The sequence below is a fragment of the Myotis myotis genome, unplaced genomic scaffold (genome assembly GCF_014108235.1).
Source record: "Myotis myotis isolate mMyoMyo1 unplaced genomic scaffold, mMyoMyo1.p scaffold_m19_p_1, whole genome shotgun sequence".
Lineage (NCBI taxonomy): Eukaryota > Metazoa > Chordata > Mammalia > Chiroptera > Vespertilionidae > Myotis > Myotis myotis.
This window is the reverse complement of record NW_023416313.1, coordinates 15,854,486-16,142,843: the sequence shown is the minus strand read 5'-3', so window position 1 is coordinate 16,142,843 and position 288,358 is coordinate 15,854,486. Positions and strand designations below refer to the sequence as shown.

Below are 288,358 nucleotides of genomic sequence, written 5' to 3'. Positions count from 1 at the left end.
TGAAGGGCATGGTCATGGAAGAGAATAGATACCTAAAAAAAATGAAGTTCACTTAGAAAATATAAGGAGGAACATTTGTTTCCCAGTCCTCATGTTTTCTTCCATGTTGTTGGAACTGCAATTAATAGAAAGCTCCCGGGTCCTCTCTACCCCCGAATCCATTCAACTCAGGTTGATAGGAAGGGGAAAGGCATGCTGTATGTTAATGATAATTTGGGAGAATAAACTAGCCTGCAGATCCCAATATTCCTTCCCTCAACCCCTTGTGATTTGAGAAGCATACAATTTCCTCAATGCCCTCCTTCCTACTCATACCTAACAAGGGCAGGACCCCATGCATAAAAGTCTATAGTTTGGGGAAAAGGGGCTACACTCAATTCAGGAGACAATTAACTCCTCATGGGTGAGGCAGAAACAATGGGAAATAGACAAGGTATAAAATATGAGGCATCTAAGTCCTCATGGACTTAAAAGCTTCTGATGTACAAGGGCACCCTGTTTTGGGCCCTGGGATGTGTGAAGACAGGGTGGTATAATCTTGTTGGTTCCTAAATGTTTACTTTGATCCACACAACTCTATTTTTATCTTTTTTTTTTTTTTTTTACAGATGTGCAATAGGTTTTAACCCCTGAGGCCAGACCAGGAGGCATTGAGCATCTTAGCAGTACAGATCATTACTACTCAGAACAACTTCTTCCACAAAGCAGGATCCACATGGAAGGTCTAAAGCAAAGGCATCTGAGTCTCATCAAAGGACTGGGAGCCAAGGACCTCAGCAAAGTCAGAGGCCATAGAGCCCCAGCCAGGAGGGAGGCCTCACCCAGCACAGGCCACACAGGGTTTAGGAAAAGAGGGCCCTGCCCTTCTCCCCTCATCAAATGCCTGTACCTACACCAGGCATAGAGACTGCCTTAGGATACAGGTTACTTGCGCTTGACATTGAACCTTGTCTCAGGTGGTTGTTTTTTTAACATTATCTTAGGTCAGGTTCCCCAGATTCAAAAAAAGGAGGACACAAGCAAAGGCACAATCTCAGGCCAAGTCCCAGCCTCAGTCTGAATCCTCGGGGCTGTTCTGGAGCATAAATTATACCACAGAATTTGTCCTGACTCAAGGACGGATGCTGGGCAAATCACAGTCCCCAGCATGAGTATCAAAGTCAGTGCTCTTCTACAAGTCCTGTGAGAGGAGGCGTGTCTGACTGAGATCTGGTCTTGACTCTGTGTAACTTCTGAGGCCCAGGTGGAAGCTCTGCTTCCCCCATTCATTGAAGTTCTCCAGCTAAAACTGAGCAGAATACAAAGTTGACACTATGAATTTTGGACTTGATGCAGATGTACTAGCAGATCTTCCACAGCCCTGTGGTAACGTTGACAATGGAAGCCACACACTAAAGATGGGTTGGAGCAGAGAGAAAAAGTCAGGGTCCCTGGCAATGTCATGAGGCTGCTCTATCTGGTAGGAACTCCCCAACGATGGATTTTATTTTACAGGAGAAAATTAAGCCCCAACTTATTCAAGCCCCTAGAGTTGTCTCTCTGTTCCTAGAAGGTCAACAAAATTCCTACCTAATACAATTGATGAGCTGCTTTAAGGAGTTTTTAAGTCCAAACTTAAAACGGTTAGAAATCAAAGTCCTAGTTTGCATTTGGGTTTTGGATTTCTGGAGATTCTGGGATCATTGCATTTTTAATTCCCCAAATTTTGTTCAATATGTTGCATATATTAATTTTTTCATTTATGCATTTATTCGTTCCTTCAGCCAATATTTACTGAGCAACAACAGCCTGCCAAATACTGTGCTGGGCTCCAAGGGTGTTACACAAACAAGACAGTCCCTTCCTGTAAAAAGTGCAGATTTGTGGAGAGGCAAAGCAGGGAGACAGATAATACAGCACAAAGTGTCACACACTATGATAAATGTCTGAACAAAGGGGCTGTGGCATCCCAGAGGAGATGAGTTATTTTTCTGGTAGCTGGAGGGAAATGTGCAAACAGCAGCGTACCAGGCAAAAAGCCCCAACGGGAAAGGCTCTGTACGTCCTCGCTCAGCCCCAAGAGTTCTCTGAATCGTCAGCTGGGTGTTGCAGCTGTCCCTTCTGTTGGAAAGGAACTCTAGGAGCAATCACATCTGTGTACCCGAAAATGAATAACCGGAAGGCTGGAGGTGGAATGGGATGTGACAAAGCCACCAGCCATATGCACGATGCTTTCTCCCAACCTCAGCTCCAAGTCCATGAAAGGAACTGCAGACAGAGTTGCCCCTGAGAAACCTTGGTGGTCTCCTGCTTCTTTGTCTTACTGTGATGCGTCACTGTGGTTTGGTCTTTTTATGTTTTCCCCATGAAGATGGGCTCAAGAATCTGAATGTACAACACAATCCCAAGCGATGCTGACCAGCTGGCCTGTGGACCACACATTGAGTAGCACTGGCATCTCGCACCCCTGCTGGCATTTTATTGGCTGCACTTAACTGTGAGAGTGTCTGGTGAATACCCTGTAAACATATGGGAAGAAAGTAGAGGAAATGGGAGAGTCTGGCCCATATGCTTTTTTTTTTTTTATCCTCACCTTAGGAGATGTTTGCATTGCTTTTTAGAGAGAGGGGAAGGAGCAGAGGGAGAGAGAGAGAGAGAGAGAGAGAGAGAGAGAGAGAGAGAGAGAGAGAAACATGGAGAAACATCAATCAGCAGCCTCCCCCATGAAACTCGACAGGGGATTGAACCCACAACCTAGGTATGTTCCCTGACAAAGAATCAAACCCGCAGCCTTTTTGTGTACAGTGATGCTCCAACCAACTGGGCCACCCTGCCAAGGCTGTCCCACATGCTTTTAAAAAAATATTTACTAATGTCTCATCCAACCAAGGAACCAGGAAATTAAAAGAGAAATTTATAAATTGAAATTGCAAATCCTTCTCTCAGTCACTCCTCTACACAAGTAAGCTTTTTCACTTAAGGAATCACAGTCAGTTAAGAGAAAAATCAATGGCTATACTTAGAAACTCTGCCACTATATCCTAACAATTGAAGCTGAGGATGAGAAAGGGGAATAAAAGCCCAAGAAGCACATACACAATATTAGCCAAGGAGAACACATCTGTGTACCAGGATCTAGGCAAACCTACTCTTGCAAATGGCAATGCTAATGGGTCCTTAACTCTGGATAAAATAGTAGCAGTGTTGTAAGTACACTCACTCATCTCCAGGAGACCATGCTTAATGGATATAACTCCCTGACCTTTAAGATTTTACTCACATTTTTCACAATGCCCCTGAGAGTCCTTATTCTGTCCCCATTTAGCCATTGGTCATGGGGTAACAATGCCCATGATATGAATAATTGCTTATAACAGCCATTGCCCTCCAGGGTTTCTGTCTTCCCTAGAAAGTGTGTGTCCCCAGGATCGGAGGGACTTAAGAGAGGTTGTTTAGTCTTTTCTGGCCTTCGGGCTAGAGTGCATTTAAAAGCTGTCCCAAAGAAATAAAAATTTGGATTTCATTCAGTAACCCTTTCTAATTTTCATTCACTCTCCCTAGAAGGGAATTCTGCCTTCATTGAACCTAAGTATAGCTCTTTGAAGTTAATTCACTTGCCTCTCATTTTGTCCTCAGGGAAACAAAAGATATTTGGCCACCAGTATTTCAAGTTTAAAAGCCTTTTGAAAGACATGGAGAGCCAACACACAAATTAACATTATTGAGCACCATATGTGTGACTGACCCTCTACTTAGTACTTGGAAGTATGAAAGGGGACAAGTTGATTGGCTGGAAAGTAGAAAAACACTTTTTAATAACAGAATACCAATATTTTCAAGTAATATTTCTTAAAAAGAAATGTATTCCATTATTCCTCTTCAATATGTACTATTCTTTCTGAATAGTAAAGACACTGTGTATAACAGTAAAGTCCCTCCTATTTGAAATCAATCAAAGCTGGACCATAGGGGTCTGGGAGACATTCTCACAGCTGTGAACTGATTGTGAGGGCTTGACTGGGCAATGGGGAAGTCACCCTCAGCACTCTTGCAACCCAGCGCCTTTCACAACAATTGACTGAGCAACATCTCGGGTTAAGAATGTAGCTGTGCACTAGAGCAGACACAAATCAGGGCAAAATGAGGCTGTTGCCTCCTGGAAACTAAAGGAGAGGCCGTCTATTTCCGGCATGGTAATTACATGTCCCCTGCACATCCAATCTCATTGACTGATGGTGGCTGTGCTGAGTGTGCTGTTGAGCACTGTGAAGTTTGGTCTAAGGTCGGTGAGGAAGCACCAGAACTGATTAGCGATGTCTTCCAGGACAGGGACGAGGGACATGGCAGCATGTTTTCCAGGTTTTCTCTCTCCCCATCTAGGCTTTTAAACTGGGACTCTACCCAGAAAGAGGAAGATTGCTTTCCCCGCCTACCATTTTCCATAAGGCCCTTATATTCCTCCTGTGACCCCGAGGAAGGAAGCGAGCATTTCTATGGCGTTTCTTTGTTCTCCCAAAAAGAACATTTGAATCGCACAGAATCTGACCTTATCCCATATGTGTTTGGTGCGATAATGCTTCAAAGCAAAAGCAGGTACGAGGCCAAATTACAGACACAAACACTCTCAATATCCAAGGCAGGATTATTTTTCCCTTCAAGTGTTCTCCCTTTCACTCTCCTCCCACGGAAGAGGCCTCCGTGGCTCTGCTTTTCAGATTGTGACCTGAGAATGAACAAACACATCATTCCTGAGACAGCCTGACATGTTCATGTGGAGCTGTTTTAAAACCCGAGAGAGAAAAAAGAAATAATTACAGAAATGCAAATGATGTAAAAATAGTTGGGTCTTCAAAGCACAGGTCTGTGATCTTAATCATACCAGTAAATCACAACTAAAAAAATGAGCTTCTAAATCCTCTATCCTCAAAAAACTGTCTCCCGGTTCTGTGTGGGCTGGCAAAACCCAACAAGGGTCTTTGCTGGCTCCCTTCCCACATCTCAGAGAGTGACCTTCAGCCACCTCTTGTCATCCTGATGCCTGGAATCCATTCTAAGGACAAATTCCAACTCTATTTTCCTAGTCCCCTACTCCCATCTAGGGTTCTCCACAATTCCAGATCTCAGCCACACATCCATTTCCCCAAAAAATATTCAGGGCAGCTCACTGAGCTCTAACAAAGGTGGTTGCTCCTAACTTTACCTGCTTTCAGTGCATTTTGTAAAGACTGTGTTGAGTCATCCCCTATCTCCCCAACTATACACATGACACATGAAGGAATTCTTACAAAAATCCACCCACCGGAGTTTTAATGTATTCTAACTCACTCACCACAGCCTGGCAACCGGGGCTCTGGCCCTGATGAGAGGACTCGTGGGCTGGTCCAGCCTCAGTGGGAAAGCGTAGAAAGATCAATTAGCAATGTCTGCCACTGGAGTGGGAAATCCACTGGCACTATTCACAGCCATGTTTAGCAGCCCCAACTTTAATTGCATAATAACTGTATCACCAATCCAGAGTCAGCAAATAATAAAAGGTCCTCTCTCCCGGTTGGCTGGTCCAAGAAGCATTTATTTAGTCTCTAGGGGAAGCAGCTACACCAACCATGGAGAAGTCTAATGCTAGGTCGGGAGACTAATGATGAATCCACCTTCCTAGTTAGCTTTAGGCCTTTTCCAACACTCCTATTCTACCTTCAGCCACAAAGTAGATCTTCTTTAATAAGACTCCCGTTTGTTCACATGATGCTTGTATTCATTCTCATGGATCTGTTGGAAATGCTGTCATGGCAGTTTCTCTGACATAATCAGGTCAGAACCGCCGCTCCCAGGCAGCTTCCTGGGTCACTGAGTCCTCCAGCTTCTGAGTAAAAGTGCATTGGATTGCAAAAGCAAATAGAGTCCCACGCAAGTGAGTCTTCTCCTGACTGTACAAGTTATGTGTCCAAGATCCAAACTGAACACAATTTTGTTAATTCAAAAAAAAAAAAGATAAGCATTCTTACAATGATTAGAAAATAAAAGCCAAGGATCCTATATCTATTGTAGACTTCTGCTTCTAACTGTGACTCCTACATAGCATAAAATCAGAGAAAAAAGTTGTCTTGCTATGACTTTAGTTCAGAAGCAACTATATAAAAAACACTGTCATAAATAAGGAAAAAATTAGCTGTAGAGAGAAAAAGGCACGAAGTTATCTTATATATTGTTAAAACCCTCAGGGAGCAAAATGAAGTATGAAAAAAATAAAGAAAGAATATATTATCCAGTACTTCTAGCATATAAGCAATACCTTGTTAATGCCTTATTAAGATTCCCCTAAGAATCTCAAGGTTTTCCAGATTTAAAAAAAAAAAAATCCCATTAAATCTACATAATAGAAGATGGGCTAGGAACAAAGTGATGGAGGAAGCAGCTATAAGGTCAAGAAACTTGCCTCATTATTGAGGCAAATTCTTGACATTATTAGTACTTGGTGAGGAATTATCAACAAATTCAGAAGAAAAATAAGACTGGAGTTATGACCTGAAGGCTAATAAAAAGGGATCAGAGACGAGATAAGCAAAGTCAACTTGAGGAAATCTCATGCTAACTTCTTAATTTAGAGTCCATGTTAACAAGCCACTTTTTGATTGTTCTTCTATGTCCCATGTGGTCTGCTGTGGGTTTAGTTGTGTCCTCCCAAAAGATATGTCCAAGTCCTAACACCCACTACCTGTGAATGTGACCTTATTTGGAAATAGGATCTTTGTAGATGTAATTAAGTCAAAGAGCCCAACATGAAATCATCTGGAGTTTAAGGGTCAATGACTAGTGGCATTAGATTTACAAGAGAAAGGAGAGAGAAATTTGAGGCGCCAAGATGCAGAAAATAAGACCATATAAGGTGGGGGGCAGATACTGCAGTTATGCTGCTATAAGCCAAGGAATGCCAGCAGCCACTAGAAGCTGAAAGAGACAAAGAAGAATCTCCCCTAGAGCCTTCCTGCCAACACTTTGATTTGGGACTTCTGGCTTTCAGAATGGTAAGGGGGCAAAAATGTCTATTGTTTTAAGCCAGTGATGGCGAACCTATGACACTCATTTTTTTGGTTGATTTTTCTTTGTTAAATGGCATTTAAATATATAAAATAAATATCAAAAATATAAATCTTTGTTTTACTATGGTTGCAAATATCAAAAAATTTCTATATGTGACACGGCACCAGAGGTAAGTTAGGGTTTTTCAAAATGCTGACACGCCGAGCTCAAAAGGTTCACCATCACTGTTTTAAGCCATTAGTTTTATGGTAATGTTGCAGTAACCATAGGAAACAAATACATGGTCTTCTTTAAGAAAAGAATTCACTGACCTAAGGATTAAGATGTCTAGCCCTTACACAGTTATATTTAGCACAAGAGGCCCAGTGCACGAATACGTGCACTGGTGGGGTCCCTCAGCCTGGCCTGCAGGGATCAGGCCGAATCCGTGCACTGGGCCTCTGACATCCCCCGAGGGGTCCCAGATTGGGAGAGGTTGCAGGCCAGTATGCATATAAGATCTTTGATTAAGCTCTTACTGCCCTCCTCCCTCCTCCCTTCCCTCTGAGATTCATCGGTCTATTCCATGTTTCCAGGCCTGTGTGTTGAGCATCTGCCCCCTGGTAGTCAGTGTGCATCATAGCTACCAGTCAAACAGTTGAACGGTTGAGCAATCGAAGGGTTGCTTAGGCTTTTATATAGAGAGATTGTACATTCTAAAATTAGCATTCTATTTCTGCACAGAAATCTCATGCACTTGGTATATTAGGCAGGATTCTGCTCCAGTGATAAAGAACCTCAAAATCTGTGTATTGACATATTGCAAGCCCATAAAGGTTGGTGGGGGATAGTGCTCTACATATTCACTCAAAGACTGAAAATCCACCATTGGGTAGCTGCACCACGTGGAACACAAGCCTCCTGAGTTGCAGCAGCAAGAGAGTACATAGACATTTCCCACCAATTCCTCTATGTTTTAGCCCAGAAGAGAAAAAATGCAACATCTTTTCAAAGGCCACCACCCAAAATAGTCACATGGCCTTGCTTTCCTGCAAGGGTGAGGGAAAATACAGGAGAGTACATGAAATCTTTTGTGAACAGTACTTTTGCTGCCACACATTTTTAATGGGAACCCACATGGGTAGGAAAAGACTCGTCTCTTCAGAAGATTCAGAAAGAGAAACTAAATTCATAGCTTGGACAATGGCAAATTTCTCCTGTGCTTTTTAGGGGTACACTAGGTGGCTTTGGCCACATCATCCTACAATGTCAGTACTATGTGCAAAGAAAATATTTTAAAACTATTTTTAATTTCCACAGTACAAAAATACTGAAGAATCACACCCCCCCCCACCACCACCCCCCCCGCCCCCCCCCCCCCCCCCCCCCGCCCACCGCCTACCTGCAAGATGCCTCCCAAGTCTAGCATTCTGTGGCTTTAATTACAGACATAATACAGCCCTGGCACCATGGTGCACATAGGAAAGCCACCCACACTCTCCTGCCAGGTACCATACATTTTTGATCCCCTGGGATTATCAAGAAAGAAGGTCTCCTGGCCCACAGAAATTCTTGTCAATTGCAGGACCAAAACCAAGGAAATTTTGATGCCAAACCTTTCCTACAGATTCTTCTTAAAATATCTACAGACCGCCCTAACCAGTTTGGCTCAGTGGACAGAGCATTGGCCTGCGAACTGAAGGGTCCCAAGTTCGATTCCGGCCCAGGGCATGTACCTTGGTTGCGGGCACATCCCCAGTGGGGGGTGTACAGGAGGCAGCTGATCGATGTTTCTCTCTCATCGATGTTTCTAACTCTCTACCCTTCTCCCTCCTCTCTGTAAAAATTCAATAAAATATATTTAAAAAAATAAAATAAAATATCTACAGACCACTGTGGCTTAGTAAGAGGAGTCGAATAAACATAAAAGAATCTTTGATGCTCTGAATCAAGTAGCCCCCAAAGGTCCTCACCCTTACCAAGACACTCTGCTCAGAAGGGGTACTCCTCCCAAAGCAAGAAGGAAAGACTTTGTCTTGAGGTCTCACACCATGGAACCTTCCAGATCTGTTCTCTCCTTCCAGGAATCATCTGAAATCACACCTCTCCTACTTCTTCTAGGGCCCAGGAGCCTGCCTGCGATCCAAGTTTACTTCCCACCATTTTCAAACAACAACAAAACCTGGATCCCAATAATTACCACTGAGTATGATTCAGGGGGGAAAAAAGTAAATACTCTCCAAATGGCGATCGCTGCAATTTCCCGCTGAGGTAAACAAGCTTCGCAAACACCAACGTTTGCAGAAATTTCTTCCTGTGCTGGTGAAAACTGTTTTTAAATTGATGCAGGTGGTTCCAGTGAGACTCAGTACAGCATCCGGGTATTCCCTTGGGGCATGCCTCCTTCCTGCTACTTAACTGTTATTTTTGTCTACAAATTAATAGGCGCCGTTAACCTGGAGCTGGGATTTAACTGGTGAGTGGGGAATGGGGACCTCAGAGAAGGCTGCACCAGGGAGGGAAGCTAGGTCTCTCCCAGAAGGGTCCAGAATGACGCCTTCAGCTGAGAAACAAACGTCTTGCTCTGAAAGGGAACTGACCTAAAGGAAGAACGAAGGAGATCTCATTTAACTTACAGCAAACCAGCCAGAAGTGGGGGGACACATTAGGAGATAGATCATGTCCTGTTACCAGCCTCACACTGTGCTGTCACCCATTGTAGCAGGGACCTCTGCTGACTACCCTCATGCAATAGCATTATTGGACACCACCAGGATCGAGGTGCACATACGGTTGCACAAAGCAGAGGAAACCAGATACTGGTTTCCAAAAAGACTCGATAAACAGGTGTCACTGACCTAGATAACTGATTAAAGGGAGCCATGAATACAGCTCATCCTTATGGTTAATTTAGACTTGAAAATGAGGTTGTTAATACTAAAGGTTCTGAACAGTCCCACATTAACAAGCACTCTTAGTCAATATTGACTTAATAGAAATAACCATGTTGTTTTGCCTTCTCTGCAGATTCTGAGGAGGGTTAGATAAATCCCAATGATAGTCCAAATTTAAATGATTTATCTATCAATAAATAATTACCAGCTACCTATTGTGATAGACTACCCAACATCCCTCACTTTTACACAGAAACAACAACCCAGTTTTGTTCAGTGACATCCTCTCACTCTCACTTGATGATGTTTAGATGATATTAACCCCACATCTAGCCTGGCTAATGAAAACATTGCATCCTCCAGCTACCGTGATGAGTCAGGGGATGGATAAGCAAACCAATGCCATTTTCTGGGAAGAGAGAGGGAGAGAGAGAGAGAGAGAGAGAGAGAGAGAGAGAGAGAGAGAGAGAAACAGAGAGAGAGAAACAGAGAGAGAGAAACAGAGAGAGATGAGCTCTTGTCATCTCAATTCCTGGCCTGGATTAGCTCAGGTTGCCGCCCAGGCGCAGTAGCCTGAGCTTATAACCATAAAAACAAACTCTGGGAAGTAGCTCTGAAGGACGGAGACAAAACAGGACCCGAACATCATTTGTGACATCCTTTGAGACTGAATCCAGGCACCCCTAAAGGTGACAACCCCTAAAGTTTTCAGTTACTTAAGCCAATAAATTCCCTTTTATGTTTGTTTGTTTGTTTAAAAAATGTTTGGCTAGGATGCGTGGAACAGAATGTCAGATCTCAGTGAGGAGAGTTGGAGGTGGGGCAGGGGAAGGGTGGGGATCAGAAGAGATTAACCAATGGACAAAGACAATAGGGTGGGGAAGGCTGGGGTGGGGCAAAGTGGGGGGAAATGGAGGACATCTGTAATACTGTCAAAAATAAATTTAAAAAAATAACCTATAAAAAAATGTTGGCTAGGGATTTTCTATTACTCCACACTGAAATAATAAGACTTACACAATTATGTCTCTAACACTGTGAAAGTAACTTAAAACTACAGAACACATAGGCTATTCCCATGAGAAACGTACGTGCTAGGTAAAATAAAACATATCATGGTACTCAGGAGCAGACATTGGTATGAATTAAACAACCTGACACCTGAGAAGTTTTCATAAAAATTAAGGAAATGGAGCCTGACAAGTTATCATAGTGATAGAGGAAAAGGAACTGGGGTTACCTAAGGTCCCATTTTTCATTCCGCCGACCATGTACAGAAAAGGCCTATTCCAATGATGATTTGAGAATCTTGTTAGAGAAGATTTAGAGACCTCGGAACCTCCACCCACCAGCGTCATTTCTTGCTTTATTGTTCATAATGCACGGAGCTTTAGATTCTGAATTCTGAGCTCTTCGGGGTAAAGACCTGACATGAAATCTCAGCTACACAAAGCACAGAGAATGCCAGGGATGCTCTATAAATTATGCACAGCAGCAGGGATGACAGGAAAGGAGTTAGAAAGAAATTGTGCTCCTCGGAGTTTTATGAACATAATATTTCACATTGAAGCTAGAAAATCTGGGAAACAATTTGTACTACATAAGAGTGGAAAAATTGGGGAGTGAAGGTCTGTGTTTCTAATATGTTGTGATTAACCTAAGAATGGAAATAGAAATTTTATGATCTGGATCATTCTCTTTCAGTGGAATAATGCCCTTGTACTTATTTTTTGTAAGCTATATAGAAATTAATCATCAGATTAAAAACCCAAATCTGTTCATGAAACCATTTATTCTATGTTCTATGCACTTAGAAAATTGACATATCTATAATAATAACAGTGCAATATGCTAATTAGACTGGACAGCCGAACGACCTTCCAGACGTCCTTCCAGACAACTTTCCAGACAAAGCTGGGGCTGCGAGGGCTGAGGCAAGTACACCGTGGCTGTGAAGGCCAAGCCTCTTGCACAAATTTTATGCATCAGACCTCTAGTAAACTAATAAGTCTATTTCAGAAAAAAATATAATTTTACAAAGTAATGTAAATCTTCGAAGTCTGACAGGCAGAAAATGGCACAAGCAAAAACAGAGGATCATGAAAAACATTGACAAAAGATAATTAAACAATTATATACATTATTGACTTCGCCATCCTCTTAAAGCTTTCTCCATTTTTTCCCTCTAATTTCCACATACACATACAAAAGAAAGAGATTAAAATGGCCCGTGATAGAGATACTCAAAGGGCAGTCATTTGTATCCTGTAAAATGTCCAAGTCACCACTTACTCTTTGTGGTAGTTAGAAGGCAAAAGGAAACATTGTGATTTTTTTTAAATAACAGCTTTGTTGAATTATAATCCACATGTGATTAAAGTTCACCCTTTTTAAGTGTGCAACTCAGTGGTTTGTAGCATATTCACAGCTACTGAAACTGATTTGAGAAAATCCGTGAAGAGATTAGTAATTGTCCAGTTCACTTAGACTGTCTAATTTGTTGGCATGAAAATATCCATACTATTCCTTTAGAAGCTTTTCTTTTTTCTGTAAATCAGTAGTGATGTCTTCTCTATTGTTCCTGGTTTTAATTTAATTTGAGTCTTTTTTTCCACTTGGTCAGTTTAGCTTAAGGTTTATCAATTTGGCTAGTCTTTTCAAAGAACAACTTTTTGTTCAATAGATTTTTCTCTATTACTAGAGGCGCCTAGTGCACAGATTTGCACACCTGCTGGGTCCTTCAGCCTGGACTGTGCCCTCTCACAAACCAGGGACCCCTTGGGGGATGTAGCGGTGTGCGAAGCGGCAGGTGGCCAGTAAGGAGCTGAGCCGGTCTCGGTGCTCCTAACTGCTCGCCACTCACTCCTAACTGCTTGCTCCTTACAGCTCACTCTTTACTGCTCACTGCTCACTCCTTAGCTCCTTAGCGCTGCTGCGGAGGGAGGAGAGGCTCCCGCCACTGCCACTGCGCTTGTCAGCCGTGAGTCCAGCTTCTGGCTGAGCAGCGCTTCCCATGTAGGAGCACACTGACCACCATGGGGCAGCTCCTGCATTGAGCTTATGCCCCTGGTGGTCAGTGTGTGTCATAGCAACCGGTTGTTCCAGTCGTTCCATCGTAAAGGCTGCTTAGGCTTATATCTTATATATATATATATATATATATATATATATATATATATATATATATATATACACTAGAGGCTCGGTGCACGAAATTCATGCACGGTGGGGGGTCCCCTCAGCCTGGCCTGCACCCTGCACCCTCTCGCAGTCTGGGACCCCCTCTCTTCTTACCACCCGCCTACTCGCTGCTCCTTAGCGCTGCCACAGAGGCGGTAGAGGCTTCTACCACCACCGCTGCGCTCGCCAGCTGTGAGCCCAGCTTCTGGCTGAGCAGCGCTCCCGCTATAGGAGTGCACTGACCACCAGGGGGCAGCTCATGCATTGAGTGTCTGCCACCTGGTGGTCAGTGCACATCATAGCGACCAGTCATTCTGGTCGTTCTGCCGTAACAGTCACTTAGTCTTTTATTATATAGATTCTTCCATTCTTTATTTCTGCCTTAGTCCTTATTATTCCCTTCTTGCTGTTTGCTTTGGGTTTGTTTGCTCTTCATTTTCTAGCTTCTGGAGGTGGAAGATTAGGATATTGATTCAAAATATTTCTTCATTTTTTAATAAATATATATTTTTATTGATTTTTTACAGAGAAGAAGGGAGAGGGGATAGAGAGTTAGAAACATCAATGAGAGAGAAACATCAATCAGCTGCCTCTTGCACACCTCCTACTGGGGATGTGCCCACAACCAAGGTACATGCCCTCGGCCAGAATCGAAGCCGGGACCTTTCAGTCCACAGGCTGATGTTCTATCCACTGAGCCAAACGGTTAGGGCTGTTTCTTCTTTTTTAATATACATGGTTAAAACTATAAAGTTTCTTCTAAGTTCTGGTTTAGCTACAACCCATAGTTTAGATATGTGTTTTATAATTTTAATTCATCTCAAAGTATTCTCTAATTTCCCGAGTGATTTCTTCTTTGGCCCATTGGCTATTAAGGAGTCTGTTGTTTAATTCCCACATATTTGTAAACCTCCCAATTTCCTTCTGTTATGAATTTCTAATTTTGCTCCATTGTTGTTATAGAACATATTTTATATGATTTCAGCCTTTTACATTTATAGTGGGCCCTTGACTTACGAGTGTCCCGACTAACGAGTTTTTCGAGATACAAGCCATCTCTCGGCCGATTTTTTGCTTTGAGTTGTGAGCTAAAATTCGGGTTATGAGCCAGCTTCAGATACCCCACCGCTAGTTGGCGCAGCGAATATCACAGTGAATGCCACAACATCAGCCCAGCATCACTTGTCTCACTCGTTCACTTTAATGATGTGACATATGAGTAATTTGATCCTGTATGGTTGTTCTATTCATTATTGACAGAACATGCCACATGCTCAGCGGTTATTAAAGCTTCCAAATATTATTGTTTACTAGAAGCCCAGCACACAAAATTCGTGCCCAGGTAGGGTTTCTAGGCCTGGCCGGTGATCAGGGCCAATCTGTGGGGCAATTGGCAGGGGATGAGGTGGGGGTCCCCACTGGCACCCACCTTGGCTGGCGGCCTGGTGCCACCTGCTCGCTGGCCCCGCCCCTCACCGCTGTCACTGGTCGGAGCCCGCAGGCTGGGGGCAGCTCCTGTGTTGAGCGTCTGTCCCTGGGTGGTCAGTGCTCATCATAACAACTGGTCGCTACACCAGTTGTTCTGCTGTTCAGTTGATTTGCATATTAGGGTTTTATTATATAGGATTGTCTATTTCTTCCTTCAATTATGTCATTGTTAGCTTCATGTATTTTTGGTTTTTGTTGTTAGGTAAATATATGTTTATAATTGTTATGTCTTCTGGATGAATTTACCCTTTTATCATTATAAAATGTCCTTCTTTGTTTCTAGTAATAATTTTTGTCTTAAAGTCAATTTTGTCTGATAATATAGCTACTCAAATGCTCTATTAAGTACTGTTTAAATGACATAGATTTTCTGTCCTTCTGTTTTCAATCTATTTGTGTCTTTGAACCTAAAGTATATCTCCTATAGACAGCATATACTTGGATCATAGATTTTTATCCATTCTGCAAGTATCTGCCTCTCAATTGGAGAGTTTAATTTATTTACATTTAATGCAACTACTGATCAGGTATGATTTATTGACACCATTTTGCTGTTTCTTTTTTATATATCTTATGTTTTTTATGTTCCTCTATTGTCTTATTTTATGTTAAATAGATATTTATTTGTATACTATTTTAATTCACTTGTTTCTCTTACTATATGTTGTGAGTTATTTCCTTAGAGGTTGCCATAAGGATTACAATTAACATTTTAATTTAAAACAACCTAGTTGCATTAATACCAATTTAATTTCAATAGTATACAAAAACTTTGCTCCAATATAGTTCCATTCCTTCTGTTCTCCTTTGTACTATTATTGTCATACAAATTACATCTTTATACATTATAAGCTCACTGGCAGTTTTAAATCAGATAGGAGAATAAATTAGTTACAAACAAAAATAAATTTAAACTGTCTTTTATATTTACCTAAAGAGTTACCTTTACCAGAGCTCTTTTTATTTTTTCATGCTAATTCAGCTCAAAGGACTTCCTTTAGGATTTCTTGTAGAGCTGGTCTTCTGGTGATGAATTGTCTCAGTTTTTATTTTTCTGGCTATGTCTGAATATCTCCTTCATTTGTAAAGGATAGTTTAGCTGGATGTAGAATTTTTGGTTAACTTGTCAACCAATGTTTTGACCTCCCTGGTGAGAATTCAGTTAATTTTAGAACTCCTTGTACATGATGAGTCTCCTCTCTTGCTGCTTCCAAGATTCTTTGTCTTTGTCTTTAGGCAGTTTGACTGCAATGTGTTGGGCATGCATCTCTTTGATTTATCCTATTGGAGTTCATTAAACTTCTTGGATGTTCATGTTAATGTTTCTGTCAAATTTGGGGAGTTTGGGGGCATTATTTCTTCAAATACTCTTTCAGCTCCTTTCTCATTCTTCTCCTCTCCTCAGAGGACTTCAATTATGCATTTGTTGACACATTTGATGATGTCCCACAGATTTTGGAAGCCCTGTTCACTTTTCCTTTTTGTTCTTTCTTAGACTAAGATAATTTCCACTTATCTGTCTTCCAAGTTCTCTCATTCTATTTTCATCCAGTTTAAATCTAGCCCTTCTAATATATTTGTTTTTCATTTCAGTTATTCTACTTCTCAACTTTAGATTCTATTTGGTTTTCTTTTATCTTTCTAACACATTAGTGATATTCTCCATCTGGTGAGATATTATTGTCATCTTCTCCTTTAGTTCTTTAGATACGATTTCTTTAGTTCCTTAAACATACATATAATAGTTGACTTAAAGTTTTTTCTAGTAAGTTTAACACCTGGCAACAGTTTCTATTTACTGCTTACTTCCCATGTATGGACCATACATCCCTGGTTCCTTCTGTATCTTACAATTTTGTAGAAAATTTGAAATTTAAATAATATAATGTGTCAATTCTGATAATCAGAATCCCCTCTTTATGATTTGTTTGTTATTGCTGTTGTTCCTCCTGCTGCTGCTGCTTCTGTTTGTTGATTTAGTGACTTTCCTGGACTAATTCTGTAAAATCTCTATTTTATTTTATTTTTTTTTGTCCTGTGTACTTACTAAAGTCTCTGCTTGGTTGCTTACTGGTCAGCTAATTATTAGACAGAGGTTTTCCTAACCTCTTAGAATGAATGTCTCCAAGTCTTTGCTGAAGGGCTCGCCATGTATGTTAGGACACATGTTCAACGCTGCTGCAGGCAGCTCACAATTCTGCCTCAGCCTTTGTGTACTGCTGTGAAGGGCCTCAAGTTCTGCCACAAATGAAAGCAGCTAAGCGTTTCCTCAGTACTTTCCTGAGCCCGGCTTCTAGATTTCCTAGATTTCCAGGAATATGTCAAAGGTTTCCAAAGCCCCACTTTAGACATCTGTTCCTCTGTGTTTTCTTTGTAAATTTTGTGCTCAGCCTCCTGTTAGCTTTAATACCACCTCAGGCAGTGTGATGTTAAATAACTGCTGATTGTTTCCAACAAATGCCTTGTAGGTACGGCATTTTGCAGAGTGAATTCTAGACTAAGAATGGATCATGTCAGCAAGATTCCAGGTAGGCCAAATACTGACGATGAGGCTTTTAGGGAACTCCAATCCCAGTCTGCCTCCTCCAGTGGCTGCTAAACTGATGGTTTTCATAGCTATCATGGCTGCAAGACTGTGTGTTTTCAAGGCCATCACAAAAGTGAGTTAAAGATATGATTAAGCACGTTAAAACACAAGGCTCCCTTTTTATCACGATTCAGCTGCTTCTCTTGAGCAAACATGCCTTAGATTTTTGCAAGGTTTTAGTTAATTTCCAGAGTTGTATCTTATAAAATGGAATAATTCGAACACAGAGGTGATACCATTGTAATTAACTTGTTATTAATAATAGGAAAGGAGCAAAGGGAAGGCCAATAGTTTGTGCCCTCCTCCTGCTTTTACTAGTAAGAGCCCAAAGAGGTGAATTCAATGCAGCCTATAAAGCCTGCTGAGCCTGGCCAGTGTGCTCAGTGGTTGAGCATCAACCCATGAACCAGATCACAGTTTGATTCCCAGTCAGGGCACATGCCTGGGTTGCGGGCTCAATCCCCAGTAGGGGACCTGCAGGAGGCAGCCGATCGGTGAATCTCATCATTGATGTTTCCATCTCTCTCTCCCTCTCTCTGAAATCAATAAAAACATATTAAAAAGAATAATAAAGGTTGGTGAGTTCCTCTGCCATGGCATTCTGTTAATGACAGGTGAAGTCTGCAGCCTCAGGCAAAGGGCTGGCTTTCCTTTCAACATCAGCGCTCTTTATTCTTTCCTACAGAAGCAATTCCATCACACCAGAATTCACAACTGGAAAAAACGCATTCCCGACTTTCCTTCCATATAATCCAAAGACATATAGCCCATAGATCCATCACAGAGGAAGCCGGGGCGCCAGGTGAAGTGGCGCCAGGCAGAAGGAGCACAGCATGGGGCAGGTGCTACCCAGAAGAGAAGTATAACTTGGGGAAAAGGGGAAGAAAGCAGGGCGCACAGCAGAGGCGGGCACCTACCCTCACTCACCCTCCTTTCCAGGAGCAGAAGGTCTGGAGAAGGCACCCATAAAACCAACTATGCATGGGGCCAGCTGGTACTTAAAATATCGAGGGATCACTTTGTAAGTATCACTTTGTACACCATGCTGTACACCTGAAACTAATACAGAATAATATTGAATGTCAGCTGTGACTGAAAAAAAAGAATTTTTAAAAAACCACAGCAGCTCATCATCTTATCTCTTTAACCAACTGCAGTTGACCCTTGAACAACACACGTTTCAACTGCAGGTCCACCCGTGTGCAGATATTTTTCAGTAAATACTGTAAATATATTTTTTCTTCCTTATGATTTTCTTAATAATACTCTCTTCCCTCTAGCTTACTTGACTGTAAGAAAATAGTATATAATGCATATATAACACAAAAATATGTGTTAGTCAACTGTTTATGTTATCGATAAGACTTCTGGTCAACAGTAGGGTATTAGTAATCAAGTTTGAGGGGAGTCAGAAGTTACACATGAATTTTTGACTGTGCAGGTCAACATCCCTAACCCCCATATTATTCAAGAGTCAATTGTCCTTCTGCTCTGTGACTCCCTGCAATCAACAGAGCCACCAAGTCATTGTCACCATGTTAGGAACTTGAATGTCATCCTTGAACCCACCCCAAGTCCTCTCCCATCCAATCAGTCACTATGTAAGGAAGCTAAAGATGCATGAGGCAGGGCTTTAAAGACAACCATAACTGGGCAACCAGGACTGTCCTACCCATGACGTAGCCAGAACCAGACAACGCCAGGCTCCTGGGATGCAGCTTCCATCCAGAGTTTGCTCCTGTCTCCAGTTGCCTCCTCTGTTTTCCAGATCTTGCTCTAGGCTCCCATCTTCCCATCTGATGTTATGTTTGCTCTACATGACCTTTGACTTCTCAGCCAGAGGTCCATGCCTCCTTCATGCATTTCTGGCACTGACCACTGGTTTCAATCCCGTTATGTCTCATGCTGAGGGAGGCACACCACCTTCGCCTCTGCAGTAATACTGAATCCTTTATTATTTTGTCACATGCATGTAACAACTAGGTACAGGGCTCCTACTGTGTGTCACACACTGTTCTGAGCATCAGGAACACAGGTGCATAAGGCAGAGAAGATTCTTACTCTCAGGCAGCTCATGTGCTATAAACAGAAGAGATGTCAATAGAAGAGAGGTGATTGATGGGGTATCAGGACAACTTAAGACAGGTGGTCAAGGAAGACCTCCCAAAGGAGGTGATACTTGAGAGATGTGAAAGCTCCAGCCATGAAGCAACGTGGGGGAAGCAAGTAAGAGTGCCAAGAGAGGGGAGACCGGCCCATGCAAAGGCCCTGGGGCTGAAGCAAAGGGAATGAAAGAATTGGTAGGGAATGAGATCAGAGAAGCTCTCAGGCACCAGATGTTCTGGGGCCTCCCTGGCTATGGGAAAGATGGGGGGGGGGTTAATAAGTGACATGGGAAGGTACATGAAAGCTTAAAGCAAGTGAGTCATTTGTTCTGATTTGTATATATTTTAAGATCACTATGGCTGCTATACAGAGAGCACTAGTAGAAGCAAAGGCCTAATAGGAAGCGGCCACAGGGTCCAGATGAGGGGAGATGGTGGCTTAGGTTAGGGTGTTGCCATGGAGACAGCGGTCCTTCCTATAGTTCATCCACACTGCCTTCACCCACCCTTCTGGAGACCCTCCCCACTTCTTGCCCAGACTATCACAGCAGTCTTTAAAACCTTTTTCACTCCCATGTCAAATCAATTCTGCAAACCACCACCTGGTAACATCCTGAATCACAGCTGTGAAGGCACTGCTAGGCATCTATTCAACCCCAGGCTCCCTCCTATCCCCACATCCCCCTGACCCAGTTTGGGTTAATGAGATACGCATGGCAGTAAACACATGTGGCTCACCAAGCAGCTATTGCTTTTCTGATACAGGCAGTAACAGGCTCAGCTGGCACATGTGCTTCGCCTGGTGCTGCCTGTGGTACGAACACCATGCCTGGCGGTGGAACCACACGCTAAGGCAGGTGGAGCATGAAGCTAGAAGGGCCCTAGTTCTGATGGCATCTTTGAGCCCCTGGAGCATCCCTAGAAAACAAACCTCCGCTTGGTGAAGCCACTGTACTTATATTTCTATTAAAAGTAACTGAACGCATATCCCCACTAAAGCAAGACGCTCAGAAAATTTATTCACATGCAACAATAGAAGACTGTGGTTCCAAGTGCACTGGCCCTTTAACAAAGGGAGAATGGGTTGTGGGAGACAGGTACGCCTGGCCTGTGAGAGTTGTCAATGACACAAAGTCTTGATTTCTGTTGTGTAATTGCAAGGACTCCGCAATCCCCATATGGGCAGAGGTGCTCATGGAAGGAGGAGACTGGGCCAAAGCCCAATGACTCTGGATTCAGAAGGGTTCTCTCTGGATGCCTGGACTCCCGCCCTTCAGCTCAGTGCATCATGGGAGCATCTAGAGATACTCTGAGCATGAGCTCCAGAGCAGCCTTCTAAGGACGAACCACTTCCAGCAGCTGTATGTGTCAAAGACCAAGGAGGCTCTGGAACCCAGAGACAAAAAGCACCCTCCAGTGTCCAGGGTCCTCCGAGGTGGACCGTGAGCAGCGATGGAGGCCGCCACCCGGCTGAAACAACATCACAGCTCCTGGGTGTTGGCACAGGCCAGGCAGGCAGCATCCCAGAGGACCGACGGGTAGAAAAGAGGAGGTTTCCCAGCAGGGAGAGGGCAGGGTGTATGAATCAGTGGGCATGATGTGCAAATACAGATCCCAAGTCAGTGGGTCTGGGGCGAGGCCTAGGAGTCTTCATTTCTAACAAGCTATGAAGCTCTGAAGCTCTGAGGCTGCTGGCACATGACCACACTTTGACTAACATGGAGGCAGAGCCCAGGGGTAGGAAGTGGGGCCATGGGGTTAAGGAGGAAGCTACTAGAAGGTGCGTGTGTCTGTGTGTGTGCATGTGTGTGGTAGGCACATATGTGTGCTCCAATTTTGGCAGTAGGAATCAGTGTGTGGCTTGGTAGAAATCATGAGTGAGGAAGAGAGACACTTGGGTCTCAGCGGACACTCTAATAGTGCCAGGTTGCCTAGGCTGGCACTTAAGACATTTCTGAGGACAAGAGAAAATCCCACCCTATCATTGCACCCTTAGGAGGCCTGCCAGCCACATCACTGCAGTGCCTGACTGAGGACAGCACCCTATTACAACCTCAGTCTGGGGGCCACAGTCCATAGACTAGACTTGAGAGACTGCCAGTCAGCTGAAATCAGGACTGACTGTACCTAGTAAGATCCTGGAGTTCTTGGTGGGGAGGCCCCAGGAAGGTTAACACATCCCTGCACAGTCAGCTGCTGCCCACGCCCTTTTATCCTATATAATCCTATATAATAAAAGCATAATATGCAAATTGACCAGACAACAGAACTACCAGTCGCTATGACATGCACTGACCACCAGGGGGCAGACGCTCAATGCAGGAGCTGCCCCCCTGGTGGTCAATGCGCTCACGGCTGCGTGCTCATGGCTGGCGAGTGCAGCAGCTGTGGTAGGAGCCTCTCCTGCCTCTGTGGCAGTGCTAAGTATGTCTGACCCATGGGGAGCGGGCCTAAGCCATCAGTCGGACATCCCCTGAGGGCTCCCAGACTGCTAAAGGGCGCAGGCTGGGCTGAGGGACCCCCCCCTCCAGTGCACAAATGTCGTGCACCAGGCCTCTAGTTTAAATATAAAGAGATTTGACCGACCTCAGTCTGAATTCCAAGCCAGTAAATCAGACAGATTGCTACCTTTATGATCAGTGAAAACAGTAAAGCTATTTTCACTGGAAACAAAATAAAAGTGTAGAAAGGGCCCGGCCTTCTGAAAATTATTCCAGATTGACCACAAAACCACACAAGCCCACACTCCTCCAAAATGTAACCCAGATGTAACCCACACCAGCAGCTTGCTACTCGATGTCAAAGAAGGTTTTTGTTATTTGCTCTTGGACAGGAGAAAAAAAAAAGAGTAAGAGAGGGGGACTGATCTAAAGGAAATATAAACGCTGGAGTGGGGTGGGCCTCTGCTGGCCAAGCTTGTCAGGGGCTGCAAGACCAAACACCTGGTCTGTCCCATCCGCTCTCCATGCTCACGGAACCTGCATGGAGACAGTATTAGTATTGGAATAAATAAAGCACAAAAGAAGTGCTTCTGAAAGGGCCAAGTGTGCTAGACGGAGCTCATAAAGGAGGAAAGAGCCCAACACAGGGAGCTCTTGGGATTCAGAATCACATCTGAGCGAAGCCTGGGTTTCCCCTCTCAATCTCCCCCATGTGTGTCCCATGTGCTGCTGACTGTGGACTCGGCTCTGGAATCCTTGGCGTAGGTCTTGGCAGGTTTCTCGGGAGGCCTGTGTAAAAGCTTCCTTACAAGGAAAAGGAAATCCCTTCCATCCTCACCTCATTATTGCCCCGTGCATCCTGTCCGCAGAGAGTTCATACACACCTGGGTATATCAGTCTCTGTTCCGTGGGGGGTAAAATTAAACTTTGATGCAACAGAAGTGAGAAAAGGCTGTGGGAATGCTGGAGGTTTTCAAAGCAACATATGGAAAACAGAAACTAGAAGTTTTCAAATATTACACTCTGTTGTGAACATAGAACTGCTGTGAAGTGAATTGAGGACGTTTGGGGCGACAGGAGGTTAAAGAAAGAGGGACTTGCAACATTTTATATCAATTTGCTCTGGAGTTGCCCTCCGGTAAGCAACCATAGCCTTGCTGGCTGCTGCTTGGGGTTCTGAGGTGTCAATTTCAGCTCCCATTAAATGCACTTCTTGGTCTATTGCAGCCTGGAAAAAAAAAACTTGAGGCGGGACAGAGGGCCTTCCAGGTGAGTGATGGATAAGAACCAAAGGACAGGTTTGTTTTCCTATTTCCCAAACATATAGAAAGGTTTTGTGTTTAGCCCGTCTGTCAATAAAAGACCCAGGAACTCACCTGAAGGATATGCCACAGAATCAAGCTATAAAGAAAAAATTAAAAGTGAAGAAGTGATAGATGAAACTAGAAAGAATAACAGAGAGAAGGCATGGGCACAAGGCCAGATCAAGAAGCTCTGTGGGCTGGAGGATGGCAGGCCGAAAGGAAGGGAGCAGACGGCCCGAGAGAGAGCTGTCGGAGGGGCCATGCCCTGAGTCCAGCACCCTGCAGACGCCTTTCTCCCAATTCCTTTGGGAGAACCTGGTGGCAGCCGTGGATATAACAGAACTGTGCTTTACTGAGGGGGCAGGGCCAGCGGGGGTGGATTTGGAATTCAAGGGCCTGTGTCTCTCCCAGGTGGTGGTGAAACTCCTCACAGTGTCTGTTCTAGAAATATCTACCGAGTGGCTGCACTGTGCTGAGCTCTGTGACGGGCATGAGGGTGCAGTTATGAACAGGACAGATGCAGACCTTGTGCTAGTGGAGCTGAAGATCTACAAGAATGATTCAGAGTGTGTTTTTTACACACATACACACACACACACACACACACACACACACAATTGCAAAAAGGTTATAAAATGGGAAGGACAGCACTAGGAAAAAGCTTAGCAAGGAAACCTGATCTGACCTACAGTTTAAGGAAGGATTCCCTGAAAAAGTGAAGAAGAGGAAGGAGAAAGAGGAGGTGAATAAAAGACAGTGAATTGAGCACTGACTATGTGCATAGCACTATTGTAAGCATTTAGCATGTATTAACTCAATTAGTTCTTACAACTCTCTGAAACATGTGCTGCTATTATTCCCATTTAATAGATAGGAAAACTGAGTCACAGCGTTGTTAAGCTGCTTGCCCCAGGACATTTTCCCTGTATATCATGGATGTTTCTAGTCACTGTCTTTGAAAGATCTCAACTTGCTTTAAAAAATTATGTAGAAGATCAAAACAAATGTCATTTTGAGTTTTTAATCTCTGCGAGCTCTAAGTCATTCTATGCAACACGGAGAGGCAGGCAAGGGCAGTGGGGGCTGCTGGGGCAGGCCCTGCACGCTGTGCGGTCTAGTTGGGGGCTCTCCCTGTTCTGCAGTCACTGTTGGTACATGAGTGTGCTCTGGGGCCAGCCTGCCTAGGTTCAGGTCCTAACCCGGACACTTTCCAGCTGAGAGGTGACTGACCTCTCTGAGCGCCCTGTCATCATCTGTAAAGTGGAGATAAGAACAGCACCTATTGCCCTAACCTGTTTGGCTCAGTGGATAGAGCGTCAACCTGTGGACTGAAGGGTCCCAGGTTCGATTCCAGTCAAGGGCATGTACCTTGGTTGCGGGCACATCCCCAGTAGGGGTCATGCAGGAGGCAGCTGATCAATGTTTCTCTCTCATCGATGTTTCTAACTCTCTATCCCTCTCCCTTCCTCTCTGTAAAAAATCAATAAAATATATATTTTTTTAAAAATGAACAGCACCTACATCACTGGGCAAGAGTGAGGATTAAATGAGTTCCTGTGTTCAGTCACAGGGGACAATCTCTCATTGCTTTGCAGGGCCAATTTTAGTTGCTTGGGAGTTTCCCTGTTAGGTCAATGCCCCCCAGATGTTCTCCGGGGAGCAAAAATCCAACGTGATGTACCGGGCCCTCACGGGAGAACTAGAGGAAGCAGAAGAAGCCCTAGAGCGGACTGGGAACCAGGTGACCCTCCCTCCGCCCCTCCCCTCATTCATTCTTTTACCCACACACCCGTGAAGACCCTGCCTGTGCAGCCTTCCCAGGTGAGTGTGAGGTGGATAACTGCAGTGAACAGGGAGTCCCACATTCTTCAGCCCCACGGGCACCACATTTCATCCCGTCCATCAATCACCAAGAGCAATAGAGGCAGAATAGTCAGGCCTAGAGGGCGGAGTGTAGATCTGGGCACCTGGCTGGACTGGTGAGGGAGGAGTGATTCACCAAAGTCCTACTATACACACAAAAGCATCGTGTTTCCACTGCGCACACAGATTTACAAAAGAGAGTCTTGCTTTCCAGAACCTCCCTTGAGCCTCTTTGGAGTCTCACCTCCTCTTTCTTCCCGTGTCCCAGCCACAGCGTCTCACTGCCCTTGGCTTGTCAGAGGGGAACAGCGTGGTGGCTACAATCTGTAGCATCATCCTTCACACGTTAGTGCTGCCTGGGGATGTGGTGCGGGGTAAGCCAGAGGCATGAAAAAGGGGGGCGTTCTGAACGCCTCACTGAGTTCAAAAGCAGCAGGAGATGGTAGGACAAGAGATGTGAATGTCATGCTCTCCATCACCTGGGCCGGGAGTTTTAAAGACACAGAATTCCTAAAATGCTGACCTTGGAAAGGACAGGGATCAAGCTCAGAATCTCCTAAAGGCTTTGGGCTTCTCTGTGTTTCTGCCCACAGATGTGGGTATCGGCTTCTTCTGGGCAGTGAAAGCCTGTGGACATGGGTGCCTGTATTTTAAAGATCCATTGAAGTTTGTTGTGTATTTGCTTCTGTGGCATCTACTTCAGTACTTTGCCCCAGACTTCATCTCACAGGCATAATCAAGTATCCTCCTATATAATAAAACCCTAATATGCAAATAGACCAACCAGCGGAATGACCGGTCACTATGATGCACACTGACCACCAGAGGGCAGACACTCAATGCAGAAGCTGCCCCCTGGTGGTCTGTGCATTCCCACAAGGGAAGCGCCACTCAGTCAGAAGCCGAGCTCACAGCTGGCCAGCACAGCGGCAGTGGTGGGAGCCTCTCCCACCTCTGCAGAAGCATTAAGGAGGAGTGAGGGGTCCCAGACTGTGAGAGGGAGTCCAGACTGTGAGGGGGATGTCCAACTGCTGGCTTAGGCTCAATCCAGGCCTAAGCTAGCAACCAGACATCCCCCGAGGGGTCCCAGACTGTGAGAGGGCAAAGGCCAGGCTGAGGAACTCTCCCTCCCCCCCCCGCCCAGTGCACAAATTTCATGCACTGGGCCTCTAATTACCTAATAAAATCTTTCAATGTAGCCAGTGCTTAAAGTCCCTTTCCCCTTTCTTAATGTAATGGAAACTCAGGGGGTTGAGGGAAGAAAAGAAATATGTCACAGTCAATCTTCCTCTTGTCTCAGGAGGCAAAGGTCCCTCTGGGGTGAACATCATCTCACTGAGGAAGGGTTGGTGCTGAAAATGTTCCTGCTTTCAGGTCCTGCACTCAAGCAGACCTGGCCCGGGGTCCCCAAGACCCAGGGGCTGTCATTTGCTGCTGGCTTTCCCATCATCCTGAAGACCTTTCTGCATTGTGGATCCCAATATTGGAGAATTTCTGTTTGCTGCAATTTGCATCATTAGATTTCAAGATCAATGCAGGGTTCTGGGAGGGATTTTGCAGGGCCAATTCGATGCCCCTAATAAATTAAGCAGCAGTACTTCTTAATCTCAAAGGTTTTTTTTTAGAAGAGTCACCCACAGACTTTAGAAATAGCCCTCAAGATAGGATGTGGGAAGGCTGTCTGCAGGAACAAGCCAAGTGCTGGGCTCATTGATGGCCTTGCTAGCAGCTGCCTGCATACAGGTAAGGAGCAAAGAAGGTGAGAGGAGGGAGAGAGGGAGAGAGGGAGAGGGAGAGAGGGAGAGAGAGGAGAGAGAGAGAGAGAGAGAGAGAGAGAGAGAGAGAGAGAGAGAGAGAGAGAGAGAGAGAATGGGAATGGGTGGGACAAGGGAGGAGAAGGGAGAAGGGAATAAGATTTACATTATTGGTCCATGGTCACTTGTCTAGAAAGTAGAAGACACAGGACCTAGAATCAACCTGGTTCTATTTGACTCCAAAACCCAAATTCCTTCCATTATAATGGCTTGGAGAGGTATCACAGGTGGCTCTGAACATAAAGAGGGCACTCTGGTGATGAGAGTTCTGGGTGGGTTGATCTGTTTAGCCCTACTGATTTTTCACAAAAGCATTTTTAATAGGTTTAGTATATGCCAGATGATCAGCTGGGAGTTTAATAAAACACAATTCTCACCCTTGAGGAAACCCCAATCTAGTAGAGCGGTAAATATGCAAGCAAGTAACTACACCAAAAAAAATGTAGTAAGGGAGAGAACATAAGCATAAAATGCCATACGATCAGAAATGGGGGAATAACAATTGCTCTAGAGAATATGACAAAGATACATATGCATGGGGATATTTGACCTGGGTTTTGAGGTTGATTAGGAGTTCAGACAGCAGACAATGGCAAGAAAAGGTATTACAGGCAAAGAAACAATTCCAAAAGACAAATAAGGGAACAATATGTGGATGTGAAGAGGTGGCAGGCAATGGAAGTATACACAGCCCCAAATTAGAATACTGCCCAAGAAAGCAAAAAATTCTCCACCGCTTGAAAGGTCTGAGCAGAGTGCAGACAACCCTCTGTGGACCAGAGAATGGTCTTGATGAATTAATGCTGCCTCAACTCCCTGGTGGTCCCTAAGGTGCTCCCCACTCATGACCAGTTCACGCTGGAGTTGGAGCATGGTGCACCAGTAGAGACCACGGCCTCAACATCATACAGGCCGGCCTGGAACCCTGACTCTTCACTGACTGTATGCTGGGGGCAAATTCCCAAAGCTCTCTGAGCCTCAAACTCTACACCTATGGATTCTAACCCCTGCCTCACCTGCTAGAATTAAACAAATTACTGGCATAGAGCACTCAGCACAGTATCGGAGTGGAAGATGAGTCCACAATATACATAACCATGAACAATGACACCATTACTACGGAGGCGAGTCGCTGACCTGCTCTGGTCACCCGGACAAGGTGCCCTGAGGGCGGGAGGTGACAGCCACTGGCAGAAGCCACGTAAGTCTGCGTTGAGGACCAGGGTTGGGACACGGGAGAGGAGAGTGAGATCATGCAAGTGCAGGGTCAAATCCTGCCTTTATCGAAAATGTTGGCATTTTGTTCAACATAGATTTTGGGGGGAGGTGGGTCTTAATTTGGATATTTTTAAAATATTGCATTAATATATTATGTATCGTGATTTCTGAGCTCTTTAGTGCTTTCTTAAATTTGGTGCCTCGAGCAAATAAATGCCTCACCCTCCTCACCCTGTCTTCTCCCTAAGCTGCTCCCTGCTGTTTCCCAAGCTGATCAGTCGTGAAGGATCCTAACCTTTGCTTAAAGGTCTTTCTTCCCAGGACCTTTCTGCCTGTGCAGAGGGCCCATGAGACCCCAAGACTCTAAACAAAACAGCTCCTGGCTTGGCGACACCTGACTTCACTTGGTTTGTCTTTCTCTTTTTTTGCCTGCCGTATTAGAAATTTTATGAAGTAACAAAATTTAAAAGGAAAACTGTAGAATTGGATGGCTGAGAGCACTCCACTAGAAAATCAGCCTGAATTGTTCCATTACCCTGAGGAACCAGAGGAATGAATTGGAAAGAATACATAAAACTCACATCACCTCCAAATGAGTAGACTTCATGCAATTTTTGCCAAGAGTCGGTGCTCAAAGGGCCTGTTTTCCAGGTGTAAAGTGCAGCAGGCTTCGGCTCAGTGGCAGCCAGGCATGTTTGCAAAGTGTAGAAGCCTTAATCAGCCTCAGCAACTTCCCTCAGCCCCTATCCCACTGACTTCTCTCCCTCCGCCTCAGCCCTAAATGATGCTGTTAAGTAATTCAGTTTGAAGAGCTCTTATGGAGATCAATTTTACTAATGCACACACCACATAATAGAGCTGGGGTGCTATTGGAAGATAAATCTTTTTTCTTTAAATCAGAGAACAAGAATACAAGAATGAGAATTACTGATCAAGTTGGAGCCATGACTTAGGCATGACTTCCCTATGGATCAACATGTCCTGACTTTGCACTTTGCAGAAAAGTTACAACTATTTTGTTATGTGCAAGCCGTGCAGAGCAATCAGAGCTCCTGCCCAGCTCGAACCCAGACACTTGTTGGGATTTCAATGCAGACACAAGAGTCCTTGAATTTCTGATGACAATGGTCACTCCAAATTGGCAGTAAGGGCCTATGCTGTGTGTGTGTGTGTGTGTGTGTAGTCTTTCAACTTATTTCTTATCCTGCACAAGTGTTCTTGATGTCTTTACAGATTAACCCTTTCTTTTATATATATATATATATATATATATATATATATATATATATATATATTATTGATATTTTACAGAGAGGAAGGGAGAAGGATAGAGAGTTAGAAACATCAATGAGAGAGAAACATCGATCAGCTGCCTCCTGCATACTTCCTACCGCAACCAAGGTACATGCCCCTGACCGGAATCGAACCTGCGACCTTTCAGTCCGCAGGCCGACGCTTTATCCACTGAGCCAAACCAGTCAGGGCCTAACCCTTTCTTTTACAACTTTTTATATCCCAAATACGGACATTATATTGTCAAGTCTGTAACTTAGCAACTATCCAGCAAGATGGAAATCTTGTTCAAAGACAAAGATTTGTACAAAACATGAAGTGTTAGTAGAAGCCAGGAATCAGCTAGTGATAAACCACATAGAAACAAAGCATTTTAAAAGGTAAGGGGTAGTATATTCTAGAACAGTGGTTCTCAACCTTCTGGCCCTTTAAATACAGTTCATGTTGTGACCCAACCATAAAATTATTTTTGTTGCTACTTCATAACTGTAATGTTGCTACTGTTATGAATCATGTAAATATCTGATATGCAGGATGGTCTTTGGCGACCCTGTGAAAGGGTCGTTCGACCGCCAAAAGGGTCACGACCCACAGGTTGAGAACTGCTGTTCTAGAAGCTCATCAGTAACTCACTTTGGATAAAGTACCTATGAGGTTCATGCATGTCAAATCCAACAGTTTCTGATTAGATGGAACAATAAAGAAGATGCTGTGTATCCCAAGATTGGTATTCCACATGGAAGCTCTTCTCTTAAAAGCTATGACTTCCTGGCAACAGAGCTCCCGTTCACAGGCCTCTGTGATTCAGATCTTTCCAACACAATTTTGCTTATATATTAGGGACCCATTCATCTTGAGCCCATGAAAAAGTAGGACATCAGAGAAGCATTAGATCACCCAGGCTGCTTCATACCACTTAGAAGATTAGTCATCTAAAGGGCACACAAAACCTGCTTTATAATGTCTTTTGCTTTCCAGCATCTGACTTGAAATAGGCTTCCAGGAAGAAAAGATAAGGAGATGGGAGGGAGGAAATGATCGCTGATGGGGGTCTGTATGTGTGAGACGCGGCGCCAGGCCCTTCACACAGCTCCTCATTTAATCCAGGTCATAATGATTCGAAATCATCACTCCTCTTGCCCTTTTCCCTTATTTTCAGAAAAGCCCATTCACTTCAAAGCACCTTCTGTGTCCAATTGTAATTGCTCTTTTATTAGTTTGGATGCAAGTGACAGAATCATCATTCAAACCTGTTTTGGCAAAATCAGAGATTTATTAGCTCAACTCCAAAGAAAAACTCAGAAACCAGACCATGGGAAGGAGAGGGGCAGAAGAGGGGCCGTGTGGGCCAGTTTTAGGACAGCCGGAGCCTGGGGACTGAAGGTCCCCAGGATTACCTTCCTAACACCCCTCTTTTTCTCTCTGGGTGCTGGTTCATTCTTCCTCAGTGCAGCCTGACTTTCTCCATATTTGAGGGGAACCAGGGCTTTCCCCACCTGGTGAAAGCCCACGAAGAGAAGGTTCTCCAGAGAAGGGCAGGTGGTACCCAGGGGACTTAACAAGTCGCTTCTGCACAGAGGGAGAGGACCAGGTGTTGAAGACATGAAGAACACAGTCAGCAAAAAGGCAGAAGTGGGAAAAGTGGAGGATCCTTGGAGGCAGGGAGGAAACCACTGTAGGAGGAAGAGGAGAACCAAAGTCCTGGGAAGGACTCAGACTGTGGACATTTGAGCTCCAGGCTATAGAGTCGGAAGCTTTATTCAAGGTCATAGGGATTTTTGAAAGCTTTGAGGCATGTTTCTCTGAAAGCAGAGTTTGGGGACAACTAATCTGGTAACACAAAGGATGTGTGGAAAGAAAGAGATGGTGAAGGCATTTGGGGCGAGGTGAGTAGGACCTCACCTCTCTGCTACATGACCAGGATAGTAAAGACAAAGCCAAGAAGGGGTGAGGTGATGGAGGAAGAGGGGCAGGCTGGGGCTGGACTGTGAGCAGAGGAGAATCAAGCTTTATCTGAAGTATGAAATGTATTTCATACAGTGAAATTGTATTTATGTAGTACTTGAGTGACTGGAAAGTAATGAAATTATCTGAAAGGAAGGAAAGAAGACAGAGCAAGTGAGAAAGAAAGAAGGAAAATGAAAGAAAGAGAAAACATTGATATAAAAAGGGAAAGGAAGAAGAGAGGGAAGAAAAAAGATAATTCAGTATGTTCAGGTGAGTATTTATTTAAGAGACATTACTGGGTGCCTCCTATGTGCCAAATGGTCTTAGAGGCACTAAGATTAAAAAATAGGTAAAATAGAAAAAAAGTTTCTTCCCTCATGGAATTTATATTTAATGGAGGAAACAGACAAACAAATAAACAAAGTTAAGAAATAAAAAATTGTATTCCAAATACTGATGAGTAGTCACAATAAAAAACTTGCATGATAAGGGGATAGAGACTGTCCCAGTTATCTTTTGCTGTATAACAACCAACTACCAAACAGGGGCTTTAAATACTAACTATCATTTGGTTTTGCTCATGATTCTCCAGCTTGACGGGGCCCAGTGGGGACAGACCATCTCTGGCCACCTCTGCTCCACTCAGCGTCGCTGGGCAGCTCAGAGCAGGGGGGCTGGACTCATCTGGAGCCTGTTCTCTCAATCTCTGGAGGAGATGCTGGCAGCAGGTGGGACCTTAGCTGGGTAGGTTCCCTGGAACAACTTCACGGGGCCTCTCCATGTGGCATGGACTTCCTCACGATGTGGTAGGAAAGTTCCAAGAGCAAGCATGGAGAGGGAGATGAGAGGGGAGGTGAGAGGAGAAGAGGAGAGGGAAGGACAGGAGAGAAGAAGAAGGGGGAGGGAAGGGGATGGGAGTGAAGGCGAATGAAGGGAAGGGGAGAAGGGGAGAAGGGAGAGGGGAGGGAGGAGCATGTGCTTCAGGGTGACACTATATTGCCTTTTCTAATCCAGCCTCAGAGTTCAAGCACCATCACTCCCATTGCATTCCATTCACATAAGTGAGTACTAAAGCCAGCCATAGTCAAGAGGAATTAGTCTCTGCCTTTCTATGGGAGGAACATCAAGGGATGTGTGGATATTGCAGAGAATAATGTACTAGTAAGAGGACAGTCTTTATATACCTAGTAAAAGGCACCCCAAAATCAGTCAGGGTTCTGCAGAGAGGCAAACGTAGAGGAGATTACACACACACACACACACACACACACACACATAGGCATATATATACATGAATGTTTGCATATAACGAGATCTGTATGTCAAGGATTGGCACATGCCATTGTGGGAGGGGGCAAGTCTGCAATCCATAGGGCAGCCAGAAGCTGGAAACTCGGACAAGAGTTGAAGGATCAGAAACCACCGTGAAAAGATGGCACGGGCGATGGGGGAGGGAGCACTCCTGAAGGAAAGGGCTGCCAAGGAGTCTGGAGGAGGGGACGAAGGGGGGCAATGAAGAACGGCCCTGCTCTCCCGGCGCTGACTGAGCACTGTCTGCCCCGTGGGACACAGAAAAGAAGCTCCACATTCTGGAATTCTGGGCTCCTGTTGTAGGAAAGCCAGGTCGGTGATGGAAAGTGGTCAATCTTCACGAATCGAAGCAGGACATTCAGGACTGGAGTCACCACCCTTCTAGAAAGCATGGCTCGGACCGCTGAAGCCAGAGGAGAGAGAGAAAGCAGAGTAACTCCTTGTGACTCTCTATTCATGGCCACGGAGAGGGGTCCAAGGAGCGGAAGAAAGGCAGACACAGCTGGAAGAGAACACGTCTCTGTTCTCCTGCAAAGGCGGTGCATGGGATGAGTCCAAGGCCGCCCGAGAGGCAGCCGGCCGGCGGCGTGGGGCATGCATTACTTATAAGACTCCACTGAAATGTAAATGGGGGTGAGCCTACGGGTTCCCTTGGTCTTAAATGGAATCATAAAGTATTCATCGGGTCCAGCCAGGGCCTTTCAGATCTGGAGCTCCGTGAGAAATATGTGGCCTGCTAAGGTTACATTAATAAAAAATAAATAAATCCGTGTCCAGGAAACCCGAGCTGGCGCACTATGAAACTGCCCATTCTGTAGGTATTAATGTTTAATGTGTTTGTAAAAAGCAGGCGGCTTTGCCGAGCGCAGCAACAAAAACGTCCCGCAGCCCTCGGTGCTTAACATCTCCGCCATCTCCGCGCACGGCCTAAGTGCTCTGGCGGGAACCTGGCCAGCAGGTGGGGAAGAGGGTCTGGGCAGCCCCAGTCGGGCCACAGTAAAAAGATGCTTTGCGGAGAGGAGAGGAGCCCTGCTCCTGTGCTGTGGGTGCAAGTTACAGCCACCCTCCCCCCGCCGCCCCGACCCCCCTCTGCCTTCACACCCATTGGCTCTCCATGCTCAGGAGAGATGCTAAGAGCAGCTGATGTTTTCAGAACTGAGTACATAATGACTGGAATCCTGTTTAAAGGTCACTCGAAAGATAACCGCATCGCAAGACACAAAGTTCGTTTTATGGAAAAAAATCTGATAAACACTCAACTCTGAGAAGCGAAAGTTGGGTGTGTGTGTTTTTTAGTTTGGTTGTTTTTGTGTAGTTTGCTTCAGACCACTTATATGACTCCCGCTGTTCTCTAGATGTTTCTAGAAGGCAGGCACAGATCAATCTGAACCATCACTACCCGAGGCCCCAGGGCAGCAGGCTGCACGCCGGGTGGGCTGCCCTAGGTAGCTGTTATGTTTGGCTTTGGGGCCCAAGTCAGTGCAGAGAAACCTGTTTCTCCCAAGCTGACCTGCAGTCAGGAAGCACCTGCCAATTCCCACACCTGCCCATCACACCTGAGCGCCTTACCCTGTGCTCCTTGGTTACTACCCATCCTGCTGCACTGCTTGCAAGTAAACACAGAGATGAGGAAAGGCGTGTGCAGAGAACAGAGCTCAACGCTCAGAAAAGGGGAATAAACCTTCATCAGGCAGCCCAACTGCCCAGAAAACTGTAGCAAGAACCACCCCCCTCCCCCATAGGAGTGGGGACCATGGAAAGAGACAGACTCTCTTGTCCTCTTTCTGTCTCTCCATTTCTTTCTGTCTCTCTGTCTCTCTCTCTCTCTCCACATTCTGGAATTCAGCAGGCGCCTTTCCACTTCTGCCCAGACTTCAGCAGCCACGGTCAGCGTCCCTGAAATCAGGAACGAAGCTCTGAGAGAACTTAGAGGCCTCAGCAGCGTGAGGAATGCTGGAGACAGCTGCACTCTGCTTGTTGTACTAAGAAGTGGGGCTGGCTATGCCCCTCCCATGAAAGCTTTGCATCTCTCACCCGAGTTGTGGGCAGAACTGTGCCCCACCCTCCACCCCCAACATGTGTTGTAGTCCTAACCCAGGCTGCTTGTTAGTGTGGCCTTATTTGGAAATAGAGTTTTTGCAAATGCAATCAAGTTAGGATATGGTCACCCTGGATTGGGACGGGCCTTAATTCAATGATCAGTGTCTTTACAAGGAGAGGAAGAGCTGGACACATGGACACACAGGAAGAGTGCCAGGTGAACACAGAGCGAGCAGCGTGGCTGTTACTGCTGCCAGCAGCCAAAGCACACCAAGGACTGTGGGAGCACCAGAAGCTGGGAGAGGCAAGGAGCACTCTCGCCTGGAGCCTTCAGAGAAAAGATGGCCCTGCCCAGACCTTGATTTCAGACTTCTAGCCTCCAGAACTGGGAGAAGGTACATTTCTGTCATTTTTGCAGTCTCCCTAGGACACAAATACCAAAAGACACAGATCCCATGGCTTGTGTCTGTCTCCAAGGAGCCCCATGGTGAGGGCGAAAGTGTCCATGAGTGGCCCTAAAGAAGCTCCCAGAGAGGAACGCACTGAAGTTGCCAACAAAATCCTCCCTGGTAAGGGTGGGTCAGGGCACAGCTGTCCTACAATGTCTGGGCAATGTCAACTCTAGCAAAGGCACCTCCAAGAGTCCCACAGAGCGGACAAGGGGCTGAAACAAGGAGGGGACTAGAACTGCTGAGTGCCTGGGCACTGTGACCTTCTCCCAAGGGGAGGACGGCTGGCTGTGCCCCAATGTCCCCCTCCAGCTTACCACAGTCTTTGGGGGGTTTTAATGCCTTACCTAAGAAGATGGAGCACATGAGCACTCCCCATTGCTGGCCTGATTGTTCAACACTGATCCCAGTGCCTAGAGCAGGGTCAATTAGAGAGTAGGCATTCCGTAGATGTTTGTCAATGAACTGAAGGAATGCATGATGCGATACAACCCCAGGGAAGAAAGGAACCCGCCTGGATCCCAGAGAGATAAACAGGGGAATCGAGGGCCATCTCAAGGAGACTTCTGGAGTTGGTCCTCTGGAAATGGGGGGCTGCGTGGACACCTTAGGGGTAACTCTGAAATGCCAGGAGGACTTGGTCGCCTGGGCTTGGCTAACCCTCCAGCTCGTTCTCATTCCCGCCTCCTTTCACACTTTGTGTCCCGACATTCCAGGCATTTCCAGAAGAGGATTTATGGAATCAGGCTGGACTTTGGCTCTTCAGGGATTTTTTCCTGGAATGAGCCTGGTTTTGAGTCAACAGTTGAAGGCCTTCAGAAGAGAAAGTGGACAAGTTGATGTAGGGAAGAAGCTGGAAAAGTGTGAATTCCTAAGCACTTCACTCCCAGGTCTTATGGTTTGGCTTCTGGGGTCTGTTTTGCCCCAGCAGCTTCACTCTGGCTGCAGAGAGTGAAACATTTAGGAAATGGGGATATCATCCAATGGCCCTGGGTGAATACATCCGCCCCTCTCAAACAGCACAAGAAAACCTGATGCAGGACCTCTAGCTGGGACTTGGGAGTGCAGGAAGCTGCCTCACCTATTTCACAGGGGACCTAACTCCTGTCTTAGTGACTCTCCTAGAGGTTAGGGACGCTGCTGTTTATGCCTGAGACGAGCTCTTCTTTCCCATTACACAGGAGCAAGATATTTCCCTGCACAGAGGCATCAGGGATAGGGTGCAGCAGAGGATGATGCTCAGAGCAATAACTTCAGTCATTCTAGAGAGTCTACAGCTTCATGGAGCTGAGTCTGCCATTGTCTCTCTGCAACGCACCCAGCTCCTTTCCCTGTCTCGTGAGCAGGCAGGTGGATGGATGTATGGATGGATGGATGGGTGGATGGATGGATGGGTGGGTGGGTGGATGGATGGATGGATGGATGGATGGATGGATGGATGGATGGATGGGTGGATGAGGTTTACTGTGGCAGGACAAATAACACCTGTCCATAACAACAAACATAACAGGGCATAAATGGGCTAGGTTTTGCAGCCAGACAGGCCAGCTTGGTATCTTTTAGGGTAGCTCAGACCCATGTCCTCTGTCTTTCTCCCAGGAACTACCTTTGCTATAACTATTCCTGCCAAGTTCAGGAGAAAGGCAGAGTGAACAATCCAACCACAGGGAGACAGAGTGGGAGATTCTTACAGCATGTCAGATTAGAAAGAGATCTTAAACACATCCTAGTCCGATGCCATTTTACAAGTGAAGATACTGAGGTCTAAAGAGGGGCAGTGACTTGCCCAAGGTCACACCGCTGGGTAAAAACAGGCTAGGTCTAGAACTCAGGCTCTGATGCACCTGCGAAGCATCTCTTCTCCTCCATCAAAAATCCTCCGTTAATCCTGTAGTCTGGACTTGCTAGTGACCACATTAACACTCTCCATTAATGCCGAGAAAGGACGTTTCTTAAACACAAATTCAAGGAAAAGCTTCAAACACCCAGTTGCACTAAAGCGAGGCAGTAAGGAAAGTGACCACCTTAAACCAGATGAAGCTGCTATTATTATTATTATCATTATTATTCTAATATCAAGTCAAAATTGCCCATAAGCCCAAGAATACCACTTTCATCCTGCATCCAGGTTCGAGAAAACAGCCTACAGAAATTGAATCACAGTTTCAGCTAAATACATATTTAATTCCTTATGTATTTTTTATATTTTGTTTTGTGCAGGACTGTTTACCAAGTTAATGATCTACTGTCAACCATGTTTCTGGGTTGTTGTTTTATTCAGTCTTGAAGTGCCCCCTAGTGAAATGTTCTTATATTTAAGAAGCTGAGAAATGAGCTGGAGATAAGATTTTCAGAGAGCTGGAGAGAATTTTAGAAAGAAATAGGAGCAATATTGGGGATAGTGGGATTGTTTCAAGAGGATCTGAACATGATTCTTTAACAATCTATTTCTGAGCCCTTTCCCGTGTGCGCACTCACGCGGAGGGCCCTGCGAACTGGGCCCTGGGGCGGAGGGTTTTACCCACAGAGCACACACCAGAGGAATCCCATGAGCCCGCCTTGGCCAGGCAGCTGGAGCAGCCGGCGCAGACAGAAGCTGCGGCCACAGACAAGCCAGGGATTCAGCCAGTCACTCAAGCAGGCGCCGGACAGCTTTTGCCAGCACTAGGTTTGTGCAGGAGCAATTTCAGGGAGCATCTTACCAGGAGAGGCAATCTGACAGTCATTCTTTGGTTAGTCCAAGTCATGCAAATGTGTATTGAAAACAGCATTCGATGGGCAAGCTGTGTGTGTGTGTGTGGGGGGGGGGGGGGTGCAGAGGTATATGGACTAAAAAAATAACGTTTATTAACTAAATTGTGTTTAAATCCACAGCAGCTGATAAAAGAAAAAAAACCCATAGGTACTAATCATCAGAGAGGCCAGTAAACATCAGCTTCCCCCAACTGACAGCTTGCCCCCTGACCCCTCATCAGAATCACCTGTAAAACTTTTTTTTTTTAATGTGCCCGTGTTTTCTACCCTGAAGCAGGCATCAGTCTACTTTCAAAAGCCCCAGAGCAACCTGATATGCAGCCAGAGTCAAAAACACTGACCAATGACGACCTTAGCTCCCACTCCAGATCTCACCAGGGCACCTTCTGGGTGGGGATGTGAAATAGGTGAGGGAGCTTCCCCCACCCCCATGTCCCAGCTAGAGGTCCCTGCCCAGCAACCTTTGGGGGTCACATTTTCTTGGGCTATTGGGAGAGGTGGGTATAGTCACCCAGGGCCTTTGGGTGATTGCAACCAGTCCCAGGGCATGGTCACTGACTGTGCAGCCAGAGTCAGTCCATGGTCTGACGCCTGTCCATGCCCAGGGACTGCTTGGCATCATCCAATGGCCCTGGGTGAATACATCCGCCCCTCCCAATAGCCCAAGAAAACCTGATGCCAAAGGTTGATGGGCAGGACCTTTAGCTGGGACAAAGGGGTGAGGGAAGCTCCCTCACCTGTTTCAGAAGGTGCCTAGTGCCTGTCTTAGTGACTGCTAGAGGTTAGGGACACTGCTGTTTATGCCTGAGACTAGTTCTTCTTTCCCTTTACACTGGAGCAAGTGACACTGTTCTCACAGCTGGCACTCATGTCCTCCCCTCTCAGCCCACGGGGGCTCCAGCCAGAACTGGACGATGCTGGAGGAGGTGCTGGGTGCTCCCAGGTGGGCACATAGTGAGAAAGTACTCCATCCATATGACACTGTAATAATGGACACAGGATATTACACATTTGGCAAAACCTATAGAACTGTACAACACAGCAAACCCTAAAGTGGACTTTAAGAGCAATGTACCAATACTGATTCATCAATAAGAAATAGGCCAACTAATGATGGTAGAGAAAAATGGAGGGGGGGGGGGGGCAGAGTCTCTAAGAACTATCTGTACTTCCTGCCCAAGTTTTCTATAATTATTTTCCTAACACTGTCCTAAGAAATAAAATCTATGAATTGAAAAAAAATTAAAAAGACACTCACCCTAGTTGATATAAACTCACCCCATGAACTTCCCTTGAAATGGAAAGCATGGCCTTCCCCATCAGAGAAAGAATCAGTGAAAATGTCAGACAAATACAACCAACCCTGCGTGGAAGATTCAAGCCCCTCGGGTCACACGTTGAGGTTCAGACCCCTGCAGCCCTCCCTCCCTCGCCCCCCACCCCCCACCCCCAGGTCTCAGGGATCCCAGCACAGTGGCCCCACAGGCGGCTGCCAGCCCAGGGCCCAGCCCCAGGCAGCACAGCCCCAGGCAGAAGCGCCCTGGCTCCTCTCTGGCCATCTAGAGCCCAGCCCCTCCTCCATCATAATGAGGGCGCTGTCCTCCCTGACAGCTCAGATTCGAGTGTAAATGAACCAGCCCATGGAGATTACATCCCGGCTGCCCCGGGGCTGGGAATTATGTCCCCACAAAGGTGAATCCTTTCTCCTGGGCCGCTTCCCGCCAGCGACATTCCTCAGCGGCCTGCTGAGGAATCTGTGCCGGCCCACAGCCGGAAATCTGCAAGCCCCACTGGGCCGGCCACCCGAAAATCGATCGGGGATGATGGAGCAGCGTCTGCCCTCCCGGACTCAGCCCATTTGTCTGCTGAGGGCTAGCGGGGGCAGGGGGTGGGTCACGTGGAAAAGAATGGCCAATTTGAAGACAGAGGTTGCTTTTTCATTATTGAGAAACATTTAGGAAAAGGGGATATTTATCACCCTTGGCTTACTGCATTCCTCGCTGGTTGCTAAAAATAAGGAGCCCAATGTCCCCATTATCCTGAAGGCAGTTAGGCTGGTGTTAGCAAGGAGACCGGAGGACCAAGTGGCTCGCTAGCCGGTCACAGGAGCCCCGCCAGGTGGACGTGCATACAGCGCCCCCAACAGGCGCCTTAACAGAAACAAAACAACCACAGATCAGGATAATGAAGGAGGAAGATACAACACGGTAAGTCCTCACTTAGCATCACCCATAGGTTCTGCCACTTGAGCGGAAGGACTGTAAGGAAACCAATTTTAAACAGAGTAGTTGATATAAACAGGAGTTACGTTTATGCCACATCTTATCAATGTTACAAGGAAACGACATTGAACGAAACAACATTATTCAAGGATCTGCTGGAGGCTTTAAGAAAATGAGAGCATCCCTAGTGCGAAACGTTCCTTCTGTGCAGGACACCAAAAGGAGTATTTCCAGGAGGCTGGACTCTCTTTTAATTGTGGACTATCCCCTCACCCACCCCACTCCCTCTGCCCCTGAGCCGGTCTCCCAACTGTTTCTGCTCAACAGGTCCAGTGAGGCATTTACTAGCACTTCCAGTGAGGCATTTACTAGCACTTCCAGGGAGGCATTTACTACCACTTCCAGGGAGGCATTTACTACCACTTCCAGTGAAGCATTTACTACCACTTCCAGGGAGGCATTTACTACCACTTCCAGTGAGGCATTTACTAGCACTTTCAGGGAGGCATTTACTACCACTTCCAGTGAGGCATTTACTACCACTTCCAGGGAGGCATTTACTACCACTTCCAGGGAGGCATTTACTACCACTTCCAGGGAGGCATTTACTACCACTTCCAGTGAGGCATTTACTACCACTTCCAGTGAGGCATTTACTACCACTTCCAGTGAGGCATTCACTACCACTTCCAGTGAGGCATTTACTACCACTTCCAGTGAGGCATTTACTAGCACTTCCAGTGAGGCATTTACTAGCACTTCCAGTGAGGCATTTACTACCACTTCCAGTGAGGCATTTACTAGCACTTCCAGGGAGGCATTTACTACCACTTCCAGTGAGGCATTCACTACCACTTCCTCTCCCCGCTCATGTCCAGGAGGAGCACAGCACCTAGCGCAAGGCCGGCCTGTAGGAGATACTCAGAAAAGATGTGTTGACTGAGCAAAGAAAGATGGGCATCATGAGCTCGTTCACAGACCGGGAGGAAGCAGGTCACTCCGTGTTGGTTCAAAACCTCAGCTCAGGAGCTCCCCGGGTGACATCCGAACTGGCCCACATGCATGGAAGGTAAGGAGACACTGAAGAAAGAGGCGGAACACTCCAGAGTGGTCGGTGGCAGGGCTAGGAAGCAAGGGCACTTACACATGAGGTTTGTCCTGGGCGACCACAAAGCGAGTGGCCCTCCATCCCTGCCTGCCTGAGTCTTAAAAGTTCCTACAGAGGCCTCACTGGGTCAGTCACATATTCACCCCATGTGGTCTCCAGGACACGTTGCTCTCTCAAGTCTGTGTTTTTGAAAGTGGCTCCCATGTGGGATGGTGGGCGGGGCATGGGCAGGGGAGGAGGTGAGGAGCCACCGATTGCCCGGGTCCAGTGCCCCGGGCATCCAGAGATGACATCTTCTCCACGACCTCTTCCAACAGATCATAAGTGGCCCAGCTGAGGTAACAACCCAGGAAAGCGACAGCAGGAGACAGATACAACCAAGAAACTAATCTGGCTCTGATGCCCAGGACCCTGCCACACACGGCTCTGCTGTGGGTGGCTGGTGGCTTTCACTGTGCAAATACACAGCTCTCAGCTAATGTACGCAATCAGCCCAGACTAGCAGGCAACCTCTAGCCATCTGCTTAAGAGGCCTTCAATTCCGTCCCGATCTCTTGGATGGATATATTAAAGGGAAGTCTGTCAATTTGCAAGAAACCCCCAAACTGAGAAAAAGTGCTGGTGATACTTGTACATCGTAAATATATAAATGTCACTGAATTGGACACTTGAAAACAGTTTTAAAAATGTCTATGACCAGCCCAGCCGGCGTGGCTCAGGGGCTGAGCACCGACCTTTGAACCAGGGGGTCATGGTTCAATTCCTGATCAGGGCACACGCCCAGGTTGTGGGCTTGATCTCCAGTGTGGGGCATGCAGGAGGCAGCCGATCAATGATTCTCTCTCATCACTGTCTCTCATCACTGATGTTTCTCTCTCTCCCTCTCCCTTCCTCTATGAAATCAATCCTATATAATAAAAGCCTAATATGCAAATTGACTGAACAGCAGGATGACCGGTTGGCAGGAGGCAGGGCCAGTGAGTGGGCAGCACCAGGCCAGCCAAGGTGGGTGCCAGCAAGCAGAAGGAGGGGATGATGATAAGGGGTGTTGACCAGTGGTGATAGGGTGATGGGGAGTGGGGCCAGCCACTCACTGGCTGGTGTCATCCCCCAATTGGCCCACAGGTTGCCTCCTACAGAGGGAGGCGGGGAGGGGGCCTAAGCCATCAGTTGGACATCTCCTGAGAGCTCCTGGACTGTGAGAGAGTGCATGCTGGACTAAGGGACCCCCTGAGTGCATGAATTTTCATGCACCGGGCCCCTAGTAAAAAAATATTGACCATACCACATTGAACACAACCAAGCTTGAATAAAATAGTACATTTTCTGTTATGCACACTAATATTTTACCATATTTTTAAAGCATGACATGCATTAACTCCTGATAGCCTTTGATTCCCTTCCAAGTCCCTCCTTGCCCTATAATTCTTCCCCAGACCCCACCATAGCCAGAGAAGAGGTATTTCTGAAGGAGTAGCAGTTCGCTTCTTACCAGAGTGGCTCATACACTATTCTAAGAAGTCACCAAGACCCTGGAAGAGTGGGTTCAATGGGCTGGACAAATGGGCATGAAAGGAGCCCACAACTTCCTTTAAAATTTATTTACAATCTGCTTCTTAATATGCCATGAACATTTTCTCCTATTCCTTCAATATAATCTTCAATATCTGCATAATATTCCATTTCTGGATGTGCCTTAAGGTTCTGGCTGCTTCAACTTTATAAATTCACTGCAGTGAACATCATCAGATGCACATAGCTATGCCCTCTCCTGGACATTTTCTGGGCTTTTGCTTTTTCTTCTTTTTCTTTTTTAAAATATATTTTTATTGATTTCAGAGAGGAAGGGAGAGGGAAAGAGAGATAGAAACATCAACAATGAAAATCATTGATTGGATGCCTCCTGCACACCCCTCTACTGGGGATAGAGCCCAAAACCTGGGCATGTGCCCTTGATCGGAATCGAACCTGGAACCCTTCAGTCCGCAGGCCGAGGCTCTATCCACTGAGCCAAACCAGCTAGGGGTAGGCTTTTTCTATTATCCATAGAGAGCACCTCTTCCTGTGGCTGCCACTGTGTCTCCCAGCCCTGGGCTCACTCTACCCAGCAGAAGATCCTGGGAGATCTCCACAGAATTCCCCTCGACCCGACAAGACCTTCTATGACACATATGTTCGTTCCTTTAGCCAGTGTCTATTGAAATTCATTTGTGATCTCAACCATTTGTTCAGAAAGCATTAGCAGACATTGTTTTCAGAATTGGTCATTGAACCAGGACATGGGCAAGGAAAATAAACCCAAAACTTATTCTAAGAAAAAAAGGAAAAACACCTTCGTGAGGGCTCCCTCAGCACCAGGGACAGCTCCTTCCTGTGTAATCAGCTCATCTGCACATTGTCCTGAGCGCCAATCCTTGTTAAAGCCCCTTCTCTTTTAACAGGAGGGTGGCCAAGGGACCTGCGTTTTATGCCCGGAGGTGGCTGCAGAAGGTTTGTGTTCCCTTTTGCTTACTGTGAATCTCCACATTCAAGGCGACGCTGCTTTCGCTGAGTCAGCCGTTCCTTTAAGTGACCTGATTCTGTAATTCCATTATTAATATTATGAAAATGGCTGTGCTCCACACTATTTTGTGCTATCCATGGAAAACCACAGTTCCAAAATCCATTAGCAGAGGCCGGCTCCTGCCGGATTATTTGCATCAATACAAACCGAGTTCATCATCGCCCCATTTGAATAATCGGTCACGTGCCCTCCCTCCCTCTCCACTGGGGGCTCACCGCACCTCGCCTGCCCGGAGCAGCGGAATTCCTTTTGGGTCCCATCCTCCTAAGCACTGCAGATCTTCCTGATCAGTATCACGGCAACATCTTGCCATTTACTTTGCAATTTTCCCTCTCCTTCCCCAACAGTGATGGAAGCCGATGGAAGCCGGTGCCCAGCCTCCTAATGGGCAGGCCAGGGGTGGTGAATGACATGTGTTAAAAGCCCTCAGGAGAGAGAGAAACATTCATTAGGAAAAAGAATTCGCCTGGAAAGAATAAACCTCAGAATAGCAAAGGGGCCTCTTATGTTTCACAATGCTACATTGTCTTTGGTATCTTGGCCTGGAGGCAATATTGTACTGATTTGCAATTTGCAAAACCAAATTTGAGGCAGATGGTCATCAGGGGTGGAGGACTGAGCAAATCGGACGCTAATAAGGGGGCTTTTGATGAGACGCGTTCCAACCTATGTGCCTTCCCTCGCTTAAACAGCCTGGGATTGTCGGGGATTTCCCAGGACAGTTAAGTGGAGGATGATCCGAAAATTAGGGAGTTGGAGGCTGGGGAGGAAAAGCAGGAAACCCAGGAAATCTCTTTTTAAAATGCAAACTACATCACTTTACTCCAAGTTAAAACACAAGGTGACTTGCAGCAATGTGATCAGAATCTGTGAGAACTGGCTCACCTGTCCGAATTTCAAATGACGGACTGGGAAACCGAAGCATGCAGAAATGAGACTTTTAATAACACTCTCAAGAGCGGTGTCCATTGTACAGAACACAGGTGGGGCAGGGAACACAGCCTATTTGTTTGGTCCCTCCTCCGGTTCCTCATTGGCTGAGTACTATTGGGTACCTGTTTCCTAATACACTGCCTAGGTCTTGCTGTCTCCCATTTAAGATATTGGGCTGAGGCCTTTCTAGCTGTCTCCACCTCCCCTGTCTTGCTGAGGCAAATGCCTGGGGCAGGGGGTGAGGGGGTCACCATGTTGGCCCACATGCACAGTTCTTTGTTCCTACATCCTCTTCCCTCTTGTCCCCACATTCTGCTTGCCCTGGGAAAATTCAGGAAATTCCATCAGAAGCCGACCATGCTGGAGATGGATCACAGAAGTCCATTTGTTACAGAACCCACCTGTCTCTCCAGCCCATTGCTCCACCCTCTGCCCTCCACACACACCCTCTGGGTCCCAGCCTCTACTTCCGTCCCAGGAGGGTGCCTCCTCCTTTAGTTCTCAGTCTTTCTTCCTTTATAATGCCCTGCCCCTCCCCAGTACGCTCCCGTCAGGCGTCAGACAATTGTTACTTCCTCTGACAAACCTTCCCTGGCCCCTCAAAGAAGAGGAATTGTATCTTTTTCTTGATCAACCTACGACTATAAGCCTCCTTTGTAGAACTTGCCACACTGCTAATAACTGTTGTCCATCTGCAAAGGGGTTGAATGGTGACCCCCCAAAAATATGTCCACGTCCTAACATCTGGGACCTGTGAATGTGACCCTATTTGGAAGGAGGATTTTTGCAGGTGTGAGTTCATCCTGGATTACCCAGGTGGGCTGTCAGCCCAATGGTAAGTGTCCTTACAAAGGCACACAGAGGAGAGACGCACAGGGGGAACAGGCAAAGGCCACGTAAAGTCAGAGGCAGCGAGCTGAGTGATGCAGCCACAAGCCAAGGGATGCCTGGAGCCACCAGAAGCTGGAAGAGGTAGGAAGGATCCTCCCTGAGAACCTCTGGAGGGATCAAGGTCTGCTGGCACATTGTTTTTGGACTTAAGGCCTCCAGAACGGTGAGAGAATATATTGCTATTTTTTTAAGCCAGCCTACTCTGTGGCCATTTGTTACGACGGCCACAGAAACAGACCATGAGCTCCAGGAGGTCAGGCTCTGGGTCTGTGTTGTGCACCAGTGTCTCCAGAGAGTGTCCTGCAGAGGCCAGCACGTGGTAGAGCTGAATATATGCTCATTAAATAAATGTATGGATAAGTGAATGAACAAATGAACAGTCAGTGATGAAGAGCACACTAGTATAGGAACAAATGTTTTTCTTCAGTAGGGGCCTCCAGTCTACACCTTTTCAAGTACCCGATTGGAAAGGACTCTTCTGTTTGAAAGTGGCAGAAAGAAACCAAAGCTACATGGCAGAAGGACAGAAAGGTGGCCAGACCTCAGAAGGTCCAGGAAGATAAACTAGGAAGTCATCGGTATCATTGCTCTCTCATCTCAGCCCGACACACTGCTGTTTTCTCTGCTTCTGCCTGGAGAAATCCACCCCGCCCACCTCTCCTTTGGGGTGGCCCAGCTACGCATTAAGAGTAACTCTTTTTGTCCACCCCAATCTTAAATTCTCAGGGAAGAATCTCTGATTGGCCAAACTTGGGTCAAATGCCCACCTTTCTCAGGCGCATGGGAGCAAACATGGCTGTAAGGAGTCACCCAATTTTGCAGTTCTTAAAGCAGAAGGGCAGAGCAGATAACCCAGGAGGTACCCATAGAGCTCCGCTGAGCCTGTCATTCCTCAAGTTTCTAAGTGTCTAGTTGTTTCTCCAGCCACCACTTCCTCACAGGCTGCCACCCTGTGAACAGACAACCAGTCAGTGCAGGAGAGTAAATGTTGGTAGCTGGCCTGTGCTCAGCCCTAATGCACCCAGACCTGTGTATGTTCCTCTTGGAAAGTACCAAGAGTGAAGTCAGTCTCCACAGTACGCGCTAGGGAACCAGACTCTTGCGGATATGATGATACCATAGGGGAAAGCCACATTAAAAAATAAAACCCATAATAAGAAAAGAACTACTTAGAGGCACTTATCATAATGAAGCTACATTAAATTACAACAAATAAGTGTCCTCTTGAAAGAACTTCCGCAGATAAAAAGCTTCAACTGGCAGAGGAGGACGAGGCATGTCAGAACTGGAAAGCAAAGACACAGTAATCCAATTAAAGGGCCTCATCTGACTGATGGTGAACCAGGCTCGAGGGGAGAGGGGTTGCCCCATCTCACCATTAACCAGTGAGAAAGCCCCAGTGAGACCTGAGTCTCCCAAGTCCCTGGGTAGAACAAGTATCACCCCCTCTCTCCTACATCAGTAAGTAATACCAACAGAGCAGGGTAATTTTAAAAGGCGAGGGGAAAAGGGAAAGGAAAACAGACTCATCCAAACAAAGTGGAATATCTTAGTGAAAGAATAACACCATGAAACCCTTAGAAACCAGACTGGGACATAAGAAGGGCTCAGTGAGTAGCATGTAAGGAACTGCTCGTTGCTGGTACTTGGTAAGGCTCATCAAGTACAAACAGCAAAGTCTCTCTGGAAAGGACAACAGCCATTTACAGAAATAGTCCATCAGGTTACTTTCTCATTGCTTTCTTCTCAAAACAACTGTGTTCTGTGTATAAAGCTGAAGATTAGCCATTCCTTGATAGAGAGAGGAGAGAGACTTTTTTATTGATTTAAGAGAGGAATGGAGAGGGCAAGAGGGAGAGAGAGAGGGAGGAAAACATCAACTTATTCCATTTATTTATGCATTCTTAGGTTGATTCTTATATGTGCCTGACCAGGATTGAACCCACAACCTTGGCATATCAGAATGATGCTCACAAGAACTGAGCCACCCTATATTCTGTGGAAGAAAGGGGCCACAGGCTGACCTGACAAGCTCAGGGGAGGCCTGCATGGCAGTTTTGCAAACTTGGAGACCTAAAGTAACCACAAAGGATGGTCTGAAATTAAACTTTAACTAAAAGCAGTTATGGTGGGCAGTTACGTCCTAGGCCAGTATCTTCACTGACAAGGTCCACCTTTACCGTAACTGAGCCTATCTGTCTTTTTGCATCTATGATAACATGTCCTTGGGATGTCTGGGTAACTTGTGACTTCCCTTTTTATGGAGCCCCTGGGGCACAGCCAGGTGTGCTGGGCCCAGGGAAGATACCACAGATTCCTTCATTTATCATGTCCCATCATTTTACTTTTTATCCAATCCCAGGGGTTTCCCCGCTTTGCTTTATCCCTCCTCCTTAATCTATCACCAATGAATTTCATGTAACTCACCTATGTCCCTCCTTTGATTGTAATGTATAAATACGAATGTAATCCCGCCATTCTCCAGAGCACTATCTCAATTCGTTGAGGTTCTGTTTCCCGGCATATGTCGACTGTTTGGCTCAAATAAACTCACAAAAATTCTTTACAGGTTTCAATGGTTTTTATGTTAACAATTCTGAGACCTCTATTCTTCATCCCCACCCAGTTCTGGAATCCATAGCGATTTAGGAAAACTACTTGTGGGAGGTTCATGAGCTCTCTGCCCAGATCTCCAGTCTACCACGTTGGGCCCAAGTCTCCTGCCAGGACCCGAATCTTGAATTTGGTGACTGTGATACTATAATTTATAATAAGAAATATGTGCTTAGTTTGGTCACTATTCCTGGCACAGAGCTCTCACAACCCCTGGCATTTTCTAAGATGAGATCCATGAAGTTGTGTTGTTATGCAGCTGAGGTAACCTTTGGAAACCACCTGTTTGCAAAGGAACCAACCTGGTGATTCAAGGGTAATGACGCTGCCATGAAATGCAGAAGGATGAGGTTTGGAGTCTGGAATTTCCTTTTTAATGTTTTCAGACTGCCATTGACTACAAGTAACAAATTGCTAAAAGCAAAACCATGGACGGGGGGACGGCTGGGACAGCTGCAGGTGACAATCTCACCGACTGCTAGTGGCCAAGGTCCTGGTTTTGTTTGTTTGTTGGTTTGGTTTTTAAAAAAATATTTTTTAATGTTTTTGTTGATTTTAGAAAGAGAGAGGAAGGGAGAGGGAGAGAAACATTGATGTTAGAGGGAAACATCCATCAGCACTGGGGATTGAGTCCACGGGCCAGGCATGTGCCCTGACTGGGAATCTAACCGTGACCTACTGGTTCACAGGTTGACACTCAACCACTGAGTTCGGGCCACGGTCCTGTTTCTACAAGGGAAAAATATCACTCCTTTCAATCCACAGTAAGAAGACAGAAGATGCTGCTAAGGGCCATAAAAACCCATGCCGGGTTCCAGCAGCCACACTCCTGCACCACCATGCCGACTTCTCCCTAGATCTGCCCATTTGTCCCAGCTCTCCAGTCTGATGGTATCTCTTCCAAGGACTCTGCTGCCCGCACTGCCAGGTCTTGGTTAGAATCACCAGCCCTACTGGCGGCTCTTGTGCCTCAGAGGCTGAGGCTTGGGCTCTTTCAGGCCTTGGAGGCTCCTGGACTTCTTAGTCAAACAGGTCCCCTCCCTCCTAGACCTCAAAGGGAGAGGCAACATTTGTCGAACTGCTAAGCAATAATTACACCCTATTCCCAGGAAACTGTGAACCTCAGCCTTCCTGGTTCTGTGATCCCTAAATAAGTCTTCTAAATAATATATATATATATATATATATATATATATATATATATATATATATATATGTTCAAAATGGAAATAATAGTAGTCCTAACCTTATAGTTGTTATAAATTAAAATGAGATAATGATAACACATGTAAAACACTGAGCATACACACATTAGATAAATAATATATATTATATAAAATGTCGCTACCATTGTCACTCACTTATATTTGCATAAATAAGGTTTTTAAATGACCCTCTGCAGAATGAAGTTCTGCTTCAACCTATCTCAGTCTACTCCTGTTGCTGCTGGAATCTTCTCTCAGCTAAAGCATGCCCTCCTCCCTCCTCTACATACATGTCACTCACGGCCCCAGCACTCGGGCTACAAGGGGGTTCATGCCAAGCCTTCGATGCATTGCTGTCCCTGGGCTATCCGCAGACGGGTGCTCCTTGTCTTTTCTCTGGCTCCCTCCACACACACACCAGCTACTTAAGAAAGAGAAAGAAAGGCTTTCAAAAGGCAGAAAAAATATTTAATGTAGCCCCTGTTCTATTCTCATGATCCCCGATAGAGAGAAGCACAGAAAGCAAATGTCTACGCCATTAGAATTCCAGAATGCCTTGCCCGTGTCTCCGCACTCCCCAGCACACAGGGCTCTCTGTCTAGTGACAGAGGTTGCCCACACTTGAGTAGTTCAAGTCCTGGGAGAGCAACCGCTTTGTAAGGGCCCAGCGTCACCTGTGCATTCATTTATCTCCCAGAGGATCAGTCTTCAGCGATTGTCACTTAGTCCTGATTAGGATGGGGAAATGAAAGGAAGCCAGGATTTAAATAGGCCGATGAGCTTCAGTGCGATTCTATTGAACGCACAAAAACATTAGCAAATGTGAATGTGACTAACGGCATGTTGCATGGAGAGCGTTAAGGAAAGGGTTCCCTTTGCCGTGCTCATTTATGGGGAGTCCGTTCAAAACTCCCTTTCCCACACTCTCCTCCTCAATCACCCACTTCAGGACTTCGTTTTCCCTCCTAGACAGAGACACAGGCAGCTGTTACTCATGCTACTCATCTTTTGTTGGGTCCCTGTGATGTACCTGGATCTCTGACCAATGGAAACACAGAGGTGCAGAGTCCCACTGTAAGGCAAGCAGGGTGGCACGTGCTGCTGGGCATGGGGAAAGCTGTAATGCAGAGAGAGGGGCAATGTTGGGCCGCCGACAAGGAGGAGTGCTGTACCTTGAGATCTCAGGGAACGCATTACAGAGAAGATATTCCAGAAGAGCTTTCAGGGCTGAGTTCACCAGGGGCCCTGCCCATGGAGGAAAGAGTGGAGATTTGAAGCAGGGAAAGAGCTGAGTGTTTGCATGCAATGGCAAGCCCAACAGTAATGTTAAAAGGAAAATAAATGGTTTGTTGCGTTTTGTGTCAGCAAGATTTTTCCACAAGTAACAGAAACCCAGACCACCAGTAGCTTGAACCATTAAGACAATGATGGTATATTTAACTCACACTCTGCAGGTTCTAGATGTTTCCAGGGTTCATTCCGTGGCTCAATTATGTCATCAGATACTCCGGCTCTGAACACCCTTCTCTCTACGTTCTCAGACACTGGCCTTCGTCCTGGTGCTTGTCACCTTGTGGTAATGGCTGTCGCAGTGGCAGACATCACTTCAGCATCTAGTGTCCCAACAGGGGAGAGGCAGGAGTCAAGGGAATTCTTTTATCAGAAAATAAAAGCTTTGCAGAACATGCTCCCCAGCTAACTTCCTTTTCGGTCTGAAAGTAGGTCATATGTCCAAGCCCATTTATAAGGGTGGGAGGGAGTGTCTGGCAGAGGGGACCAGCATGGCCACAGCGGGGTTAGATCCATCCTGATTCCTGCGTAGGAAGGACACATGGTTGGGTCAGTAACTAAGAGTGCTGCACATTTTTATTATTAATTTTTGAGATATGCAAAACAGCGTGAAGAATTACAGCTCTCACCTGGCTTAAAAAATAATTCATTGCCAACAGAGTTAAATCCCCCATGTAGGACCCTCCAAGATTCCTCCCCCTCCGTTCTTTCTACCCAGGAGAAACTTCTGTCCTGATTCTAAATTTTTTTTTTGCTTATTTGTATTTCGTTTTTCATACATAATAGAGAGAGAAAGAGAATTGGGGCATATATTGAACTTTCACATAGATATCATACTGCAAATATTCATTTGCAAATAGCTTTCGTTTGATCAATATTATGTTTGTGGAATTAATTCATATTGATTCATGCAGTTCTAGTTTATTTCTTTTCATTTTTTATGTGGAATTCTATTATAGATATAACACAATTTATTTCCCTTCTGGATGAACGTTGTGAAGTTTCCAGTATTTTGCTATTATAAACAATACTTTTAGCGTGGCCAGTGTGGCTCAGTGGTTGAGTGTGGACCTATGAACCAGAAGGTCATGATTCAATTTCCGGTGGGGGCACATGCCAGGTTGCAAGCTCGATTCCCAGTAGGGGGCATGTAGGAGGCAGCTGATCATTGATTCTCTCTCATCATTTATGTTGCTATCTCTCTCTTCCTCTTCCTTCCTCTCTGAAATCAACAAAAATATTTTTAAAAAGAATACTTCTATAATTATTTTTCATGTCTTCTGACATGTGTGTATGCATATATATAGGTATATACATATATATATTTACATTTGCAGATATCTGTATATATGCATATATAATGTGTGTGTTTATCTACGGTACACATCTAGAAGTATACTTTTGTGTGTTTTTAGGTATTTTCTTAAGTCTTTATTATTGGAAGTATTATATATGTCCCCTCCCCCCCCCATTGACCCCTTCTAGCCCGCCCCACCACCCGAAGTATACTTTTGAGTAACAGTATATGCATACCTTCAACTTCACTGGATGTTGCCAAATTTGTCTCAAAGTGGTTGTGCCAATTTTCATTTCCAACAACAAAGAGCAAGAGGTCCCATTACTCTACATCCTAACCCCAACTTGGTACTGCCAGATGCTTTCGTTTTTGTTAATCTAATGGTGTGAATCAGCATCTACTTTTAGTTTTAATTTGCATTTTCCTTATTAATAATAAGTTTAAGCATCTTTCTTTCCCTGTGTTTATTGGCAATTGATGTTTCCATTCCAGTAAATTGTATTTTAACCATTTTGCCCATTTTGTCTAACCTCTCTTTCATTAAATTAAAGAGGTTCTTTATATATTCTGGATATTAATACTTTATTTCTTCCTAACTGTGAATTATCTTTTCATGTGCTCAAAGTTGTCTTTTGATGAACAAAAGTTCTTTCATTTTCACACAAATAGAATTTTTTTATTGTTACTATGGTTTGTGAGTTTGAAACATTTATGAAATCCTTTTCTCCATCAAGATGTTCTATTTTTGGTGTTGTTTAAATATATTTTTATTTATTTCAGAGAGGAAGGGAGAGGGAGAGAGAGAGATAGAAACATCAATGGTGAGAGAGAATCATTGACCGGCTGCCTCCTGCATACCCCACATTGGGGATAGAGCCTGCAATCCGGGAATGTGCCCTGACTCAGAACTGAACCGTGGCCTCCCGGTTCAGAGGTCGATGCTCAACCACACCAGTTGGACAAGGTGGTCTATTTTCTTGTAAAGGTTTTTAATCTTTCATGTTTCAGTATTTCTACAATTGGGGTTTTAACCCACATGATGCTAACGATGGCAGTGTAGTTTTATCCATATTAATAACCAAGTGGCAGTAAAATAAAATAACATTAATTGAATAGTCCATTTCCCATTGCGCTGCAGTGCCAGCCAGTTATGCATGGAGTGGGTCTGGCTCTCTGTCCTTTGCCAGGGACCCCCTGTCTGTGCCAATGACACTGCCCTGTCCTGAGAGCTGACAGGGAGAGTCCCCCACCTTGTTCTTCCCCTTCAGACTTGTTAGCAAAGCATGGAATGTGGAGGGACCCCCCCCCCCCCCGCCCCTTCCCATCCGCTCTTTCCGGCTAGTCTACACAGCACTGACTGCTTGCTCCACAGGTTGACCCACGAACGCGTCTCTCACCCTTTAATCTGCACATCCAGCAAAGGGTGGGAAGTGTTGTACTTCTTCAAGCTGAACGATTCATTTGAAGCCCATCTGAAAGCAGGCAGGCCATTAGCAGAACTGCATTCAGAAGAGAATCTCCGCGTGGTGATCAAACCTCACCTGGGGAGGGAGGAGGAGTCTGCCTAACTGCCTCCAACAAAGTCTGAGCTGCACCAAAGCCCAGGAAAGCCCCAGTCACAGGCTTCAGAGAATCGCAGACCTCGGATGAATAGCAAGCAGGGATGGGGGGTGGAGAGGAGTTTTGACTTGGCCCCTGCTGCTCCTCCTCTCTTTAGGGCTTTCCCAAGTCCACCTTCCTTCTCCCCCTGCCCACCCACTTCCTTCTTTTACCTGATAGGGCAAGAGGGAACTTTCCATTCTGCCTCTTCCAGGCCTCCCCTGGCTTCCTGAACTCTCAGAATCTAATTTAATGCTCAGATTTGCTCAGTCCAGGCTCCTACCACGAATGTGTATTCAATTCTCCTACAGAATCCCTGATTTCCGTCTATGCATTTCTAACTGCTGTTTTACATGCGTTTATAGGTATCTTCAAAAGTGTTTTAGGGGGAGGTAAGATCTCGATATAGGTCCTATTGACCGATAAGGAGCTGCACCTCCCAGAGATGAAACCACGTGTTCAAGAATCTGTGGTGTCTGGGGCTAGGACATCAGACTCCTGAAGCCACACCAATGCCCTCTCTAAGTCCCCCTCCTCTCCCAGGGCCAGAACTAAAACTCCAGAGGCCAATATGGCTGGTGGCAACTTACCATGCTCCTGCTTGCTAAGCCTGTCCAGGAAACAAGAGAGAAAGCAGAACTTGGCTTCAAGGACTTTGATACCCAGGCTGTGTGTGTGTGTGTGTGTGTGTGTGCGTGTGCGTGTGTGTGCGCGCATGTGTGCGTGTGCGTGCATGAGCATGCTGTGTCTACCCACTTTAATAATTAAGTGTGCATCTGAAACTCTGCAGGAATGGTGACCCCCTCATGTCAATTCCTTTTTAATCCCCAAACCCTCAGGGCTCTATCTCAGGCACCAGGTTTTAAAGCTGCTCAGGAAAGGAGGAAAAACCTTGACACCAACATAAAAGCTCTATTGGCCCAGCAGGAACCGTCATTTGCTATCAGCACGAAGGCCTTGCCTGACAAGCGGGTTCAGAGGCTCTGTCCTGAATGCGGAAGAAAGAATGACAACAAATTCCGAGTGTGTCAGCACAGGTGAGGCTGGGCCCAGGCTGGGCTCCCTGGAAGAGACGGGACTGCAGGAAGGCCCTGCCCAGGCAGGCCTGATTGGGACGGTCAGTCCACGGGGCACTGCTCACAGGTGCACATCCCTCCGCCCCAGCAGCTCTCACACTTCGTGGCAATCAGAATCACCTGCACGCTCCTGCAAGCAGATGGTGGCCCCACCCCAGAGTGTCTGGCCCACGGGGTCTTGGGAAGGGGGCAGGGGGGAGGCTGGGGATTTGAATTCCTACTCTGTTCCCAGGAAAGTGATGCTGCCAGAACACGGGCCACATGTGAGATCCATGGCTCCACTCAGTTCAGTTAAAGGTGGTGAGACTCTCAGAGACCATAGAAGCGCCAGGCAGTGTGGGGACAGAGAAATGAATAACGTATCCTCTATCTCTCCAGGGCCTAAGAGCCAAGCACCTTCCCTGCCTCCTGCCAAGGTGTTTTCCAAAAAGCCCAGAACTTCTACGACATGGGGGGTTTCAGAGTAACCCATGAGTGCTCCCACTTCTACTCTCCATGACCCAGCACAAATTATCCTGAAGTACACTGGCTCTTTCACATCAAGCATTCCGAATAAAGAGCCCTGGAATAACAAGGGACAAGATAAAGAAGAAAAAAGCAGTGAGACCAAGGCCAGATGAATCTTATCAAGCTGGGGTGGAAGGCATGAGATGCTGAGAGGTGTCGGGAGGTGATGTGGTAGATTTCAAAATGACCACAATCCTTTGTAGGGCCTCCCCCAAAAGATGTGCCACCTATCTTTCCACCCCTTGAATCTGAGCTGGCCTGTGACTGCTTTGATCAATAGAATGTGCCAGAAGGGACACTATGCAAGTTCCCATCCACAGGTCTGACAGCTTCCCTTTCTGCTGTACTTGTAACCCTGCTGTTACCAGGAGAACAAGGCCAGCTGGAAGCTAGAAGAAGATGAAGCACATGAGGAAGCCTCAGTCTGTAGCTACTTTAATCCTTCATAAGCCAGCAAGCCCCAGCCACAGACCACACACATGCCCAAGCAAGATGGGCCAGACCAGAAGAACTGTCCTGCTGAGCCCAATTCAAACCACCTGCAGAAGCAAGTGCTAACTGGATGACTGTTATTTTAAACCACTATGTTGGGGGGTGGGGCGGTTACATAGCAAAAGTTACCTGAGGCCAACAGAAGGGAGGCCAAGAAATGTCAGGGGGGCCCTGACAAACAATTCCATCATTGGAGCATTTGGCCGTAGGCCAGATCCAAGTATTGTGCTTCTGCTGTATGATAAGGCCACCTTCTAGCTTCCCCAAACCCCCAAAATTCAAAGCTTTACACTGAGTAGTAATGAGGAAGGACCTTCTAACACCTCAGCCTTGCTCACTGTCCATTGCTCTGAACTGCCATTTCCTCACTTATCTCTGTTCTCATCCAAGAAGGCAAAGCACATCAGTGCCCTGCACACACACACACATCTGAGGAGTGTCCTACAACAACCTTGATAATTGAACTCTGAAGAACTCTCTGTGCTGGGGCATTCACACTGAGCTAACTCTTAGCGAAAGGGAAGCTGAGAAGCAGGTGGCAAGCTGATGGATAACAGCAAGCAAGGCACCAGGGTCTGGAAACCAGTCCTGCCTGTTCTCCTTGGGAATCTTGGGACAGGCGCTTAACCTCCCTAGACTCCAGGTCTTCAGTGGTTGGATTCAATTGCTGCCCAGTTTCTAGGGACCTGGAGAACAGGGCATGAAGTGCAGCTAAGAGATCTGGGCCACAGTTCTGGACGAGCTGGCTTTGAGGGTGTGTCACCTGTGCAGCTGCAAGGCCCAGGGCTCAGAAGAGCCCCCTGCTTGTTGTAATGCTCAACTGTCCTCATCTTGAAATTCTTAGTCATTTTATCTTTGAACTTGGGTTTTGTAAGTGGAGTCCTGTGGGCCAATGGAGCACGCACATGAGCAGAGGAGATCGACACGGCTCCTGGCGGCCATGGTCTCCAATGGTGTTCAGGATCAACAGTGTTCAGGTTCCCCACGAGCACAGAACGTCAGTAGAACCACAGTGTGGAGACTTTCACAAGAATCAGGTCTGTGGCTGAATAACAGGGACAGGGACAGGGACAGCCCTGAGAGACTGTGCTCTCTGTTCAAACCAGAACTTCATTAAAATGCAGAACGAGTTCTGAAAAGCATGAGCAACCAGGGTTGTGACATGAATGTGCAGACTCTCTCCCCAAAATTCATGTGTTGCCATCTGTTAGGATGACTGTTATTTTAAACCACCGAATGGGACCTTTTGGAAGTAGGGTCTGTGCAGATACAGTTAGTTAACTGAGATCCCCCTGGAGTCGGTGGACCCCACTCCAGTCTGACTGGTATCTGATAAGAAGGGGAAGGTCAGACACCGACAGGCACGCAGGAAGATGGGAGTGAAGCTGTCAAAAGCCACGAAGCCACCAGAAGCGGGAGAGAGTCTTGGAAGCTCGCTCCTTCCCTAGCGCCTCAGAGGGCAATCGCCCCATCGGCACCCATCTCAGACTCCAGCCTCCAGAGCGTGAGCCCACGCGTGTCTGCTATTTGCGCCACTCACTTTGCGGCCCTTTGTTACAGCAGCCCCAGCAAAGTAAGTCAGAACCTGACCCCACCCCGTCTTCTTCGTATGGTTTCCCTGTGTTCGTCACCACTAGGCCCTAGGGCAGTGATGGCGAACCTTTTGAGCTCGGCGTGTCAGCATTTTGAAAAACCCTAACTTAACTCTGGTGCCGTTTCACATATAGAAATTTTTTGATATTTGCAACCATAGTAAAACAAAGACTTATATTTTTGACATTTATTTTATATATTTAAATGCCATTTAACAAAGAAAAATCAACCAAAAAAATGAGTGTCATAGGTTCGCCATCACTGCCCTAGAGGAAAGACTGGCAACGGCGAACCCCTCTCCCTTTCCCTCCTTTCTGACTCATCAGCAGGCCAAAGGCAGAGCTGGCTCAATGAGCAGGTGTCAGGAGGTGAAACTGAGGAACAGCTGAGTTCAAATAGAGACAGACTCTCAGACAGCAGGCAGGAGGTGGCCTGTGGAAGGACTGAATGAAAAGGGAAAAAAGAGAGGACTCCTGGACATGGACAACAGTGAGGTGATTGTGGGGGTGGAGGGGGGTAGGTGGAGGTGGTAGAGAGCATGGAGGGAGTAAAACCTGATGGAAAAGATGAAATAAAAATTTTAAAAATGATGTATTCTCATTTGAGATGAGCTTGAACGAGAAAAAAGCAGCTGAGTTCATTTTGTGCAGCATTTCTACTGTTCTGCTCAGAGCAAAATACATATGCATAAGCTACGGAGCAGGAATTATGTAATTTCCTTGATTCTATGAGTTAAATCCTTATATTTGCATTTAAAAGAGGCATCACACAATATAAAGATGAACGTGCTTCTAATTAAAATGTAACTTTAACTCACTTAGAACAGCATTAAGAACCAATATAAAACACCACGACAAGTTGAAAAAGAGACCATGGAAGAAAGAAAAAAGCTTTTTACTTCACCACCTTCAATGGCGCTTCATTTCCCGGTTTGTTTGTGTTTTACAAAAGGACCTGCATTCTCATTCTGCACTGGGCCCTGCACGCCATACAACTGGCCCCGTTTTAAAGCCACCAACAACTGCAGGACCTGATGTTCCTACTCAGGTGCTGTGACCTTTAGCTTTTCCCCAACTCCAAATCTAGGTAGTGCTGATGTTATTTCTTATAACTATTGACGTTATTTCCTGTAACTATTCATATACCTATAGAAAACACAAATTTTACATCATCACAGTGTTCAGGTGTGTGAAATGTTGCCTTTTCATTTCTCCATAACAAATACAAACTTAGTTCTCAGGACTTTTTTTTTACTACTGATGGAAGGAGGGAAAAGCCAATTTAAGGAAACCCAATGACTTTGGGGTCTGAACTCAGTAATTCAGGATACTCTCCCTGCAAACTCCACACACACACACACTGCTCATCTTTAAACCCAGAGAGGGATTAAAATCGGGGAAGAAATTCCAACTTACCTTCACGGGAGTTCATCCACGCGGACTTGTGAAGGTGTGAAATCCCCGTTAGTCTCTGGCCTTCGGTCCTCCTCCCTCTGCAGGTGTGGCTGAGATGCTGGAGGCCTGCTCTGCCCTCCAGCCCACACAGCTTCTTCGCATCAGTTCATGCTCACAGGGAAGCCCTCCCAGGTCCAGAAGCCTGCCTCAGCCTCTTCTCACTTCTCTGGGGCCTGCTGGGGCCTCAGGTACCTGACTCAGTCCTCTTAGCCTAGGTCAGGGGTCAGCAAACTTGGCCAAGGGACCAAATCTGGCCCGCTGCTGTTTTTATAGATGAACTTTTTGGAGTGCGGTCAGGCCCACGCACTTACATTTTGTCCATGGCTGCTTGCACTCTTCAATGATGTAGGCGTGATAGAGAATGTACGGCCCACAAGCAAAAATACTTATCATTTGACTCTTTATAGAAAAAGTTTGCCAACTTCTGGCCTCAACACACTGGCTGTTTCTTCCACTGACTGTTCTATCAGTGCAATAGATGTTCTTTTCTTCTTGGGCAGGTTTGCTGCCTGCTCAGAGAGCAAGGCTTCAGTCCTCTCTGCTTTGCACCATCCCCCAAAATTAACTGGAGTTTCCAGCTACCCACTAGGAAGGCGGGCCTTTGCCCATGTCCCAAGACAGAGATTCATCCTTGTCTTAACCCTGGTGACATTCTCTCTGCTTGTCCTCCACCACCAGGAAGCCTTCCGGTCATGTCCCCTCTTTGGACAAGGAAACTGATTATATACCATCAGACTCAGGCATGTGTATTAGTTAGCTGTTGCCGTATAAAAAATTATCCCAAATTTCACAGCTCAGCCAAATAAACATTTACAATCTCATGGTGTCTATGGGTAAGGACTAGTTGGTCATGACTAGTTAGGTGTCTCTGCCTTACAGCCTCTCCCAAGATTGCAATCAACCTGTCACTGGCTGAGCTGCTGTCATCTCAAGGCTCATGGAGGGGAGGAGCCACTTCCAAGCCCACCCACATGGCCTCTCCACAGGGCTGCTTCAGGGCCTGGCAGTGGCTTCCCCAGAGTGAGCCATCCAAGAGAGGGTGAGAGGCAGCTCCCAAGACGAAAGCCACCGCCTCCTTACACACTGTCCGTGAGTGACATCTCATCACTTCTGCCACTTTCTATTCTGTCTGACCTAATGAGCCACACTCCATTTATGGCTCTTACAACCACCATATCACTCTAAGGCCTATGACAAACTCCAGCCTCAAAATACCTTCTGTCAAAAATAAAACCAAAAAGCAAAGCTCTTGCAGTAGAAAGCCCGGCTCCCAGACCACTGTGTCTACTGCTGTCTCTGCAATCGCATTCAGACATTTGTCGGAAAACCATTTGGAAATGCCTCCGTGCTGCCCCCCTTGATCTCACTCCTCCCCTGAAGGCAATGAGTGCTTGGTGACCGAAACAAAACAAGAACCAGAGAGAAAAATCTTCCAATTTCATCCTGCCATATTTACTTCACAAGGCATCTTGGATGTCTGGAATCTACCTGTTGAAGCAAAGGAATCAGGCAGATAAGATGAACCAGATGGATGGGGATTGCCAGAGCATGTGCCATAAATAGTCCACCGTTGTAAGCACGGGACTGTCTGAGTAAGTATTTAGAGGTCAGCAAGCAAGTCTTCCAGGATCGGATCATTGGAAGACACTGGCGAGAGAAAATCAAAGTCATTGCTCAACTGGAATCCATCCCTCACACATATGCATTCTCCTCTCTCTGGTGCCTCCAGGCTCCATCCTCAATCTCACAACAGCAAGTTTCACACTGTTCACTTGGAGATCTCAGCCTTGAGCAAGATCAAAGTTAAGTGTTCTCCCAGCATCATGAAGATTGAAAACATTTCTTCACCTCTCCCCTTCTAAGAATAAGTAACAGTAAAAACAACAGCTACTCTCTCCTGCATACATATTATCACTTACATGATCTCATTTAATTCTCATCCTCACATCAGCCCTGCCAGAGAATTTTTTTTTTCAGATGGATGACCAGCTCAGAGAAATAAATGCATTTTCCCCAGATCACACAGTCATAACATAGACAGTATACACCTGTATCTATCTGAGTCCTGAGTCCATTCTCTCTGCAGTGTGAAAGATTTGGGGGAAATATAATTTCCACATTAAAAAATATATAAGTATATCATGCATAGAAAAAAATCAATGTGTATTGTTAAAATCAAGTAAATGCAAGCTTTTGATCTGGGATTGGATACACATAGAAATCTTTGGAGAGATAGGTTTCCTCTTGGTTGCCCTTGAACTTTCCTTCATAAAAAAAAGTTCAAGATGGTTGGAGTGTGGTTTCATGCACCAAAAGGTTGCAAGTTCGATTCCCACTCAAGGCACATTCCTAGCTTGCGGGTTCTACCCTCGGTCCAGGAGCATATGGGAAGCAACCCATCGATGTTTCTCTCTTTCTCTCTTTCTCTCTCTCTCTCTCTCTCTCTCTCTCTCTCTCTCTCTCTCTCTCTCTCTCTGTAAAAATAATAAAACACTGTATCCTCAGGTGAGGATTAAAAAAATATATTTTTAAAGTTCAAGAAGCATAACTAACCCCCTATGTCCCCACAAGTAAGCAAACAAGAACAGCAAGACACCAGATAAAGTTTTTTTGATTTTTTGTTTGTAATACAGTCTTGATTCCTGCGGGGCCCTTTCAGCACGGCAACTTCTCCCGAACAAGTGAAAATGATTGGGGTGTTTCATCCCTGCCCCGCCCTCCCTGCCTCTGAGTTTCTGATACAATCCTACTGAGACCCTTACAGGGAAATGAGACGTTTTGATGTGTTTGTTGATTTCAAAGGCAAGTCCCTGGGAAATACCGCAGCAATTGTGTTCCGATTCACCTGAGTAAAATGTTTGCTTATGAGAAAGCCGTCTTTGCAACAGGAGCAAGCCGAGCAGAGGATGCAGAGATCGGGGAGGCGGGGCCCACGGAGGAGCCCAGAAAGTTATGAAGTCCCTGCGACGTACGAATGTGTCAGGCTGGACACGAAGGCAAGGGAGGAAAGTGGGACAGTTGGAGGAGCACCACTCAATCATTTAGACGCCAGTCCCCGAGAGCTGGGTCATCACCTTGAACGAATAGATACCGGCCATTTAGAGAGCGACGACGTGTCACCAATGCCGCCCGAGTGGCCTCATCTGGGCCTCACAAAGACTTTCTGGGGTAGGAACTGTTATTCCACGTTACACGTGAGTAAAATGAGGCAAAAGGTCCAGGAACGTCCTGAGGTCACTGAGCTAAAAGGGGGAGGTGTGGGGGATGGGAGATATCTGTAATACTGTTAACAATAAAACAATACATTTTATAAAAGAAAAAATAGTACAGCAGCACCACCTGGTGGGTGAGCACAGCCAGGGGCTGGGTGGGTGGCTGCCCAGAGAGGGCATAGGAGCTCTGGGCCCCCCAGACTTTGTTCTGACCTGTACCCTTTACAATAAACCAGTAAATGTTTAAAAAGAAGCAGCAGAGTGAGGCTCCCTCCTGGAGCCTGGTTCTGCGGGGCCGTCGGGCGCAGCACAGGCTGTACCCTAGAAATCGCCTTATTGTAAGTCATCACATTCTCTTCCTCTGTAATTGGAAGCTCCACGCCTCTGGGGAAGCAGAGGTCAGCGAAGCAGCTGCTCGAGTTCATCACCCGGAAGAGCCAGGGCAGTGGAGCAGCCCCTGCCGCCCCCAAGGGGTGATGGCTCAGGGTTTGCCAGAAGCTGCTGCCAGCCTCGTGCCGGCATCTGCCCACGCTTCTGCCCACAATCACCTGAAGGACAATGGCTTGGCCTTCTCTTCCACTTCCGGCATTTCCCCTGAGTGCCTCTGACTGTCTGAATAAAAGCCAGAACCACACGAGGACCAGAACGGTGGGGCGTGCAAGTCTCCATTCTTCCCTCGGGACAGCGGAGCGGGGACAAGGCGGCGGCAGTGGCACTGAGCTGACCACAGCGGATCCCGCCAAACGCTGCACGGTCTGCGCCTCCCTAATTCCTAATGCCGTTTACAAACCCGGGGCCATGGAAAGGAATTTTGTGGTGGATGCCATCATTCTATTATTAGTCTACTGCTGCATAACAAACCACCCAACACTTTATGATGTAAAACCACTGTTGTATTTGATTCACGATTCCCTGGGCAACAATTTGGGCTGCGTGGAGCCAGTCCCTCGCGTGTGCATGGTCAGCTTCCTTCCAAGAAGTCAGAGGCCCTCCTGGGCATGGGGGTGGCTGGCTGTTGGCTGGAACAGTTGGGGACACAGGGGCACATTGCTCTGCCCTCCAGCACATTAGCCCAGGCTCATGTCTGTGGGGGCCGCTGGGCTCCAAGAGTCTGAATAGAAGTTGCAAAACCTTTGGGTGCCTGGGCTCCCAACTGGTGCGCCCTTTCAACCACATTCTATTGGCCTGGCCAACGCAAGTCACCAGGCCCACCCAGGGTTAAAGGGCGGGGAAGTCAACCTAACTACTGCTGAGAGGCGCAAAGGGAATCATGTTCCAATGGGGGACACACACACGGAGCAGGACGTGCACATGTGTAAACATCTGCAAGACCTCAGCTAATTTGGGGGAGGAGAGGGGTAAGTGAAGTTCGACCTGTTCTTAAAAGCCCCTTTGCAGGACTTTGACACGTGAAAGTGAGTTAGTTGTTCATGTCCAAGAGGAAGGCACTTGGGTGATGTCCCCAAAAAGCCCTATGGCCGTGGTTCTCAACCTCGGCTGCACATTAGAATCACCTGGGAATCTTGTTAAAATCCTGATTTCTGGGCCTCATCCTCCGGAAATTCTGTTTCTTTGTTACTAATGACGAGGACCAGAAATCAAGATTTCAACAAGATTCCCAGGTGATTCTAATGTGCAGCCAAGGTTGAGAACCACTGCCCTATGGGTTTTGTGCATCACGTGGGTCTGGTGCTCAGAGAAAGGTGCTTGGAAAACAGCACTCCCCCACCCCCACCCCATCCTCCCCAGGAGCTCCCAGCCAGAATCCCGGGAGAGATCTGTTCTCATTATTCCAGGAATGAAGCGCCAGCACCATGGAAGGGGCAGACAGCACTGTGGGAGAGAAGCCAGTTTTACAGCAGGGCTGGCAGGGGAAATAAAGCTCCATGCGGGCCCCCACCCCTGCTTCCAGCCCGGAGCGCAGCGGACTCGAGGCTCCCTGAGGTCATTATTGCCTGCACGCTGGTGGCCGAGTAATAACTCCGCGCGTATGGAATGCGCTCCCTCTGAGGAGCGCCAAGGAATTTACAATCACTTATTAATTAATCCTCAGCCCCCACCTGAGAGGAGGGTGGGTTATTACGCATCTTTGACAGATGTGTGAAGTGGGCCGAGGGAGACAAAGTGACATTAAGCGTCTGCCCAAGGTCACTGCGTCGTCTAACTCGCTGGCCACGTGCCCAGCTCTGCCCACCTCTCGCTCCCAGCTGCGCGGATGCTCCTCGGCACTGGGGTCCAGCCCGTTCAGGAACATCTGCGTTTTTCAGATCAAATGGGAGGCTTTTGTTGTTCCAATTCCTGGGGCAGGGGGTGGGGTTCCTGTCCTGGTTTGGGTTGGGTGTTGACGTGCGCAGTGTTCAGTCCACCGCTTGGGTGTCCCTGAAGAGCTGCTCTCACTGCGTTACTTTGCATGTTGCTCAGACACATCAGCTACTCGGGGGGTGTGGTTCCCGAGGTGAACAGGGAGCCATGGCAGCTCAGGGTGTGAGACAGGTACCCCAAGATCATGGGGGACGCCTGTGTCTCCTATTTTCTTTTCCTTCCTTCTTCCCTTCCTCCCTCCCTCCCTCCCTCCCTCCCTCCCTCCCTCCCTCCCTCCCTCCCTTCTTTCCTTCCTTCCTTCCTTCCTTCCTTCCTTCCTTCCTTCCTTCCGTCCGTCCGTCCTTCCTTTCTTTTTCTTTCTTTTAATATACTAGAGGCCCAGTGCATGAAAATTCATGCATTTGGGAAGGTCTCTCAGCCCAGCCTGCATGTTCTCACAATCCGGGACCCCTCGGGTAGAGTCCACTCCCATCATAGCATGGCTCTGGTTCCCTGGAGCCTGTGGGCAGGGGGAGGGACCCAGAGGCCAGTCCGATGGCAGCATGGCTCCATTCCCACAGCTCCCTCCTACCGCCGTGCCATGGGCCACCCAGGACTGATTCCCACCATGGGCCACCAGGACCCAGGACTGACTCCTGCCGCACCGGCTGAAACCCTAGGCTGGTGTTTGGTTGTCCATCCAGACATTTAGGTCGTGACAGACCCTGGCTCTTTATATATTAGGATTTTTACTAGAGGCCCAGTGCACAGAAATCTTGCACTGGGTGGAGGTGGTGAGGCCCTCAGCCCTGCCTTTGCCCTCTCGCAGTCCGGGACCCCTTGGAGGATGTCCACCTGTCACCTTAGGCCCGATTCCCCAGGGATCAGGCCTAAGTCAGCAGTCAGACACCCATCTCACAGTCCAGGGCTCTCGCAGTCTGGGACCCCTTGCTCCTTACCACCCACCTGCAGCGGTGGTGGGAGCATCTCCTAAGCACCACCACAGCTGTGCTCACCAGCTGTGAGCCAGGCGTCTGGCTGAGCGGCACTCCCTCTGTGGGAGCACTGAGCACCAGGGGGCAGCTCCTGCATTGAGCGTCTGCCCCCTGTTGGTCAGTGTGCATCATGGCAACCTGTCATTCCGCTGGTTATTCCGCTGTTTGGTCAATTTGCATATTAGGGTTTTATTATATAGGGTTGATTTCAGAGAGTAAGGGAGAGAGAGAGATAGAAACATCAATGATAAGAGAGAATTATTTATCAGTTGTGTCCTGCACATCCCACACTGGGGATCAAGCCCACTACCCGGGCATATGCCCTGACCAGGAAACAAACAGGTTCATAGGTCGAGGATCAACCACTGAGCCACACCGTTTGGGCCAGGGTCTTGTATTTTTACTGTAATATTCGATCAGGAGATAAACACAGACTTGCTGGTCTAAACAGACCGCACTTACACCAACGCTCAGTAGACTGGGCGTTGTAACAGAATGTGTTTTTGGTTAGCAGCTGAACACATTCGCAGAAAACACTGCTCTCTCCAGAGGAGCCTTCGAGATTGCTTTCAGGCATCCTTTGCAATTTCTTTTCAAAAGGTCCCCTTATCTACGAATGTGTTTTCCACTCATACAAACTAAGCCAACCAGCGTGGGGAGGAAGAACCGTCACCTCGAAAGGAGAGCTACGCGCTCCACTGAAAACCCAGCTGAGAGGGAAAGAGCCCAACTAGGCAGAGAGCCTGGCCCGTGCTCTGAGAGCAGCTGCTGGCAAAGGAGAACAGACACTTTGGGCACAAAACCCTCGGAACCCCTACTTACAAAGCATGGTGACTTCCAGGGTCCATTAATGGAAGGAGGATTTGCAATGTTTGCAATTTTGAGAAATACTGTTTGTGTGTGATACAAAGTTATGCCAACTGGTGGAACTCTTTCCTTCCTTCCTTCCTTCCTTCCTTCCTTCCTTCCTTCCTCCTCCCTCCCTCCCTCCCTTCCCTCCCTTCCTTCTCCCTCCCTCCCTTCCTTTCTCCCTCCCTCCCTTCCTGTCTCCCTCCCTTCCTGTCTCCTCCCTCCCTCCTTCTTTCCTTCCTTCCTTCCTTCCTTCCTTCCTTCCTTCCTTCCCTCCCTCCCTTCCTTCCTTCCTTCCCTCCCTTCCTCCTTTCCTGCCTCCTCCCTCCCTCCTTCCCTCCTTCCCTCCCTCCCTGCCTTCTTCCTTCCCTCCCTCCCTCCCTCCCTCCCTCCCTCCCTCCCTCCCTCCTTCCTTCCTCCTTCCTTCCTTCCTTCCTTCCTTCCTTCCTTCCCTCTTTCATCAAATGTTTACTGAGCACTTATTTTGTCGAAGTCCCTGTTCCTGCCTCCGGAGGGATGCACCCCAAGCTGGCAGCCTGCAATAGAAATGCGATGAATTAATATTCTTGACTCTCTCTCCCCACTCCTCTGCCTTCAGGCTGGTGAGACATTGTGGCTCTGCCTGGGTGTGTTGTTGGTCCCATCCTGGCAGATTAGGGTGCAAGCAGAAGTCCACCCTAGGACACAATCTAGGAAGGCTCCATAGAAGCAGATACCCCAGGTCTCAAAGGAGGGAGGCCATGATGGAGGAGCTGCAGTTGGAAGGAACAGAGTGTCACCCAGGAGTCCAGATCATGGTATGTGGCAGGGGTAGCTCAGCTGCCTGGTGGCAGGCAGAGTGGGCATGGTGGGGAGGCAGTGTGTCCTGGTGTGCGGGGATTGGCCCCAGCTTGCCGCTATTGGCTCATATCAGGAGGTTCCTGTCGTACCACACTAGCATCCCTCACCCTCATGCTTCCTCTCACTGGGAGCTACCTCACTTCCTTTCTGTTCCTGGGTCCTGAGACCCACCTTGCATGTCTGCGTATGACAGGGACGATATGTCCTCACATATGTTCTTACTAAATGCTCATGACTGGGTGAAACTTATTATGTTCAACCCGACCTTTTCCCTCCCATTGGCCCTCACCCACAAAATCCTCTTGATTAGATTCCAAAGCCACATCTGGTTGGTTCAAACCTCACCTCCACCTCTGCATAACCCCAGGTGAAAGATTTAACTCCCAAACCCCATGGCTTGCATGCCACAAGTTTCACAGGGTCGTTGTGACAAAGCAATGAGATGCCCTGTGTGTGGCCCTCAGTCAATGTTAATTCGCTTTCCAACTTCTCTCTTTGTTCCTGTGGCAAGTCGCTCACGCGTATTTGACTCGGGTGACAGACTGCTCTGTAGAAAAATTAGTGACAAATAGCCCTTTAATTGATGATGAGTAATTCAAAGGAATCGGAAGTAGAATCTGTATTGAGGGTAAGGTAACAAAGATAGAGATCAGAGGCATAGCCTTGGGGGAGGAGGAAGGATCATAATTGATTTGCATATGCACATTTACCAGGGAGTCGGAAAACAGTCATTTGTTATCAAACCCTATAATTTCAAATATTTACAAAGCATGTATCAACTCCACACAACCATATTTTGGAAGGTAATCTCCCAGAGATTTGCCACACAAAAATGCACTCTATAGTTAAAGAAACAACAACAACAACAAGCACCAAGTTGTTATCAAAAGGGGGTGTAAATATGATACAAAATGAGCCAGGTGAGAATAAACTGAGGCTGGAGGCTTTGCTTGCTTTGGGTAGGTCCTTGAGTGACTGCCAGCATCAGTTTCTATGTAAAGTAGTGAAATACGGGCCACACACAGTGCCAAGTCTGGCGGCCATCTGAGAGGTAGCAACTAGTAGATAATGCGTTAGCACAGACAGCTTGGAGACATCTCTATTTTTTTCTGACCTATTTAGGAAGGATTCAAAAAAAGGTCCAACAAGAAGCAAAGAGAAATTCTAACTTTACCCAAACAGTCTATTGCCTCATCTCTGTTCACCAGCAGGCACCTGAGCCACAGGAGCTCCTGGGGGAGGAGTACCCGGCCCTGGGTGACCCATCCCCTCCCTGGGCCCAGTGGGAGCCCCGGAACCCAGCCCTCACCTGTCTCCTGCCTGGAGCCTGCTCAGCACAACGTTGCTATCGCTCTGCGCTCTAAAGAAAGACAAGTGTCTTCGCCTGCATTTTATTTTGAGCCAAACATACCTTGGGCCAATCCAAAGGCGATGACGATTCTCTGGCCCTTCCTCCCTACTATGTGTATGACTCCCATAAGTCATACACATAGTAGGGCTTAGTTAACAGCAGTAATGACTCTTGGGACAGAGGGCGTGTTAGCATTCCAAGCCAGCCCCAGTCTAGCAGTTTTCCTCACAAAGCAAGAACCAGGAAAACCCGAGAGAGACGACCAGCCCAATGCTCACCACTCAGGGAAGGTGACTCCTCTGCAGTTACTAAAAGAGGCAGAAAAAGCAAGATGCAGTCCACAGAGCCACAGTCACAGGTGATCACAGGGCCACAGGGGCGGCAGACATTGATCCCGTTAAGTCATGCACATAGTAGGTAGAATGGGCATAATCATGTTGGTAAGATGATCGGGACACACACACACACACAAAATACCTTTGAAGAGGTATTTTCTTCAAAGAGGCATATACAAAGGAAAAACTCTGATTTTCCTCAGCAAAGTCGGACCTCTCCATGTTCTGCATTAAAGTCCTCGTGTGACACCCGTGAGCAAACCCAGCGTCAGGTGGGCAGGCCCGCGTGTTTCCCATAGCGACACACGGTTGTGGCTGTGGCGCATGGAGTGGAAGCTCTCTGCAGAAGGCAGGAGTGCAGCTGAGCTTGAAGCAAAAGCAGTGTCCAAGGCCCCAGAGCACCCCAAACACCCCTGGCCTTCGATCACCAATTACAACGTAGTAGGACAAGCATCACCGTTTTCATTCAAATCAACTGCACGACTGGGAGACGGTTGCAAATTTTATTCAGTAACGAGAGTGGCTTTATTTTTGAGGCCATGGCAGGAATACACATGGGCCAGATTTCTGGCCCATAAAAAGCGCAGCACTGGAGTCTGGCAGAAGGTGAAGCTGAGAAGAGCAAGTCTTCTGAGGATTTATGTGCAAATGAACTTCAAGTGCAAATCGGGAAAACCGGGCCCTTTAACACAGCTCTCCTCTCGAAATATTTGTCCAAACCTTTGAACTGAGCCCAACGATTCAGGGTTGCAACGGTGCGGTGTTCTCAAAAACTTATCAAATATTAAAAACCCCATTTTGCAGCAAAACTAAACTTTTACATGCTGAAAAGGCAGCGTCCTACTGAAGCAAATTTCCCTTTTGTTTTTCACCGAGAGAAACGCAAGCATGTTTTCACCTGGACATTCTGTGATAGAAGATGTTTTTGTCCTTTTGTTGCGGAATCAGTAAGTAGCTGGCAACCCGGGCATTTTTACCACATTAATCCTGAACTCTCGCTACAGGATGCCAGTCTCTGAGCAGAGTCACAGACCTCAGTCCTGAGGACTGGGTGGATGCAGGAAAAGATGGAATTGGTCTCCAGAGACCTCCAGTCCTGCTCTGGAGGAATTAAATGGGCAACACAGCGACGGTCTCTGGGGCCTGAAGTGGTCCGTGGATGCTCTCTGCAGAAGGCAGTGTTTAGCTGAGCTTGAAGCCAAAGGAGCGTGTAGATAGTGAGCTACTCCCTATTTCCATGACTTTACACACACTATTCCCTCTACCTGGAACACCCTCTCCATTTCATCTTCTCAAAAATCACCTCTTGCCCCAACGACGTAACTCAGTGTTTGAGCATTGACCTATGAACCAGGAAGTCAGGGTATGGTTCCAGGTCAAGGCGCATGCCCAGGTTGCTGGCTCCATCCCCAGTGTGGGGTGTGCAGAAGCAGCCGATCAATGATTATCTCTCATCATTGATGTTGCTCTCTCTCTCTCTGAAATCAATAAAAATATATATATTTTTTAAAATCAACCCTCGGCCATGGTCAAGTGGCAAAGTTGGATAGAGCGCTGTGTAGCTTAGTTGGTTAGAGCATCATTCTGATATGCCATCCCTGGCCACAGCAACCAATGTATAATAAATAAATAAATAGAACAACAATAAATAAATAGAACAACAAACCTCTCTCTCTCTCTCTCTCTCTCTCTCTCTCTCTCTCTCTCTCCCCTTTCTCTCTCAAATAATTTTTTTTTAATCACCCCTTCTTCCTTTACGAATCTCTAAGTCTAAAGTCAGGACAACCCACCAGACCCGCCTCCCAGGCCCGCTCTCCCTTCCTGTTTCCTCAAGTCACTCAGCCTTTGCAGATTCTGTCAATTACACGGGGAGCCCTTGACAGGGGAGCTGGGCTCAACACTTGACTTCCAGACCCGAGGCGAGCAGAGATTGTCCCGCGGTGGTGATGTAGAGCTCCGCTTCCTGTAACAAGATCCCATTAGCCACGGGCTCCACTGCTGAAAACACATGCTCTGTACAAAAGGTGACTTGTCTGGAAATTTTTCTTGAAACTAGAAAGGTTGTCAGAATTTTAAGTGCTCCAGAGCAGGTGGCTATTTCAGTGCTCTGATTCAGATTCCATCGTCCCAGGGGGGAGAGCCGATGAAAACCTGGACAGAAAGATAGGCAGCTTCTCACTCATCTGGGGGATCTTTCCCATTATTTCTGACCGGGTGGATCGAGGACCAGGAGGCATTCGGAAGGAGGGGAGATTCTGTTGTAGAGACAGAGGTGTGTCCGGGAAGGCTTGGCGAAAGACAGACGCTCTTAACTTAGGTCCCGAAGGATAAGGACGCGGAAAGGAGGCGGGTAGGCTAAGTCAGGTCTGACTCCTGGTCCAGCAGGGCTGGGAGCTGAACGTGAGGAGAACAGGCTGCTTCTCCGATCTCACAGGGCGGGATCCAGCTCATGCTAACAGGAGAGATGCCCGCCCTAGCGCCACAGAGACTGCTGACCTTTCTCCTGGACATCTGACAGGGGGGCTGCCAAGCTTGACCCAAAGCCAGGCTCCAGGCAGGACGCAGAAAGCAGGGGAGTGCCAGCAGCAGAACAATGTAAAAGCCATCACTTGCAGCAAAGATTTAAGGCATCCAATTCGGGGTGTGGGGAGACTGCCCCATCGAGGTAAAGCTGTCTCTCTCATAATAGCAAGGCCAGGCCATAGAGGACTTTGCCTGCTGCGTCCAGTTGTCTGGCTAAGCCTGGGAAGACGGATGGGTCCCAACCCAGGTGCCATTTCCAATGAAATCACGGCAACGGGAGGGCTCTGTGAGAAGGTCAGGAACTCCTCACAGTGGCCTCAGGGCTCAACAGGCAGCACCCTGCCCACCTGTCTGCATGCACCTGCCCTGTGCTCACAGGGAGGCGAGTGTCCCCAAGGCTCGCTCTGTCCCCGGTCACCCAGTGCTGATGCAATGGCACCCACAGCATTCCATCCCCAAGGAAGCGTGTGCAGGGACCAGAGGACCAGTTTATCAGGGAAATTGTAACACTTGAACACTGGATGAGAGAGAACTCCATGGAGGTCTTCCAACCTTAACATTTTAGGTGATGACAAGAAAGCTTAAGTCCCATGTAGGTTAGTCCGGACTTTAACTGGCCAAGCTTGTGCTAAAGGAAACTGCGGGGTCCCTGTTTCACACTCAGCTGTCAAGTGGACTAACCAGAACTAAAAAGACGCCACTTTTGAGACCCAAAGCACCAAAACCAAAGAATTAAATCAGTGGAATGTTAGTGGGCTGTGCTTGAAGATGAAATGGAATACTTAATATTCATCCGGCGCATACCAAAGCAAATTATACAAAACAACTCAAAATGAAATATTTAATTAGCTGCTCTGAAATGGGTTTGTTCTCAAACCATTAATCTAATTAACACACACAACTTCCCTTTTCCAGCACTGGCCTTGTTTATGTATGAGGCCGACACACAGCACACATTTGTCTACGTCTGTATATGTATAGCTCTAAGAACCTCCCCCTTGTAGTACAGACTATTTTCTGCTCTCTTGCCTCCCATAATTGTGGGTAACATTCATTATCCACAAAATAAAATAAAGAAATTGCTCCAAATGAGAGACATTAGATGCTTCAGAATGCACAGAGAAGGCCTATTTTTCCAATGTGCACTGCAGATGTGGCAGCTGTACGCATGTGCTCACACGCACTCTAAATGAACAGCCCACATAATCGTGACAATTACTAGTATACGTTGCAATATGTTCTGTTTCTACTAATCAATTCAGGAAGCTCAGAAAAAGGGGCGGGGAAGGATTGTTTTGTTCTTTTGTATATTGCATCTTATGGACACCATCTATTTACTGATAAATTTTACATTATTGAAAAAAAAACTGTAATAAATTTAGAAACCAAGTGACTCCTACTGGAAAATTATATAACTAACATTTTGAAGGTGGTTGGGATGGGGACTGAGATATCAGTACAATGCTGCCATCTAGAGGACATAATGAGAAACTACAGCCTCTATTTTTATTTTTCTGATTGCTTTGTTCCCCAGACTTAAAATAAGCAAAATAAATGAGTTTGCTGGTATAACTGATATTGACAGGAAAAGAAAACTGGGCTTTATAAATAATGAGATCCCTATTGTTCTAACACGGCTTAAATCAGAACTGTCAAATTTTTTTTTTCACTTCCACGAACCCTGGGGTTCCTGGGAGGTTGAAGAAGGGGCAGGGGTGCCAACCAGGAAGAGAAGTCACAAACTCAGATGCCCACCAGGACCCTCTGGAGCCTGAATGAGTGAGCAAGCTCAGGCTCAGTAATACCTAGAGTTTCTTTTTGTTGTTTGTATCATGGAAGCTGAAAATGTGTGTCTGTAATGTGAAATCTCAAAATATTTTAATTTGTCAATTAAAAAAAATTAACTGTTCAGTCTGAATGAAACATGTCTAAGGGCCGACTTTGGCTCAAAGGGCACTCAGTTTGTGACACTTGAAATGGAAAATATATACATGTTGCTGGTAACAACTGACCAAACAAGGAAGGGAGAGAAAAGTTCCAGAGTTTGTTAGCACCTGGGAAATTTATAAAGTGGAATCTGTGCCAGACCCAGAAAGGCCAGTGCAGTCAAACAGAAAGACAAGGATCCAACATTCGCTTTGGCTGTCCAACTCCGTCATTCATCGACTTCTGCTGCATAGGACTTACATGCAAATACAACCAGTCATTTCTCCCACCACGTCACACACGTAAACGTGTTCATAATGCTGAATTATTGGTATGTGAGGCCAATCCTTTCTCCTAACTCTGGTTACATCTAGGAATACACCCCAAGAACGGTGAACCAGGTAATGAAGACACGATAGGAAAGAAAGAAAGGAAAAAAGGTTAAAAGCAGAGATAACACAGGTCAAAAAAGAGACCAGGGCATTTGTTCTGATATTGTTTTCAAATAATTGCAATGAAAGGTTAAAAATCACAACTATGGAGAGCTAAGATAGCGGCAGAGGAGGAGGAAGGTACATTCACCTCCTCCTAGGACCAAACTGGAATTACAGCTAAATTCTAGAACAATCACCTTGAATAGCCAACTGAAGATTAGCTGAGGGATTTACAGAAGAAGCCACATGGAGACTGGTGGGGAGGGTGGAGATGCGAAAAGCATGGCTGATTTTATATGTAATTTAGCAAGCTCGGTTCAGCATCCTTTCAATGACTTTATCTATCTGATCTTTTAAATTTCCTTTGAGTCAGGTTCACCATTCTGCTGAGTCCTTCATTAATGAGTTTAATAAATCTCTGACACAGGCTCGCTTAAATTACACACACACACACACACACACACACACATACACACATACACTGTCCCCCAAAAATGTATACACACTTTAACAGTTGATAGTTTAATTGATGTTTCTTTCTTTTCAGATTTAACCCATTGGAATTAATAATTATTCAAAGTGTGTATATATTTTTGAGGACACCATACCTATATGGTGATTTTATATGTATACTAGAGGCCCAGTGCACAAAATTTGTGCACTGGCATGGTCCCTAGTGGCTGGGGGGTGGTCATCCAGGGCCTCCCTCCCTTCCCCCAGCCAGCCTCACCCCCTCATCGAACTCCCAGAAGAACTCCCAGTCAAGGGGACAATTTGCATACTATGCTTTTATTATATAGGATAACATCATTGACTACCTTCCTAGATTCAAACGAAAGCCATGGGAAAGGGATTATTAAAGATACAGTGAAGAGAAGAAGCCTGACAGGGCCCCAGCACTGTGGCAGGTGCTTCATATACATCATCTCATTAAATAAAGGGTGTCCCAAAATTCACGCAAGAAGTAATTTTGATAGAAGACACGGGTCTATAATTAAAAATTGTAATTTTTTTTATTGATTCATAAAGTATACAGTATAGGGTTATGTATGGAATAGCCTATCAGATAAATGGCCTCCACGGCTTTGCTGGCACATACACACACTTTTGTTATTGCCTGAGCAGCTGCATTTTCGAAGAATGGTCCGATGATGCCTCCAGCCCAAAATCTGCACCAAACAGTGACACATTGTGGATGCATTTGTTTCTCAACAATCACTCATGGATTTTCTGAACCCCAAATGTGACAATTTTGTCGATTAACCAAGCCATCAAGATGAAAATGAGCCTCATCAAAATTCAGCCACATTTATGCAAAACGGTCATGGGAAATTTCAACAAAAGAGTGTGTATGTGCCAGCAAAGCTGTGGAGGCCATTTACCTGATATGCTATTCCATACATAACCCTATACTGTATACTTTATGAATCAATAAAAAATTTACAATTTTTAATTATAAACCTGTGTTTTCTATCAAAATTACTTTTTGCGTGAATTTTGGGACACCCTTTATGATGATAACGAGGCGGTATTAACATCCCAACTTAGATGAGCAAACAGGCTCTGAGAGGATAAATGGTTTGCCCTGGATCACAGGTAGGAAATGTCAGGGCCAGGGCTCATCCTCAGAGCCAGCAAGACTCCAAAGTTCATTTTCATTGTAGTCCCCCAAAGAATAAGACAATAAGGAAACAGGATTCAGAAGAGGGAGACAGGTGGGAAAAGGCATGGAACAATTTCTCAAGATGTGCGTTCTGGCCCCTTGTTTTTCCCAAGGGGGAGGAAGCACCCAGTACCCCTAGCGTCACCCTTTTACGGGAAGCACACTATATGTACGTATCCATGTCCACAAGAATAAATTAAGATAAAAATATTGAGATTCCATAAAACAAACGTACAATGGAAATAAACAAGAACCCAGGGTGCTGTGCCTGTGGTTCTGACCGCTCAGCCCCGGATGCTCCTGCCCAGGTATTTGCATGGCTCTGCCCCTCACTCCTTCATGTCAGTACTGAGATGCCATCGGTTTCACACTGGTCTTCCCTGAGCATCCAACTGGAAATTGCAGCCCACCACCTCAGCCACCACTGGGCACTTCCTGCTCCCTTCAACTAACATAGTACACACTTCATCTGTTCATTGTATCCCCTACAAGAATGGAAACAGCATAAGGGTGAGGCCTTTGTTTTGAAAACTGCGGTATTCCCAGCATCAAGAATGGTTCCTGGCACATGGAAGCAACTCAACTAGTTTAAAATTTATCTCAGGGTCAAGCAAGTGCACCCCCTACACACACACACACACACACACCCCTCCCCTAGAGAACAGAGTTCCCAGGTAAAGCTAGACATGAGCATTGCCTATGGCAGATGTTTCTAATTCTTTACTCAGAACCCACCCCCTTCTTTCCTATCAGTAGAGTCGTGTTTGAGGGCAGCAGCATTCCCCAAAATAAACAAACAAGTAAATGCTGAAGCATTCATTTCCCAGCCTCTCTAGCTGAGGATGGCTGCGTGGTGTCGTTCTGGCTGATGAGCTGGAAAAGGAGGCTGCAGTGGTGCCCACTGGCACACACCGTTTTGCTTCTGCCCCTCTTCCTGCATGCGAGTGTGATGCCAGAAGTAGCACAGTTATCTCAGGCCATCTGGCAACTCAGGATGGACAGTGGAGAGTGCAGGAGCCTGGTCTCTATGGCCCTCGGAGCCCTGGACTGCCTTCCCGGGACATCCAGTCACATGAGGAAAAATTAACTCATTTTTCTGAGCCACTAATTAGTTGTGCTCTCTGTGACTTGGCAGCTAAATGCAAACCCCCGAGGTCAAAACTGTGCCTCCCACTCTCCTCCAAATCCAGGCCTTACAGTCCACTTGTGGGAAAGGTGGGTGTGCTTGGCACCCACCAGCCAATTGAATGGGAGATGGTGGTTTGTTTAACAACCCATTCATCAAGACAGGACAAGTAACAGAGAACAAGAGTGAAAGGCCCTCTGCTTTCCCTGTGCGAGCCTACAAAACATTGGTTTCTCTCAGATTTCTCTAATCAGGAAAAATAAATCCCAGAGGAAGTAGGAAGAGGAGATGAAATATTTCCCAAATGGAGAGAAGAGAGAAGTCCCATGGTTTACAGGCTGGGAATATAATGAATATATAGCCCTGGCTGATATGGCACAGTTGGTTGGAGCATTGTTCCCTATGCCAAAAGGGTACCGGTTCAGTACCTGGTCCTGCACATGCAAGAGACAACTGATCACTGTTTTCCTCTTCTCTCTCTCTCTCTCTCTCTCTCTCTCTCTCTCTCCATATCCTATATAATAAAAGCCTAATATGCAAATCAACTGAACAGCAGAACAACCAGTCACTATGATGTGCACTGACCGCCAGGGGTGGGGGCAGGGCTGGTAAGCGGGCGGCACCAGGCCGGCCAAGGTGGGTGCCATCAAGGGCCCCCTGATCGCTCTGCCGGTCGCCACACAGATCGTCCCTGATCGCCAGCCAGGCCTAGGAGTCCTACCCATGCACAAATTTAATGAAGGCAGGGTTGAATCATATAAGGCATTTATTGAGAAGGCTAGCCAACCAAGAATGCAGGGCCCTTACAAGCATTCAAATTCTGTCTTACAGCAGGTGCAGGGGACAGGATTTATAAAGGGGAGTGAGGCTGGGGAACAGATGTCACTATTGTCATCAGGCAGTGAGATGATTTTGATGAGATAATGTTGATGAGATGTTTTAACTCCTGGTGGGTAGGTCTGACCAAGCTTATCCGTTCTGCTTGCTGGATTCACAGCTGAATCACCTCCTTAATCACTTTGCACAGTCCTTGAAAAGAAAACTTAAGAAAAATTTAACCCAACCTATATAATAAAAGCCTAATATGCTAAGTGTCCAACCAGTCGCTATGACACGCACTGACCACCAGGGGTAGGTTAGCTTGCTTCTGGGGTCCAGCCGATCAGGACTTGGTGAGACAGGCTGGACACACCCTGGATCCCTCCCAAGGTCTCTTCCCAGCCGGCTGGCCCTGATCGGCCTCGACTAGGACTGGGTGAGACACCCTGATTGGAACTGGGCAAGACGGCCCCAATCAGCTCCAATTGCCCTGATTGGGACTGGGCGAGACGGACTGGACATGCTCTGGATGAATCTGTGCACTGGGCCTCTAGTTCATATATAAGAAACTTAACCCCCTATTCACAGAAGTATATGTGTTGTAAGATTTAAAATAATATGATTATTTTTCAGATTAATTCAGGTGCTCTATCTATCAGTTTATAGGTTCCCCCTATCATAATCAGTAAACATATCCTCTGGTGAGGATTATAAATAAATGAATGAATGAAATACAATGCAGATATAGTAAGTGTTCCCTGATACAATCAGGATCTTAGGGAGATTTTTTTTTTTTTGGCATTTAAAAAAAATCTTTATTGTTGAAAGTATTACATAGGTCCTTCTTTTTCCCCCCATTAACCTCTTCCAACTGACTCCTGTCCTTGACCCCCTCCTCCCACAGACCCTCACCACCCTATTGTCTGTGTCCACAGGTTATGCATATATGCATACAAGTTCATTGGTTCATCTCTTCCCACCCACCCTCCAGGGAGATTTTTGAAAAATGTAGATTCTGAGTCCCTAACCTAGAAGTAAACAAATAGAAACTCTTAAGTCAGGTCACCTAAATGTCAATTTGGAGAAAGTTCTAGTGCCGTGGTTGGCAAACCGCGGCTCACGAGCCACATGCGGCTCTTTGGCCCCTTGAGTGTGGGTCTTCCACAAAACACCACGTGCGGGCGCGCACGTACAGTGCGATTGAAACTTCGTGGCCCATGCGCAGAAGTTGGTATTTTGTGGAAGAGCCGGTATTTTGTGAAAGAGCCACACTCAAGGGGCCAAAGAGTCGCATGTGGCTCACGAGCCGCGGTTTGCCGAGCAGCAGTTTGCCGGCCACTGTCCTAGTGCAACTGACTCACATTCTGGTGAGAACCACTGCTGCTCTGGTGGCCTCACAGTGTAAAGCCACAGGCTGAAGTAAAGTTCTAACCCACAGTGTGACTGCATTTGGAGACAGGGCCTGCAAGGTGGTAATTCAATGAGATCACAAAGTCTCTCTCTGCACATGCACACACACCCCCATACATGCACACACATGCTCCATGTGAAGACACAGCCAGAAGGCAGGAAGAAGACACCAGCACCGGACTATTCTGTCACCTGACCTCAATTTCCAGCCTCCGAACCTGGGAGGTAAGTTTTTGTTGTTGAAGCCAGGCAGGTGTTGGAGCCCCAGCTGACGAGCACAGAGCCTCTAACTGAAGGTGGCACCCACCCTGCTAACTTTACTTCTCACCACTCCCCACACTCTCTCTAGGGTCCTTACTTGTCCCGTGAAAGACCCTACTGATTCTCAGCTTTATATTTGTCTCCCTCCATTTGGAAAGCAAATTGCTATTTGCTGAGTATCTAATTTTGTGACAGGGGCTAAGGAGGGAATTTAAGGATAGACAAGCCAACATGTTTACCCCTCAAGCTGTCTGGAAGCAAGAGATGCAAAATAAATGAGAATCATTTTTCCCATTCTTAACCCTTTTAATGATTTTCCCACTGATCTCAGGATTGAGTCTAAAGTCTTAAATACTGCCTGGCAGGCACTGCACAATCGTGCCCCCTTCTCTTGCCCTCTGACTACAATCCAGTCCTCTTAGCCTTCATTCACTTTCCTGAACACACCCGGGTCTTTCCCCCAGCAGTCTTCTCTATACACGCTGTTACCCCTGCCTGGGCCACTCAGAACCCAGGAAACAACCTCCTCGTCTGTTTCCTACTGATTCTGCAGGGTTACGTGCAAATGTGCTTCCTCAGGAAGGCCCCTCCTGGCCTTCAAGTTAAATAATCACATAGCCCCGTGAACTCTCTCTTCATGGCACTAATAACAGGCACGGCAATTTAATTATTTGCAGAATTGCTCGACAAGGTAGGCCATGTTTATCTTTGTTACTGGTGTATGTTACCACTCGGGACATTATCAGTTCTTGCTATGTGATTATCAAGAGTAAGATCTCATAATACAGAAGTCACATTAATCGCCGGATATGTAGTTCAGCCATTACATGCTGAGCTCAGGAGAGGGGGTGAGCACCAGGCCTGGAGAGGCGGAGTGACGGTGTAGAGACACACTTCAATAGAGCCATTCCCTTGTTAGGCCCATTCTGACCGCACTCATCACTCAGAGTCCAGCTTTGGGAATATGCTCTGCAAAGAACACACATTACTCCAGGCCATCTGGATTCCTACCCTGCCTGAATCTCCATACAAGATAATGAAAAGACAGTATACAATGCTCATTGGTACTACATTTGTCACCATCTTGAACTGTTTTCTAACCACTGAACTTGTGAATGCCCTAAACAACCTGAAATTTGAAGGCAACAATAATGTGCTATCCATATATTCCTTCATCAGGCCTGTAATGTATTCAGGCCTGGAGTGCCAGTCCTTGGGAGTTCACAGCTAGACAGACACCTGAGCAGTTCAGTTTATTGGGCAAATAAGTAAACAGGTCATTGTAATATGAAGTGACAGGTGTGTAAGACACACGAAGTTCTGGACATGGTATCGCACCCACTTTGGGGGCATGTATGGAAGTCTTTGTGGAGTGGCCAACCTGAGTTAAAGGGTTTGGGTTAGTGGCCCAAGAACAGAGAGGGCATCCCAGGCAAAAGATGCAGCCAGAACAGTGGAGGTGGGTGGGAGCAGCCTGGCTCGTTCAGGAAACTGCATGAAATTCTGTCGTAGATGGTTGGGTTATGTCCACAATGACAAGCCACGAGGCTGGGGAAGTAAGCAGGGCCCAGAATATTTGTCATCTGCTAGACACTATGAAGTTTATATTTTACCTACACGGACTGGAAATGTGTAGAAAGATTTAATCGGAGAAAATCCACCATGTGCTAAGAAAGCTCACCAATGAGGATGAAAGAGGGTGAGTCTGGGTTCAATTTGCTTGTTGAAGGTAATACAATGAAAGATGAAGGCAGAGAGGCCAGAGGCATTAGCTCAGATACCCAGGGACTGAATGGACAAGACTTGGTGATCTGACAATAAATGGACCCTTTCCCTGCCTACCTTCCCTCATTTCCCAAGGTCCTATGCCCGGTCCTATTTTCAGGTGTGTTTTCTGATCTTTACTCTATGGGTCAAAGGCAACATCTGACATAGTAGTTACTGCTGCACCCAGGCTTCATTTTATCCACCCTCTTCCTCCCCACTCCCACCCTAACCTTCCTTTTTAAAAAGTTCTTGTGATTGTACTTTTTGGAGACAGATGCACATCCTGAGTGTTAATAGAAAGCTTTCTCAAGAAGAATCCAACTTAAATGGCTGGTATTTCAAAAAGAAAACATAGAAGCCACATTCTTATTCTAGAAACCTTTCCCAGGTCCTGAGTGGGGTATCCTTCCCTCTCCCCCAGAATTCCTTCAATGACACCACTGCCCAGGAACCTCAGGTCTACATTTCAGCAGTTTGCATTCCCACAAATGGAACATTAGGCCACATGACATTCTAGAGCTGATGCGTCAATGAAAGACATGGTCCTTAAGAAATAAACACAAGATATTCTTAACAGAACTGCACCACTGCCCTGGCTGCTTCGAAATGAAAATGTGGCAATCAAGCAAGAGGAAGAGCACTTTTGACCCAGATAAGATATCTTCTACAGGGAACTGGAACCTGCAGGGCAAACCAGGAAGAAGGTGGGGAGGGGAAGCAGAGGCGCTGCCCTTGCTCTGGGGGCTGAAGGTCTGAATGGCTGAGCTACTGTTACTGCTCTCACCAGGTGGAGGTCAACTGCCTGCCTTCCTTGAGCTCACTGCTCTCTCATTTGGGGAGGCCGATGAAGACACTGCGACATATCCGGTAAAAACAAAAACATCAGAATAATGGAGAACCTGGCCTTCAGAACTCTTAACTCATGAAAGGACCCTGGGCATTGTTTAATCCCTGCACCCTGACAAGATCTGGACTGAGGGCTCCCCGTATTGTCCTACATCACACACTACCAGAGACAAGCCCTCAGGGCTACTGGGAAGACCTGCAGACAGCTTCAGGTCATCCCAACACAGGACGGAGCTAGTCCTGAACCTTGTCCTGAAGCCCACTTGACCACTATTGATTCAAGACAGGATGAGGCCTACCTGGGTCCATCTGAAAGGACATGTCTCTCAACAGAGACTGTTCTTTTTCAGGGCTGGGGGTGTGGGTAGAGAAGTGTTTTATCAGTACTATCGGGGCTTCTGTGGGATTGCTCAAACACTGTGCTTCTCTCTGGTAACAATTTACCTCAAAATGAGCACCCTTGCCGCTATTACAAAGGGTTTTGCTGGAACTCAGGAACTGCAAACTCATTTGTTGCAACTAGACTACTAGATAGTAGAAACCCTAAAACTAACTTGCCTGTGATTATGTCTCAGCCATAGCAAATCTCTCCACACCCTCAGCAAATCAGCACCTTTAAGTTATCCTTAACTTAATAAATATGTTTGACTACACAATCCCTCTCCCCATTAGCTCCCATCTCTCCAACATTTGGTTTACATTTCCACCACTGTCCTCATTACAAGGATTTTTGTTTGCTCTGTCTCCCCTATTAGGTATCAAGTTCCCTTAGGGCAGTGATGGCGAACCTATGACACGCGTGTCAGAGGTGACACGCAAAGTCATTTTTTTGGTTGATTTTTCTTTGTTAAATGGCATTTAAATATATAAAATAAATATCAAAAATATGTCTTTGTTTTACTATGGTTGCAAATATCAAGAAATTTCTATATGTGACACGGCACCAGAGTTAAGTTAGGGTTTTTCAAAATGCTGACACGCCGAGCTCAAAAGGTTCACCATCACTGCCTTAGGGCATTAGTCTGTCGCATTGGTCTCTATACTCCAGAGCTTATGATGATGCTTGACACATAGTAAGATACTAAATGTTTATTTAATAATTAAGTGGATTCTATGTTGTCTCTTACCTCTACTTTTTTGGGGGAAATCTACTCTCTCATTCAAGACACAAAAACAGGAGGTCAATAAAATTAAAACTTAAATCTAGGTTTTCTTTGCTGAGATTTCCAGATAAAAATGAAAAATTACATGATTTTTTTAAAATCACTGTTTTAGTTGGTAAATAAGTAATACAAGAATAGCTACACTTGAAAGATTGTATAAGACTTAAAAAAACAGTAGGACCCCAAGAACTTAATGGGCAAAAGACATGAATAAACAATTCACTGAAATGAAAAACGTATAACATCAAAAACTTTCCAACCATACCAGATATTATTTACCTATTAAATTAGCAAAGTTTTACCCACCGGGTAATTCAGAAATGACAGTGTGAAGCAAAAGGGTGCTCATACATTCAAGTATGAGATGAGATATAAACGTGGCTATGTGAATAAGGAACTTTAACAATAGTTATACTCACGGTATGTATGTGAGACTGTGTGTATGTGTGTGTGTGTACATAGATACATACGTCTAAACCTAAGCTAAAATATCTATGGTTTTCTATTCACTTCTAAATATACATATTCTAAGGACTCAAAATGTTGATTAGAATGTATGTGATATGACATAGAAGTTAATGATGTGATTCTACCACTTACTAGATAGGTAACCTTCAGTAAGCTATTAATTTTCTGGCTCAGTTTCATTAGTAAAATGGTGATTTTAAAAATCAAAGGAAAAAATGTACCTGCCTTACAAGGCTGGTGCAAAGATTAAATGAGAATGTATACTAATGAATTCAGAACAGTGTGTGGCACATGGAGTGCTCAATAAAGGTTTAATACTATTAGTCCACAGACCAAATATTTGAAAACAGCCTAATGATTAATAAAAAATGATGAGATTATGGTGAATCCATACAATGGCATATTATAATAATCAAAGTTTTCATTAAAAATTATTAATGATATTGGAGAATGCTTATATTAAATGAAAAAGCATGATATGACATTAAATATATATAGTATCAATATATAAAAAAGTGAACTAGCAGAAAACTAACCAAAATAGTAAAAGCAATTATTTGGGCAAAATTTGATCTGCTTGCTGTTTTTTTGTCTTCTTCATACTTTTAAAATTGTTATTTAGAGAGAGGGGGGAGAGAGAAACATTGATTGGCTGCCTCCTACACGCCCCCCTACCTGGGGATCAAGCCCGAAACCAGGGCATGTGCCCTGACCTGGAATCGAGCCAGCAACCTTTTGGTGCATGGGGCAGCACCCAACCGAGCCACACCCACCAGGGCTCTTTTTATACTTTTCTATCATGAATTGTTTCTTATAGTAAGAAAGATATTGCTTTAAAAATCAGGAAAACACAAAAGTTTTGTAAGGTTAAAATAAGGCACCAAATGGATTTAAAAATTTTTGTATTAATGCCTAATTCTTCCTGCGTAAATGGTGTAATACAAAACTTTTTGTGGCTTTCCAAAACAATTATTTTCTATTGAATTTACAAATAGGGAGCTTTGTACTAATGCAAAGTCAATATTACAAGAAACACAAAACAGTAAGTATCCCTCAGTTAAACTTGTTTATGAATGTGAGATTAAGCACAAACAATGCATTGCCTGATGGAGGATGCTACACACTGTACTTAGGCCGGCCTCTCCCACACTCCACCACACGTCTTAGCGTCCAGGGGGTTCTGGTCCAGAATTCCCTTCTAACCTTAAACAAGCAGCAGCAGGCCTTGCTGGGAGCGCTTAGAGCCATTCCTCCTCCCGGCTTCATTCCATCTCCAGCAGCTCTTACCTTTTCTCTCCAGCAAACTATACAGGTATCTCATCCCTTCTGCAGTTTTCAAAGGGAAGCACTCCTGTCTGGCTATAAGAAGGAGAAAAAGATAAGGTATTCCCTTCACTCTAAAGAAACTCCCAGAATGCTTTTTAATTCTTTGTGAACAATGTTTCCCTTCATTAACAGCCTATGTTCCTCAACTCTTGACCTTTCAGATGATCTTACCTCATAATCAGTCCAAAACACTGTTTGTTTCAATCAATTTTTGCCCTTACAGTACTATTAACAATATAAATATCCATATATATATATATATCTCCATATATATGAATCAATCAAGAACTCGACAGTTTTTAACAACAGTACGAAAAAGAATAAACAATTACACTTTACAGGAGACCTCAGGAAACTGTTAATATTCTTAATAAATTATTTCTTTGGAGCAAATCGCAAACTTCTTGTTTATCAATCAGCATTTTCATCTAAAAAGGACTGGGATGGACACTGTATTTCAGTCATAATGTTGCAAAACCATTCTAGCTAATATGTGTCAGTTGTTCACCCAAACATCCATCCACATTATATTACCCAGATTGCTTATGATTGAACTTTTAAAAGAAGTGTTTTAAGCAGAAACTCCCCAGATGTTAATGTACTCTGTTGCTCTATGGACAATCTTCACAGTAAAAACTACCCTTAAAGTAACCTATCAGTTTAGTGAACCCCAAACTTTACAAATTAATACAACACAATCTAAATGCACCATAGATTTATATTTGTTAATCGTGATATCAGAACATTTAAACATTTCAAACTACATAAAAATATGACAAACAATATAAAATAGAAAGAAGTTTGTTGACAACTTACTTCCAAAACATCGCTATTTCTTATTTTGCATTAGCAACAAGATAGCTTACATAGCTCTCCAGGAAACATGTAGTGTTTTTAGTGGAGTGTTATCAACAAAAACCAGCACAGTCCCACACAATAATGTCTCCGATTTATTATCTTTTCCACAGTACAAATTTCTCACAAACCATAAATCCTTTGCGGTTATTCAAAGTCTGTAAACAAATGTCTGAATCCCCACATCCCCCCACCTCAGTTTAAGTTTGTGAATGTTTTAAGTCCTCTGATCAAGTTTGAACTCTTCCACTTGCATAAGGAATAAAGAGCCTTCTCTCTTTAAATTATGTATATTTTATCATACAGCCTGCAATGCAGTAAATCACAGTGAAAGCCCTGGGAAAAACAAAACAACATGATCTTTACAGCAGGACTCAAAACTTTATAATATTAAATGCATTTATAGAAGCTTCCCATAATAAAAGCATGGGTTTTCATTTCCAGAAATCAAGTCAATTAGAAACCCTAGGTTCTACTTAAAAACCCATTTGATCTAAAAGTGAAAACAGTCCCCTATCCAGTCATTTTATAAACTTTATACAGTTTCACTTGCAGAGATTTCTTTTTTCCAGTCTGGAAAACAGTAGTGCAATTAGTTTTAATTCTTGTAAGTTATTTAGTCCAGGATGTAAATAGCTCTGTGGAAAGATAAGAAGATGCTCTGGTAAACAAGAAATTTTTGCAAGCCCATGCTGGCTTACCAGTCCATTAAAGCTCGTAAGTCCATAGTGGCTTACAATAAATGTTGTATATACATCACTAACAAAGCAGAAATAAATAGGCAGAAATGACTGTAAACTGTCTCATCTCTTAATAATTTTTCAGAAATAACTGGCTTGATGAATTGATTATATAGTCATTTAAATAAGCAGACAGTAGACAGTTGCCCTTAAGGACATTCCACTATGGCATCCAGTCTGGAAAGCCCCAATGGAGTTACATTCCTAAAATTAAAACAAACAAAAAAAGAGGGGGGTGGCGGGGGGGGGGGGGAGAGATAAAAGTTTAAAGATGCCACTTGAATGGAATTCCATCAAGTCAGCCAGTTCACTTGGATTTCTTCTTAAAAAGGCTTTTGAGTTTTGATGGCTTTTTGCTCTTCTCTCCATTATGACAGAGGTCATGTGGGATGCTGCTTATCCTGGCAACATTCGGGGCTTCCTGCACTGGTTTACTGTTGTTGCCACCTGAGGAACAGGATGTGTGGCGAGCTTTAGGCACCGGGATGCCACTAGAAAGCTGGTTCATGCTACAGGATTTCTCCAAGATGCCGTTGTACACTTTGCTTGCAGGACTGAAGATCATGCTCTTCGTTTCTGTCAGCCCTACACAATCAGGAGAACCCCGGGAGAGATCTGCAGTTATGGGTGAGTCTCCTCTGGATGAATCCTCTAGAGAAAGCTCATCTTTTGATATCTTTCGAGGAGACAATGTTTGATACATCTCAAGGCTTGAAGGAGGAGACTGCTTCCTTCCAATGGAAGAATTTAAGGAGTCACATTCTGAAGCTGTGTCTGGTACTTCCCTGGATAAGACAGAGGTAAAGGTAAAATTTTAAATCAATACTGAGTCCCAGCAGACATTCTAACTATAACGACTCCTGTCATTTCAGCTATCAGAATGTAAATGGGGGAGCCTCAGCCGTTGGACTCAGTGGATAGAGCGTCGGCCTGGAGACTGAAGGGTCCTGGGTTTGATTCTGGTCAAGGGCACATGCCTCAGTTGTGGGCTCAATCCCCAGTAGGGGGTGTGCAGGAGGCAGCCAGTCAATGATTCTCATCATTGATATTTCAATCTCTCCCTCCCTCTTCCTGTCTCTCTGATATCAATAAAAATATATTTTTTAAAAATGTAAATGGGGGAAATGCTAAAAATTATACACATTTCAACAAAATTTGAAAATTACTAATTTAAATAATATAACTTAAACTTAATGTTTAATTATTAACATAAACTATAATAATGCAATCTACCAATCTAAGAAAAATAACATTATACCTTCTTTGTTAAGAGAAATGAAAATGTTTAAAGTTTACAGACTTTTCTTAACATTTCAACTACTTATGTGCTATTTCAATGAATATTTTTCTTCCTAAATCATATAGTTGACACGATATATTTGAAAAGATTAATCTGTCACTGCTTCTCCCTTTACTTAATATTTAGTCATTAAGTTGATGAAATATAGCTTCCTGAAGAAGGAAAAAGAAACATACTAAGAAATATATAAATTCTTCCAAGTTTAAAAAATAAAAAGGAAACTGAAGTACATTAGGGTGGGCAAATGAATGGGAGGTGGAAGACAATGATGTAATCCTATTTGGAAGTGTACATTCAGTAAAATCTCAAAGGTTTATTCCAATGTGATTCTCCCCCGCCCCTCACTTCTCTACAGTGGAAAAGAGAAATAAAGAGGAATGGAAAAATAAAGTTCACAACCCTAAGGCCAACATACAGTAAGTGCTATCAGCCATTCCTTCACATTATACCTGGAATTCCACCTCTTACTCCCCACTGCTGCCATCCCGCTTCCTGAACCACCGTGGAGTCATCTCAATCACTGCAATAGCTTCCTAACTAATTAAGCTCTCCCTGCTTCCGTTCTGCTCCTCACTCTGAGTTACTTCTCCACACAGCCTTTTAGGTGGTTTTTTTAAAGGCTCAACCAGACCCATCATTCCCGTGCTCAGGATTGTCCAATGCTTCCTCTCATACTCAGGCTAAAACCCAAAGTCCTTGTCCAAGTCACAAAGGCCTGTCTGAGCATGCCCACGGCAGTCTCTGAGGCTGCACACGCTCCCATTCTGCCTCATTCCACCACAGCCTCTCCTTGGCCCTCCCACAGGCCAATCTTTGGTTCCCCAAGGGCATTAGCACTATCTGGTTCCTCAGCCTCCCATTCTCTTCCCCTCCAACTCTACATGGCTTCCCCTTCTCCATACCATTCAGGTTGTGATACCACCCCTAGCCACTCTATCTAAAACAGCATTCTTTTTCCTTCTGTCTATCTCTGTTTAGCATCCCAGGACTTATCACTGCCTAAGTGATATTTTACATTAACATATTCATAGTCAGTTTCCCCAGGAGAAAGGAAACTTAATGAGGACAAGAAGTCTTATTAACTTCTGTATTCTCTGCACTGGAATAGTGGCAAGATTACAGTGGCTATTCAATAGCATGTAATGGATGGATGGGAAGGAGGGAGGGAGGATCCTGAAGAATAGGGATCATGTCTTATTCTAGTTTTTGTACATACCATGCCTGACATATTGTTCACTCTATGAAAAATGATTAAGAAATTTCAAAGTACAGTCAAGGTAAACATAGCAGGCAAAAGAAATGAGGTGGGAGAAGGAAGAGAGCCAAAGACAGAACAGAAATGCAAGAACACATATTTTCATCATCTACCAGTTAGAACTAGGATAGGACCTTGTCTCACTTGTCTAGGCAGCTCAAGTTATTAGCAAGTGCATGGCACACAGCAGACTAAACTCGTATTTATAGAATGAATAGAACTGAATGAGCTCTCACCTTGGATGACCTATGATTACTGTAATTATTTATGCTGATGTGCATTTTATTACTTTGATATGCATATGAACATATCTATGTTAATACCATATTTTAAATACATTAGCTTTCTGAATGTTTTTAGTCATTTCTATATACTTTACTCACACATGTGTGTGAAGATTGTCTTTATTGCACTACAAGCTCTCAGAAGGTACAAGATCCCATGGGCAAAAAAAGACTTAAAAATGCTTCCAGATAATGCAGTTCCATGTACTGCATAACTTTCCAATGCTTTTACAATCTGATAATGGGCAGTGCTAACAGAGGAGAGGCAGTCAGGAAAAAACGACTCAAAAATCTATCTTTGGTGAGGACTTTTCTGCTAGGTTTCTTTTGGAGATGTCCATTAATCGAACAGCATATATGATTGTTCTTAAAGCTACTCAGCTGCTTTAGTTACTATTTTATTAATTTACTTTCTATTTTGCTACATGGTTTGGCTACTCTGTGTGAATTTCTAAGGTAGGTTAAAAATATTTCAAAAACTAGTCCCGAAGGTCTAAATTAGGGATGGGGAACCTTTTTTCTGCCAAGGGCCATTTGGGTATTTATACCATCATTTGTGGGCCATACAAAATTATCAACTTAAAAATTAGCTTGCTAAATTTGGTCAGACATTTAATTAACACCCCTAATGCCTTGGCAGGATCAGATCAAACGATTTCTTGAGCCTTATGGCCTGCGGGCTGGATGTTCCCCACCCCTGGACTAAGTCATGTGTGAAAAGAGCACTGATCCACGTTAGGAACACTGTCCTGGTCCTGCCACTGGTCAGCTGTACAATCTTGGGCAAGTCATTTAATTTAAACAGGATTCAATTTTCCTGTACAGCTAAGAGAATTTGATTACTCTCTAACAATACTTCCATTTCTAACATTCTAATTCCAAAATAAATAATCTAAAGTGTTGCACCTTCTGCTAACTATTCAGATCTGGAGAGTAGGTATAGTATACCTTAAAATCTCCCATCTTTTCTAGAGCACATTCTTTGGAAATGTTGAATTTAATTATGTGTACCATTTATATTATTTTTCTATTTCTTTTTCCCCCTCCAGTTGAATTCATGTAAGTTTAATGCATGTGTAACAAGACAACTCAAGGTGAAGTTTAAATGAGTGCATATGTGCATAATGCATTGGACATAAAAGATCAGTAAATAATAAATGTTATTATTTTGTAAGGGTTCTGGTGGCACAACACTGAAGAGACTGAAAATAGAGAGGAGGAAAAGTTTTCTGACTCTAAATTCTTCTCATATTGCTGAGCTAGCTATGAATTTTTGATGTTGCTATTTAAAATGAAACTGAAAACTTCCATCAACTCAAAAAATTCTACTGGAAAGCATAGGTCTGGAGTTTTTCTACTAATTTCCATAAGCCACACAAAAGGAGTTTTGTTAGTAAAGCCATCCTTCTGGTGACTATATTTATATTGCAAAGATTATACAAAATAGCTAATTATAGAGTGCTAACCGAGCAAAGCTGCGTCAAATTCCCCAATTGTAATGAGAATATAAAACATGGACTGTCTTCTTAGGAATATGCTATAATGATTAGTTGCTAATCATAAAATTTACTTCCACTAGTAGATGAGACAATCATGCATGAAAATAATTATTTGATGATGACATTGACTAAAGAATCCCATGACAGGGAGCTACACGGGATCTTGGAGACCATCCAACCCATTTCATCTGGTTTTGTTTCTCATACGAGGGCAGTAAGACTTTGGGGCTATATGGCTATTAAGTAGCAAAATCAGAAACTGACTCCGTTTTTCTGTCTAACCACAGGCTTCCAAGGACAATGGTTTAGAAAGAGAGATCCTCCATAACAACAGGCTCATGGAGCACTGGCGTCCCTCAGCTGGACTAGCATACCCTGCCACTACTCTTTTTTATAGAAAGAAATTGGTATGAATACAAATTCCTTCTTTCAGTTCCCCACACTTTCTTAAACCTCTGGCATCTGATACTTGTTTACTATCAAGTGCTAGCACATAACAGTAAATCATTAAGTGACAACAAATATTTTAAAAACTCAGTCAGTCATATTCAATGTTTCTTTGTGCTGAAGTATATTTAAACTCATGCTTTTATACTTTACATATAAAATAGTTAATAAGTTTATTTTTAGAGACTTGAGTTACCTGAGTGCTATGACTTCTAAAAGCGGTACCTCAAAATATCTTCCTATGTCTGTATAGTGGTCCCCAAATTCCCAGCCCTAGTACACAGACATCTTCTCCCAGTCAGTTATTTTGTTGTTGTTGCTTTTGTTAATCCTCACCCAAGAATATTTTTCCCATTGACTTTTAGAGAGAGAGGGAAGGAGGGCGGGAGACATTGATGTGAGAGAGACACATAGATTGGTTGCCTCCCGCACACACCCCAACTCGGGCTGGGGGATCAAAACAGCCACACAAGTATGTGCCCTTGACCAGGAATGGAACCTGGGACTCCAGTGTGTGGGCTGACACTCTAACCAGTGAGCACACTGACCAGGGCTCCCAGTTAGTTATTCAATCAAACACTAACATAGGAGGGATTTTGCAGATGTGATTAAGGGCATAAACCAGTCGACCTTAATATAGAGAGATTATTATCCAGGTGAGCCTTTTAAATTTGGGTCTAGAGATGAGAGAGAGAGGCAGTCAGAGATTCAAAGCAAAGGAAGGATTTGACCAAAGGGAAACTCTCTGTTGCTGGCTTTGAAGATGGACGCCACATGGAGAAAGGAACATCGGGCAGCTTCTAGGAACTGAGAGCAGCCCCTGCACAGGAACCGGACCTCAATGCTATAACCCCAAGGAACTGAATTCTTCCATAACCAACTGAGCTTTGAAGAGGCCCCAAAGCTGCAGATGAGAGTGGAGCTCAGTCAATCCCTTGATTTTACCCTTGTCAGATCCTGGGCTGAAAGCCCGGCCACACCAAGCTTGAACTTGGGCATACAGAACTGAGCGCTAAAAACTGGGTGCTGTTTGACATCACTAAGTTGTGGTACGTTCTTGTGCAGCAATGGAGAACTGGTAAGACACATCAGTCCTACCCACCCCACTCCCACCTCCCACACAGCAGCCAACATATACTTAGTTTATTCACTGCCAATACCATTGCTTCTCAGCAGAGAAGTAAATGGCCTCCTCCTCCTCTTCGCTCCTATAAAGAGCAGGGCAACTTGACACTGAGAGGATATCTGGATCAGGGGAGGCCAATGAGTGCTGGGTGTGCTGGGGATGGTGGGCATGCCGCGGGTGTGGCGGGTGCGGAGCGTGGGCAGGTAGCTGAGCTCGCTGGGTCTGTGGTGAGGACGGCACGATGCTGCGACGAGAGCGACACAAGCTACTGCTTCTGGCTAACGAACCAGCAGGTTTAGCCATGGTCCCTGAAAACCAAACATAAATTTTAAAAAAGCTCATGAAACCCAGTGCTCCTTTGTACACGCTATAAATATTCACAAAAGAGAACTGATGTTACTAAGATGTAATCTTTTACTCTACCTTACTGAAATAAGTGACTGAACCGTTATTACCATCCTCCATCACCTTTACTGCTCCTCAGGAAAGTTAAGAAATAAAAAATAAAATCTAACAAAAATGAAATCAAGTCTAAAAATAAACAGAAATGAACATAAACAAATTAGGTTTTAATATTAAATTTGACATTACTAACCAAAAAGATTTTAAAATTTACCCAACATAATAAATCCTTAAATTCAGAAAATCAATATAGCATATTTACAAGGAATTTGTACTTTGTTACAAAATAAATTTCAACATTAAAAGAAGGAAATTATCAGTAAAATATAAGTTGGATTTTTCAATGGTTTGATCCTTGGTTGGGGGTGCATGTGGGAGGCAACTGGTCCATGTGATGTTTCTCTCTCACACTGATATTTCTCTCTCCCCACCTCTCTCTCTCTCTCTCTCTCTCTCTCTCTCTCTCTCTCTCTCTCAAAAAAAAAAAAAAAAAAGTCTATTAAAAAAAAAGAACCCTAGCTGATTTGGCTCAATGGATAGAGCATCAGCCTGTAAACTGAAGGGTCTCGGGTTCAATTCCGGTCAGGGACACATACCTCAGTTGCAGACTTGATCCCTGGCCCTGTCGGGGCATGTGCGGGAGAAACCAATTGATGTGTCTTTCTCACATCAATGTTCCTCTCTCTTCCTCTTCCTCTCCCCCTATCATTTCCACTCTCTCTAATAATCAATGGAAAAAATATCTTCACTTGAGGATTTAAAAAAAAGGTATTGCTCACAAATATACAATATTTTCAAAAAATTTTTTTCTTAATATGTTGCCATGTCTTTTGCCTGAAAAAAAAAAATATATGAATCCCTGTATTAGAGTTATATACACTCGGAGTTGAGGGTCTTTCTTCCTTGTTGCCTGAAGAGGACTGGATGGGGCTATAGACAGTTATAACACTATAAAATCACAGTATTAAAAAGCAGGCACTTTGACCTTTCAACAAGCATTCCTTTACATAATGTGAATATTTTACAACATGTTCAGGCTATTATTAATTTCCAGTGAAGGCAGATATCCACCCCACCTGTGATTTATAAGAGCAGTTAAATAAAGCATCCAAGTTCATTATACAGAAATTACTGAGATAATTTTCATTCTATTATCAATAATTAGATAAGAGAAGCACAGCGATTTAATATGACCCTCTATTGCAAACTGTTTTTCCTTATGCCAGAGAAGGTAAATTTTGTTTTGTAATAAGGGATTCCCCCTGCCACCAACAACCAGAAATAATAAGCCATATATGGACTTCTGGTTCTAACAATATGGCAGTCAAAGATTACCTGGCCAGCATTTCCCAATTCTCAACAATGCACTTTAAATACCCTCAAACACTTCAATATGATGAATAAAATACAACAATAGTTCTAAATGCAAACTTGCAAGGAAGAAAAAAAAAATCAGATGCCAAAACAGAGAGGATAAAAGAAAGAACTACTAGATCTGTGAGTGACGGTGGCACTACTGTGGAGGTTCCCAGTCACAATAATTCAGGGGTCTGGGTTATCATTCGGGATATGAAAGACACCTTGAGCCAACATGAAGTAAGGAATAGGAATTGTGAGTGTTCTGGATAAAAGCTGGGGTCTAGATGGGCTACAGTCCTCAGTGAAAGCATATGTTTTAAAAAAAATCTCTTTAAAATAGCTCAGTAAAAAACTACAGACAGAAGAAGGCAACAGTTAAAGTGGTTCTTAGAGAAAAATTCGTAGCCATAAAATCATACATTAAGGAAAAAAGGAGAACTAAAAATTCATAAGCTAGGTGTCTAAATAATAAAACAAACAAAAAAAATAAATTCCAATAAAGAAAATAAAAGAGCAGAAATAAATGGAGAATATCAACAAAAAAAACAGTTCTTTGAGGAATGAAAGAGTGAGTGAAATAAAATAGTCAAATTATGCCAGATTAAGCAAGGATAGGAAAATGAAAGGATTTTTAAATATAAGTGAAAATTTTTAAATCATGTAAAATACTATGGACAACTTTAAGCCAACAAATTTTAAAACTCAGGTAAAACAAACAATATTTTAGAATCACATAACTTAAAAGTAGGCTTTTTCCCATTATAAGAATCTAAATCAATAGTTTGAAAAAAAAAATCTGCCCCCTTTCCTCCTGCCAAAAATCCTTAAAGAACAAATAATCTGTATTTTATACTATCAGAGTATGGAATAAAAATTCAAAACATTTATTGGGTATTATTATGGGTTAGGATCTGTTCTAAGTGTTTTACAGGTATTATTATTTAAATGACAAAATAATTACACAAGGTGGGTTACATTTTATAGAGACTCAGAAAGAGTGCTTCCTACAAGGCTACACAAATAAAAAATAATGGATGTTTTATTCAAAACAAAATACTGGACAACATTAACCTATAAGGTGAGGGGGTGTGATACATATTAATGGTGGTGTAAACGTTCAAATCTATGCAGTCTTGTTTCAGAGCCCACATTCTTTTAATATTTACTGATTTGACAGAAGAGAGAGAAAGAGAGAGAGAGAGAGAGAGAGAGAGGCAGAGAGAGACAGAGACATTGATTTGTTGTTTCATTTATTTCTTATATGTGCCCTGACCAGGGATCGAACCCACAACCTTGGTGTGTCAGGATGATGCTCTAAGCAACAACTACCCAGCCAGGGTCAGAACCCACATTCTTAACCACTACATTTTACTACCTCTATTTAAGAGTAGGAAAGAATGGGATGGAAAAATAGGCATATTCCTTGACTTACTTTGTGATGCTAGTTTTACTAGTAACCTTGATATCAAAATCAAACAGAGTGTTTGGAAGGAAAATTATTGGCTAAACTAATGTATGATTAAAGATATAAAAACCCTAAATAAAATAATATAGCAAACCAAATCCAATTTATCATAAGTCATAATGTACTGTTTGCATAATAAATTGGATTTGGTTTGTCACAATGTACTGTTTTTATAATAAATTGGATTTGTATGCTATATTATTTTATTTAGAGTTTTTACATATTTAATTAAGTAGATTAAAATTATAAATAAAAAAATAAAGTGATCACCTCAAAATATGCAGAAGATGTTGGTAAAATTTAATATCCATTGATTTAAAAGAAAAATCATTATTAGCAAAATAGGAATAAAAATTAAATTTCTTAATTCAAAAGCACTCTACCAAAAATGTAGAGAGAAAAATATCACACTTCATGATGAAATATTATTGGGAGCATTATTTTATCAGTCAGAAATGGCAACCACTACTACCTGCAATCACCACTCTTATTCAACACTTTATGGGAGGCTTCAGCGGTTCTCAACCTGTGGGTCGCGACCCCTTTAGGGGTCGAACAACCCTTTCACAGGGGTCACCTAAGACCATCGGAAAACACATATATAATTACATATTGTTTTTGTGATTAATCACTATGCTTTAATTATGTTCAATTTGTAACAATGAAATTGGGGGTCACAACATGAGGAACTGTATTAAAGGGTTGTGGCATTAGAAAGGTTGAGAACCACTGCTTTAGACTGAATAACAAGGGGGAAAAATCAAAAGGATTGGGAAGAAAACAGCAACTCATTATTATTGTCTATACAAAAAAAATCCAAAAGGCCCTTAGAAGAGAATTCAATTTTTCTGTATACAAGATCAGTATACCCAAATCAACAGCACTTCCCTAAATATCAGCACAAGCTATCATACCTAGAAATTAACCTTGAAAACAAAATATATGCAAGAACTACACAGAGAAAATTGTAAATTTTACTTAAAGATATAAAAGTAGGTCTCAAATGGAATTTATGAATATTTGTTCCCAAGTAAATTCAAAGAAATTCCAGTAAAAGCCCAATGGAATTTCATAAGCTGATCCTAAAATGACCCAGAGTAGCAACTGAAGCTGAATAATAAATGAAGGCTTTGAAGTACCAAACCTCAATACTTACTATGAAGCTATAAGTAGCAACTAAGGCAGAATGGGACCAATGAAAGAAAACAGAGAACCTAGAAGCATTTATGTGTCTATGGAGAGAAGTGGTATCAAAAATCAGCAGATAGAGGAGAAATGAGGCTGGGACAACTGTTTATCTATACTATGATGTATCCTGTTCACAATATGAACAAAAATAACTTCTAGGTAGATTAAAAGACTAAGGGATTAAAGCAAAACTTAAAAACTTTTAGGACAGCTAACAAAACTACCACCTTCTGAAAAAGACATAAAAAGCAAAAATCATAAATTTGTCATTAAAATATTTTTTAAACTCTTCTGATTAAAAAAGAAAATAAATAACATAGCACAATAAAAAAAGCAAAGGCAAATCCTAGGAGAAGATGTCTTCAACCCTCAAATAACCAGGCAACATTTAAAAAAATTCTTCCAGGTCAGTAAGAAATCCTGGAGAAAATTCCATAGCAGGAACAAAGAACTCAGATAGAAAGGAATCTGAACAAATGTCAATAAATGATATGGTACTCGATCTCAATAGTCATCAAGGAAATAAAATTTTTAATAACAGTAAGGTATAATATAACATCCATTCAAGTTATAAACCAAATCATACCATTCCAAATATTGTAAGGATATAAGAAGACAGGCTCTCATATATAGTGGTTGTGAAAACTGATAGAACCACTTTGAGAGCAACTTGGCAATGACTAGTAAGCGGTGTCTTCACCACAACTCAGCAATCCATTTCTAGGTGTTCACCCAGAGAAGCCCTCAGAGCTACGACATGGAGATGAAAATAAAGATGCTCATTGTAGTAGTATTTTATAAGGGGGGGGGAGGGAGAAAGAACCTATCTCAGTAGAAAAAGGGATAAACTGTGGTTTATTATTACAATAAATAAATACACTGTGGTTAACTTATATTCAACAGTTACAGTAAATTTAACTATATGTAAACATGGAAAATTTATATAACAGTTTTGAGCAAAAAGAGTTAAAAACTATACCAATATATAGTTTGATAACATTTATGTAAATTTTAAAATAAGTAACAATTGTATCTATTGTTTATGAATATACCTGCATGTAATAAAAGTACAATAGGCTTTAGAATGTAAACAACTTTAGAAGAGTGGGAAAGGGAGGCGATCTGGTTTAGCTGTAGCTGTAATGGTTTATTTTGATAAAGAGATGAGTAAAGCAAAATGTTAACATCTGTTTACCTTTGTAGTAGGTGAGCATATTGTTTTTAGGAATATCTGAAAGGCTTTATAATAACAAATGTTAAATAAATTGCTACTGCATTCCCACTGTGAATGTTTAGCAGTACTATAAAAGTACCAACAGGAAAACAAACAAACATCTGCTCCTACCCACACAGGGCTAACCTTTGATAGTATCTTCTCTGTCTTTTTTCCTTACAAATAATTAAACACAGACAATATTATGCTATGTATGTATAGTTTTACAACCTTACTTTGCTCTTAACATGCCACAGGAATGTTTCCTTGTCATTATTTCAAACTTACACAGCTTACATACCCAGAGAACAAATTTAAAACTGCTCAGGAGGGTGTATAATTATGAGCCTTTATCCTACCTTAGACCCTCATCCTACTGCCAGGAGTTTCTTATTTATCAGGTCTAGAAATTATGCTTTTGTAACTAAGCAGAGTGAAGTATCACTGCTGTGCCACTGGGTGGAAGCAAAGCTCTCCAAGTATAATTTTTGGTATGAGTTATTTTTCAAAGATAATAAATTTGCTCACAGCATTTTTAAACATCATATTAACTTCAAAATCAACTTATACTTTTTTTCATATTTAAAAGTTCAAATTTATACATCACAATTACTGAAAAGTTAAGATAATTATTCACATTTAATGCTAAGTGTTTTAATGCACATATGAATATCTTTTCCCTCAAAAAAAAAGTACTTTAAAAAATCTAGTTAATTTAGGGAATACATCTTCATGCACACTTCTGATGGTGCATAATTATGCATTCTAAGGAGGGACTGCAACATTAAAAAAAAACTTTAGTTTTCAAACTGCATCATATACCTATGAATCAGTGTTACATTTGTTAAGCTTAGGGCATATAATTCAAATAAACACAATATTCAAAGAGCAGAGCTGGCCCAGATCTAGATATAACTTTGCAACATCACTCTCTTGCAGCATAGGGCTGGTGAAATGAGTGAGGTCACACATTCAGTCACACAATGAGTGAGGTCACTCATTACAACACAATCTGTCCTCTCCTCCGTCCTCTTGTAAGATTTAGTGCCTCCACAATCTGTTTGCATTATCTGCCTGCTGGTTTCATTTTTCCAACCTTAGAATGAAAACCACAAACATGAACATAAACACAAAATCACTATTTATTTGAAAATTTACGAGATTTCTTTCATAAAATTGTTTTAAAAATTAGAACCCTTTCTAAATCATAACTTCAGAAAAGCTATAATTGTCTTCAATCAATAATTAACTTCTGCTCTCCATTCTTTGGACTCCTGTTCTACACTGTTTTCATAAAGATCAGAAAGGTTGGGAAAAATGAAGCCGGTAGACAATAATAAGGATAATGATTTCTAAATCATAAAATACACCATCTTAAATTCAACCCCTTCTAACGTTACACCAAAGCCCTACATGAACTTTGCAAAAAGTCCAAATACTTATTAATAAATTCTGCAATTTGTTAATAAAATCTAAAATATTTAAATTTCACTTTCCTGCCAAAATGTATTCTTTACCATGTAAAAATTTTCAAAGAATAGAACATAACAAAGGAACTGCACATTTTCTAGCAACAAAAAAAATCTACAAAATTTTCTAAACATAGACATAAACACAGTTTAATTTTATATAAAGGTAAATTGATTCAGTGCTTTATGAGTCAAAACTCTTTCAGTAAAAGCACAGAATTGGAAAAGCAAAACAAAATATTAAAAAAAACATGCCTACTGAGAATGTCAACTCAATTTTAAAAAAATCACAGGCTGGCTGAAAGTCACACAGTTGGTTAGTTAGTGGCACAGCTAGGACTGGAACACAGGATTAGAGCTTGCCTAAATTTTACTTTGTACTATAGATTACACTGCTTTTTGAAAGATTGTTTTTCCTCAAAGCTCAGCCCTTCATTCATAAAAGTGATTTAGCATGTATGATGTAACACACACACACACACACACACACACACACACACACATATACACACACACACCTACCTCAGACATTATTCTGAAACAGTAAACACAAATTAACAACAAAAAGAAAAAACAAAGAACGTACAAGATGTTTTATCACAGCCTTCAAAGTAAATGCTCCATAAACGGCGTGGTATAAAGTTACTTTAAAGCTATCCCAATTCTCTTTTGAACTCATCACTTACCAGGAAACTGTGACACTATGGGAGGTGTATCTTCATCTAAATCGTCAACTCCTCCAGCAATTGGATAGGGTGGAATGGAGACTCTGGGCATCACCACCCAGCTGTGGTCTGAATAAAGGGAAGAGGTCAGGCTGGGGAGCCCCGAGTTATGGGCTATCTGGAAGCCACAGATCTTCTCAATCTGTTGCCAGCGAAATAGTCGTTCTCGTAAACAAGTTGTCAGCTCGGAGAGAGCTTTCCTGGAAAAGACAACATAGGAATTATTTGTTATTTCAAATAGTCCTTAATATGGCACTGAAAAAATACAACTACATGAATAGAACATGGCAATTAGCTAATTTCAAGAAGAAATTACACACTCTTAGAATTAGTATGAATTATGTGATACATGATCAAATTAAAATATAAAGTGTCCATGAATTACATATTTCAGCACAGTGAAAATAAACAACTAAAATAACATTCTTACTTTGCTTCCAGAATTTTGTGGTCTACCTCATCTAGGGAGGAGCTGTGTGCAACATGCAGAGTCCCGAAGACTGTGCTTCTCTTCTTTTTAATTTTCTCTGCCTAGAAACCAAAGGAGAGAAAAATAAGGCTAGTTTTGGGGAAAACATACATATATTAATGAAGTTTATTTTGTTTTAAAAATATTAATAATCATAAAACCAGTGAAAAATTATCAGTCAATAATATATAGCCCTATTTTCCAAAAAAGAAAATAGATGAGGGAAAAAACAAACATGCTTTCCCAACTTAAACGATATGATTAAAAACTCTGTTCTGGAGAATTTGTCTCTTATTTCTGTGATTCAGAAAGACCTGAATTTTCTATTAAAACTAACAAATAACATTATATTCTACTACAATAGAGGTGTTAGTGAGTGAACTGAACTCTTTTGTGTGTGTGTGTTACATATCAGATTAATACTTAATCGTATTTCACACAATTTAATAAAGTCAGACATTAATTTCTAGTAACTACTGACCTGAATCAGATATGAAGCAGCAACCTAGAGGAGAAAAGCTCTGTATAAAACATTTATAATGATAATAGGGATGATTTTTAAATGACACTAAGGTCATTCTGGAAGGTATACACCTCTTTAAAGAAAGCAATTCTACTTTATAGCCTATGATTATGAGAGTCAATTAATGCAATAAGTTCCAGTTCAAGAAAAGAATCTGCAATAATAAAAATGTATTCATATCTTTGTATTCAACTGGTTAATCCTTCTAGAAATTTAATAAGTTTTGAAATATAATAGAGTACCTCATCCTTAGCAATAGCTAATTGCATTTCGGCATTCTGTCTTTTAATATTGTAGTACTGTACTTCTACTTCATGTGTCAACTGAAGCCATTTTTGAAGTGCATCTGGAACAGACCAGCTGCTTCTGAGTTCAAATTCTTTTTCAGCCTTTTTTAAAGCCATTCGAACCTGGATGGGAGGAGGAGGGAGAGAGGGATGAAGAGAAAGGAAGGAAAGAGAGAAATTTCTTTTCTTAAGATATTCAAATTAAAAAATTTTTAAAGAAATTAGGATATTTTAGTACCCAAATTAAGAGAAAAAGCCATTTTAATTATGCTCTTTGTAAACAACATTTTAAATCACAAAGTCTAAAACAATATATTTCTGACATTAAAACTTAAGCTGAAGTTTTAAGAGCATCTTAAATTCACTATGCAAAGTGGTAAAGCCAGAGGATAGAGGGGACCTACATAGACCTTAAGCTGAAATATTTAGTTTTTATATTTTATTATAACAAGACTCACTAAGAGTGAAAAAAATAAATCTAGGGCATATAAAAACTAAAACTTACCACACTCGTCTCACAATGCATTATTTATGAAGTAGGATATGAATAAGTGTCCTATTCTATTACCCTTTCTAACATTACCCCAAAGTCCTACTACATACTCCATAACTATACACTCACTGTTCTGGAGAATTTTTACCTCTGCTATTTAATCCACTGCTCCTAATATACCAGAAAGTAGATAAATTGTAAATTTCGAGAAAGTTGATTCTGACTGAGGGTTCATCTGATTTTCCATGAGAAACCATGCATAGCCTTCAGTGACCAAGTCTTTCTTTCAGCTACCCTTGAAGGGAGCCAATGCTTAGTGTGGGACATGGTATTACATGCTAAGGAAAATACTCTTAAGGAAAGTGTCACAAAGAAAAGGACACAGAAGGAAGAAACAACCCATTCTAGGAATGATTCACTTAAACTAGCAGAGTTCAAGCTAAAGATATGTAAAGACACATGATGAAATTTATGGAATTACATATGCTGAAGTCCTTCACACAGAGTAAGGAGTGAGCTATGGAGAATCCTGCTTCTGAATACCATAACTGAAAATTAATTTTCCTTAGGCTAAGTAAGGTAACTAAAACTCTACTCCTAAACCAACATGCAGGAGAATGTTTGATCTAAATAAACTTTATCATTTGCCAGATTAAACTAAGAGTACTATATACAAACTTTTGATGAAGAAACAGAATGGCTGTCAGATACTGTAAGAAAAAAATACGCAGAAAGTATTTTTTTAAAAGTCTACAATTTAAGAACAAAAATTCACAATGGACACTAAGTAGATAAATCAAAAAACAAATATTAAAAGCAAGGATAAGATCACTGAAAACAAATCCTAAGCAACATTTGCCTGACACAATTCACTGTGCAATGTGCTTGGGACAATACTGTGTTTAATAAGAAGCTTGGCTAAGCTGTGTGGCGTCCTGCTAATCTCTCAGGAAGAGAGAATGTGAGCTCAGGTCCTGTGATGTACAGGTCTAGATAATACCACCAAGTGAAGGGCTGCAGGCCCTTCTTCTGACAAGATTTTAAAGCTAAATTTTCTTCTGTAGTTTTCACTGCCAAAGAAGTATACAGAGAATCTGAACAAATTTCACTAAAGTTTTTCTCTTTAATCATTAAAATTTTCCTTAATGTTATATCTACAAATTTATTTCTCCTAAAATAATTCAATGAACATATTTAACACAGAATTGATATATTTCTATATAAATAAGGCTAAACAATGTTTTGATTGACTGTCAAATATGTCTCAAATTTTTAAAAATCCTTACCTTCTAATAATAGCAACTATTTAAACTATTTTTCTGCTAATTCATAAGTTTATCATTTGACCTAAATTCCAACCCTTAGTCTGAATTACATTGTTATTTATAGGAGGATGGATCTAAAATTAATTAATAGCTTTCACAAATGATGAATTACTAAGTTGTTTAAAAATATAATAATTATTGACATAGTTTTTTTGTGTAAAACAGCAATAAGTAAAAACATGGTATTAGAAAGAAACAGCCTAAACATCTGAAAACCTGGCTTCTACATGCAACTTTATTCGTTATTACCTCTCTGACCTTCAGCAAATTCTTTACTTTCTGAGGTTGAATGTCTCATGTAGAGTAGGGGTACCATGGATTGTCCTGACTAAAGCTTCTTTAGACTTTAAGAAAAAAATTACGTATGTGAAAAGAATTTACACAAAATATAAAGTGGTACTATTATTTACCCAAAAGTTTTTGTTTTAGGGTAAAGAACACTATATAAAATATGTACCAGATTCTCTTGCTTTCTAATTTTGAGAAGTTGATTTATCCCCAAGACAAAATATAGTAATGCTCCCAACTATGTGGAAATGTGGATTATATAATAATGTACTGAAATTAATTTCCCAGTTAAACTTACTCTATAAACAAAGCCTTTAATAACATCAAAGGAAAACACGGACTCTGGAATATGACATGCAGTATCTTGCCTTTGCCACTTAATCTTGCCACTGTGTGTCCTATGGTAAGTTATTTAACCTAAATTTAACCTAAGTTATTTAACCTACGGACCTCTTTAGATATCTCATCTGTAAATGAGGGTAATCTCTATGTTTTGTGAAGATTAAAATTCAGCAATGGACCATTTGTAATATGCATAAAACACAAACACTCATAAAATTATTTATTTCTATAATCATATTGGATAGAGACCTTTTTAAATACCCATTTCTCTCCTTTAAACTTACTTCTTACTGATTCAGGATCTCATTAGGATTCTTACTTTGTACTGAGACATCATACCATGGTAATCTTAGGGTCTCCATACCAAAAACCTCAGATGAGAATGTTAGTGATTCTTGGGCATTCTTTTATATTGTCTTCTCCCTTACTGTGAAATAGTCACCTATAAAATACTGCTATCAGTTTATATCTCCATAGTGTAGAGAGTTCCCACTACTGTTTTCTGATTTGTACTTTTTTATCTGCAAAGTTCAGAAAAACATCTAACAAGCTTTTAATTTAGTACTGGGAACAAACCAAGAGTTAGAAGTCTCAGTGGGAACAGGCAGGGAGTTCTCACAAAGGTAAAGGGCAAAGGATCTAAGTCTTGAACACTATAATTTAAGCGAGGCCTTTTTTGTTGTTGTTAATCCCCTGTTCTTTACTATGTTCTATACAGAAGTGTTTTTTGTTGTTTTTGTTTTTTTCAGGTAAATAGAGCCTGACGGCAAATATGTCCAGAAGCCAACTTAAAAGAACAAACTCTTTCCAGGGAAAAGATAAAAAAACACACAGATGTCTGGGGTATACGGAAAGAATAGTTAGCAGTTAATAAAAGAGATGGCTGACTGCATTCAGCCAAAAATCACAAACTCAAAAGAAATAGTAACTTCACTTTGAACATTTCCTCAGGAGTTGAAATTGAAACTCATTCATCACATAATTTCTATTTCTTATTTAGCTCTTGACTGAGAAGGCAACAATTACAGAAAGCAAAGTGGAAGGCAGAACACCTAGGTTCTTGGCCCTGGTTTACAACTGAGTCACTCTCTAATCTTGAGAAAGTTTTTTCCTCCTCATTTTGTTCCTCAGTTTATTTACCAATAATACAAGGGTCAGAGTCAAAAATGGAGATGAGGCCATGGAAGCAGAGGTTGCAGTGACATGCTCTGAAGATGAAGGAAGGTGCCAAGAGCCAAGAAATGCAGGCGGCCCCTAGACATTGGAAAAGCAAGGAAACAGATCCTCCCTTAGGGCCTCAAGAAGGAATGCAAGCCTACAGACCTATTTTAAACTCTGACTTTGAGAACTATAAGACAATAAAGATGTGTTGTGTTAAAGCCACTAAGTTTGTGTTAATATTTTATAGAAGGAATAACAACCAAATATATCTGCCTATAATTAAATTCTTACAGAACCACTGCCCACAGGACTACCCAATGCCTGAATGCCTATTATCCATCTTGAGTAAATTCATAGTGGAAGCAGATATTGGAAAGGACACCCTTTAGACAGCAGTCGCCAATCTTTTTTGGACCTCACAGACCACCAGTGGTCCGCGGACCACCGGTTGGCAACTGCTGCTTTAGAATCTAAAGTTTAGACAACCTCACAATTGTTAACAGATTATATTCTAAAGCCATTTAATAGGACTCAAATGATGCTTAATAGAGATTCTTTACCTTTGCAGAGAAGTTTAACATTAGACATACTTTACTAGGTTACAGTTAAAAATGGAAACATATTACAGATGTTAAATTAAATAAACGCATTACATTTTCAAGACAATTGACATGGCCTGGGATGAGATTTCATGAATGAGAGAACATGATGGCAACTTTATCTTTTAGTTACTACTTTGTTATTTTGCTAAAAGGACTTTGATCAATGCAAACAATATGAACAAATGAGTCTTTGATTAACTGAAGAGTATACAATTGAACTAAATGTACAAGATTGAACAAAAACAAAAAACTCAGAATGACAATACAAATATTCTAACAAATACTTTTTTAAAAAATGTAAATACCTGTTCCAATTCCTGCTCTGCATATTGACGTCTACTCAATTCACTTTCAGCTCCCTCCCTCAGCTCCTTCAGCCGACAAGCCTCCTCCTTCGCGAAATTGATTTCATCCATCATTTTGCGCTCTAGGTTTTGCTTTTCTACAGCAACATTTCTGTTTTCTTCCTGTGCCTTCTCAAGTCTTAAAGAGTAAAAAATGTAATTCCTCACAAAAGTTTCCAAAATTTCATTTTATAAATAAAAAATAAATACATATCAAGCAGTATGATACATGGAATCAAAATTTGCATAATTTTCTATTAATCTTAAGTCTGGATAATAAAAACATCAGGTAGCCTATTATATACAGCTATTTTGGTTATCTTTTTAAAAATATATATTTTTATTGCTTTCAGAGAGAAAGGGAGAGGGAGAGATAGAAACATCAATAATGAGAATCATTGATCAGCTCTGGGCATGTGCCCTGACGGGGAATTGAACTGTGACCTCTGGTTCATAGGTCTATTGAGCCACAATGGCCAGACTATTTTGGTTATCTTAAGATCAAAATACAGGGATAACAGAGAAATACTCTTAGCAAAGAGACTTTTAGGAAATACATAATTATTTAAATCATGGAAAAAATATAATTTAACTTCACACATAATTCCACCTATTTATGATTGATTTCCATTGGTCTCTACCCATTCATTCCCTAGAGCATGCCTTCATAATAAATCCATAATTATAAAAATATGATACTTTTGTATATATATATGAAATGAAGTATACATTCCTGATGTGTGTATCAATCTAAATGTGTACATGCACATGCCCATATTACATTTTCACAAATTGTATTTTCCTACATAAATAAGAAGACTTATAGCTTGTTTTACTTACTCACCTCTCTTGTAAGTCCATTAGACTTTGCTCTGCAGTTTGCAGACTCTCTAAGTCTTTCATCATTTTTGCAACATGTTCTTTTGATGTTTTATTCTGTGTGTAAGCAAACCAGCAACCTCCAACACCAATTACTATAGAAACTATGAGGATAAAATCCTTCATCCAGTTATGAGCAGGGCCTATGAAGAGAATTAAAGATGGTTAAATTAATCTTTGAGTGTAACAGAATCTCAATACACAGAGAGACGTTTTTAAAATTAGAAGGCATCTAAAATAAAACAAACAAAAAAAGTCAAGATGACCCTCCCATATAAAAGCTCAACCTTTAAAAAAATCCTTTTCAAATAATCAATGTGTTTATTATAACTACCTGATATACTAGACCTACAGGAAACAGAGACAAACCAATATGGATGCTCCATGTCCCTGCTGGTACAGGAGGTAGTAAGAAAAGTCCTGGAGCCCCTGAAAAACCGACAGCACCTCCCATCATGTACTGAGAATGGTCCTCTGGGTGAAGGAGTCATAAAGAATGTCAGCATCGCATTCCAACTCCTATAGTCAAGTTAGGCAGCTGTGATGCTTTGATAAACAACCTGGAATGCTAATCGTTCACCAAAAAAGCACCTTCCCCAAGCATATAGCCACGTAACTAATTAAGACTAATCAGTGATTCTCAACCAAAGGTGATATTTTCCCCCAGCAAACAGACTTTTTCGGGGTCACAACTGGGAGGAGAGTGAAAGCGGCTGGGGAGAGCTGTTACTGATGTCTAGTAGGTAGAAGCCAAGGATGTTGTTAAACATCCCACAATGCACAAGAAAATCATTCCCCACTCACCCCCCATCTATAAAAAAATTACCTAGGAATTACCTAATCTGCAATGTGAATAATGCCAAGGTTAAGAAACCATGGGTTAAATGACCATAACAATATTATTTTAGATGGTTACTTGCCAGAGATATCTGGGTTATTAGAAAGAATAGGATCACCTTCCCTATCAAGCCAGGCAAGACAGTAACCCCAACATTGTTTTAAGTAAGGAGTAAGGAGCCAGGGCCTACCGTCTTCAGTGATATAAAACGTAGAAATCACTAGTCAAATAATGTCCTAGTTTATTAGGAACTTTATTAGAGTTGTCAATACACATTAATTTTTAGGGAGCTCTCTGGAGGAAGACACAATGATAACTAACACAATAAAATGTATGCGTGAATAGTTCCTGTGCTTACAAGTCTAGGGTTCGTATATGTTTGCACAGTGCGATGAATAGCATGCTCTATGCCAGACACCCTCAGGGTCATGTGTTTCCAGAGTGCATGCCCTCGCCCACAGTGAAAGAGATGCACTACCCAAGGCTAAAGTCTCAAAGGATTTATTTCTATTTCTGCCTCAGACTGAGAGGTTCCACTCAGGCTCTAGTTCAATTATGAGCCCTTTTCAGGCTGAAATATAATCACCAGAAATAACAATAAATAGATGGGCAAGTTTCCAAACTGCACTATGTACCACAAACTAGAAAAGATTTCAGGGAAAACTCCTTTAAAATGTATCTCTCTGCATTTGACAATGCTGGGTTTGTATAAATCTAACATGGGTGTTCCAACTACAGGCTCATTCATTCAAATAATAATTTTAAGAGAAACAATAAAAAGATGTAGCTTAATTAGTTTATTAAAATATTTATTTTCAACATTCTCTGAGACTAATTTGGTTCCTTTTCAAATAACAATATAATACTGTCTTGGCTTAGAGAGTGGTTTGTTCCTGAATTAATAAAATATAAATATTTCTGACCAAGTTTTTAATAGAGATAAATTCTGGAATTTAATTCCTATTTTCACCAATCATCCACATGAAAAAATTAGGAAGAATCGCACAGAAAACAACCCCCAGGAGACCCAGCAGAAAATTTAGACAAGGAAAAGGTTGGAAAGGGCATCATCTCCATGGAATGCTCGGCATTTCAGTAGTGTTCTATTTCCTAGGGTTTGTAATTTCCAACAGTGCATTTCCACCAACCCTCACAAAGGGAAGTTCCAGCTGTTTCACCAGCTGCTCTTTTAGCCTGAGCCAAAAAAGAACCTCCAGTAAAGTCATGGAATCCATCCAACCGCTTCAGCAACTCTTTTTTAGCAGAGCCACCCCCGAGATAGTATCATAGAAACCTTCAAGTATCCTCCTAGCTTCAAGAATGGAGGTAAAATAAATGTTAGTTTCCTAATTTGTAATTTGTGGAAGTCATATTTCTTGTATTCATTTTGTTATCTGTTTTTGGCTTTGGAAAAATAAAACATAATTCCCCTAAAATGTGCTTCATGAAACGCTTTCTGAAATTTAAAATTAAATTAAATAAGCATATTAAACTTTCTTTCTGAGAAACAGTAGTCCTGTCAAATTAAAGAAATACAGGTTTATTTTCTTTACGAATAGAACAGATTAATTACTTAACTATTCCTCTTCAAAATAATCTAAAGAACAATTCACCACCTTGTGCTTCTGCCAGGAGAGTCTATTACTTTGTAAAGTTTTAAAGTGGGCCTTTACTTTTGATCTACATAAAAAAATTATTTTTTTGGTGATTAATGAAATCAAGTTAGGTTCTATTACTTCATGTATCAAGATGGTTAGATTGCACCATTTTTTAAAGGAACTCTTCAGTGAACATCCAACTATAATAACATTAACAAAATTGCTTTAAAGACGCAAAGTTTTAAATCTAGAAATTTAATTCTAAATTGTCAACTAACAATGTTTATAACTTTTAATATCAATAAACAGCTTTGAACATTTCACATTCTATATTTCTTTGACAAAAAGTCTGACCCTATAAATTTTTTGTTTTAAGATAATATTAAATTTCCTTTATACCTAATAGATTATTCTTCTTAGTGGTCTACTACCTTCCTTACTTTTTCCTTCTTTAGATAACAAATAGACGATCTGATTATTCTTTTGCATCATATTCTGAGAGAGTGAATACTAACGTGTTAGAGGTCCAAACAAAACCACATCCAGTGCCTTGAGCTGAAGTTTTTGTCTGTGACTCCGGTCGCTGATTTTCAACTGAGATATCATAAATGAAGGTTCATGTACTGCTATCCTGTTCATTTAAAAAAATACATATACATTAAATGAAAATATTTCTAGTATATAAATTTAAATATCTGAGCAACATATTTAATGCTGTAAGAGCTTATTCAAGTGTGATTTAATACTTTATTACATGTATCAAAAACCTTCTCAGTGCAACGTTAGCTGTCCAAATACTGCTGAATGTTAATAATTTAGTTGCTAGGTTGATATTTTTGTTTTCTGAGGTTATTTTGTACTGTAACTTAATATGATTTTAAAATTTATCAAATTCAAAATATTTTATAATCATTAATTACCTGACATCTGTCATTTCACAAAGAACAAGAAAATTATAATAGCAGACTTTAAAAAATAGTATCTAAGAAGTCTATACCTTGACAGTTTAACGTTTAAATCAGCGGTTCTCAACCTGTGGGTCACGACCCCTTGGGGGTCAAACGACCCTTCATAGGGGTCGCCTAAGACCATTGGAAAACACGTATATAATTAGATATTGTTTTTGTGATTAATCACTATGCTTTAATTATGTTCAATTTGTAACAATGAAAATACATCCTGCATATCAGATATTTACATTATGATTCATAACAGTAGCAAAATTACAGTTATGAAGTAGCAACAAAAATAATTTTATGGTTGGGGGTCACCACAACATGAGGAACTGTATTAAAGGGTCGCGGCATTAAGAAGGTTGAGAACCACTGGTTTAAACTGTTTAAAAATTAAACAAAGTCCTCTAAGTCATAAGTGGAAAGTAAGCAGTCATTATTAGTTGGGAAAGTGAACTGAAGGATTTATGTAATAAGAAGTACTGACCCATTTTATTAGCTATGAAAAAAGTAAGCAGGGATCTCAGTCAGTAGTCAGCTAAGATTTCTTAACAACCAAGTATAATGCTAATAAAGATCTTATAACACAAAGTTTAATAACAATAATAATAATAATGTAATTGTTAATAACAATGACAATAAAAACAAGCATGTACCATGTGCCGGGACCTATGTGAGGGCTTAATTAAAATTCAAAACAAACTATATTGTGTGTGAGTGTGTATGTGTGTGTGTATATATACACATACATATATATATATATATATATTTTACCCATTTTATAGATGAGGAAACTAAGGTAGTGAGAGGTTGAGTAACTTGCTCAGGATTACATAATTAGTAAGAGGTAAGGCAGAGATTCAAACCCAAATATGTATGATTCCAACGACTGCACCTGAACCACTACACTTGAGTTAGGGCAATACAGAGCCTGAGTATGAAGAAGTTACAGGAACTCCTATAAGGCTTCTATAAAACTTTAGAGAGTAAAGAACTCTAACTTTCCCTTTACAGACTGTCTTCCTTCATCTTCTCCACAGGTACCTTACGTGTATGTTCCTATTACTCCTTTAATATGACACTTATCAAAGTCCTTGAAAGCAAAAACGATCTTCGCTCTGTATCCCCAAACCTAGCATGGTGCTTGGCAAAAGTAGATGCTTGATACATGTTTGTATAATAGATGAATTAATGCATGGATGGATGCATGAACGAATCCATAGTAATACTATCAATAGACCAAATTTAAGAAAGACAATGAGATGTAGTAAAAAGGAAACTATGTAACAGATTTTTATGCAAAGTTCAATATGAGCCCAGAGGTGGAAGTGATTCTACCTGAGTGGGTGAGGATGTCAGGGAAGATCACACAAGTCTGAAAGGAATGAGGAGGAATGTATCAGGTGAAGAGAGCCTTAGTATAAGCTCTGGTAATAAGAATTACAGAGAATAGAAAATACAGTAAAAGGCTTAAGATAACCATTATAACTAACATAAAACTAACATACTTTTGGCTATCTATTTCAGAGGTAACAATATTTTAATGTCACAGAGAGGAAACAATAATGAATTGTTTTAGGCATGTATACATCTAGAATGTGTAATATATTTTCTAATACCTTTTTATAAATAGCTGCTATATCTGCAGTTGCCCTACAAAATGCTCTGTAGCTTACATGGTTGTTTAATTTAAATGATATTGCCTCTTTAAATGGACTTATTTAACTACAGTACCATATAAGAGTCCAATGGGCTGACCTGAAAGCTTCTACATACTTAACTTTTCTTCTTTAAAAACATGTTCACTATTTCTAAAAATTGATCTTGATTAAGTGTGTATTATTTCAATAATTCTACCAGATTTGAGGTATCTCTGATATCCTTTATTTAATCAAAAGAAAAAGTGGCTATAACATTTACTGCCATAATACAGAGCAGTCAATTTTATTTAATGTTGTTGTTTTATAAAGAAACTTCCCAAAAGACAACATAAGAAAAGTAACGTGAGTTCCTCATAACCAGGGTAACATATATAACTCGGAAAACTCTAATCCCATTTTAATGCTCTACTATCCTGATTGTTTTAATTTGTCTTATTTAAAAGCAAGAACTATATCATATTTAATTTTTGTCTTCTTTCCAGCATCTAGTTGCCCATGAACATAAAGATACTCAATATGCATTTGTTGAACTGACACTTATACCCATAATTTCATCACTATAGTCATGTGCACAGTAAAATAAAAAATACTGATGTTGATATTCAGAATACATTTAAGGGAAATGTGAAAACTTCCAACTTGATTCAAAATACAGACTTGCAATCAACAAAAGTCACTTATTTAAATAGAGTAGGTAAGCAAATTGATTAGAAATACAATGTGCATATTTCATCATGTGTAATAATCCTATCCTATATAATAAAAACTTAATAGAGAGAAACCAAGATGGCAGCATAGGTAAACACTGGAGATTGCTGCCTCGCACAACCACTTCAAAAATACAACTAAAAGACGGAATGGACATCATCCAGAACCACAGGAAGGCTGGCTGAGTGGAAATTCTACAACTAGAAGAGAAAAGCATACCGAGACTCAGAGGAGGTGTGGTGCGGAAGTAAAATACAGAGGTACAGAGGCGCATGTGGAGAGAGTTGGCAGCTGAGGACACAGTTGTCTTTTTCAATCATGAGGAAGTCTCAAGCTCTGAGCTCCAGTTCCGGGCGAGTCTCTGGGGACCCAGACTCATACGGGAGAAACTGGACTGTCTGGCATCGGTCAGAACTCGAGGGCAGCTTTCTCTTGGGGGTGCTTGCAGCGATTGCAGGGACACTGAGAAGCAGGACCTCTGGGGACAGGACTGAGAGCAGCCATAACTGCTCACTCCACCCTGTTGATCCCCTGGGACCCCACCAAGGAGGCTTTTGCATATGAAAGGCCTGGCCCTTTGCAATCTGATAATTACCTAACAAACTGCAGCTGGCCCAAGGCCCCAGGGCAACTTGCATTTCATCACAGCTGGCTCCTGCTGGATAGCCTCAGGCAGAGGCTAGATTAGCACCTCCTTAGAGATCCAGGAGCCAGTGTGCCTGGTGGTCAGAGTGGGACCATCCAGATTGCAGCTCCTCGGATTCATAAAGGACACATTCAGGGGGCAGACTCAGTGAGCACCAAAGCCCCATTGAAGCAAGTCTTGCCCTGGAGGGGTGTCTCCAGCACAGAAGTTCTCCCACTGCAGACACAGCTGATTCTCACAGCCAATTGACCTGGAAGCCAATCCCTCCCAGTATTATCTACAACAATCAAGGCTTAACTACAACAAGACTGTGCACAAAGACCACAAGGGGGTGCACCAAGAGTGTCTACCTCAGGTAATTGGGGAGACTGAGCCACTGGGCCCTATAGGACACCTAGCATACAAAGCCACTCTATCGACACAGGGAAGCATAAAAAAAATGCGGAGACAAAGAAACAGGACACAAATGACAGAAATGGAGGAACGCAAACTACTGGATATAGAGTTCAAAACCACACTTGTAAGGTTTTTCAAGAATTTTCTAGAAACTGCCGATAAACTTAATGAGACCCTCAAGAAATCTAATGAGACCCTTGAGGTTGTGATAAAGGACCAACTAGAAATTAAGCATACACTGACTGAAATAAAGAATATTATACAGACTCCCAACAGCAGACTAGAGGAGCACAAGAATCAAGTCAAAGATTTGAAATGCAAAGAAGCAAAAAACACCCAACCGGAAAAGCAAAATGAAAAAAGAATCCGAAAATACGAAGATAGTGTAAGGAGCCTCTGGGACAGCTTCAAGCATACCAACATCAGAATTATAGGGGTGCCAGAAGAAGAGAGAGCGCAAGATATTGAAAACCTATTTGAATAAATAATGACAGAAAACTTCCCCTACCTAATGAAAGAAATAGACTTATAAGTCCAGGAAGCGTAGAGAACCCCAAACAAAAGGAATCCAAAGAGGACCACACCAAGACACTCATAATTAAAATGCCAAGAGCAAAAGACAAAGAGAGAATCTTAAAAGCAGCAAGAGATAGACAGTCAGATACCTACAAGGGAGTACCCATATGACTGTCAGCTGATTTATCAACAGAAACTTTGCAGGCCAGAAGGGAGTGGCAAGAAATATTCAAAGTGATGAATATCAAGAACCTACAACCAAGATTACTTTACCCAGCAAAGCTATCATTGAGAATTGAAGGTCAGATAAAGAGCTTCACAGATAAGAAAAAGCTAAAGGAGTTCATCACCACTAAACCAGGATTATATGAAATGCTGAAAGGTATCCTTTAAGAAGAGGAAGAAGAAGAAAATGGTAAAGATACAAACTATGAACAACAAATACACATCTATCAACAAGTAAATCTAAAAATCAAGTGAATAAATAATCTGATGAACAGAATAAACTGGTGATTATAATAGAATCAGGGGCATAGAAAGGGAGTGGACTGACTATTCTTGGGGCAGAAAGGGGTGAGGGGGATGCAGGAAGAGACTGAACAAAAATCGTGCACCTATGGATGAGGACACTGGGGGGGGGTGGTGAGGGCGTGGGGGGGGGAAGGGTGGAGGGGAGCTATGGGGGGAAAAAGAGGAACAACTGTAATAATCTGAACAATAAAGATTTAATTTTAAAAAAATAAGAAATAAAAAATAAATAAAAACCTAATATGCTAAGGGTCCTGTCGTCTGTTCAACCAATCAAAGCATAATGTACTAATGATATGCTAAGGCTGCTCAACCACTCGCTATGATGTGCACTGACCACCAGGGGGCAGTTGACTGGTCGACCAGTTGCTATAATGTGCACTGACCACCAGGGGGAAGACACTCCGGCCAGTAGGTTAGTTTGCTGCTGGGGTCCAGCCAATCGGGACTGAGCTAGACGGACTGGACATGCCCCGTAGCTCTCCTGCGGTCCCTCCCGGGCTGGCCAACCTCCCACATCCCTTCCTGGCCCCGACTGTGCACCTGTGGTGTCCCTCAGCTTGGCCTGCACCTTCTCGCAATCTGGGACCTTCGGGGGATGTCAGAGAGCTGGTTTTGGCTTGATGCCGCAGGCCAGGCCAAGGGACCCCACTGGTGCAGGAAATCATGCACCGGGCCTCTAATTAGATAATAAAAAGGGATTAGAGCTTTTTTTGGTATAAGAAACAATCCAGGGAGGAATGAAACATAAGCAATCTTGTAAGGGTCAAATTCTAGTAGAATTATTGCAAATTTTAACATTAAAATCTATAAATATTAAGTTTACTAATGGAGATTTAGGAAATATAATTCAGAAAACCAGTAACAACTCCAGACATAGAAAGGATAGATTAACATCCTAAACTCTGGTATCAGATTTATTTGTGTTCAGATGCTGCCTTGGGCAAAATATTTAACTTCTCTCTGACTTGGTTTTTTTAATCGATAAAATGGGGATAATAATACATAGTTCATGTTAACCATGAAGCTTAAATGAGATAATATAGAGTACCTCTATGCAATTTAGAGTTAAAAGTGCTTGCTATTATTTACATTTCGTTCATTAAAATTCAGTTTTTAAGATTTAACTTATGGCCACTAATACTGAGTAGTTATTGTTATTAAAAGAATGCCAATTAAGAAGGATCTATAAATTAATCGATTCAAACAGATCTTTTCATAAAGGTGGATCTTTATCAAATAAACAAATTTTTTTCATATTTCCCAGATGGTCAGAGGTTGGTTCCTTTGATGTTATCTAAAAAAAGATACAGCTGGCCCACCTTCTCATTCTCAAAATTACTTTTCTTGGGTATAAATTTTTTAAAGGGTGTTTGGTATTGTTTAGACAAGAAAAATTGATTAAAACTTGCAAAAACTCATACCTTCAAATATTAAAGAATGGATATATGTATAATATATCCTTTGAGTTCTTAGCCACAGAAGTAACTCGTAGATTTGGCAATGAAAAGTAACATGTAGCATATAACTCTCCATGAGTGGAAAATATACGTTTGGATAATAAAGACTCACCTGGGAAGCGTTGTTCCTTTGACATTATTGTCTCTAAAGTTCTTTTCATACTGGGGTAGTTCTACAAATTCTATCAACCACTGAAGTGTGTCCTCAAGGGTCCAATTATGAACTACAAAGTATAAAAGGAGAAGGAATATTTTATACACACCTATTTTCAGAATTTATATAAATTATGTATCTATTTATATAGATTCACATAAACACACACATATATCATTACTCTAAATTCAGAGGAAATAAAGATGTTAGGCTGAATTTTTCAATTCAATTCACTCAATGTTAAGTACTAAAATGGTATTTAGCATTCTATGAGAGCTAAAAACAATGAAGAAATACCTCCTACCCTAAAGGGCTTACAAATCTAGAACAGAGAAAACACATTAAAAGAGACAAAATATTATCATGGTTAATTCTAAAATAAGCATCTATGAAAAGTTTGTGCAGGATGAAATAAACCATTATTTCCCTGAATGTAGAAATATTATTATTCATCATTCTTTCCACATATGCACCAGGAATATGGTAATAAAGTCTTGCCCTCATGGAACATAAATTACCGTGGGAGTAGGGAGGGGCAATTTATGAAAAAAAGAAAAGGGGACAGATTTCAGTTATTGATCAGCTATTAAGGAAGAAAGATCTCAGGATAAACCTCTCTGAAGAGCTATTATCAAGACCGAGGCCTGAAAATTACAAGGAGCCAACACTGTGATGATCTGGGTGAAAAATATCCGAAATTGCAGGAAAAGTTAATGTAAGGACCTTATGATAGGAATGAACTAGCTGTGTTAAGAGATAGGAAGAAAAGAAGTCAGAGTCCAGATCACAGAGGGTTTTAAAAAATTCTGGACATTTTTTGAATTTCAATAAGATGGTAAGGATAAAATAATCTATGTTTTGAAACTATCAGCCTTCAAAATGTAGAGAATGGATTACAGGAAACAAGACTGAAAACAGAGAAATAAGAAAACCATTCCTTATATATCTGCCCAAGCAAAAGAGATTATTGCCTTGGATTATGGTGCTCATAGAGAATATAGTGACATGTGGTTAGATTCAGGACATATTCTGGGATAATGCTGCTAGATGTGCTGATAAAGTAGATGGGGGTTGATAGCTAAAGTAAAGCCCCAAAGAAGTACAGAGGACGGTGCCACTAACTGAGATAGGAAAGAATGGTGGGGACTGACTGGGGAGGCAAGTACCGGCAGGTGGCAGAGATCAAAGTTCTGTTTTTAGACATGCTATGTTTGAAGTATGTAGTAGATATTAAAGTGTAGATAAGCAGTCAAATATACAAGTCTGAAGCTTAGGAAAGAGTGAGATTAGGAATGGAGACATAAATTGGGAGTCATCAGCATACAGATTAGACTGAATGAGAACTTCCAGAAGAATGAGGATAGCTACTAATGGATTCTAAGAGACTGAATCAAAATCGTGAGGAAAATAATAGCCAGCATCTCTTCTTCTGGACACTGATTTTGAATTAAACTTTCTATATATACTTTTTCCTTTGAGCCTTAAACACACACACACACACACACACACACACACACACACACACACACACACCAAAAAAACCCACACAAAACAAAACAAAAAAACAAAACTTATGAGGCACTAACATGATCATCTCCATTTTGGAAATGAGGAACTGAGACATTAGTGAGACCAAAGTAGTCAGTAGCAAGATTAAATTTGAACCTAGGCTGACCAACCACAGGACCTGATGCTATACTATTCTCAGAAAAATAATATTAATTAACAACCAGTTAAATATTGGAAGTAACTCAGACATTTGTTTGAAGAGTATGAAGGACCATGATAGTTTATCCAAAGGAAATGATGCAAATACACTTGAAAAATGAAGAGTTACATATTATCTGCATTTAATTTAAGGATTTTGGAAAACAAAGTGTTTATATACCACAGAAAAGGTCCAAGAAAAATGAAGAAAACAAGTGAGCAATAAAAGCAGACCTGGGAGTCCATCTGTATAAAAATGAATCTGCCTTTTTTTCATTATTTAGAGAAAAAGCTTAAATAAATTACTAGTTAAAAATTAACAAAAATTCATTTAAAATTATATATGGTAATTGATAATTTTATATTGATTCAAAGCTTTGACTATTTTCTTCATGTTCTCTCCTTCATGTGTTCCTACCATAAGCCTAGACATGTGCCAGAGGTTGCTGTATCAATTTAGCCAAATAACTTAGAATATCAGCCAAAGATTCAGGCCCTGGGTACCTTCCACTATATTTAAAATATTGAAAGTAGCCTTTTTACTCTTAAATTTCATCCTATTCAAGATGAAGTGCATTAAGAATTGCCCTGTCTTGATTGCCAAAAACACAACAATGCAGCTGCATCTCACACACCCACACAAAAACCTTAGCCAAGAAAATAGGATAAGATTCTTTGTCAATTCTAGACTGTTAACTAATCAACAGCAAAAAGCCCTAACATAAACACACATAAAAATATTCCCTCAATTCCAATGAGCCAGGATAGAAAGACAGAAAAATCAAATGAAAAGTAATACATAGTTAGAAGTGCCCAAATCCTAGCATTACTCTACCTAGTAAATTAAATATTATAGTGATTCTAAAGTAATCTTCTTTATAATGAATCTTTAAACAAAATTCTAATATAGTTTACTTCGGGGGGTGGGGAGTTTGCTTCTTGTGCTGCGTGGTATCTTTGGGGATGCCTAATAATTACCTTCTCTTCTCATGACCAGGACTTGCATTTTGTCTTAGCCTTTTCTGCTCCAAATATACTAGTTGTCTTTCAATTCTTAGGACAGATCATTCTATGTCCCTCCTCAGGGCCTTGCACAGGCTGTTTCATAGGATTAAACCCTTTTCCCCATCCCTGTGACTCATATTCACCTGTTTACTTTACTGAGTCTTCATATCTCGATTAACACTTTCAGAGGAGTCTTCCCAAACATTGCTATATGATCATAAATCACTTTGTACTTATTGTGCATAGCATTTAACTACTTATATTTATTTGTATAATTATTATTTCAATATCTGTTTAATCACTAAAGCATAAGCTTCTGGCTCACCATTCTATCCCTAGCACTTGGTACACAAAGAGTGTTCAACACATTATTTATTGGATCTTCTTGAATAAATGAAGTAGAACACGTGTATTTGACAAGCATTATCAAAATCTATTTTCACATTTTAGTGAAGAGACCCTAATAAACAGAAATAGAAATTTGTCTGCATAAGCAATTCTTGACAGCAAAGGAGTTATTTATTTGAGAAATATCTGGTTCCTTATTACCCACCTCTCATTGCCTGTTCACATGTGCTGTTGTTAAACAGCACTTTCAACAGAGGGAGGCAGAGAAAGAGATTGTATTCCTTTAAAAAAATATATTTGCCTATCTGCAAAGCTACAGAAATACCAATTTCTACACTTTAACATGTCGTTTCTGCAATGAATTGTGCCAATACTCTAGGCTGGTGTCACTGAGTGATTTGGGCAATTTATTACAAGACCAACAGAAAGAGCTCTGGAAAGAGACCTGATTCCAGTTTCAGCTGTGTTGCTGACTCACGGACTCACAGCCAGGTTACTTAACTCAGTTTCTTCACTCACAAAATAATGAAATAAAGCTAGACTCGCTTTAAAATTCATTCAAATTCTGTTTCTATGATTCTATTATAACAAACAAGAGTTGGCATTTAAAATATTGCCTAGATAGTAGGTTAGAGAATACCGGGAGGGGAAAAAAGTAACTCTAAAACTTTCAAGACAGCAATAGAAACTGCTGCTGACACTATAAGGTGTTTATTAAACACCAGGACATTTGCAAACATTATTTCAAATAATTGTTGCAGCCACCCTTTGAAATAGACACTTATATCATCATATGGATCCTGAAAGTTTATGAAGGTATAATTCTTAATTAAATATCACTGATTAGTAAATGATCCGACCAGGTTTCAGGCCAAGTCTGTTTCTAGAGTTGCTAACCACTGTGCAGTAACATTGCCTCTTTAGAATTAGGTAAGTGTCCTGACAATCAAATGAGGCACACAAGTAGACAGTTTATGCTCCAGACATACCTGCATACATATTTTCAGCTTCCTAATTACCATATTTCTCCATGCCACTCCTTCAACATGGGACGACTTTCCCTTCTCCTTCCTTCTTTACCAGGCTTGCCCTTCCTTAACCTGTAAGACTCAGCTCAGGATCTCTTTCCTCCACAAAGTTTTCCCTATCCATCCACTTCCAGATTATAGTTGCTCTTTGTGTTCCCTGATCACCTGTACATACACCTGTGCAAGATTTCACATACTCTAATGTAACTGTCCATGCCTGTCTTACCTCCTGGATGATGAGTTTCTAGTGGGCAGGAACTTTTCTCTGCCTAATACAGTGTTTATTAACACCACAATGTCACATTCATCCTATATAATAAAGGATGAATTTATAGCAAATGGTCGCCACGCCCTCGCACCCTCACGCCAGGGCTGGGGGAGCTGAGGTCACGCTGCCCCCCACCCGGGAGCTTGGGCTGGGGCACCTGAGGCCATGCATGCAGGGCAGGGAGACCTGAGGCTGTGCCAGGGGACCTGAGGCCGTGCCCCCACACCCTGTGGGGCTTGTCAGGGGTGGGGATGGCCGGGTCTGGGTCTCGCGCGATTTCAAGGTGAGCACGGGTTGGTGGGGACTTGACTCTGTGTCCCAATGCACACCCCAGGCTCTGACAGGAGGGAGATTTTCATATACATTTTACTAATTTTATTTCATCTCTGACACTTCTATTATAGAGAAAAGGCAAATAGCAATATTAAAATATTTCCTCTAATTCCATGTGCACGAATTCCATGCACCAGGCCACTAGTTTGATATAAGATTTTACATTTTATTATACACTTGCACATATTTTTTCATTTAATCCCCCACAAACCACATTTGAGTGATAGCTGTTACTTCTATAGTCTATACAGAGAAACTTGCTCAAGGGAGGCCAAGTAATCACACACGTGATCACACATGTCTAGCAGCTGGGACAGCTAGAATTTGAACTCTAATCCTCTGATTAGAAGTTCACTGCCAATATGGGTGGCTCCTGGTTTGGAACAATAACTCACTGTTTAACTCTAAAACTTGAAATATATTTTCTCTTAGAAACAAATCTTTCAGACATATAGGAATACTAATAACACAATAATCAAGCATTATATATGAGCAATCTGTCACAGGTAATTGCATTAATGGATCCAGGATTCCACTAGACACTTCAAGTACATATTGTGGACTACTGAAGATCCAGAGGTAGTAACAGTAACTCAACGGAGCTATGACAGTTCTTCATCATGGGGGTGACTCCTACGACTTACAAAAGGGGCTCTAACAGACTGAAGGGCAAGGAGATTCAGGGCTGGGGCAGAGCTCAGGGGAGAGTGGGGACAGAATGGGGAACATAACCAAGCCTCCAGGAGATGAGGGTGAGAGGATATAGGGTGTGTATGGGCAGCACCTGTTTAGGGATTTCCATAGGAACAGAGGCAAGGTGAGGAGTCTCCTTCTCATCTCTCCCTTGCTATCAACAGGGCTGATTGTACCACAGGAAATGATGTTGCTGATTCTGCACCAAAATTGTCTCCCTTTTTTCCCCTTCCTACTTGCTACTGACAGAACCACTACCATATAATTATTTTGGATGTTTAAAAAGATAAAAAATGATAACTGAGCCTAAGAGAAGAATGCTTTTAGATAGCAGTAGCTTCAGTAGAAATGGGAGAATGAAGAGACAGTAAGGGCTAGAAATAGCCAGCACCAGAGAGGTAAGGAACCTGGCATTCCTGTGGACACCCAACTGAAGCAGCCTTCTGAAAAAGACATGAGTCATATAGGTACACGCTACAAACTAGGTTAGAAGTAGGAGGAAGCGATCTCTCCCTCCCCTTAATTTGTCTAGTACCTACTATTTCTACCAAATGTCTTATCATATGTCCTGAATTATTTTGTAACTATTTGCTTCATTATATCTTATGTTTGTCTTATATTATATACTAGAGGCCCTTTGCACGAATTTGTGCACCAGTGGGGTCCCTCGGCCTGGCCCGTGGGATCAGGCCAAAACTGGCTCTCCGACATCCCCTGAGGATGTGAGAGGGCGCAGGCCAGGCCAAGGGGCCCCACCAGTGGACAATTGGGGCTGGGGAGAGACGCGGGAGGTTGGCCAGGCAAGGAGGGACCGCAGGAGGGGCTCCAGGGCATGTCCAGCCTGTCTATCTCAGTCTCTATCTGTCAGACCCCAGCAGCAAGCTAACCTACCCATCAGAGCATCTGCCACCTGGTGGTCAGCGCATGTCATAGTAACTGGTTGACTGGTCGACTGTCTGCCCCCTGATGGTCATTGTACATCAAGCAACTGGTTGAACAGCGTTAGCATATCATTAGCATATTACCCTTGATTGGTTGAATGGACGACCAGACGACTGGACAACTGAACAGTTAGCATATTAGGCTTTTATTATATAGGATTGTAAACTTCCATAACAGGCATCATGTAGCCCAGCAGAGAGTTGCTGTATATTAGCTGAAGGTACTAGTATAACTGACAGAGAAGAACCTGTGTTTTGTTTTGTTTTTATTTATTTATTTATTTATTTTATTTTATTTTTTTTAAATATATTTTATTGATTTTTTACAGAGAGGAAGGGAGAGAGACAGAGAGTCAGAAACATCGATGAGAGAGAAACATCGATCAGCTGCCTCCTGCACATCCCCCACTGGGGAAGTGCCTGCAACCCAGGTACATGCCCTTGACCGGAATCGAACCTGGGACCCTTCAGTCCGCAGGCCGACGCTCTATCCGCTGAGCCAAACCGGCTTTGGCTTGTTTTGTTTTTAATTGTCTTCTTCCTCTCCCATAGTTGTGTGAAAGACAGACTATAGTATTTTCATATTATCTCATTTCAGAGCAGCACTGGGAAAACCTTGACTCCCAAACAGGATCACAGAGACCTACATAACATAACGGAGGTTAGAAGGTGCCAGTTTATAGCCATGTGTTTGACAGTAGGATGAGGTAAGAATTTCTGCGTGCTTCCAGTCCAACCCTGCCTGCAGCAAATGTGAATACACAAATCAGTGTGAAAGATAAATGTCAAAAAACTGAAATATCCATATTTACTTGCTCCTCTCATCTATAAAAGGCAATCTTATAAAACCAATGCACCCAGTGCACTTAGCCATATATTTGTATTAAGTTACAGGCCTAAAAATACAAAAAGGCTTAGTGAAGAACTACCATATAAGTTTTCATCTGTTATCATTAATATATACATACATGCTATCCTAAAAACCTTCAAAGATGATTTGTGAATCACCTACATACTGTAGGGAAAAATTAATTTCTAGTTATAAAGTATTAGTGTGCATGTAGAAATATGTTAATAATAGTGGTAGCTAATATTTTATGAATACTTGAAAATTTCCAGTAACTATGCAAAATGCTTTTCATGAATTATCTCATTAAACTCTTTCAACACCCTATGAAGTTGGTTTTAGCAATAATATTATAATCTTGGTTTACCGATCAGGCAGCCAAAGCTCAGAGAGTATGAGTAACTTGTTTGAATTCACACACCAAGTAAGTTTTGGAGATAGGATTCAAAACTATGTCTGCTGGCTTCAAAGCTCCAAGTCAACCACTAAGCTCCTCCTCCTGTCCTTCCCCAGTATGCTGAGAAAATTTCCAAGTAAAGCCACGCTCACCATCAGTCATGGCAAACCTTGGATATATTAAACACACCACTACACTTACTCTGCATTTCATTTCTTAATAGCTCTCCTACTAGTTTTTAAAAACTGTTATAGTTATAAATTTATTATAAAAAACATTTGTGGTGTTGTTCTTAATGTTAAGAAAGTCCCTGGTATAACTAATATATTTTAGAGAAATCAACTTCTGACATCATAATACAGTACTATATACTAGTACTTAAATACAGTATATTTAAATACACACTACTTTCTATTAAGGCCTGAAAGCATCTTATAAGTATCAAAGGTTTGGTAAGAGGATCATGGAGGAGAAATAATAAACATTATTAATGAAAGTAACTATATTTAAAGTTGGCGATATAAAATGGTTATTGAAAAAAGTTCTATATTTTGAATTTTTTTAAAAAGGAGTTTGCTTTCTGGGTTTTTTATATTTTTATTTTTATTGATTTCAGGAAGAGAATGGGAGAGATAGAGAGACAGAAACATCTATGAGAGAGAAACATCAATCAGCTGAGTCCTGCATGCACCTACTGGAACCTGCAACCCAGGCATATGCCCTGACCAGGAATCAAACCTGTGACCTCTTGGTGCATGGGACAACGCCAAATCCACTGACCCATATTGGCTGGGCTAAAAGTCTATATTTTGAAGCTTCTCTGATATAAAAGCTAAAAACCATACACAGTTTTAAAAATATTTGAATTATTGGCATGTTTATAAGAAGTACTGTATTCTAAAATATGAGTACACAGTAATATTCACTTTTCCAAATTCAATTTCAACTGAGAATTCCAAGTCATATAAAAGCCTTAGAAGTTCTCTGTACAGTGACAGACATACTGATCACAGGAAAATGCTATTAACTTAAGGTTCAATATAACAGGACTTTGATAAAAAGTAACTTGAATTAAATCTAATATAAACATAAAAAATAACTGATGAACAAAAACAGATCCAGAGACAAAGAAGCATCGATCAGACTGTCAAACCTCAGAGGGAAGGCAGGGGAGGGCAGGGGGAAGGGGAGAGATCAACCAAAGGACTTGTGTGCATGAATATAAGCATAATTAATGGACACAGACACTGGGGGGGGGGGGTGAGAGCATGAGCGAGGAGGTGTGAGGGGGTAATGGGAGGATAAGGACACATATGTAATACCTTAATCAATAAAGAAAAAGAATAACTTTTTAACATATGAAGAGGAAAAGTTTAAAGTCTTTCACATTTCATCTCAGCTCAGTTTATAGATGTGTGTGTCACTTGTGAGTGAGACTTTCCTGCTCAGCTGCTCAGCAGTCAGGACAGGCTTATCTTTAGAACAGTGCAGAATGTGAGCGCCTCATCTACCCACGGGTCAGTAGAGCATGTCTTTGTACCATGGACGAAATTCCTGCAACGTGCTAAATTTGGACACCTAAAAGGCACAGTCTGAATTTGGGAAGTTGTACCAAAGAGAAATACACTTTCTTTCATGAGCTCCTTACCGTTTAGCATGCAAGAATTACATGAAACTTTTAGGCAAACTAGGTCAATGTCTTGAACATTCAGAACTTAAAATTATCAGGGTTTTCTCCTCCCAATAGTGGTACAATGGTCACTAGGGAAAGGCATTACTACTTTTTATGTTGTAAACTGCAATCTTATTAAACAGAGTGTGCTATCAACACCTTGCTTCATGAAGATGGTGAGAGATAATAATACAGGCATATCTTAAAAACAGAAACTGGAGAAACAATGAGTCTCAAAACTATATGGCTGCTCTGAAGATTAGCAAAATGTATTGGAAATGACTCTCAGGAATGTAAAAGTGCTCTACAAGTGTAAATTTATAATCATAATAAATAAATAAATATAAAATAAGAAATTTTTGTAATTAAATAAATTCAATGAATACACTTTTTTTTTTTTTACAAATGATTCAACAAAACTAAAACCAGTGAACACAATGGCCATACTGGAACTAAATGTTTAATCCAGTTTTCTATACTATCTCATTATGCTGTCATTGAAGATATCTCCTTATGGACAGAGTAGCTGAATCTCTAGTTATTCATTCTTTCATTTTAGACTTGTCCCTCAGCTTCCTCTTCTTTAAAACAAACAAAACAACCTCCGCCCCCCCGCCCCCCCCCCCCCACACACACACAAATCTAAAAACCACTAAGCTGAGAATAGAAAGAACATTTCACATCAAACAAACTTAAGTTCTTTAAGGGCTGACAATACTTCTTATTCATTTCTATATCCCCAACATGCTATACAATGACAAAAATACAGCAGGCACTAAAAAAATGTGGAATGGCAGCTATGTCTTAGGAACTCAATTAATACTGATGGATGAATGAATGGATGACAAAATAATCCCACTAACCAAGGCTGCTAAAAAAAAAAAATGCCACTTTCATTCACTCTCTTTAGTGGCATTTCTAAAGAAATAAACTCTTTCAGAAATATGACTAAGCTTCACAAAAATGAGAGGATGCTGGTTTTCAAAAAATATGTTTAACAAAAAAATTCTACTTGTAAATTATAACTTACAGATGTTTCCTTTACTTTTCTACTATTAAAATTATCAAAAATCCTCAATATATTTTTCTCTTGCAATTTAAAAGTTTCTTAAAAAGATTTTCTATGCAAGTAACTAGGGATTCTTTCATTCTGCAAATATTTATTGAGTACATGGTAATTACTACTGGGTAATAAATAAAATAAATGGAAGACATCAGTTAAGGAATCACTGCCAAGACTAGCAGAAAGCTCAATGTAAAAAAAAACATGTATTGATCTTAAGAGGGAGTTCAACAAAAAATGAACGCAAAGCCCAGTTAACAAATATTTTCTAACGGGTATAGAAGGCCAGCTAAGAATTGAGCTTTCACACCTGTTGTCACACAGTCTCCGGGTAGGAAGAGAATACATTCCGAGCTTGTTAATGCTAGTTTCTTCTAAAATAGAAGGAAAAAAATCACCAATTCCAATGGTAGAAGCATTTTTAGGGCGTTTTACTCAGAAAATTTCTGTGTGATCTGCAACTTTTTCTACTACAATTAACATTTTAAAATCTAACAGTTCACAAATACTATTATATTTACTTGGTATATAGCATTTTCCAACTCAGACTTCCTATATACAGTACTGCTTAAACTAATTATTATTAATGCCAAAGCAACTTTCAGGAAAACTTCGCTTGTTTTGTGAGTACTGACACAATGGTTAAGACAGTAAAATATTAAATAGCCTCCCCACTCACAGGGGACTGCTATCAATAGCTACAGTTATATGAGGAAAGGAAAATGTGAATAATGTGCTTCAGTAGTAAAACTCAATTCATAAAACTAGACTCATTAACCCAATGACACTATGAAGTGTTCACTCAGACTTTCTAAAGTTTTTCCAATTTTCAAATTCATTTCAAAACCCGGGTCAGTGTGGCTCAGTTGGATGAGCGTCGCCCCATGCTCCAGGAGGTCGCTGGTTGATTCCTAGTTAGGGCACATGGCCAGGTTGCTGGCTCAATCCCTGGTAGAGGGCATGCAGGAGGCAGCCAATTGAAGTTTCTCTCTCATCAATGTTTCTCCATCTACCTTCCCCCCTCTCTCTAAAACCAATAAAAACAGAAAACAACAAAACCTTTTAATTGACCAGCAACTGCCAGGTACCATATCAGGATGAGAAGATAGGCTAGTGATGGCCAGAATCTACATAATGGAGACCCTGGGGTGGTGACTCTGTGAAGCCAGAGGTCCATACAAGTCAGTCTCCTGAATGATGTAATATCCCAATAGGGTCAGGAGACTAGCTGTATGCAAGGGGCCTGAGCAGATAAGAAAATATATTGAAGGTAACAGAGCTAGGTTTTCAGTCAGTGAAAGGAGTTAGAAATAGGGAAAGAGGTTAAGTTAGAATTAATTCAGGAGTGTTGGTATCAGTGTGAACTCATAACTTTTAATATATAGAGAGAAATAAATATAAGGGCATATGTTTCTTAACTCTGTCCATTGAGAGAGCCTGAAACAAAAATACCTCCTAGCAGTGAGCACACCTAGTACACAAACACTGGTTTCTAAATATCATCTCAACTAAAAGTAACCAGGAATCCTTGGAGAAATGGTTGTTTCCAGGGCTAGGGCTGAGAAATAACAAAATGAGCCTGGTACATCCTTTTGTGCTAGAAAGTAAGAAAGGGTTTAAAAAATGATGGAGACATTCATATAAAAGAATACGGAAGCCAGTTTGAAATACTTCTCACTAGCAAATTTGGGATAATTTAAGCTTCCAAATAATGATAACGAATTATAACCCACTGAATAAAATAGGAAAAAAGAAATACAGGAGCCCACACTGATATAAATAAATAAATGCAGAAGATCAAGCTTCAGAATAATCATAAGACTTGAGATGCACTATTTCTCCAATTTCTGTTTTCAAGATATGTTTTTGTAACCCCCCACCATCTTCACAGGACCAGGTGTTGATAATATACTCTATTTAAATCTCTTCCTTAAGCAGCAAGGATGGACCGGCTTCCGGCACAAATTAATAAATAGAATGATAGAATTTGAAAAATTGCAATCTGGCAACCATCAGAGTAATAATTTAGGTAAGAAACATCAATGGATGTTAAAACTAGTGGGTAAAATTATATGAGAACTGTGATTTTACAAAGTCTCCAAGTTTCTCTTCACACACAAAAAATTTATTAATTACAAAGGTGGGGATAAAGTATCTTTATAGATATAGAAATGTAGCAGATAGTATCTTAAAATCAAGTAATTGAAGGTAACACCTCCAGTAACAATGACATCATGTGCCACTCAAAAGAATGTAATGAAAAGAATTATTTCTGCAACAGTCCATTCCAAAATGCATGGCCTGGATCTAAGTATACGAAAACATCGAACAAATCGTAATTTAGTTACAATCTACAAAACTATAGACTGAAAATTAGTGACCAAAAACATGCAAGTCCAGGAAATACTAAGAAACTGTTCTGAATTTAAAAAAACTACAGAGCCAGACAACTGGGTATGATGCATACTCCTGGATCCTTTGGCTATAAAGGTCATTATTGGGCAAATGGCAAAATTGGAATGAGGGCCTCTGGACAAAGTGTGTTCTGGTCTTGCAACTTTTCACTAAATCTGAAATTCAATTAAGAGATTAAAATTTAAAAGAAATCTTGTAATTCTTTTTTAATTATGAGGTAGAGAGTTCTAATAATTGCTAGCCTCTCTATTACTTTGTAGCTTGTGGTTTTCTTCATAAAAGTAAGGTAATCTTTCAATAGCGGACACCAGGCCTTATTAGCTGTCAAGTACTGTTCTAAATTTTATATATTCATTAACTTATTTAATCCTAAAACCATCCTCTATGGTGGGTACTATTATTAGCTACATTTTATAGATGGGGGAGTTCAGGACAGAGAGATGAAGGTACTTGCTCAAGGCCACAAATCTAATAAGTGTTTTGTAGAGACTTGAATCCAGGCAGTTAGTCAAGCTCTATAAACATTTTGGGATACTGTCTCTCTAGGAAAGGATAACCATACTTTGGGGTTTCTCAATATATCAGTGTCTAAAAGATGAGAGGCCTCAGTGATTATGAAGTCTCAGATCCCATAAAAAGTTTACTTGTTCAATATTCACATAGCACCAGCTTAAAAAATTGTAAGATTTCACAATATTGGAAAGCTTCTAGTATTAGGACGCATATCTAGTAAAGAACTAATAAACTACTATAAATATATTTATGATACATTTTGAAAACTAGACTTTAAAGGAAACCCAATTCTTCTATTGACTTTGGTTGCATTCTTTTAGAATAATCTAAAATGCTAGTAGTCTTTTTTAGAAATGTGGTGATTATACTGGTTTAAAATACTAAAACATTATTACTTCTCTAGGCTGGAGTTGAAATAACCTGTTTCATATTTGTTTTGTCTTTTCTAATTGTCTATTTGGTAATTCCAAGTTCTACTCCATTGTATTGATTTGTTCTCTTGCAAGTGACTTATTTCCCAGATCCAAAAGTGCTTTCCCTTTTGTTTTTTTCTTCAGGCCCCCACTGTGCCAATGAGGAAGAAAGTAATTCTGCTCACTTTGGAGTAACAGTGGTGGAGACAAACCAACAAGTTACTAACAAATAATTAAATTCAGAGTTCTTATTGAATTATAAATTGCTATTTCTTATATATGTTTTCCATACAAACAAAATATTTTGTAGTAAGTAATGATTATTTATTTTAATTGGAAGTGTTGACAAACCTAAATCAATAAAAATGATCTAACTCCTGACCAACCAATTCATTTGCAATATAAACAAATGCTTATATTCTAGAAGACAAATACTATAGCCATTTATAGTCTATACATACTTTCAGTCTACACAAATGCTATAATGTATTGTAGCAATTTGGCATATCAGAGAATTCTGCTCCTTGTTTCCTATTAATAGGATTTTATTTTATTAAAATATTACATATTTATATATAAACACATTGTAAAATCTTCCATCTTTCAGAAAATAAAAAATCAAAGATACTGATACTAATATCAAATTAATTTAAAAAAATACTACCCAAATTTTTCATTAAAAATATAGAAAAGACAGCATATCTATAAGATTACCATATCTTAAGGTAGGCTAAGTCACAAAAAAGTATTGCTTTTTGTAGAATTGGTAACAGCAAGATATTACCTACATCTTATAAGTCAATAAAACTTTTTGTCATTTCATAAAGGCATATCCTCCTAGACAATTTTCTTAATTCCTTTATAAACTTTATACTTATTGGTTCTCTGTTGTTATATTTGTTCTTTTTCACTATGGCCTTACTTGGCAAAAATTCATGAATAACTCAAATGACAAGAACTGCAAGACAACGTGAAGACACAGCACTGCATAAACCTTCCACATTATCAAGCATACAGTAAAGTGTACCCACAGCTGGGGAGAGTATTTCGTATTCTTACATATTAGTTAATTGTGATGAACACTATTTGTCTTTGGGTGTATTAATCATCTTATTCACAAGATTTCCAAACTAAGAGTAGACAGTGCCTAGTTTTTAACACTTCAAATTCCATTTTCTGCTCCTCTAGGGATACTTTTAAAAATACTTGTGCTCCTCTTACACAGGATAGACATGTCTGGTGATCCTAGGTGAATGCAGTCAGGTTCAGGTTTTCACCTTGTCAAAGTAAAAATGCCGTGCAGTAGTGAAAATCCGTACTAGTTAGGAAGATTTTGGAAAGAGGTGAGGTAGCACAAAATTTACTGATATAGTTTCCAGTGTTGAGGGTTATATTAACTTATTTCATTAAAATACCAATATGGGATTTAATAAGACATCTATATTTGGAAAATGATATATTCGGTTATCATAAAATTCAGAGTGGGACCAAAAGAAGTCCATGAGAAATCCATTTCTAGTCCAGAGTTTTTCACTGCAGGTGTCAAGAACATACCAGATTTTTCTGAAGGAATAGCTATGTGTTATATCATGTGACCATGCTACCAGACCCCACAAACCCACCTCTCGATCCAAAATAGCCTTTGAAGCTTTTCTTCTAGCTACTAACCTCAAAATCTCCTTTTTCATGCTCATCTGTTATGGCTGTTTGTCTGCTAGGTGCCTATTCTCCTCTCCGTCATCTGAGACAAAGCTCATGATCGCCAGTGAGAGGAGGCGGGGAATGAAGTAATCACAGAACTCCATTCTGGGGTCACAGTGACAGGTCTTGGTATAGCCACATAACCTAAGCCAGTTACTTCCTGCATTTTTTCTAACTAGAGCAGGCAGGGAAGACTCCCTCTTTCTCTTTGGTATGATCTTGGGAAAACATAACCCTAAAACTTCCAATAGTCACAGTGCTAGTCTCTAGGAAATGCAGTAAAAAATAAATTAAAATCAAAATCCAGAAACAGAGAGAGAAACAGATAACCAGAGTAGATTCAGCCCCTGACTACACACCTACACCATCCCACTAAATAAGGGTAGTTTTTAAATTAAGAGAGTTTGATTTTCTCAACGGGGCCATTCCATTAATATCTAAACACATTGTAAAATCTTCCATCTTTCAGAAAATAAAATCTTCCTTCACACTAAATTTATCTTTAGATATCACAGCTCCATTTCTCTTCTCTGTCTTTTGAAAGTCAACAATATTTACTGTCTTCACTTCCTCTTCAATCCACCTCAACCGGACTTTCACTTCCACCACTACAGTGCAACTGCTTTAGCAAAAACCTTAACTTGTACTTTGCTAATCCTATGGTGAGGTCGCTGTCATCTCATGTGAATTTCCTGAGCTATTGATACTGACTGTTCCCTCTTTCTTAAAACATGTCCTTCATATGCTATCAGGACCCTACATATCTAACTGGTTCCCCTCATATCTAATTGTTCGTTTATTCTTCCCTCTTTTCTGGCTTCCTCTCTGCTTCTTGACCTTTCAGCACTAAGTCCTTCACTTGTTTGCATCATGATCTCAATATTTTTCAACCTTTTTTCATTATTGACACCCCCCATTGAGCCTGTTCAGACTTTTTTTTCCTCATTACTTCCATTTCCAAGACATTTTAATACTACAGGTGCATAACACCTAGGAACCATCCTAATTCTTACCCCCACACCCCTATCAACTTCCTGAATCCAACCTAACAGCAAATCCTATCAGTTATTCCTTCAAACTATATCATAAATCAGACCTCTCTGCTACCTCCCTCTCACCTGGACACGGCAAGAGCCTCAACAGGCTTCCAACTCCACTCTTGTCCATCTTCCTCAAGAGCCTAATATCCATACAGTAACTACAATAATCTTTTCCACAGATAAATCACAACACTATGTTGCTCAAAACTCTTAAATGGAGCTAGACTTGCAATATACTTGCATTATACTTACAACAAATCCCAAACTCTTTAATAGGCCTGAATGATCCTATGACATCTAGCCCTGCCTCTGTACATCTCACTGATCCATTTGTCTCCGACCATCCTCCCCACCACCACCCTGCTCCAATCCCTTATAACCTTCAATCTATACTGGCTTTCTTACAGTCCCCCAAATACTTGGAGGTCATGCTAGACTTAAGAATTTTAGCCTACCTGATCCCTAACCCTGGAATATACTTCACCCAGACATTTCCTTGGCTCATTCTCATCACCCAGATCTATAACCAAATAGCATTTCTTCAGGGAGTTATTCCTTAATTACATTAAATAGACCTCACCCTACCTGGTCACTGACTATGTGTTAGCCTGCTTACTTTTATCATATCACTAATCTGTTCCAGCAGTCATGTGAGTGTATATATATATACATCTACCTGCACACATATAAACTGTTCACTGTCTCCCTAAAAGAGTGTTAACTTCATGAGGGTAGGCTATCTATTTTGCTCAAAGTTCTATCTCCAAAATTCAGAACAATGCCTTTCTCACAGGAAGAACTAAATAAAGGTTTGATGATTTAACAAATGAATGGAGTGAGTGAGTCTGACCTTCATCACTTGTAATTAATCAAATAATTGATGATAGAGTACATTTACAATAAATTTCCCATTATTTGAGATAATCTGAGTCTATCTTTTGCCACTAAAAAAAAAAATCTTACTAAAACAAACAACTTTAAAATAAAGCTCTGTAATTAAAAAAAGAAAAAGAAGACATAATATACTGTCATTTCAAGCCACCCAACAAAGCATTTGAACAATCAGTTATGCACAGGAATTTATTAAGCATTTAGTTCTGTGATAAATTCAGCCTTCAGTATTAACACAGTATAGGTACCATTAAAAACTGGAGTGAGTACTTTTTTGGGCATTCCTGAAAATCATTCAAAAAATATAGACACAGTCCTAAAACATGTATCTACTAACTTAAAACTCAACCTTCCTTTTTCAAACGCTTCCAATTATACATCTAAAAGAGAATGCAGTCTAATGTCATGGCCAGATTCATGCAATTGAGCATGCTCATTAAAAACAGATAAGAGAAATTTAGACAATTACCAAAGCAGATCAATCTCCAACTATCTCACACTGCAATCTGGGATGTGCTTACCTTTGCTAAGGTCACAGGCTCTGGATCAGTGGGTATGCAGCTAGTACACAGAAACCTATTATTATTCATGGTAGTAGAGCTGTAGCACTATCATTAAAATTCTGCCACAAAATATTTGATACTGGTCAAAACATGGAAAATAATGATGTTAGAATTCTACATTTTTACAATATATAAATTCAGAAACCAAACAAATACATAAGTACATTTAAAAGGTAGGGAATTTCTTGGGCCTTGTTCTCTAATTATTCACCCTCCCATTTCCCCTTTTGTGAGCTCACCTCCATCTCTTAAAAAAAAGTTCCAGACATTGTTTTAAAAGAATTGAATTCTTCATAAGAAACAAATTCTATGAAGGATTTGAAAATGGTTAGCGACATGCCTATAAGTCAGTGCCATCGAGTAACAAGGAATTATTCTATCAACAAGGGTTTTTTTGCCTGTATTAGCTTAAATTCCTTTTAATCTATTTTCAATCCACAAACAAACACAATTATCCATGAAAAAATAAATGCAGACATTAAATGGAAAGATGTAATAAGATGTAATCCCCATTACCAACTCTTATACATAGTGTTAGTACTTTTTGAACAAAGTACTGGCTGAATTAGCCCTGGCCAGTGTGGCTCAGTTGGTTGTCATCCCATGCACAGAGAAGTAGTTGGTTCTATTCCCGGTGGGTTCAATTCCTGGTCAGGGCACAATTAATCCTAGCAAATCAGTAATATGCAATGACCCTATAGTTCCGAGAGTCAAGTGGCCTGAAGTAAAAGAGTGAGAGTGTCAGCAATCAAAGAGAAATAGAAGACAACTACTATAACAAAAACAAAAACAAGTTAGCCCTAAATGAACAGATCTGAAATGAAGGGAACAGTGATAGAAACGCTAACATAGGATGAAGATTAAGAAAGATTAGAAACTTATTGTGCTCTGAACTCATTTAGACAATGTTATAACAAAAACAAAGCTGTTTAAAAGAAATCAAAGACAACCTATATAATAAAGAGGCAATATGCAAATTGACTGTCACACCATCACAAGCTGGCTGCCTACAACCAGGCTGACAAAGGGGTTAGTGAGTGACAACCGAATGACTGAACTAGCAGACTGCATGAGGCAACCAGGCCGGCAGGGAGGTTAGTGAGGGACAACCAAACGACTGAACAAGCAGGGTGTGTGGGGCGACCAGGCCGGCAGGAGGATTAGTGAGGGATGACCAAACGACTGAACAGCAGGCTGCATGGGGTGACCAGGGCGGCTGGGGGGGGGGTGTGTGACCAGGACAGCAGGGGGGCAGTTGGGGATAACCAGGCCAGCAGGGGGGGCAGTAAGAGGCGACCAGGCTGGCATGGGGGGCAGTTAGGGGCAACCAGGCCGGCAGGGGGGGCAGTTGAGAGTTATTAGGCTGGCAGGGGGGGACAGTGAGGGGCAACCAGGCCGGCATCAGGGGGCAGTTAGGGGCGACCAGGCCGGCGGGGTGAGGGGGGGCAGTTAGGGAAGATAAGGCCAGCACGTAGAGGTAGTGAGGAGCAATCAGGCCAGCAGTTAGGGGCGACCAGGCAGGCAGGCAGGTGAGTGATTAGGAGCCAGCGGTCCAGGATTGTGAGAGAGATGTCTTACTAATGGCTTCGGGCCTAAACCAGCAGTTGGACATCCCCCGAGGGGTCCTGGATTGGAGAGGGTGCAGGCTGGGCTAAGGGGGACCCCCCCCCCATGCACAAATTTCGTGCACCAGGCCTCAACTACTTTATATAAAACACAGAAATGAATTCTGATCAATACAGAACAGTGTTTTGCAAACTGATCAAGTAATCTGCACACCAATCAAGTAACATTTACACTACTCTTTAGGGGAAAAAAAAACCCATGTTAAGCCCAAGATATCCCCAGTTTTTCAAAAGTTCACATTACACCACTCTATTTTTATGAAAGATCTAGAACAGTACCTGTTCATCGATAAGAAATATGAAGAAGATTTTTACTTTTATGAAAAAGGGTAAAAAACTAAACAGTATTTGGTGTTTGGCAGCCAACTGTCAGAGAGTCACCTTGAGCAGCAAGACTGGCACCGCTATCCCCTTTCACACACATAATAAATACTGCTAACCAACAATTTCCACAGTATATATATCCTTCTCTGCTACTGAGATCAGACATAGATCAAGCTTCCTTAAAGCAGTGCTCCAGGTCAGTGGTCGGCAAACTGCGGCTCGTGAGCCACATGCAGCTCTTTGGCCTCTTGAGTGTGGCCACGAAGTTTCAATCACACTGTACGTGTGCACCTGCACGTGGTATTTTGTGGAAGAGCCACACTCAAGGGGCCGCAGTTTGCTGACCACTGCTCTAGGTAACCACTATCAACTGGTAGCATTGGCATATGAGTGTAATCTTACGTGCCACTTTGGAGCAGCTCAACAGGCTGAAGCATCAAGGCTCACTAGTCTGGTCTCCCTCTCTGACTGACCCCATTTCCTACTATTCCTCAACTCAGATGCCTCTTTTAGCAACGTCACTCTCAAATATTCCCAACTTGTTCGCATTTGTCTTACAAGAACATTAGTAAATAAGAAATAGTCATTGAGTACTTGCTATGTTCTAGGCACTGTTTAAGCAATTTACATGTACAAATTCATTTCACCTCAACAATTTGATGTGATAGATGACTTTTATCCCCATTTAACAGATGATGAAATTAAGACACATAAAAGTTAAACACATATTAATGGCAAAAGGCAAAATTATAAAATATTCATTTATTCTTATTTCACATATACTAACTCTGACTACTAGTATAATAGTACCACTTACCTAGTATTTAATCAAACCTTCTTCTGTTGTTACTTTAACATTTCACCTGTGATACTAACAATAATATAAGTCCCTTGAGGAGAAAGGTATTATCTTATACTTTCTTGTATCCTACCACAGTTGAATGTTACACATATTGTAAATATGAATATAAATATTGTGTTGTTGGACCCTAGCATGTTTCGCTCAGTGGATGGAGCATCGACCTGCAGACTGAAGGGCCCCGGGTTTGATTCCAGTCGCGGGCACATGCCCGGGTTGCAGGCTCGGTTCCCAGTGTGGGGTGTGCAGGAGGCAGCCAATTGATGGTTCTCTCATTGATGTTTCTATCTCTTTCTCTCCCTTCCTCTCTGAAATCAATAGAAATATTTAAAATAAAAAATATATATATATATATGTATATATATATATTGTTGGTGATATAAAGATAATGTCACCTTATTATTTGCAAGGCCTACATTTTTAGTTCCTCTTCTGATAATGCTAAACAATATTTACTCACCCTTTTGCTTTTGTTTTCATTCCAGTCTCACTGTAACCAATAGGATACATCAGAAAAAGCTGGTACATTTTATCAACATTTAAAGATCTCTTTACACTTTCACTCCCAGGAGAAAATCCTTATAAATATTAAGGATATCCTATATAATAAAAGCCTAATATGCTAAGTGTCCGGTCGACCGGTCGGCCATTCAACCAATTAAAGCGTAGCATTCTAATGATATGCTAAGGCCGCTCAACTGCTCACTATGACGTGCACTGACCACCAGGGGGGAGACAGTCAACCAGTTGACCAGTCGCTATGATGTGCACTGACCACCAGGGGGCAGACGCTCTGACCAGTAGGTTAGATTGCTGCGGGGGTTCAGCCAATCGGGACTGAGTGAGACAGGCCAGACATGCCCTGGAGCCCTCCTGCACTGCCTCCCCAGCTGGACAACCTCCCTCATCCCTCCCCAGATCCAGTCATGCACCAGTGGGGTCCCTCGGCCTGGCCTGCACCTTCTCACAATCTGGGACTCCTCAGGGGATGTCGGAGAGCTGGTTTCGGCCCAATCCCGCAGGCCAGGCCGAGGGACCCCACTGGTGCACAAATTCATGCACGGGGCCTCTAGTATATAAATAAAATGTTTATAAATCCTCCTTACTTATAGAGATTTACCATACATGGTCAGGAACTTTTTTCTTTTATATTTCCTTTTGTGTAACATGTACATTTTTGTTTTCTTAAACAGAAGAAAACCGTCATTTCTGTCTGTCTGGACTTGACAACAGTCATTAGTAAGTGTCTACCTCTCACTTCTCTCAGACGATTTCAGTTCCTTTAAATTTCTAATAAAAAATATTAAATCTTCTGCAAAATTTCAAAATACCTATTCAATTTGTAAAGCCCCAAGTTACACAGTGACCTTAGGTAAGGTAAGACCCATGCTGAACAGGATGGAAAGATTACCTCACGGTTGACACATGTTATAATATTTAACCCAATGAGTTACCTTTTTAAAAACAGTACATTACTTAATCAGGTTTTTATCCACCATGATCCTTAAATCTTACACATAACCAATAATTTTCCATCTACATTTTCCTTTATTGGGTAACTGGCTACTATTTAATTGTATTCAGCAATTCTAACAACATATCCAGTTTATAAAAATATGTCTAAAATCTAATACTCATTTTTAAAAGGCTTTCATTGGCACTGGACTATTATCATGTGCAAACTGACCAAGTATTCTCTACAGAAGGCCACTGCCCCTGCCCCGCCCCGCCCCCCCCCCCCCCCAAAAAAAGTGCACTCTGGTCACACTGAAATTTTTCTATGTGAAATTAGGATCAATTTCTATGCAACACACTTTTAATTTTCGTCAGTTGACAACATTCCATAAAGATCTTGGGTACCTTTCACCCTTCAGAAAATTACATATTATAATGGCAAGTATTTAGCCTAACAGACCTGTTCATTTTATTAGTAAGTATTATGGAACTGAATCAAAAACCTTCCAAAACTTTAAATACAGCTGAATATTTCAGTTATTCAGCTTTACCATAAAGATAAGTAAACATTTACTGCCTACCAGGTATTGCCAGGCACTTTTACTACATTATTCATTCATATCACACAAGAATTGCATTTTATAAGTGAATTTTATAATGTGCCCAATGTCTTAATGTTCATAAAGAGAAGGGCCAGGAGTTACATTTGAAGAACTTGAAAGCACACATACTTCCTATAGCCTGCCACCTCCATTTCCACTTCTAGTAAATTTTCAGGTAACTGAAGGAGTCATGTGGGGGCTACCATTTGTGGTCTACCTCGTTATCCCCTTCTAGAACTCCTGGTCAACTCTCACAGCCTATTCCAAACACAATTTTCAGAGAGTTAATTACTCCTTTCATTGAGCTATCTCTATATCCTACACTTGTTTCTATTATTGTACATATCACATATATTGTAATTATTTGTGTACTTTGTCTTTCCTACTTAGCTCTTCACTCCTTACATTCCAGACACTGTTTAACTCATCTTTAATATCCAGGCTCCAATGCCAGCTCACCACACAATAGATATACCTATTCTACTGGTGCTTCTCTAACATGAATTAGCTTATGTGTAACTGGTAAATAGGGATCATGTCAATATAATATATGTCACATCATTTCATATGTGACTGTTCCTCACATGTTATCATTTTACACTGCCAAGTAGCAGCAAAAGGATCCAAAGCTTACAGAATGCCAACACAGCAAACTATGAACTTAATATCCTCTTACCACTCCCTTCTTCCTTTAAGCTCAATTTGGCCACAGGTTCTGCTCAGTTTTCATCTTCTGGCACTTCGCCTTCATCTTCATAATTTAGTAACCTCAACTCTACCTAAAACCTCCTCCCATTAAGTTATCTTTACTTATTTTTTTAAATAAAGTCCAATACCTACTATAGTATTTATTGATTAGAAAGTTAACAAATCTTTTCACCTGTGCTAGTATTTTTATTAGTAGTGTTAGTGCTCTGGTTACAAAGTTGCATAGGTTTTGAGTATGCTTCAACCCATTATTTCCCATAAACTCTGCAATTTTGAAGTTCGTAATTTTGCAAGATATATGTTTTTCAGGAGTTCATACATTTCATTTTGGCAGAAATGCCTGAACTCAAATGATGTTTGATACACTGAATATTTGATGAACCTAACTACTGACTATCTAATGATCAGCATTACACATTCATCTATTCATCAAGTGTTTACTAAATATTAAAGTAAATAAGACACTGCTGTAGGCATTAGAGATACAACAATGATGTGCAAAGTATAATTCTGTATGTGTGTGTATGCATGTGTGTGTGTGTGCACGCATATGTATATTTGTATTCATATTGAACTAAATAACCTTGAATTGCATATTATTGCTATAGGTACATTCTAATTTCTATATAAGCAGTTTTCAAAACTTTTCACAATAATCATTTTTTGTTTCCCAAAAGAACTCTTTATACAGAAACAAAATACACCAAATAAAAGCAGAATTCTACACATTTGGCATGTCCTATTCCTGAGATACTCCAGGAAAACTGGGGCTTGTCAGGCTATGATTTAAAAACAGTGAGTGATCTAGCAACAATGCCCTGCCTTTACATGACCCCTTTAATACAAAAAGAGAGTCTGACATGGGTTGAGAATATGAATTAGGTCACTCTTAAGCTTCTGTGGAGGTTTATTTCACTCAACTGACTCCTCTATCTTTCATGAAACTATTTTAGTAGGAGCCCTGAGACAACTCCGCCTACGCCCTAATCCCCTAAAAATATTATGTAAAAGATGGGCTTCAGAGAAAAGGAAGCAAGGAAAGATAAGTTAGGACAAGTCTTTGGAGACTTAGAGGAAAGTCTTCTCATCATAATGGTGAAATCTTAAGGGTGGAAATTAAGGTGAAAACCTAGGAAAAATGAGACTTTTCAACTTGAAAAGGCCTTAAGTTTAAAAAAGAAAAATAACAAACATTCTCATAGATCGCAAAAGATCTCACCAAACTCACCAGGGCAGGAAACCCAAATCGGGTTTAAGGACAGAGTTCCCTTGGATTTAGGACACATTAATAAATAAAATAAACAAAGACCCCGCTGGCTTATATTCTTGGGGACAGGGGAGAGAGAGAAAGGAGACAAACATAATGAATAAGTTAATTATGTAATATATTAGAAGGTGATACACATTATGGGAAAGGAAAGTGTGACGCTGAGTAACAGGAATCAAGATAGCTAAATAGAGTGGTCAGGGTGGGCCTCAAGAGAGAATAGCCCTGATAGGCTTTAATGAAAGTGGTAATGGAGTTAGCCATGAGGGTGTCTGCATTCCTGCAGTTGCAGAATAGCAAGGAGTCCAGCAAGGATAAAGCTCAGTGAGTGAGGAAGATGGACAGGACAGAGAGGGAAGAGAGGTAACAGGGTGGCAGTGGAGGGAAGATCATGTAGAGGCTTATAAGGTCTTTGTAAAGATTTTGGCTTTTACTCTGAGTCACTGAAGGGTATTGAACAGATCTGACTTATATTTCCAATAGGTTACTCTACTAAATGAAAAATAGACTGTAGCAGAAGACAAGTATATGCAGGGAGACCATTAAGGGGCTACTGCAATTACTCAGGCAAGAGATGGGGGCGGAACCAGGTGGTAGCATAGCAAGTTATGAGAAATGGCCAAATCCTTTTTCCTTCTTTCAATGGTTAAGGGCATTCCATTCAACTTATCACATACCTAATACCTAAAATACACTAGTAGCAATAATGGATATCCAATTCCTTTAGTAATATCTACATATTACTATATTTCCTGGTAAGTCTTACTGAGTTTCATACCATTTAGCACTTTCCCCTATAAAATGTATATTCATTTATTCCTATTCTTACTCAAGTTCATATTACTTAAAAGTGATATGGGGAGGGGATATGGAGAGACAGATTTCTGAAGTCTGTGTATCGTTTATTTAAACTGGTGGTGTTTTTTACCTTCTTTCTTTTTCTTCTTCCCAGTATATTGCAAAACACACCTCTTTTAAACCATTTACATTAATAAAAATATTGAGCATTGGTGGAATAACTTTCTGTATTTTGCCCATTTCTAAATGTTACCACTGACAGTCTAGCAAATTTTATTACTTTTCTATATTCCTACTTGGTAATCTGTCCTAGATTCCTTTTAATTTCACATCATTATTCAAACTTACAGAGAAAAACATATGCTACAACATAATTATTTGACTTTGGTAAAAGAACAGAAACATTAGACATTTTGGTTGACTATTACTAAAAAAAAAAAAAGCTTAATGGACTTTTTAAAATATTTTAATAGCTTCCTAGTATTAGGGATCAAGTTAAGGTTTTAAGTCATATACTTCTCCTGCCCTAAACAATTACTGTCCATAAATAAGCTTGAGAACTTATGAGTAGAAAAAGAAATAAAATATAAATTATACAACGTTAGCATGAAAATATTAGGAAACTCCATTAAGGGTATATTTAAGGAAAAACTTATAAGTTCTATGCCTTCTAAAGACCTTAGAAACTGTTCTCCATAACTAAAAAGAAAAGTTTGGGATCCATGTTTACTTGATAAAATAATTATTTACTAAAATATAAGTATCCTCAGAGAAATATCCTCACAGAAATGTTACACTGATTTTTTTTTTGTAAGATTATATGCAATTAGTGAGTTAACAATGGCTAAGCAGGGCAGAAGAGCAGGTAAGGAATCTAGATCACTAAAAACAGTCTTACCTTCTGATGTTTTCCATCGTTTCCATAAATCCTCAACAGTTATATGTTTATCTTCTCTGTGCAGATGGCTGTGTTTTTTAGTAGCATCTTTATATTTCATATCTTCTCTGATAAACTATAAAAGAGAAAACATATACTTAAATTCACCATTTTAGTCTCTACAATGGAGAAAAAAAAGTTTGAAATCCAGTGGGTAGTGATTATCAGATAATAACTGATATACATTTTTTGGTATTTTATATTCACATTATTCATAGATGCTTATGTAATTTACTTAATGAAATGCCTTCTATTACTAATCATGACAACAGCAGCAGCAGTAAAAGTACTTATTTCAGGTTCATTATTTGCCAGGAACTATTCTACATTATTTAATAAATATGTCTACATACCTATCATAAAACATACACACAGTTATTTAACTTCATGACAGATCTATTATGTGTGCCCAATTTATAGATGAGAAAACCAAGGCTCAAAGAAGTTAATTATTTTGTCCAAGGTTGAGAAAAGTAATAAAAAGCAAAGATGAGATTCCAACCCAAACAATTTGGTTGTGTTCAACACCATAATATCCTGCCTCAATATTATACATTTTTACCAACTACTTAGTGTTTCAAGAGATATTAAATACTAATCTCAATCACTGCACCAAATTTCTATATTCTCTTACCTTTTAACACATTGTATGCGGGGAAACGTATTTATACGTTTTATGTATTTATACGTTCTACCAGTGTAGTAGAGCACGGGACATGTATTAATACGTTTTTTATAGACTAGCGGTAGAATGCGGGTAATGTATAAATATGTAAACTAAAGTTATCGCAATTTTACAGAACGTTGCCATTTGCGCAAAAAATTAGCAAAAATGGCCCGCGCCACCTGTTAGCGCGCGATAAAAACTACCCGCAAACAATGTGTTAAGCTATTACTTACACTAATAAAAGAGAAACATGCAAATTAACCATCACTCCATCACTCGCCATTCCGCTACACCCACCAGCCAATCAGAGCGACTATGCAAATTAACCAAACAAAGATGGTGGTTAATTTGCATACACAGGCGCGGAGTGAAGACTGAAGACGACTGAAGATGCCAGCGGCCATGGAGCTGGAGCGAGCAGGAGGCTTGGGTTGCTCCCAGTGATGGAGGAAGCCAAGCTTCCCGCTCACCCTGGGCTCTGCTCAAGGAGGGGCTGGGGGCCTGGGTCGCCAAGGGAGAAGCCAAGCCTCACTGCTGTGGCTAGACCAAAGGCCTGGGTCCCGGGTGCCAGAGGAAAACCGGAGCCGGCAGCCAGGCGAAGGAAGGCCTATTGCACAAATCTTCGTGCAACAGGCCACTAGTTAGAGAGAGAAAGCACTAAAAACCTTTTTGTTGAAAACCAACCTGTTGTACATTACTTATTATATAAAAATTTTTAATTGCTCCCCATTGTCTGCCAAATAAAAAGCAAACTCCTTTTTATGGCTTACATACCATTACCAATCCTGTTCCTGACAATCTTTTAGGCCTTATCTCTTGACACTTTTCCCATATAAACTCACTAATCAAATTACATGAAACTAATAGTTTTTCCCCCAATTATTATGCTTTTTATACTTCAACATTTCTTATTTGTATTGTTTTGGTATTGATTTACTTGGTCTTTTTATTTATTTTCTTCTGATTCCAAAAATATACAATCATACAAAAGATTAATTCAGAAATCCACAATGCAGAAAGTGAAAATCCCCAAGGGCATATTTTTCTCACTTTTCGCATGCTGACATTGAGCATCACCTTTACACAAAAGACCAACTTTTGCTGTTGAGTAGAGTTGTTCTCTACTGAAACAAAAAAGACAGTTTTAATAGCTGTATAATATTGAGCAAATCATTTCACTTTTCTGAGCTTTAATACTTTAGGTGCAAAAATGAAGAAGCAAGCTTTTAGGATCAACAACACTATTCCACGGTGGTAAGTCATTAAACTGATACCAATCTATAGTATACACCAGCGGTTCTCAACCTGTGGGTCGCAACCCCTTTGGGGGTCGAACGACCCTTTCACAGGGGTCGCCTAAGACCATCGGAAAACACATATATAATTACATATTGTTTTTGTGATTAATCATTATGCTTTAATTATGTTCAATTTGTAACAATGAAAATACATCCTGCATATCAGATATTTACATTACGATTCATAACAGTAGCAAAATTACAGTTATGAAGTAGCAACAAAAATAATTTTATGGTTGGGGGTCACCACAACATGAGGAACTGTATTAAAGGGTCACAGCATTAGGAAGGTTGAGAACCACTAGTATAGACAGAAATGGAAAATAGCCATTTAGAACCTTTATAGCAATCTGACAATGTTTTCAAAGCATCTGACCTAAGCATGTGATAAATGTACTTACTATGCATGCCTTATGCATAATGAATTAAAAATGAAAAATCTGGTCCTTCGCCATAGGTAATTGGGAAGTACTAACCTAAAAGGTCTATTCTAGTCCTTATATATTCTGTTGTTTAAAATAATTCCTTACTCTGTTTCTAAATGCCACTTTAAATGCTATTTTTAAACAGTCCTGCCTCATTACCGCAATTCCTTTTGTCTATTTCTATTCCTATTTTCTATTTCTCTTTTCCCACCCATCCCTCCTCCTCTTCCTAACTGATATCTGCAGAATCTAGTTCATATACCTAAAGAAGTCACTTCCACTGAGATACTCAGACACTGCCCCTATCTTTAACAGAGTCAGAAAGAAATTCTAGATTTAACAAAGTTAGAGAGAAATTCTAGAGAGAAATTCTAGATTAAAAACCATAACTGACAGAACGGGGTAGGAAGCCTGCTTTGGAAATGGCCCAGTCTGTTGAAATAAATGGCAGCTGTTTCATTTAAAACAACAACAAACGTCTTGGGAAATTCTTCTCACCACATGAACACAAAGAAGCCAGAAGTAGAGTTTGTGGCATAGGATCAATATATTTCAGAAAAATAAAGCTAATTTCCATATACAGACTAGATGCAGCATTCTAGTAACTTGAACTCTAAGGAAGCCCAGAATAAGTGTATAGCTATCAGCCAAAATATACACTTAATAAAAGAATGCAAAAAAATTTTTTTAAGCTTATGATAGCATCTAAAGCTCATTAGGTGTAAAAGAACTACCTAGCTCCTAAGGAAGTTGGGTGAAAACCAAAAAACACACTGAATTATATTTTCTGGAATTACCATTTAAAAATGAATATACAGAGTGGTGAAAAAACAGGTTTACAGTTGTTCATATGGAAAATAATACAATAATTAATAAATAATGATAAAGGAATAAAATCCTGAGTTTTATGTACTTACAACTGTAAATCTACTTTTGTCTGCTCCGAATACTTGTTTTAAAATATAAGCCCAAGATAATGCAATTCACAACAAACCATATAAAAGTATATCTCTTAAACGTATCTTCAACATTTTTATCATAAAATATGATTTGAAAATAGTAAAATTAAAATTACTTTACATTGAAACTAAGTTGGAAAATGTTTACCTGAACCTAATACACTAGAAATCATCTGCTTCCATTAAACCTTCTTCCCAAAATCCTACAGAAGAGTAGACCATTCTAAGCAGACTTTTCAAAAACTCCCTAGAAAACAGCAAATTTTAGAAATGAGACAGGCTACTAGAAAAATTTTAAGAACAGCCATCAATAACTGAAAATGCATGACAAATTACAAGTACTTCTTATTCACTGAAATAGTGAATTATGAAATAGGAATTATGAAATAGACCCTTAAATTCCATGAAGCAAATCTTCAAATAATGTACAACAAATAATGTAGATTCTTGGGAAGCATATCCAATTATGCAAACCTACTATAGGAAAACCTGAATTGACAATAGAAATAAAAGCGTGCTCAATAAATAATGACTATTGAATATTCTTTTCAAAAACATTCACACAGATAATTCTTTGAAATAAATTATTCTAGTGCCATTATAGAAATTACATACTCAAATCCAGGAAGGTAGTTTTTAAAAAATTAACCAATTTCTTGTACCTATTATTTTGTATTTTATATTTGTATTTGTGCTGTTATTTTTTGTTACATTTATTTTGTTTATATTTTATTTTATGTTATCTTACTTGTATTTTGTATTTGTGCTATTATTTTTATGACACTGCTTTAATATTATCTGATACATGTTAGTAAAGTAAGTCCTTGCTTAACATCATCAATAGGTTCTGTGACTTTAAACAAAATGATGTATAATGAAACCAATTTTACCACAGGCTAATTGGTATAGACAAGAGTTAGGTTCCTATGGCATCTCATCAACATTTTGACAAACTGAGGTTGAATGAAATGACATGACTCAAGGACCTGCTGTATAGGCATATTTTGGGGCTGTTTCCCTGAGAACCTACCAACATTAGTGTAAATCCCTGAAAGTATCCAGTCACCCCTTCCTCGCTTGATCACCCACTGCCACAGCTATCTGATCAAAGGACAGACACTTGACCCAAAAGAAGACAATCCAGAGCCTAAGCAGGATAGCAGGATTCTCTCTCACAGGACACTATAATTCAAACCATGAAAGGGTCAGTTGGCCATGGCTCTGGGTTTTTAAGGTGATAAAGACCCTGGTATTGAAGGTGGCATTTTATGGACAATCAAGATGGGCCAGGTGATAAGGACAACAGAGGAAGCCAATATGCAGAAAGAGAAAGTAACAGAAGAGGACAAAGATGAGGAAAGAAAGCAAAAGAAATAGCACCAGAACTGCCTTGATTCTTGATGACCTTCCAGTTTCAGTCCCTCAGGATGCCTGGGCTACACAATTCTTGTCCTGATTTCCACGATATGACAATGATAAATCTGTTTCCCCTTTTATTTTTAAATACACAATTTTAAGACCTCAATACCTAGGAGAGGTGATTTATTATCCCAGTTAGGCACTCAAACTCTGCAGTCTGACAGACTATTCAAAATCTAACCATTACTTAAATCCTCTTTAGCCTCATATTTCTCCTTTGTACAATGAGAAAAATAAAACTGTCTATTTCATATGGTTATGAAGATTAATTTAAAAATGTATAATGCATAGAGGTGTTAGACAATAAAATTACATTAAATAAAACTATTTTGGTTGGTTTTTATATATTGATCTTGTTATTGCTATTGAAGTTTAAAGCCTGAGTCAATGAGTTTCACCCTGACTATATTGGTAGGCTTAATGAACATTTGGGAAACATCAGACATTTATAAAGATAAGATTACTCAATATTCTTAAAGTACCATTTCAGAGATTCTAAAACAAAATACATAATACATAAATAGAAAACATACAGCTTTTTCACTGACAATGTAAGCAGAGACTCCCAAAGGACACCTGTCATCAAAACAACAGTGTCCAAGGTCCGATATGTGAGTCAGTTAAGACAGATGGATTCCTTGAAAAATTTGCAGGGTCTTCCTGTCTTGAGAACAATATTAAATTGCTCAGCATAATGTCTCAGAGGAAATGATGCATAATAAGAAGGATACTACTCTTATCTCACTTTGAAAGATGAAAAAGCTAAGGCTAAAGGAGAGTTTGCAATGTATTGTATTTTATATAGCTATTTAATAGACCTAATACTGGAAGTAAATTCTAAAGAATTCCAAAGTTCAAGTTCTTCACCACCATCCTAACCTGGATATTCTGTAAAAACGCAGATTTCAAAACTCTTAAAGGTGATAACATGCTAATAAAGCATGAATTGCCCATGTTTCTCTTTTCAATCCAAAATGGTTCTATCAAACAGGTTGAGAGTACAGACTCAGTCTCCAAACTACATTTACATCCCAAATCCACCATTTATAGTTATGACCTTAATAAGTTACTTTACTCTCTGTGCGTCAGTTTTCTAGTCAGCAAAATGGTAATAAAAGTCATAAGTCAAAGAGGTGTAAGGATTAAGTTATTTATTTCACATGAAGTGTAAAGAAGAGTATTTAGTACATAGTAAACACTCAACAATGTCACCTATTTCATGTAAATCACTTATTCTTTTAAAGTAATGAGTAAAACTTCTGCCTTGACTTGTATACTCTATATCATTTCTTGAAATGACTGAACATTATTTTAACATACTCTCTCTTAACTTCTAATGCAAGAAGGGTTTGATAATTCCCAAGAAAAACACAGAACTAAACCTGGCATTCCTAGAGTCTTATTGAAATTAAAATTCTGTTATGTGTTTATTAACCATTTGTATTTATTTAATGAAATATCTATTATATACTTAATTTACATGTGGGAACAGTTGTTGTTTTCCCTCTGATAAAGCAAAGAGAGACAGAAAAAGAGAGAACAACATCTTTCTAATCTCCTTCCTCACTTTTCATGTCAACATGGGAGGATATACAATGCTTGGAGCTACTGCCGCCCTTTCCAACCATAATTAGAAAATCAACAAAATGAAAGAAAAGCTAACACAGAGCCCTACACATTACTGAGTCTCTGAATTACTAGTAACCTTGAAAGCATTTAGTCCCAGACTTATGAATATAATTTCAAATATTAAGCTGCTATTATTTAAGCTATTTTTAATTCAGGTATTCTATTACTTGCAACAACAAAAAAATCATCGTAAATATACAGCAGTATATTTCCACAAGGGACACATTCCAAGACCCATAGTGGATGCCTGGAACCACAGACAGTACTGAACCCTGAATGTACCGTTTTTTCCTATACATACCTATCTGTGATAAAGTTTAATCTATAAATTAGGCATAGTAAAAAGTTAACAACAGCAAATAATAAAACTATTTTAATATACTGCAATAAGTTATGTAAATGTGGTCTCTCTCTCTCTCTCTGATAACTAATCTAATAACCAAAATGACTACTAAGTGGGAAGGTAACCTACACAGCAGGTATGTTAGAGAGCAGGATGATTCATGTCCTGGGATGGAGTGGGACAGCGAGAGATTTCATCTAACGGTGCACAATTTAAAACTTATAAATCATTTGTCAAATTCTCCATTTAATATTTTTGGGCTGTGGTTGCCTGTGAGTAACTAAAATCATGGAAAGAGACATTGCAGATGAGGGACTACTTTACTGTTCTCAAATATCAAAACTCTTATAGCTTGCTGGTCCCCATCAATTAGGTCTAGTACCTAGAGTTCTAGACTCATTTAATGGCTGGTAATGAGCAAAGATGGCTTTTGACACAGAAAAACAAAAGCAAGAGACAAATAGGGAATTATAAATATAAGGAATCACAAAAGCTAATCAATAAATTGACTTGATAAGCCAGACTATCCAACATCTTATGATTATATCCATATATCCTTTTTTCTTCTTTGTGGGAACTCAAGGAAGGGCAAATTTTCACATTGAAATTAAAGGAAAAAGAAGAGTGCACGTAAGTACACACACACACACACACACACACACACACACACGCCTGGCAATTGCAGCAGCAAATAGTAAGAGATCTTTCTAAGGAGAGAAGAAAAAGATCAGGAGATAAAAGTCAGAGCTATAAATTGAGCAGTTCTTTCCATTTGACATGCTTTCAGCCTTGTGTATCTTAAATTTAATATTTTTGGACCGTGGTTACCTATGGGAAACTGAAACGAATGAGTAATTAGACTACATTAAGGAAACTGACAGGTTCTTATCAGAGGGTCTAATAAGTATTCACCTGTATTTTCTGTGTAGCTTCAATTTTATTATTAAAATTTTTAATCAATCTGATTAACATTTTACATAAAGTAAAATGTTAGAATCTAATTTTAATTTTCTCTAAATTTTAATTATCCAATCATTGCTTACTGAAATAACTTTAATATCCCAATGATCTGCAATGCTACCTACATATATTTTAAACATAGTCAAATATCAGTATCCTTGCATGGTTTACCTAATCATACACATACATAGTTCTATTCCTGGTATAGTCATTCTATTGAATACACTTACTTGTTTCACCTTAATACTAATAGAAGAAAATCAATGATGATTTTTGTATGTGCAATTTCTAATAATGACATCATATACAAATGCAATAATTTTATATATGGCTCTGGCACAAATCTAACTGACATCACTGCACCTTAGTAAATTTGCTATGAATCCCAGTACTAAGAGTACTAAAATAGCACATGATTTTTAAGATTTTATTTTTTAGGACAGTTTTAGATTCATAGCAAAGTTTAGCAGAAAAGTAGAGTTCCCAAATATCCCTTGCCCCAGAGTACATGCATTTTTTATTTAAATACTCTCTATGCACTATTATATTTAAAGATCTATGATGAGCCTTATGTGTAGATCAGTACACATATGCATACATATGCATAGAGTTAACAAAAGTTTGAGGAAATATTATTTGGGTAATCAGTAAAAAAAGAGATATTCAGTGATTGTTAACGTAAAAAGAGTATTTCTGTTACTTTCATTAAGAAACTATTTTCACTAGTTACTGGGAAAGATTATATTACACAGAAGTAAAAATAAACTTTTAGAATACTAATGTTAGCTCTTCCATATCTTGTCACTCTTAAGAGTATTTACTAACAAAATATATTTTAACAGACATTTTAATTTTCATTAAGATGAAACACCATGAAAGCACAATGCAATCAATTCTTCACATAAATATTTACTTCCTATTATGAACCAGGCCTTCCCTGTTCTAAGTAGTGAGAATATAGCAAAATAAAGCAAACAAAACCCCTACCCTCAAATAATATACTTTCTTGCACAAGGAATCCATAAATTAATAAAATAAGTAAAATTAAAAATATATTGTTACTGCCATGGCTGGTGTTTCTCCATGGTTAGAGCATCATCCCCTGCACCAAAGGGTTGTGGGTTTGATTCCCAGTCAGGGTACATACTCAGGTTTTGAGTTCAATTTCTAGTAGGGGCACCTATGGGAGGCAGCTGATCAATGTGTGTGTGTCTCTCTCTCTCCTTCTCCCTTCCCTCCCCCTCCCCCTTCCTCTCTCCCTCTCCCTTTTTCTCTCTAGAATCAATGAAAAAACATACCCTCAGGTGAGGATTCTTTTAAAAAGTATATTGTTACTTGAAATAAGCAGTGTTGATTTTTTTTTTAAGAAGAGAATAAAATATGTAAGTATTTTCTTTAAAAAATTAAAGAACAGATAACCCATAAAATCAGGGGAGGGAAGGTTAGCTTTAAAGGGATAGAGGAAATAAGATATATGGGACAGAAACAAAAGGTATACTTTTTGCATATACCTTTGTTTCATAGCCAGAATTGTGGAACCATATAAATATTTTTATAAATATAACACAAAATAAATTTTAATGTAATCACTAAAAGTTACAAGTTAAACAAATGAACCTAACTGTATTATCTAGTTAGAAATGTAATCATGCAGTTAGGAACTATCTCTACTGACTTTAACTCTAGGAACAACAATAAAAGAGAACTTATTTTTAAAAAAAAGGGTTCAACTGTTTTCAGTAACCACATGAATGAAGTTAATGGTAGTAATGTGTATCCTGAGACTGTTGTGTGTACACTGTGGGATAAATCTAATGAGTAATTACGCTGGCCTTGTTAAGCAACAAGAGTTCCCATGTGACTGCAGGAAGACACAGGGGTAAAATCAATGAAGTTAAATAAAAACCCTGCAGTACTACATTTATATCATAAGTATCAGGCTGAATTCATAGTATAGATCATCATCTTTAAAAAAACATAAAGAAATATTCCCTAGCTCTATCCACAGAAAAGACAAAGAAACAATGACTAACAGCACTACTAGTGCCTTGGCTGTGGTCTGTCAGGTATTTTTTTCCTCCAATAAAACAAATCAAGGCTTCTTAGGGAAATGGTTGAAGAAAGAGGAATTCTGGAGCCAAAAATGTATAAGCTGAGCCTGGAACATCTTATCACAGTAGAAAGCCAGAGACTATCAAAGACTACTAAGGCTGGTCAAAAGGATCCAGGTGCAAGCTAAAATAAGTTTCTGCTAGCCAAATATAAAACAATTTAAACAACAATAAAATAAATCATAATATTTAAATGAAATCCATTTAAATCCATGAGTTCATAATACTATACACATACCCATATACTCACAACCCCCACCCACATACACACACATTCTTCTCTTTCCTTTGGAGGATCCTTGGGAACCACCTAATTACTATTAGTAGAACTTTTTGAGAGAGAGAGAGAGAGAGGTAGAGGAGGAGGGGGAGGGGGAGGAGGAGGGTGCAACATTGATTAGTTGTCTCCCATTACACATCCCGACTAGGAACTGAACTGGTGACTTAGGTATGTGCCCTGACCAGGAATCAAACCTACAATCTTTTGGTGTAAGGGATGGTGCTACAACCAACTGAGCCACTTGGCCAGGGCCTACCTAATTATTTCTGAAAAGCTATAAATAAAGGGAAAGAATCATCTTTTTATCCTGTCCTTCCTATATAAATAGAAAACCAAATAATTGCTATATTAAAATTTCTCTTTAAAGAAGTATTCCAAGTAATAAGAAAAAAGAACAGAATTAAAATATTGGCTTTTGCAACCTCTAACAGATTAATGAATCTTGGCAATAATCAACAATGGTGGATACGATCACAAAACATCAAAGATAATGTCAATTTTTTGGCCCACTTTAAGGAGTGTTATGCAGCTGTTTAAACAGTAACCCCACTGTCAGAAATGAAGATAACAGAGAAAAATAAATTGGGTCAAGCAGAAAATCAGGACAGATTACCATTAGATATCCAAATGGAAATATTGATGCAATTGGATATATGAACCCAGAGCTTAGGATTTCAATAAATGGAGGATATTTAAAAAATTTGAAATTAGATAAGATCATGAAGGGGATAAGTAGGCAAATAGGTGTAAAAACTAAATTCAGGAGCACTCCAATATTAGGAGGTCAGGGAGATGAAGAACAAATCAGCAAAGAAACTGAAAAGAAGTAACCAATATAGTAGAAGAAAAATGTGGTTTCCTAGAAGCCAAGTGAAAAAAATAGTATGGTAAAAAAGGAAAGCATGTTAAACTATATCAAGAGACTGGTGAGTGATATGAAGACTGACAACTGACCACTGTATTGCAAAATGGACATCTCTGCTGAGCATAGTAAGAACAGTTTTGGTGGAGTAACAGAGGCAAAAGCTTAAGTGAGTTCAAGAAAGAATGAGATGAAAGAAAGAGTACACAAGTCATTTTAAGGATCTTGTTGCAAGGAAAGGATAAAGGAACTGGGAAATAACCAAAGGGAGATGCAGAATCAGAGTAGTTTTTATTTGTTGTGTTTATAAGGTGGAAAATAATGGCAATTTTACATCAGATGGGAAAGATCCAGTAGAAATCAAAAATATGGTTGCTAAAGAGAAGAAAAAATGCTACTTCACTGTCCTAAAGTGGTAAGAGGAGATGAGAATGAGTACACAGTGGAAGAATTCACTTCTGCAAGGAGCACAGTGAACCCACACCAACAGGAGAGAATACAGAGTTTATGGAAACAAATGCAGATGAGTGAGTCCCCAGTGGTTATATGACCTCCATCAACAAGAAAGGCACATTCTTGGGCCTCTTCCTAGGTTACTGAATAAGAAACTCTAGGTGGGCCAACTCATCTGTGTTTTGAAAAATCTTCCAGGTGATTATGATGCACACTAAAGATTGAGACCACTGGACTGTGTCAATACAATATAAGTTTTGAGGAGGGAAAGAGAATAACAAAACACTATGTTCTGAAATGTTTTAGTTAAGTAATAATAGTCAAAATGGATTTGAAAGGAAGAAAAGACGAGCAATTGGGAAGACCACTTAGAAATCAAATCACAAGAATAAAGCTCAACAACTCAGAGAGGGGGACAGGAAGCATTGAGCCTGAGTTGTAAGTAAAATAATGATACCATCAATAAAAATACCAAGGTAGTTAAGAAGAGAGAGGAAACAGATTTTTAACAAAGTCAGTGAGTGACTGGTTCAGCATGAGACCTTCTAGACAGGAAAAAAGAAAGAGATGGCAATGTAGTTTTTCAGAATTTAGGACAGAGTTGGAGATCCTAGAAAACGAAATGTGAAAATGAAATTCAGGACAAAAGTCAGAACTGAACATATACAGACATAATAATTAAAGCCATGAGCCTAAATAAAGCTTCCTAGTTGAAAGAAAGGAAAAAAAGAGGACCCAAAAAAACAAAAAAATCTTATGGCACACACTTCAGGTTTCTGGTTCTGCATGTAAGGAGCTTGGAAGTTGCCACTTCATTCTGACAGGAAAAAGTTGAATTGACTGAAAAGTAAAAAACTCATCTTGGATCCATTAGAAAGGGGAGAACACAGGGCTAATTGCTGCCTAGTGCGGGGGTAGGAAAATCTGAACTATAATTGATGAATTGCTGGAGATTCAGTGCAGACAACTGAAAGTCTGAGAGTTAAATACTCCAGAGATACGCAGTCATACAGAGGATGTAGAGGTTTAGAACAAGTCATCCCAAGATATGCCTCTGTGGTATATGAATTATTCTGCGCTAAACACAACAGAGACTCTGTGGGCTCAAGATAAATTTCTGCACCAACCCCCTTCCTAACTACCTAGAAGAATCTGAATTAGAAGCCTTGCCCATAATAAGAGATTATCAGAAATAAACGGTTTACCTAGCTATATGGTAGCACAAACTTCTAATTACTAAATATCTATCTACTCTTCTTATCGCCCTGTATTGACCCTCTGAAACCCCAATGTGTTCATTTTCCCTTTCTGTCTCTGAATCTTCCATGTGTGGGGGTTTCCGATTCTCTCATGTATGAGGGGGTTCCCATGTGTACATATGTGATTAAATTTGATTATTTTCTCTTGTAACTTGGTCTCATGCAGATTTAATTATTAGATCATCCTAAAGAAGTTAGGAAGGTAGAAGAGAGTTTCTTCCTCTCCTTCAAGGACCCCCATGATATTGTAAAACTTATTTCCAGATTCCCACAGTAAATATAGGGGGATGGGGCATGATCCCCTCCTGTTCCCAGCAGGGGAAAGGGAAAGAGAACCATATAAAAATATTCCAGAGGGAAAACCAAGATGGCGGCATAGGTAAACACCGGAGTTTGCTGCCTCAAACAACCACTTCAAAAATACAACTAAAAGACGGAACGGAAATCATCCAGTACCACAGGAAGGCTGGCTGAGTGGAAATTCTACAACTAGAAGGAAAGAAAAAAGCATACCGAGACTCAGAGGAGGCGCAGTGCGGAAGTAAAACACTAAGGTACAGAGGCGCACACGGAGTGGGCTGGCGGCTGAGGGCGCGGTTGTCGTTTTCAATCGGGAGGGAGTCTCAGGCTCTGAGCTCCAGTTCCGGGCGAGTCTCTGGGGACCCAGACTCATACGGGAGAAGCGGGACTGTCTGACATCGGTCGGAACTCAAAGGCAGCTTTCTCTCGGAGGGGCTTGCAGCGATTGCCGAGACACTGAGAAGCTGGGCCTCTGAGAGCAGCCATAACTGCTAGCACCGCCCTGTTGATCCTGTGGGACCCGCCCCGCCCAAGCCCTGCAGGGAGGCTTTTGCAGGATAGCCTCAGGCAGTGGCTAGATTAGCACCTCCCTAGAGATCCAGGAGCCAGTGTACCCAGAGGTCAGAGTGGGACCATCCAGTTTGCAGCTCCATGGAACCATAAAGGACACACTCAGGGGGCAGACTCAGTGAGCACCAAAGCCCCATTGAAGCAAGTCTTGCCCCAGAGGGGTGTCTCCAGCACAGAAGTTCTCCCACTGCAGACACAGCTGATTCTCACAGCCGATTGGCCTGGAGGTCAATTCCTCCCAGTGATACCTACAACAATCAAGGCTTAACTACAACAAGGCTGTGCACAAAGACCACAAGGGGGTGCACCAAGAGTGTCCTCCTCAGGTAATTGGGGAGGCTAAACCACTGGGCCCTAGAGGACACCTAGCACAGAAAACCACTTTGTCAACACAGGGAAGCATAAAAAATGCAGAGACAAAGAAACAGGTCACAAATGACAGAAATGGAGGAAAGCAAACTACTGGATATAGAGTTCAAAACCACACTTTTAAGGTTTTTCAAGAATTTTCTAGAAACTGCCGATAAACTTAATGAGACCCTCAAGTAATCTAATGAGACCCTTGAGGTTGTGATAAAGGACCAACTAGAAATTAAGCATACACAGACTGAAATACAGAATATTATACAGACTCCCAACAGCAGACTAGAGGATCCCAAGAATCAAGTCAACGATTTGAAATACGAAGAAGCAAAAAACACCCAACTGGAAAAGCAAAATGAAAAAAGAATCCGAAAATACGAAGATAGTGTAAGGAGCCTCTGGGACAGCTTCAAGCATATCAACATCCAAATTATAGGGGTGCCAGAAGAAGAGAGAGAGCAAGATATTGATAACCTATTTGAAGAAATAATGACAGAAAACTTCCCCTACCTGGTGAAAGAAATAGACTTACAAGTCCAGGAAGCGCAGAGAACCCCAAACAAAAGGAATCCAAAGAGGACCACACCAAGACACATCATAATTAAAATGCCAAGAGCAAAAGACAAAGAGAGAATCTTAAAAGCAGCAAGAGAAAGAAAGTCAGTTACCTACAAGGGAGTACCCATATGACTGTCAGCTGATTTATCAACAGAAACTTTGCAGGCCAGAAGGGAGTGGCAAGAAAAAATATTCAAAGTGATGAATACCAAGAACCTACAACCAAGATTACTTTATCCAGCAAAGCTATCATTCTGAATTGGTCAGATAAAGAGCTTCACAGATAAGAAAAAGCTAAAGGAGTTCATCACCACCAAACCAGTATTATATGAAATGCTGAAAGGTATCCTTTAAGAAGAGGGAGAAGAAGAAAAAGGTAAAGATACAAATTATGAATAACAAATACACATCTACAAGTGAATCTGAAAATCAAGTGAATAATCTGATGAACAGAATGAACTGGTGATTATAATAGAATCAGGGGCATAGAAAGGGAGTGGACTGACTATTCTCGGGGGGGAAAGGGGTGTGGGGGATCCAGGAAGAGACTGGACAAAAATCGTGCACCTATGGATGAGGACAGTGGGTGGGGAGTGGGGGAGGAGGGTGGGGTGGGAACTGGGTGGAGGGGAGTTATGGGAGGGGGGGGGAAGAGGCACAAATGTAATAATCTGAACAATAAAGATTTAATTAATAAAAAAATATATATTCCAGAGCACTCTGCTCCTCTAAACAAGGTGTGCCCTCAAGGGAAACTAATTATCCAGAGCCTAATTTGCAGGGATATGATTAGAGCCTAACTGACAAGGCAAACTACTGAACTCCACTAGGCTCTATCTTCCAGTGGAAGAAGGGAAACACCTAACTCTAGTTCACTATAGGCATCCCATCTCACCTAAATAGGAGGAAAAACAAAAACAAAACCTGGGAAACGTGGGTGAAGTTTATAGTGCAGAGACAGAGGCTCACTAAAAGACTGAGACCTAACCCCTAATCATAGGACTGGAGAACACGTCCCCTCCCACCACATCTCATCACCATATTACTAGAGGCCTATTTGCAGCAGTTCCTTGTACCCATACATCACATCCAGCTATCAAGAAAAAAGTTACATGGCATACTAAAAATAAAGAAAGGGTCAATGCATATTATTTTTAATTAATATAAAAATATTAAGCTAAATTATTTCTAAAGACTAAAAAGACTAAAAAAGCACTTAACTCTAAGAAACAAGAGTAAGAAAAACACCCAAGTCTCTGTCATGTTACTAGAAAAACTGTACTATATAAAGAGACTTAGGGTAATAAACTAAACTGAGATAGATCCAAGCTTTACTAATGGCACAATGCTTACATCAACTGAATAACAACTTAGTGAAGGAGCAAGATCAATGTAAAGGTAAAGGTAAGTACAATGGAAAGCAGACTGTGATAAGACATACAGCAAAGACATACAAAGCCCCATTTGCCTGGGACAGTCATATATACCCGTTGGCCTGGTGTAATTAATAGCACCCTCTTTTACTCTCAATAGTATTCCAGCTTTGATGATGAATTATGCGGTCACCCTATCTATAATTACAACAATATACGGCATGGAGTTAATGCTACAGTAAAGGTACGTTTATACGTTTATATTTAATTCATTTGCGAAATGGGAAAAGATTCTGTACCCACCCCCAACTCAGAGATCTATGAGAAGATGAGACAGTATTTGAAATGTGCTAAACTCTCAAAAAAAAAATATTACATAAATGCAGTGCCATGCTGTGATCCTGAAAACACACAGAAAAGGAGGGGGCGGAGAGGAGCAGGACTGGCAGTAAAGTCAGGCTGAAGTAGTACAGATGCAGGTCCTGATTCACACTCTACTCTTCTGCCCCCTTTCAGGCTGTAACCCTATTTAGTATGAAACTCTTGGTAAGGTAATTTAAAAGTGAATGGAACAGGAATGGGAAACAATTTTTAATGAAAAAAATGTATTTATTTAAAAAACATTTTTTAGTTTTCAATTAGAGTTGGCATTCAATATTATATTAGTTTCAGGTGCATAGCATAGTGGTTTGACAATTACATAACTTACAAAATGATCCCCCCAATAAGTCTAGTGCCCATCTGGCACCATACACAGTTATTACAATATTATTGACTATATTCCCTATGATGTACTTTACATCCCTTTGACTATTTTGTAACTGTTAATTTGTAATTCTTAACCCCTTCACCTTCCTCACCCACCCTCACAACCCCCTCCCATCTAACAACTATCATCAGTTTGTTTTCTGTATCTATGACTTTGTTCATTTATTTTGCTTTTTAGAACCCACATATATGTGGATTCATATGGTATATCTTTCTCTATATGACTTATTTCACTTAACATAATACTCTCTAGATCCATATGTGTAAAAAAGGTAAGACTTCATTATTGTTTTTGCTAAGCAACATTCCATTGTACATATGTACTACATCTTTATCCAGTTGTCTATTGATGGACACTTTCTTGCTTCCATATCTTGACTATTGTAAATAATGCTGCAGTGAACATACAGATACATATACATCTTTTCAAATTAGTGTTCTGTTTTTCTTCAGATAAATATCCAGAAGTGGGATTGCTGGGTCATATCGTAGTTCTAATTTTAATTCTGTGAGGAACCTCTATATTGTATTCCATAGTAATTAAAATACCAGCTGACATCTTAATTGCAGCCTTGTGCATGACTCAGAGCCAGAATATCCAGCTAAGTTGCACATATATTTCTGACCCATTGAAACCGTGAGATGATACAGGTATAATGTTGTAAGCCATTACACTTGGGAGAAATTTGTTACACAGCTATATAACTAACACACAGGTTAAATTTTTAAAAAAAATTTAAAATTTCTGTAAAAAAAAAATATATATGCATTTATTCCTTTAGAAACAGTATTCCACATAATTCAAAACTTAATGATCCTATTTTTACAAGATTTTCTACTATTTTTTCTAACCTTACTTTTACCTATTTTCATAAGTGACTATTCTTGTCTCAGATACAGATACATCTGTGTTGTTAACTAAATTCTCTGAGGTGTCTAGAAAAACGATGAAAGAAGTATTTTTTAGGCAGAATAGCTAATAAAAGAAAAACTGAAATATTAGGTACAACGATATTTTACATGTAAGTTAATCTTAAGGTTGATTATACAAAAACTCTAAAACTATGCTGAATGACATCAATAAAAGGAGAGAATGGATAAAAAGGAAAAAAAATTTAAAAGAGAAGGAATATTTTAAAATTTAAAAGAAAAAAGTAATAAAGTTCATGCACACTAGAAACTATAATAAATTTTCCAGTTACAAAGCAGGCAATAATAATGTGAATTCTTATTAATAACACTGCCTCCTACTGCTATGTTCAGGGCAACAAAGCCATTCATTTATCTAATTTAGAATTATTTGTTGATCAAGTACCTATACTTCCCAAAACATCTTCAATATTGACAGCACATGCCAACAGTACTGTAACCAACACCTCAGTCTAGACAGGTCACAGATTCAGCATCTATAAACATCTACTCTTTTTTTATCATGTGCCAAAAGATAATGATGTAAAGAGCAAAAGCTTTTTATATTGTTCCTGATCTGAAATACTCCTATCTATAGGCCAATGCTCTCCCCACTGAACCAAACAAGCTAGGATGAAATATATCTGTTTTTAAACAAAATTCACCTACTACACTGATAAAATTCTGTTTTAATATACTTTTTAATATAAACTTTTTTATTCTAATTTTTATTACAAATGTTTAGAATTCCAATAAAATGTGAAAGACTTAGTAAGAATTCCACTGAACTATAAGTTATACACACATGCATGCTTACTTTGGCACAGTGAGATTAGTAAACACTTCACACATTTGGGCAGTTAATATCTGATGATGAGGTAAAAAAGATTAAAATAACTTGTAATTCTAGGAACTATTATGCAAGTAAATGGACTGTCAAATATCTGCATAAGCTTCCTACTACCTCTCTATATATTATATACTAGTGGCACGGTGCACAAAATTCATGCACCGGTGGGGGGGGGGGTGGTTCCCTCAGCCCGGCCTGCACCCTCTCCAATCTTGGAATCCTTGGGGGATTCCGACTACCAGTTTAGGACAGTCAGACATCCCTAAACTGGCAGTCAGACATCCCTCGCGCAATCCAGGACCACTGGCTCCTAACTGCTCACCTGCCTGCCTGAATGATTGCCCCTAACCACTCTGCATGCCAGTCTGCTTGTCCCTAACTGCCCCCCCCACCGGCCTTCTCACCCCCAACTGCTCCCCCTTGCTGGCCTGATTGCCCCCAACTACCCCTCTGCCAGCCTGATCACATCCAACTGCCCCCCCCCCCGCCAGCCTGCTCGCCCCCAACTGCCCCCCTCTGCTGGCCTGATTGCCCCCAACTTTCCCCCCCACCAGCCTGCTCGCCACCTACTGCCCCCCCTTACCGGACTGCTCACTCCCTACTACCCCCCCCCCCCGCCGGCCTGCTTGGCCCCAACTGCCCACCTTGCCAGCATGCTTGCCCCAAACTGCCCCTCCTGCTGGCCTGGTCACGCCCAACTGGCCCCCTGCCGGCCTGCTTGCCCCCACCTGACATCCCACTGCTGGTCTGCTCACCTCCAACTGTCCCCCCGCCAGCCTGCTCGCCCCCAACTGGGCCCCCCTTGCCAGCCTGATCGCCCCCAACTGCCCTCCCCGCCTGGCCTGATCACCCCTAACAGCCTCTGCCTCAACCCTGCTACTATGGCTTTGTCTGGGTGGCAGCCACAGAGCCGGCTGGGGCAACCAAGGAAGCCAAGCCTCCTACGCCCGCTCTCCAGCCGGCTTGGCTCCATGGCTCCAGCCAGCACCACCATCTTTGTCATATCAATTTGCATATCCCCTCCTTATTGGGTGTGGGCGCTGCCATCTTTATCGCGAAGTGATGGTTGATTTGCATATTACTCTTATTAGATAATTTTAACATCTTGCCTTTAAAGGTATTTTTAATGATTAAGAAAATGTGAGTTTTTGCTATTTTTTCAGACAAATACTTTTGCAATTACGATATATTAACAAATATATTTGGTCTTTGTCCCTGGTCCCTGACTCTGGGAATTTCTTGTTAGGAGTATCTTTTGCTTTTAGTTTATACTAGTGAGATGACCTTGGGTTAGTCTCCTACATCCTCAGGATGGGACTGGTCACTTAGTGATTAAGGTTGGAACTTTTAGTCCCACGCACCTGGCCTCTGAGCAAACTGAGTTCTATAAAAAAGCTCTTGAATTTTGAAATTCAAAGCATTCCAGATTGGTGAACATATTAAGGTGCTAGGAAGGTGGCATGCCCAGAGAGGGCATGAAAGCTCCATACCCTTCCTCCCATACTTTGTCCTATATATTTCTCTTTTTTTTTATTGATTTTTTACAGAGAGGAAGGGAGAGGGATAGAGAATTAGAAACATCGATGAGAGAGAAACATCGATCAGCTGCCTCCTGTACACCTCCTACTAGGGATGTGCCCGCAACCAAGGTACATGCCCTTGACCAGAATCGAACCTGGGACCTTTCAGTCCGCAGGCCGATGCTCCATCCACTGAGCCAAACCGGTTAGGGCTGTCCTATATATTTCTTCCATTTGGCTGTTCCAGAGTTGTATTCTTCATAATAAACCAGTAACATAAGTAAACTGTTTTCCTGAGTTTTGTGGTCCATTACAACAAATTATCAAATCTGAGAAGGGGGTCATGGAAACACCTGGTTGAGAGCAGGTTGGTCAGAAGTACACATGGCCAGAGACTTATGACTGGCATCTCAAGGGGGAGGCAGTCTTATGGGACTAAGCCCTTTAACCTTTGGGATCTGACACTACTCCAGGTGGACAATGTCAGAATTGAACTGAATTGTTAGACACCCAGTTGATGTTGGAGAATTAAAGACTTGATTGGTATCAGAAAACACTACAGAGTAGTAATATTTATAACTTCATATATCAACAACAAAAGTGGTTTCTAAGAATCTAGCCTTATTCTAGGTACAAAATTAACCAATCTTAATAATTTAATGTTTATCTTCTGAAAGGTGGCTATCTAAAACTATTCCAGCTTTAAACATTAAAATGTACACCAATATTTTAAAACATTTATAATACTAAGACTCTTAAAATTAATCATATATGCTCTCCCAAAATAATCCTTCAGCATTAATATGTTTTTTAACCTAAAACAATGCTAAGCAATGATCTTCAAGTAATACCAAAATCAAAGGAAAACAAAGCACCATCAGGATAATAACTTAAAATTATGTCCTTTCAGTGCAGTACCATAAAGTTTAATGTTAAAAATTACCTCCAACTTAATTGTTGGACATAATTATAAAATGGCATGGACCATTCACATACTAAATACTATATACTTCAGATTTGGCATGAAATTTGTTCGATAAAACTAATATGGTTATGCTATAAATGACTAAGAAAATAGACAACAATAATTTTAGGAGGGCTGTTTAGCCTAAAAAATAATTATCTCTATAAAAAGTATCAAATACACTAACAAATTCTCTTTATTCCATAATTTATATAGATAGTAACAATTTATGGACTAATAGAATTTATGTTAGCATATCTGATATTTAAATTGTTTTTTTTAATCCTCACTCAGGGATATATTTTTATTGATTTTAGAGAGAGGAAAGGAGACAGCTTTTTTTTTTAGAGAGAGAGAGAGAGAAAGAGAGGGAGAGAGAGAGAAATATCCATGTGAGAGAGAAACATCAATTGGTTGTCTACCATACTTGCCCAAACCGGGAATCAAACCTACAACCTAGGTATGTGCCCTAAATGGAAATTGCATTTGTAACCGTTTGGTACACAAGACAATGTTCCAACCAACTGAGCCACCCAGCCAGGGTTGATATCCAAATTCTTAAGCAATTATATTGGCAACAAAATAAACCACTTGAGATTAGAAAGAACAATTCATCACGAATAATCTAGAGAATTATTATTAAAAGTAATCTTATAGCTTAACTGTGTGTACTGGGAAAGAGTAAAGAAATGGTAAGGATGTTAAAAGAATGAATTACTCAATATAATAAAACTAGAGGAACCAAGATGGCGGCATAGGTTAACGCCGGAGTTTGCTGCTTTGAACAACTACTTCAAAAGTGAAACCAAAAAACGGAAGGGACATCACCCAGAACCACAGGAACACTGGCTGAGTGGAAGTCCTACAACTAGGAGGAAAGAGAAACGCATACGGACACCCAGAGGAGGCACAGTGCTGAAGTCAAATTCTGAGGTGCGGAGTGTGCGGAGCGGGCTGGCGGCGGAGGGCACGGTTGGCGTTTTCAATCGGGAGGGAGTCGCAGACTCTGAGCTCCAGATCCGGGCGAGTCTTTAGGGACCCAGACTCAAACGGGAGAAGCGGGACTATCTGGCTTCGGTCAGAACGAGTGTAGCTTTCTCTCTGAGCTTTGCAGCGGGTGCTGGGACTCAGAGAGGCAGAGCCCCTGGGGACAGGACTGAGAGCTGCCATAACTGCTCTCTCCGGCCCACCCTGTTGATCCTGTGTGACCCGCCCCGCCCAAGCCCTGCACACAGGCATTTGCCGGATAGCCTCAGGCAAAGGCCAGATTAGCACCTCCCTAGAGGACAGAAGTTCTCTCACTGCAGACACAGCTGATTCTCATAGCCACTTGGCCTGGAGGTCAAACCCTCCCTGGTATTAGCTACAACAATCAAGGTTGTTCGACTTCGAACAAAGACCACTAGGGGGTGCACCAAGGAAGCATAACAAAATGCGGAGACAAAGAAACAGGACAAAATTGTCAATGGAAGATATAGAGTTCAGAACCTCACTTTTAAGGTCTCTCAAGAACTGTTTAGAAGCCGCCGATAAACTTAATGAGATCTACAAGAAAACTAATGAGACCCTCGATCTTATATTGGGGAACCAACTAGAAATTAAGCATACACAGACTGAAATAACGAATATTATACAGACTCCCGACAGCAGACCAGAGGAGCGCAAGAATCAAGTCAATGATTTGAAATGCGAGGAAGCAAAAAACACCCAACCGGAAAAGCAAAATGAAAAAAGAATCCAAAAATGCAAGGATAGTGTAAGGATCCTCTGGGACAGCTTCAAGCGTACCAACATCAGAATTATAGGGGTGCCAGAAGATGAGAGAGAGCAAGATATTGATAACCTATTTGATGAAATAATGACAGAAAACTTCCCCCACCTGGTGAAAGAAATGGACTTACAGGTCCAAGAAGCGCGGAGAACCCCAAACAAAAGGAATCCAAAGAGGACCACACCAAGACACATCATAATTAAAATGCCAAGAGCAAAAGATAAAGAGAGAATCTTAAAAGCAGCAAGAGAAAGAAACTCAGTTACCTACAAGGGAATACCCATACGACTGTCAGCTGATTTCTCAACAGAAACTTTGCAGGCCAGAAGGGAGTGGCAAGAAATATTCAAAGTGATGAATACCAAGAACCTACAACCAAGATTACTTTATCCAGCAAAGCTATCATTCAGAATTGAAGGTCAGATAAAGAGCTTCACAGATAAGGAAAAGCTAAAGGAGTTCATCACCACCAAACCAGGATTATATGAAATGCTGAAAGGTATCCTTTAAGAAGAGGAAGAGGAAGAAAAAGGTAAAGATACAAATTATGAACAACAAATATGCATCTATCAACAAGTGAATCTAAGAGTCAAGTGAATAAATAATCTGATGAACAGAATGAACTGGTGATTATAATAGAATCAGGGACTTAGAAAGGGAATGGACTGACTATTCCTGGGGGGAAAGGGGTGTGGGAGATGCGGGAAGAGACTGGACAAAAATCATGCACCTATGGATGAGGACAGTGGGTGGGGAGTGAGGGCGGAGGGTGGGGCGGGAACTGGGAGGAGGGGAGTTATGGGGGGAAAAAAAGAGGAACAAATGTAATAATCTGAACAATAAAGATTTAATTTAAAAAAAAAGAAAAGAAAAAAATATATATATAATAAAACTAGAGGCCCAATGTATGAAATTTGTTCAAGGAGCTCAGCCCTCACAGCCCCAGCTGCCTTGGTCCTCACAGCCCCAGCTTCGTCTGGAAGGTTGTTCTGCTGTTTGGTCTAATTAGCACATTAGCTCTTTATTATATAGGATGACTTAAATTAAATTATAATTGCTTTATGTTGGTTTCCAGTAATAGTAAAACTCAATAGTCCATCTACCTGAAGACAAACAGAATATATTTAAGTGATCTTTAAGTTGGAAACGTAGGATAAGATAGAACTATTCTATCATCTTGATTTTATAAATGAATGAAATAAACTGGACTATTTAGAACTGAAAGATATTATTCTGATATTAATGTCACTGGGCCCTAACCAAAATGATTTAACCACAATGAGAAAAGATAATCCCAATAATCAGAAGTCAGCTAATGCCGGGACATTAAGTATAAGACTAAAGAGTTAATATCTGATCTAATATGCACTAAGAAATCACTGTTAAGTCTCCTAGCTAGAGAAAAACACTCTCAAAGTGATACTCATGATGGATTAGAGAGGAAATATGTAGAGATGATAATCTAGGCACAAGATAACAAATACCAAAATGAGCAATTTTCAACCTTCTTCATCTCTTGGCATATATAACCTAATTACTAACATTCTATGGCACACCAAAAAATATATTATCCTTTTGCCAATTTGAAAAAAAAAGGTATGATTTTGATTCATTCACACCAGAAGGCTACTGTTATGTGGGCTGTTATCATTTTTTATTTGACAATCTAAGGGAAAAGAGGTCAGTGCCCCTGACTAAATAGTCAGGTAGAGCATGTTTTAAAAATTCTTACGGCGCACCAGTGTGTCACGGCACACCAGTTGAAAACACTGTCCTAGATTAAAATAGAGCAAGCAATAACTAGAACAGATAATTGAAAAAGAAAATAACTTTTAAGAACACAAGATTTTGTTTATAGCAGGGTTAGCAAACTACAGCTTGCTGCTTATTTTCACAAATAAAGTTTTATTGGGATACAGACATGCCCTTTAGATCCTGCACTGTTGTCTATGACTGCTTGGCACTACAACGGGAGAGTTAATAGCTACTACAGAGAGAATATGACCCACAAAATCTAAAATTTTTAGTAGCTGGCCTGCATTAGTTTCCTAGGGCTGCTGTGTCAAAGTACTACAAACGGCTTAAAAAAATAGAAATGAATTTTTCACAATTCTAGAGGCTGTAAGTCTGAAATCAAACTTACAGAGCCGTGCTCTCTTAAAGGCCCTAGGGATAGAATCTGTTCCATGCTTTTCTCTTAGTTTGGTGTCACCAGCAATCCTTGTCATTCCTGGACTTGTAGCTGCATAACTCTAATCTTTGCCTCCACTGTCATATGGTCATCCGCTCCCCTTGTCCATGTCTCCACATGAAGTTCTCCTCTCTTATAAGGATACCAATCACCGGATTAAGGGCCCACACTACTTCAATATGTGCCCATCTTAACTAATTATATCTGAAATGGCCCTATTGCCAAATAAAGTCACATTCTGAGATAATAGGGGTTAGGACTTCAAAATATGTTTTTGGAAGGTACACACTTCAACCTATAACTTGATCCTTTACAGAAAAAGCCTGCCAATTCCTGATTTAGAAGAATAAGAATTGAGGAGAAGTAGAATCAGAAGTGCCATTCAACAGTGAGGGATTTCAAAGAACACTGATGAGATTTTGTTTTGAAAGCAAAAGTAAGAGAACTCAAAAGATGTTCAGACAGAAAGCAATATATGTACATGAATCTGGACTGGCTTAGAGATGGAGGAATTAGAAGTAACCTAAAAATGAATGAGCATTCCCAAGGTAAATGCTTTATACATCAGTTGAAGCACTGATGTTTAGAGAATGTTACTGTTAGATAACAATGTGATTAAATAACAATAAGCTTATAGGGTATCACTATTAAATAATCCTATATAATAAAAACCTAATATGCTAAGTATCCAGTTGTCCATTCAACCAATCAAAGTGTAATATGCTAATAATATCCTAAGGCAGCTCAACCACTCGCTGTGGCATGCACTGACCACCAGGGGGCAGACACTCCAACCAGTAGGTTAGCTTGCTGCTGGGGTCCTGCCAATTGGGGCTGAGTGAGACGGGCCAAACACACACTGGAGCCTTCCCGTATCCCTCCCCGGCCCCAATTGTACACTGGTTGGGTCCCTCGGAATGGCCTGTGCACTCTCGCAATCTGGGCTGAGGGATCCGCCAACCCCCCCCCCCAGGGGGGTGCACAAATTTCGTGCACCAGGCCTCTAGTATTAGATAATAGTATACAAAATAATGTAATTTAGTATCATATAAACTGAAAGAGAAACATTTCAACAGTGACAAATACAATAAAGAGGCTAAAGAGGACTTAAAAATAACCAAGGGATTTATTTAAAACTAGAGGCCCAGTGCACAAAATTCGTGCATTGGGGGAGGGGTCCCTCAGCCAGGCCTGCACCCTCTCACAACCCAGGACCACTGGCTCCTAACCGCTCGCCTGCCTGCCTGATCTCCCCAAACCCCTCTGCCTGCCTGCCTCATCAACCCTAACCACTCGCCGCCTGCCTGATCACCCCTAACCTCTCTGCCTGCCTGCCTGATTGCCCCTAACCACCTCTGCCTCAGTCCCTGCCACCGAGGCTTCATCCAGAAGGATGTCCAGAATGACGTGCGGAAGGTCGTTTGGCTGTCCGGTCTAATTAGCATATTATACTTTTATTATTATAGATTAGACCACAGCAGAATAAAGAAAACAACTTTTATGGAGAAACTAAGAGGGACACCAGATGAGGGGGGGTAGATAACAATGCTTAAGAAATAAGGCATTATTTATTCTACAGTGAGTACAATAGTAATTATATAGTTGACCCCCCAATAAATCACATCTCCTGGTATTCATGCCCTCATATAATCCTCTCCCACGTAGACTCTGAGCTTAGCCAAAACGTGCTTTAGCAAATTTTATATTAACAGCCTCTGGCAAGCAGAGGCATGATAAGCACTTCTACATGGGAACTTGTTTTCTTGCAACATTGACACCTGGAAGCCAGCTGCCATACTATGAAGAAGCTTGAGCTAGACTCCTGAATGATGAGGTCACATGGAGAGAGACCTTGAATGACAAGAGTCACTTTAAGTATTCCAGCCCCAGCAGAGTTCACAACTGAGTGGAAGTGCCATAGTGACCTCAGCCCATACCTAGGGGAACAGAAAAGGTGCCCAGCTAAGCCCAGTCAACCCAGAAAAATCAGAAAAAATAATAAACTGTTGTCATTTTAAGCCATTAAAGTTTGTGGTGGTTTGTAAAGCAGCAATAGATAACTGATAGAGCCAAAATAAAATATATATTTGAGAAACCCAGGAACATGAAAGTAAGGATTCTTACAAAACTGGGAAGATTTGATATACACATGAAGGAAAAAAAGGAGGAAAAAAAAGGTAAAATACAAAGGGTAAAATTAAAATATAAAGAGAAAAACAAAAGATGTTGACAGAGTTGAGTCATATGAGTAACAATGGGAAAATTTAAGACTAAAACTTCATTGTGTGTTATGAGAATGCCAGGGAAAACATTTTTCCACCTACTTCATCACTTTCATCTACTTCAATTCCACCATCTTTGTCATCATCCATTTGTTTGTGTATTGTTTGAAGAGCTTCCAGACTAAATCTATCTTCTTCTGTGAAGCATGGTGGACTCAATGACAGGCAGGGATCTGAAAATAGAACAAAGAACAATTACTAACTTGCCATACCAAAATCCAGGCTATCCTTAGAAGGTATAATATTTTTTAAACCCAACAAATTAAATTTCAAATTAAGTCAAACTACAACCAGAAGTTACACCAATAGATATAAGAGCAGATATGAAACGCCAAGGGATTTGAAATTTTCAATAATATCCTTATTCTCAAACCATTCTACGTAAGACCTCATTTAATGTTGTACTTTATTAATCTCTATTTATTTTATGAATCATTTTATCCACACAATTAATTATGAACAGGGCTGGGACAATATTCTTCTTTTGCTCAATTGTTCATAATACCCAGGACTTGGTTGGGCACATTTGGGGCTCTGATAAATTAACTATCATACATTAACTAAAGTTCTAGACTTCTATAGTGTGCAAACTAGTGACAAGATTATAAGCTAAAGTGATAATAAGAATATCCAGTAGTCAAAAAAGCTCACAGTCTAGTGAGAAAGAAGGTATGTGGATAATATATTGGGTTAGGTACCACTGAAAACATTAGTCATAGGATACTATTTAACCCAGACTGGGAAAGAAATGTCAGAAGTTTCCTAGAGGTAACCTTGGGGAGTTTTAAATGACCTGTTAGTTGTTGCACCAGGAAAGAGAGAAATGTATGCCTGGAAAAAGAAACATCATATGTTCAGTGGCATGAAAACAGCATTCAGAGAAATGCAACTAGTTAATATATCTGGAATACATGTGGAAAAGAGTCAAAAGATCAGGTATGAAACTGATAACAAGATGCCGTATCTCTAAAAGTGATTTTCCATACTAAGGAATTTTGATTTTTAATCCTGAAGACTATAAGAAGCCCATAAAGAATTTGAAGGAGAGGACTAACACAATCAGACTGGTTATAGAAATATCTCTGGTGACAGTGTAAAATAGACAAGCTGGAGGCAAGACTTGGAGGCATAGCTGTCAGACAGAGTACAGTAATTCAGAAGTACTCAACTGTCCATGCCTCCAAGGAATGGAAGAGGTAATGGATAAAGACTGCTGCTGTAGGGTTTGGTGCTTGGCCAAGTTACAGTAGCAGAAGGAAAGAAAAGACAGGTGTTGAGGATATGACAACAGTAATTAATTTCTCCACATAAAATTTTATTTCCTAACTTAGAATAGTTAGGAATTCTGAAATCCAATACCTGTTCTAAAGTCTTTTACATTCCTTTCTTAGTTTCCTTTCTAGCTTAATTCAGCACAAATGATCATTTTAATTCAAATTACTGACTTAAGTTTCTTTAAAATATATGAACCATTATGAATATCTGTGCCTAAATGAATCAGGTATAATGGCTACAAAAACAATGGCTAAAATATCAAAACTGTTCTCCTTTGCCAACATCTCTTAGACATCTACCTTAGCTACCCAAAATGCATCAGTGCATACCATCCTATATAATAAATAGGTAATATGCAAATTGACTGTCACGCCCTCACACAAGATGGCTAGCAGGGGAGGGCAGTTGTGGGCGATCAGGCCGGCAGGGGAGGGCAGTTGGGGACAACCAGACCAGCAGGGGAGGGAAGTTGGGGGGGACCAGGCCAGAAGGGGAGGGCAGTTGGGGGTGACCATGCCAGCAGAGGAGGGCAGTTGAGGGCAACCAGGCCAGCAGGGGAGAGCAGTTAGGGGCGACCAGGCCAGCAGGGGAGGGCAGTTGGGGGTGATCAGGCCGGCAGGGAGCAGTTAGGCATCGATCAGGCTGACAGGCGAATGGTTAGGGGATGATCAGGCTGGCAGGCAGGTGAGTGGTTGGGAGCCAGCAGTCCCTGATTGTGAGAGAGATGTCTGACTGCCGGTAGTCAGACATCCCCCGAGGGGTCCCAGATTGGAGAGGGTGAAGTTTGGGTTGAGGGAAACCCCCCTCCAGTGCATGAATTTTGTGCACTGGGCTTCTAGTGTACTCCATATCAGACCATTTCCCCCCTCCAAACAGATTTTCCTGTTCCTTTAAATATGATATGGAGTGCCTATAATATGCCAGGGCCCTTGTTGGTGTGGGGCACCCAATATGACAACCAAGACAAATTTCCACCCTCAGTGCCCTAACCTTGTGTTACTAGTAAATGCAACATGGTTTGATTTATCTTTTTAGCATTATATTCTGAACATTTCTGTCTTTTCTCTGGATCAAGGCCAACACCTTCCACTGAGAAAAAATGAATCAACTATACAGAATAAAACTTCACTCAAGTCAGCAATCAATACCAATGTTAAAGTCCAGGTTGTTTTCCTCTACTTAAAAGCAGATGCTCAATCTGATTATTCAGAAATAGGCAAATGAATTAAAGTGATTTCACCTAATAAGAAGCACCTACTACATTCTAGAAGCCAATGCCATTTTATGTACATAATTTAATCCCTACAACCCAGTGTGAGGCACACATTACCTCTACTATTCAGATGAGAAAATGAGACTCATGAGTAACAGGTTTAAGATTCCAACCCTAAAAATGACAGTACTGAGATACAAACCAAGTCTTTTAAGTACCAACTCATGCTCCAGGATCAGTAGAATAAACATAAATGAGTATCACTAGTGTCAGAGAAAAATAAAGTTTTGCTATCCTAGATATTACCAGGACCTGGTTGAGGACCTAAGAGAACCAAGAAGCATAAATGTGCCCCAGGGAAGGGGATCACTTGACACTTCAGGAATGATATTCACAATCTAGAATACAAACTTATACTTGTCACATTTCTCTTCCTTTTGATAATGATGTGTCTTCACTTCAATTCACACTCCCTTGAACAAACCTTTCTAACAAGTATATCATTCCCACATAGACTGACATATTTGTTGCATGGTTTAAATATATATAAATACTAGAGGCCCAGTGCACAAAATTCATGCACAGGTAGGGTCCCTAGGCCTGGCCAGCAATCAGGGCCAATTGGGGCCTTCCGGCTGCCAGCCAGGGCCTTCCTTTGTTCTGCACCACCCCCTGGTGGTCAGTGCATGTCATAGTGAGCGAGCAAACTCCAGTCTCCCAATGGAACTCCTGTGGGAACAACTTGCATATTAGCCTTTTATATATATATAGATAAGAAGCCAAATAAATTAATTTCTGAATACAAGTTATTTATCTAGCAAATACATAAATGCCACACTCTAGGTTAGACACCAGGTATACAAAAGTAAAAACAAAGTTAAATATGGCAGATGTAATGACAGATATGTAATAAATATATAGTGGTGGCAAGACTAAGGGAATAGTCCTGTCTATATGCATAGCAAGAAAAGCTTAAAGAAGAACGTGATATTTATGTTGATTCTTGAAAGAGGAACAAGTGTCTGCTAGGAAGATATGTATAAGCAAGAACATAAGCTGCTAAAAGTTATTGTACTAACAAAATAATGACAATAACTATTGAAGGTGTTTAGAACAGGCCTGCCTAAGATATGCTACCTTGTTATGTGGATTATTTTAAACTGAAAGACATAGAGAACCTGTGGACTCACAAGAAACTTTTATCTCTCCCTTAAGAAATTTAAATGTGAGGCCTTGCCTCTAATAAGAGTTATTAGCAGAAATAATTTTTATGACCTATCTATAGGGCAGGGCAAATTTCTAATTACTGAACATCTGCTCTCCTTATTATCTTGTGAATGACCTTCTGCTGAAGCTCCAAGTTATGTTACCTCATCCTTAGCTCAGAATGCCTTATGTCACTCATTTTCTCTTTTTGTCTCTAAATTTCTCATGGATTTCTTATTTTCTCTTGTTAATCTGTCTCATGTAGATTTAATTGTTAGACCAGCCAAAAAAAACCATGAAGGATAGAGGAAAGTTTCTTCTTCCCCCACATTATCAGTTATGGGATGTCCATTATACATCACATATATATAAATAACATATTCATTTTAGTTTGCCTATAAAGTAGGCATTATTATTCCCATTTGATTAGATAATTAAGAGAAAATATTGACAGATTTACAGATTATCCTAAAGTGACAATAAAGAAGAAAAATATTAATAGATTACTCACTGAAAGTCCCTGCTTACAGTTGCCCCTGTTTTCTCCCAAGTATACCCATGGCTGGATAATGCCTTTCAGTCCAACTCCTGTGTTTCTTCTCACAGACCATCCTACTTCCCTATCAAAAACAGCCTTCCCTTTTACTCACTTGTGTTTTATTTTTCTTCATAACACTTTATCATAGCATACTATATTATGTCTTTGTTTGCTTACTGCCTAATTCCTCCACTATAATGCAATAATGTGACCACAGACTTTGTTTTGATCATTACTCTTTTCCAAGTACCTAGAGCAGTGTCTGGAACATAATAAATGATCAAAAAATATATGCTTACTGAATTACTTCCCTAGTCTTCAATATAAATGTAAGGAAGAGAAAAACTTTTCAGTAAATTACTTGGCTAACTGGAAAAGTAAGATGTACAAACTGACAATAAAACTCCTCACTTCTTTATGGCACCAAAGTTAAATCTAAGTAGTTAGTAGAAATCTAATAACATTATTCTTCTGATTCAATGGCCTCTTAGAGCTTAAGGTTTAAAACCTATTTATTCATGGTCAAATATTACTGTTTAAGTATTTCTTGAACAAAATATACATGTTAAGCAAAAATAATTGAAGGAAACTTTAAAATATTTAGGACGGTCTTCCTCAAGTCTCTTATGCATTGGCATAAAGATAAAACATTATGAGGACAAGGTCTAAACCTGTTTTATTGATTACTAGACATTAGTACTAGTATTATACAGTATATGTATATTATTACTATACACTAGAGGCCTGGTGCACAAAATTCATGCGGGGGGGGGGGGTGGGCGCCCCCTGGCCTGCACCCTCTCGCAATTCGGGATCCCTCGGGGGATGTCTGACTGCTGGTTTATCGGGATTGGGCCTAAACCGACAGTTGGACATCCCTCTCGCAATCCGGGACCGCTGGCTCCTAACCGCTCGCCTGCCTGCCTGCCTGATCACCTCTAACCCCTCTGCCTGCCTGATCGCCCCTAACTGCTTCTGCCTGCCTGCCTGATCACTCCTAACTGCTTTCCTGCCTGCCTGATCACCCCTAACTGCTCTTGGCCCCCGCCGCGGTGGCTTCATCCAAAAGGACATCCGGAAGGTTGTTTGGCTGTCTGGTCTAATTGGCATATTATGCTTTTATTATTATAGATTACCACATCTGATAAGTAATCATACCTGACTTTTACATACAAGTAACTGCATTTTGAGTGGCATTAGAAAAGAGAAATATGTGGGGGGGTTAGAAAAAGAGAAAGCAGAACAACAACAAAAACATAAGCTCTGGGATCCATAAAGAGTAGGCTGGCTTATATTTTGTGTTGGTTCTCAATTGAGAGTGCTACTTAGTGCTCCTCCCTTCTTCCTCCTGCTCACCTCTCCTCCAGCTGCTGCTTCTGGCATTTAGTGGAGGGGTGGGAAGGCCAAGGATGTTAAGTTAACTGACCCTGTTTTCAACAACCAACAACCCAATTCAAACTTTAAAAAGTCTTCTTTCACTTCTGATATGCACTTTAGGGCAGAAGCTGTTTTATTCCCTTTTATGGCCAGTCCGACTTAACAAAGAACTGTCCTCTGCTATGCCACTAGTATTCCTAAAAGGAAGAAAACACTAGTAAGTGACAGGTGGAGGAGTAGTAAGGCATAAATCAGGAAAGATAGCCTGGGGCTATCTGTCAGGGAGACACAATAAACCTCAGAAAGAGGAGTCTAAAAGACGCTACTCACGATTTTTAAATATGACTGTAACATGATAATAAAAGTAACAGAGAGAAATTTCAACTTATATTTTGTGTCGTGCTTTCAATTCAAAAACTTTCCCATATAGTCACTTTAAATTAAATGTTTGTTCCCAACAATGCCTTCATCCCAACCAACCCGACAGAAAGTAACATAATATAAACTGTAATCTGGCAGTGAGGATAGAAAGAAAAGGTCAAGCTGAAGTGACAACTGAATGTAGCAAAAGGAGACAAGTTTTACTGACATTTTGGGGCCAAAAAGTGCAGGTGAAACAAAGATACATTTCTCTTCTATTTAGCTGAGCCAGATCAAACAACATCGAGTTTAAAAATGTGTCAAATGTGATTCCATTTAGTCTTCACTAGAGGGATATATATTTATACCACATTCTATGCTTTTTCATCACAATCAATTATTATATGTAGGAGATACAGTTCAGAACCCCAAGAAGATAATAGCTCAAGAAATAAATGAAGCTGAAAAAGTAAATCCAGTCCTTCCTACAATACCATTAAGGTCAGCAAATTTCATGCAAAAAAGATCAAAAGAAGGGGATTCAGCTGACTGTTAATCACAGACCAATGACTGTAGCCCATTAACAATGAGCAATATCATATACTGCCAAGAACATAGCTTACACACTGAAAACTATTTATGAGTCTCATGATTAGGATTTTCTTAATTATTACTACTGAGAGAACATTTTAAAAAAAATATCATTTGTGTTTATTACTTCCATTAATAGTTCAAGCATTTATCAAATAAAATACTCCAATCTGAATATTCTGAAAGCAAATTTTTTTCTAAAATCTTCAGAGATAATTCTTTGGTGTCAGTTTTCAATAACCAACAATGCAATTCAAACTAAAAAAAAGTCTTCTTTCTCTTCTGATATCCTCTCTAGGGCAGAGGCTGTTTTATTCCCTTTTATTCTCAATGTCTAGCATACCACCAACAGCTAGTATATAGTTTGACTAATGACTATTTCTCAAAAAATCTAATAAATAATACAGGCTGCTGCATACTTTAAGAAGTGAACTTCAACCCATTATCTATGACATTACCTGGTATATAGTCGACATCTAACATATGGTAACATTTATTGAGAGCACATTATGTGGCAGAACAAATGAGAAAGGGAAAGTTGTAACTAGCATATCCAATGCTATAACTGGATGCTATAAAAAAGCACATCTAGAGGACTCTAGAATCCCTAATATTAACTCAAACTTTTGAAAATTTCAACAGTTAAAGGAGGCAGACCTTACCAATAGAAGGCTACAAAAGTAAACTACTATAAAAGTATCTATTTATGGCAAAAGTAACAGAGAGAAAGTATTATACTGAACAAAAAATGAAGGCCTTTACTTTGAAACCGCTTGTCTGATGATAGCCTCTTTAAGGTTTGAATCTCTTTAATCATTCGTATTAAAAAGTATCTATTAATCAGTCTGTACTCTTGTGAAAAGAAAGAAGTTTCCCCTATTTGTAGCTAAAAATTTCCCTAAAAAACTGCTAATTTTGCCTGGTTGGTGTGGCTCAGTGGTTAGGAGAAGACCCATGCACCAAGAGGTCACTGGTTCAATTCCTGGTCAGGCCACATGCCTGGGTCTCAGGCATGCAGGAGGCAACCAATGGATGTTTCACTGATGTTTCTCTCTCCCCCTCTCCCTTCCTTTTTCTCTAAAATCAAAACATACTTTTAAAAAACTGCTAAGTTTAACTATACATTCCAAATGTTTTAAATAGACTGTCCAATACAAACTCAATTGCTTAGGTCCCTTCCCACTTCCCAGGGACATTTTTCAATTTACCATCTTCTAAACATCTCATTCCCACTGATTCCCCTACCCACACAAAGCATAACGTCCTTGCCACTTGAAGAAGTTCCTGCTGGTCTTCCCAAAGAGCCTCATTAAAGGTACTAGTAGAAGACAGAAGGTAATGCCTCTGTCTCAATACTATTGTGATATGCAATTCATTTACCAACACATTCCTCTATCCAAAAAATATCTTCGTTTATAAATGCATGGTTAACCAATATGTTCCTTCTGAAAGGGCGAGGGCTACGCCCTCCATCTTACCCTGGATCCTCCATGTTGGGGCAGAGGCCATGTGCTCAGAAAAGTGCCTTCTTCCCGAGCCCAGGCCCCTGCTGGCCACGCCCAGGATTTCTTTGAACTAACCAATGACAAGCAAGGGATGTGCGCGCCATAGAGATGACCACATCCTGTGTAACAAGACCCAACTTGCGCCTGGCCAATCGGCAGGGCCACAGCCAGCTCCCCTCCCCTCACTATTAAAGCCCTGATTTTCACAAGGGTCTCACTCGGTTTCCGGTCGCTGCGTCGACTGGAGGCCCGGGTCGGGTTAGCTAACTCAATAAAGGACCTTCTGCTTTTGCATCGGACTGACTCCCTGGCATGGTTTCTTGGGGATCTTGAATTCTGGGCATAACATTTCAATGTATGTAAATAGAGGAATATTTATGTGGCTGTATTTATCTCTATATTTATTGAAAGCTGTCAAATTTTTTCCATTGTGTTTTATACTATAAACTCCTAGATATCAATATGTTTATAACATTGTTGCATCTGTCATATGTGATAAAATACTGTTGACTAGGTACCAAAAAAAAGTAAACAGGTTCATGAATACAATTATTTACTGGGTCCTGGTTTCCCAGGATGCTATAAAAACTTAATAAAAAATATTTTAAACAAAAAAAGAAGAATTTGGGCATACACACACACACATAGAATCACAGAAGCAATTCCCAACTTCTCTGCAAAGATCTTACTGACATGCGCAACTGGGAGCAACCTGACCAAATTAACAAGGAATCAGGATTCTAAGAATCCAGGACTCTTCTGAGACAGTACCTCATACCACTAACATTTTGATTAGCAACATTATGTGCACAGAGTAATGGAATAGTTTTGCTTATTTTTAATTTGGAGGGAATAATATGATAATTCAGAGTAACAACTATAACAATGTGAATGTATTTAATGCCACTGAGTTGTACACTTAAAATAGTTAATTCCATTATACATATTACCACAAAACAAACTATAATCAAAAAAGAAAAAAGCTATAATGAACAAAGATCATTAATATTATCCCACCTATATCAATACAAGTATTGATATAAGGAGAATGTTGTTGCTACTGCCAGGCACTGATTCAAGAGCATGACACTGTTACACATTTCTCTCCGTGCAAGAACTTAACAATTACATAAAATGACATTAATATCCCAATTTGACAGATAACAGAAGTCTATAGTGGGAAGAAAAGACCTTTAATGAAAAGACCTCTTCCTGTCACTTATTGTATAACCTCAGTAAAGCTATTTAATAGCAGCCTTGCAAGACTGTTACAGAATTAAACTATGCATCACCTAACGTAGTATGTAGCACATATTTGGAGCACAATAAGCAACACCCAAAAGATAGCCTATTATAATTACCCAGAAAGGTAAAGTGCTGAAGGTAAAGGTAAAGTAGGAATTAACTAATAAATGGCACAGTAGGAATTCAATGCTATATCTCCTGAAATTTAAGTCTAACCTTTCCATTATATTACTATTACCTTAACAGATATCAAAAATATAATGTTTTTAATTAAACTTAACTCTAAATATCTTGTGGCTGATTCCAAAACCAAATACCCCTAAAATACAAAGAGAAGAAAGAAGGAAGAGAGCATTATTGGGTAACTATTATATATCAGGTGGTTTACTTGGTTATCTAAATGTCTCTCAACACACTGTACCTTTAGGATCATGGTGCTGCTTCTCATGATGAATAAACCAAGATTCTCATAGGTAGTAATTTTCCCAGGGTTAAACAACTGGTTATTCATTGGTTGAAATTCAACCCAGGTCTGTACAAATGCAAAGAACTTAATATTCTCCTATATCCCACAATCTAGCTAAAGAATCAGACTTCCCTGTTTAAAATATGCCCAAGCCCTGGCTGATGTGGCTCAGTTGGTTGGAGCATCGTCCCAGGCAACAGAAGGTCACGGGTTCGATTCCCAGTCAGGGCACATACCTAGGTTGCAGGTTCGATCCCATTAGGGCACATATGTGACCTAACCAATCGATGTTTCTCTGTCTCTCCCCCTTCCTCCCTCTCTAAAATCAGTATCTTTTTAAAGAGAATTTCTGAAAGCAAATTCCAAACAAGAAATTCTACCTAAAAGCAGGTTTATTAAAAGCAGTACTTACTGCAAGTATATTATCTCCAAAGATTACTATTTTGAAAAACAAAAGGCTCATTCAGATGTAAGTTTTGCTATGTGCTTATTTGTTCAAATAATTATTTTAGGAAATTCTTAACTTTCTAAGGGAAAACAAAATTCGTGTTTCCAGCTGGGAAGCAGAGTTCATTGTCCCTCCAATTTGGTCTCAGCAACAAAAAGGAGTAATTCCCAGTCCATGTACCATTTGTTACATAATAACAGAAAAAAATCACAAAGCTATGCTTCACTGGATGGAAGCAGGGTGAGTCAGGCATATGTGCAATGTGATAATGGTCACAACCAGACTTGATGTTTAGGACATTTGTAAATCAAATACTTCTAAGTTGGGAACCACCTATATAATGTAAATGTAAAAAGAAACAGCCAGCCAATCCTTTTTCCTATATATACTATGTAACATTCAAAAACAGGCACTAGTTTGCTTTGGTTTGTCTTTGTTTGGGGAGGGAAAAGTCTCATAAAAATCCTCTATTAAAGTTTTGCAAATTCAACTTTCAACACACAGGATTCCAAAGTAATGTAGTTAACAAAGCTTATTGAAATCTTTTTTGATAATTAAAACACCAAATCAGAAAATATTATAATGGTGTCTCTGAATTTTAAAGAAAATAGCTTCCTAGAATTTAAAAAAAAAAAAATAGCCTCTTTAATATATCCAAAACAGCAGAGAGAAACTGAAAATGTCAGTACTTATTAGCAACCTGCAAAAGGCCTTCAAGCAAAAAGCAGAATCAAGCAAAGCATCCCTTTAATAGTTTATGAAAGAATTGACACCAAACTCTGAGGATCATTAACTTCATTCTCCAATATAGTCTTTTCTATCCTTTTCACATGATTTTTCACATCATGTGATTATAGCACCTGTTTCTGCTTTAAAATATGTAAGTTAACAGTGAAGGAAGTTCAGAGTTACCCAGAGGTTACTGGAGATGTCTAATATGTAGCAAATACTATTTATAATAAGTATGGTAAACCAAAATACTCCTGAATAATGTCATTTTTCTGACAGTATTTACTTCAGCTCTTCAGTAGGAACGATTTATTGTCATCAACTTTTAGGTGTTCTCTCTCTCTCTAAACACCCTATTTTACTGATGATAACACTAAAAGTAATGGAATTATTAGTTAATATGAGTTAAATATATCAAAAATACACACACAAATTAAAATTCTCCTTCAGATTCAAATAATTCTCTTTAGGAATGTATATAAATTTATTCCAACAACTCTGCCACTGTTCAAAACTCATGGAACTCATGAATTGGCCATAAAATTATACCAAAACATGTGCAATGTTTTCTGTATATTCTTAAAAATAGTGTAACTTTTTCCATTTAGGATGGATGTAAACTTAGGAAAATAACTGGCAGAATATCATTTCTGGTCCAAATGAGGTATCATGTCCAGTAAAGAAAAAGATTTTTCTCATATGTTCCATAAATATAAAATAAATTCTAATTCATTAACCCTTAAACTTAATCTTATTGTTTTAGAATAAGCCATTAATACTTTAAATTATTTTAAATAATTGTGACCTAAAAATAACTGTGTGATAATGTAAGTTCCTGGAGAAAGAGCACTAAAGATATAAAACTGGCCTAATATATATCTTAACTGAACTAGTTATTTAGCAGCTCAATACAAATATATTCATTGATTGAAATATAATATTCCCTTTTATTTCATAAATTTTCCAAAATATCATTTCTCAATTTGAACTAAAACCAATGTAAGCTATTGATTTAACCATGAGTTTTGTTCAGTGCTATATTCCCATCACCTAGACTGCCTAGAACAGTGGTCGCCAACTGGTGGTCTGTGGACCACTGGTGGTCCATGACGTCCGAAAGGTTGGCAACCACTGGCCTAGAACATAGCAAGCACTCAATAAGTATTTACTGAATGAGTGCATCAATATAAAAATGTAATGAGTGGTCATAAATTAAGCTGATTTACATTTACATTTACCTAGCTAAATTATACTAGAAACTTTTGTCTTTTTTGGATTTACTGATTTGAGAGAGTGGAAGGAGAGAAAAAAACACACACACATCAATTTGTTATTCCACTTATTTATGCATTCATTGGTTGATTCTTTCATGTGCCCTGACCAGGGTTGGAACCCACACCATGGCATATTGGGATGATGCTCTAACCAACTGAGCTACCCGGCCGGGGCCTGAAACTTCTACTTTTTTTATATGAAACAAGCAACAAAATATTACCAAACCATCGAATGTGACAAAGTACCACGCACTTAACTCCATACTTATAACTGCTCAGAGTGAAAAACTCTAAGGTCATTCTTGACTACACTCTCTTACACATCCTATCTGAGCTCAGGAAATCTGTTGGCTCTACCTTCAAAATCCATGGCCACTTATTATAATCACTCCCCTGCAAATATCCTCAGTTCTCTCAAACATAAAGATAAATATCATTTTCCTTGGCATTTTGTCTTTTTAGAGAAAGATACATCTAGATATAAAAATGAAATTTCTGATTGATTAGATATTAAAAACTAAACTCTTATTATTATAAACTTTTTTTGACCTCATTAACAACAGGAAGGCTGTTCTTACAGATAATCCAAAAAACTCCACCTACCACATGACAAATTGGAACACTGCAATAGCTCCCTTCCAGCTCAGGATACAAGGAAAAGACAAGATGCAGGGTGGCATCAAATAGGCAGAAATTTGCCTAGGAGGGCATGTTGTCAAAAAGACTGACAATTACTGCATTCTTTCTGCCTGCAGAACTCAATCAGAAATTTCTAAGAAATTATTTAGAATGATCCAGAATGGAATGAAAGAAGTCATTTATACAACAGTGCTGGTCATTTTAAGTAATATTAGCTTTCCTTCCTGAAATATGTGCCTGTGTTACTGAAAAGTCTTATTTACATTATTAGCATAATCCAGGCATATATTTCACTTCCATCTAAAGTTCAATGGCTTTGTAACTAAAAATATAATTTCTATACTAAATGTGGCTAAACTCTTAGCAATTAAGAGCATGATCAGAACTGACTCTGTCTTCTAAAGATAAACCTTGAGATCTCAGTATTTTTGACAAGGAAGGGAAATAAGTGAGAACATCTGTATACTGTCTAATTATTAAAAGCTCAAATCCAATTCCCTTTTCTCCTTATCTCCACCACTGCTATCATCACTTCTCCCACAGCTTTCCTGTAATGGTCTCCCTATCGTGAGTACCACCACACTACAAATTTATCCCCTTTTATGGCCGCCATATCTTTTTAGAATATGAAGCTGGTCACATCATCCCTCCTAAAGAAGTACTTCAGTACCTCCCAATCCTCCAAAGGATAAAGCCCAAACTGCGCAGCACAAAATACAAGGCCCATTCTGATGATCCCTGAAGAATCACTTCTCCAGTGATTCACCTTTATAAAACCTTCCTAACAGATATTTCCTATTCTCCATTCCTAGGTCACTTTGTGCATAACTACCATAATTGCAAGTAACTGTTTATCCATCAACCCACATTCTCCCTAAATAATCAAACCACCATCAACTGGGGTTAGACCTGAGCTCAAATATCAATTCCATTATTTACTAACCATGTAATCTTCAGCAAACCTCATAACATCTTTGGTTCTTAGTTTCCTCAGCTGCAAAATTAGCATAAAATACTCACCGTCATGTGTTCCTAGTTAGAGCAATGAAAAAAATATAAGTAAAAAAATATATATATAGTTCTAAAATACCTATAGAACTGTAGGTGCAGCTAATAACACCCACAGAACCTAAAAACAGCAACAAAATAACATCTACACTAATAAAAGACAAACATGCAAATTGCCATACCTTCGCTATGCCTTAAGCCACGCCCACCAGCCAATCAGAGTAGTTATATGCAAATTAACCCAACCAAGATGGCGGCCAGCAGCCACAGAGCTGGAGCAAGTGGGAGGCTTGGTTGCCCCAATGATGGAGGAAGCCAAGCTTCCCAACTGCTGCGGCCGGCTCTGAGCTCCACTCAAAGCAACAAAGTTTCAATTATGGAAGGTAAATAAACCCCAGATATCAGCCAGCTGTGGCCACGGAGCTGGAGCAGACAGGAGTGGGTTGCCCCTGGCGATGGAGGAAGCCAAGCTTCACTCCCACCCGCACTGGCTGGCTCTGAGCTCCTCTCAAGGCTACAAAGTTTCAATTATAGAAGGTAAATAAATCCCAGAATAAAAAAGAAAAAAAAGAAAAAAAGGAGAGGCTGGGAGCTTCCGTTGCAGAGGGGGCTTGGCCAGCCTAAAAACGGCCCTCAGCCCCTCACCCAGACTGGCCAGGCACCCCAGTGGGGACCCCCCACCCTAAAGGGGGTGTGGCCAGCCTGAAAACAGCCATCAGCCCCTCACCCAGGCTGGCCAAACCTCCATGGGGTGAGAGTCCCCACTTGGGGGGGGGGGGGCTTGACCAGCCTATAAACAGCCATCAGGCCCTCACCCAGGCTGGCCAGGCACCCCAGTGGAGACCCCCACCCTGAAGGCGGTGTGATCAGCCTGTAAACAGCCATCAGCCCCTCACCAAGGCTGGCCAGGCACGCCAGTGGGACCCCCACCCTGATCCGGGACACCCTTCAGGGCAAACCAGCCGGCCCCCACCCATGCACCAGGCCTCTATCCTATATAATAAAAGGGTAATACGCAAACTGACCCTAACAGCAGAACAACTGGGAATGACTGGTCACTATGACACACACTGACCACCAGGGGGAAGGGGCTCAATGCAGGAGTTGCCCCCTGGTGATCAGTGCGCTCCCATAGGGGGAGCTCTGCTCAGCCACAAACTAGGCTGATGGCTGCCAGTACAGCGGTGGTGGTGGGAGCCTCTCCCATCTCCTCAGCAGCGCTAAGGATGTCCAACTGCAGCTTAGGCCTGCTCCCCGCTGGCAAGTGGACATCCCCCAAGGGCTGCCTGGCTGCCAGAGGGATGTCTGACTGCCAGCTTGGGCCCGATCCCTCCTGGGAGTGGGTGGACATCCTCCAAGGGGTCCCAGACTGCAAGAGGGCATAAGCCGGGCTGAGGGACCCCCTCCACCCCCCCACCCTGAGTGCACAAATTTTTGTGCACCGGGCATCTAGTTTATTATATAAAGCAATTAAACCTACTCTATGGTGGGTACAAGCTCCACCTTTGTGATGGGAATACATGCACAGACAATGCCTGACTTGATGGTCTGACTTACAATTTTTGACTTTATGATGATACAAAAGCAATACACATTCAGTAGAACCTGTATTTCAAATTTTGATCTTCTCCTGGGCCAGCTATAGGCAGAATGATAGTCTCATGTGATGCTGGGCAGAGGCAGCAAACCCAGTTCCCAGTCAGCCACACGATCACAAGGGTAACTCTACAGTGTACTGTTTTTCTGCATTTTCTGGATATTGTGTTTTGTGTTTTCACATTCATCACGTCTACAAAACACCCATGTCTACTGCTTCTGGTCAGAAGAGGAAGGCAATTACTCTTGAGATGAAACTTAATTGTCCAACTATAGGCTAATGTAAGTGTTCTGATGATGTTAAAGGTAAATTAGACAAAGCTATGAAGTTTGGTAGGTTAGGTATATTAAATGCATTTTTTACTTACAAAATTTTCAATCTGCAATGAGTTTATTGGGACATACCCTATTGTAAGTTAAGGAGTATCTGTAATGACACAGCGTGGCTCAGTTGGTTGGAGCATCATTCCATGCACCAAAATGTCGTGGGTTCGATTTCTGGTCAGGGCACATACCTAGGTTGCAGGTTCAATCCCCAGTTGGGGCATGTACAGGAGGCAACCAATTGATGTATCTCTCTCTCTCTCTCTCTCTCTCTCTCTCTCTCTCTCTCTCTCTCTCTCTCTCTCTTTCTCTCTTCCCCCCCGCCCTTCCCTACCTGGATTCAATAAAAAGAACAAAGAAAGAAAATGTCACAAGCCTCTACAACAGCTAACGTAACATTAAATCTGATCTTTAATTTTAAGTTAACAAAATTATAATTAACTTTAAATAAATCTTTATTGAATCCTCATAGAAATTAGTATTTAAACAAAATAAAAACAGCCTCAGTTCTTAGAAATATTTTATTCAAAGTAATTATTCACAAATGTAGCATTTGAAGGAATTACCTCTAAAAAATACAAGTGGTATTAAAATGACTTAAGTAAACTTTACAAATTCATCTAAAATATGGGATACATATTTTCTACAAAGATGTTTGGGATTTTTAAATTGCCTCAGCAAACCTGGATTCCTCCCTTTAATGTGTCCCTATGTGTCTCATCATTTCACAAGAAACAAACTTCCTAGGAGAGGAAGGGTAAGAAAGGAAGTTAAGAGGAAATTCTTAAATGAGAGTAGACAACAGAACTGGAGATAAGGACTAACAACTGAAATATGTACTGTACCTTAGGGAGAGGAAGGGGGTGAGGAAGCAATGCTGGAGTAAAGAGTGGGGTACAGGCTGAGATCTCCAGTATACTGCAGCAGTGACAGAGAGAGAAAAGAAATCCCCTCCTGGGGACAAGACACCACAAATACTATACATATACTGAATTTTCAAAGCTCAAATAATAACAAGCCTTTCCATTAGTGGTATCAACTTAAAAACTTGAAGGAAACAATTTTTTCTATATTTAGAAAAAAATAAGACTAGAGAAAATAAAAAATTAAATAAACAAATTAGATTTCAAGGAACTACTTTTTATAAACACTATTACTTAAAGAGTTTTCATGTTAAATGAAAGGTAAAATTTTTCTAAAATTATACTGAAGCGCCCTAACTGGTTTGGCTCAGTGGATAGAGCGTCAGCCTGCGGACTGAAGGGTCCCGGGTTCGATTCCGGTCAAGGGCATGTACCTTGGCTGCGGGCACATCCTCAGTGGGAGGTGTGCAAGAGGCAGCTGATCGATGTTTCTCTCTCATTGATGTTTCTAACTCTCTATCCCTCTCCCTTCCTCTCTGTAAAAAATCAATAAAATATATTTAAAAAATAAATAAAATTATACTGAAGCAATGGTTTTTAAAGAAAATTTTTTCAACTTGATTTCAAGTACAAAGCTATGCAGCAACCACACATGGTCTTACTTCTTACAGTATTAGATGAATTTTAATCCCTGAAAAGTATAACAAGTCTCTCTTTGTCTAAATTCTGGAAAAAAAAATTTCAATAACTACTTGGACAGCAGTTTTAATTACTGGTAACTGAAGAAACCAATGTCTTAAAATTCCTTTTTCTCCCTAAAGTCACATGTACCTTTATACCTAACCTCTTGGGAATGATACACTCAGCTATGTTTCTAAAGAGTCACAGTTTCTCTCAAATACCTAGTATTTAATTTGAACAAAGGCAAAACAGAAAAAGCCCAGTGATTTGGGAAGCAGGAAGTCTGGGTTGTGCAGTCAGCACTGTATACACAATACACTAGTAGCTTCTATTTTCTATAAAATGAAGGGGCTCAAACAGATCTCAAAGGTTCCTTCTAACTAACTAACTTTCACTATCTTTAAAAACCTTTCATTTATATAGTTTACGGTTTATAAAGCACTTCTCAGTTTATCATCCTGAAAACTATGTAAGTAGATACTCTTTTTACAAATGACAAATTTGAGGCCCAGAACGTAAGAGATATACCCAAGATAGTGACTGGTAGAGCCAGAAGTTAAACCCGGATTCCTAACTCAAAGTCCTCTAAACATTCCTTATATATTCATTATTAGGAAATCTCACAAACTGAAGAAGCTTAAAACATAAATTTAGATAAATGTATTAAAACAATACAAAGGCAAAAGTTTATAGTTATTCATAGGAAAATAATACAATAGTTAATAAATAATACAAGAATAAACTGTATTCCCCATACTCACAACTGAAAACCTACTTTTGCCCCACCCTGTATAATAGATAAGCTATTTTTAAAAATTGTAATTGTGTTCAACATAATTTACAATTGTATTCAATATAATTTGTAATTATTTACAAAAAGTATGTAGGATATAGCTCAGAAAATAAAGACAAATGAACTTTTACTCAAACCATTCAGTAAAAATTAATCAGCAACTGAATTTTTCATTTAAAACTAGTAGCTTGTCATCACAGGAAGATATTACTTTTACTTTACATTCTTCAAAGAACTAAAATACAAATCATCTGGGAAATTTTCCCACAAAGAAAATTCCAAGCCCAGATGGATTTATTAGTGAATTCTAGTAATAATCAAGAAAAAGGGAATTCCACTCTTAACACAAACTTTTACAGAGAATAGAAAGAAGAAACTTCCTCAACTCGTTTTATTTTGGTACTAGCTTAACACTAGTACCAAAGTTAAGAAAAGAGAACTAAAAATGAAAATTATAAAGCCAACCTCACTAGTGAACATACATGTAAAAATCTGAAAATATTAGCAAATTAAATTCAACAAACTACATGGCGACAAAGTTGAGTTTATTATAGAAATGGAAGATTGGTTCAACATTAGAAAATCAATTCATGTAATTCATAAACAGATTAAAGGTAGAAAACTCATATGATCATGGGGAATATGCAGAATAGCATTCCATAAAATCAGACAATAAGACATGACGAAATGCAAATATATAAAGAAACATCCTTAATCTAATAAAAGAAACTATAGCAAACCACATTCTTAATAGTAAGATATTAAAAACACAGCCTCTGAGGTGAGAAACCAGAGGAGGGTTGTATTATTTCACTTCTATTCAAATAGTCCTAGAGTTCTATACTACTACAGTAAAGAAAGAAATGAAAGGAATAAAGTCTTGAAAAATAGAATAAAAAAATGCCATCTGCAGAGGATAAAAATCTAAAAATAAATGTAACTAAAACAAGAATTTAGTAAGGCCGCTGCATTTTAATAGACCAATATACAAAAATCAATTATATTTCTAAATACCCACAGGTAGAAAGTGTAATTTTAAAGGAAATGTCATTGGAAAGCATATCATACCTTTTTTTTAAAATCCACAAATTCAAAATGATTCACAGAAAATAACAGGGGAGGGACACCTCATTGGTGTCTTCTGTAGATTGCTTGAGCACCAACTCATTACTCTGAAAGCTGATCAATACAGGGGAGTGGGGGCAATGGAATCATAGTTCCATTCTCAGTTACATGCCGAGTTGCAGGCTTGGTCCCCAGTGGGCGGCGTGCAGGAGGCAGCCAATTAATGATTGTCTCTCATCATTGATGTTTCTATCTCTCTCTTCCTCTCTCTTCCTCTCTGAAATCAATAAAAATATTTTTAAAGTACTTACAATGATTCTTTTAATATATAGTTCAAGACAAAATTAAATAACATTTAGGTATACATACAAAAATGGTAAAAGTAAAAAGAAAGGAAATAATGCCACAAAAGTAATGACACCTTCGGCAGTAATTTATCATTGAAGGTGAACATAAAGGAAGGGAGTTTTTGTGAAGATTTTGGTAGTTCTATTTCTTGATAATGATGGTGGTCAAGGTGACATGTCAGCCTGCCCTACAAACTTCAAGCTGTCTAGCCCCCACAATCTCCTTAGGCTATTTCTTAAAAGAAATCTGTGTGTGTGTGTGTACATATATACTTGTTCTATTTCTCTAAAGAGTCCTGACTAATACTGATTTGGATACCAAGTGTAGTTCTAAGGGGAAATAACTTTAAGGATGAGTTTTCTGAAGTGGTGTCTGAAATAGGTTCTCTACTCTGATTAGATTTAAAAGTGCTAATCACTTCACTTCCAGTAAAGAAGGCACTTGTAGTTCATGGCATGATACTGCAACAGAGATATACAAAATATAACCACTGACTACTCCTAATCAAATACCTGTAAAAAGCAAGGTTGTGGGCAAACATGCAATTGATATCTTAGAACATTGTCAAACTAGCAACTATTCAACTATTTGAGATTCACTGGTGACTGTGCTGGATAAAGTTGGGAAACAAGAGGATAAGCTCGGGCTTAATATGCTCAACTGGGATCCTTAAATACAATGGGAATAATTGGATCCTGGTGAGACAGGGGGCAACTGGCAGTATTTATTCACCAATGGTCACCATAACCAAAAGCAGAGAGAAAACAGTAATCAGAGCAGTCCAAACCACAGAGACCTGTGGCATTTGCTAGTTAATCATGGTGCCTCTAGAAGAGAAACAGATGGCTGTCTACTAAATTCTTACTTGATCTAAATAAGCAAGAGTTCTAGGTCAAGTGAAGAGAAGACTAACTTGAATTACTGAGACACAGTCAAGTCCCCTCAATAAATTCCCAAACCTGAGCCAGTTTACAGACAAACACATTGAATAAAGAGAACAATGGAGCTCCCTGAATAAGGGCCCCTACTATATAGCTATTCTGTGGCAAGCCACCATTTGCCAATACTGTCAGTGCACCAAGGAACGCAGAAGGCTGAAGCTAAGCACCAATTGTTGAGATAGTGGTGGCTCAAGGCAATTCCCTAACCTGCTAATCCTTTTACTGTTTACTAAACTTTACCATATATATATATATATATATATATATATATATATATATATATTATTGATTTTTTACAGAGAAGAAGGGAGAGAGAGAGAGAGTTAGAAACATCAATGAGAGAGAAACATCGATCAGCTGCCTCCTGCACATCTCCTACTGGGGATGTGCCCGCAACCCAGGTACATGCCCTTGACAGGAATCGAACCTGGGACCTCTCAGTCCGCAGGCCAGCGCTCTATCCACTGAGCCAAACCGGTTTCGGCCAAACTTTACCTTTGATATGCCAGTATGAATTGCTAAAGGGCAAATGTGTATTCAAGTAAATAAAAAGAGGACCAGGCAAGAAGACGGGTTCCTTTTCAAAAAAGAGGTCTCCACCTGGCCCCCCATGCCTTCTCAATTCGTATTTCTTGTATAGCATTTTCATTTGTGTGTCGACCCCCTCCTTCATATCCTGAACCTAGCCGTGCAAGTCACAGCACTATTCTTTCTCCTAGCCTCCACAAATTAATCTATAGCCTTTTACCAGGGTGACTATGCAATGGGAAAAGAAAATATAGTTGACACTTGAACAACACAGGATTTAGTGACACGGACCTCCCACACAGTTGTAAATCTACTTGTAACTTTTGACTCCCAAAAGCTTAATTACAGTAGGCCCTCAGTATCCAAGGAAAATTGGTCCCAAGATCTCCATGATTACCAAAACCCACAGGTGCTCAAATCTATATACATAAAGAGCCAGGGTTGTAACAGCCAAAACAACCGAAGGCTCGACCAAATGCCAGGCTGCGCGTGCATCAGGCGAGGGGGCTGAACTACTGACCTCTCAGAGAGAGAGAGGTGGGATTGATCAGCAGCAGCAGCGGCTGCTGGCGAGGCCGGGAGAGAGAAGCAGGGTGATCAGACCCTGCTTCTCTCTCCCGGCCTCGCCAGCAGCCAAGCTTCTCTCTCTCTCCCAGAGGTCAGCAGTGCAGCCCGCTCACCAGCAGCCTGGACCAAATGCCAGGCTGCATGCATAGCAGGTGAGCAGGCTGAACTGCTAACCTCTGAGAGAGAGAGAGAGAGAGGTGGGTCTGATCAACAGTGGCAGCGGCTGCTGTTGAGGCACCAAGAGAGAAGCAGGGTGATCAGAAAAGCACGGTGATCAGACCCTGCTTCTTTCTCCAGGCCTTGCCAGCAGCCAAGCCTCTCTGTCTCCCAGAGGTCAGCAGTTCAGCCCACTCAACCAGCAGCCTGGGGCGACGGCTGATCAGCCCCACCTCTATGATCAGTTCCAGAGATAGGCCCAGAGATGCTGACTGGCATAGAAACTGACCAATCAGAACCAAATCTGGGTGAACTGCGAAGGCAGAACATAAGGTGGGAGCTGAGGAGGGGTTTTAAGGGCAACAGCTGTTTGGTGTAAGGTATAAGAAAGTGATTCAATTTTTTAATGACTGGTTTGGCAGTATAGCGCATATGGTTGGCTATCAGTCCAAATATAGGGTTTATGTGTTTTTGTCTGCCAAGAGCATCTCCTCCTGCTGAAAAAGGCTCCCCGCCCCCCATTTAAGCAATCCTATCCTATATAATCTATCTATACTAATAAAAGGGTAATATGCTAATTAGACCGGGTCGACCAGCCATCTTCTGGACATCTGACTTCCTTCCAGGCAAAGCCATGGTGGTAGGGGTCAAGGCAGAGGCAGTTAGGGGCAATCAGGCCGGCAGGGGGGCAAGGTAGGGGTGATCAGGCCAGCAGGCAGGCAAGGTAGGGGTGATCGGGCTGGCAGGCAGAGGGGGTAAGGGTTGATCAGGCAGGCAGGCAAGCGGTTAGGAGCCAGATTACGAGAGGGATGTCTGACTGATTGTTTAGGCCCGATCCCACAGGCCTAAACCTGTGGCAGTTGGACATCCCCCGAGGGGTCCCAGATTGGAGAGGGTGCAGGCCGGGTTGAGGAAACCCCCCCCCCTCCATGCACAAATTCCGTGCACTAGGCCTCTAGTCTCTTATATAAAATGGTACAGAACAACATCTACAGTCAGCCCTCCATATCCAAGGATTTCCAACATCAGATCAAGAGTATTTATTTTAAAAATCCATGTATAAGTAAAACTCTGCAGTTCAAACCCTTGTTGTTCAAGAGTTAACTGTAATTAGACTTCTCAAGGATTTTGGACATTGGCTCTGAACTGACACTAATTCCAAGAGATCCAAAATGTTGTAGTCCATGTGTCAGAGTAGGGGATTACAGAGGTCAGGTAATCAATGGAGTTTTAACTCAAGCCCATCTCACAATGAGTCCAGTGGGTCCCCCTGAATCTGCATATAACTTAATTCCCAAAAACTTAACTTCAGTTGGCCTTCAGTATCCAAGAAAAATTGGTTCCAGGATCCCCCATGATTACTTCCCCAGTGGCAGAATTCATAATTGAAACAGACATACACAGCAACTGGAAAAATCCCCACACTGGTTCCCAGACCTGTAGGATAAGGACTGGACATTAGACAAGGAAAGGCCAGAGGCTATTAGAACTGTCTCTATTTAGGAAAATAGTAATTGCGCATTCATGAAGAAATTGCACAGGTTAGTGACATCATCCAGGACTTAAAGAATGCAGGGGCCCCAGCCAGGTGGCTCATTTGGTTAGAGCATAATCCATCCCATACATCATAAAAGGTTGCAGGTTTGCTTCTAGTTGGGCAAGTATGGGAGACAAGCAAACGACCAATGTTTCCCCTTTACATCGATGTTTCTCTCTCTCTCCCTCCATCCCTGGCTCTCGCTCTAAAAACCAATAAAAGCATATCCTTAGGTGAGGATTAAAAATAAATAAATGAAATTTTCTAAAAATAAAGAATGCAGGGTTGGTGATTCCTACCACTTGCATTGCCATTCAATTACCTATATGGCCTATGAAGAAAACAGATAGAGCTTGGAGAATTACAGTATATTATCATTAACTTAACTCGGTGGTGACTCCGACTATAGCTGCTGCAACAGATAAGTTTCATTGCTTGAGCAAATTAACACATCCCCTAGTACCTGGTATGCAGATATAGATCTGACAAATGCTTTTTTTCTTAATACCTATTAATAAAGCAGTTTTTTTTTCAGCTAGCACTATATCTTCCCTGTCCTACCACAGGGTTATGGTTCAAATCATAATCTAGTTTGCAGGGATCTTGATAGCCTTTCCCTTGCACATGGTATCACACTGGCCCATTACACTCATTATATTACACTAACTGGACCTAGGGAGCAAGAACTTGCAACTATTCTGGACTTACTGGTGAGACATTTGGGTGTCAGAGGGTAGAAATAAACTGAACAAATATTCAGGGGCCTTCCACCTACGTGAAATTCCTAGGCACCCAGGGGTACAGGGCATGTTAAGATATCCCTTGTAAGGTAAAAGGTAAGTTTGTGCATCTAGCCCCTCCTACCTGCAAACAAAAAAAAGACAACACCTAGTGGGCCTCTTTGGATTTTGAAAGCAACATAGTCCTCATTTGAAAGTATTACTCCAGTCCATTTGCCAAGTGTACCAATCAGGGTTTTCCAAAACTACAGAACCAATGGGCGTGCATGCATAAATATAATATAAATATATTATATAATGTTTATAATATTATAGACATAGGGAGAAGGAAAGAGAGAAAAAAACATTAAGAGATTTATTTTAAGGAATTGGCTCACACAATTGTGGAGGCTGGCAAGTATGAAATCTGTAATATAGTCTGTTAGGCAAGAAACCAATACAGGAGTTAATGTTACAGTCTTGAGTCCAAAATCTGTTGAGTAGATCAACAGATTTCTGGAAACTCAGGCAAGATTTCTAGGCTAGAGTCTTGAGGCAAAATTTCTTCTTTTCTGGGGAAACCTGTTTTTGCTCTAAGGCCTTCAATGGATTGGATGAGGCCCACCCACATTATCAAGGGTAATCTTCTTTACTTAGAATCAACTGGCTGCAATTGTTAATCACATCTACAAATTATTTTGACAATAACACCTACATTAGCCCACTGTATGCCATAAGCGTCTGTAGACGCAAATGGCAGACCTTTCTCACATGCCACACATGTCTAAAAAAAAAAGTTTTCCCTAAGTGGCAGCCCTGAACAACTTTAAAATCATTTTTCGTGAGAATTTTAAAATGAAAATATTCAAGAACACCCGAATTGTAATATATTTATTTTTATAATATTCATTGCAAATTGATTTTTTAAATTTAATTCAAAATATTGTGGCATGTGGGGATGGTTTCCATTTTGGAAGCGTGGCAGTTAACTGATTAGTGTTTGGGCAAACAACTGGGCACCATAGCCCAGCCAAGCTGACATATAAAATTTATCCATCATACCAGGTGACCCAAAAAGCTAGTAGTCTTGAATATGGCCAGAAAAAAACAAGGCTCTGCAACAAGTCTGACCTTCAAACTGCTCTGCCATTTGGGCCATATAATTCAGCAGAACCAATGGAGATGCTGTTTGGAGTCTATGGTAGACCCATATAGATTAATCACAGTACAGACCCTTAGGATTTTGGAATATGAAGAAGTGAACCAAATGCCCATAGTCTCCATTCCTGCTACATTGTGTTCTCTCTGACAACAAACATTTATGACCTCGTGGAAAGTTCTCTACCACCTATTCTTGAATAAAGAAAAAAAAAAAAAAACTTGCCCTGCCAGTATGGCCCAATGGTTGAGTGTCGACCTAGGAAGCAGGAGGACACAGTTTGATTCCCGGTCAGGGCACATCACCAGTAGGGGGTGTGCAGGAGGCAGCCGGTAAATGATTCTCATCATTGGATGCTTCTATCTCTCTCTCCCTCTCCTTTCCTCTCTGAAATCAATAAAAAATATTTTTTAAAAGAAAGAAAAGAAATCTTGGGCCTCATTTACAGATAATTCTTTTTTTTTTTAAATATATTTTATTGATTTTTTAACAGAGAGGAAGGGAGAGAGATAGTTAGAAACATCGATGAGAGAGAAACATCGATCAGCTGCCTCCTGCACATCTCCTACTGGGGATATGCCCGCAACCCAGGTACATGCCCTTGACCGGAATCGAACCTGGGACCCTTCAGTTCGCAGGCCGACGCTCTATCCACTGAGCCAAACCGGTTTCGGCTACAGATAATTCTTAAAAATATGCAGGCATTACTCAAAAGTGGACAGCTACAGCACTACAGCCTCTTTCTGGGACATTCCTAAAGGACAGTGGTGGTGAAGGAAATCCTCCTAGGACAGAACTTTGAGTAGTGTGCCTGGTTGTTCATTTTATTTGGAAGAAATGGCAGGGGTACCACTGCATACCAATTCATAGAATGCAGCCAAAGGTTTATCTTGATGGTCAGGAACTTGGAAAGACATTATTAGGAAACTGTTGACAAAGTGATCTGGAGAAGAGATATGTGAATAGACCTCTCTGGGCAAAAAACATGAAATACCTGTGGCCCATGTGACATTTATCAAAGGGTCACCTCAGCAGAGGAGGATTTCAGTAATCAAGCTGATAGATACAGGCATACCTCGTTTTATTGTGCTTTATGGTGCTTCACAGATATTGCCATTTCAACCCTGCATCACATTGAGAACCATTTTACAGCATTTACTCACTTAGTGTCTCTGTCACATTTTGGTAATTCTCACAATAATTTAAATTTTTCATTATTATAGTGTTTGTTATAGTGATCTGTGATCAGTGACCTTTGATGTAACTACTTTAATTGTTTGAGGGTGCCATGAATTGGCCCATATAAAACTGCAAAGTAAACTGATAAATGTTGTATGTGTTCTGAATGCTCCACCAACTGGTTGGTCCCCTCTCTCCCTCTCCTTAAGTCTCCTTATTCCTTGAAAAACAACAATGTTAAAATTTATTTAAAAGGCCAATTAGTAACCTTACAATGGCCCCTAAGTGTTCAAGAGAAAGAGTTGTGCATCTCTCACTTTAAATCAAAATCTAGAAATGATTAAGCTTAAAGAGAAAGGCATGTAAAATCAGAGATAGGCCAAAAGCTGGGCCTCTTTCACCAGTTAGCCAAGCTTTGAATGCAAAGGAAAAGTTCCTGAAGGAAAGGAAAGTGCTATTCCAGTGAGCCTCCCTCCCAACCACTCCTTTCATTGCCCAATTGGCTCATGAACAAAGTGAACGTAGGAGGAAAAACCAATACAGAGAGGAACTAAAATGGCGGCCGGCAGGACAGCAGTGAGGGAATGTGAGTGAGGGAGGGAGGGAGCGAAAGGGGAGTATGTGGATGTGTGGTGTGCGTGTGTGTGTGCGTGTGTGTGTGTGTGTGTGTGTGTGTGTGAGAGAGAGAGAGAGAGAGAGAGAGAGAGAGAGAGAGGAGAGAGAGAAAGGGACAGTTAGATCCTGCAGGACTTTTGGGGGCTGGTGGACCGGGCTCTTCTAGATGGAGAGCCCCTGCTACCGCTGCAATCACTCCCGGAGGGGCCAGCTCTGAGAGAAACCACACCATCTTGAAGGGGAGAGCTGCTGTGACTAGTAGCCTAACCTCACCTCCACCCAGACTGGCCTCAGACGCCACCCCAGACCCTACAGCTACTCCAGCCAAAAAACTGCTAACTCAGCAGCAGACCCATGGAAACCAGCCTCCCCTAACGTGGGATCCTGTGGGTCCCGGAGTACAACCCCCTCCCACCAGCCCACCGCATTGTTCCTGGGTACTGTACATCCAGCCAGTGAGTCTCAAACTGCACTCCTTGCCTGCCAAGACTGAGGCATTACCCTGGCCCCACACGTCCCGCAGGCAAGCCTCTGACTGTACTCCCCTGCCCGCCAACCCCACACTGTGGGCTCCAGGCCCTGCACATCCAACCGGCAAGCCTGAGACTATGCTCCCCTCTCACCAAGCTCATGCCATGGGTCCCCAGCACTGCATGTCCTGCCAGCGACCTTCGGACTGGTGATGGCAAAAATGGGGAGACAAAGTAATAACCCCAAAAGGAACGAAAAGGAGCCAATGTCTGAGAAGGAACTAAATGAAATGGAGGCATGCAATGTGTCAGAAAAAGAATTCAGCATAATGGTCATACAGTTCATAAACCAGATGGATGAGAAAAACAACAACTTATGTAACAATCAAGAGGGAAATCAAGAATGATATAGCTACAATAAGAAGCAGAGGACCGAATCAGTGAGTTAGAAGATATGGCAGAGAAACACGCCCAATCTAAACAGCAATTGGAGAACATAATTAGAAAGCAGGAGGAGAGTGTAAGGGAGCTTTGGTACAAAATGAAATGAAGTTACATATAATAGGGGTGCCAGAATGACAAGAATAGGAGCAAGGATTAGAAAACCTCTTTGAAGAAATAATGACAGAAAACTTTGCTAATTTGGGGAAGAAAAAAGTCACATAAGCACAGAGAGTCCCAAAAAAGATGAACCCTAAAAGACCCACACCAAGACATTGTAATTACAATGGCAAATGTTAATGACAAAGAAAAAATCTTAAGGGCTGCAAAAGAGAGACAGAATGTTACCTACAAAGAAACTCCCATTAGACTATCAAATGATTTTTTCAAGAGAAACACATCAGGCCAGAAGGGAATGGAATGAAGTATGCAAAGCATTGCAAAGCAAAGAGCTGAATCCAAGAATACTCTATCCAGCAAGGCTATCATTCAAAATTGAAGGGGACATGAGAAGCTTCAAAGATAAACAAAAAAAAAGGCTAAGGGAGTTTATCACTACCAAGCCAGCAATGCAAGAAATGCTAAAGGGAATGCTGTAAAAAGAAGAAATAGAAAGGCAAGAAGGAACATAGGCAAAAAGAATAAAAAAGGCTACAAGCAAGTATCTATCAATTATAACCTTAACCCTTCTCGGTCCAACCTCGAGGATGACTTGACAGACCAGGCGCTAGGAGCAGGTCCAACGTCAAGCAATAAGCACATTAAAAAGTTCAACATTCACTCCTATCAATTAATTTGGACCAGACTGTTTGAATTCCAAAAATAACATTGGACTGCAAAGGGTTAAACGTATATGGAGTAAATGTTCCAATCAAAAAACATCGAGTGGCTGAATAGATAATAAAACATGACATACATACGCTGTCTACAGGATACCCACCTCAGAACAAGGGACTCACACAGACTGAAAGTGAAGGGATGAAAAAATATCTTTCAGGCAAATGGAAATGAGAAAAAAGCTGGGGTATCAATACTTACATCTGACAAAACAGACCTCAAACTGAAGGCCATAACGAGAAAAGGAGGGCCACTTTATAATACTACAGGGATCGATACAACAAGAGGATGTAACTCTGGTAAACATATATCTTCCCAATGCAGGAGCACTCAAATAGATAAAAAAATAAAATAAAAATAAAAACATCTGAAGGATATCAAAGGAGAGATCGGCAGCAACACAATCATAGTAGAGGACTTTAATACCCCACTGACATCACTGGTTAATCCTCTAGACCAGTGGTTCTCAACCTTCTGGACCTTTAAATACAGTTCCTCATGTTGTGACCCAACCATACAATTATTTTCATTGCTACTTCATAACTGTAATGTTGCTACTGTTATGAATCATAATGTAAACAGCTAATATGCAGGATGGTCTTAGGCAACCACTGTGAAAGGGTCGTTCGACCGCCAAAGGGGTCGTGACCCACAGGTTGAGAACCGCTGCTCTAGACAAAAAATCAGCAAAGAAACAAATGACTCACTAGATCACATGGACTTAATTGACATCTTCAGAACATTTCACCCCAAAGCTACAGAATATACATTCTTCTCAAGTGCACACGGGACATTTTTAAATATAGAGCACATACTGGGACACAGACAAAGTCTCTCCAAATTCAAGAAGATTGACATCATATCAAGCATCTTCTCAGAGCACTATGGCATAATATTAGAAATCGACTACAATAAAAACAATCAAAAAAATTCAAACACTTGGAGGCTAAATAGCATGCTATTAAATAATAATTGGGTTACCAAAGAGATCAAAGAAGAAATTAAAAACATCCTGGAAACGAATGATAATGAAAACACAACAATCCCAAATCTATGGGACACAGAGAAAGCAGTCCTGAGAGGGAAGTTCATAGCATTACAGGCCTACCTCAAAAGCAATAAAAACTTGTAATAATAACTCTAACTCTACAACTTAAGAATTAGAAAGAGAGCAGCAAGAAAAGCCCAGGGTGAGCAGAAGGAAGGAAATAATAAAGATCAGAGCAGAAATAAATGACATAGAGACAAAAAAAAATACAAAAGATAAATAAAACCAAGAGCTGGTTCTTTGAAAGGATAAACAGATTGATGAACCTCTTGCCAGGCTCACCAAGCAGCAAAGAGAGAGGACCCAAATAAAATCAGAAATGAAAGAGGCAAAATAACAATAGACCCCAGAGAAATACAAAGGAGTGTAAAAAAAAAAATACTATGAACAACTCTATTCCAACAAACTGGTCAACCTAGAGGAAATGGACATATTCCTAGAAAAATACGACCTTCCAAATTCAATCAGAAAGAATAAAAAAATCTGAATAGGCCGATAACTATGGAGGAAAACTTCCAGCAAACAAAAGCTCTGGACCAGACTGCTTCACAGAGGAGTTTTACCAAACATTCAAAGAAGAACTAAAACCTATCCTCCTCAGACTATTGCAAAAAATTCAAGGAACACTTCCAAGCACTTTCTATGAAGCCAGCATCACCCTAATCCCCAAATCAGATAAATAACTACAGAGAAAGAGAATTACAGGCCAATATCTCTGATGAACATAGATGCTAAAATCCTGAACAAAATCTTAGCAAATAGATTCCAGCATTGCATTAGAAAGATCATACACCATGACCAAGTGGGATTTATTCTAGGGACGCAAGGATGGTACAATATCTGCAAATCAATAAACATAATATATCACATAAGCAAACTGAGAGATAAAAATCGCATTGTCATATCAACTGATGCAGAAAAGATATTTGGCAAAATCCAACGTCCTTTTCATGATAAAAACCCTCAGCAAAGTGGGAATACATGGATCATACATCAACATAATAAGTGCCTTATATGATAAACCTACAGCCAACATCATACTCAATGGGCAAAAACTAAAACCATTTACCCTAAGAACAGGAACAAGATAAGGATGCCCACTCTCACCAATTTTGTTCAACATAGTACTGGAAGTGCTAGCCATAGCAAGTAGATAAGAAGAAGAAATAAAAGGCATCCAAATTGGAAAAGAAGCAAAACTGTCATTCTTTGCAGATGACATGATATTGTACATAGGAAACCCTAAAGACTCCATCAAAAAAATATTAAACTTAATAAATGAATTTGGCAATGTAGCAGGATACAAAATTAACACCCAGAAATCTATGGCTTTTTTATACATCAATAATGAACTTACAAAAAGAAAAATTAAAAAAACAACCCCATTTACCATTGCAACAAAAAAACTGAAGATACCTAGGAATAAACTTAACTAAGGAGGTAAAAGACCTGATTTGGAAACTATAGGACATTGGGGGGAAAAAATTGAGGAAGACATAAACAAATGGAAGAATATACCATGTTCATGGATTGAGAGAATCAACATCATTAAAATGTCCATACTACCCAAAGCAATCTATAGATTCAATACAATCCTCATTAAAATACCAACAGCATATTGCACAGACCTAGAACAAACTCTCCAAAAATTCATATGGAATAAAAAAAGACCCCGAATAGCTGCAGCAATCCTGAGAAAGAAGAACAAAGTAGGAAGGATCTCAATACCAGATATCAAGCTATATTACAAAGCCACTGTCCTCAAAATTGCCTGGTACTAGCAAAATAACAGACATATGGAACAGAACAGAGAACCCAGGAATTGATCCAAGCCAGTATGCTCAATTAATATTTGACAAAGGAGGCAAGAACATACAATGGAGTCAAGACAGTCTCTTCAATAAATGGTGTTGGAAAAATCGGACAGATACATGCACAAAAATGAAAGTTGACCATAAACTTACACCATATACAAAAATAAACTCAAAATGAATAAAGGACTTAAATATAAGTCGGGAAACCATAAAAATCTTAGAGAAAACCACACGCAACAAAATATCAGACATATGTCATAGCAATATGTTTATAGATACAGCTCCTAGGGCAATTGAAATTAAGGAGAAAATAAACAAATGGGACTACATCAAAATAAAAAGCTTCTACACAGCAAAAGAAACCATCAACAAAACAATAAGAAAACCCACTGTGTGGGAGAACATATTTGCCAATGTTATCTCCAATAAGGGTTTAATCTCCAAAATTTACAACTCATACAACTTAACAAAAGGAAGATAAACAACCCAATCAAAAAATGGGCAAAGGACCTAAATAGACAGTTTTTGAAAGAGGACATACAGAAGGCCAAGAGACCTATGAAAACATGCTCAAAGTCACTAATTATCGGTGAGATGCAAATCAAAACGACAATTAGGTACCATCTCACACCTGTCAGAATGGCTATCATCAACAAATCAACAAAGGACAAGTTCCGGTGGGAAGTGGAGAAAAAGGAACCCTTGTGCACTGCTGGTGGGAATGCAGACTTGGTGCAGTCACTGTGGAAAACAGTATGGAGTTTCCTCAAAAAAAATTAAAAATGGAACTCCCATTTGACCCAGTAATCCCACTTCTAGGAATATATACCAAGAAATCAGAAACACCAACCAGAAAGGATATACGCATTCCTATGTTCATAGCACAATTTACCATAGCTAAGACTTGGAAATAGCCTAAGTGCTCATCAGCAGACAAATGGATTTAAAAACTATGGTACATCTACACAATGGAATACTACGCTGCTATAAAAAAGAAGGAATTCTTTTTTTTAATATATTTTATTGATTTTTGTTTTACAGAGAGGAAGGGAGAGGGATAGAGAGTTAGAAACATCGGTGATAGAGAAACATCGATCAGCTGCCTTCTGCACACCCCCTACTGGGGATGTGCCCGCAACCAAGGTACATGCCCTTGACCGGAATCAAACCTGGGACCCTTGAGTCTGCAGGCCAACGCTCTATCCACTGAGCCAAACTGGTCAGGGTAAGAAGGAACTCTTACCATTTGCGACAGCATGGATGGACTTAGAGAGCATTATGCTAAGCGAAATAAGCCAGTCACAGAAAGATAAATACCACACGATCTCACTCCTTTGTGGAATATAGTGAACAACATAAACTAATGAACAAAAATAGAGACAGTGAAGCATCGAACTGACTGTCAAACCTCAGAGGGAAGGCATGGGAGGGGGGTAAGGGGTAAGAGATCAACCAAAGGACTTGTATGCATGCATATAAGCATTGCCAGTGGACACAGACACTGGGGGGGTGAGGGCATGTAATGGGGGGTAAGACTGGCCGGGGAGAGGTCAATGGGGGGAAAAATAATATTGTAATAGCTATGTGTGGGCCAGGGGGATACCTGAAATATCAGGGGGACCATTCTGTAAAGTATATGATTGTCTAACCACTATGTTGTATAAATGAAACTAATACAGAATAACACTGAATGTGAACTATAACTGAAAAAAAAAGACGGAAAATTGTATGTTATATGTTTTTCATCACAATAAAAAAAATAAAGAAAAACCAATATTGGGAGACATATTTTAGATAACCATGAAACAAAAATATATATTAACAAATATTATCAAGATTATACAATAACAATGACCATCATATTGCCTTGCTTATTATCCTGCTGTATTTCCTGAGTTAATAGAATTACACTTGTTTTTTACCAGAAACTAACATATAGTTCTAACACTTGGCTTACCAATTATTTTCAATTAGACAGAACATAATTTAGATTGGTATTATTAGCACATTAAAAACTTCCTCTCTCCCAACCTTGTTCTGAAAGATTGTAAGACAACTAGAAAACAAAACAAAACCTACTAACCCAAGCCACTTTATCAGGCAGAAAAGCCACCCTCTCCCAATTTCAAAGTAAAATCTTTAAAAAAAAAAAAAAAAGTGGACATAGGAGGAAAGAAGGTCATACATGGGCTCAGCAACATGGACTTTTACTCACAATGGCTGACGTGGTTGCAGCCATGGCTTAGAGCCCAATATGTCAGCAGAAGAGACCAGCACTGAGTCCTCAATATGTACATTCCCCAGGGTGATCACCAGCTACCTGGTGGTTGTGAAAGTATTTTGTAGACATAGTTAACATCTACAACCTGTTGACTTTAAGCAAAGATTATTCTCCATAATGTGGGTGGACCTGATCCAATCTGTGTAAGTCCTTAAAAGCAAAACTGAGATTTCCCTGAGAAGGAAAAGTCTGCCTCAAGGCTGAAACATCTACTTCTGCTGCCCTATAGATTTTGGACATAGAAGTCCCTGCAATGATCTGCATCATTTCCTTAAAATTAATCTCAATCATATATATACAAATTATTTTAATATTTAAATTTAAAATAATTATTAAGATATAATTAATTTATATATATTTTCCTCTTCTGTTGTATGTCTCTAAAGAATTCTGACTGATACAAGGTCCTTCAAAACATTAAAGACACAAGGCAGCCAGCCATTCTTTGCTTCTAAGAATAGATCTAGAACCCTTAGAAGGTACTGAGCTATTACAGCTCAATATAAAAAGTTTTCATAATCCAGAGCTGTCTCCTAATGGAAAAGACTTCTCAGGAACCAGTGAGCTCCCAGTCACTAAATGCATTTGAGGAGCTAATGAATGGGAGATGCACTTTAGGGGTTCCTATAATTAGTAGAAAATTTGAACATTAAAGGTTTGTCCATCTCTTCCAATTGAAAGTCCTTAACTCTATAACAGAAAACCTCAATCCAAACAGAAACTACTTTTACCATCTTTCCCAGTCTCATTTACTAAATCCAAGTTATCTGCTTCTGCTCTTCTCACAAGTAGTTCCTAAAGACTTCATTATTTGATGTTTATGCTTATCACAAGTCCAGATAAGCCTACATTTGTATCTCCAAAGGGACCAGAAGAAAGGAAAAGGAGAAAAAGCAAAGGGAATAGCAACTACAAGAAAATTCAATGAAACTGAATTGAAATACTACAGACTGATAATTGGGATATATATCTATGAATTTTTAAATGTGATAATATAATGAATACAGCTTGCAACAAATAAGTAAATAAAGTTACTAATAAACAGAGAAATTAATCCAAAGTGAATAAAGCAAAAAAAATCAAGCATTTACTAAGTACTAGTATATATTTATCTGCTAAACACTCAATAATTCATTCTCTCTACTGCCTTTCAAAATGAAGTAAGCTCTAGTTATATAATCAAGCAAAATAACTTAAACGTAGGTAACAGAGACAATAATATGTTCAAAGAATTTAAGAGATTATACAAAATCAGGAAAGGAAGATCAAAAACCTAATAAACTTCAAAGTCAAAACAAATCAAAGTATGGACAAACAAAACAGACCAGGTATTTATTTGTAATTACACATAAGAGAAAGGCTGAAAATAAGAAACTAAAGAAAGTTATGAGAAATAAAAGCAGTAACGACCAAGAGTAAGAAAATAAACTAAAATAAACCTTATGTTTTGTTTTGTTTTTTTAAATATATTTTTACTGATTTTAGAGAGGAAGGGAGAGGGAGAGAGAGAGAGAGATAGAAACATCAATGATGAGAAAGAATCACTGATAGGCTGCCTCCTGCATGCCCCACACTGGGGATTGAGCCTGCAACCCGGGCATGTGCCCTTTATTGGAACTGAACCCGGGACCTTTCAGTCCACAGGCCAAAACTCTATCCACTGAGCCAAACCAGCTAGAGTGAAACCCTATGTTTTAAATGGACCGGGAACACGGAGATAGGCAATGGCTTGGTGTTTATGCTACCTCATAATATACAGCACTTGAAAACTGTAAGAAATTTGTTTCAATGTCTTAACTCCTTAAATCAGTGGTTCTCAACCTTCCTAATGCCACGACCCTTTAATACAGTTTCTCATGTTGTGGTGACCCCCAACCATAAAAGTATTTTCGTTGCTACTGCATAACTGTAATTTTGCTACTGTTATGAATCATAATGTAAATATCTGATATGTAGGATGTATTTTCATTGTTACAAATTGAACATAATTAAAGCATAGTGATTAATCACAAAAACAATATGTAATTATATATGTGTTTTCCGATGGTCTTAGGCGACCCCTGTGAAAGGGTCGTTCGACCCCCAAAGGGGTCGCGACCCACAGGTTGAGAACCGCTGCCTTAAATTATATAAACTTTTATTTTTTTCATCACAACGCTTATATTACAATGAACTTGATTTTTAGGACAACAGAAAAGAAAAGCTTTCACTGTGTTGGGTATCTGCATGCCGAACCACCCATACCACCTCCCACCATCTCCACAGCTGGCCCTGGAGTGTCATCACCTTCTCCCATCAGCAGAAGCCTCCTCAATGGTCTCCCTGCTTCCTGAAACTAGCCTTTCTATAGTCTAATCTCAAGAAAATCACTGAAATGATTCTTTTAAAACACAAGTCAGATCACATCACAGCTTTTCTCAAAATCCTACATTGCCTCATCTCACCCAGAGAAATGTCCTCTGTAAATTTTGGCCTTGGTTACTTCTCTGACTTACTCTCTTACTCCTTCCTCCACTGCTCTGTGAAAAATAATCCATCACCAGCCCAGTGGTGTCCTTGGAAGTTTCTCCAAAATCCAAGCCTATTCCACCTCAGGGTCCAAGATGCACTTGCTGTTCCCTCTACCACCTAAGGGATATCCAAATCACTTGGTTCCTCCTCCTTCCTTCTCAACTGTCACCTCTGCTTTCTTTGACCACTGTATACAAAACACAGATACACTCTGCCTGACATTCTCTATTCCCTCTATTGAGTTTTCCTCCACAGCATATATTGCTTCCTAACATGTATTTACATGTCTACTTGTTGACTATCAGATTTATCCACTTTAAGGTAAGTTCATTGTTTTGTTTTATTCATTGCTCCAGTGCCTAGAACATATCTATAAGTGCTCCATAAATATATTTTGAATTAATATATTAGCCTTAAATTAAAATTTCAAACAATCTTCTCAATCATGTGAGTATGCTAGTAAACCGTAAAAGCTGTAAGCAGGAAAATCTGATATACTTCCCTACTTCTCCCTCCATTCTTCTCACTGTTTTGGCTTTACAATGAATATAAAAAGAAAGTGAATGTTCCACCTATCAAATTTTTTTTTTTTCCACTTAACCACAAATTATGAGCTTCCAGAGTCTACAACTTCCTTTTTGTCAAGTAAGAGGAACTGGCCCATGGCAATCAGCTTCTAAAGATCTAGTATTAAAAAGTCAGATTTGAAGCAAAGTGTATATGAATTTTTCAATAAATCATCATAGGATTTATCAGTATTAGGATAAATCAACATTGTATCTTATATAATAAAGAAAGAGCTAATATGCTAATTAGACCAAACAGCAGAACGACCGTCTGGACGGCCTTCCGGACGAAGCCGGGGATGCAAGGGCTGGCCGAGGCAGCCGGGGCTGTGATGGCCAAGCCCTTGAATGAATTCCATGCATCGGGCCTCTAGTATGTACATATAAATTACATATATGTATACCCTATCTATAACCTGAGGTGCTAAATTTAACATCTTTTCATAATGCAAATAATACTGGACCTTACACTGTAAGCTTCTCTGCTTAAAGTATGATAAGCACAATGAACATTTCATTTATCTAAAAGCTCTTTCTGACTTCACCTAGGCAAAATGCAAATAAACCTAAAACCACAAATCCTCAAAAAGCCTGAACTGTAAAGCATAACCCAATAAACACCTATATAGTTTCCTTCCAATAGCCACCAAACAAATATAGACATCAGACTATATTACTTTGACAAAACAAATGTTTTCAGCAGGTACATTAAGTAAAGTTGTGAGTTGTGAGTTGTAAAAACAAGTATTGCATGTGAATTAGTAAGTAAATCCTCTAGGAAAATTCTACTTTGTGAAAGTTGTATTACAAATTTATTTATGGCTTATCATGTCCATTATGAAAATTTGTGTCAGGAATTACTGGGGGGGAAAAAGAGGGATCTAGAAATTGACAAGAATAAAGCAGAAAAGAACCAGACTTGAGACTTTCAAACTGCAATCCTGAGTTAAAGGAAACCTAGGTAAAGTCTACTTAACTTAAGTATTCCCCTGTGTCTGAAATCTAGGGAAAGCAATAAGATCCAAAGACCCATCTAAGTGGTGGGAACACAACCACTTACAATACTCAACATCCTCATGTCTCCTGATATAAGATCCCTACAAGAAGAATTCAAATTTTACCAATACCCTGTAAATTGCAGAAAATGTCTGAGCCACAGTAGTGGAGATATTCAAATACTTGTTAAATAAATTTACCCAAAGCTTTTTCCATTTTATTCATCCAAGTTAAATAACACATCTGAAACCACTGTGGACCCTAAGAAGTATGAACCAACAATTCCAAGTAACAAAAAAAGGCTATCTAAATTTTCGATTAACTAAATACTGAGTAGCATACTAATATGTGTATATACTATTTACTACAATCTAAAATGGTTTTTCAAGCATTTCACAAGCTACAGAAGGATATTCTGGACACTTCCTCATAATGAAAGAATAATAAATGAAAATTTAAGTTTTCTGAATTCCTAATTCAGAACATACAAATTATTTTTATTATGGTATTTTTTTAGCAAATATGAATATTAATAAAGACATTCACGGACTTATTGGTCCTCACTTCACAGACTATTTTTCCCTCATAAGATCTTAGTCCTTCAACTTTAAATTCTGCTAGGGTAAGATTCCTCAGGAAAATCTTCACAATGATTAGAAAGAAATTATCTATAAATACAGCAGGCTTTGCTCTGGAATTTGCATTTAATAAAAAACAGCTGTTGTTTATCTAGAAATCATGAAAAACTGAAGACAAAAAAATACTTATTATCTTTAAATTCCTAAGCAGAGTCACTCTATTCTCATATTGTTTCATTTTAAGTTAGAGGCCCTACAATATCATAACGATTTTTTTAAAAAATATATTTTATTGATTTTTTTTTTACAGAGAGGAAGGGAGAGGGATAGAGAGTTAGAAACATCGATGAGAGAGAAACATCGATCGGCTGCCTCCTGCACATCTCCCACTGGGGATATGCCCGCAACCAAGGTACATGCCCTTGACCCGAATCGAACCTGGGACCTTTCAGTCCGCAGGCTGACGCTCTATCCACTGAGCCAAACCAGTTTCGGCATTAACGATTTTTTTATTCCTTTACTAACCTAGAATATGAAGGTAAAAAACCATCCTAATTATTTACAATTCAATATTTTAAAAAATTAAGTCTTCAACATGTAAATCTAAATTTACAGTATGCTATAAAACTAATTGATAATTTTATAAACAAGTTTATACAATTTATCATATTCAATATGTTTGACGAAATCAGAGGTTCAATATATTTGCATGTTTCTATGAAATTTCAAAATAAATCCTATAAAGAAATATTATAAAGCATATGGCAAAAACAATAATTAGATGTTAACAGATTTGAGTTCTAATTCTAGGTCAATTATATTACATCAAAGTTGATCTAACAATACATGTACCTATTTATATATACTTTGTAAATGTCAGAAATTTATCATGACTTCTGTAACTGATGTTATAAATGATTAATAAATCCTATTCCATTACAAAGGAGTCTGGGAACTAGTGAATACTGGGATCAGTGGCATTCATAAAATGATAAAGTGGCCAATTTGTTCAAAGATCACAGACTGTATATAGTAAAACTATAATTGCACAACAAATGACCAGAGCATTAAAAGTAAAATTATGACGGACACATATATAATATCTTAATCAATAAAAAATATATTTAAAAAAAATAAAAGTAAAAAAAAAAATTAAAAAAAGTAAAATTATGACAATAGAGGCTTCATCTGTTTGGTTTCTAATATTTCTTTAGCATCTAAAAAGTGTTAAGCAGTAGGCATTCAAACATTTGTTGAATAAATATATTCCCCAACTAAGTAGCACAACATAATATACCAGACTGGGCCTAATACCTACTGACTTTATTACTCTTAATTTCACATTAACCAGCACTTTTTAAATGTTTTCAAAGTCTGGAAGATTACAAATTGAATAAATTGCAGTCTTTTAAATTTCTCTAAATTCTTTAAAAAGATGTGAATTTATCAATTAAAGAAGAGTTTCATTTGAGATCTTGCTCCAGCATATGTCGGCAGTTTGGCTCAAATGAACTGATAAAATTCTCTACAGGTTTGGGCATCTTTTACATTGACATTAACTTGGATTATGAAGAAGTCTACTCGGCACCACCCTGCAGACCAGAACCCGGTGCTAGGTAGAAGCAAGGGTCCATTGTGCCCACAGGCTCCCCACTTCACACTGGGTAAACTTGGTTGAATTTCTCTCAGAATCCCAGGCCTCCTTGCTTTAAGTAGCAAGCAGGCCATGACTTTAATTAAGCTGTTCTTACAAAATCCTCAAGGTGGATCAAGGTTAAGAAAATCCAGGGAAAGGGTGGGAGGGAATGGGCTGCTGCTTTAATTTCAGCTTTTTAACTAGATTGCTTAGAGAACAAAATCTTTGCTAGTTAAATGAGAGTCTGAATGAACTCTCTTTAGCTCACAAGGAAAAAGAACATTTGCTTTCCCAACCCAAATAGCCAATGGGGTGATGACAGTTGTCCAGATCCCCAAATCCAGGGTGGAGGAGATGGGTGCTAGGAATCAACCTGGTGCAGTAATGCAGTCAATGCCTGAGAAGCTGGCCAGAGCCTTGAGGAGAAGGGCAGAGCACCCTGGAATGTGTTTATCCCAAGAGAGGGGCCTATGCCTTGGAAAGCCACAAGGTTCCAGCAGCCTTAGGTAAGCTCTCCCTAGCTCTTGCTCTAGTATTCTTAGGTGACTAAGAATCTTTGTGGGGTTGCCTGAGGAAAAATTTTCTCTAGGGCATAGAGCAGTCTTACAGAGAAATCCATGGCATTCGGTGAGTCTAGAGACGTGCATGTAAGGACTGGTTTTCCCTAGAAGTTCCTTCAGACTCTACAGTTTTAAAAACTAGTGATTTTTTCTCACTATCTCACTATATATACATACATATGTGTATATATATGTTTGTGTGTATATATATATGTATATATAGAGATAATTTTCTATCTCCAGATGGTATTGTTAAAATTAATTTAAAAGTAAGCACTTGTAAGAAATGGGTATTCTCAAAAAAAATAGAAACTATCTCAACGCTTTTCAATTTCACATGATCTAAGATTAATCCTTAATAAATAAAAACTAGCTTCAGTTTGTTGGTTTAAGTGAAGCAGACATGTCTTTATTTTGCCTAGGTTTTACAAATCTAAGTCCATGTTAATAGTTGACTTTTATGTCTATAAAAAAATGTTTCTAGAAGTTATATATGTCCAAGCTAAAGAATGATCATTGATTTCTTATTTTTCATTAGACATTGAAGTTTTTTTGTGGGGGTTTTTTTCCCCCCCCACTGATAATTAGAGAGAAGAGAGAGGGAAAGACAGAGAGAAATGTCGATGTGAGAGAAACACATCGACTGGTTGCCTCCTGCAGAAGCCCTGACCAGGGCCTGGGCCAGGGCCAGGGAGAAGCCTGCAACCGAGGTACATGCCCTTGACCGGAATCAAACCCAGGACCCTTCAGTCCACAGCCAAACAGGTTAGGGCAGACACTGAAGTTTTAAAGGTTAAAAAGCTCAATATATATAGCACAACTTCTAGATTATATCATATGAGTAAAAAATGGTTGAAAATTAAGTAAATGGTCGATGCTACGAGAAACCCAAGATAGAGGTTTAGTTCTTCCTGGCTTCCTAACACTTCATTTTTCGGGTTTTTACATCCCTTCATCCAACATTTAAGTTGGAACTGAATTAGATGAAGGAATTTATGAGTTACTTTATTGAAAGAAGACACTTTACACCATTGCCAAGCTAACAAAAATGTATAAGACAACTTTTAATGCCCTTTTTATGGCTTATGTAAATGTTATACTAGATGCCAAATACAAAAATATTAGATAGAAGGCAAAACTCAGATCATGATAGTTGACAGGATAGAAGTAATCCAGAGTGTTTTTTCATAGTGAAGGCCCTAAAACCTGATGCTTTCCATTTATTTGCCTTTGCAGTCTGGGGAAATTCAGCCTCAACTCAGATCCAGTGGCTACAATATTGCCCCATCCACAAGAGTCAACAAGATGATACCATACCTAGACTTCCTAGGAATGAGCCTTTCTACTGCTGTGAGACCAAACTACCCAACCAAAAGGTTGGTCATCAGTGCATCCTTCAGATTGGCTTATGACCAATAAATCTGTGTACAAAAAAAGGAAAGGTGAGGTTCTATAGAAAGTAACCTCACAGGGTGATCTGATCATAAATTCCTAACTGGGCAGGTCATGGGAAGTAGTCACACCTGAAGCATCTAACTTTTTAGCAAAAGATTTATCTTTGCCTTAAGCAAGCCCTGTCCATTATTTTTGTGCATCAAGGTTAACACACCTTTGAAATAATCACCTCCAAGAGAGCACATAATCTTAACTACCATATTTTTCCGTGTATAAGACCCCCCCCCAAGTATAAGACACCTCCCACTTTTCCAACCCAAAATTAAGAAATCAGTATTTTAAACATAAAACAACACATTTTTATTTAGTAATTACCACAGGTAATATTTACATACCAGTACTATGATATTATGCAGCATATCACTTTATTCAGCTTCTGTTGCATCACTGCTCTCTTCTTCATCACTTCAGCTCCAGACATATCAATTTCTTCAACTTCTATTATACCACTGCTGTCTTCTGAGTTACTATATATATATGAGATCATCCTCATCAACTGGTGGCATTTTCTGAGCTAACTTTGTCCGTGTTCTCATGGCCAACCCTTCTCTCCTCATGAAATTTAAACACCATTTTGACTTTCCTGTAAAATCAATAATGTTCATTCCGCTTGCAAACATTCTTGCCTGACATTGAATAAGCTTGGTTGACACACATAAGCCACTCTGACACTGCTCCATAATCCAAATCTTGAGCCTCTGCTCCAAGTTTGCCCATTTTGCTGGTTTTGCTCTTGAGGCCTTCTTCTTTTTTGGCATCTTAAGGAGTTGTTCTTCCTGTTTTCTCCACTGTCTGGTCATAAACTGAGTGGGAGGAGATCCAAACAGTCTCTTTGCAGCTCTATTTCTATGCTCTTTTGCATAGCTGATTACATTCAGTTTGAATTTTGCAGAGTAAGACAATCGTTTACTGGTATTTATCTTTTTATTTTTTGACATCTTTATGGGCTCAGAACACTCAGGTCCCTGTTGCATCTGTGCACTCTCCACCTCCACCTCCAATTATGGCATCAGCTGACTGGTCAGTAACAATAAGGCTCATAACTGGAGGAAGCCTGTTTGACAGGGTATGGGCAGCTAAACACCTGAGTGGCTCCCTCCTCGGCTGACTTCCATGTATAAGACGCCCTTCGATTTTCAGTCTAACGATTTTAAGAAAAAATAGCATCTTATACATGAAAAAATGCAGTGTATGTAATCCCATCCCTGAGTAGCTTCCTACCACCTTCATGTATTCTTCTTTACATTCCCTCCTTAATCTCAAATGCATAAAAGAAACTGCAAACTGTTATTCTCTGAAGCATTTATTTCAGCTGTTGAAATCTTGCTTTCAGGTGCATCTTCTGTTTGGCTCAAATAAATTTTATAAATTTTTTTTTTTTAAAAAAGAGTTGACTTAAGACAACTGAATAATATAGTAATCATAACTCATAACTCTCAGTTTTATGTAAGAAACTGAAAATTTATCCTGTAACATTTTTCCACTAGAAGTTAGCAGTCACAATAAAGATGCTACAGTTCGTCCCAAACATATTTAAAACATATAAATTTTCAGTGCCAGCAAAGATGTCTTATATAAAAACAGATGCCAATGATTAAATCATAGTATATTCCATACTAACCCATTTATTTTAAAGTGTTAGATACACCGTGACAGAGCGATATTTGTAAACCATTAATCACTATACAGATGTAAGATATAATTAATTACAATAGATTACAATAAAAAATAAACCTTCAATTCAAAAAGTATTTACAAAGCTATGGTACAACTTTTACAAGAAAGCAACCATAATAGATCATTTAAATTCTTAAAAAGGAAGAAGAACCACTGTGATACAACATAAGTAGAGAGATACCAACAGTCAGAATTGCAAAAAGAAGGGTATAAACAATCTGCTAAGAAAGTTCCAAGGGAGCCCTGGCCAGTTTTTCTCAGTGGTTAGGGCGTCAGCCCATGAACTGAAGGATAGAGGGTTTGATTCCAGGCAGAGCATGTGCCTAGGTTGCAGGCTCGATCCTCGGTCCTGGTGGAGAAGCATGCAGAAGGCAACCAATTGATGTGTCTCTCTCGAATCAATGTTTCTTTTTCTGTGTCCCTCCCTTCCCCTCTCTCTAAAAAAATCAATGGAAAATATCCTCAGGTAAGGATTAACAAAAAAAGGAAGTTATAAGATAGAAGAAGCCAGTTTATTGAAGGGGACTTTGGAAAGACTCTATAACAAAAGAAACAGAGAAGAGCAGGAACCTTGCCAATTTTTACCCACTATTATATCTCTAACTTGTACAATAGTACACTGAACACAGAATAGTCTCAATAAATATTTACTGATTGAATGAACAAACATTCGAAATGGACCTTGAGAGATGGAGGAGACACTCTAGTGTGAAGGAAACATTCACGCACGGAAATAAAGGAGGATATAAGGTAAGTTAAGAACAAAGAGTAGCCTTATTTTGCTGGAGAGAACTTATGAAATACAGATCAGTAGGCGTTTGTGTCTGCTATGAGCTATGTAACAAGTTTTAACTTAATTTTGGTATAAATTAAAAATAATAAGGTTTTTAATAATGAAAGTAATATATATAAGAGAATACAAGGTGAGCTGCAAAATGATTGCCTCATCTAGCACAAATGATTTATTTCAGAACTAATGTGAATGGAAAGAATGGGTAAAGGTTAAATGTAACCCCAAGAATTTGGATGGTTATAAAAACAGTGGCACCATTAAAAGAAATACAAAGTATTTATTTTATTTTATTTTACTTTATTTTATTTTATTTCATTTTATTTTATTTTTTCCATCACCATTTATCCCCTCGGAAGGAAGGAAGGAAGGAAGGAAGGAAGGAAGGAAGGAAGGAAGGAAGGAAGGAAGGAAGGAAGGAAGGAAGGAAGGGTTAAAAAAAAAAAAAATATGGTTGATCAGGTAAAGAATATTACATTTATTGAGCACTTATTCCTTGCCTAAGCACTTCAAACAACCCTGTTAAGTAGTCATACCCCCATTTTACAAATGAGGCAAAGGAGGTCAAGATACTTCCCCAAAGCTCACAAAGTGAATTTTAATCGTGTCATTCCCTCCCTTCTTCCTTCCTAAGAGAACCTCCATTTTCTTCAAATATGGGACAGCAATGTGCTCAGAAAGGTGGGGCCCCATCCCTAGGAAAATGAAACCTGACTGTTTCCCTTGTCTAATGACCTAGGTCTGACCTATGAGACATGAGAAGAAGCATGTTGAGGGCATTAGAATCGTGGGGATAATGAGGAACCTTGAAGTCCCCAATTTAAGAGCTGTCCTTGATTTCTCTCTTTCACTCTGGTTTTCCAATGGATTTCAGCAAACCAAATCCATTCTAATTACAAAATATCTTGCTAACCCTTCCTCTTCTACAATCCTAGTCCAAACTAGGGTTAACTCTCAACTGGATTGCTAATAACTATTTTCCTAGGCAACCTCACTATAGTCACTCTTGCTCAAACAATTCATTCCCAAACAGCAGCCAAAAAGTCTTTAAATGGAAATCATGGAGCAATTGGAAGCCTCTGTGCTCTGTTGGTGGGACTGTAAAAAATGTACAACTACCATGAAAAACAGTATGGAGGTTCCTCAAAAAATTAAAAAATAGAACTACCCTATCATCCAGCAATCCTAACAATGAGTATATATAGCCAAAAGAATTGAGAGCAGAGAGATATTTGCACACCTGTGTTCATAGCAGTACTATTCACAATAGCCAAAAGGTAAAAGCAACAAGGGTTCATCCACTGATGACTGGATATAAAAAATACGGTATACAGCCCTAGCCGGCTTGGCTCAGTGGATAGAGCGTCAGCCTGCAGACTGAAGGGTCCCAGGTTCGATTCCAGCCAAGGGCACATGCCTGGGTTGCGGGCTCAATCCCCAGTAGGGGGTGTGCAGGGGGCAGTCAATCAATGATTCTCTATCATCATTGATGTTTCTAGCTCTCTCTCCTTCTTTCTTCCTCTCTGAAATCAATAGAAATACATTTAAAAAAAATACAGTATACATAAAATGGAATATTACATAGCTTTAAGGAAGGAAATCCTGTTATATGCTACAACAAGAATGAACTTAGAGGACATTTATGTGACATGAAATAAGCTAGTCACAAGGAAACAGATACTGTATGAGGTATTTTAAGCAGTCAAAGTCATAGAAACAGAAAGTAAAATGGTGGCTACAGGGGCTGGAAGGAGCTCTTTGATGGCACAGAGCTTCAGCTTCACAAAATGAAAAAAGTTCTGGAGATCTGTTTCACAACAATGTGACTATACTTAACACAACTGAACTGTACACTTAAACATAGTTAAAATGGTAAGAATGGATTAAAAACTGGTACATTTACACAATGGAATACTATGCAGCTGTAAAAAAAAAAAAAAGAAGGATCTCTTACCCTTTGATACAGCATGGAGGGACCTGGAGAATGTTATGCAAAGTGAAATAAGCCAGTCAGAGAAAGACAAGTATTACATCATCTCATTTATATGTGGAATCTAATGAATAAAATAAACTAACAAAATAGAACCGGATACATTGAAGCATGCAACAGACTAATGTATTTCAGAGGGGTGTGGGGTGGGAAGAGATTAACCAAAGAACTTACATGCATATATGCATAACCCATGGACATGGACAGTAGTGCAGTGAAGGCCTAGGGAGGGGCAGGAGCAGGATGGAGAGGATTAATGGGAAGGGGGCAGGGGGAAAGGAGCATCTATAATACTTTCAATTTTAAAAAGATAAATTTTAAAAAATAGTTAAGATGGTAAATTTTCATGTTGTGTTTTTCTTTTACAGAAAAAAAAACCTAAGTAAATCATATCATTTCATCCCCCCCTTAAAAGACTTCAATTATTTCCTATCACCCACTAAATAAAACCCCAAACAACGTTGTGTGAGGCTTTGTACCATTTGGCCTTTTCCTCTTATACAACCAGATAATATGCTACTCTCCCCTCCCCTCAAGATGTTCAGTAGAAAGATACTCTTTCACTTCTTCAAATAATTCTGTTTCCTTGATAGCATTTCTCACGAATTGAAATGCTTTTTTTTTTAATATCTTCCCAACTGAAATGCAAGTTCCATGGGAACAAGGACCCCATCAATCTTGTTCAGCATTGTACCCCTAGTAATTATCATATGCCTGGTATATTCTTAATATTCAAATATTGAGAGTCTTCACATTTTGAAAAAAATTACTGAGTCTATTATTAACTATATACAAATATACATATAGATCTTAAAAGACTATAACTGATGTTACAGTTGTTATCTTTAGTTGTTGAGTAGACATACTTTCTACTTTGTACTTTTTAGTATGTTCTAACTTCCCTTTAATAAATCTTTATATGCAGAAATTAAAGATCTTTTAAGTCTGATATTTTAACTGCAAAGTGCTTTAAATCTTTTAATTATATAAAATAAAGGTACAAAATGATTTAAGCTACTGATGAAATTAACTTTTTAAGCCCGACTTGGCTCAGTGATTGAATATTGACACATAAACCAGGAGGTCATGGTTTGATTCCAGGTTGGGGCACATGCCCGGATTGCAGGCTCGATCCCCAGTGTGGGGTATGCAGGAGGCAGCTGATCAATGATTCTCTCTCATCACTGATGTTTTGCTCTGTCTCCCTCTCCCTCTCCCTTCCTCTGAAATCAATAAATATATATCTATATGTATACACACACACACACACACACAAATTTGTGCACTCGGGGGGGGGGGAGGGGGGGGTTCCTCAGCCCAGCCTGTGCCCTCTCGCAATCTGGGACCCCTTGGGAGATAACAACCTGCTGGCTTAGGGCTGCTCCCGGGTGGCAGAGGGCAAGCCCAATCCCTAGGTGCAGCCCCTGGTCGGGCTCAGAGCAGGGCCGATTGGGGAGTTGGGGCGCTGCCCCCTGTCATGCACAGAGCAGGGCGGATCGCGAGGTTGCGATGCCACCCTCAGTCACGCTCAGGGTAGGGCCAATTGGGGGGTTGGGGCACCGCCCCGTCACACTCAAGGCAGGGTCGATGGGAAGGTTGGGGCACCACCCCGTCACTCACAGAGCAGGGCCCATCAGGGGGGTTGGGGCTCTGTACCCTGTCACGCATAGAGCAGGGTCGATCAGGGAATTGGGGAGCCCCCCCCCCGTCACTCACAGAGCAGGGCCCATCAGGGGGTTGGGGAGCACCCCCCTGTCACTCACAGAGCAGGGCCAATCAGGGGGTTGGGGCACTCCCCCCTGTCACTCACAGAGCAGGGCCCATCAGGGGGGTTGGGGCTCCGTACCCTGTCACGCACAGAGCAGGGTCGATCAGGGGGTTGGGGAGCCCCCCCCTGTCACTCACAGAGCAGGGCCCATCAGGGGGTTGGGGAGCACCCCCCTGTCACTCACAGAGTAGGGCCCATCAGGGGGTTGGGGAGCTCCCCCGTGTAATGCACAGAGCAGGGCCGATCAGGGGGTTGAGGAGCTCCCCCCTGTCACTCACAGAGTAGGGTCGATAGGGGTGTTGGGGCGCCGCACCCTGTCACACTCAGGGCAGGGCCGATGGGGAGGTTATGACTCTACACTTCACACACAGAGCAGGGCCCGTGGGCGGGGGTTGGGGCGCCACACCCTGTCACACACAGAGCAGGGCCGATCAGGGGGTTGGGGTGCAGCACCCTGTCACACACAGAGCCACAGGGCAATCAGGGGGTTGGGGAGCTCCCCCCTATGAGGCACAGAGCAGGGTTGATCAGGGGTTGGGGCGCCTTCCCCTGTCATGAACAGAGCAGGGCAGATAGGGAGGTTGTGGCCCCGCCCCCTGTCACACACAGAGCCTCAGGGCGATCAGGGGGTTTGGGAGCTGCCCCCTGTCACGCTGATCCCAGTGCCAGGAGGCCTCACGGCTCCGCTGATCCTGGTGCTGGAAGGCATATTACCCTTTTACTATATAGGATAGAGGCCTGGTGCACGGGCGGGGGCCGGCTGGTTTGCCCTGAAGGGTGTCCTGGAGCAGGGTAGCGGTCCCCACTGGGGTCCCTGGCCAGCCTGGGTGAGGGGATGATGGCTGTTTGCAGCTGGTCACACACCCCTTCAGGGTGGGGGTCCCCACTGGGGTACCTGGCCAGTCTGGGTGAGGGGATGATGGCTGTTTGCAGCTGGTCACACACCCCTTCAGGGTGGGGGTCCCCACTGGGGTGCCTGGCCAGCCTGGGTGAGGGGATGATGGCTGTTTGCAGCTGGTCACACACCCCTTCAGGGTGGGGGTCCCCACTGGGGTGCCTGGCCAGTCTGGGTGAGGGGCTGAGGGCTGTTTTCAGGCTGGCGGGTGACTGAATCTCCCAACTGCTCCTTTGTTTCTTTTCTTTTTTTATTCTGGGCCAGCTTTAGCTCTGAGGCTTGGCTCCAGCTCTGAGGCTCTGCTGCTGAAAGCAGGTATCTGGTTTGTTTGGGTTCTATAATTGAAACACTGTTTCAACTCCAGCTCTGAGATCCTGGCTAGCTGAAAGCAGGTTTCTGGGGTTTTGTTTAGCTTCTATATTTGTAACAATGTTTCAAACTGCAAGCTCAGAGGCCGGCAGCGGCAGGCGGGGAACGTTGGAGTCCTCTGTCACTGAAGCAAGCAAGCTTCAAGCTGCCTGGCTGCCGGCCGCCATCTTGGCTGGCAGTTAATTTGCATATCACCCTGATTAGCCAATGGGAAGGGTAGCGGATGTATGGCTAATTACCATGTTTCTCTTTTATTAGATAGGATATTTAAATACCATATTACTCTTCAATCTCACGATCTATACTCAGTTTCATATTTCCACAGTTTTAAGTATTCCCTGACCATTAATGAGTATTTAGATCACAGAGATGACTAAAAACTGTATCTTCATACTTTTTAGATGAATATAAAACATCTTAACAATAATTCTCAATACATCACAGCACATTTATACAACTAACCTACATCTATATCTGTAGATTTTTTTAAATCAACAATAATTGAAAGCTTACACTTGCCAGATTCTGTTCTAGGCACTTTACATAGATTGACTCATTCATATTTCAAACTCATTTCAGAGGTAAGTGAAGAGGTAAGTGAAGATTAAATTACCTACCCAAAAGTATTAAACCACAGTCAGATTGGGACTCAAGCCCAAGAAATCCTGCTCAAGCCTTAAGGCTACGCTCTTTATCACACTGTACAAAAGTGGGAACAGACATATGGCCCAGAAAAAGTTCAAGACACAAAGGGCTATGCTTCTAAAAAATTATATCCCATCTTTAAGGAATATTCATTTTAAAAAGCACAAATAGTAATTCCCCATGTATTGATACCATCTTTTAAAAAGTCATTTGTCTTAAGCCCTAGGAATTATATAATTTAAATGATTTTTTAAGATGTCAGGCATTTAATAGTAAAATTTTAAAAAAGAAAAACTGGTTATTTACCAACGATAAATGAAGAAGGAACTCGTATAGTTCCTTAGTCAATAAAAATATAGAATTTAACATTAATCAGAATGTGTAATTCTGCTATTTCTCCAGCTCATTTCCTAATTCAACCGATTACACCCTGTGCTTTCTTATATCCTTGCACTGGAGAATTGTTAAAGTATAAACTATTTGAAAGAAATCCTAAACCTCCGTTATGTACAGTACTAACCTGTTATGGGGATGATGATACTGCACAAGAATTCTGTAAGGTTAAATGAGATAAAATACCTGGCATAAATTTGAATCCCACAGGCAAATATGAATGTTGGTGCCCTACAAGCGGGCTGACCATTGACTCTGCCTTATGTGGTAATTCACAATCTCCATCTAGCATTCTCAAAGGCCAATGTCTTTGATAAATGCCACTCCCCACTCAGCTTCCTCCTCTCATACCACTATACTTTTCCCTATCTGACAAACTCTTGCACATTTCAGCGAGTACAGTTACGCTGGGGGAAACTCTTCATTAATAACCCACCTCTTAGCTATTGTAAATCGTGCTGCTATGAACACAGGGGTGCAGATATCCTTTCTGATTGGTGTTTCTGGTTTCTTGGGATATAGTCCTAGATGAACAAGAAAAGATTCACAGACAAATGGCAGGGGAGGTGAGGGTTAGAGAGCAACCAGCGTAACCAATGGACACAGACAATGGGGCAGTGGGGGCTTGCCCGGGGTAGGAATGGGGGGGATGTCAAGCGGGGGGTGGGGTGGAGGAGACATATGTAAAACTTTAGACAATAAATAAATTAAAAAATAAATAAAAACCCACCTCTTCACTTCAAAGTTAGGAACTCCTCTTTGTAATGCTATACACCTACACCACAATGCCTCATCATCCTTTAAGTGGGTATACCAAGTGTATCCTCTTGGAATACAAAGCAGGGTCAATATCTTACTGATCTTGAAATCCCAAAGACCTAACTTAGTTACTGGCACGTAACAGTTACTGAAGTTTTTTGTTTACTGGTTTTTTATTTGTTTATTTGTTTGTTTGTTTGTTAATGAAGAATAAAAGTGATACAAAAGAGAGAGAAAAACTACATTTATTTATATCATACCTTGTTCCAAAGAAGGGAGAAGGGAGGATTATTCTTAATACTACAAATATATAACAAGAAATTCCTAATATTCTGAGAGAGCCCTGGCCGGTGTTCTAAGTGGTTAGAGCTTCAACCCAGGCACTGAAGGATAGCAGGTTCGATTCCTGGTCAAGGGCACATACCTGGGTTGCAGGTTTAATCCCTGGTCGGGTTGGGGCATGTGCAGAAGGCAACCAATTGATGTGTCTCTCTCATGTCAATGTTTCTCTTTCTCTCTCTCTCTCTCTTTCTCTCTCAACTCCTCTCCCATCCTCCCTTTCTTCCACTCTCTCTAAAAAAATCAATGGGAAAAATATCCTCGGGTAAGGATTAAACAATATCTATTTTGTTTAACAGATATATTTTGGTTAATCCTCACCAGAAGTTATGGTTTTTCATTATTTTTTTAGAGAGAGAGGAAGAGGGAGAGATAAAGAAACATTGATGTGAGAGAAAAACACCCAATGGTTGCCTACCATAGACACAACTGGGAATGGAACCTGAAACCCAGGCACATGCCCTGACTGGGAATCGAACCCACAACCTTCTGGCATACTAGACCACGCTCCAACCAACTGAGCCACCTGGCCAAAGTAGAAGGAGCTGCTCAAGGTGACACACAGTAGGGAAACAGAGGGAAAATCATATACTTGTCATTAATGTTTTGAAAAATTGTATAGAGATTTATCACTAGAAAATAGGAATAAAAAGAGGAGGGATTAAGATTATCTATTACTCAACATCATATATTTTTAAAGAAAGGAAAACAGTGGAAAGAAAACATGAGCACAATAACGTGAACCTGTAAAATGTACAGTGTTTGACTAGCAGGTAAAAATTTCAAATAAAGGTTTAAAAAACCTTTTTTACTTATTGAGAATCATTTAAGAAACTACTACAAATTACTTCCATTACTCTAGGGTTTTGTGATAAGGTAGTTTAATATTTTTTAATCACTTAAATACGATATTCACTCCAAGTATTTTTAAAATTAAAAACCCAGTACTTAATTCAGTAAAGTAGTTTTGAAGTGTTTCAGTTCCCTATAATGGCAAGCTCTGGAAGATCAAAGAGAGAGGCATAGAAAGAAAGTGAAAAGACTAGAAGAAAAAGAGTAAGTTACACAGAGGCCAAGATCCATAAACACACATGAAGAAAAATTCACTGGGACAGACACTGGCACTTAGGTTCTGAGATGAATGTCAATCCAAGTAAACTGTTCTTCTCATACTCTGTGGTTCCCTAGTCCTGGGGAAATGGGGGGTGCAGAGGAGAGGAGGTGCTACCAATATCTTAAGAAAACACTGAATAAGCCACTATTAAACATTCTAAAACTAATTTTAGCCTTAATTTTAAGCTGTTTCACTTAGACAATACAGCTGAAAAAGCCTAAAAGAAAGGAAATTACTCTCAGGTCTGCAGCCATGATGGTTATGCAGTAACCTCGAGGGCCAAATGAAATAAAGCCAAAATTCAAATCAATCATTGGCTTGGGGTGCCCTATCGCCAATTTAGAACTTTCCTAGTAATGAAGTTCTCTGAGGAGGAAATGTTCAGCTAGATGAGGAACACTAGACGGAGGAGAGAATCACAGTTAAAAGCAAGCAGCAAAAACGAAACCAGTCAAGAGAATAGTTACTAAAGGTAGGATTAGAAAGTGTCAACAAGGATTAAATACCTAATACCTACTAACATAAAGTTCTAGAAGGATGAGGAAAAGAACAAATCAATTAGATTATCTACAGATCAAGCTTGAAATTCAAAAGTTAATTCTGAAACAAATAATATGCCAGTACTCTGACACGTCATTCAACTCTGATGCATTATAATGTTAGTCAAATGAGGAAACTGTTATCCTTTATTAAGGAACATTCATTTTTATATATGGAATACTACAAAACTCTATATAAACAACTTTATAAATCACCTCATAAGTCCAATCATACACAAAAGTAATTTTTATATAAAATAGGCACATTTAAAATAAGAAAGACACCACAACAGTGTTTCTTCTTGCATATTCTCAAGGGCTTGTACCAATTTAAGTCATTTTACAAACTCCAGGTGTTTAAAATTAAAAGGTAATTTTTGTTTCTTAAACTTCTCATAGATTCCTTTCAAATCTAACAATAAAATGTTATAAAGTTTCCTCTAGACATTTTCATAGCCAATGCATTATTTAAACTACCAAAACCTCTACTCCGATAAAGCTTCCCTATCTGGCCTCTTTTTTTAAATCTCTATTATCTCCTCACTTCCATCTACCCAGACCTTTCTCAAACACAGAGTCATGACATTCATGCCCTTGTTCCAAAACCAAAGTACTTCTTAAACCCTGACAGAATAATAGATTTAGAACTCAAGTTTAGGAACAAAACACTCTGAAATGTCAAAATACCTTTCAAGCCTTTTGTTTTACCTTAAAAATTAAAATAAATTTACAGTCTCCATCATATATGCATTTTTAGTATTGGTAAACATACAAAATATTTTGTTATTATTGATTAAATATGTAATGTTTCTTTCCCAAATAATCTAGTAAAATGAATATGCCAAGAAAATGCATCATAATTTTCCTGTGGCTTTCCCTACTCCCAAGCACATGGTTAAGTACCCAATTTTAGCCTTAGCACAATACTGACAGTAATAGTTTAATAAATATAACTATTATTTCAATATCTAGGGAATAAATTAGGGAATATTAAAGCCCTTGGTAATCTGGCCTGAACCTTCTTTCACCTTGCATTTCTCATTACTCTATATACACCCTGTGCTTAACTAAAAAATACAAAGCTAAAAAAAAAGTCCACCTATTAATTTACTCCTTATCCTTCTTATGCCTCCTCCTAGAAAGCCCTTTCACTCATCTCCTGAAGAAGCTGTATCCATACATCAAGGTCCAGCTCAAGTCCAACCAGCCTCCAAGTAATCTTCCCTAATAGCCTTCCTTTCTCAAAAATTTTGCAGTCCATCATGATACTAACCAGTCTGTCTCATTATGTTTAGTTGTGTGTATAAGGATGCATACAACATACCAGCTAAGAATCAAAGCTTTGGAATCAGAGAAACTCAGGTCAACATCTGACTCTGCAATTTACTAAGCATGACCTTGGGCAAATTATTTAAGAAGCATCCTGCACTGGCTTTGTCTGTTTTATGAAAATAGCCACTATCTGGGTTAATCTCAGAATAAAAAACAGTGATGGGTATAAAGCACTTAGCACAATACTGACAGTAATAGTTTAATAAATATAACTATTATGCCCAATATGCAGACCCATGTCATACTCATTTTTGTATTCTTTTCCATGTAGTGTTTTGCATGTGCTTAATAATTTCTTGGTTGATGAAATCTAATCAATTCAGAACTAATCGCCTAGACCAGGGTTGGGCAAACTTTTTGACTCAAGGGCCACAATGGGTTCTTAAACTGGACCGGAGGGCCGGAACAAAAGCATGGATGGAGTGTTTGTGTGAACTAATATAAATTCAAAGTAAACATCATTACATAAAAGGGTACGGTCTTTTTTTTTTTTTAGTTTTATTCATTTCAAACGGGCCGGATCTGGACCGCGGGCCGTAGTTTGCCCACGGCTGGCCTAGACAGATCTTAATTAGATCCAAATTCTAGTGAATATCAAAAATGGCTCACTTATCATATTATTAGCAGTTAATTTTAACATTAGCTTAACCATTTTATACTTTAGCTACCATATACATAAATACAGAACCCAAAGCATCATTTTGAAAGTATTCCACATTGCATTATTATCATGAGTAGGCCAATATGGAAAATGCCTGACATAGTTACATAAAAGTCTAAATCTAAACACATTAGCAAGTGTCCAAAGCAAGCCTTTAGCAAATTAAAGAATTCCCATGTGGATCCTACTATTTTAAAGTTACACTAAATCCTGAATCCATTTTTCCAACTGACCCTGTGAGTTGTTCCTGTACCAGGGGATTCCCAACAGAGACCAAGCAGTTCTGCCATGGTATTCTCAAGGAGAGTACCAAGGTATGATCTGGAAACCCAGATCAACAAGATTCCTACTAATTCTTAAATGTACACAATAGGCTCTATCAAAATGGATGAGTAGATTCTTTATCCCTAAAATTAGCAACAGCAAAACAAAAGCAAATAAACAAAAACCTACAGCAATGCCAAAGACTGATGAAGAAAGGGACCATGATAACTACAGGGAAGGAAAAAGAAGATACAGCAGAAAACCTAGCCATCAAAAGGCAACTTCAGGAAATCATAAGCTAAATTCAGAAAGAGAAACTTCAGCCCTGACTGGTGGTTCAGTTGGTTGGAGCGTCATCCCGTACACCAAAAGGTGGTAGGTTCAATTCCTGGTCAGGGCACAAACCTAGGTTTTGGGTTTGATCCCTGGTCAGGGCTCAGATAGGAGGCAACCTATCAATGTTTCTCTCTCTCAAACCAATTTTTAAAAAGATCCTACCCTAGCAGGTTTGGCTCAGTGGATAAACTGGATAAAACATTGGCCCATGGACTGAAAGGTTCTGGGTTCGATCCTGATCAAGGGCACATACCTCAAGTGCACGCTCCTCCCCAGCCCTAGTCCCAGCATATGTGGGAGGCAACCAATTGATGTGTCTGTCACATCAATGTTTCTCTCTCTCTGTCTCTCCCCCTTCCTTCCACTCTCTCTAAAAATCAATGGATAAATATCCTTGGGTGAGGATTAACAACGACAAATATATATATTTGTTGATTTAAAAAATAAAAGAAAAACTTCACTAGAGGAGGAAAAGCAGCTTTACTATAGTACTATGTGAACTACACTGACTTTACTGTCACACTGTAAACATTAACAAATGTGTTCATCCTAAAATATTCCTCAAAGCAACATATATAAACTACAGTAAAAAAAAAAAAAAAAAAAAAATTAAAAATGACATTTGCTGTTTAAATGTTAGGGATGCAAGATGAGATCATTAAAAGTAAAGCTTAAAATATTTCCAGTGACAATCATGTTCATGTGAGATATTTTCATCTAAATTAATGAAAACCTACAACACATGTGTTTAATACTAGTGAATGCAGTGGCTCTTGTAAACTTCTTTGAAACTGAGAATAATTATTTTAAATTTTCATTGAAATTTTAATACTTCCAAAAGACATGTTTTAAAATGTTTTTTAAATTAATGATATTATAGTTAAGATAAAACTGTTATATAGGCACTAAATAAGGTCGCATTCATGCATTTAAAAAAATGATAGAAGCAAATATTTCCAAAGTTATTATTTGTTTTAAAAAAATATGAAACAAGTAGTTCCATATAAGAAAATTTTAACATTTAAGTTGTTCTGCATATTTTGCAATAATAAAGAAATGTCCTGTATATATGCGATATATTTATATATTTGTGAGTATGTGCGTGTATGTGTGTGTGTGCGTGTGTGTGTAATGTGTATGTATTATACACCCAAAAATATGTATACAAACTTTAACAGCTGATTCTATTACATTTTGAAAATGAAATGTATTTTAATAAACACCACCTTTATAATTATTCAAAGTACTGAATAATTTTTTTTCTTGCCCTTTCATAAACTATTTCTCAAGGACCAAATCTGATGAGATCAATTCCTCCTCACTAGGATCAACTCGTTGATTCTAAATCTGTTAGGCAAAAAAAGAAAAACATATAGTAACCAGTAACCAATAAATTATTAAAGCACTGCTTTACATCACAAGCAATAAACTCTCAGTCAGCAATCCCTAATCTGCCTTAAATTTTAATTACTTTCAAAGAAAGAGCCCTAATACATATAATTTAAGCCCTTATTACACAGCACTATAAATATTGATTTCCCCTTATCAAAATATATGCACACTGAATCACGAAAAGGTAATATAAAAAAGAAAAGGAAATGTAAACATTCATTAAGACAGAAGATCTGTTCACTTTGATGATTTCTCATAATAGCTCTATAAGAACACTTGCTTGCTTAAAACTAAGTATGCGATGATTTAAAGGAAATTTATTCTTAAAATACACTAAAGGTCTGAAGTAAAACTTTTGAGAGGCAAAACTTTAGTAGAAAAGAATGTTTTCTAAATTTTATTAATGAGGCAAACTCCAATTTAAGGTTCTAAAGGTCAGTATTAAAAATACCAATCTGCAGAGGAAGAGACAAGATAAAGTGACTTTGGCTGTCATTTTCAGAGCTATTCAGAATAATCACAGCTAAATAACAACTTTAATATGGAGCCAAAGAGATTATTTCTCTCAGAATTCTTTCAAGAATTTGCCATTTTCAAAATTCCCATGAAGCTTAGTTTTATTACTGATGCTCTCTACTCTACTGCTATCCATTAACACTGCCTAGAATAAGATAACAGTATTTTTTAAGTTCAGTCTATGGGTCTACTTCCTGAAGTGTACAACATTAATAATTATGTTCTGGGTGTAGCACAACATTTACCAATGGAAACCATAAAAGAAAGCACTATTCACACAATCAGAAGACTAGGAAGGAACTTGACAGAGACCATACAGTTCAAAGAAACGTTTAATAAGCTCTTTCTTTATCGTAGACTCGCAATCTACCTTTTCCAGAAACCAGTACTATTGACTATACTTACATAAACTTATTAAAATGACCACAATTTAATTTGTACATTGTATAGTTTACCTTAAACTTTAAATGGACATGTTTAATTTGCTAAAAATCTATCTTCTACCAAAGGGAAAGAACAAGAACATTACAAATAGATTCCAGGGTTAATATTATTTTAGTACACTTATTTTAAAGCACTATAGTACAACCTCACTTTGTGTGATATGTCAAACTTTTTAACCAGTAAGTATCAGCCTTCCTTTTTCACAATGCCACAAATATCCCAGAAATTTAAGTCTTCAAAAGGAAAGATTATAAACAGTTTATTAAAATAAAATGCCATCGGAAGTCTTGATATAATCTACATAGTATACAATAAATACACTGTTAGTGATTCATAAATACTAAGTTTTCTGAATCACGTGTCCTTCTACCAACTACATGTCAACAAAACACCCAATTACTTTTTTAATCTAACTTTTCTGCTCAAGAAACCAAGAGCCCAACCCCTATATCTCCTAGAAGCTCAAATATCTGTTTCCCTGCCTTCCTGCGTGAGGCATTAAACCTTCATATTATATTTATCCTGCAGCTTTCCTAATAAGCATTATTCTTCACCACATTTTTATTTGCCACATTTTTATCTGGAGGATAAAGGCTATTCAAGCATTAAGACTATCCCATCTATCCTCTCACTCAAACTATAACTATGCACCTAATACTGATCATTCTATAATCATTTCACCCGAATTACCCAGTGATAGGTTTGACGTTAAGTCCCATTCAAAGGGGCTTGATATGTTTCAGGGTAGAGCAAGCTAAAGATTCTCATCATTATATTCTAGACATTACAGCTTCCAAAAAGCTTGAGAAGTTCACCAACGCCCTCCTCTCTCCTCTCTGGAATAGTAAACATCCTGTCACAGAATCCAGAGAACAGTGGCTTTGCTCTGGAGAGCAGAGCAAACACTGCTCAGAGCAGCTGTTAGGAACTTTCAGATGGCTGCGGGACTAGCACTTCAGTTACATTAATGATGTCATCTTGTTCTGCTTTACTTTCTCCTTTTCAGTCCTGCAATTAATGCAGAAAGCCTACTTTTTAAAATAAAGTACAGAAGAAGAAAAAAACATTCGCTACACTACTTCTCCAAAAAAAATCATTTTCAGATCCTTACAACATTACTTCATCCACAATCTATCAGTTATACGTGACACTGGAAGGCTGAAAAGGCCTCAATTTTCTACCCAGACTGACCAATCCTGTTTGCAAGTTTTCAATCATCTCGAGAACGTTCTATGTTTACAAGGTGCTGGCGCGTCTATCAGGAGAACCGTGCTGCTCGCAGACAAGCCCTGAATATCCTGCGCTTGACCGCCTGTAGGTGCATTTCTGGTTACTGCTGCGCTTTCTGCACCCTTCGTCACCCGGCGAGGCTCCCACCAGCAGACACTTGCCCGTCTTTTAAAACACACACACACACACACACACACACACACACACACACACACACACACACGGCAGGCTTGGAGGTTTCCTCATTCTGATACGGAACCACTAATCCCACTAGGTATTGTGACTCTCAAAGAATCCTTCAGCAGCCTCCCCTGGGACGTCGAGCTCAACGGGGCTTTGAACCCCCAAACTCGCTGCCAGCTGCCTTTGCAAAGGCAGCACCAGAAGCAGGCTCCATACCGCAGTGCCGCTGTGGACTTTTTCTAGCAGCTTAAAAAAAAAAAAAAAAAAAAAAACCCAGCACCCTGCAGACCCTGCCGGCTCTTCTGCAGCGCGGAAGGCAGCTCCGCAGGGCTCAGCAAGGGTCCCCGGGGAGCCCGGCTTCAGGGCGGAGAGGCGAGTGCCCTGGAGAGGCTCTCTCGGAAGCGGGGTGTCGGGGCGGGGGTGGAGGGGGGGTAAGGGAAAGGCGTCCGAGTGAAGGGGACCGCGACGGAGCAGCGGCCAGGACACTGGCGCCTGGGCGTTCGGCTCGGCATCGCGCACTGGCCGGGGAGGTCGGATAGCGGGCGCCCGGGGGCCCCTCCCGAGAATGGGGATCCCGCAACGACGGGCTGAGCACCCACCCCCGACCCCCCGCCGCCTCCCGGCCCTCACCTGTCATGAGCGCCGGGCTGTCGCCCGCAGCCGAGGCGGGAGAGGAGGCGGCGGCCGCGGCAGAGCTCGACGCGCGCCTCCCACGGAGGTTCCTGGGCACCAGCTCGCATCCGTCCGCCGCGCCGGCCACCAGCAGCCCGAGCACCAGCAGCGCAGCCCAGCGCCGCCGCCGCAGCCAGCCCGAGGCCGGGCCGGGATGAGGGCGCGGAGGAGGAGGAGCGGGGAGCCATCGCGGCGGCGCCTCGACCGCCGGCCACTCGCTCCCTCCTCGCGAAGCCGCCGCCTGCGACTCCTCGGGCCGCCCCCGCCGCCTCAGACTCCAGCTCCCGGCGGACGCCAGCCTGGTCCCCTCGGCACCGGCGGCCTGCGGAGCCCGGGTCCCGGCGGCGTGCATTGGTTCCGGTTATGGAAGAAAAAAAAGTGAGGGGCAGAGCGGTGCGGCGTCTCCGGCCGCGCGCGACACCCGCGCTGCTGCGGCAGCGAGACCAAGACCCGCTGCTCTGGCGCCTCCGAACACCAGCCCAGCGCCCGAGCCGCCACCGCCGCCGCGGCGCATCCCCCCGCCCCCTCCGGCCCGCGCTAGTCGTAGTACCACAGGCGGCCGGCGCCTCCGCCCCACACACTTGCTCGCATACCAATCCCCCGCCTCCTTCAGGGCTGCTCCGCGCAGGCGCGGCGCGGCTCCACTGCGCCTCCACTGCGCCTGCGCGGCGCCCAGCCCCGCCCCCGAGGGCGTTCCCCGGGGAACCAGAGTGCCGCGGGGTGGTTTCTAATGATTTAGCTGAGCTGCTAAAATGGGGGGTCGGGGGAAGACGGGCACGCCCTCCTCCCCCCCATTCAAGCCCCCGCTGCGATTGCCGGGAAGTCGAGGGGGGGTGGGGGATCCAGGGAACGGCTGGAAGAGTACGGATATTCCAGATCGTTTAGATGAGTTATAGCCCCTGTAGACCGCAGCAAAAATCATTGCATGGGTCCTGAGCACCTGGGAATCGGAAACAGCATCAGGGGAAACGTAATCTGTAAAACAGAATTTCCATACAGGTGGGGCTTCCAGGAGGCTAGCAATGTAGAAGTGGAGGTTAGACCAGCCTAGCGTTTTATTGACATGTCAACACTGTAAAGGCTTGCCAATGTGCTAGGCGCTGTTCTAAGCGCTTTACAGATTTACACATTATACCTCCTAGGTTGGGTGGTGGTATCCTTGTTATCAGACGCATTCACGAAGGAGGAAACAAAGGCCCAGAAATGTCAAATAACTCACACACACACACACACACACACACACACACACACACACCTGGTTAATGGGAGACATTTAGCACCACTGCATGGAAATATTGAAAGGGATTTATTGTAGCCTCTGACACTCCTATAATCAAACATTACCTGAACTCATTCATGATCTCCCTACCCCCACCTCACCCACGGGGCCTTTGCTGAGGGTTGAATAGGTTGACAGAAGAAAGGTGGTTCAGCCTTGACTTGGCTTCACCTACCTCGAATGCAGCACCACTGTGGACATGTGATGATGCACAGTTCAGAAAAGAATCAAGATTACTTTGAGGCTAACCAATCTTTCCACAGTTTTTCTTGACAGACTTCTTGGAGACATGATGTTCAGGTGGCAATTCTTTATAGGGCAACAGGGAGATTATATTTCCCCTGCTGAAAGGCACAGCCATTAAATCACACTTGCTGAGTGTGCACCGAAAGGACATGATTCTGCTAGAGAACCAGGAAAACATAAAGAAAATAATGAGCAATGTCTCCAGAAGGCAACATTTCATTCACTTCATACTTACTGAGTGCCTAGCATGTGCCAGGCAGGTTACTGAGTAGTGAGGATTCAACCAGGAATAAGAAAAGTACTTGAAAAGTCTTCTGCTAGTAAGTCAGCACTCGGCTATATAAGATAGACAACATAGCCCCTATCTGGGGAATCTTACAATCTTGCTTAGGAGATAAAACGTACACCCATTAAACAATTAGAGGCTAATACAAAGTAGTAATCAGTTGTTAAATTGGGTAGATAAACTGTGTTATAGCAGTGACAGCAGTATAAAACCAAGAACAAATTAACAAGTAATGGAGACCAACCTTCTTTTAAACCATCATGACCAGAGGTGTTCTTCTTTCTCTCTTAGAAAGATAGGGAGGATGTTGACAACAAGAGGGTACTGGATTTGGGGTTAAGTGTTTATTACTCTCACCATTGTAGCCACAAAGGGCACAGGGAACCTGCAAGCACTGGAGAAACCTTTCTCATTCTCCACCTCCTTTCATCTCTGACATCTGTACAGAAGTTTCTGTGAAATGAGTGCCCAGAATGTGTCTTCTCACTGAACAGAGGTATCACTGTGCATCTAGCACAAACGTTAGTACATAAAAGAGAAAGCCCATTGCTTTGGAAGGCAAGCCTAGCTCTGGAATTACAGATGCATCTATTTGCAAGCAAAACAGGAAAGGTTCCCTTTAAGGAGATCACTTCCCTTTCTTCTCAGGCTTCCTCTCCCACTTTCAAGCCTTTAATTTATTTTCCCTGCTTCCCAGAAGCTCCCTTCTCTCCTTTCCACTTTCCACTTTAAGCCCCTTTTCCTTGCCACCCTTCTGTCTCGCACAGCCTGGGTTATACCTCTGAACACCCAAAATTCACGATTTGCCATGCGTTTACAGAACGTCTTTACTCTCTAATTTTCATGACTTCAAGCGTCTGGTGGGCAGCTTCGAATTTTGGAATCAGGCAAACCTAGTGGAAATGGCAACTCCACCCCTTTTCATCTGTGTGACCTGCAGAAAAACTGATCTGTCCTCGGTTTCCAGCAGGGAACTTGGGGATCGTGTAATAATGCCTGCCCCACAAGGTGGTTGTTGGCGGCGGGAGAGTGAATTAATGACAGGTCAGTCTCCGTGCAGTGCCTGGCACACGGGTACGCAGTCACCCCTCGGGGAGAACTGGCCCCAGGCGCTGGGCGTGCAATCCGGGTGTTCCGGGCTTAGAAGAAGCTCCTCGCACTTGGCGTGGTGGTTTGGTTTCCTCTTCCCACAAACAATTCCCGGCCTCCGTGGGGCACAGCCAGCACCAAGGCACAGCGGGATCCGGGCCCTCCCCATCCCCGAAGCACACCCGCCCTGCCCTGGAGTCGGGCTCCCTTCCCATCTCCTCTTCTCCCCTTTCTCCCCCGCAGCGGGGACAGCCCGAGACACCCCACCCACCCCAACCCGGAGAACCGGATCCGCTGCCGCGGGCGGGGCCGCACGGCGCCTGCGCCGCCCCGAAGCCTCGCGCATGCCCGCTGCCTCCCGCCGCCTCTCCGCAGGTGCGCCCGCGGTTCCGGGACGCCGCGCGACGCGAGCACCCGGCTTCCGGCGCCCACTCCCTCCGAGGGCGCTGCGTCCCGGCGCCCGACCGCCGCGCGGTGACGTCACGGCGCGGGCGGGCGCGGTGGCGGTGGGTGGGCGGGAGGTGGGCTGGGCTGGAGCTAGACGGGAGGGGAATTCCGGCCGCGGTTAACCGGAGGGGCTTCTTCCTAAGTCTCGCCCACCCACGGAGCTTCTGACCCGCCTCTGACCCGGAGGGCGGGGTGCAAGTCGGAGGTCTCGGCTTCCACTCCGCGCCCCCAGAATATCCGGGGCTGACTGAGCGCCGTCCGAAAGCCGCTGTCATTTGCTCATCGCTGTTCATAAGCCTCGTGGAGAATTGCAAGGAGCTAGCTCCCTTTGGTGGGAGCCGTGCTGAGCACCAATCACTTGCTGGTTTTCCACTGACTCCCACACAAGCTTGCAAGGGAATTGAGGTGCAGAGAACTTTGGAAACATCTCCAAAGTGATCCTGTAGGCCCCAAAATCCAAACAGTAAATGAGGCCTCAGCGGGTCATTATGGCCCTCAAATAGTTGAATCAATTAAAGCACTAAAAAAAAGACAAGCTGGAGGTAACTCATTAGCAAGATTCTTTCTCCCTAAAGCCAAGTTGGATATTCCTCAGCTAGTTTAGGGAGGGTGGTAAACCTCATCTTCCCTTCCTAGGGGGAGTTTAAGAAATCTTTTTAAAACTGTCCTACATCCGGAATCAAAAACTCATTAAGAATGTTTAACTTCTTAACATAGTTTTTTGAAAGCCACACAGCAGAGCTAAAGGAAGTCAGCTTTGCCTACCAAAGCCAAGGGAGTCCGTGGGCTTGTGGGGTCGTAGCAATTAAAGAAGATGTTTACTCTGTTACTGCATCATTTGAGGGGTTCCATTAATATTATTGATCATCTAATACCTGATAAGTGCTAAAGCAGTAGGAGTGCTGACAGTTCCTATAAAAAAGAGTAAAGTTGTGAGGAAAACAGAAGTAGAGATATTCACTGTTGAAAATCACAAGACAATGAGAACTCATTTGCACAGAGATGAATCCGGAGATAGTAAATGACAGTTGTGAACATGAAAGGCAAATTATGCAACAGGTAACATGATACGGTATGCCTATGCTCTTGCAGCAAGAGACTGAAAAAGTGATTGATGGAATGAAAAAGTTCTAAACTATGATGCAAGAGACTACATTTCTAAGTCAAATGTAGACTCGGTTAACCTAATCTTAAGACACATGTAGATCAAGTGTTTGTTCTAGAACTAAAGCATAGGATGGTAGAGTGTATGTCCCGGGAAAAGTACGGTTCCATGGCTGCAAAGCACCAATCAAATGTTCATGCTATCTGTGAGTTATGGGGCACGAGGTTGCTAAGGGGTTCCTTATAACCCTTGAAGAGATTATCTGGGAAGGAATTACCTACCCTCGATTTCAAAGTATACAAAACAGGTGATTTTAGAAAAAGATACCATAGCACATACATGAGCAAGGAGGAGAAAAGTAGACCTCTTTCAACGTTTTAAAGGGTTGCCCACCTCCCTTTCTTTGTGTGTGGAAAATTCATACAGAGACTGCAAGTTTAAACCCTTTCTTGTTGAGTCTAATGAATTTTAAAAACTTGGCCATAAGCGCAGCCATTTGGAAGCTAAACCCTGCATAAGGAGAGGAACTCTATCTTGGTTCCAGGAAAGCCAGATAGGCTTATTTGAGTGAGATATGATGTCTTTAAGAATATGGATTCTCAATATAGTTAAAATGGCTATATTACCCAAAGCAATAGACAGATTTGATGCAATCCCCATCAAAATCTCAATGGCGTTTTTAAAAGAGAACAACAAAAAATTATCACATTTGTATGGAAGCACGAGACCCCAAACAGCCAAAGCAATCCTGAAAAAAGGAAGAAGAAGAAGAAAGCTGCCCAGCCGGTGTAGCACAGCAGTTGAGCACTAACCTATGAACTAGAAGATCACAGTTCAATTCCCAGTCAGGGCATATACCCTGGTTTCAGGTTTGATCCCCAGTGTGGGGCATGCAGGATGCAGCTGATTAATGATTCTCTCTCACCATTGATGTTTCTATCTCTTGGTCCCTCTCCCTTCCTTTCTGAAATAAATAAAAATATTTCTTAAAAAGATATATGTATCCCTATGTTCATTGCAATATTATTCACAGTGGCCAAGACATGGAAACAACCTAAGTGTCCTTGGGTGTATGACTGGATAAAGAAGATGTGGTACATATATACAATGGAATACTATTCAGCCATACCAAAAGGTAAAATCCTGCCATTTATGACAACATAGGTAGATCTTGAGAATATCAATGCTAAGCAAAATAACTCAGATGGAAAAAGTAAAAAACTATGATTTCACTCATATGTGGGATATAAAACAGAAAACAACAAAGAAGACAATAAACATACACAGAACAGTATGGTGGTAACAGAGGGAAAGGGGGTAAGAAGGTTGAAGAGAATAAAGGGAGTAAACATATGATGGAAGGAGACTTGACCTTGGGTGGGAAACACACTGCAATATGCAGATGATGTTTTGTAGAATTGTCCACTTGAAACTATGTAAATTATTAACCAATGTCACACCAATAAATTTAATTATTAAAAGAAGAATATGGATTTTAGAGTTCATATACTTATTTACTAATTGTGTGACTTTGGCCAAGTTACTAAACATATTAACCTCAGTTTCTCCTCCTGTAAAAACGTAGTAGTAGTAATACCTAGACAGGGTAATTTTGAGGTAAAAATAATTATAAAAGTTCCTGGTGCATAGTTAGCAATTTCTATCTAAGCTTTTGATGGTGTTACGGACAGAGCTTTCTTTTTTTATTTATTTATTTTTTTTCCAGTTAAATTGTGCGCAAGAGGAAAGTGGAAAGAAAGAACACAAGAAAGATATATAAGAGCACATATAACAAAAGCAAGCACATATCGTATTACAGAGTGATATGCCTGAGGGGACAGTCAATGGTGATATTTTAATCTAGGTTCCAAGAAAACAGGACCTGAGGTAAAGGCTTATATAACAACAATTCCTTAGAAAGTACACCTCAGAGGAGCACGAGTAAAGGGAACGGAGAAACAAGGAGGGAAGGAGGTAGAATAAAAGCAAGGAGATGAACTACTGAGCTGGCTAGCGCTTGCCACAAAGAGTGTTGGTTGCTCAGTCTCACGTGATGTCTACCTAAAGGACTTGGGAGATGATGGCAGTTGAGAACAGAGAAAGGGAGAGCAGCTGAGATCCTGGCTCCCCTCAGTGGAAGGTTGCTGCTACAGGAGACATAAACTCCCCCATACTTTGAATCATACCACCTGCCTTTCCAGGCAGCTGCCGGGGAAGCCAGATCCCTCAAGAGCAGTGGTATTATTCATGCATGAGCTGAGCCAGCAAGTGAAAGGGAGCCAATAGCACTTCCCAACTGTCCACCTGCAGCTTCCAGCAATGTCTACCACCTCTGTAGAAACAGAGAAGCCCCAACAACAACAACAACAACAAAAGGCTGGGGTTTCATGATTAAGTCATGCCCAAAAGCAACATGAGGGACCTGGCACAAGCCAAGTATCAGGACACCTCGGCCACTGCCACCACCAGGGCAGCCACAGAGCCCAACAAACCTCCCACTGATGGACGTTTCCCTTCTGTAACCTGGGAGGATGCTGTTGCAGTGTAGTAGTGTTTCTGAATGGTAACAGTATCAGACCAAAAACTATGTCCAGGCAAACACCGGAAGGCACATAAATTGGGTTCAACATAATAGTAATAGGAGAACCAAGATATATAAGGCATTGTGAACTAAAAGAAGCCCTTCCTGCTCTCATAGACTAAGTGCATTTTAGGGGTTAGGTGCTAGGATCCAAGATGAATAAGAAGATCCCTATGTCCAGGATTGATAATCCTCACAGTCACACCACAGCAGTACAAAGGTAGATATTTATTTCATTCGTTTTATTCATACTTTCTCATTTAATATCTGTCACCATCAAATGTGATTAAATTGTTCTAAGAAAACAGTTGGATTCAAGAAGTTCTTGCCTCAAAAAATTAATATCAAGTGAGTTTATGAATGATCTCATACTTTACATGATGCAGCTGCCAGGAACTGGTGAAATGAGGCATTTGTCTGAATGTTTGAATATTTACACAAAGGTGTTCCAGCATGTGTTTGCAGTTGGAGGGAATGGAATGAATAAAAGATAGTTTGGAAACAAGCCTTCTGTCGGAAGGAAAGGAAAGGAAGGAAAACAGAGAACCTGGAAATATGGAGGGTCAAATTATAAAGGAGCACATTCTCATAACATTATTGCAAATCCAGGAGGAAGAAGAAGAGAGTTTAATGTCTCTTTCTAAGACAAATTAATGCTATCTGGACAACTTTACTATACAGCAAAAAAAAAGTACATCATGGAATTACACTCTTTGAGACAAATAAGTAACATAAGTCATGTGCTGTTAGATTGCTAATGGCGGGGGGCGGGGGGAGGCAAGGAGAAGGAAGGTGACTTTTGAGTAAAGAATTGAACAAAGTGAGTTAATCATACAGATATCTGGGGAGGGAGGATCTCAGCAGGCAGAAAAGGTTGGGGAAATGGCGTGTGTGTGTTTGAGTGGAAGGGGGTGCTTGTTCCAGGTATAGCAAGGAGGTAAGCATGGCTAGAGTAGATCAAGGAAGAAAATAGTAGAAGATATAAGAGAAGTAATAGGGGCCATAAAATGCAGGTCTTACAGGTCATACAGCAAGAACTTTAGCTTTTCCTCCTGCATGAGTGCAGCAACCAGTGGGAGGTTTCGAGTACTGTTATGTGATATGACATATTTTTATAGAATCATTCTAGTTGCTTCATGGCAGGAGCAGGGACAATAACTAGGGAACTTCTGCAATAACCCAGATATGAGATGATGGCAGTTTGGGCCATAACAGTGGCAGAAGTGATGGTAAAAGTGGAATTCTTGGTAAATTTTGAAAGTCGAATCAAAGCTTTATGGACCAATCCCACACAATGTGTAAGATGAAAGTCAAGGAGAACATTGAAATTTTTGCCTTAAGCAACTGGAAGAATGGAGTTGTCATTAACCAAGATGGGGGAGCTTTAAGAAGAGCAGGTGGGAGAGAATGGGGACAAGATTAAAAGCTCAGTTTGGGTAGGCTTAATTTGAGATATTATTAGGCATCCACATGGAAACAACAGTGAACAGTTGGATATATGGGTCTCGAGTTCAGAGGGAAAGCCCAGGCTGGAGATTTAAATTTAGGAGTCATCAGCATATAGATTGAATTTAAAGCCCAGAGATTATTCACACATTCCCCAAATGTATCCTGCCTGTCTTGGTCTTCATTCACTAAACAGATACAAATAAAAGAAATAGGTCTTATCACAGCAAGGAACAAATTTATAGACTTCACTATCCATAAAAGTAGCACAAAACAAATATTTACATAATTGCAAAGAAGGATTAAATGAATGGTCAAATGATCTAAAGTATGTTTATTATTGCGCCCCTCACCCCAAGTTTGAAATGTCAAGGAGTAAATTTCACAATAAAAGAAAGCCTTTGGAACCAACCAACCCTGGGATCAGTCCACTGTGTTTGTCATTAAGGAAATTAATATATGTCCATGTAACTTTTCCAGGGCTGCTCTAACAAAGGACCACAGTCAGGGTGACTTAAACAAGAGAAATTTATTGCCAGAAGCTAGAAATTCAAAACCAAGTTGCCGGCAGAGCTGGTTTCTTCTGAGGGCTCTGGGAGCGGGATCTCTTCCAGGACTCTCTCCTTAGCTTCTCCCTCTGTCTCTTCACATGGTCTTCCCACCATGCATGTTTATCTCCTAATTTCCCCATTTTATAAGGACACCAGTCATTTTGGGTGAGGGCCCACCTTAATGGCCTCACTTTAGCTTGATGACATCTGCAAAGAGCCCATCTTTAATTAAGGTCACCTTTCAGAGGTATTGGGGGTTAGGACTTCAACATGAATTTTGGGGAGGACACAATTCAACCCATGGCAATGCCTATGTAAAATAATAGACCTAAATTCAAAGACTGCCTTGAAGCTTAAATAAATACAGTATCTGATACAGTCCCTGTACATAACAGGCAATCAGATTATGGGGTGGCAGAAAATATACTTGACAAACAATAGTGATCTAAGTATAATCTCTAAAAGAAACTTTCATCAATATGATACTGGACATGAGTTGGCTATAAAAATAATGAAAATGTCATTCTCCCTCAAAGCCAACCAAAAGTTGAAGCTATAAGTATGTTGGGTGACCCTAAAACATTGAAAGTGATTTAGGAATTAAAATTTATATGATATGGACTTAGAATCAATCCAACAACAAGAGCATCTTAATTTTTCTGTGTGGTAATAAGGCTCTTTTATTTGCAAAGGAATTATTTTTTACCATAGATATATTAATTATAATTAATGCCAATCACTCTACTACTTGCTAGGCATCAGAGGTTAAAAAGAGAGATTTTTCTGCTCCCCAGAAACTTTCCATCTAGTGATGGAGACAATGAATAAAGATTTACAGTAAAAATATGAAAATAGGGATATAAGAAGAATGTACATAACCACAATCCATCTGGGATGCTACAGAAGACTTCATAAAGAAACTAACAGTTGAGATGGCTTCGAAAGACAAGAAGCTATTACCAAGCTAAAGGCTAACTAGACAAAGAGCAAGGGGAAGACATTCTAACTGGAAATAATAGCAACTGGGCCTTTTTAAAATAAATAAAGTAAAATCTTTCTTATAGAAGAATATATATATTCACTCTTTTAAGAACAATCATATTTTGCTCAATATTAGCATGTAAATCAATGAATAATAGATCTTGGCATGATGAGGCCTCAAACTCATGATGTGTGTATGTATCTCTCTCTGTGTGATCATTTTAATGTTAAACCTCTTGGAAAGTTCTTAGAATACTACATTATAATTAGAAAGATCCAAACCTACAAGCTTATTTCTCCCTAATAAGAAATGTGGTTGGACAGATGGGAGAAAGCCACTGTCATGTACAGCCACAGGAGCAGACACGGGTGGGAGGTAATCTCTGGAAAAGCTAGTGGCTTATTAGTGTAAAGTAAAAGAAAATATCACAATGGCAACGAGGCTTTTGGGAATTTGATAAGAGGTATTCACTCTTAGGCTGCCAGAAAGCTCAAAGCTAAATTTGCTGCAAGATTTTAATTCTCTTATAGGAACTTAAACCTATACAACAGTTTACTCTTTCATCTTAGTTTTTATTTTTCTGTCCTATCAAAATAGTGGTTCTATACATAGAAGTGGAGAATAAAGCAAGTCAGCCAATTCTGGATTTGGGATATGATTAGTTCGAAGTGCCTTGGTACATACAGGGGCAAAAATGCAGCAAGCATTTATATGTGTAACAGCTCAGAGCCCACTGCCCTTCTCAGTTTACTTATTCTTCGATGATTTCACCCAATCTCATAGCTTTAAATGCCATAATAATCTAATGACTCCCAAATTCACTTCTCCAACTCAAAGCTATCTTGTGAACTCCAGACCCATTTTGACATCTCCACTTAGATATCTAATTAGTATCTCAAATACACGTTTAAAAACCCAAGTTCCTGTTTTTCTCTCCCAAACTGCTTCCCTCTACAGTCTCCATCTGTCATGAGCAAGGGAGCACCCCTGATTGGAGTCACTCCGACACGTTTGTGTCTTTCCACAATGCCAGGTTTCTTAGGAGAGACTCCTCAATAAGCCAACAGAGTCCCACGCAGGTTACATACGGAGAGGGGGAGCTTACACGACAGAAGTGAACAGAGCAAGCATCCAGCTCGAAGTCCAGGTCACTAGTGGGTCCGCAGGTGGAGAAGGGGCATTGTCACAAGGCAGGTGGCTGCAGTGGCAGCACGTGTCCTGTGGAGTGGAAGCCCAGCAGGGCTCCAAGCATGACCCCGGGCACAGCCAAGCTCGAGCACTGGGTGGTTGGAGCTCTGAGTTCGAATAGCCCACAAGAGGTGGAGGTCCCACTCAGATTGGTGTCCAGATGGAGTCCTTGTCCAAATGCCCCGACTTGTGGTTCTTGGCATTCTAGGCCCCTCCTAAGGGCATTCTCCTTACGCCCCATTACCTCAGTCTTGACGTGATTATTATGGCTGACAGTGACTCCATATTGGATTGTCAATGGTGTCCAAACCATCCACTCTGCTCAGACTCTATTCACTATCTTCAGTGTCTGAGATTCTCCCTCGAATTCTCACATCTAATCACTCAGCAGATCCTGTCGACTTTACCATTTCTCACCACTTATACAGCTACCACTCTGGTCCAAGCACCATTAACTCGCGCCTGGGTTATTGCAACTGCCTCTTAACTAGTTTCCCTGTTTTTCCCATGCCCTCCAAAGTTTATTTTTAATACATCTGCCAGAGACCATGTTATTTCTCTCCTGAAAACCCCCAAACATCCCATCTTTCTGGAGTAAAAGCCGTAAAATGGCAGACAGGGCCCTGCATGATCTCCATCACCTCTCTGACCTCATTTCCTATTGCCCTCTTCATGCCAGGGGCAGAAACCCCTTCACTCCTCCTGCCTCAGGCTTTTGCATTTGCGTTGTCTTCTGCCTGGAATGTTGCCCCAGGCTTTTTCTTTTGTTTTTCCTTCTGCCTGGAATGTTCTACCAAGAAATACCCACAATGTTTTGCTTCCTACTCTATCTCCTTCAGCTCTTTGCACAGATGTACCCACAGATGTGCTGCTTTCCCAGACCACACAATTTAAAATTACAACAGTCACATCTATCCTCCGACACGATTTTCTCCATAGCCCTTACGGAGAATATGCTAACTAAAATATGACTATCTAAAATACTACATATTGTATGTACTTACAGTATTGTCAGTCTCACCCACAAGAATGTAAGTTCTATGAGGGTAGACATGTTATCTCCCGAGTGAGAAAAGTGCTTGATAGAGTAGGTGTTCAACTACTATGTGGCGGATGTTTATAACATCAATGACTAAACACATAATCTGGGACCCCACAGGACTTCCTGTAGAAGATTAAAGAGAAAGGGGAGGCTGTTCACAAATGGGTGGAAGGTGGGCTTGTATCCAGGTGGCAGATCACTCAGAAAGAATATACGATCTGAGAAGAATAAAGGGTTGAAATCAGTCTTAGGGTCAGTTAGAGAAAGGACGGTGGAAGGAGCCTGAAAACAAGTAACAAGAGTATAGACGGCGAACCTTTTGAGCGCGGCGTGCCAGCATTTTGAAAAACCCTAACTTAACTCTGGTGCCGTGTCACATATAGAAATTTTTTGATATTTGCAACCATAGTAAAACAAAGACTTATATTTTTGATACTTATTTTATATATTTAAATGCCATTTAACAAAGAAAAATCAACCAAAAAAATGAGTTCATGTGTCACCTCTGACACATGTGTCATAGGTTCGCCATCACTGGGGAAGAAGAACAAGGTGACAATGAGCAAGTAAAAAGGTAGACATACTTTCAAAAGGAGTGGTTGGCAGCATCGGATGCAGCAGAAAGGTGAAGACTCGCAATAAAAATTGTCTGTAGATTTTACTTAGCTATTTGGAAAAACCCAATAAATGCCGATCTTACACCATATATCCAACTCCATATGGATAAAGTGTTGAATGAAAAAAAACATTCAGTGAAGAAATATGTTCTTGATGGGAAAGAATTTTCTAAGCTTAAAATAAATTATATAATTTACAAATGTACTAACTGATAAATTTCACTCTATTGAGATGAAAATATTCTCTATATCAAAAAGAAGCATAGCCAAAATGAAAAGGCTAAAATAAACTGGGAAAAATATGTGCAGCACATTTGACAATGAGGAAATATTTTATATTAAAATCTCTTACAAGAAGAAAAATCTTAAAATTCTAATATATGAAAGATGAAAAGCAGGAACAGATTTTACAAAAGTATAAATATAAACAGTTGAAAATGGTCTGCTTGACTAATAAATGAAAAAATATCAATTAAAACAATGCTAAGATTTTTTTCTCCTATTAACACAGTTAAAAATATAATTATAAAAACTAAACTGTGAAAAAGAATTACTTGTCTACTCTCAGTAGATCTAACAGGTACAATCCATTTTAAAGGAATTAAAAAATATAATGAGGTAGTCACAATAGCCAAAAGGTGGAAACAACCCAAATGTCCATCAGTCAATGAAGGAATAAACAAAATAAAGTAGATACTTATAATAGAATATTACTTAATGTTAAAAAGAAATGAAATTTGGTATTTGCTACAACATGATGAACCTTGAAAACATTATGTTAAGTGAAATAAGCCAGACACAAAAGGACAAATATTGTATGATGCCACTAATATGTGGTACCTGAAATAGTCAAAGTCATAGAGAAAGAGAGTAGAATAGTAGTCGCCAGGGTCTGGGAAGTGGTGAATGGGAGGAAGTTATTGTTTCATAGGCAGAGTTTTAATTTTGGATGATACAAAACCCTGGAGATGATTAGGTGATGGTTAAACATTTGTCAACATATCTAATGCCACTGAATTGTACACTTAAAAATAGTCAAAATGATAAATTTTATTTCTGTTTAAATTTAAAATAATTATTAATAGTATTGAATACTATTTTGTTATTAACACTAGTAAAATATTAAATGTTTAATAATTACATATTATTATTAGTAAATATTTACCATTATTAAATAATAAAATAGTCAAAATGGTAGAAATATTTGTATGAAAACAAATCTCAAAACATATATATGACAAAAGCCTTAAAATGACCCAGTAGTTCCACTTTTAGAAATTACTCTCATGGAAATAAACCAAAATTTAAGCAAAATGTTTGTCAGGATGTTATTCATAATTGCAAAACAACTCTTTGGAAACAAAAAGCTGTCGAATAAACTATGCAACACTCCTAAACTGGACGCTTGCAGACTCTGGGACCATGTCTGTTTCTGCTCTTTGCTTCCTCTCACTACCTTCCTGTGCTTGGCACATAGAAAACACTCAAAAAAATGTTTATTGACTTAATTAATATGATGAAATGTTATGTGTAAGAAAACTTATAACAACATATGAAATGACTTAATACAATAAGTGGGAAAAGGAAGGTAAAATTGTGCATACAGTTTGACTTTAACTATGTGAAACAAGGATCTTTATGTGAGATAATGAATTCTCTGATTGCATAAGCCCATCTGAGTTGTGGCTTTTTATTACAACCTGGAAACATCACAACTGATCCTTGTACCCACACAAACACTTTACCCATGAAGAGTTCCTCGTGCTTTTCCAGAGTTTATTGAAAAGTGAAAAGTAGAAAAAGAAATAGTACCATTAATAAAAGTTACCAGACAGCAAGGGAGAAAACAGAAAAATTATTTAAACAAAATACAAAAAGGAACTACAGTATCATAAAAACACAGCTGGCTGGAGTGTTTAGTGTAGGATCAGACAGTTTTACAGACTTCATAAACTTTTAAAGTAATTGTTATAATTATGGATATGACCCTGAGTCACCAATAGCAATGCCCAGCTTGTGCAATATATTTTGTGTGAGAAGATGGTGCACGTTATATAATACCGTTTAGAAGGATTTTCACTAAAATGTTTAAAGCATTTAAAAGTTTCAGCGTTTATGGGGGTAAATGCAAATTTAACTCTTCTGGGAAAATAATGTAGCTGGAACTCTTCATTCTCCCAATATTGTTAAGGAGAAATGAAATTATTTTTACTTGACAATCTAAAATTCCTGTGTTTATGTTGGAAATTGGGCTTTCCTAAAATCTGGAGTACCTCATCATCACTTGAGATGGGGCAGGAGGCTTGTTTAAAATGCAGTCTCCTCCATAAGCCAGTCAGAGAAAGACAAGTAGCATATGATTCCACTCATATGTGGAATTTAATGAGCAAACTAAACTACCAAGCAACAGAGAAACAGACCCATAGATAGAGAGCAGGCAGACAGCTCAGGGGGGCGGGGAGGGAATGTGGAGGCAGGGGAATTGAGAGAGAGAGAGAGAGAGAGAGAGAGAGAGAGAGGAACATGGACATGGACAACAGTGTGGTGGTTTCAGGGGAAGAGGGAGAAAGTGGTGGTGAAGAGGGGACAGAGGGGATAAATGGTGTTGGAAAAAAGAAAAGGAAAAAATGCAGTTTCCTCAGCTCGTCCTCTGTAAACTCTAACTTAGTAAGTCCAGGATGGGGCATTTTGTAATGGGCACTTTGGGAGGGGGCATAGTATTTGGGATACTGGCATTTTTAACAGTCACCCCGATGATTTGCTTGGGACTTTCTAAGACAGTGGAATCAAGCTCCAAAGACTCAATTTAGGAATTGCTGGTGAGCTATCTGCTTTACCAAGCCTCCAGCCCAAAACCTATTACTGCTGCTATTCCGCATGTAAAGAGGTCAATAGCCTCACTTCTTAGATTAAAACGGAAAGTACTAACCTACCTAAAATAACCTGCTGCTTGTTGTTAATCCTCACTCCAGGATATTTTTCCATTGATCTTTAGAGAGAGTGGAAGGGAGGGGGAGAGACACTGAGAGAGAAACATCAATGTGAGAAAGAGACATTGAATAGTTGCCTCCCACACAAGCCCTGATCAGGGCCAAGGATTGAGTCTGCAACTAAGATACATGCCCTTGACCAGAATCGAACCCGGAACCCTTCAGGCCTTGGACTGACACTATATCTACTGAGCCAAACTGGCCAGGGCAACCTACTGCATTTTTAAGGCAGTTGCAAATCATACCTGTACTGACTTTAGTTAAGATTTTATAGTTGTATTTTTAACTTTAAAGAACTCCTATTCTTGCTATTACTAACACTTAATGTTTAGTTTAACAATAGACCTTATCCCAGATTTCAGAATTAATGCTGAAAAAAAATGTAATATAGTATATGGTATTAGTGGTCTTTGGTGTCAGTACAACATTTTGTCATTACCTTTTCTGTAGAATGCTTCGACACCATATCGCCTTTCCCTGAGTCCTGCAGATGTTTCATCCCAACATCTGATACCTGGATGGAGAGTGAGTTGTTTGTAACACACCAGGAAAAACATGTAATGAATATAGAGGAGTCTTAGCCAAATGTAAGGGATGACTAAAATGTTTGGGGAGATGTGAATGCGTTTACTTGATATTTTTTCCTCAATAAGCAAGGCAGTGAGTAAACTTTAAAAATAAGCATGAAGCTTTAAAAAAGTGTCATGATACCACTTATATGATGAATATAAAATAGTCAAACTCTTAGAAGCAGAGTAGAATGGTGGTTATCAGGGGTTGGGGCGAGGAGGATACAGGGAGGTATTAGTTGAAGGTACCAAAGTTTTGGTGATACAAGATAGATAAGGCGTAGAGATCTCCTGGACAGCACAGTACCTACGGTTAACAATACTAATTGCACACTTAAAACTTGCTAGGAAGATAAACTAGTGTTAAGTGTCCTTATCAAGTAATAATAACAATTATAAGAAGAAGGTAGGAGGAAACTTTTGGAAGTAATGGGTAAGTTTATGGCATAGATCATGACAATGGTTTCACGGGTGTACACTTATCTCCAAACCCATCAAGTTGTATACATCAATTATTACAATTTCTGTATGAATTTACAACTTTGTTATATATATCAAAACATTTTTTAAAATAAAAAGTATGTTCCTGGCCAGAGTGGCTCAGTTGGTTGAGCACTGTCCTGTGCACTGAAAGGCCCTGAGTTCGATTCCTGGTCAGGGTACATACAGGGGTTGCGTGTTCAATCCCTGGTTGGGACACATATGGAAGGCAACCAGTTGATGTTTCTCTCACACAATAATGTTTCTCTCTCTCTCTCTCTCTCTCTCTCTCTCTCTCTCTCTCTCTTTCTCTCTCTCTCCCTCCCTTTCTCTCTCAGCATGTCCTGGGTGAGTATTAAAAAATTTAAAAAGAAATTAAAATAAAAAGTGTCATGTTAACACTGTCCAAAAAATTTAATACAGAAATTATGTCATAACTTGTTAATTTCCACTATATCATGTTTCTGCCAGTAGCAAAGAATTTCTCCCTCATTCTTTCTCTTTTTTCCCTTCATGACAGGTCTGTGCTTCAAATGAACCTCTAGCTATCCAGCTATAGGGGTCTGCCTCCACTTTCTGTCCGCCTGGGCTCAGGTAGCTCGATAAAATAGGTTTACCCTCGACAATAATCTGTATTTTTTTTCTGGTACCCATAAATTCTGTCTTATTTTTTCTGTACCATTTAATCATTCACTGAAAGTCCCCAATATACTATGCTAGACAAAAATAGAGAGATAAAAAATACATCCTCTCTTTGATTAGCTCAAAGTCCAGTAGCAGAGACAGACATATAAGCAAATAATTACAAGACAGCATAATAAATGTTGTAAAAGCAGGCTGTTGGCAGGGAAAAAATAAAAAAGACTAATTCTGCTTGGGCAATTACTAAAAGGCTTCTTGGAGGACAGAATATATGAGCTGGGTTTTAAACAGGTATTGAACAAGTAATTCATGCATATCATTCAGCATGAACATATGAGAGGGCATGGAATGTTTGGCAGAACTAATACAACTTGGTGACCAATAGGGTATGGGAACTTGAGAGAAAGGCGGGAGATGAGAATGTTTCTAAGATTTCATTCATTAGCACCTACTCTGTTGCAAGGAAGTGGCTGGGTGATGTGTTATTAAGAGAAAAGGGAAATACAAAGGGGGAAGCAGACTTGGGAGATGAGGACATGCTGAGTTTGAGTTGCCTGCAACACCTCCAGCCATACTGGTCTAATACGCCCTCAGCAATATGGGTCCGAGAGGAGGAGCGGGGTCCAAGCTGATGGAGGAGGCGGAGCCATCAGCCAACGAAGAACTGGGCAGGACAAGATACACAATTTGTGAGGACTGGTGAAAAACAAAAACGTGGGCCTCCTTGTTCAAAAAGCAGGAAAAGGTGCCCTAGCTGGTTTGGCTCAGTGGTTACAGTGTCAGCCCACAGACCAAAGGGTTGTGTGTTCGATTCCCGATCAAGGGTACATACTTCAGTTGTAGGCTCTATCCCTGGGCCCAGTTGGGGCCCATGCAGGAGGCAACCAATCGATGTATCTCTCTCACATTGATGTTTCTCTATCTCCCCCTCCCTTCCACTCTCTCTCTCTAGAAAATCAATGGAAAAAATATCCTCGGGTGAAAATTAACAAAACAAACAAACAAACAAAAAGCAGGAAAAGGTGCCATTAAAGTTATTAAATGTACTAAGTTACTAAAATACAAAGCGTGTTCCTTTCTTCCACCGTGTCTCAACATGTCATGGTGGTTTTTATTTGCTATTTAATGTTGCTCAAAATAAATAAAAAATGTTAAATAATTGCATGAGTGTTACCACTTACCTTTATACTGTACAATGCCAGTTTGAATTGTAAATATCAGAACATTTAACTTGTATGTGGAATCACTGGAATTATGCAATTCATATTTCATGGCTTGACCCTGGAGGGCACCTCGAGATGGTCAGAAGAAATGAATACAAGCCAGCCTAGGAAAGTCAGGAGGAGGAAGAAAAAAGTCTCCAGGCACAATGTGGGCCCAGAGGTTCTGGGGTCCTAGTAGGGTCAGTTCAGAGCCTGGGACTGGCAAGGTCTGCATGCACTTGGATCTGATGGCTGCGTGTTCCCTCTCCCAGTGCCAAGCCCGATGACTCACACTCCACAGGGGGCTGGGAAGTCAAGTCAGGCATCGCTCCTTTCCATGGGCCAGCTGTCCCAACCCACGGCAGATGGGCGACTCCGAGGGTATTACAACCTCTGTGCCAGGATGCACCAGGTATTTGGATCAAAAGTGGTATTTGGATCTCATGCCCAGGGAATGAGATGCCAGCCTGGCATAGGGACAGCCACCACTGCCCCAAGATGCTGCTGGCTATGACCCCAACGTCCTGGGGTTTTCAAGCCTCAGATCCCTGCCAAGACCGAGGGCAGCAGCAGTTTGGGGGAATAGGGTTTAGAGGAAAAGCCAGCAGGACTCAGGGCGCAAGGGTCAAGGGTCCAGAAGCCGGTGACAAGAACCCTTCCTAGAGAAGCGGGGGAGGAGAGATTGCTCTTAAGATGAGATGCCAGGTCCCCAGGACATGCTCCCATTGCCCATCAGACTTCACTCACAAAACACCAATTCAAAGACATTGTACGAAACTCAGGTGCATGGCATGAACCCCCAGCATGGAGCCCTCGGAGTATGGGCCCTTTGCAACTGCACTGTTGCAACCATGGAGGCAGCCCTATACCTGTGCATTGCCCACGAGGATGAGAAAATAGAAAGGACCAAAGAGGAAGACTAGGGAACCTCAGCATGAGAGAGGTAGGTGGGGAAGAAAGAGTGAAAACCAGGCGAGATGAACAGGCAGGAGAGAGAGAGAGAGAGAGAGAGAGAGAGAGAGAGAGAGAGAGAGAGAGGAGAGAGAGAAGAGGTGAGCCCAGAAGTGGAGAGAAGTGGAGGATGGTCTACAGTTCAGGCTTCCCCAGGGAGGTCTGCAGATAGGCGTACTGGTCCCACAAGCTTTTAAAAATCGGAGCCAATATTTTAAAATTAAAGGCATTCTCATAAAAACTGAGCTTTTCTTTAAAGAAAAATGAAAAGATTCAACAGCGCCATATCCATATTCCTCTGTGGCCAAAGCAAAAGCCAGAGACGACAGCAGCTGCTCCCCTGGGAGGGGCACGTGCCCACTGTCACAGGCTTCCTCTGACTCAGTGTCTACACTGGCAGCGACACCAACCAGCTTCACCTGTGTAGATTCCCGCAGAGACCTGAGTTCAGAAACTTGGGCTGGTGCTGTGTCCACTGCTGCAGAAAGGTCAAGGAAGAGGGGCCTCAAAAATAGGCCGCTGGATTTGGCAAGCAGAAAAACATCGGTAAGATCTTAATAAGAACAGTGTGAATGGAACGATGGATGGAAGGCAGATGGCCGTGGGTTGCAAAGTGAATGGGAGGCTGGGACAGTGAGGGTAGAGACTAATATTTCAAGGCTTTTTTTTTTTTTTTTTTTTTTTTTTTTTTGTCACAAAGGAGGGATGCAGAAGTAGTTTGAACCCACCTAGCTATCCCTGTTCCTCCCCATCCTCCTTCCCACAAACTCTCTATAACTAAACTTAGAAGTAAAGCAACATGACATGAAGCCAGATCTCTGTTTGAAATGTTAAACTTGAGGAAAAACCCAATTCAAGACCAGAGGTGGAAATTAACTGGGGTTTTCCATACTCAAATATACCAATCATGAGTATTTCTTGCTGCCGGTATTGGTGGTTTGAAAACAATACAATTAGGGTGTTCAGAGGTTTCTGGTTGCTTTTTTTTTTAAGCTGCTTTATCCCATTTAATGTAATATTATTCATTTTATTTGTTTATTGATTATTTTATTTATTTTAAGCTATTTTATTCTATGATAACGTAATCTTCATATCAAGTTTCAGGAAAAATTTACTTTGGTTATTTGTCAGTACAACACAGTTATACAGGTTAGGCACTACTCTAAAATCTAGAAAACTCTTTGACAGCTGATAGTTGATTTGCTGGGGTCCAACCCCAGCAGGTCCAGGGGTTCCCAAAGGCGTAGACGGAGTCGGCGAAGAAGGAAGGACACGGAGACAGTGTTCAGTTGATCAGCAGCCTAGCCAGGATCTCCAGCCAGGATCTCCAGCCAAGTTCTGGTCTGGATCTCCAGAGAGGTTCTGCTTCAGATCTCCAGCCAGGTTCTGTGTCCATGTTCTCTTGCTAGGTTCTCCAGGTTCTCCAGCCAGGTTCTGTAGCCATGTTCCCTCGCTACGTTCTCCAGCCAGGTTCTGTCCAGGTTCTCCAGCCAGGTTCTGTAGCCAGGTTCTAGTCAGGTTCTCTTGCCCATTTCTGTAGTCAGGTTCAGTCCAGGATCTTTTGCCATGTTTTCTCCAGCGAAGTTCCTCTGTCTCTAGTTCTGTGTAGGTTCTGTCTTCTTAGTTCTGTGTTCTAAGCTCTGTATTCTAAGTTCTGTGTCTTGCTGTCTTGTTACGTCTGTATTTATACCAGTTGATTCAATCCTATCAATCTCTATTACAAAGGTTAGGGCGTTTCTTATCTCCATTCCAGGGAGTAAAGATTATGTAGCTTAAGCATGATTGTTCATAGTTAAAGTGATTAATTACCCGCCTGGCACTTAGTTAAGAGGTTTTATTCCCTCCCTAACTTCAGGGGAAAATCCCTACCTGGGGAAACAACCTTTCTCAGAGACCTTGGTTAAAACACATAGTGCCAAGAAGGTGAGCAAACATTTTAAGGACAGTATGCCATATATGCCAGGTCCTTTGAAACAGCAAGGATGGACTGGCTCCCGGCAAATTCCCCCTTTTTTATTTTTTAAAAGCAGGCATTAAAAAGAAAAACCCGAAATGCTCTCTTGTATCCATTTTAAGAGTAGGATTGGCGCTTTCCGCTATTACCTGAGTCCTGATCTATCACCCCAGGGAGAGCTTGCCAATCCTGCACTTTCCCGGGGTGGAAAGGCTGCAGTGGGGTTAAGGATAAGGCTCCTTGGGCCTACCTTCTCCCATGCCTTTACATTTACCTTTCCTTCCTCAGAAAAGCATGGGCATACTTCTTGTATAAAACGTTCTGTCTGACTGGGAGTAACCTTAATTCCTATTCTGCTAGTATGGTCCCGGCATTGATTTTTTAAAATTCTTTATTGTTGAAAGTCTTACATATGTCTCCTTTTTCCCCTATTGATCTCTCCCCACCTGCTCCTGCCCCCCAGCATGTGCCTACCCCCCTATTGACTGTATCCATTGGTTATGCTCATATGAATGGATATAAGTCCTTTGGTTGATCTCTTACCCTCCCCTCCCCTGCCTACCCTCTGAAGTTTGATGGTCTGTTTGATGCTTCCATGACTCTGGATCTATTTTTGTTCATCAGTTTATGTTGTGTGTGTGTGTGTGTGTGTGTGTGTGTGTGTGTGTGTAATAACAGGTAAACTACTCAAATCCTAAGCTATTGTGTAAAATAAGCAATATTTTCCCTTCCCATTGTTGAATAGACTAATTTTAAAATAATGACATCTGATTCTACCTACTCTACTGTGCTATTGTTTAGATGTTTTACAGGTTTCTTTCTTCATAAAGAATGTAACTTAGAAGGCTGATATTTCATCATGAGCATGGGTAGGTGTGGATTTAGAGGGCTCTGCATTTTATAAAAGGTCTAACCTGGTCAAGTATGCCCTCTCTTCAATGTGGAATTCACTAGGATCTCCAGGACTGAATGCCTCTTGCCTGGCATTACTAAAGAGGCTGATTGGTTAACAAATTTCTGTGATGTGATGTAGGTTGAGTTTTGGAATCCTTGCAAAGTATTCAGATTTCAACCTTAGCTTTCACTCATCTATCAAAGTACAAGACGCCTGTTCACGCCCTCGGTGGCCTACTCTTGCCAACTGCGTAGAGTGCGGTCTGCGGATCTCACTGGGGTCCTGTGAGAGGCACAGCATTGAACACTACCATGTCTGTTCATGGGATGGTCTGACTGTGAGTGGATGTCAAGCCTTTTAGACAGGCTACACTTACCTAAAAAGGGGGAACTTACATAATTCTTGCATGTTTGTTTAATGACTTTGCCAAAGACAACTAGCCTTTATTTAACAAACAGCTGGACATACTTAAAAAAAGCTCCTGAGCATAAGTTTAGGCACCATTGATCTATAACTTGAAACACTATTATTTGATGCTGATCAATAACTTTGGCCTCCACACTAAGCTGATAGTGTCCACATGAAGTCCAATTTGCAAGTCGGTGAGCTAGCTTTGTGTGCATAATCCCAACAACTGGCTCATCCTAGACTTGGATAATGGTGGCAGGGGGAGCTCATGAGTGAGCAGCTGAGGGTGTGGGAGGGAAGGTCTTGGTGGCAGGCAGAGAAAATGGATGCAAAAGATGCCAAGAGGTTGGTAAAATAGGCTATTCTCACTCTTTCTTCTTCAATATTCAACGACTCTGTAGCCACTAGAAGTCTAGATTCTGTCCCCACTACATCACTGACAAATCTGCAAATCCCTGGGATTTATCTTCGATCTTTATTCTCCTTAAACCTTGCAGGAGGTAACAGCCAGAGCAGGACTCTTTTCTTTCTGCTGCCTTTAGATTTCCCCTTGGGCCCAGCTGGCAAGGGAGCTTGGGAAATGTAGTTTTCAGACAGCCCCTAGAAAGCCGAAGACAGAAAGGACGGATGAGGCTGTGAGATAACAGGTGAATAACTGGACAAGGGCCTAATTAAAATACCATGTTTTTCCTGAAGTATTTTTTGACTCTTATTCTTCCCTGCCCCTAGACCACCCCCAGCTAAAATAAACTTCTCCCTCTTCTGACTTTTATCTGAATGTGGTTTGTCCCTTAGACTCAATTTGAAGTATAACTATTTAGAAACCACTCAGTGCCAGACACTGTACTGGATGCTGAAAATACAACTATGAGTAAGACAGACTCGGCTTCTGTTTCCCTTGAGCTTCATGGACGTTACAGTCAGAAAAAGCTAAAAACATATGATTTCACTCATCTGTGGGACATAAAACTGAAACTCATAGACACAGAAACAACATGGTAGTTACCAGAGGGAAGGGGGTGGGGGAGTAGTAATGGGGAAAGGGGACCAAATACATGGTAACAGAAGATGATCTGACTTTGGGTGGTGGGCACACAATGGCATATGCAGATCATGTATCATAGAAATCTACACTTGAAACCTATATGCTCTTATTAACTAATGTCACCCCAGTAAATTTAACTTTAAGAAGTCTAGTTAGGAAGACACAAGGAAACATGCAATTCCAATGTAGTTTGATAAACACTAAGATAGGGGAGGTACACATGTTGGAATCCACAGGAATGATGTTTAAACCGAACTGGGAGGGTCAGGAAGTGCTCCCAGAGAAAGCCACAGTCTGAAGCCACATAGGCAGGGGTCAGGGTCAAATGCTGTTGGTGGAAATAAGCCACGTACAAAGGCCCAGCGATGAGAGAGTGCACTTCCCTGGAAGAACTCGAGCAGAGCAGCCAGCGCGTAGATTTTTAAGTGGAAAATGGGAAAGGGAGGAATGGGGAGAGAAAGGGCTGAGGGGGCAATTGGTGTGTGGTATCAGGCAAGGCCTTGCAAGCCACACTGAAGGACAATGGAAAACGACTGAAGGTTTATTTCCGGGATGTGAGATGATCAGGTGTTCACTTGAGGAAGTTTGTGTGTAAATAACATCCCTGCACAAGTTCCACTCTCCGTGGCTGTTTTTACACTACAAGCTGCCCCATCTGTCTTCAAATGCCTTAGAGACATTTGGTCTCTAAAAGACTCCTCTTTGTTTGAGATTAAAATCACTACATGATTCTATTTATCAGACATTCTGAAAAGGCAAAACTATAGAGACAGAAACCAAATCAGTGGTTGCCAAGGACTGGGAGTGGCCAGAGTGGTTGTTTGCCAAGGGGCATAAGGAAATTGTTTCTTATGATAGAAATATGTTTTTACAACTGTATGTGTCTGTCAAAAGTCGTAGGATTATACACTGAAAATGGTGACATTACTGCTTGTAAATTATGCCTGAATAACCCTGACTTCAAGAAAAAAACGCACCCTTCCTTCTTACTGACTCTTGCACATGCATCACATCCCTGGTTATTCTGTTCTGCCACCTCCTGCCGTGGCATTTGTGAAGTCTGATTATCCTGTCCGTTTAAATCTATTAGCTGGCTTGTCAGTGTGCATTACCTTGCTTGTCAGTCTCCATGTCTGCAACTATGTGTTAAGCTCTCAAGGACAGTGGGCAGAGCTTACTTACGTTTTGTTTTTCCTGCAGGTAACTCGGCACTCACTAATTCTGAGGGGTTATGACTTGACGCAGAAGAGGGATTTCAGTTCGGATGGACTCACTGCTTTCTGGTGGACTTCCCTCTGGCTCATGTGACATCCATCCCAGCCTCTCCCTTTTCCTCTTGGTTCATTTGTTCAACCCCACCCCCCGCACCCCCACCTCTGTCCCTGTACAAAAATGAACGTTTCTAACCAGACGGCATGCAAAACTAAGTATTACCCAGGAAGATATCATGACTAATATTTCAAATGCGGAAAGTGGAAAGAGGTCCAGTGTTCTACTGTTTGGTCTTGGAAATGAAAGGAGTGCCGACTTCCGGAGTCGCACAAGGATGTCTTTTCTCCCTCGTTGGACAAGCCGCAGCCTGAAGCCGGGCGGGCACGGCCTGCTTGTGTTTGTGATGCCAGAACCTGTGATTCTAAAAGATATCAGGTTTCCAGAAAACACACAGATCTACTTGTGGAGGATCAGAGAGGGATTTCCCACCCAGAGTGAAGCCGTAGGGTAAAAGGATTATTATAACATAATTATTAGCCAAAAATCTGACTTCTTTGAGTTGCTTGGAAAGACAAATCACGGTTTAAAGAATCAGCTGCACTTTTGTCTTATGCCCTGCAAACATGTGACATGTAGAGCTCTAGGTTTTAACTGTTAGGTGTTCCACATCTCTCATAGCTTGCCCTGCATGCAGAAATACTTGTAGAAATTACTTTCACTCCAACACAACAGCCAACAGAATAATATAATCAGGCATTTTGTTTATGCAAAGTTGCTTCAAGTTGGTCTACAACATAAACCTGGCAGATATGTGAGCCTTATTATTTTCATTCAATGGCATCTTTAAAACTTTAAGGGATCAGCAAACTGCTGCCATGAGCCATATCTGGCCCACTACTTGTTGTTGTTGTTGTTTGTAAATAAAGTTTTATTGATCTACCTCCACTCCCATTGTTTATATATTGTCCATGGCTACTTTCCACAGAACAACAGAGTTGTGAAGCTGTGGCAGAAACCATGTGGCCTGAAAAGGTGACCCTTTACAGAAGAATTTTGACCACCTTTGTGCTAAGAAAATAAAATTCCCGTAGTCAGTGAATCACACATGTGCTGTCAGGACTTACTTTTCAAGTTAAGAATGTAAAGGTAGCATCTATGTTGTGATCATTTCTCTCACTAATACAGATATTTTACTTTGAATAAAAAATAGGGGGGAAAAGTTAATAGAACTCATAGTTTTTTTTCCCTAGAAAGCATCTCAGGCAACGTTTCTAGCTGGCCCTCTTTGTGATGTTTAAAATTGATGGTCACGTGTCTTTGTGTTTTCTTGCACCTTCAGTAGTACATAACTTAAAACAACTTACAAAAAAAGGTAATTATTATTAAACTTTTGATGGATTAAAGCATTTTGGGGTACCAGCAAAGATCTAAAGATTCTCTCTTCGGGGCTAAACATGGGCAAATACACTCAAACTCTATGTATATTTGCAAGAGATCCCAGGAGTTTGAAGCCCACCCGTACAGTTCAGGTAATGGACTCCTTTACCAACTGTGAGTCCCCACAGGCAGAACTCCAGGCACAGACGTGTGCGGAGGGGCTGTGGAGAGTATCAGAGCAGGCCCAGCGTCCATGGAAAATCAGACCGCACAGGCAATCTCTTTGTTTTATAAAACTGAAATCATATAGGGTTTTTAGGCTGCAGATGCCTGCGTGGGGTCCTGGTTCTACTGTGACCTTAGGTACAAACAAAAACCGTTGTGAGCCTCTGAATTGCAGAAGTTTCAATCTGGTGGTTGGGGGATTCCCAGTAATAGAAGACAAGTGTAGAGTTCAGAGGTGATAAGTGTCCCAGAAGTATGCAAACATGCACAGCTCTGAGAGTCCATCTGCATCACTGCAATGGCCCATCTCCTATCTCTTTCAGTTTTGTCTACTCATTAGCGTGCAGTGGAAGTCACTGTTGCAGAAGCACCTATTCTGCAAAGGTAGGTGTCACATCCACTTAAAGTAACTAAAATAACTGAAAGAGAGCTCAGCTCTTTAAAGTTGGGAACCAGGAACACTTTGGCGAAGTTTCCACTTGCCTGCTGGCCCACAGTGCTCAGGAACCCGGGCCAAACATGAGTGTTCATCATGTGCATATAAGCATTATTTACCCACAGACAGAATAGAATGCATGATGTGAACAACATAGGGATTGGTGGCACTGACTGATCTCCGCGCAGGCACAAATCCATGTAGAACTTTTGATTCCATAAAAACTTAATCACTAATAGCCCACTGTAGACAGGAAGCCTTACTGATAACATAGTCGATTAACACATGTTGTGTATATGTATTATATACTGTTACTATGCATTAGGCACTGTATTACAATAAAGTAAGCTAGAGAAAAGAAAATATCAAGAAAATCGGAAGAGAAAATACATGTATAGCATTTATTTTAAAATATCCACATATAAGTTCAAATCTGTTGTTCGAGGGTCAACGGTGGCCCTCAAGTTGAGTGAACTTGAGTGTAACCTTCCTGCCAAATTCAGTGTGAGAGTGAGTGCTCCTCCAGTAGGACTTCTTACAGAAATCATTTTTTGTGGACTGTGGCCAGCGTGGGATGAAGTGGCTAAATCACTGAGACCCTGTTCCTCCAGTTCAGCTCCTGAACAGTCCCTGGACTATTTTATGGATATGGAAGGGGTACAGAAGGAATTGCCAAAAGATAAGCTACAATCTCCCCACCCCCATCCCCCTGCCCTGTCCTATGGGGAAATGGACTGGCCCTGGTTCAGGTGACAAGGTTAGCTATAGCTAGAATAACTCTGGGAGTGCAAAACCCATCTCCTAGGTAGTCAGCTATGCTCTTTGTCCACAGGCATCACAACGGCCTGGACCCAACATAGTAACAAATTTCAGTCCTGATCAAGTAAAAACAAACCAACAAAACCATGTTACCAGCCTCTAATAAACTTTCACCTTGAATGCTTGGTGACACATTGCTTGGCCTAGGTGCTTTCTCTGAGAAATGGTCATTGTTTCCACAGGTCTGTGATCAGTTTATCTTTTTTTCTCTGTGAGAGAGGGGAAAAGATTGGAGAATTCCCCATCCGCATGTAGCAGCTTCCTCTCCCTTCCCCTCCCTTCTCCCTCTCTCTGTGAGATTGGAGATGGGTTAGTGGAAAGGAACTGGGCGAGGAGGGAGAGAAAGTGGGCGTTGATCTTAGCTTGCAGTTGCTGAATGTCCTCGAACAAATCCTTTAACCCCTTTGGGATTGTTTCTTTGGCTATAAATAGAGAGCTTAGGAGGAGATGATTTCTAAATGCCCTCCTACCTCTACAATGTGATTTTTGTGATTGCTCTGAAATGCCTTGGGACATTCAAAGAACCTTTGACTCCCACAGTGGGAACAGAGTCCCAGGGGGGACATGGCCTGGGTATTATTGAAAGAACTGAATTGCAATAAGGCTTTTCCCATTAAGGCATTTGGTACAGGCAAGCATTTAATAATAAACTTCCCATGAGCTCATTTAAAGCTTCATTAAAAAGCAAACATATTTTTCAAAGTGAGCTCCTTCTAATTACCTGTTATTTGAGCTTCATGTTTCCTTCAATATGGAGTCCCGGGCATCTGTGGATGCCCAGGCAAAGTTCGTAGCGTTCAAGAAAGGTAATTGGTTTGATAAAGTTTGTAGATACAATGACTAAGGGGTATAAACTAGATGGGTCTGTCCTGCTCTCCCTTCCCACTCTCCTGCAGCACAACCTCTATTATTTAAAACAGAATGTGAAAGCTAACATTTACTCAGTCGCTCCTTCCCATTGCCAAACACTGCTTTAAAGACTAACTCTGAACACAGCACTTAAACTATTCCAGACACCATCCTTAGTCCTTTAAATTTGTTAATTTAGTGAATCACCCTAGTATCCTTTCAGGTAGGTCCTTTTACTATCCCTATTTACCAGTGAGAAAACTGAAAGTACAGAGAGGTTAAGTAACTCGCCCAAGGTCACACAGCTAATAAGCGACAAAAGCAGGATTTGACGATGGTCAGGCTCCACAGTTCATACTCTTAACTACTTTACCATGGTGCACTATACTTGGGCCTGCATGGATTCGGGAAGCAATGTTTTATAATAGAAGTTTTTCCAATGCCATTTTATCCAGTGTTTCCCATCCCAGCAAAGTTTAATGGAAAGATGATCTGGAATGTCAGAATTGTTTCCATTTGATAATCTTTCAGCACAAGAACAACAGCTCCAAGATTGTATGGAACAGCCAAGGATGTTTCAGTCCTTTCTGTCTACTGTCATTCCCATAATAAATTTCTGGAAACACTGTTAGAATAGTTTACTTTAGGTGAAGGTAGAGTTCACAGGCCAGGTTGTGTCCATAACACAGTTGAGGCCGGAGCCTAGGAGACGGAAATTAATTGCCCAGTTGACTCACATCAAGTCTACTTGGGAGCAGTAAACACAACGGCACATCTTCGTTCACGCACACAGCCTGTTGATGCTCTGCAAGCCCATTTCATAGAAGAGGAAACTGAGGCTCAGAGTACTCGATGCTTCTCCTGGGGCCACACACTTAGTGACAGCCAGAGGAGGAATTCTGCCTCGCAGCCCTGGGCAGTTTCTCTCCTACCCTTGATACCCACAGCTGGCAACGCATCTACCAAGCCGGATCTCGGAGGAACCGTTTCAAAGTTCTTTCCTAATAAGAATCGTAGATATGGATTTGTTGTTGGGTGGCCTCTGTTCCCCGTCATGCCCAGTGAAATGGTCCCATCCTCCAAAACGTCTGCTTGGATTTAGGGCTGGATAAGTGCCAACCTAATGTTTTTGACTCAAATGATGGATTTGGTGACTAAGATGAGAGATCCTTTGGACAGGATTTTAATCAAGTGAAAGTGAAAATAAAGAGTGTTTGGACTTTGCATTTGCCATTTGTGATGACATTTTTGATGAGGAGTAAAAGAAAGGAATGGAACAGAGGTATATCATTGCATCACAGTCTGCACTGGTTCACCAGAGCTACCATGGGAAGGTCAAGCTACCCTGGTTAAAGTTAAAAATTACTTAGCTTTCGCCATGATACAATTGAATAAGCACATTAACAGTTTATAAAAGAGGTTGTGAAACCTCCTAAGGAAAAAAAAATGTTATGTAACTGCTTTAGCAGAGACTTGCCTCGCCCAACATCTCAGTAGGGGGTTGAATTACATGACTGGAAGGTTCATTCCTATTTCATAACTATTATTATTTCTCTGGAAGGGCTTATCTTTTATTGCTAATAACACACATTCTCCACTTTCTCTGCTCGGTCCTCTCAATCTACGTCACCACCCACACCCAGGGCCACTGTAAACATCTACCGACACCCGCACACTAATGGTTATTAAGTAAAATAGCACCGTCTTTGCTGCTTACCAGCAGAGCCAGAAACCTTGACATGTCATCATGCCGAGCTTTACTGGACTTTGTTGTTGGGTTGTTGAATATCTAGCTGATCCCAACCTAACAAAATACATGTGGACGTCAACTACCAATGACCCTCCAAGTGAGCATTTTGAAAGGTATATTGTGGAAGAGAAATAAGAAATAATTATGATTGTAGCAGCCCTAATATCTTAATAAGGATCATCTCTTTGTTTAGAATTTAAAACATGTTTACTAGTAATGCCATTCATTTATTTTTCTAAGTAATGTTCACCAACTAAAAGCAGACACTAAGGGCACTAATGTATGTAAACTTTAAATTGTTTTAAACATCCTGCTTTTAATAATTATTGCCTCTACTAAAGATGTAGTAGGTTCCTGAGCAAAATGTTCTAATACTAGGATTAATGACAGACAGAATGTGAAGTTCTACCTGCAGTGGGAATAAAATTTTCCTTTTATAACAAAAATATGGTTTTCAAATATGAAAAAAAAGCTTTAAAAAATACAATTTCTCTTCTATACTCTCCCAGAGGCAATATGGGTGACTTGAGTCCTAGTCCCACATATTAATGAGACGTTGGTTAAGTTATTTAACCCCTCTGCATCTTAGGTTCTTCATTCATAAAGATGGACATAGCAAAAGAAACTGACTCAGGGAGTTGGTGAAGATCAAACAGGGTGTTTCTATCATTGTCTCACAGTCAACACTCAAGATGGTTATTATATTCTCTTACTAATACTTAATTTTCATTGAGGTCTTAACCTGTATGAGGAGGCCCTGTTATAAGTGCTTTACTCATCTTATCTTAATGTTATAATAACAATCCTATGAAGTAGGTACTGTTATCCCCATTTCACAGATAAGGAAAACGAGGACTAGAGATTTTCAGCAATTTGTCCATGTCACATAACTACTAAATGATAGAGCTGGATTTTGAACCCCAGCAGTGTAGCTCCAAACACTTTGACTTAAGTAGTAAAACGACACAATAGGTACCTCTCCAGCCATTTTACTGGACTCATGGCAGGTCAGTGATACAGAAAATCGTCATCAAAAATTCAAAGCAACGAACAATGGGTGTTTCCTCTTAAAATGCATCCACTAGGGCCTGGAGTTCTTTTTGCACACACAGAAAATGTCTTTGGGAAAAATCAGTGACATGACTGATAAGGAGTAACTAGGTACTCCTGAAAGAAAAGTGAAAGAATTACAGATTTTTGGATGTGAAGAGGCAAATCAAGAAAATGTCAGCATAAACATCCAACCAACATCTGAAGACAATGCTCCTCTTGCTTAGTGATGGAGGTGGCAGTAACAGCCAGTGTGTGTGATGGTTGGGGGCAGCGGAGCTGCACACTCAGACAGCCTTGTGCAGAATAGCTTGGCAATATCTATCAAGAGCCTCAAACAGGCACACGCCCTCTACCCAGCAATTCCACTTCCAGGAAGTTGTTCCATGCAAAGGGATGCATAAACATGTTCATTTAAACATTATCTATAATAATAAAAGTGTAATATGCTAATTAGACTGGATGTCCTTCTGGATGTCCTTCCAGACTACCTTCCAGATGAAGCCAGGGCTGTGAGGGAAGCCGGAGCTGTGAGGGAAGCTGGGTCCTGGGTGCCAGAGGGAAGCCGTGCAGGCAGCAGGGGAAGGAAGACCTACTCTTGCATGAATTTTGTGCAGCGGGCCTCTAGTTTATAATAAAATGTTGAAATCAACCTAATGAATTTATTATGTTTATTCAATCTGAACTTATTCTAAAGAAATGGCCACGGACAAAGATTTATCAACACAGATGTTCATGCTAGTAAATAGTAAATAACAATGAGCGAGCGAGAGAGAAAGCGAGATAAACAAAAGAAATGACTTTACCTGTTAAAAAGAATTAAGTGCAGTACTCCTACATAATTTGGGAATTATGTTGTAGAAGTCCACAAATATGCATATTAAAAAGACTCAAAGAATATATGCTAAGAGCTTAGCAGTCAGAATCTGAGTGGTGGTACTGAAAGTAAATTTTGCTTTATTCTCTTTGTGTTTCCCAAGCTTTTGGCCTTCAGCATATATTACTTTTGCACTAGGGGAAAAATAAGACTATTGGTATAAATAGATAGAAATAGTTATTTCAGTGTAAAAAAAATTTAGGTCAGTATTAATTAAGATTCTAGACTGCAAGGGACAGAAAACCTAGATCCAACTGTCTTAACCAGAAGAAGATACTGCTTTGCATACTTCAGGAATGGCTGGATCCAGGCCTCAGATAATGTCTTTAGGACTTGGTCCTTCTCTCACCATCTGTTTATCTCTTGTCTCTCTTTCCTCTCTAATGTTTCATTTTCAGAAATGTTCCCTTCATGTGGTGACACCATGTCTATGAAGATGTGTATAGCCTTCTCCCTCAACAAACCCTCTGATTTCCATTTCAATAAGACTTAAAAAGAAAGTCCTGGATCTTATTTTCATTGGCCATCGTGGGATGGTATTCTCATCCCTGATCCATTCAAATAGCCCCTTAAATGGTTATGCCTGGATCACATGTCCACTGCTGGAGCCAGGAGTTGGGGTCAGCTAGGAAGGCATGGAGTAAGGGGGGGAAGGGTAGTTCTCTAAGAGACAATGGGGTTCCATGCAAAAAAAAAAAAAGTGATGAATGCTGGTGAAGTAAAAACCAGAACTACAAATAAGGTACATTCACCACAGATTTCAAAGTTTCTTTAGATGCTGGCTATGCATGGCTAGGAATAGCATTAGCAGCCTTGAATCATTTAGGTCTTTTGTGGTTGCAAGTGACAGAGAATTTAATTAGACCTGGCTTAAACAATGAAGAGATTTATTGTCTGATACAACAGAAAAGTCCAGAGGGAGGGCTGGCTTCAGGTGAGTCTAAGCCACCAAAGTATCTGGATTTTGCAGTTTCTCCAATGATGACACTTTCATCTCTAGATTCCACTCAAAGGCTCCTGGCAATTCTGGGCTCTCTCCCCAGGGTAGCAGATTGCCCTGGAAGTTCACACCTCACATCCTCACACCACACCAGGTAGCAGACCACACCTCACATCCTCACACCACACCAGGTAGCAGATCACACCTCACATCCTCACACCACACCAGGTAGCAGGTCACACTTCACATCCTCACGCCACACCAGGTAGCAGGTCACACTTCACATCCTCACACCACACCAGGTAGCAGATCACACTTCACATCCTCACGCCACACCAGGTAGCAGGTCACACCTCACATCCTCACACCACACCAGGTAGCAGATCACACCTCACATCCTCACACCACACCAGATAGCAGGTCACACCTCACATCCTCACGCCACACCAGGTAGCAGATCACACCTCACATCCTCACACCACACCAGGTAGCAGGTCACACTTCACATCCTCACGCCACACCAGGTAGCAGGTCACACTTCACATCCTCACACCACACCAGGTAGCAGGTTACACCTCACATCCTCACACCACACCAGGTAGTAGGTCACACCTCACATCCTCACACCACACCAGGTAGCAGACTGCACCTCACATCCTCACATGACACCAGGTAGCAGATTGCACCTCACATCCTCACACCACACCAGGTCGTGGATCACACCTCACATCCTCACACCACACCAGGTAGCAGATCGCACCTCTCCTCCTCACACCACACCAAGTGTGATCCAGAGACAGAGAGTCTCTTTTTGTATTTTCCACACAGTCCTGTGATTGTCCTCTCTTTTTTCTCCTGGTAAGTCTAGCTGAAGTTTTGTCTGCTTTCTTTATCTTTTCTAAAATTCAGCTCTCAGTTTCATTGATCTTTTCTATTGTCTTTTTAGACTCCGTTTCACTTCTCTTTTCCACTCTGATCCTTGTTATTTCCTTCCTTCTACTAACTTTGAGCTTAGTTCGTTCTCCCTTTTCTCGTGCCTCAACATGTAAAGTCAGGTTGCTTCTCTGAGCAGTTTCTTCTCTGAGGTGTGTATTCCCACGGAGAGTCAAAGTAGGGAAGGGAGAATCTATGCTGGAGAGGTAACTAGCAAATGTCCACCATATCTCCTTAGGAGCCTGACATGCTTTAAACTCTAGTTAGTTGTTCCTTTTTGAATGGGGAATAGTTATTAAAACTATACCCTATTTGCGACTTAAGTTGCAGAATATTGCTAATAACTTACATGGTTAAAGGAAGAACCATTCAGAGAAAGATAAAGTATCACATGATCTCACTCATATGTGGAATCTAGTCAACAACATAAACTGAAGAACAAAAATAGGTCCAGAATTAAATGGGAGAAACCAAGGTGGTGGCATAGGTTAACGCCAGAGATTGCTGCCTCGAACAACCACTTCAAAAATACAACAAAAATAGGTCCAGAGACATAGAAGCATTGAACAGACTGTCAAACCTCAGAGGGAGAGCAGTGCAGGGAGGGTGGGTGTGAAGAGATCAACCAAGGAACTTGTATGCATATATGCATAACCCATGGACACAAAGAATAGGGTGGTGAAGGCCTGGGGAGGGGAGCAGGTGCGGGCTGGGAGAGGTCAATGGGGGAAAGGAGACATACATAATTCTTTCAACAATAAAGATTTCAAAAAATAAATAAATGAAGGAAGAACCGTATATTTAGGACAGGTCTTCCACCACATCTCCACTTGGAGCCTTTTGAATATGCCTGCTGTCATCAAGAGGGTGGAGACAAGACAGGATTTTGAACACTGTCTTACTCAGCCACTGCCAGCCTCTCTTCTCCTGGGTTGTAATAACCTGAAAACAGTGGCGTGTGTGTTTTTTTTTAAAAAATACATATTTTCATGAAACATATGGGGCTTTGAAATGTCAGCATACTGGGAGGAAAGCAGGAAGTGGAAAGAGTTTTGCGTTCCTGTCTCTCTTATTTACAAAGCAGGTTCAAAGTCACGCAGGGTTAGCACGTAAAACAAACAAAATGCCCCGTGCCTGCTTCGGATGACATCTGTGAACTAGGACAGTCGCTAGCTTGGGGTTTTGAAAGGTCTGCAGGAGACAGCACAGGGTAGGATTGAGCGGTGTTCTTTTTCTCTGCAGAAGGAAGTGTGCACGCCTCCCTTCGGAGCCAGCCTCCTCTGCGATAAATAAATGTGCCCCTGCCTGAGACGGAGGCAGGAGAGCCTCAGCAACTGACAGCTGAAGAGGGAGAAAAAAATCAACCAGGCGAATGTCACTGCAAATGGGGGGCAGTTTTGAAGGTTACGTGGTTGCACATGCTCTGCACAGACAACAGCAGGGCTCGGCATATGATATGACTCAGTTATCTGTTTTGCCATGTGGCAACTGCTGCAGAAAAATCCCCCATCTTGTCTCACATGAGTCAATAGAACTCTGAAAAAGTGTCATAAATGTCAGTGAAACTGGTTGTGTGTGTATGTGTTTTTCCATCAGGGTGCAGGAAATGATGGAAGTGGGGAGAGGGGGTCGTGGATGGAAGTGGCCTGCCTGCACCACACCAGAGGTCTGTCCCATGAAGGATGGTACCCGGCTGGCTTGTGCACGACGGCACACTGGGATGGAGACTTCCAGCACAAAGACGGCGAGCCCTGCCGTGGCTCCTGGCTCCCCTCCGTGCTCACAGAACTTCAACCTCGAATCAAGGACCCACAGTATCAGCCAGTAAAAGGAGATTCCTTATTCAAATCTCTGATTCCTGCCATGACTTTTTTACCCGGTGGAGTTTCCCCTTTATGACTGCGCTGGCCTCTTGCTCTCTCTCAAACTACCCAAACATGTCATGCCTCTGGGCATCTGTACTCGCCCTTCCCTCAACTTGGAATGCCTTTCCCTCTGATACCTGCCTGACTTTCTCCCTCACCAATTTTAGTTCTTTGTCCAAATATCCCTTCTTGGTAAGGCCTTTTCTTGCCACTGTGTCACTGTGCCACTCAAAGTCCTTTCAAACAGTCTAGAAACTGTGAAGCGAAGCGTTATTCACATCGTGCTGGAGGTCCAAAGGTCCTCTCTTCCCATACATCACCTTGGGGCTGCATCCCTACACCAAATGCAGCACAGGGCTTAGGCCCGCAGGAAGCTGAGCAGAGTCATCCTGTTCTAGCCACAGTTGGTCAACAGCTATTTTTGTGCCTATTCTGTTTCCAGATGGGCACTGAGAATACAGCCATGAAAACAAATATAATACAATACAAACTCCAAGACCTAGGTCCTATGAGATTTCAAGGGCCCATTATCATGCCTGGGTCTCCAAAGGCACAATGATCAGCTCTTATATACACAAGGAGCATTGCAAGACCTGAATCAACCAGGGCTCCCATGAAAGTCCACAATGCACAGAATGTCCCAAATTTCATGAACTGTCAAAGTGATTATTCATAAAAATTTCAGTGGCATTTAAAAATCATTTTAGGGTTGGATTTGATTTCACTTCAAAAGAACATCCAAGTGGGCATGACGACTGCTGACAGTCACAGACAATTGCAGATGAACTGCATCATTCATTGCCAGATGATTCCAAAAGCAAAATTATAATAGTCTCCTTTCAGCCAAAATTAGGGTTAAAGTGCAAGATTGGTGCACTTACATATATCGCTAAGATGTAAGTGGGACCTTCAAGAGAAAGAGTGGCTAGGACTCAAAGTCCTTTCAAACAGTCTAGAAACTGTGAAGCGTTATTCACATCGTGCTGGAGGTCCAAAGGTCCTCTCTTCCCATACATCACCTTGGGGCTGCATCCCGACACCAAATGCGGCACAGGGCTTAGGCCTGCAGGAAGCTGAGCCGAGTATCCTGTTCTAGTCACAGTTGGTCAACAGCTATTTTTGTGCCTATTCTGTTTCCAGATGGGCACTGAGAATACAGTCAGGAAAACAAATATATGCCTGCATGGTTGGAACGTTCAGTCTAATGGGACCAAAGGTTATCCCCAGGTAAGTGAAATGTCTAATGAGTTAGGTGGTAGGAGGTGCTAAGAAGAAAAGTAAAGCAGAGAGGGTGTATTGAAGGTTGCAGTTTTAGACACAGTGGCAAGAGAAGGCCTCACCAAGGAGGGATTATTTGAACGAAAAACTGAAATTGGGGAGGAGAAAGTCAGGCAGGTATCTGAGGGAAAAGCATTCCAAGTTGAGGGAAGGGCGAGTACAGATGCCCAGAGGCATGAAATGTTTGGGTAGTTCAAGAGAGAGCAAGAGGCCAGCGCAGCCATAAAGGGGTAATCAAGGCCAGGACTAGCATTTGATAAGGTAGAGAGGTGAGTGAGAACCGACTGGGTAGGGCCTCAGGAGCCATCCTAAGTATTTTGGACTTTATTCTGAGTGAGATTGGAAGCCACTGGAGGCAACAGTGTGACGTGATCTGATTCATGTATTAACAAGTTGACTAAGGCGGCAGCATTGAGCACAGACTGAATATGACAAGAGCAGAAGCAGTGCGATCGTAGCTTTAGCGTCACTTGCCAGTATTCTTACTACAAAGTTCAGTCCTAGCCACCTTGCTCTTCGCGCACCACCTATGGTACCCAGAACCCCCATGGGCCACTGCCCGAGGAGAGGAAACAGATGCCCCAGGTCAGAGCAAGCTGCTCACAAACACTAAAGAAAACAAATCCAGCTCCTCTATTGTGTGAGGAGCACATAGTTGCTGGGGATTAGTTTTGTCCTTCCTTCCAGCAGCTGCCCTGGGAAGCCACAACCTGTTCTGTTGAGTGCTGGTCTCCTAGACATCCCTTTGCTGGGGGATTCCACAGACATTGTGTCCAGACGCTCAGGTGATTTTGTACCCAGGAGATAAGCTGGCTTTATCTTGAGGCTGACATCAGGAAGGACGCACTTTTACAGGACGCCTTCCAGCTCTGCTTCCCTGGGGCACAGGCCTCAGCTGCGGGCTGCGGGCTGCTGGTCCGGAGTCCAGTAGCTGGCAGGCCGCTATGGGCTGTAGTAAGGAGTCTGGTATCAGGCCAGGGGTCAAACATACATTTTAATAGTATAAAAAGTGGTGCATACCTGTTTAAAAATACTCATATAGCCCTAGCCGGTTTGGCTCAGTGGCTAGAAAGTGGGCCTGCGGACTGGAGGGTCCCAGGTTCAATTCCAGTCAAGGGCACATGCCTGGGTTGCAGGCTTGATCTCCAGGAGGGGGTATGCAGGAGGCAGCCAATCAATGATTCTCTCTCATCATGGATGTTTCCATCTCTCCCTCTCCCTTCCTCTGAAATCAATCTCTTTCTTTCGTCTGAAATCAATAAAAGATATATTTTAAAAAATAAAAATAAAAATACTCATACAAAATTTTTAAAAATTGAAAAGTAAAAATTCCTACTCTCGAGGCAAAACCTTTGCAAATAGCCTGATTTATGGCCTTCCAGATTCTAAGTGCTTCTTGGAGATACAGACTCATGGGTCTCTTCCCAGACTATTTCTTTTTCTTTCTTTTTTTAAAATTATTTATCTGTTTGTTTTTCAACATCATTTTTTTTAAATCCTCACCCGAGGGTATTTTTCCATTGATTTTTAGAGAGTGGAGGAGAGAGGGAAAGACTGAGAGAAATATCGATGTGAGAGAAACATCGATGGTGTTCCTCCTGCTCTCGCCCTGGAGCCTGCAACCGAGGCATGTGCCCTTGACCAGAATCGAACCCAGCATCCTTCAGTCCACAGGTTAACGCTCTACCCACTGAGCCAAACCAGCTAGGACCAAACTATTTCTTTAGAGCAGGGGTGGGGAATGTCAGGCCCTCGGGCCATATAAAGCCTGAGAAATCATTTGGTCCGGCCCTGCCAAGGCATTAGGTGTGAGTTAAAAATATGCAGGCTAATGTTTAGGTTGATAATTCTGTATGGACTGCAAACCTATACTAATAAAAGAGTAATATGCTAATTAGACCGGACGTCTTCTGGACGACCTGCTGGATGTCCTTCCTGACAAAGCCGGCCCGGGCAAAGCTGCTGCCAGCCCGGGCGAAGCAGGCCTGGGTCCCAGGCACCTACGGTGGGCCAGAGGGAGGGAAGCCTGGGTCCCCGGTATGGGGGCCCAGGCTGAGGCAGTTAGGTGTGTGGTTAGGAGCCAGTGGTCCCGGATTGCGAGAGGGATGTCTGACTGCAATCCACAGGGATCGGGCCTAAACCAGCAGTTGGACATCCCCTAAGGGGTCCTGGATTGAAGAGGGTGCAGGCCGGGCTGAGGGACCGTCCCCCCCCCCCCCACAAGAATTTCATGCACCAGGCCTCTAGTGATATTATAAATATCCAAAGGGCCCTTGGCAGGAAAAAAGGCTCTCTACCCCTACTTTAGTGAGAGCGGAGTATTATATTAATATGCAGTTTAACAAGTTCACCAGGTTACTCTTAAGGGCCCTTAAGTTTGAGAAGCCTATTGTCCTTGACCTTTCCATTGGCACAGAATGTGTGCGTGCATATAGTTTTACATACACACACACATAGATCAAACACATACTCATATGCACAGAGGGATTCACAGGACACAAACTGAATGCAGCAGGGCTAATTTGACTCAGCAATGTCACTGATAACCTTCCAGGTCAGTAGTGTATGCAGCAACATCTCATACTTTTAAACAACCTCTCCCTATTCCACCGTAGGATGGACACCGTTATTTGGAGCTGGTTTGGGATCCCTCGGTGGCCATTTCGTAGCTGGTGGCTGTGTAACCTTGGTCAAGTGGTTAGCCCTTTTATGGCTCACATTTTTCTTTCATCTGTAACACGAAGCTATTAGCAGTCTTCCCCAGGTGGCTGGGAGGATGGGAAGAGCTTAGCGGGAGGCCGGTGCATAACACTGCCTGACATGGAATCCATCGGTGATGAATAACTGACCCTCGGTCGTTTTCTGACTGACCTCTTGCTCTTGGATCTGGAAGTCTGGTCTTCTGAGATAGGCTTCCCGTGTTCCGGCTGGGAGACTGCAGGGCTGCGGCTTGAAGTCTCTGAGCAACGCTCTGCAATGCAGAGACTCACATCAGTGTGGGTTTTCCTCCAGGTCCTGGTGCTGTCGCCATGACACTGTGGGAAACACGATGGAATCCGCTTTGGAGCATGAGTCTTCAAACTGTGTTGGGTGTTTTTCCTTTCAAGTTTTTATTTTGCTAAAGAAAAGCTGTAAGAATAGCACAGAGATTCGTCACTTGCATTCCCCCAAATGTTAACATCTATCACATTTGTTTCACTCACACACACACACACACACACACACACACACATTTTTGTCCTGAACTTGATGTAGTCAGTTGCACTGCTGGTGAGTGACTTCTCCCAGTTTGCCTTGCACTTTCCTGATTTTAACTTGAAAAGTTCTGCATCCGGGAACTTCTTCAGCCAGGCAAACCGGGACAACTGGTCACCTTCGCTGCAGCTGTGATGCCCATTTACCTATAAATACTTTAATGTGTTTGCACTAGAAACAAGGACATAACCACTGTGCAATGACCAAAATCTGGAAATGACATTTGATACAAAATACTCAGACCTTTTTTTTTCTTCCAGATTTCATCAACCTTCCCAATAAGGTCCTTTGTGAAAAGAAAATCCCAGATGACGCATGGCATTCACTTGCCGTGTTTCTTTTCTATTCTCTCATCTGGACCGGCTCCTCGGTCTTGGTCTTTTGTGACGTTGATATTTGTGAAGAGCACAGGACAAATATTATGTAGACTGTCCCTCAGTGTGGGTTCATGTGAGGCTTCCGCACAATTGATTCCGGTTACTTGTTTTGGGCAGGAATCCCACGGAAGGGAGGCACCTGGCGTTGCTTTACCCTGTGACCAGGTGTATTACCTTTGATCACTTGACTGAGGGGGTTTCTGACAGGTTTCTCCATATAAAGTTATTATTTTCCCCTCCCCAGTATATTGTGGGGAGGTGCTTGGAGACTATGTCAATATTTTGTTTCTCATTAGACTCTCTCATTTTAGCATCCATTGATGACTCTTACATGAATCAATTATATTTAAGATAGTTGCCAATGATTGGACTTTATTTTTGAAAATGTTGAACAGTGGAGAATCTTCGTTAGAAGAAGCACATGAGTTTATGGAGGAGACAGACAAGTTAGAGGTAATCACAGGATAACGTAGCAATTGCAGCGGGTAGCAAGCTACAAGCCCCTGGGTCAAATCTAGCTCAACACCTATTCTTGTAAAGTTTTATTGGCACACAGCCATGCCTGGCTGTTCACCTGCTGTTTATGACCCCGCTGTCAAACTCCAATGTCAGAATTCAGATGTTGCAGAAGAGACCATGGGCCCTGTAACCTAACATACTGATGGCCTGGTTCTTACAGAAGTTTGCTGACCCTGGATTAAAGCCTGCGGGGAGAGCCCTGCAGAACTGAACCGCAGTTCTGTTTAAGTCACACGTAGGGAGCATTCGTCTACTCATCTGCTCCGCAGGCCCCAAGGGTTACAGCAAGTCTGCGGGGGAAGGAGGAGTGGAATGCGTACAACAAGTTGGTGTGTTCCTGCCTCAGAACCTAGTAAAGAATAGGGCTTCTCCACACACATTACTAGTAGGTTATCACATACACTACAGAGGTGCCATGCCAAGTCTTACTTTAAAAAAGATTAACTCTGGCCCAGCCAGTGTGGCTCAGTGGTTGAGCGATGACTGATGAACCAAGATGTCCCGGGCTCAATTCCTGGTCAGGGCACATGCCTGGTTATAGGCTCGATCCCCAGTGGGGAGTGTACAGGAAGCAGCCAATCGATGTCTCTCTCTCTCTCTCTCTCATAGATGTTTCTATCTCTCTATCCCTCTCCCTTCTTCTCTCTCTCTCTCAAATCAATGAAAACATATTAAAGAAAAAGCTTAACTCTGCTTTTTAAAAATAACTATAAATGATCAAAAAGAAGGAAAATTATACCAAGTCATAACAATTAGATACAATGATCATAATTAGCCTGACCAAAGTCTTTGCATATCAAAGTATTCCCAAATCCTGTAAGAATGTCCTCCTTCCTTCTGGCAAATAATCGGTACAACAAAACTCCAGGGATCATAGAATTTGAACAACTCTCAAAGTGTGCAACATGTGAAGACAGACTCTGTTTTCGAACTAGACCTGATAAAGAGAAATAATAAGGGTTATTGGGAGGGTAAAAGTATCAGTTAGTTATTTACATGTGAAATCACTTTCATTCCCAGACTCTGTCTTATTCACTGAAGCTCTGGACAGGATTAGGCTAAACTGAATGTGTTGCTCAGAAGGCTCTGTTTTGTGACAGGAAGAGGAAGTTCTGGAAAATCAATTAAGAACTCAAAGTAACTTAATCTTGTTGATTGTTCCTCTCATGGGGAACACCCATGGGGCGCTGGAATGACCAGCTCCGGGAAAAGATCAGCTTTCTAGGCCGAGCCTACACGGTTAAAGTCAAGTGGAGAGTTTAACATCTTTCTGGTGAATTTTGGCCACCCTCCCCCCCAAAAATCAATCTAAATTTTTCTAAAACCAAAGCAACATTTTTTTTACTGATAGAAACTATACATAGGAGATTCCTGTTTGAGATAGTGTTGGTATGAAGAGGTGAAGAGAATTTTAGTGAGTCATAAGTTTTTCACTAAAAATGACTACTTTTCGCTCAAGGGAAGCATGTGACTTTAAAACAAATAAAGCAGCCCCAAACTGGATAGAATGTTCAAGATTTGGGAGAACATAAAAATGAAGCCCCACGTGGTTGCAGAATGGCAGAAGATGGGAAATAAAAAGTAGATTGATTCGTGGAAGACTAAAGCACAGACTTTAGGCTCGGGCAGCAAAAGAACGGAAATGGACACGTAGGAAGGAGAGAGGGCAGACTGTGGGCTTTCCTTTTCCTAGTCACCTCCGGTCTCAGCACAGGGCAGAGTACACATAGCTTTAAACACAGTGTCATAGACGGCATGTTTGTGTCTCTCCCTAATTCATCTGTTGAAACCCTAACCCCAGTGGGATGGTAGTAGGTGGCAGGGCCTTTAGGAGGTACTTCTGGTTAGATGAGGTCATGAGGGACGCTCTCACGATGGGAGTAGAGCCTTTATGAAAAGAGGAGACACAGGGCCTCTCTCTGCTCTCTGTCATGTGAGGATACAAGGAGAAGGAAGCCATCTGCAAACCCAGGAAGCAGATACAGGATGTGCCAGAGATGTGATCTTGATTTCTCAGCCTCCAGAACTGTGAGAAGTAAATGTTTGTTGACGAAGCCGCCGAGTCTATGATATTTTTGGTTATAGCTTTCCTCACAGACTAAGACATAAAGCAAACACTCTTTTATCAAAAAGAGTTGAGGGGTTAGGAGATGAGGAATCCTTGAATATTCTAGTTTCTGATGAGATCTTAAATTCTTTTGCATTTCTTTAGCGTTTCCCAGACATATTCACATACATTGATGTGGTGTTTTTTTTGTTTTGTTTTGTTTTTATCACAGCACACTCTGAAACAGGCATCATCAACCTCATTTTACAAAGAGAAAATCTGAGGATCGGCAAAGTGAACCGAGTTGCCCAAAGTTGGCCAATCCTCGAACTTGGGCCTCCGGATTTAAGATCAGAGCCTTCTACAGGGCATGATGGGGGCTCTCAGTGGTCAACATAGGTCAGTGTGCAGCAGGCAACAGTGTTCACCACAGATGTTCAAATGGGGACTCTGATGAAGGGGTTGCCTATGAGGTGTGGGCAGGGAATGGAGAACAACCACGAAGGTGGGTGCACCCACCTGCTGCAATCCTAGGGAACAGTTACTACCCTCAGAGCTGAAGGAGGAGGGGGATGCTCTAGTGGTCCCAGCTCACAGGGCTGTCCAGCAGGTGATGACAGGGGGAGGGAGGCAGGAAGTAGCAGTGACCGGTGCTGAAGTATGGAAGAAACAGTCCAACCTCCCCCTCCCCTGGTCCTCATCCTCCAGCCAGTCACTGCCACTGGCTGTCAAGGGGTCAGCCAGAAGGAGGCCATCCATGTGTGTGGCTCCGTGGCAGAGAGCAGGGTAGCGAAGTATGGATCAGGAGGGGATGGGAAGAAGACAGGCAATAATAAGCAAAATAAACCAGTCAGAGGAAGACAAATATCACATGATCTCACTTAAATGTGGAATCCAATGAACAAAATCAACTGACATACAAGATAGGTCCAGAGACATGGATGCATGGAACAGAATGACAGATCTCAGAGAGGAGGGTGTTGCGGGGTCAGGAAGAGATTAACCAAAGAACATATATGCATATATGTATAGCCCATAGACACAGACAATAATGTGGGGAAGGCCTGGAGTGGGGAGGGGGCTGGATGGAGGGGGCAAAGGGAGGGGAGGAATGGGGGACATCTGTAACACTATCAACAATAAAAATTAAAAATAAAAACTTAGCCCTAGCTGGTTTGGCTCAGTGGATAGAGCATTGGCCTGTGGACTGAAGGGTCCCGGGTTTGTTTCCAGTCAACGGCACATGCCTGGGTTGTGGGCTTGATCCCCAGTAGGGGCGTGCAGGAGGCAACCAATCAATAATTCTCATCATTGATGTTTCTACCTCTCTCTCCCTCTCCCTTCCTCTCTGAAATCAATAAAAATATATTTAAAAATTTTAAAAAAACTTAGAAGAAAAAAAGATAAAATAATAGCCAGCACTCCGACCTCACAAATTGGAATACCCTAAAAAAATACTTAACACTAAAATAAAATTGGACATAATTTATAGACTCAGATCCATAATGCCTTACCTGAAGCCTTTGGGCAAGATGTATTCTGTAATTCAGAATATTTTTTTATTCTAGAAAGATAACAGTGGGCATCAACCATATAATTTATACACAGCAGGGTCTAGGGCAGCACAGCAAAAGGCACGAATATTTACTCTACATGTGATAAATAAAGATAAATAACTTCTCATTAGTTCAGGTCATTTTTTTTTGCTACTAAATGAATTCTGGAATTGAGGATAAGGAATTATTGACCAGCAGTTCAATTTTCATAAGGTATCCTGGGATTGGGCAGGACCCCAACAGGAATTTTATTGTCATTACTAGAGGCCTAGTGCATGAAATTTGTGCACGGGGAGGCGGGGGGTCTCTCAGCCCGGCCTGTGCCCTCTCACAATCTGGGACCCCTTAGGGCATGTCCGACTGCCGGTTTATGGGCCTAAACCGGCAGTCGGACATTCCTCTTGCAATCCAGGATGCTGCATGCACCAGTGACTATACTTTTCATCAGGTGAAAAACATCTTGCTGTTGTATGGACAGCTGCATTTTTTTGCCCTGATTATAAAAAGTAGTACATAACACGATCCTTCTGAAGCAGTAGTACCATTTTCCCCATCTTATGGGTGGAAAAACTGAAGCAGAGAGAAGTTAAGTAATTGGCTTTGTCACACAGTTGTAAGTGTCAGAATCAGGGCTGACCACAAAATGTGCAAGCCGGAGTCCATGCATGTCATGGCTGCATCATCCTGTTTTTTTCAGTGTTAGGGTAGCCTTGCCAGGTTTTAATTTCTAAATCTAAGAGACTGTTCCCAATATAAGGTAGGGTCCCTAGGCCTGGCCGGTGATCAGGGCTGATCTGTGGGGCAACTGGTGGGGTGATCAGGGGCCCCCACTGGCACCCACCTTGGCTGGCAGTTTGGCACCACCTGCTTGCCGGTCCTGCCCCCCACCGACCTGTCATTCCACAGGTTGTTTCCCTGTTCGGTTGATTTGCATATTAGGGTTTTATATAGATAGATCATAATGCTGATTGCCATCATATAGTTGTTGTTTTTTACTATCTAGTTATTTATATGTATTTTTCTGGATCCTATAAAATTACCATATATAGGTTTTTTGAAATATTAATTAAAAAATAAAAGAGCATGGCCATTGACTTTGCAGAAGTGTCTGTCCTGGAAATGATTCACAGCAAGATTCAACTCTAAATAGCAAGCATCCGGGTAGTTACAACTTGGCTTTGTTGACACAAAAGCAGAGGGACACACTGCTTTTCCTGAGTGGCAGTGAATGCTAGATCAAGGGCATGATCCCTGAAAGTGAAGTGGGCCTTACCCGGCCTCTGTCCCCCCCAAGGGCTGGTGCTCTCTGGAAGGTCCAGGTCAGCAGAGCGAGGAAGGGTTTCTTAGAATCCAGTGGAGATCATGAGTGGTAACTTTGCTGGCAGGCATTCCTGGTCTCTAAAGCTCTGAAAACCACAGTTCTCAGAACGACTTAACAGGAAGCCTCACCCACTAGCAGAGGAAGCTGAGGAAGGAAGGAAAGATGGCAGTGCTGGGGGAGGGTCAGCAAATTAAACAATAAGTGAAGTCACATGCCGTGGGACCCGTCTATGTGGTCAGAGGAAACGCCCCTACTCATGCCTCCCTCGCTGCCCCCAACGCTTTCCCGAGTCCCCTGCGCTCAGCTGGCCTGGATTACTCCTCACGTTGATGCAGAAATGCCCAGCCTCAGGGTTCTCCCTGGAACCTTTCCACCCCCTGCTCCCCATCCTCTTAACATCTAAGGCCCATCTCTCACTGTTTTTCACGACCTTCAAAGCCAAGGCTCACCTCTTTCACCAGGAAGTAATCACCGCCCTCTCTCCACTCTGGCAGCCACAAAGCGGTTTAGAATTTGCTCATAATCCTCAAACTGTATTTCACCTTCTATTAGGGGACTCACTATCTTATTCCCTCTCCGAAATTAAAACCTTTGTTTATTTGCTACATTTTTTTCATTAATTCATTAAGCATTTATTCAAAACCTACTCTGTGTAGGTATGGCTGCTAGGCTTGGAGTTTTAAGATCAATAAGATAGGTTTCTTGTCTCAGGGAGCTCACTTGGTCTGGCTAGAGAAAACAGGCAATATTTGAGCGAGGTGGCCTGGGAGCACGTGAGAGCAATGTGTCCCCCAGCTGGCGTGTGTGCCTGTGAGGTGTGCTTTGGGAAGGCTGAAACCTGCAAGTTCAGTGGGAAGTGGACGAATGAATGGTGGGGAAGGATGCTCTGAGCAAAGAGAACAGTATGGACAGGGCCTGAAGATTGGAATATATTCCAAGAACTGCAAATCATTGAGTACAACTCAATGGATGGTATATGGATGTCAAGCAGGAGGGTGTGGAGAGAAAGCATTGGGGAAAGGTGAACCTGGACAGCAGTCAGCAGCCCAATCAGGGTCTTATCAACCTCGCAATGGGATCTGTTTAGCCCATGGTGTCTCCAAATGACCTGTGTCGATGAGACACTCAGTGAGGACCCAGGTCAAGACATGATAACCTATCTTAGGTTGAGTTCCCATAGGAGCAGATTCTGAGATCAAGATTCAAACTAAAGCAGGCTAATTGGGAGGAGATATGTTAGGGGGTGGGGAAGTGCGTCAGGGAAGGGGAGGCAGCCAGTGCAGGGAGCTCTGACAGCAGGTTATCGCTGTGAGCATCTTGACCCAGGCATCTGGACTACTGTAGAACATGCTGTGAAGTCATTCCACGGGAGGAGGGGGGAGGTAGGGTATTTCAGCCAGCACCTCTCAGTCTTTGCCAAGGGCTGCTAGAAGGGGCTTGAACTTCCCAGTACTGTGGTCTGCCCTGTGTGAGGGCCATGGGAGCTTTCAGCAGGGGAAGATATGCAGGTACTTGAACAAGGACCAGTGAGTGATAAGGGATGGGGTGAGACATGAGCATTTGTTACATCATATAGAATAATTTGGAAAAACATGCCAGGTTATGGAGTCAGGACAGGTAAGAGAGGGCCCTTAAGGGGTAAGAGACAAGAGCTGGAAGAAGAGACGAGTAACAGAAATGTGGGCAGGCGAGGCACCACGAGGAAGGCAAGTGCCAGGAACAGGCATCAGTGGGCTCAGCACTAGGGACCTGAGGGTAGCTTTTCCGTTCACATGAGGGTCTATGCTGCCAGAACACTCATGATTTATGGCAATCACAGGTTTATCCAACAATGCCTTATATTTGTGAGCTCCTTATAATTATAATTCCTTTTCACTGACCCCTTACTGCTTTTGTCTTAAAATAAATGGGTCTGTTGGGTGAGTAGGTGCTGATACCCATTCCCTATTGAGCCAGGAATCCAAAACTTATCTCCCCCACTCCCAAAGTCAATCCTTCACTCCAGTATACTAGATTTTCCCAGAAAATAATGTCTTTGGTGCTCAGCAGTGACAGTATTCTGGGTGTTACCATATATCTTTGTAATTGTTTAGTTGGTGCTTAGAGCCAGGAACCAAACATCTCGATTTCTGAAGGTATCTTTTAGCTTCAAATTTCTTGGTTTAATAATGATCTGACTTAAATTATATGTGACCTAGGGTGGTGGTATAGACAGAATGGTTTTTTACTCTCTCCCCAAATTCATGTGTTGAAATCCTAAGCCCCAAAGTGATGGTCTTAGGAGGTGGGGCCTTTGGGAAATGATGAGGTCATGAGGGTGGAACCCTCATGAATGGGATTAGTGCCCTTTCTGTTATTATTAAGGCCCTGTTGTTATTAGTGCCCTTTCTATGGAATTTCATGTAAAATCAACTAGAGGGAGGCCAACAGAACAAAACTTGCTGAATGCCTACCATAAACCAGGCAACTTGTAACTGTTATCATTTTAAAGATGGAGAAACCAGGGCTCAGAGAGGCTGAGTAACTTGCTCAAGGTTATACATCTAGTAGTCAGAGCCAGGAATGGAGTCCATGTATTGCTAGCTCCAAAGTCCATATTCTCTTATGCTTTAACTAGAGGCCCGGTGCACAAAATTCATGCATGGGAAGGGTCCCTAGCCCTGGCTGGTGATCAGGGCAGATCAGGGCCTTCCCGCTGCTGGCCGGGGCCTTCCTTCCCCAGCTGCTGGCTGCCAGCCGGGGCCTTCCTTCATTCCACGCTGCCCTCTAGTGGTCAGCCCATGTCATAGTGAGCAATTGAACTCCGGGCCTTCTGGTCGAACTCCTGAGGGGACACTTTGCATATTAGACTTTTTTATATAGATAGATAGATAGATAGATAGATAGATAGATAGATAGATAGTTTCTAGAGGATTATTGCTAAGAAAATTGATACTAGTTAATTTTAGAAATATAACAAACAAGCTAAGCGTGCCCAGAGGAATCGTTTTTTGGGTCCACAATGATGACGTGAGATGCCACTTGTATTGTTAACAGTGCCTAAGAGCCTGGGCTCCAGGGTCAGACCCCACCATCACTCTCCTGCTTGTCACTTCTGCCTTATTCACTGTGTAACCTCCCTGGGCTTCAGTTTCCCCCTCACCAAAGCAGGGTTAATAACAGTCCTTACTGCTAGGGGTGTAATGAACATGAAACCAACCTCATGGTGCCTGGTGGTGAGATCAGCTGTGCCTACTTCTGTCACAACCTATGACCTGTCCTAGAGACAGTAAATGTTGACCTGAAAAGGCCAGGAATCCGGGACCCAGCAGAGAAACCCACAGGGATTAGGTGCTTTTGTGTCCTGGGTGAACTGATCATGTCCCCCGTGGGTGGAAAAGAATGAACTTTCTAAGCTAGCGGCGCGTGGAAGGGTGGGTGGTTCTCGTCAGAAACGTATTTTGGTCTGTGGTTTCTCTGAGCCATTTTTATCTTTGCCAAATGACCCCCTCGGGAAAACGAGGCAGCTCCACATGTATAAATAGCCAAGATGCAGAGAGGAAGTGAGAGGTTTCCCCAGGGAGGGCAGAGCCGTGGTTGTGGGAGCTCAGAGCCGAGCCCAGCACCTTGCCCATGGGGAGCACGTGGTCAGGATCATGGAGCCAATAGGCAGGTTTACATGGCTTTGTTGCGCAAGACCTTCCTTCCTCCTGGACAGAGGCCACTGTCCTGATGGCGGGCAGCCGCTCAGTCTGTGTTGGGCTGACCTTGGCTGGGGCAGGCGGTGAAGTCAGGAGTGGGAATGACTCTGGCTCCCCACTGAATCTCCTGGGGAACCCTGTCTGCCAACACCCCTAAGAGCTCCCTGGTAATGTTACAGGGAAAAGGAGAAGGGAAGCCTTTGCCTTCTCATGGGAGTCAGAGCACAGGGGGAAGGAGGTGTCTGAATTTTTCACTCCCTCTCTCTCTTCTTCTCTCACCCACTCACCAGTGATTGGGTTGTGTTAGCTTCCTAGGGCTGCCATAGCAAAGTACCACCAACGGGGTGGCCTGAAATAACAGCAATTGCTTGTTTCACAGTTGTGAGAGATAGAAGTCCAAATCAAGGTGTCAGCAGGGTCACAGGCTCTGAAGGTCCTAGGGGACGACCCTTCCTTGCGTCTTCCTAGCTTTGGCATTAGCCAGCAATCTCTGCTGTTCTTTGGCTTGTAGTTGCCTCAGTCCAAGCTCTGCTTTTGTCATCCTGTGGCTTTCTTCCCTCTGTGTCTGTATATATATTCACATGGCCTTTTATAAGGACACCGGTCATTGGATTTAGAGCCTGCCCTAATTAAGTATGACCTCATCTTTTTGTTTGTTTGTTAATCCTCACGTGAGGATATTTTCCCACTGACTTTTAGAGAGAGTGGAAGGGAGGAGGAGAGATAGAGAAACATCGGTGTGAGAGAGACACATCGATTGGTTGCCTCCCGTCGGGCCCCAACAAGGGTCGGGGATCGAGCCTGCAACCGAGGTATGTGCCCTTGTCCAGAATCAAACTCGGGACCCTTTAGCCCATGGGCTGACACACTATCCACTGAGCCAAACTGGCTAAGGCGAGTATGACCTCATCTTAACTAACTGCACTTGCAAAGACTCTAATTCCAAATAAGGTCACATTCTGAGGTTCCATATGGACATGAATTTAGGGGTGGGGGTGGGGGGGGGAACTATCCAATACAGTATAGGAGTCTTCTATACCAGATACCCTGCCAGTTGGCCTGGATATAAAGATGAGGTAGGCACATAAGTAAATTTGTGTAATTCCATGTGATAAATATGAGCTCATACTTTATATTTATTGAGCTCTTACTAAGGGCCTGGCACTATTTTAAACAGTGTACATTTTCCATCAATGGATGAATGGATAACGAAAATGTGGTATGTATACATTGGAATATTACTCAGTCATAAAAAGGAGTAAATGTTGCCCTTTGTGAAAGCATGAATGGAGCTTGAAGCTATTATGCTAAATGAAATAAGTCAGGCAGAGAAAGACAAATACTGAATGATCTCACTTATATGTTGATTCTAAAAAAAAACCAAGCAAAACTGAACTCATGGATACAGAGAACAGCTTGGTAGCTGCCAGAAGCGAGGTGTAGGGGCATTTGGAGCAGTGGGGGTCAGGAAACAAGAGAAGGTGTTCAAAAGGTACAAACTTCCAGTTATAAGCTACGTAAGTTCTGGGGGTTTAATGCACAGCACAATGGCTACAGATACTGTATATTTGAAAGTTTCTAAGAGAGCAGATCTTAAAAGTTCTCATCACAAGAACAAAAAATTGTAACTATGTGAGGTGATGAATGTCAACATAAACTTATTAGGGTAACCATTTTGCAATATATACATATGTCAAATGTTTATGTTATGCACCCTAAACTAATATAAGTTGTCAATATCGCAATAAAATTGGAAAAAACAAAGTTTAGAAAAATGTTTTAAATGTGCTTTTACACACATAGAATCCTCATAGTGAACCTAAGAGGTAGGTACTGTTATTTTCCCCACTTTACAGATGAGAAAACGGAATCCCAGAAAAGCTGAGTCACCTGCAGAAGGTCACAGAGTAGGTTCCTTCGGCTGCAGAAGTCAGGGCACAGCTCTCTGAGGAGGTGGCACACAGCAGCTACAGGATGGCTGGGGATGGATGGGGTGAGGACAAGTGTTCCAGGCAGAGGGAAAGCCATGCCAAGGCCCTGAGTCCAACACGAGCACAGCCTGGGAGAGGAGGAGAATGAAAGCCGCTGTGGCTGAGGCCTAGTGCAAGGCATGGAGGAGGAGGGGAGCAGGCAGGAGGCCCTCCAGAGCTGGGGGCTCTGGGGCCTGCTTCAATTTCTATATGGTCTCTCTGGCTGTGATAGAGAACGGTCAACAGTAGGGCTGGAGTGGAAGCTGGGAGTCTGATCAGGTAAGGACGGAGCTGGAGAAAAGGCTGCTGCCAGGCCCTGCTGGTGGATGTGAGGGGGGAAGGGAAGGAAAGTCACTAGCTTGCAGCCTGGGGGCCAGGGGAAGTGACGGGGCCACAGGGCCATGGGCAGGATGGCGGCAGGTGGGAGCAGTGGTGAGGATGTACTAAGTTTAATTCTGTATGTCTGTTAGACATCTGTCCATCTTTGAAGCCACAGGATTGCATCTGAATAAGGGCATTGGGGAGAATCCTGCTGATTTCCACTACAGGAGCTGGGCCACTTGTGTGTGGGGTCACTTGTCTGGTTCCCAAACCTGGCTGCCCAGTAGAAAGCCCCTGAGGCCATGTTCAAATACACATTCTTGGGCCTCCTCCCACGTTCATGGAGTCTAAATATAAGAGGGTCCAGGAATCCGTAGTTATAACAGGCCTAGTGCAGACCAAATGGTAATAGCTTACTTTCATTAAGCACTTCCTCTGTGCAATCACTTTCTATTCCTTGTTTTTTTTTTTTAATCTCCTAAGAATTCTGGGAGATGGATGCTTTCCCCTCCGTCAGATGAAAACAGAGGAAAGCATAAAACCTCTAAGTAATTTGCCCCAAGTCTCAGAGCCAAGCAAGTGTGGGATGAGGAGCTGGGCCACGTGCTCTCAGACCATTTGCCCATTTCCTGAATCTCCCGCATGCCCAGGCCCCTCTCTTTCCTTCACCAGCGGGTTCTCTGCTGCCCGCAGGTGACTCATCTCAGAGAAGCAGCTTCTTGTCCTGAGTGGAGGTTAGAATGTTTCCCCCGTCTGCCCATTTCCTCTTTGAGTAAATATTTTAAATCAGATTTAAATTTTTCCTCCTTAACCTTTCTCAATAAAAATAAACCTTGCCCTCTGGACTGTGTCTGCAGCTTCCCGTTTATTTAAGAGCGCCCTTTGCCGCACACACCTCGAGTGCTGGGGAGTGGAGCCGGCCAGAGTGGAGGGCTGTGGTCAGGGCGCAGCGAGGAAGGCCCACAAGCTGGCTCACTTTTCTGCAGTGCAGGCCCTGGTGCTGATGGGTCCCAGGGGCTGTCAGAGCCAGGGTCCCTTTTAGGGAAACAGGGCTGCTCCCCAGGTCTTCACAGGTGTAACCTAGCAGAGGTCTGCCAGCTCCCCCAGGTAACAACCTTGAGAATTGGTCACATCCCAGACAGACCCACAGATGCCAGTGTAAATGCCCACCATCTTCAGAGAGCAGGTGTTGTGGACTTTTTAATGACACAGAAAAGTACAGCGGCTCGCTTGGCTTCTTGTTTGTTTGTTCTGTTTTGGGTTTTTTTTTTGGAGTTAGATTCCAGGGCCCTCAGAGACAGGGCAACCGAATGAGAAATAGACACCAATTCCCACTGAATTCCATTTGAGTTCAGGTCAAACCGTTGACTTCCAAGAGATTCCATCTTTCCTACCTCACCCCCTCCCGTTCTTTTATTATAATTTAGCTGCCATTTACTAAGACATGCAGGCAGTAAAGATTGCTGTTCAGAAGGCCCTGGAGAATAAAACATGGGAGAGACCTTTTCCTCTGCACCTTCCTCAAACGTCCTTTCTCTCCTCCTCCCTCTGCCAGAGCCCCCGCCAATTTGCCAAGAGCCACCCAGGAACAGATTTCCTCCCTGATCTGCAGCATCTGTCCTGCCCGCCCACTCCCATTCCCTGCTAATCCCTCCAAATGCGCTCTTTGCCACAAATGGGCGGGAGACAACTGGGAGTGAGACCGATGCCCATAGCTCCAGCCACTCATTTAGAAACAGAGAGGTAGTTACCTTCATTCCAGCCCAGCGGGGTGACACTGGAGAACTCTGTTTAGTCACAGGGCCAGTTCCAAACTCTCAGGCTGGGGAGCCAAGCCTCCCTCATGTCTATGTTTGCGCTCATCGATTTCATGCTGATGACTTAGTTATATTTATCTGGGAATGGTTCCGATCCGAGCCCTGGGAAAGTCCGGAGGCTTGGGTGGTATTTATGGCTCAGTAATTGCCTTGCTGTGGGGTCCTGGCTCAGGGAATAATTCTCTGAGCCTGCATTTCTCCATTTTGAAAACAGGGAGAGAACTCTCCCATGCAACAGAGGTGCATGGAATCGGCTGATAAAAGAAAAATCTTTAACAGATAAATTCTGTGATTTATTTTCTTACTTTTCCCCCACCCCCACCTTTTTCTTTTTAGTTGTTCTTTAGCACCCTCGATGTATTCTTTTTAAAAAAATAAATACATTTTATTGATTTTTTACAGAGAGGAAGGGAGAGGGATAGAGAGTTAGAAACATCGATGAGAGAGAAACATCAATCAGCTGCCTCCTGCACACTCCCTACTGGGGATGTGCCCACAACCAAGGTACATGCCCTTGACCGGAATCGAACCTGGGATCCTTGAGTCTGCAGGCTGACGCTTTATCCACTGAGCCAAACTGGTTAGGGCTCGATGTATTCTTGGTACCCCGGTAACCTCTATAGACAACTTCGTACTTATCTGTTATGAACTGGGTGATTCTGTCCCTGGAGTTCCTATGTTGAAGTCTGAGTGCAATGGCATTAGTAGATGGGACCTTTGGAACGTAATTAGGACCAGATGAGGGAATGAGGGTGCAGCCCCCACGATGGAATCAGTGGCCCTATAAGAAGAGGAGGAGACATAGCTTCCTTTCTTGGCCACATGAGGATAGAAGGTGGCCGTCAACAAGCCAAGAAGAAACCCCTCACCAAGAACCAAATCTGCTGACACCCAGGTCTTAGACTTCAGCCTCTAGAACTGTGAGAAGTGTCGCTGATGCCCAGTCCATTGTATTTTGTTACAGCAGCCAGAGCAGACTATGACTTATCCTTCCATTACTTTTCCTCTATGTCCCTATAATCACCTATAAACATCAATGTACATGTATATCCATATAGATACGTACATAAGCTGTTTACCATTGTTTTCTTATTTTTATATTTTTCTATATCGACTTTTCCCTCCAACATCTAATGGGTTGAATACCCCTTAATTCACCCAGTTTAGCTCCAATTTATTCTTCTTCAGGGCCACCGGTGACTTTATGGTGTAGCAATGCTAGAATTTCTTTAACCATTCTCATATAGATGATGCTTACTTTTGTTTCCAGTTTTGTTTGTTCATAAGTGTTTACAATTTAGTCCACTTCTGTGTAAAGATGTCCTTAGGCTTTTAAGCTTTTATTCCTAAGGGATAGATTCCTGAGAGTGGGATTTCTGAGTCAAAAATATATGTATTTTTATTTGTAACAAATGTTGCCATATTGCTTTCCAAAAAGATTTCATTAATACATATTTCTAACCAGAAATTTACTAAAGCCCTTACATCCCCTTAGCAATAGGGCTTGTCACTCTCATTTTTCCATCTGGCCAGTGTAAATTGATGTCTTCTTGTTTGCACATGCATTTGAGCCTCTTTTCATATGTGTTGGCCACCTGGAATTACTTTTCTATGAACTAAATTATTAGAAAAAATTCCACTTGATTATGAAGTTATTTTTTTTTGATTCATTGCTGGAGTCTATTGGCTGATTTAAAAAAATATTTTGCATGCCAAATTAATCGGTTGATTTTCTTTTTAATACTGAATTATAGAACTTTTTACATGTTCATGTCCTAGAATTAAGTAACATTTAATTATTATTTTTATACATTATTTTTATTGAGGTATAATTAACATAAAACATTATGTAAGCTTACGGTGTACAATGTGTTGATTTGATACATTTATATATTGTAGGATGATTACCTCCATAGTGTTAGTTTATACTAATTTTCCATTTTTAAAACTTAAAACTCAACTGTGGAGAGAACCACGATGGCGGCATAGGTTAACGCCGGAGTTTGCTGCTTTGAACAACTACTTCAAAAGTGAAACTAAAAGACGGAACGGACATCACCCAGAACCACAGGAACGCTGGCTGAGTGGAAGTCCTACAACTAGGAGGAAAGAGAAACGCATACGGACACTCAGAGGAGGCGCAGTGCTGAAGTCAAATTCTGAGGTGTGGAGTGCGCGGAGCGGGCTGGCGGCGGAGGACGCGGTTGGCGTTTTCAATCGGGAGGGAGTCGCAGACTCTGAGCTCCAGATACGGGAGAGTCTTTAGGGACCCAGACTCAAACGGGAGAAGCGGGACTGTCTGGCTTCGGTCAGAGCGAGTGCAGCTTTCTCTCCGAGGTTTGCAGCAGGTGCTGGGACTCAGAAAGGCAGAGCCCCTGGGGACGGGACTGAGAGCCGCCATAACTGCTCTCTCCGGCCCACCCTGTTGATCCTGTGTGACCCGCCCTGCCCAAGCCCTGCACAGAGGCATTTGCCGGATAGCCTCAGGCAAAGGCCAGATTAGCACCTCCCTAGAGGACAGAAGTTCTCTCACTGCTGACACAGCTGATTCTCATAGCCACTTGGCCTGGAGGTCAAACCCTCCCTGGTATTAGCTACAACAATCAAGGTTTAACTATAAGACTGCGCACAAAGACCACTAGGGGGTGCACCAAGGAAGCATAACAAAATGTGGAGACAAAGAAACAGGACAAAATTGTCAATGGAAGATATAGAGTTCAGAACCACACTTTTAAGGTCTCTCAAGAACTGTTTAGAAGCCGCCAATAAACTTAATGAGATCTACAAGAAAACTAATGAGACCCTTGATGTTATATTGGGGTACCAACTAGAAATTAAGCATACACCGACTGAAATAAAGAATAATATACAGACTCCCGACAGCAGACCAGAGGAGTGCAAGAATCAAATCAATGATTTGAAATGCGAGGAAGCAAAAAACACCCAACCGGAAAAGCAAAATGAAAAAAGAATCCAAAAATGCGAGGATAGTGTAAGGAGCCTCTGGGACAGCTTCAAGCGTACCAACATCAGAATTATAGGGATGCCAGAAGATGAGAGAGAGCAAGATATTGAAAACCTATTTGAAGAAATAATGACAGAAAACTTCCCCCACCTGGTGAAAGAAATGGACTTACAGGTCCATGAAGCGCGGAGAACCCGAAACAAAAGGAATCCAAAGAGGACCACACCAAGACACATCATAATTAAAATGCCAAGAGCAAAAGATAAAAAGAGAATCTTAAAAGCAGCAAGAGAAAGAAACTCAGTTACCTACAAGGGAATACCCATACAACTGTCAGCTGATTTCTCAACAGAAACTTTGCAGGCCAGAAGGGAGTGGCAAGAAATATTCAAAGTGATGAATACCAAGAACCTACAACCAAGATTACTTTATCCAGCAAAGCTATCATTCAGAATTGAAGGTCAGATAAAGAGCTTCACAGATAAGGAAAAGCTAAAGGAGTTCATCACCACCAAACCAGGATTATATGAAATGCTGAAAGGTATCCTTTAAGAAGAGGAAGAGGAAGAAAAAGGTAAAGATACAAATTATGAACAACAAATATGCATCTATCAACAAGTGAATCTAAGAGTCAAGTGAATAAATAATCTGATGAACAGAATGAACTGGTGATTATAATAGAATCAGGGACTTAGAAAGGGAATGGACTGACTATTCTTGGGGGGGAAAGGGGTGTGGGAGATGCGGGAAGAGACTGGACAAAAATCGTGCACCTATGGATGAGGACAGTGGGTGGGGAGTGAGGGCGGAGGGTGGGGCGGGAACTGGGAGGAGGGGAGTTATGGGGGGAAAAAAAAGAGGAACAAATGTAATAATCTGAACAATAAAGATTTAATTAAAAAAAATAAAAAAATAAAAAATAAAAATACTAAACAATGAAAAAAAAACAAACAAAAAAAAACTCAACTGTGATACCATCTAATACTAGTATCTATTTCAATTATGTCTTTAAAGTTACCTTTTCCATCTCCTCTATGATAATTAATGTTTATTTGATTTTTCTAGTTATGATTAATTTTGACATTTTTCATTTTTTCAAAAAATTATGCATGTCCTTTGTTTTCAATTGTGCATCCATTTATGACTTTTAATCTCTTCTGTATATGTGGTTGTGTCTCCTCTTTTATTTATAAACTTACATGTTTTGCTTTCTTTCTTTTATCCTTAGTAAAGCTCATGCAATCTGTTTATTAGTATTTCCAAGAAATTCAATTTGGCTTTATATACCCTTCTATTATTTTGTTGATTTATATTTCAACTAGAGGCCCAGCACATGATTAA

General features: G+C 41.4%; 1 protein-coding gene across 8 annotated transcripts; it reads right to left on the bottom strand.

The window, feature by feature from the left end:
• Window positions 1–84,842: 84,842 nt before the first annotated feature.
• Window positions 84,843–230,168, bottom strand: STIM2 (stromal interaction molecule 2). 8 transcript variants are annotated; one of them, XM_036330757.1, is made up of 14 exons: window positions 169,180–169,308; window positions 145,551–145,649; window positions 143,771–143,844; window positions 142,015–142,129; window positions 115,599–115,710; window positions 109,134–109,249; window positions 106,148–106,325; window positions 105,265–105,442; window positions 100,704–100,871; window positions 100,420–100,443; window positions 99,900–100,000; window positions 99,431–99,669; window positions 91,683–91,956; window positions 84,843–86,522 (listed from the first exon to the last, which is right to left on the bottom strand). In XM_036330757.1, the coding sequence occupies exons 2-14, from the start codon at window positions 145,573–145,575 to the stop codon at window positions 86,045–86,047; spliced, it is 2,082 nt and encodes a 693-aa protein (XP_036186650.1). In that variant the 5' UTR covers window positions 145,576–145,649; window positions 169,180–169,308; the 3' UTR covers window positions 84,843–86,044. The 8 variants fall into 8 exon arrangements, with proteins under 8 accessions (XP_036186650.1, XP_036186659.1, XP_036186628.1 ...); XM_036330766.1 differs by having other exon boundaries at window positions 143,771–143,841; XM_036330735.1 differs by lacking the exons at window positions 143,771–143,844; window positions 145,551–145,649 and adding an exon at window positions 229,542–230,165 and having other exon boundaries at window positions 169,180–169,310.
• Window positions 230,169–288,358: the final 58,190 nt, after the last annotated feature.

What these genes read in the sequence shown, in the direction of transcription:
- STIM2 (XM_036330735.1), bottom strand. Translation starts at nt 229,935, where the DNA reads ATGCACGCCGCCGGGACCCGGGCTCCGCAGGCCGCCGGTGCCGAGGGG. An exon ending in AAGTAGATGAAAGTGATGAA is followed by an intron (nt 142,130 to 169,179) that starts GTAGGTGGAAAA and finishes TCTCTTTTATAG; the next exon opens with TTTATCAGAGAAGATATGAA. An exon ending in CAGAGCAGGAATTGGAACAG is followed by an intron (nt 100,872 to 105,264) that starts GTATTTACATTT and finishes CCTCCCATCCAG; the next exon opens with GTTCGAATGGCTTTAAAAAA.